The sequence below is a fragment of the Bubalus kerabau genome, chromosome 15 (genome assembly GCF_029407905.1).
Source record: "Bubalus kerabau isolate K-KA32 ecotype Philippines breed swamp buffalo chromosome 15, PCC_UOA_SB_1v2, whole genome shotgun sequence".
NCBI classification, from domain to species: Eukaryota; Metazoa; Chordata; class Mammalia; order Artiodactyla; family Bovidae; genus Bubalus; species Bubalus kerabau.
The window spans coordinates 38,212,023-38,455,815 of record NC_073638.1 but is presented as its reverse complement, the minus strand read 5'-3'; the positions used below and the strand labels follow the sequence as shown (position 1 = coordinate 38,455,815).

Below are 243,793 nucleotides of genomic sequence, written 5' to 3'. Positions count from 1 at the left end.
CCCAAAAAAGTTTACCCTGGATGTTCTCTCAAACACACTTTCTGCCTCAATTCACTCCTACCTCTCCAATCATTAGCTCACGATAGATCAATTCCAAATCTGCAGCTTTTAGTTCCAGCCTCTTCTTTCACATATCAATCCCTATTCCTCAGTGCCTCCTGGACTAACTCTGTGTGTACCTGCCACAGTCACCACATATTCTGTCTTCTAACTAGAAGGCTATCTGTGCCCCTTGTTCATTCATCAAATGGTTTCCAGCACATGCCAGGCAACACGGGTAAAGCAGTAAACCCAATAGGTAAAGTTCTGCCCTCACAGAGCTTATGATATCAAGTTATACATGGTGGGTAAGTATCATGAAGTAAATACAGGGCAGTGTGATATTAGAAGGAGGTGGTCCAAGAGGGCTCTCTAAGGTGGCATCTAAGCCAAGAGCAAGAGTGAAACAGCTAATTCCAGCAGTTGAGTGAAGCAAGTGATTTGGAAAACACTCGGCATGTTCTAGGGTGTGAGAAAGCAAGTCAGCTTGAGAAGCAGGAAGATGACAGATCCTGCAAAAGATTTCCTTGTACACTATGTGAAGGGATTCAAATGCTACTTCAAGTGCACTGAGAGGATGACAGATTTTAAGCAGCAGTGTAACATTCAATTTATGGTCTAAAAAAGATCCCTTTGGCTTCACTGACAGAAAGGCTGTGTCAGGGCAAGATGGAAATCAAGACTACTTCACAGGCCATTGCAATAACATGGGTGCGAGACCAGAGAGGCTCAGAGACAGTGGCAGAACAAACAGAAAAAGAATAGATTCCATGACTCCAATAACTTCTTACCTGACTACCCCTCCTTAAATCCACACTTCATCATCCTTACTATACAAGACTGGATGCAGGCAATCCCCGTTCAGAATGCCTGGTGGTTTCCCATTATATACAAAAGGGCCACTATATTTAAAGCCCTCCACAACCCAAGCCCAATCTACTCCATCATTCTTTCCCAATTTCATTAAAATCCTTTTAGATTAAGGTTCCAATCCCAGAACACACCCTGTGTGCTGCCAACTCTGTGCTTCTGCCCAGGCTTTTCCCCAGCCTTTCCACATCTCACTCTACTCCTCTCTTGCCACCCCAAAGCCTAACAATCTATCAAGCTCCAGCAAAAACATCACTTCTAATTAAGAAGCTAGGCTCCCTCTGATTTTCTAGGAGGAATATAAAACCATCACTTCTGCTGGATTTGACAACTTCTGCACACTCCTCACACTCTGCCTTAACTCTACAGTCTTGACATTTGTTTTTGTCACTCTTTATCTTCCCCCACTAGACACTGAGTAATTTGTAGGAAGGAAATCTATCCATTCCCCAGAACACCCAATGAAGTCTTGCACAGAAAATCTATGTTCAAATTAAAATGCCTTTAGAAGCCACAAGGAGATGGCAGGAGGGACACTTTCATGACATAATCAAATCCCATGCCCACAAGGTTGGGTGGCCCACAGATTAGGAAAAAAAATTGTATCACAGAGGTTCTCCCACAAGAGAGAGGCTCTCCGTCCTAAGGGTCTGGCATCAGGAGGAGGAATTAATTCCCTAAGCATTTACCTTTGAAGCACAGAGGGGCTTGCGTGCAGGAGGTCTGCAGGGCTGGAGGAAACAGAGACTTCACTCTTGCAGGACACATATAAGGTTTCATGTACACTGGGACCCAGCACAAAGCAGTAACTCCACAGGAGCTGGAGATCCACTGGGACTCATGGTGGGGCAGGAAGGCAAGCTCCAGTGGCAGAAGCCCCAGAGAATACTGAGAGGCATGAGCTCTCCTGATGGTCACCATTTTAGCATCAAGACCTGGCCCTACTCAGGTTCATGTCTCAGGCCAGACAACCAGTAGGATAGGAACACAGCCCCACCCATCAGCAGGCAGGGTGCCTCAAGCCACACTGAGCTCACAGCCACCTATAAGCACACCCCTTAATGTGGCCCTATCCACCAGAGGGACAAGACCCAGCTCCACCCACCAGTGGGCAGGCAGCAGTCCTTCTCACCAGGAAGCCTGCACAAGGCCCTGGACCAACCTCACCCACCAGCGGGCAGACACCAGAAGAAAGAGGAGCTATGAGCCTCCAGCCAGTGGAAAGGAGACCACAAACACAGAAACTAAGATAAATGAGACAACGGAGAAATATATTCCAGATGAAGAAACAAGATACAACCCCACAAGAACAAATGAAGTGGAGATAGGCAAACTAAGTGAAAAATAATTTAGAGTAAAGGCAGTAAAGACAATCCAAGATCTCAAAAAAGAATGAACACAAAGAGTTACAAGGGATGTTTAATAAAGAGCTGGAAGATTTCAAAAACAGAGATGAACACCACAATAACTGGAATGAAAAATACACTTGAAGGAATCAATGGCAGAATAACTGAGGTAGAAAAATGAGTAAGTGAGCTGGAAGATAAGAGTGGCAGAAATTACTGCCACAGAACACGAAAAAGAAAAAAGAATGAAAAGAAACTAGGACAGTCCCAGAGACCTCAGGGACAAAATTAAATGCACCAACATTCACGTTATAGGGGTCCCAGAAGGAAGAGAGAGAGAGAAAGGGCCTGAGAAATACTTGAATAGATTATAGTAAAAAACTTCCTAACATGAGAAAGGAAATACTCAAGTCCAAGAAGTTCAAAGAGTCCTATACAAGATAAAACTCGAGGAGGAACATGCCAAGACACACATTAATCAAACACAAAAATTAAAGACAAAGAAAAAATATTAAAAGCAACAAGGGAAAAGCAACAAATAACACACAAGGGAACCCCCATAGGGCTATCAGCTGATTTTTCAGCAGAAACTCTACAGGTCAGACAGGATGGCTCAATATATTTAAAGAGATGAAAGGGAAAAAACTACAACCAAGTATACTCTACCCAGCAAGGCCCTTGTTCAGATTCAACAGAGAATCAAAAGTTTTACAGATAAGCAAAAGCTTAAAGAATTTAGCACCACTAGACCAGCACTACAGCAAATCCTAAAGAAACTTCACTATGTGAAAAATAAAAATTTTCATTTCTAGAATCAAGAAAATTATGAATGGGGTATCTCAAAAAGTTAAAAAATCATTCACACACAAATAATGGATTCAAAACCAGCAATTATGAGGAAAAAATAGTACAAAGGTAGGACACTGAAAATACATTTGAAATTAAGAGATGAGCAACTTGTAACAATCTTGTTCATATATAAACTGCTACATCAAAACCTCATGGGAACCACCAAAAAAAAAACCCTACAATAGATACACACAAAGGAAAGAAAAAGCAATCTAAACACATCACTAAAGATAGCCATCAAATCATAAGAAGAAGAGGAAGGGAAGAAAAAGATCTTCAAAAACAAATCAAAAACAGTTAACAAAATGGTAATAAGAACCTTCATATCATATGTAAATGGATTAAATGCTCCAATCAAAAGACACATATTGGCTGAATAGATACACAAAAATAAATCCATATATATGCTGTCTATAAGAGACCAACTTCAGGTCTAGCAACACATACAGACCAAGTGAGCAGATAGAAAAAAATATTCCATGCACATGGATATCAAAAGAAAGCTGGAGTGGCAATACTCATTTCAGAAAAATAGACTTTAAAATAAAGGATGTTGCAACAGACAAAGAAGGATACCTGAGACAAATGATAATGAAACACTTCAATCCAACAAAACATATGGGATGCAGCAAAAGCAGTTCTAAGAAGGAGATTTAGAGCAGTACAATCTTACCTCAGGAAAAAAGAGAAACCTCAAACAACCTAACCTTACACCTAAAGCAACTAGAGAAAGAGGAAAAAACAAAACCCAACTTTAGTAGAAGGAAAGAAATCATAAAGATCAGAACAGAAATAAATGAAATAAAGACAAAGAAAAAAATAGCAAAGATCAATGAAACTAAAAGTGGTTCTTTGAGAAGATAAATTGAATTGATAAATTTTAGCCAGATTTATCAAGAAAAAAAGGGAGAGGACTCAAATCAATAAAATTAGAAATGAAAAAAGTTACAACTGACACCACAGAAACACAAAGCATCAAAAGAGACAACTACAACTATATGCCAATATAATAGACAACCTAGAAGAAATGGCCAAATTCTTAGAAAGGTACATTCTTCCAAGATTGAACCAGGAAGAAAAGGAAACTATGAACAGGCCTATCTCAAGTACTGAGATTGAAAATGTGATTTAAAAACTTTTCAACAAACAAAAATCCAGGATCAGATGGCTTCACAGGTGAATTCTAACAAACATTTAGAAAAGAATTAAAACTACCCTTCTGAAACTCTTTCAAAACTTGCAGAGGAAGGAATAGTCCCAAACTCATTCTATGAGGCCACCATCACCCTGATAACAAAACCAGACAAGGATGCCACAAAAAAAAAGGAAAGAAAATCATAGGCCAGTATCACTGATGAACATAGATGCAAAAATACTCCATGAAATACTGTCAGATAGAAACCAACACAATACTGTAAAGCATTATTCTTCAATTAAAAATAAACGAATTAAAAAAAAAAATACTGGCAAACTGAATCCAATAATACATTAAAACAATCATACACCATGATCAAGTGAGATTTATCCCAGGGATGCAAGGATTTTTCATATCTTCAAACCAGTGTGATACATTAACAAATTGAAGAATAAAAACCATATGATCATCTCAAGAGATTCAGAGAAAGCTTTTGAAAAAATATCTATTTAGGATAAAAACTCTCTAAGAAAGTGGGCACATACCTCAATATTACAAACACCATATATAACAAACTCATAGCTAACATCATACTCAATGTTCAAAAGTTGAAAGCATTTCCTCTAAGATTAGGAACAAGACAAGGATTCAACTCTCAACATTTTTATTAAACATAGTTTTGGAAGTCCTACCCACAGCAATCAAAGAAGAAAAAGAAATAAAAGGAATCCAAATTGGAAAAGAAGTAAAAATAGTCACTATTTGCAGATGACATGATACCATACGCAGAAAATCCTCAAGAGGCTACCAGAAGACAGTGAGAGCATGTCACAAATTCAGTCAAGTTGCAGGACACAAAATTAATACACAGAAATCTGCTGCATTTGTATACACTAACTATGAAGATCAGAAAGAGAAACAAAGGAAAGACCTCGTACTCTGGAAACTGTAAGATGTTGATGAAAGAAATCAAAGATGACACAAACAGATGGAAAGATACCATGTTTCTGGATTGGAAAAATCAATACTGTCAAAATGAGTATACTACCAAAGGTAATCTACAGATTCAACGCAATCCCTATCAAATTACCAATGGCATTCTCCACAGAACTAAAATGAAAAAAAATTTAAATTTGTTTGAAGACATAAAAAACCCAAATATTTATGGAGACACAAAAACCCCCAAAGTTTTAAATGTGTATGGAGATACAAAAAACCCAATCTTGAGAAAGAAAAGTGGAACTGGAGGAAATCAGGCCCCCTGACTTCTGACTATACTAAAAAGCTGCAGTCATCAAAACAGTATGATACTGGCACAAAAACAGAAATATAGATCAATGGAACCGAACAAAACGCCCAGAAATAAATCCATGCATCTACTGTCAATTGATCTATGACAAAGGCAAGAATAGACAATGAAGAAAAAGACAGTCTCTTCAACAAGTGGTGCTGAGAAAACTGGACAGCTACACATGAAAGAATCAAATTAGAACATTCTCTAATACCATATACAAAAATAAACTCAAAATGGATCAAAACCTAAATGTAAGGCTAGACACTATAAAACTCTTAGAGAAAAACATAGGCAGAACACCTTTTGACAAATGGCAGCAATTTCTTTTTTGATCCACCTCCAAAATGAAAATAAAAACAAAAACAAATGGGACGAAATTAAAAGTGTCTGCATAGCAAAAGAAACCATATACAAAATGAAAAGACAACCAACAGAATGAGAGAAAACATTTACAAAGTGACTGACAAGGGATTAATCTCCAAAATACATAAGCTCATGTCAAAAAACAATGCAATCAAAAAATGGGCAGATCTAAATAGATATTTCTCCAAAGAAGACATACAGAGGGACAAAAGCACATGAAGAGATGCTCAACATCACCAATTATTAGAGAAATGCAAATCAAAACTATAATCCAATGAAGTATCACCCCACATCAATTCAGAATGGCCATCATCAAAAAGTTTACAAACAATAAATGCTGGAGAGGGTATAGAGAAAAGGGAACCTACTTATACTACTGTTGGGAATGTAAACTGATACAATCACTTCAGAGAACAGTATGGAGGTTCCTTAAAAAAACTAAAAGTAGAACTACCATATGATCCAGCAATCCCAATCCCACTGCTAGGCACAGGTTTAGAGAAAACCATAATCAAAAGAGATACATGTATCCCAATGTTCACTGCAGCAACATTTACAAGCCAAGACATGGAAGCAACCTGTATGTCCATCAACAGCTGAATGGATAAAGAAGATGGGGTATGTATATATTGTATATATGTACAATGGAATATTACTCAGCCATAAAAAGAATGAAATAATGCCATCTTCAGCAACATGGATGGGCCCAGAGATATCATACTAAGTGAAGTAAATCAGACAAAAGACAAATAGCATATCACTCATGCAGAACCCAATTTTTTTTAATGATACAAATGAACTTATTTACAAAACAGAAGCAAACTTACAGATTTCAAAAACAAACTAATAGTTATCAAAGGAGAAACACAGGTGGGATAAATCAGGAGCCTGGGATGAACATACACACATTACTATATTTAAGATAGATAACCAACAAGGGTCTATTGTACAGCACTGGGAACTCTACTCAATACTGATAACCGGTGTGAGAAAAGAATCTAAAAAAGAATGAATATATGTAAAATTGAATGGCTTCACTATATAGCTGAAAGTAACACATCATTGTAAATCAACTATAATAAAAATTTTTTTAATTAAAATGCCTTTTTTTATTCCCCTAAAAGTACTTTGAAACTTCATAAGCAGTCACTGGTTAAGTACCCATAAGTGTTCAAGTGATACGAAAACCTATCGCTTTATAATCCTCTCCTATTTACCTGTCAGTTATTTGTTCAATGGCATCACTGTGTATAGGAATGGGAAAAATAAATAAATAAACAAGTGGTGATGAAAAGCTAGAAGAGGAACAAATTAGAACTCAAGTATATACAACTTTGTTACACTGAATTTTAATAGTCAAAGGATAAAGTAAAAGACCAATCTATGTTACAAAACTCTGAAGCTCTAAATACAGGGAATTCTCAATGCAGGAGGTGTGTCAATAGACCATAATGTCCAACTATAGATTGTTGTAAAGCCCCAAGCAAACAATATAGGGAGAAAATTCCTAGGGCAGAAACTCATGACTGTTAATTCAGGAAATCCTGTTTGAAAGAATTTCTACATACTTAATCATACTTCTAAAGTTGGGAATATAATCTCAAATGTTAAATGTGTTAAGAGAGCAGGACTGGCAAACCATGGGCCACAGATCATATCCAGTCTGCCATTTGTACAGAATGATTTTTACAATTTTAAATGAATTTTTTGAAAAAAATAAAAAATTAATATTTCATGACAAATGAAAATGATATGAAGTACAAATTTCAGTGTCCACAAATGAGGTTTCATTGGAACACAGCCACATTCCTTCATTTATAGATTGCTTATGGCTGCTTTGGTGCTGCAGTGGCAGGGTTGAGTGTCTGGGACAAACACCACATGGCTTGCAAACCCCACAGTGATATTTACGAACATGCGTCACAGATAAAGTCTGCCAGCCTCCTGGCTAGAGAGGGAAAAGAACGACCACACAGACAAGCACTATTCACACCATGAGGCTGGTCACTCTTTGTGAGAAGATTTCAAGTCATAGATTTATGGCTACAAGGCACCTCTGATTATATGATGGAAATAAAATGGGAAAGACCTCATCTTTCAGTCATGGAATAGCATGAACCAAATCTTACCCTCCTACCTTAGACAATCAGAAAACCTGAGTAAACATGTGAAACAACTGTTTTCAAACATACACCAGGCAGCACAGGACTACAATCCCTGATGGAAGGGAAACAAATAAACTAAGTCTTAAGATTGTCCTGGCTTTCTGCCTAGAGGCACATTCCAGACTGCAGAGGGGGCAGGGGATTCCAAGCAGGGCACAAATGTTTCCCTGAGCTGAAAAGACAGACACTGGAGATCAGGAAGTTTGAAGCAGCTGAAAGCTGCAGGACAAACTTCTGGAGGGGAGAGAGAAAAAAAAGAGCTCCAAAAATATGCAGAGGGTCAACGAGTCTTTGTTAAATATTAATATTTGCATGTATAAGGTGAAACTCCAGGAGGCTAGGGAAAGAATGACCCAGGAGCTGGGACAAGAGCTCATGTGTGGCTAGGAATTGTCTGACTTCCCACAAGCTAAATTGGAGAGTCTTCACTGATTATACAGAGCACTCAGTAGAGACTCCACAAGGGCCACACCTTAGTCGTGGAGCTAAACTATCCTGGAAAAAAAGCTACTTGAGACTGCATGAAGCTTAAAAACAAGACTTGAAAGGATCAAACTGAACTACACATAGATCAGCAACCAGGACAAAGCCCAACAATCTTTAATGAAAGCAACAAAATCTAGGCACCCAACAACATAAAATCCATAATGTCCAGCATCTAATAAAAACTTAATAGACATGCGAAGAAGCAGGAAAATGAGACCATAACTAGAGGAAAAAACCAGTGAACATAAAGAGATTCAAAAATTAAAAAGATGATCAGTGGACAAGGATATCACACAGCTATTATAACTATGTTCAACTATTCAAAGCAGCCTTTCTCAATCAGCATTCTGCAAGAGAATTAAGCACTACAAAAAAGTTATTTGAGGGATTATTTTCTCAATTATCTCAAGAATGGTACACAGCTAGAACCATTCCAGATGCACAGAAGAGAAGTTAATTCACTACATACAACAGGCAAGGCATTAGACTCAATTCTCTAGGAACTCAGCTGAGAGGGGCTGGATAAGAAAAATACATAAACATAATGAGGAAAGAAACAGAAGATATATTTAAACAAACAAACAAAAAACAGGTCTACAGAAGGAGGAAAACTGTAAGGTTTGAAATGAAAAATTCATTGGATGGGACTGACAGCAGATTGAACAACTGCAGAAGAAAAGGTTAGGGAACTTGAATATATAAAAGGCATCCAAGTGAAGCACAGAGAGGGAAAAAAAAAGTAAATTGAGATAATCAAATTTAACGTCCAGGCTGCTTTGCTACCAAGCATTTACTCAGAATAAAATAAAAGACTTCCCACTAAACATGAATGTTATATAGATAGTCTCTTACTATCTGAAGTTACAAATGATAAATAAAAAAAAATTTCCCAACTTGAAAGTATTAACAAGGATATGAGATAGTACTATAGCATCAAAACCCACAGAATAAATGCTGTAGTAATTTTAATAGGCATTCAAACAAATTTGTGTGCTCTGCTTCTTCAGAGAGGGTGTATGTGATATATTCACCCTCCTCTCTTCTCTACAGTTGAGCATCTATCAGGAGCACTTCACAGAAAAAATTTAAGAAACAATGACTTAAGAAAATATTCAGGAAACCACCAGAACACTAAAACACAAGATTCCAAGTTCACCTGCTAAATAACCAGTACTGATCTTCGATTCAAATCTGAGGGAAACGGCACAGAACTACAAATAAGTTTCCTCCAACAAACCACCAAAATAACAAGTCATTCAAGCATCATCTTGTGATAACAGATCAATTTTAATTCTAGCACCTGAAGCTATACAAGGGTACGCTCTATAAACTTCATGAAACTGTTGTACACATTCAACAAAGTGACAACTGTGCAATACCACTTAGTATCTCACAATCAGGAACAAGCTTTTGAATTGTTTAAACACAATCCACAGAATTAAAAAACAAAGGCAGAAGTCATCCACAGTTACACTACTTGTCAGTTAAAAGTTTTACCACTTACTACTTGATAGAACAGTCAACATCTAGTAGGGGATATTGGAAGTGATTTCAGATTCGCATCCTGTTGTACTCTATTGGGAAGGCTTCTTAAGTAGCTATGTGACTGGCCAGAGGGGGGTACAACCAGGACCAGAACAGCACGTAGGATTCTACCACAGTTTTTGTAGTTTTCACTTTTTTTTTTTTTTTTCTCTTCGTCAGTTAAAAGTGAACAGTGACAATTAAATACTTATCTTTACATATACACAAGGTATGCTGTGAAAGCATATTTGCTTACAAACATATAAAAATACTTGTTAACTAGTTTGATAAGAAAATAATGTATAAAAGTATATAGCAAAACATTAATCATCTCTGACCCTGGAAAGATCAATTCCATATTTTATATTACAAACAAAAACAGTTTTAGGTTTTTGAATCCCTTATCCAGAAATACGTGAAAAGGAAGACAGACAGAAATTATTTATTTTTACTCTCAACATGGCTGTGAAAAAGAGTTAAATTAAAATGCCAAGAACAGTGAAATGCCTAAGTCCAGAATGAGTCCAAATATTTGGCCACACAGAATATTATTATCTTAAAGAGTAGGAGTAATAGCAAAGGCTTTACACGCAGTTTTTAACCTATAAATACAATAGGCATTTTGGTATTTTGGCCACTGGAAAACAAAGGCTATAGCATCAGGAAAGGTCTGAGATGTCTCACGTTTGTGGATTCAATTCAGTGTATTTAAGGTTAACTAAAGTTGACATCAAAATTTTTAGAGATAGGCAAAAATTCACATTTTAAAAAACTCTCTCTGTTTCTATTTAGAGTAACAGTAGGCAATAAGATTCCAGAAGTTAAAAGTTATTTCACAACCGATGACTTCAGCTTGGCAAACAGCTTAGATTCCAAAACTGATTCATCCCTATTAAAAGTAAGCTTTAAAAAAAAAGAATGTGTCTGTGTATATAGATATACATTTTAAAGGAATCAGATAATCTTTGAAGCAGCCTTAGTGTTTCCATTAAATCTGTCTTGAAATGACCATTGGATTAGCTTCATGGAAAGGATTAGCCAGCTTCTTGGTCTAAGGCTACCACGGTGATCATTTATCTAAGGCTAGAAAGGTACCAACGTGATGTAAACTGTAAGGAGAGGAGGAGAAGATGAGGGCTTTCCTGGCAGTTGGTAGCTAAAATTCAAGGGATTCTTAGAAAATGACACAATGGCAGCCTTTCTTGTCTTTTTCTTTCCGTGTTGGTTCTGGTGAAGGAGGACATTCCTGCTCTTGAAATTTCCTGTAAGACAGAAAAATCTACAGATAATTGTCTTTTTGGTAATATATTGCTACAAATGCAGGTTACTGTTGGACCAATCTGGTTTTCGTGCATATGCATGTCGGTGTTAAGTTTCAACAAGGGAATCAAAGCCAATCATTGGGGGCAGGGATACACAAATGCATAAGCAAACCTGTCTGAGCTTCATTTATGGGCAAGTCTTCAATTAGGTGAGACGCTGAACTCAACAACATCTAAGTTCCCTTCCCAGTTTGAAATTCCATGACTCCAAGGTATCCTTAGGAGGGAACACCTATCACTAGAGTATCTGCCCTTATGAGGTGTGCCATTCCTATCTCAGTTCAGCCACTTTGTAGCTACAAGTCTGTATTAGAGAAGTTAGTTTCCTCTCTGAGCTGCGTTATTTTAGGAGGGATAATAAAACCCTACCTATCACAGTTTGCTATAAGGATTGAAGATTTTTGTTTATGTTCAAACATCTAACAGTCTCTGGCACAAAAAAAGTCTCCTATACCCCCTCCTCACTCCTGACTGACCAATAAATATGGATCAATTCTGAGAACCAAAACCAAGGACAAAATATCTCAAAAAAAGCAATAAAAAAAATTTTTAAAGCACTGGTTCATATGGTAAAATACACATCAAATTTATCATCTTAACCATTCTTAAGTGTACAGAGCAGTGGCTTTACATATATTCACAATGTCATACATCACTATTCACTTCTCAAATTTTTTCCAACTTGAGAAACTGAAACTCTACATTCCTTAAAAAAACAACAGAATTTGGGTTTTAACAAATTACTAAAAAAAACAAAAAGACAATCTTCACTTCTTTTCCACCCCACAAAGACAATGTCTTAAAAAGGGGCTTAAAAAAAAAGTACAACAGAAGCCCATAGCTCATATGTCAATTCACCTTAGATGTACAACTAACAGGAACTAGGTCCATATACTTGTCAAACTAACTAGCAGAGAAACCAGAAGATCTAAGAAAAGAGGGTGAAGTAGGGGCCAAACCAGCAAACTAACCAAACCCTGCCCATTAAAGCAACGCACTCTTTTCTCACACACACAAACTCCAGCCTATCTCACTCACCACCTCAAGCTTCCTGGAACCCATTAACACTTTCTGAATCATAGGGGCCCCATAGGCCAGCTAACAGAAAGCCTCTATGAAGTGTGGATATCATACTTTGTGTCCTGTGGGACTGTTAAATCCTTAAGGCCTGGTTTCCTTGTAGCCGGGGGGGAATGGGTGAAAAGTAAAGCTAAGAGCACACACAGGCTCTGGAATCAGAGACCTAGATTTAAGCCCCAGCTCTGCCATTCTAATATGCTCCAATCATTTAACCTCTCTGTGCCTGTTTTCTCATCTCAGAGTGCGGGCACTGCTGGGTGGCGGAGGTGAACTGCAGTAACACACACAAAGCACTTATTAGCCCAGGATCTGACAAAGGTCACCATTCAAGGGTGAGCTGCTGTCCTCACTACCTCCACACCACCTCTGCCTTCGGAAGCTGCACTGATTCTTTTCAAAATCTATGTGTACTCTACTTCAACACAATAAAATTAGGCTTTTTGGAAACAACTAGAATACGCACATAATTAAAGTTTTTAACATACTATGTCAAAAATGATTCCAAGAATCACTCCTACAATTTCCTCCTTCTTACTAAAAACATGTAATGGTGATTTTTTTCCCCCAGTTAATTATTTTAAAAAGCACAGCATGACTATCCATCAAATTCAATAAATTAAAACAAACTTCTGGAATGTGTTCTGCTTACCTTATAACCCGGACAAGTTCGTGGAAAGCTTGATCTACATTCATCCTAATCTTTGCTGACGCCTCCATGTATGTTACCTTAAGTTGCCGTGCTAACTGCTGTCCTTCCTCCTGTGTTACCTGAAATTCCAAGAGTTGTGTTTGAGGTACAGTATTAACAATTAAATCTGCTCTATCTACTGTTTGGCCACCAACTGCACTGTTAATCCAGCCAGAGACCAAGTTTGTCTGTCGTAAGATGAACCAAGAGACTTAACAGCTTAACACATACTGCTGAAGCCCAGCTCTGCAGAAAAACTCAGAACACGACAGAGGCAAGATGTTAGCCTAGTGATTACTCAAAAGTATTCAACACAACAGTGATAAGTACTGGGAAGTATACAAAGTGATATGAGAGTCTATAACCCTTCTGGGCAGGTCAGGAAGAGCCTCCCTGAAGAAGTGATCTTCAGGTTAGAAACTAAACAAAGGCTATGGAGTTGGGTCAAAGTAAAGAAGTATCCCTCTTATATGCAGAATCCAAAAAGAAATGATACAAATGAATTTATTTACAGAACAGAAACACTCACAGACTTAGAGAACGAACTCATTATAATTGCAAGGCCTGGGGAGAGGATGAGGGAAAGGGATTGTTAAGTAATTGGGGATGGACATACACACGCTGCTATATTTAGAATGGATAACCAACCAAATCCTACTATACAGCACATGGAACTCTGCTCAAGGTTATGTGGCAGCCAGATGGGAGGGGAGTTTGGGGAGAATGGATACATGTACATGTATGGCTGAGTCCCCTCACTGTCCACCTCAAACTATCACAACATGGTTAATTGGCTACACCCCAGTATAAAATTAAAGTTAATATAAAGTATCCTTGACAAAGGAAATAGCAGGTGTGAAGGTGCTCCAAGTTCCAGGAATTGAAAAAGCCTAGAATGGCTAGAATACAGCAAGTCAAGAGAGAACATAGCAAAAGGGGAACCTGGAGAGCAGGGCGAGCATCAAGAAGCCATGATCCTCTTCCCATCTGCATTCCCCAGGACCTGGTACATGGAAGACTCCCAATAAATACGTGGGGGAAAATAACAATGAAAAGGACCACACACACTCATGACGACTTCCTTACACGAGGCAATGAAGGAAGGTAAGCATGGAAGGGTGGCTTTGCTGATGACATATAAATGCCAGGTCAGAATAAGAAAATGCTAATTTAATGTACGTAAATGTCCTATATGTGTTTTAAATGTAGAGGGCTGAAATATGATTATTATTATTGATATTTTACAGTTATATGGTGGGGCTGAAAATATATTTTTTTTTAAAAAAAGACTTTCACTGCTGCCATTACCACACACACGAAAAAATAATAAATACAGGTGAGAAAATTACAGATGAGCAAAAAGGAAAAAATAGAAAATTTAGGAACCTCTCATCCATACACAACCACATTCTTCTCATCTTTTTTCAAGGACATAGATTTTTCTCTGCAAAAATAGAATCATAATTTTTGTACCTTTATCTTAGATCCTGGAATTATGCTAAATCCACTTATCTAGGTGTTTTTTGTTTTTATTTTTGTAAATGCCACAGACTCTTTTTACATAAGTAATCATGCCATTTGTTAATAAAGACAGTTTTTTGTTGCTTTCTTTCTAACGTGGATGCATTTTCACTCTTTTTCTGACCCTTCCGTATTGCCTGGAACCTCAAAGACAACAGGGAAAGGGGATACTTTTGTTTCTGATCTTAAGGACAAAGCATTTAGTCTTCCAGCATTAAATAAGCTGTATTGTTTTCACAATTCCATTTTATCATCTTGGTTGGCTAATGAACTAGGTATGTATTATGTTGGGAGAAGGCAATGGCATCCCACTCCAGTACTGTTGCCTGGAAAATCCCATGGATGGAGGAGCCTGATAGGCTGCAGTCCATGGGGTTGCACAGAGTTGGACATGACTGAAGCGACTTAGCAGCAGCATGTATTATGTTATTTTTATAACTGCTTCAGTTTATAATATACATGTTTCACTTCTGTCTAATTCAAATGGAATGTCAATCCATGTATAGTTTAAGACTCTTTTAACAGTATGTTTCTTCCTCATGGTAAGTTTTATTATTACCACCAACACTATTTTTGTTTTTAACATCCCATTATGTTTAAAGGAGATTTAAGTAACAATAATAAAAGTAATTTATATTTACCCACATAAATGGGTAAAGGTGTTCTTCATTTCTTTGTATAGATCTAGATTTCCATTTGGTACAGTTTTCCTCTTTTTCCATTTCTTTTAACGTAAGTCTGCTGGTAATAAATTCTTTCCATTTTTGTATATCTGGGAGAAGTCTTTACTTCACCTTTGCCTTTGAAATAAATTTTTAGATATTAACTTCTAGGTGAGTTTGCCACTCTGGCTGATTAGAATATGAATTATTCCTGGCCCTATTTCAGCTCAAAGTATTGTTCCATCCATTCCTTTCATGTAGCTTGTTTTCCTAATTTAATATTACATTCACAAAATTTAGCACCTTCAGTGAAATATCATTAGGCTATTACATTACCATGTATATATCTAACAATTACTTTATAACCGATTATACCCTGTTGTGTTTCAAAAGAGTGGCAGGCAGGTTCTACACAGCACTGGTATATGAAAGTTTAACAGTTTTAAAATTTACTCTGCCTCTCCTTCACAACAGTACATGTACCATAAGGCCTATAGTTTGAAATATAAATCAATCAAATTAAACAAGCAATTAACAATGAGTAAGGAAGCCAAGTATGAAAAGAAAGCTTTAAAGAGCCACCAATTTAGAAAGGAAAATTCCTTTTTAAGAAAAGTTGACATGAAATTCCTTCCTACAAAAAGAGCCTCATGTCAAAAATTCTGTTCCTTCTTCCTGGGATGTCCTCCTTTCTCTCCCAACTCTATCTATACTAATTCATTTCATACTAATAATTCAAGACTTGAGCAATCAAAAACTTCCTGTTGTTTTTACAGTATCCCAGAATGACCATCACATTCTTTAATGACTAGCAAAAAAAAGTCAACATACTACAATTTTTGGTTTTGTCTCTTCATTCTCCCAGCATTATGCCATTTTTAGCTAAGTTGTAAGGTCTACTTGCCTTTGTACACCCAGAGCCTAGAAGAGCACAGAGCAGTTATTCAATAAATATATGTTAAGGAAATAGACCATGACCAAATACTTATGCCTCTCTTCTTTTACTTTGAAGTAAGGTAAAAATAAATATTTGAGACATGTCAATCTCAATAAATTACTTACTTTACTAATACAGGTAATTTGATTGTGGGAGGGAAATACACATCCTTAAGAATATTGCTCTTTCTGCTCAATTACTCCTCAGAAAGCTACCTTGCCCTCTGCCGCCAAAACGATATATTCAGCCGGAGGGAAACAGGAAAATGACCCAACTTTATACAATTAAGAAAAATTAATGAATTAATAAGTGTAGATGATTAAAAAAAAAATCCCACTGCTAAGACTGTTTATGTGCTTCATTTGTTTGTTTGTTAGCTAGTTCATGTTTGTTAGCACGGTCTCACATCAATCTTCCAGGAACTGAGATCAGCAAAGTTCACACACACGTTTCTGGTCAAGACATCTCTAACCACATATAGTGCTGCTTCTGAGCTTACTGAGCATACTTTTAGTTAAGAAGTAAAAACAGCACCACCACCACAAAAGCAAAAAGATGACAAAAAGAACACCATATGGAACAAAGCCAAAACGCTGTGAAGCCAAAAATCAACAAAAAACTGAAAGCCACATAAACAAGGATTTCCTGGAGGTTCCCCAACCAGGGAATTTTATAAAGATACCAAATCCTAAGCCTGGTTTTGGTAGATCTGAGTGCTACCCAGAAATATTTCATTTTAAACAGCCAAGGTGAACCCGATGCAAGAAATTCAGGTTTACACTTGGAAACCTCCAGTGAGACTCAGTTCAAAGGCACAGATGAATGTTAGTGGAAATCCACAACAATACAAGTTTATCTAACACCATGTATTTTTAAATTGAGAAGAGCAAAATGGGAATGATGAGAGCAATTTTATTAAACAAATGGGGTTTAATAGGAATAGACTACAACATCTGCAATACTCACTTAGGGTTGTACTGAGTTTACAATACAACCTAAGTTTACAGAAGCAAAATTTGTTTTTCAAAAATATCTATTATGTAGTCATTTTAATACCACATCTTGATTCACTGATGCCTTGATTCATTCCTTCAGCAACTTTGTTCTATGTGCTAAGGATAAAATATGAACAAAACAAAGTGGTCAAAACTGAGAAGCCCTCATGGTGCTTACAAACCTTTTAGATGCAGACAAGGCACCAACAGGTATAGCCAGAAGAGACCCTTACTCTACTGTTGTGGGGAGGAGCCTGTTTTCCCTGGGAGGATGCAGGGGCACTCTGTGGTCAAGGTACCGACAGACAGGAGGAGCGGGGATAAGCACACTGAGGTAATACATTGTTACAGGTGAAATGGGCTCCTTTCTCAAATTATTGATGACAAGTACTTAACAAGGAGGAACGGAGAAACTAAGCCAGGAGAGGCAAAAGGGGAAAAATCAAAAGGAAAAAAAAAAAAAAAAAAGAAAGAGAGACAGACAAAAACTCCTGATTTCTAGACCAGGCTGAGTCAAGGACAAGGAGCTTGAAATCAGAGCTATCAGGAAGTTCACAGTCCAGGCCCACACACAGCTGCTGTATTAAATTTCAGAATTAATATGCTGTCATATTTAATAATGTTTATATTTCAGCAAGGGCAAGCAAATCATTTACCTATATTTTCTTATTACACCTTTGACAGGATAAACAAAATGATCAGTCTCTCTAAGGGCTCAGGTATGTGTTAATACTGCCATTCAAATTCTACAGATCTCTTTTTATGTCAGTGACTTTGTTTTTTTTCTGTCATCAGTGCCTAGAAAGTGTTCTATAAAAGCTGGATGAATAGGGGATGCAAGAATCAAGTCCAGAGACATACAGAAGCCAAAAGGAAGCAGCAAAGCCTCTTCCGGCTGATCTCCCCTCCCTGATGGGTTCAGAATCTCAGGAGCAGTAGTAGGGATATCCAGGGCTGACCCACATATAAAGAACATAGGGAAATGGCATTTGCTCTGTAAGGAAAACAGCACAGAAACTAGAGCAAGTCCAAAGGATCATGCCTAAGACAAAGGCAGGAATTAACAAGCTGACCAGCAACTGACAGCAATCAGACTGGTTAGTGACTATGAATCTAAAGAGATGGCCAAAAAGTCAGCATTTCCAAACAAGGGGAAGTTTTTATAGGGTGCCTGTGGCCTGTCCGGGTTCAGCTGGTACAGCAAGTAAGGATGGCAAGATATACATAATATCACCTTTAATTCTAAAGAGGGTTTTCAAAGATAAGAAACCTTTAGTATAGCATTTCAGCTACTATGAGTAAGGCCCTCGAGGCTAGGAGGCAAACGGTATGTTTGTACACCCAGGGCCTAGGAGAGAGTCTGCCTCAGCCCTAAGATACCTGACAGAGACAAGGAGGAATCAACAAAGGGAGGAGGGAGGAGGTGCAGGGAATACTGCTCCAGAGCTCAGTAAAGTGTCTCAAAAAGGAGAATGTGAGTATCTATGTCAAATGTTACTGACATCTGCGTTAAGCAATGACCTTGACCAGGTGCTACATGCCTGCAGTCAGTGCCAAAAAGGAAAAGAAGTAGAGAATGAGTGTAGAGATAACACTTCTAAGGAGTTTTGCTTACTCGGAGGAGGAGGAAAAACGTTCTCAAAGAGGGACGTGATGTTAGCATTTGCTATGGTTGCTGCTGCTGCTGCTGCTAAGTCGCTTCAGTCGTGTCCAACTCTGTGCGACCCCATAGACGGCAGTCCACGGAGGGCTCCTCCATCCCTGGGATTCTCCAGGCAAGAACACTGGAGTGGGTTGCCATTTCCTTCTCCAATACATGCATGCATGCTAAGTCGCTTCAGTTGTATCTGACTCCATGCGACCCTATGGATAGCAGCCCACCAGGCTCCTCTGTCCACAGGATTCTCTAGGCAAGAATACTGGAGTGGGTTGCCATTTTGCTATGGTTACTTTTTGTTATAAAGATGAGAGCACTGCAGCATGTCTCAGGCTGATGGAAATGATCATGCAGGAGAGAACTGGAACACCTGGATGGAACAACTGCTGGGGTGATGCCCAGGAGAAAGAATGGATGGGCTCCAGTGCCTACCAGAGAGGTTGGTCAGTGAAGTGAAGTTAATCCACGCAAGTGGGGAGAAGCAAAACTGATGGGGCACACGTGCACTCAGGTTAGTGCACGTGCAGGTGGGACCATGTAGAAGTTCCTCAGGAAAATACCACTCATCATCAGTCTGCTGAGAATGAGGAAGGGGAAGTGTTATAAACTTAAGAATGAGAGAGTAAGTATTAAGAATCCAAACAAGTGGGAAATGAATGGACTAGGGAAACGTAGGAGGATTTCCAGTCAGCACTAAAGGCTCTTACATAAGAGTACTGAAGGTGACTTTCAAGAGTTAGCTAACACCCCAAGTGTGCCTGTGAAGGAACCTAGAAAAGAGAAGACAAAGCATGGGAGTAATAAGATGTCTCTCTGTGCCTATCCTTCGGAGAGGAGACCCATAGGAATGAGCAGAAAATTAAGCAGTTTTCAGCCATTTGCTTTTCTCCCTTGGATACATATATACATTTGAACCTTTCAGTGTTTACACAGTAACTAATGTCTATGCATATGTTTTAAAGCCCAGAAATAAAGAACTTACTTCAAGCTCACTGCCTATCTTTGAGGTGATGAAAATATTAAACTTATTCCCAATATTGCTTCTCTTATCACTGTGTTGTTATTTTACTCTGAGACTCTATTACTTTAATAAAAAAAAGAAAAAAACTTAAGATGAAAAATTTATAAATCTATGGTATAAAACAAAGCCAAAGTACCATGATATGTTAATATCTGCAGACAGATGGAAACCACACTCCAAATACTAGCAATCTTCACTATATAAATGGCTTAAAAATAATTCATACTGATTCCCTGCCCCCAAGCTAATGATGGCAAGACTTGTTTAGTTCTGGTGGACACACTCGCCCCTCCTCTGTTCTCCCTAATCTTGCCAAACATATAGAAGACTCCCAGCTCAGCCCAGGCCTGCCAACTAATTCCTTTACTGGAGTTACCACCATGAAAAAGCTTGAGAAAAACCAGGGCAGGAAATATATCTATCCAGCATTAGATACAGCAAGAACCCCCCATTCCCGGCAGAGCTACTTTGCCATTAGTTCTCAGATCCAACAACATCTACAAATGTTTCTAGTACTCGAAAGGGCTGAGAAGAACAGTTAAAAAAAAGTCCTACTGATCAATAGCTAATAAATATAATTAGATTGAGAAATGCTGAAGAAGATGGTCACCTCAAGATAAAATATAAATTTTTTTAAAAAGATGGACTGTCTACTCCAAGTTTTAGGATGTGATCAATGCCATATCCTAAATTACTTTCAACAGCTTATACTGGTTTGAAATGAAGATAGAATGTTTTTCACCTTAACTTTATAATAAATCAGATCTGAAAGAGAAGTATCAGTAAGATTTATTCTATACCAGGTAAACATGTCTAAACTTAGCATTAGAACAGTATCATCCTATCAAGTTCACGTCTAAAATTTGGTATACCTTCAACAAAACTTTACAAACAGCACACGAATCAAAGATTCTGTTTTAGATAATGGTTAATTACAAAATGGAAGTCTGTCCTCAACGCTGTTTGTCAACCCATCTTTCCTGATGTCTGCACTCTCAAACAAAATCTGCCAACAAAAGACTACATTAACACCAAGATCATATAAAAAAATGGAACTTAAATACCAGCACACAAGTTAAGAAAGTATTGAAACAACTGTATTTCAGATGAGGGGGTAAAGACTAAAGACCTAAATAACGTAGCGTCTCCATTAACTTACATCTGATCTTGTTCTCCTCTCCCACAAAAAAGAGGAGTGGCCAATATATACCAAAAATTTTAAAAATCAAATGTGAAATAATTGGGTAAAGAACAAATGAGTATAAATAAGCTTGCAACTAAATACTAAAAATATTATTTTCCTGCAGGTTATTGGGCAGTTAGAGCTGCCCATGTGATTAACAGGACTTAGGAAAAATTCAAATACTGTCATTTAAATTAAAGTCATTCTCTAAATGAGGTAATTCAGCATTAACACTGAATTAAGCTACCCGGGTGACCCAGATGGTAAAGAATACTCCTGCAATGCAGGAGACCTGAGTTTGATCCCCAGGTTGGGCAGATCCCCTAGAGGAGGGCATGGCAGCCCACTCCAGTATTCTCACCTGGAGAATTCCATGGACAGAGGAGCCTGGTGGACTACAGTTCATGGGGTCACAAAGAGTCAGACACGACTGAGCAACTAAGCACAGCACAGGGGTAATTTTAAGAGTATGTAAATTAGAGCTGTAGGTCTTACCTTAGAAATTATAACATGTGAATGGAGCTGGTATAAAATACCTGCAGGTTTACAGTCCACTGAAGTTCTGTGTAATATGTAAAAATTTAATATCCCCAAATCTACTTCCTTTTAACCCGTCACCTGTTACAGCTCCTATCAAATCCAGTGTGCCACACTCAGCACAGTGTTTTTGATCACGGCACTTTCTCATTAAATATAGCTGCTCACTTACATAATTACAAATAACTGGTTTCCCAAGAGCAAAACCCTCTCACCTGTCTCTGATGATCCAGATCTGCTTTATTACCAATTAAAATCATTGGAAACTCATCACGATCCTTTACTCTGAGAATCTGTCTTTGAAACTTATAGATTTCTTCAAAACTAAAAACAAAAACAAATTCATTAATTTGGTCAAATATCAGAATTCAGACTCCCCTGCCCCATTTAGTACTTTCTTACTTTTCCTTTTCCTGTACAAACAAGAATGCAAATTTAATGAACAGTGAGCTAGCCATGAACAGGAGAGATCTACAGTTAAATACTAATACAAACCTGCCTCTGTCTGTGACTGAAAAGACCAGAAGGAAACCCTCGCCAGTTCTCATATACTGTTCTCTCATAGCTCCAAATTCCTCTTGTCCCGCTGTATCCAGAACTAAAGAAAAAACAAGAAATGTAATGATGTTCATGTGTTCATCTCTCAAAAATGGCTCCCTCACATGGGCAGGCCCAGTAACTGTGAATCCTTTGGAAAACATCACACTTGGTATAATTTTTTAAACAGCATTCCCCTTTTAGTCCTTTATTTTCAATGCTAAAGACAAATGTATTCTAATGGCAGACAGTCGCAGCGTTATCTTCATCAGTGCAGGTTGATTTCGTAGTTAGAATACATTAGCACAGCAATGACAAGGTTATAAATATCAAATCCACACAGGCAGACCGAGTCAGATAACCTCTGAAGTCACTTGGATGTTTACCTCCTCTGTGAAAAGAACTGAAAAAGATATCTGTAAATTCAAGAAGGAAATGCTGGTGCACCCCACCCCCCAATACCATACTGAATGTACAGGTGCTGAGGTATTCATTGATCTCTGTGAATAAAAGAATCATACAAGTTAAAAGAACAGCCCTTTCTCTTGTGTAGGAGTGGAATGTTTAACCAAGCACAAAACACTATTTGCTAAGGCCTCTGTGCTATAAACTCTAAGCAAGTTAGTAAATATTGAAGCTTTTCTATATTTACTTCACCCGTTTTAGCCTTCATCAAAATGCAGGAAGAGCCAAGACCTCATTTGTTTTTTTCCCCAAATGTCCCAATAAACCCAACTTTAACAAGTTACAGTGACATGACTAATTTTACCTGCTCTCAATCCAGTTATTGTTTTACATTACATTAAAATTGCCTAACATGTAGATTCAATTTAATGAAAAAGATGAACTTATATTCAAGATCATCTAACATTTCAACTGTAGTTATTTAACCTAGCAAAACTTCAAAGCTTACTTAAAAAAATATGATATATGAACCATCAAATAAAGGAAGATTACTTACTGTCTAGCCGGGCTGCCCGGTCATCTATCACACACTGCTTTGTGTAGGAATCCTCGATGGTTGGATCATAATCCGTTACAAAATAAGACTGTAAGAAAAATAACAATTTTAAAATTTATGCTTACTTGCCCAAGTACCAACATAACTTTACCCAGAACTCATCAAAATATTTTCACTGTATTAAAGTGTATCCTACTATGTCAATTCCCTATTGAATGAAATCTATTCACAGCAGCTTCCAAGTGGAGAAAGGATACTAAACATCTCTGAATCTTCACATCTGAAACATGTAAGAAGATTGTAAAAGCTCTACTGCAGTTTTTTTCCATTTTTCATAATTAACTTACATACACGTAAAACTCTAGATTTCAAGTTCCAGAAAAACTAGAAACACACCTATAGCTGTAATTCAGATCTATCTCCAACCCAAAGGCAGGCATCAGTCCTTAGAACAAACTGTAACAGTTTTGGAACAAAAGAGACAACACGAAGTCTGCCTGCTTCAATGCCTGATCATCTCTTCACTTTTCTCACACCTTGCCTTAGTTGCCTTTCAGTTGCCTTGTGTATTACCCTAAAGGACATGATTTCAGGATTTTTTTTTTAATCTGCATGAATCTCAAACTTATTCTTTCACTGATATTTTTGTTAGTTTTCCAACTATTTCCTCTTTTGTTAGCAAAGCCACCCAACCATCACCTTATGAAGTCATCACCAGAAGGATGGCAGTTAAGGCAGCAGAGGAAGACAGGAGGAGTCCTAGCAAATCACTTAATGTTTGATTATTACATTTCACAATCTTTTTAAAAGATTTTAAAAAGAAACCAGAAACACGCATCTAAAAGACAACTGATTTCCCCTTCATCCAGAAGGGCACTGCCTAGGACACTGATGTCAGTTCTGAGTGTCTCCCTTACTCTCCCTCTTGACTGGCCTCCTCAAAGCCTATTTTGCCACTAACTGTTCATCACAAAATCTGAGGGATGACTTGGAGGAAGGCAGCTTAATGCTAGAAATGAGTGCTGAAGGTGTTCGGTCATTCTACAAGCAAGGGCTCCTGGAAACTGGACCTGCTGGCTCCAGGGACACATCGTTTTGAAGAGACAACCCCTGCATGGTGAGCTGTGCACAAACCAAAAAGCTACTTAAAAATAAGCACTCTGAACAGGGCAGCAAAGAAACTCCTCGTATGGGGGCGGAGGGGGAGGGGGCAGGGACTAATCTGCTTGCTACCCTGACTTTACATATTTATTTTAATTTTGAATGATACTTCCTATTTTTTATTTGTATTTTTGGAGTAACTTTAGTTATATAGAATTTAGCCGTAATTCTATTTCCCTTTTGGTGGCTTCATTTAAATGATCAAATGGCCAACATCAGTTGGATCATCAAAAAAGCAAGAGAGTTCCAGAAAAACATCTTCTTCTGTTTTACTGACTATACCAAAGCCTTTGACTGTGTGGATCACAATAAACTGTGGAAAATTCTTAATAACATGGGAATATCAGACCACCTGACCTGCCTCCTGAGAAATGTGTATGCAGGTCAAGAAGCAACAATTAGAACTGGACATGGAACAACAGACTGGTTCCAAATTGGGAAAGGAGTATGTCAAGGCTGTTTATTGTCACCCTGCTCATTTAACTTAAATGCAGAGTACATCATGAGAAACGCTGGACTGGAAGAAGCACAAGCTGGAATCAAGATTGCCAAGAGAAATATCAATAACCTCACATATGTAGATGACACCACCTTTATGGCAGAAAGTGAAGAAGAAATTAAAAGCCTCTTGATGAAAGTGAAAGAGGAGAGTGACAAAGTGGGCTTAAAGCTCAACATTCAGAAAACGAAGATCATGGCATCTGGTCCCATCACTTCATGGCAAATAGATGGGGAAACAATAGCAACAGTGAAAGACTTTATTTTCTTGGGTTCCAAAATCACTGCAGATGGTGACTGCAGCCATGAAATTAAAAGACGCTTACTCCTTAGAAGAAAAGCTATGACCAACTTAGAGAGCATATTAAAAAGCAGAGACATTATTTTACCAACTAATGTCCATCTAGTCAAAGCTATGGTTTTTCCAGTAGTCATGTATGGATGTGAGAGTTGGACTACAAAGAAAGCTGAGCACTGAAGAACTGATACTTTGGAACTGTGGTATTGGAGAAGACTTTTGAGAATCCCTTGGACTGCAAGGAGATCCAACCAATCCCTCCTAAAGGAAATCAGTCCTGAATATTCATTGGAAGGACTGATGCTGAAGCTGAAACTCCCAATACTTTGGCCACCTGATGCAAGAACTGACTCATCTGAAAAGACCCTGGTGCTGGGCAAGATTGAAGGTGGGAGGAACAGGAGGACAACAGAGGATGAGATGGTTGGATGGTATCACCGACTCAATGGACAGGAGTCTGAGTAAGCTCTGGGGGGTGGTGATGGATAGGGAAGCCTGGCATGCTGCAGTCCATAGGGTCGCAAAGAGTCGGACATGATTGTGCGACTGAACTGATTTTTTTTAAAACTTACCAACAGGAGGGGCTTTGAGTAGAAAGCCATTTCCATCACCACCCCATCCCCATTTTAAAATAAACAGATATCAAAACAATCTTTGAACTGACTCTCTGGAACCCACACCTCTTCTAAAAGTAAATACAACTGGCAACATATTCTTTGTACCCACTATTCTAAACAACACAGAAAGCAGTCTTTCACCAAACAACCTGGATAAAGCACAGTATTTAAATCTTAAGTTTCCTGAAACATGTTTCTCCACAGTAACCTGACACTTCCTGCCATGCTTTCATCTTGTAAAACCTAAGCTTCATTGACGACTCCCAAGTTATCCCTTAATGTGCCAAAATGACCCTCCCAGTTTGTCTGAAAACACAATGGACAAATATTAAGTATATTTTTTTCAAATGTTCAAGTCATGTATGACTTCCGCTGTGATGGGTTTCTTTGCATTGTGATACCAAATTAAGAAAATAACACATATAGAGGACTGTTGGTTTAAGCAACGCTGAGGACAATTGTTTTTCCTTTCTGTGACTATGGAAGTTACATATTTTCTTTACATGTCTTGGCTCTTGAAATACAATCTGAATGTTATAAGAATTTTGCCTCTTCACCAAGACTGGCATGCATTTATTCTACTCATTAATGTTTAATATGAGTTAACTGTTGCAATTTCTGGATATTTAGGTCTACATTTCATCTTTGCTATGTCCTATTTTCAAAATTTGCAGAGACCTTGCTATACATAGATTTTAAAGAACCATTTTCACTAAAAGCATCATCACCCCTCATAAGAGATCCATCTTAAGGGACATTACTCTGTTATATAACCAAAGACCCATTTCCCTCTCACAATTCTAATAAGCCACAGGTCATAATGCGCCTAAAAATAGCATTCATCCTGTGCAGGTAGGAAAGATAAATCACCTCCTATCCCAAAGACTTAATATTTTTGTTACTTAAACTTGGGTCCCAGATATTTGAGGCAGCAGATCACCAACAGGAGATCAGTCTCTGGTGATGGAGAGTGCTGGATTTAATTCTAACTCTACTACTTTCTAGCTGTGGAACCTAAGGCAAATTACCTCTTTAACCTTCAGCATCTGTAAAACAGGATAGTAACACAACCCCATGGAATGGATAAAATGAAGTAATGAATATAAAGTGCCAACACACGCTGATGACTAATAAATGCTGGTCAGTGTATTGTTCTGTCATGTTGTTAAACGGTATGAACTAGAGTTTTTATTCAACTGAAAACATGCCCTAATACCACGAACGGCTATTGTAATTCCAATCCTAGTTATACCAGACTAGACTTGTTTTCCAAAATGCTGTGAATCAAGACAAAAGCTCCCCATCTGAAGTTCTGGAAATATTTCTTTGGATTTCAGTAGTAATTACACAAGTATATATAACACATACGTAAAAACTCATCAAGCTGTACATTTAAGATATGTGCATTTTGTATGTGTACAAACTATTCTTCTATAAAACATATTAATGGTTCCCCGTTGTTTCTAGGAATCAGCACTTTCTTTACACAGTTCACAAAGCTCTCCAGTTTGATGTGTGTTGTTCACCAAAGTGGTATTCTTCACTACCTGAATCCCTTCTGCCGATTGCTCTTGCTCTTGGTTTCATTCACCTGTTCAACAATCATTTATGGGGCATCCCTGGTGGCTCAGATGGTAAAGAATCCACCTGCAATGCAGGAGACTTGGGTTCGATCCTTGGGTTGGGAAGATCCCCTGGAGGAGGACATGGCAACCCACTCCAGTATTCTTGCCTGGAGAAACCCATGGACAGAGGAGCCCGGCAGGCTATGGTCCATTGGGTTGCAAAGAGTTAGACGTGACTGAGCGACTAAGCACAGCACAGGGACAAGGTCCCTACTTACACAGAACCCACTGCTTTTTACACTCCTAGCAACTGTGTTGTAATTGGGACAAGGGGAATGGGGAGTATTAAAGGTATTGGCCAAAGAACAGAAATTAGCATGAAATGCCAGTAACATGCTTGTTCAGAAGGCAACCAAGTGTAAGCAGTTAATGCTGCAGGAATACATAGTAACTATGTGTACCTTCACTTACAGAGTCCCAGCAATTGGAAGAGAAAACAGTCTCTCCCCTGAGGCTGAAAAAAGTTACAAACAGCCCAAGACGGATATTTTGTAGCAGAAAACAAGGCGAAAAAAATACAGTATTGCATTGTGGAAGACAGCAGAGGCTCCGGAAAGGGCAGTGGACTATAGAGCTCAGCCCACTGAAAGGAGGAATCAGAGTCACAGGTGCAGAAAGTAGTATGCTTTCCTGAAATCACAGGAAAATATGCGTGGAGAAGTATCCCAACTAGAAAGAAAGGAATACCTCTTTTTCAATAGGTGGGATGCCTTCCAAGTAGTAAGAAGGGCAAATGTGGACCTAAGTCTCTTTAGGGTTGCTTGGAATTATGGAGAAAAGCTTAAGATTAGGGAAGCTGTCCCATTCAGACAGGGAGATTTTCCCTGATAAAATATGGTCTGAGTAGGACTGTCCAAACCATAACAAATAGTGATAGCTAGGAATGCTTTTCCTGCCGCACAATAAATAGAAGCTCCACTTAACTTAAGAGAACTGCCACTTCATTCTTTTCCCATTCAAACGAGCTGCCTTAAGGAAGATAAGGAGGGGACTGGAAGGAAAGAAAATAAGCTGATGTAACTTCTGCAATTAGTGGCAGGAGTGACAAGTCACTCTCCAGGCACCAAGGTCCTGGTGAAAATGCAATTCCCAAACACTGCCACAGAGCGGTGCCTGGTCTACACCCTGGGACGGGTAATGAATTTCCTGGAGAATTTGGGAAACTCAGAAAACCCAGCTCACTGGTTAAATTCCAGTGAGGTTAGACCCAAGGTGCCACTGGGGAGCTGTAAACAAATGCCAGGGCATTTCTGAGCACAGCAGTGTTCTTCGGAGTCCTCTAAACTCACAGGGTACAGAAAGAGGAGGGGAAAGGGAGACAGCAGGGGAAGGAAACTGGTTAAACAGTATGGGAAAAACTCGACAACTCCTGAATCTGGGTAATGTGTATACAAGAATATATTATAGTGATCACTATATAATTATACACTGCATATATTATTAAAAAAAATTTTTTTTAATCTGGTGGTAGTACGTTAAGTACTACATGAAGGGTCAAATTAAAGGAAGAATATACTAGATCCTTTTTAATCCTAAGCTTTCACCTCACTCTACTCAAGACCAACTAACTCACCTAGAAACCTGATGATTTTTTTTGGTCAGAATATCTTGCAGTTCTCTTTATATTTTATTTTTTCTCCTTTACTGTCCATCATTCCTTCAACCTGACTGGAATACAAGCTCTGTGAGGACAGATTTTTGTCAGAGGTAGAGTGGACTTGCCTATATGTTTAAAGATCAAATGGATCCAGCACGAAAATCAAGTTTCCAGGCTTTCTGGCCAACACTCCTGCTCTACTCACCCTCTCTGGAGGTAAATCCCACTCATTCTCATCCTCCATTCCTGCTTCCACTGCTCCCATTAAAAAAAAAAAAAAATGAAATATCCTCAATCAATAACAGGAGTCATCATTTATTAAGCATCTGCTTTGTGACATGCAGTTTAAAAATGATACACATAAACTTATCCTAAAGATTCTTCAGATATGTATTTCCCTCTTAAATTTTTAAGTGAGGCACAGAATTACCTTTTCCAAGTCACCCAGCTAGATTTAAGTTCAGGTCTTATCCTAATGAATGCTTTAGAATTCTTGCTATTTAATATAATTCATAAGATTTCAAATCTTTTATTCCTTTATTGGCCTATAAAACAAGGAGTAAAAGTACCAGGAAAAATACGAAACAAGGAAAACCGAGACTAACAACTACATGGTTCCATTCTTTCCTTTCTTGTGGTCCTGCTCACCTCCACCCTGTATACACGGTATACATAAAGCTTGATATGTATATATTTCCAAATCACAACTTTTAACAGTAAGACAGAATATTCGAAGTTGGGAAAATCCAAACTATCCTCACCTTAAAGGGTAGGAGGAATTCAGAGCACATTGAGGTCGTTTTCTGGTTAGAGAGTTGGAGGGCTTGCAAAAGAAAGTAAGTGGTGTGGGGTTCAGTTAGTATTCCCATCTTACAATCAAGGAAACTGAAGTTCAGGCAGGTTAAATGAGGTGCTCCAGTTTCCCACAGCTGGTAAAGAGGGTAGCACTGTATTCTGGTCCATCTGACTTGCACCTCCAGCTCTTCCCACTTCACCCTACTGCCTCCCTGCACATCAGGATCCTTGGCGCAGTGGGTCAGGATGAGCAGGAAGAGGAGAGCGGCACACACAGCCTCACTGGTGATCGCAGCTCTCCAGTCCCCGGGGCAGCTCTGAGCAGCCCTCACCCCTTCCTTTCTGGTTTGCCTTTTCCCTTATCCCGAAGTGGGCCCTGGAATATGCCCTCCTTAAATTAGCCTTGTTCTCAACTCTCTTCTGTTGAGAAAATGGGCCTCAGAGATGTTAGAGATATATACCTCCTAATTGCTCATCTTTTCATGTTTGTATATGTGTGTGTGTTAGTTGCTCTGTCATGTCCGACTCTTTGCAACTCCCTGGACTGCAGCCCACCAGGCTCCACTGTCCATGAAATTCTCCAGGCCAGAATACTGGAATGAGTAGCCATTCCCTTCTCCAGGGGATCTTCCCAACCCAGGGACTGAACCTGGATCTCCTGCATTGTAGGCAGATTCTTTACCACCTGAGCCACCAAGGAAACCCAGTATATATGAATATGTGTATATATGGATGTATAAATGAAACACTGAGCTAATAAACTCAATATATTATAAGCAGAAAACTTTCTTCAAAGCCCTTCTGTGGGTAAGCTTTTCCTTGCAATTTAATGAGATCTGAAGTAAATCTATTTTTTCTAATTGTTCAATTATAAATGCTTTTCAATTACTTTCAGCCCAAAGAACATTGTGATTTCAGTAATTAAGGTGGCCAGTGAGCAAGGGAAAAGATGTTCAATATTACTAATTATTAGAGAAATGCAAATCAAAAATACAATGAGGTACCACTTCACACCAGTTGGAATGGTCATCATTAAAAAGTTTACAAATAACAAATACTGGAGAGGTGTGAAGAACAGGGAAACCTCCCATACTGTTGGTTGGAATGTAAGTTAGTACAGCCACCGTCAAAAACAGTATGGAGGTTACTCAGAAAACTAAAAATAGAATTACCATGTGATCCAGCAATCCTACTTCTAGGAATATACACGGACAAAACTATAATTCAAAAAGATACATGCACCCCTATGTTTATAGCAACACTATTCACAAGAGCCAAAAAAAACACAGAAACAACCTAAATGTCCAACAGGTGAATGAATAAAGAAGATGTAGTACATAAATACAATCCAATACTACTCAGCCATAAAAAAGAATGCCATGTGCAGCAACATGAATACAAGAGACTATAGCACTAAAGTGAAGTAAGCCAGAAAGAGAAAGACAAATACTATATGACATCACTTATATGTGGCATCTAAAATATGGCACAAATGAACCTATCTACAAAACAGAAACAGGGGCTTCAACGGTGGTTTCAGTGGCTAAGACTCTGAGCTCCCAATGCAGGTGGCCCAGGTTCGACCCCTGGTCAGGGAACTAGATCCCACATGCCGCAACTAAGAACCTCCTTCTCATGGCGCAATGAAGATCGAAGACCCTGTGTGCCGCAATTAATACCCTGTGTGGCCAAATAAATAAAATATTAAAAAAAAAAAAAAAAAAAACAGAAACAGACTGAGAGACTATAGACTTGTGGTTGCCAAATGGGGGCAGGAGAAAGGCTGGGAATTTGACGTTGGAAGATACACGATTACATTTAGAATGGATCAACAAGGTCCCAAAGTAGAGCATAGGAAACTATATTCAATATCCTATGAAATCATAATTTGATGTTGTTCAGTCACTCAATCGTGTTGGATTTTTTGCAACCCCATGGACTGCAGCACGACAGGCTTCCCTATCCATCACCAACTCTCCAAGCTTGCTCAAACTCATGTGCATGGAGTCAATGATGCCATTCAGTCATCTCATCCCCTTCTCCTGCCTTCAATCTTTCCCAGCATCACCCAACTTCTAATGTGTTGGCTCTTCCCAACAGGTAGCTGAAGTATTGGAGCTTCAGGCTCAGTATCAGTCCTTCCAATGAATATTCAGGATTGATTTCTTTAAGGATTGACTGGTTTGATCTCCTTGCAGTCCAAGGGACTCTCAAGAGTCTTCTCCAGCACCATAGTTCCAAAGCATCAATTCTTAGGAGCTCAGCCTTCTTTAGGGACCAACTCTCACATCCATACATGACTACTGGAAAAATCGTAACTTTGACTAGATGGACCTTTGTTGGTAATGTGTCTGCTTTTTAATATGCTGTCTACGTTGGTCATAGCTTTTCTTCCAAGGAGCAAGTGTCTTTTTATTTCAAATCTGCAGTGATTTTGGAGCCCAAGAAAATAAAGTTCATCATTGTTCCCATTGTTTCCCCATCTATTTGACATGAAGTGATGGGACTGGATGCCATGTTCTTACTTTTTTGAATGTTGAATTTTAAGCCAACTTTTTCACTCTCCTCTTTCATCAAGAGACTCTCTAGTTCTTCTTTGCTTTCTACCATAAAGGTGATATCATCTGCATATCTGAAGTTACTGATATTTCTCCTGGCAATCTTGATTCCAGCTTGTGTGTCATCCAGCCCAGCATTTCGCATGATGTTCTTTGCATATAAGTTAAATAAGCAGGGTGACAATATACAGCCTTGATGTACTCTTTTCCCAATTTGGAACCAGTCCATTTTTTTCTTGACCTGCATACAGATTTCTCAGGAAGCAGGTAAAGTGGGCCTGGTATTCCTATCTCTTGAAGAATTTTCCACAGTTTCTTGTGATCTACACAGTCAAAGGCTTTAGTGTAGTCAATGAAGCAGAAGTAGATGTTTTTCTGGAATTCTCTTGCTTTTTCTATGACCCAACGGATGTTGGCAATTTGATCTCTGGTTCCTTTGCCTTTTCTAAATCCAGCTTGAACATTTGGAAGTTCTCAGTCCACTTATTGTTGAAGCCTGGCTTGGAGAATTTTGAGCATTACTTCGCTAGCATGTGAAATAAGTGCAACTGTGAGGTAGTTTGAACATTCTTTGGCATTGTCTTTCTTTGGGATTGGAATGAAAACTGACCTTTTCCAGTCCTGCGGCCACTGCTGAGTTTTCCAAATTTGCTGGCATATTAAGTAAAGCACTTTCACACCATCATCTTTTAGGATTTGAAATAGATTAGCACGAATTCTATTGCCTCCACTAACTTTATTCGTAGTGATGCTTCCTAAGGCCCACTTGACTTCGCACTTCAAGATGTCTGGCTCTAGGTGAGTGATTACACCATCGTGGTTATCTGGGTCACTAAGATCTTTGTTATATAGATCTTCTGTGTATTCTTGCGACCTCTTAGTATCTTCTGCTTCTGTTAGGTCCATACCATTTCTATCCTTTATTGTGCCCATCTTTGCATGAAATGTTCCCTTGGCATCTCTGATTTTCTTGAAGAGATCTCTAGTCTTTCTCATTCTATTGTTTTCCTCTATTTCTTGCATTGATCACTTAGGAAGGTTTTCTTATCTCTGTGTGTCTGTGGAACTGCTTGCTCTTCTGTGAACCCATCTGCATTCAGATGGGTTGATCTTTCTCCTTTGCCTTTTGCTTCTTTGCTTCTCTTCTTTTCTCAGCTATTTGTAAGGCCTCCTCAAACAACCACTTTGCCTTTTTGCATTTCATTTTCTTGGCAATAGTTGTGATCACTGCCTCCCGTACAACATTATGAATCTCTGTCCATAGTTCTTCAGGCATTCTGTCTACCAGATCTAATCCCTTGAATCTATTTGTCACTTCCACTGTATAATCATAAGGGATTTGATTTAAGTCATACCTTAATGGCCTAGTGGTTTTCCCCACTTTCTTCAATTTAAGCCTGAATTTTGCAATAAGGAGTTTATGATCTCAGCACAATCAGCTCCCGGTCTTGTTTTTGCTGACTGTATAGAGCTTCTCCATCTTTGGCTGCAAAGAATATAACCAATCTGATTTCAGTATTGACCATCTGGTGATGTCCATGTGTAGAGTCACCTCTTGTGTTGTTGGAAGAGGGTGTGAAATTATAATGGAAAAGAATATTTTAAGAAGAATGTATGTGTATATCTGAGTCACTCTGCTATACAGCAGATTGTCACAACACTGTACACGAATTATACTTCAATTTCAAAAACTGAAAAAAAAAAAAATGTAGATGTCTAGTACAACGTCTTGGGATTCTCTGGTGGCTCAGTGGTAAAGAATCCACCTGCCAATTCAGGAGATGTGAGTTTGACCCCTGGGTCAGGAAGATCCCCTGGAGAAGGAAATAGCAATCCACTCTAATATTTTTGCCTGGGAAATCCCATGGACAGAGGAGCCTGGCGGGCTGCAGTCCATGGGGTGGCAAAAGAGTCAGACACAACTTATAAACTAAACAACAACACAGTACAACATCTTAATTACATCAGTCAATACTCATCTAAAATTAAAGTTTCTTTCTCTCCGTTCTACACGGAGCTGAGAGTTTTGTGATTGGACTGGGGTAGAGGGATAATTTTGGAGAAGGCAATGGCACCCCACTCCAGTACTCTCGCCTGGAAAATCCCATGGACGGAGGAGCCTGGTAGGCAGCAGTCCATGGGGTCGCAAAGAGTCGGACACGCACTAGAGAAGGAAATGGCAACCCATTCCAGTGTTCTTGCCTGGAGAATCCCAGGGATGGGGGAGCCTGGTGGGCTGCTGTCTATGGGGTCGCACAGAGTCGGACACGACTGAAGCCACTTAGCAGCAGTAGCAGCAGAGGGATATTAAAACCAGTCATCTTCAATTTCCCCATATTATTATGTATCTTTCCTACTGCCAACAAGACTGCCTCCATTCTGGCTCCTTAAGGGTTGGGAGCTGAAGGAGTGGAGAGAAATAAGGGAGGTTGACAAGGCCTTACCAGTGAGAGCTGATGCCCATGATAACTTTCTCAGGAGGGCCTGCAGATTTTCCAGAAGAGTACACAAGTGAGACCCTCCATGTACAATTCTCAGGACATGAGTAAGTCCTGGAACACTCTCAATTCTTGGGGTTCCCAAGGACACCTCCTCCTGACTGACATTATCTTCTAGGCTGCGACACACAGTGTCTCTTTTCAGAAGGTTTTTAAATCTGGTTCCATCCAGAAACTCAGGGGAACCTATTATTGTCTTTTAAAGTGCGTACTACTAACTAAACAGTCCTCTTCCTTTCTCTCTGCTCTGCTATCAGTCCACAGATTCGTATACTAATCTTTATGTTCTCCAAACACAAGGGGTTACAGGTCAAGTTCTCAGAATGGTTTTATTAGAGCTTCCCCTATCATTTGGCTTCAATGAAGGCGGCTTAAGAGAAGCATCCTCTCCACTCCATGGTGTGTAGAGACGGGAAAGGGCAAAGAACACGCCGCTACTGACAGCTCTCTCTCCAAAAATACCCTTGTCTCAGAACCCTTAACTCTCCACACTTTTACTTCCTGGAAAGTATGGGCTAAATGTGCAAAAGCAATTTAAGGCCATCTTCTATGCAAGTCCTTGAAATATGAGGGTCACCAAGCAACTACTGCTTTATTCCCAGTCTTTGAGGCTTCCAAAGAAACTAAAATAAGTTAGAGTTCCAGTTAAAACCCTGTTAAATGTGTCCAACTAGATTTGATGAATCCAAGGCCTGTCTCAAGCTTTTAAGAATTTATTTGGTGTTAAGCAAGGTACTCTGCACATACATAGTTAGAGCCTCAACGTATTTTGCTGTTGGAAAACCCAGTAATTATGAAGGTCGTAATGAAGAACTAGGAATTGATTTCTAAGAGCACAGTAAGGTCCTGGTTAGCTATCAGTGGCCTCTGTTTGCTAAAACAGGAGCAGTGCAAATTCCTCTGGTAACACTAGAGAAGACTACAGCAACTTCAGGCAGCTGTAAGCCAGACCGGGCGCTTCCTGGTGTCACTTTTTAACAGCAGCTGTCAAGTCACAGAGAACCTTTGTTCCCTGCAACATCCTCCCTTATTTTTTTTTGTCAAATGTTTCCAATGTGCTTGATATTCCTGCACTTGAGTACATATTTTTGTTCCTGACTGAAATCAGCATTTCACTTAACATGCATAATTACAGAGACCTCCATAATTTATCCTCCAGAATGCTAATGCAGAATAATAAAAGCTACCCTAAACCCTACACTCCTTTTAGCTTCTCTTTAACAAAACTTCAAAGGTGCTAATTGTCTCACTGTCTAGAGCCATCACGTGCCTTTCATGTGACTTCTGTACAATCTCAGTGATGATATCTACACCTCAAGTGAAGTATGTGGCTGCCAATGAATAGGCCTGGTATGCACTACAAAAAGTATGGTACAAAGTCAACTTACAAACTGGTTATATCACAAAAGTTTGCTTCTAAAGTCTGTTATTTGGTGCTCATTTATTTCCCCAGGGAAAAGTTGTTCCAATCTGTGTTTAGGTCCATAGGCCAGACCACAAAAGCTACCACTGAAATATGGTCCTGAGCCAGTGTTAACCCTGAGTCCTAATATCTGAAGCAGAGTCATCTGGCCCAAGAAGAAATGGGAAGGGAGTTTTGTTTCCTTTCCCAGAGTACAGAGCCAGCCCAAAGCTACACTTAAAAGGAGGAAAAGCTTGTCAAGGGGCATCCCCATGTACACCCAGCCTCTTCATTCTGCCCCAAGTCCCTATTACTACGCTCTTACCCAGGCTTTAGCCTCCTTCTAAAAACATTCTAGGTACAAAACTACTTGCCTTTCTCCCCACTGTTCCTTCCACTCTCAAAGTAAAACTAGCGATTTCCTCATCCAGAGGCACTAGGCAGACAATTGTCAGTCCAAATTAGAGAATTCTGCCAGTATGAGACAGCTCACCCTGACCCTGCAGACGTTTATTCAAGAGCAAAACCAATCTCTAGGAACATTTTCAACACCGGTCAAGAAGAAAAGTTTCAGACTCTGGAGGGAAAACTACTCAGGGGTGGGCAAACCACCATTTCATGATGCCAGTTCCCTATACTCTTCACAGCTTTCATCCTTCCAAACCCAAGGCTTTAAAAGCAGGGAAGAAAAGAGAAATGTTTCCCTCTTTCCCCACTCCCCACCACCCTACAACTTTGCCTACCCAATAGGTTAGCTTCATCAGATCACACAGTTTTCATTCACAGTACCAGTGAGTGATTTTGAAAACTGTCAATAGGAGGAAAAGGGCCGCACACAGCCCTGCCACGGCTACAGCCACAATTCACATATGTGAACCACTTGTATGCAAGTCAAGCTCGACTCAGGGGTTGCCTTCCTAACCAGATGGTCATCTCTCACTGTTCGCATATTTACAAACCAGTGAGCAACAATAAGCCAGTGGCCTCTATCATGGAGTACGATCAAGTTTATTTCACTTCCCTGAACTTAATAGGTGTTTGCTGTCATTTCTCAATTACTGTAGTCTTATACAGATAACATATAAAGCCTAAATAAAGTTTTAAGGATAAGAATTACCAAAATTTTTAAACTGACCCACTTTCCTGAACACCTTAAACTAACACAAGGAGGCTAAAGGAGGAGGCTAAAGCCTGGGTAAGAGCGTAGTAATAGGGACTTGGGGCAGAATGAAGAGGCTGGGTGTACATGGGGATGCCCCTTGACAAGCTTTTATAGCTGTAAACCAACTATACTCCAATAAAAGAAAAATTTTAATTAACATTTTTTTAAAAGCACAATGATTACTGGCACAGACAAGAATAATAGATAAACAGAGAGAACTATATAAGCCTCACATCATCCCCGTGGGAAATATGAGTAATTCCCAGACATTCTCTTTTTCACACCAAGACACAAGTTTTTCTTAGTCTTTCAGTTCTTCCCTTGACTGAACCTTGCACTCCTGGAGTTTCCATACCCACCCCTCCTTCCTATCCTCATGACTACTAGTTAGTCAGCCTTCCCTACCTCTAACCTCATGTGGGCCACAGCTACCTAAACAACATTGTGCTGGCCTCTGTGGGACATTTTAGATGAACAAACTCCTAACCACCAGGGGCACAAAGCTGTCCAGGCTTAACCTGGGTCTCATCTCGGCATCTTTCTTCTTCACATCCGGGTCCTCCCCACACTGGGAGCCCCCTCTGCAGGCTCAGCACCACCACACAGACCTCAGGGCCATATCAGCTTTAGGCAAGAAGCATTCTCAACCATTACATGGTCCACATTCAGAGTCTCAGCACTGTTAGCTCTGTTAATTGTCTGACCTTGGCACAATACTACAATGCTCATAATTGCTTCTTTTTCATTCCCAAACCCCAGTATCTCCATTTCTTCTCCCTTTTAACAGACTTTTCCAATCAACAGGTGTTCCAGTTCATTTATAATTGGGCTTCTTCTACTCAAACTCTTTTCTTATTCTGATGATCTGCTAAGTAACCCACACTCTTTCTAGAAGCAGGGTCTCCTTTTTCTTTGTTTTTAAGAGCATTGTTATAGTTTAGTCACCAAGTCATGTCCAACTCTTTTGTGACCCCATGCACTATAGCTCACCAGGCTCCTCTGTCCATGGCATTTTCCAGGCAAGAAATCTGGAGTTGGAGAGAAATCTCGAGTTGGAGAGAAATCTCCAAGGGATCTTCCTGACCCAGGGATCAAACCTGCATCTCCCATTGGCAGATGCATTCTTCACCACTGAGCCACCAGGGAAGCCCTTTAAGGCCATTACTGGGATATAATTCATTTACCATAAAATTCACACCTTTTAAAGTACACTATTCATTAGTTTGTATCAACTTACCAGGTTATGCAGTCACCATCACTAATTCCAGAACCCTTTCACCACCCCAAAAAGGAATCCTATACCCATTAGGAGCCATTTTCCATTTCCCCCATCCCCTGCCATTTCTATGACCACTAAATGACTCATCTACTTTCTGTCTCGATAGCTTTGCCTGTTTGGGACATTTCATATAAATGTATTCATACAATATGTGGTCATTTGTTTCTGGCTTTTTGCACTTAGCATAACGTTTTCAGTATTCATCCGTGCTGAAACATGTGAGTACTTCACTTCTCATTCCTTTTGATGATATGCCATCATATGGATATACCTCACTGTATTTATCTATTCATCAGGTAATGGACATTTGAGTCATTTCCACGTTTTGGCTATTATGAACAATGCTGCTATGACCATTCACATACAATCTTTTTGTGTGAACATATGTTCTTTTCTTGGGCATATAACTAGTAGTGGAATGGTTGGATCATATGGTAACTTAATGTTTAACTTTTTGAGGAACTGCCAAACTGTTTCCCAAAGTGGCTGTTCTATTTACATTCCCATCAGCAAAGTTCAAGGACTCTCATTTCTCAAGATCCTCATCATTACTTGTTACTGAAAATGTGTCTTTTTGATTCTATCCATCCTAGTACAAAGCAGTCATCTCTTTACAGTGTTTTTTTTTTTAAATTAACTTGTTTTATTTATTGGGTTGGCCAAAGAATTCATTCAGGTTTTTTCATAAGATGTTATGGGAAAACCCAAATGGACTTTATTGTCAACCCAATATTTATTTGCCCATGGTGTGGGACACAGAGGATCTCAGCTCCCTGACCAGGAGATTACACCTGCTCCTCCTGCAGTAGAAGCATGGAGTCTTAACCACTGAACCATCAGGAAAGTCCCTCTTTGCAGTTTTGATTGGCATTTCCCCAATGGAACATTGATCATCATTTTACATGCTTATTGGCCATTTGTAAATCTTTGGAGAAATGTCTGTCAAACTTTTGCCTACTTTAAAACAATCACGTTAATTTATAAAGTCTTCCTCCATATTTCCTAAATCTCAACCATGGGCCAAAGTCCTATTATTCACCAACAATCTGCCACAATTCCAACTTCTATGTATCACATTTGTGGGTAATATCTGCTCCTGTGTTCCAATCAGTAGCACTCTCCTCCCACTATGTGGTGGATCTGCAATTTCCAATGCCAAACCCACTCCCCCAACACCCATCCACACCCTCTCCAACCCTGAACCTCCTCTGCCTATAGGATGCCCTAGCACAGTTCACTTGTGCCAGTATTTGCAATCACCCTACTTCATCAAATCTAAGACAGCATCAGTTATAAGACCATCATTATTTCATATACCAAGAGTGAAAAAAAATGCTAAAACTATGGCACATCTTTCATTACGAAGCATCTCAATGTCAGTACTAAAATGCACAGAAGAAAACACTGTGTGAGTTAGAATCAATGAAAGACAGCAGTTCCAGACAACAAGGTTGGTGTTATTCCCACTTTACAGATAGGATCATTGAGACTTGGCAGTTAAATGACCTGCCAAAGGTCACAAAGTCAGTAGGCTGATGGAAATCCAAATCCAGGTCTGACTCCAAAGCAATACCGGCGAGTCCATTATATTTCTTTAACCTGTTATATTCACATCAAAGCATACAGTGTGTACCAGTTTAAAAAGAAATGCTGTTACTCTTAAAATGTTATTTTTTTAAATTATAAACTATTGTCAAATAGAAAGAACAGTTTAAAAAATATCTTATTCAAAATGAAAATATTCAATTTCTATGTTAAGAAAAAAAGGTCTAAGTATGGCAATATTAAAAAAAATACAAAAACATATACTCTTTGATCTACCAATTTTACTTATAGAAATTTATCCTACTGATACATTTGTGTATAAAAATAACATTACTGAATTGTTCTTAACTTTTAAAAACTGGAAAAATGTAAAATGTCCTTCAGTAAATGACTGGCTAAATTAAGAAATACTCAATGCAAACAATTTGAATCAGTTCTAATGAGGTGGATGAAACTGGAGCCTATTATACAGAGTGAAGTAAGCCAGAAAGAAAAACACCAATACAGTATACTAATGCATATATATGGAATTTAGAAAGATGGTAACAATAACCCTGTGTACGAGACAGCAAAAGAGACATTGATGTATAGAACAGTCTTATGGACTCTGTTGGAGAGGGAGAGGGTGGGAAGATTTGGGAGAATGGCATTGAAACATGTGTAATATCATGTATGAAACGAGTTGCCAGTCCAGGTTCGATGCACGATACTGGATGCTTGGGGCTAGTGCACTGGGACGACCCAGAGGGATAGTGTGGGGAGGGAGGAGGGAGGAGGGTTCAGGATGGGGAGCGTATGTATACCTGTAGCGGATTCGTTTTGATGTTTGGCAAAACTAATACAGTGTTTCACGTTTAAAAATAAAATTAAATTAAATTTAAAAAAAAAGAAAAAGAAAAATGACTTCACCTGTTAATATGGAGTAAATCCCATGATATGTCATTAAATAAACACACAGTTTATGTATTTGCTTTACATATATACAACATCTCTGGAAAGATACACAAGAAACTGTTAACTTCAATTACCTGTAGAAAGCAAGAGGTTGCTGGGAGACACGAGTGGGAGGGAAAAGTAATTTGCAGGTTTGAAAACTTGAAACATGTGAATGAAAGAGGGAATCAAGGGTAAAGACCCAGACAGATTAAATATCAACTGTTAAGTAACAAAGACACAGCACGGGAGTGTGAGGAAACCTAGATTCTAGGCCCAGCTCGACAACCAGATGAATGTTCTTAGATGAGTCAACCTCTTTCTTGGCTTTTAGCTGTAAATGAGGAATTTCCTCTTCATGATCTCTTAAAAGACTCTTTCCAGCTCTCTAATTTTATTATGACATATTTAGCTCCTACAGTGTGTCAAATCTAATTTGCAGGCGCTATTGAAAATGTCTTTAAGTTTGTGGCATAACAATATCAGATCATGAGCCCTAGCTCCTGCTACTTTCTAGCTGTAGGCTTTGCAGCAAATAGCATCACTGACATCATGCTTCATTACTTTAAAGCTGAGGTACTACCTATGTGATCTGGGAAAGGTGCTTTAATCTCCTAAAACTCAATTTTCTGACCTATAAGATGGCCATAATAATTCTTATTTGAAAGGGCTACTGTGAAGGTGAAAGTACTTAGCACACTGCCTAGCTCAAAATGGACATCTGAAAGTTGGTTCTCTTCCTCTCCAAACTTAGAAAGTCTGCCCAGCAAGCAGGGAGCTGACCAACTCACTTCTGACTATAATTTTTGCTCCCCAGAGCCTGGGTTGTACTTCCTTTTTCATTTCCTTTCCCCTTCATCCACTGCTACCTATGAATATCCTACACACCATTTTCATTTCTCATCTCTTTTAGAGCAGAAAAGGAGCCTACAAAAGCAAAATCAGAAGTAAAAGAACATGATGACTTTTCCAGCTCACATTCTACTAAACTTTTAAAACTTCCACGTGAATCTTCCTTGCTTCACTGACCTACTCAATCTACAGATGCTAGTGGAGCACCTACAATGCATCAGGAGCTGAGGGTGGAATTCTAGCTCTCAGGGGGCTTGCAGGTTTTTGGCAGGTGACCATCAACAAACATTAATATGTCAGAGGTGATAAAAAGTCTGAAGAACTCTAGCAGGGGCTAGAGAGGAGGATGTGATACTGCAAACAATGGCTGAGAAGGAGACAGGGACAGTATGACACCTGAGAGAATCTTGGATCAATTGAGGGAATGAGCCATGCTGCTAGCTGGGGGTAGACCAGGACATGAATTTAAAGGCAGTGAGGTGAGAGGAAGTGTAACACACTGGAGGAACAGCAAGAAGGCTGGCAGGGCTACAATACAACAAACAAAACAAGTTCAGAAAGTTCACAGGGAGGCGGGCAAAAACTTGAAGGTCTTAGTAAGGACTTTGGATTTTACTCCAAGTGAAAAGAAAGCTACTAGAGATTCTCATGCTCTAATCTCATCCTATACTGGCCATTGTGCTCCTTCCCAGTCTTACTATATATAATGCACAGAAGGGTTATGATCGTTCCTTTCAAAAAGATTAAGCCAAGATCTGTCCCACAGAGGGTCAATTATGCCTGAAAATTATTCCAACAATACATTTTAAAATGTGCTAAACAGTTTTACATAAACATGCCATAAACAGAAGATATCAAGATTGCAAGCTACCGCAGATAACATATACTGATATGCATACACATAAACAAGATGTTCAGGCAGCTTTGTTCTTGTGAAAAACTCTTGATAACTTAAGTGTTGTAACAGGGAACAGTTAAATGAATTACAGTACCTATTGTACCTACATTATAGAAGAATAAACAGTCATGAAAGAGAATGAGGTAAGTCTATGAGTTTCAAGCATGTCCATTTATGCAACAAGAATTTTGCCACTTTGGATCTGGGACATAGTCCTGAATGAGAATAAAACTGACATGTTTCTGACACTTGTGGGACTTACATTTTACTGTAGGAGACAATATATAAACAAGTAGAATGAAAGCAACAATTTTTGAAGTACTATCAACCCCCCCCCCAAAAAAGACTCCCCTGAATACATAATGGGTGTGGGAGAAGTACTTTTATAAATTATACTGTCAAATATTATAGCTATGGGTCTATAGCACAACTAAACTTTAAAAAACTATCTGAATGAGCCTGCATTGCTATTGTTTCATCCTAATAACAGTAAGAACTAAATTCCTCATGACCTTCATATCTCAAAATGGGAGAGGAGGAGGACAGAATGCTCTTAGAATTTCTCTCCAAACCAACCACATGCCAAGAGGCTGAGTCAGCACTTCTCAGAAAGTGGCTCTGTCTAGTCACACCAAGGACCACCCTTCTTACTTTTGATTATTTAACCCCATTTATCCACCCAGCAATTCTCAGTAGTTTCCATAAAGTCCCTCCTTGTGGCGCACAATTTTAAATCAGACTAGATCACTGGATAAATTTGAACTCTTTTAAGTGGAGACAGACATGATTCATATAAAAAAGAACCATATAAACACTCATCTTACAAAAATGCCCAATATGTAGGTTTAAAAAGTCAAACTAAATGGCCTATGTTCACACAACTTAAGACTTTGCTCACATCATTTAAAGGCACAAATTATAACTTGTCTGTATGTGTACAGCCTAATTTCAGTGAAAGATGCCACATCAATTGCAAGCCACATTAAGAGAAAGCAAGCGTGCAGCTAAATTCTGAATCACATTCACATGCATATAAGTGAGATTCTATGACTGTTATTCCATTAAGTAAAAGTGCAGTGTTATCAGCAAATTTACAGTGTACTATAGTGCTTATAAGCAAACTCAGAAACGGGTTTACTCACTGTAGTGGGTTGAATTGCAGCACTCAAAAAGGTATATTTAACTCCTAACAATTGATACCTGTGAACATGACCTTATTTGGAAATACGTCTTTGCAGATTCAATTCAGTTAAGGATCTCCAGATGAGATCATTCAGGACTTAAATCCAATGACTGTGTCTTTAAAAGAGAAAAGAGAAGAAGCTTTGAGAAGAGAAGACCCAGAGGGGAAGACCACCTGAAAGTGGAGGCAGAGGTCAGAGTGAGGCATCCACAAGCCCAGGAATGGCTATGGGTTGCCAAAAATCACCAGAGGCTGGGAGAGAGGCACGAAACCAATTCAACCCCGGGGCCCCTGGAACCAACCCCGTCGGACAATTTGATTGGAGGATTTTGTCCTCCAGAATTGTAAGAGAATAAATTTCTATTGTTTAAAACTACAAAGTTTGTGGAAATTTGTTAGAGCAGCTAGGAAAGGAATACACTAATCCATAAAATTTGATCTCCCCATTCTTCATTATTTTCTTTATGGAGTTCATAAACCCAGAGGACTGGATGGCAAAAAAGAATTTTTTTTTCCTTCTGCTCACCAGTTATTGGAACTCAAATGCTGAGCTGTCTTCACAGTACTGGGACTACAACTTACAGCAAAGATACACACAGACACACAAAATAACTATTTTCATTCTCTAAACTTGAGAGGCTCCATTATTTAACAAAACATGAAAAGTGAAAGAAGGTAAACTGATTTATATGTTTCCAAATTTCTTTTAAAATATAATAAGCCAAGATTTTAACAAGTTAATTTTATTATTTTCAATTTAGTTTTTTTTTCTTATTATAAAATAATAGATTTTCACTGCAGAAAGTTTGGGAAAGAGTACAAAAAATTTTAGAATCAAAGCCTCTTCACAATTTCTCAACTTGAAATGTAAAACTAGACATACATTTTCAGCTGCAAGCTGAATAACCCTTTCTTGAATTGCCTGAATAAGGCCTGTCATTAAAGGCCTTTGTTTACAATCAAGTTTGTGTGGCAGTTACACAACTATGAAATTGAGAGTCTACAGTGGAAATTCTGATCTAATTTTAACATTAGCCTTATAATTGAAACACACAAATGGGAACTACGAGGAGAGCTTTATTGTCATGGGGGTTTCCGACAAGGTGCTTTCCCTTGATCATTTTGGGTCCTGAACTGTTCTGGTCTCTAATCATAATTTACATATCAACTAAGCCCTCAATTTTAGAAATAATATTTTTATGTGTAGAAAAGCAATAGATGAAGATCAAAATATCAACAAATTTTATTCAAGAGTTTTTGACTAATGATACCTTTCACTTTATTTTCTCAAAAATAAGTATCAAACAGGCAGCACAAAAAACAGCTAAAGAGGAACATCTAACAGATGCAATAGCAAAGGTTGGAACACTGAGAAGGAAAAAAAGCTTAAAAAATTTTTCCAAACCAAATCTCCAAATGCAGGTACATTCCTTAATGTTTTACTTAAACACTGATGTTTTTGCTAAAAATAAAAATTTCACTAACTCCAGATATTATGCTGCTCCACCATTTACATATGTTTATTCAAAATTACACAGCATCTTCACACCCTAAGTGTGGGCTGCACAAAATGACTTCCCTTCAAAGAATATAGAAAAAAAAGCAAGAGGGGAGGAGTAATTTTATGGTGGAGAAGCCGAACATACTACCTCAGCCAGATGATCAAGGTCACCATCAACAGTCATAAACCCTGCTGACAGTATGTGCCCTTGATGTGATGTGATTAGCATGTGCCCTTGATGTGATGTGATTAGCATGTACCCTTGATGTGACGTGATGAAAGTGGTACTTTACCTTTGTGGTCTTCCTCCCCAAAACCCATAGCCCCAGTCTACTTATGGGGAAAACACCAGACAAATTCCAACAGGGGGTATTCTATAAAAACACTTGACACGCACTTCTCAAAATAGCCAAGGTCACCAAAAACAAAGAAATTCTGCTAAGAGGAGCCTGACAAAACATGAAACTAAATGTAATGTGGCATCTTGGTGGGATCCTGGAACAGAAGAGAAGTATTAGATAAAAACTATGGAAACCTGAATGAAGTGTGGACTTTAAATAATAAAAATGTATCAATGTGGGTTTAATAATTAAAACAAATGTTTCATATGATACAAGATGTTAACAATGAGGAACTACCAATATATGGAGGCTTTCTACTTTATTTTTTCAATTTTTCTGTAAATCTAAAACTCTAAAAAAAAAAAAAATAAAACCTATTTTAAAAATTTACATGGCAGTCACTTTCAGAAAAAAATACCAATTAAGGTCTCAGACCAGAATTTTCTAATTCCCCACACATAAAATCTTAACTTAAGGAAATAACTAGACCCACTAAGCAGTTTCTTTCAGCACCAAGATTACATCTAGATTTCACAAGACCGATAATTAAGGTACTCAGGGGCACGATAAAGGGAAGATACACCTCACCTTCTCAACCAAACATCTGGTTTATTATGATAAGGGTGTGAAAACCCAAAGTCTCATAATCACAGAGCTATTTATAAACCAGATAATTTTAAATGAATGAAAATAACAAAAGAAAGGTAATTCAGAAGAGGATTCTTCTAAAGCACAAGACTTGAGCAAGAAATTTAGCCCTTTCTTCCATGACCAGGGCCTACACATTACACCGCTAAACACCACCCACCTACCCCTAGCCCATTTCCTCATTTTCATAAGAGAAAGTGATTTGGGACCATACAATATTCAAAGGATGATCCAAAAATAACAGTATATCATAAAAATATAATATTCTTACTCTTTCACGTCACTGGCATCTGCTCAAAGCAACCGATATAGGAAAAATGTAATGTTTTGTCTGTGATGTATGCATCAGTAGGAAGCAAAAGAGAAATCAACCAAAAGAGAAAGAGAAGGGGAGCAAAGGAGGGGAAACAGAAGTAGCATTTAACTTATCAGCAATTACCAGACCCTCCTTTGATGCGTTTCTCCCTGCAAAAGTGTCCTGATGAAAGTCTCACTTTAATGCTTATTGAGATGATCTTAAAAATTGCAACACTGTGGTTCAGCAAAAGCAAGAGTCTAAATGCACAACAGACATTGGAGATAAAAATAAAAGAATATGGGTTCTTGCACTTAAGGGGTCTACTCATTGTCAAGTAGGAGGCAAGACAAAAAAACAAGCACAATCTTTTCTTGATCCAAGGACACCATCAACTGGAAGATGCATCCTAATTACAAGGATAATCATTTTTAACGTGTCTTAGAATGGAAAAGATACTACAGTTTCCAAGCAATAAGCCCTGGAGTAGGTTTAGCATAAGTAACTATAAGGGAGCACAGACGCCAGGTGAATGTTCTACCATCTGACATTGCTATCTTTTACTGGGGGGCGTCGTATGAGGAGTTCCACAAATTCTTAAAATTTATACATCTTGCCAGGAACAGATTTATTTATAAAAGACAATACGGATCTATAAAGAAGCAGTATATCTTTATTAATATTATAGCCAACATGAATAAACTCATATTGACATTTTACTAAATTATGTGGGAAACAAAAGTTTTGGTTTGTGGGAAACCAAAATTCACAGGTAATTTTTTCACCTAAGGAAAAAAGCCTTTTTATCAACTTAGAAGATGAGAACTTCACTGCTTTTTCTCTTGATCTTCTATAAAATAAATCATAGTAAAGCTTTTAGTGTACAAAGGGGGTCAACCGTAAAATAAACTGCATTACTGAAAGAGAATCAGGTGCTTTTTGGAGACAGCAGAAAGAACAGAACATTTTCATGATGTTTTTCCCCTTCAGTTAGGACTAAAACTGTATTTTAGGACAGGAAAACCCTGTTTCTGCAAACTCCTTTAAGGTCAACTCTAGAGAAGTAGTAGGTGAATGAAGCACTAGCCAAGTCCTATTTGGATGTTTATTTCTTTTAACACTCGAGTGCTCAGGAACAGGTTTCCCAGGTGGCACTGGTGGTAGAGACTCCTCCTGCCAATGTAAGAGACATGGGTTTGATCCCTGGGTCAGGAAGATCCCTTGGAGGGGGGCACGGCAACACACTCCAGTATTCTTGCCTAGGGAATTCCATGGATAGAGGAGCCTGGCAGGCTACAATTCTTAAGGTCGCAAAGAGTCGGACACAACTGAAGCAACTTAGCGAGCCCAGAGATGAGATGGCACTTGTTCAATTAGGTACCCTAATGAGAGAAGCAAAACCCTTCTTTCAGAGGAGGACTCCTGCACCCAGCCAGCCGGGGCCCTCGCACTCTGTGTCTCCCCTGCTGTGGTCATCCCAGCAGAGAGCCCAGCCTCAGCCAGGCCATGGAGCAGTTAAGAGAGAAGAGATATTTCCACAGGAAGGCAGACAGTGTAATAACCCAAAGACAGGGTTTACTGATTCTTTCATTCTCCACTTTTGGGGCTATTCAAAAGTAACTATAAATCTTTTAGAAAAATTTAGAAATTTTACTTTTAGAAAAAAAGTAACTATAAAACTTTTAGAAAAATTAAGCTTCACACTTCCAACTACTTCGGGGAAACATGTCTGTACACTTTAAGTCACAATATCTCTATAGAGTTTACTATGTGCCAGGCACTAAGTGCTTCCATATATTAACTGAAACCTCACAAGAAGTCCATGAAGTAGGCAAGTACTCTCATTACAGTCTCCATCTTACAGGTGAGGAAAAGGAGACCGAGGTTAAGTAACTTGCTCAAAGCCACAGGACAGTTAGTGGTAGAGTGGAGATTGATTCCAAGCAGTCTGGCTCGATTCGATGCCCCAGACCACTACATTACACTGAGAGCTACCTTTAGAAAACAAAATAAATGTATTGCCTCTATTTTGTCTATATTTATGGAACAAAATGTCAAGACCTCAAATGCTTCTCCCCACAGACTTCAGTCAACCTTTACACTGGCAATAAGCTGGCAAACAGGCAAAGTTTTTCCTAGGTACGTAAGCATGACTCGCATTGCAATAAATACATATATAAACTATCCAGACTCCCTTTCTGCCTTCTAAGAAAGAGCACAGATAACTGCAAGCTTATCATACATAATGAAGGATTTCTCCATCCCCTTTAAAGTATTATCAAACTATCTCATACCAACACTCAACAGATAAAAGGCCATGATCCTATCCAGAAGGCTTATGGTAGAGAGATGCAAATATCAGTGTTATTTCTCTGAGTGCAAAATTATTGTGTGAGTAAAACAATGAAACCTGAAGAATAAACGAGCAAAAACAGATGTAAAAGAATCCAACATGACAAGATAAAAGTTGTTAGTTCCATTCAACCAATATTGTGAGAATTAACATCTCTCTTACCTTAAGGTGCTCAAAATAGTAAAGTATCAGCCCAAAAGAAAGAGCTCACTAAAGAAATGATAACAAAAATAAGACTATAAAAATACTAAACACCTCAATGTAATTATATTATATATTTACAATGAACTAGTCATTGTGAAAATGTTTTAAAAAACAAGGAATGACACCCACCCCCCAAAGTCACAAATAAAGGTCTTCCTGCACAGTTCAATTTGTTTATTTAATTGTAGCACTGCCCACCCACCCCATCCCACAAGAAAGTCACATTCATTTGAGGTCATTTTACCTCCTGCTATTTCCTTTGCAGTGAGTCTGCAAAGTTGTGATGCATCGTGGTGATCTTACTCATTGAACAGAAAGCAACTGAGTGAAACACACAAGCAACTAAACCTCTGGCACCCTGTAAAACCACAAGAGAGCAAGATCTTTTTTTCCCATGTTCTAACAGATTTTTTAAAAGCTGTTTTCTTAAGTGGCAATATACCTAGAATGACTGCATGCTTATCAAGAGCCACACGCTCTCTATCAAAAGTCAGAAGTCAACTGAAACTGGAAATTAATCCAGTCAAAAATTTTTAATGAACTTTTAAGCAATTCTCACTTATTTCCTTGCACAATTAGCTAATTTCAATCTGTAAATGAAAGCAGTAGAAAGTTTCTTTCTGCAGATCTTAGCCTTCAAAGTTAAAAGAGATTCCCCATTCCCAGAGATTTCCCTTAACTAAAAAAAAAAAAAAAAAAAAAAAAAATTTCAGAAAAAGTTATGCAAAAACATTGGATAACAATGACTTACAATAAAAGCACAGGAACAGAACTTTTCTAAACTAAATATACTGTCAGTTTATATAAAATAACATGGATTGGCAAAAATAGAAATGTCAAATAATTTAAACTTATTTCAAAATTCATCTCTCAAGACCCTGACAACCAACTATGAAAAGAAGCATGACAAAAAATAGGAAAAGACTTTTTGGAAATGTGTTACTCTTTGTAGTAACTTAAGCAACTTAATGGTAAAAGATAAACTGACTGTAAACAAGTAAGTGCACATCAATACTTTCCCCATTAGGGGATGTCCATACTGTTTCTATGGACAATACATTCCCCATTAGGGAATGTCCATACTGTTTCTCCATCTACTAGCATGACTAACTGAGAGAAAATTTTAGATTTTCTCATTAATTTCCCCTCATGGAAGGGTGGTGGGGTGTGGCCGGAAACTACGCAAGGATGGCACCGGAGCCCCTCATTTTTTATATTGACACTCGGAGGAATGATCAGAAAGTATTAAGATATCTTAAATCCTGCCCAGGGAGTGGGTGGAGCCTAAATCTACTATTTCTGCCCCGTCTTTATCTTCTGCTAGTGCATATTTCAGAAACCAGGGGGAGCAGGGAAAGCAGGGGGCTGTCAATCTGCTAAGAACTTAGTCCTCCTATGACCACTTTGGCCTGGTTGGAGGGACTCCTCTTAATGAGAGAAGTCTCAGATTTAGCTCCCTTTCCACTCCCAGCATGTTCCTAGCCCAGAGTTTAGCATCTAACTGAAACTCTGACTTGTTCCTGAAAGTTTGCATTTCCTATGTTTTCCTGTCAATAAATGCTCCCTTCTCTCACTTGAGCTCACCCTTGATTGGGGATACAGTAATTATGAGCTTCCCAGGTGGCTCATCAGATAAAGAATCCACCTGCCAATGCAGGAGACTCAGGAGACACTGGTTCGATCCCTGGGTGGGGAATATCCCCTGGAGAAGGAAATGGCAACCCATTCCAGTATTCCAGCCTGAAAAATTCCATGGACAGAGGAGCCTGGCAGGCTACAGTCCACAGGGTCACAAAGAATCAGACCAGAGTGAAGCAACTGAGCTTCAGTTGCTTGTTTGGGGATACAGTAATTAGGAAGCATCAATAATTACAGGGCCAACAGAGGAGGAACAACTAAGAAACAAAAATAACCTTGACACACATATACAAAAAAGCCAAGCCTAGAAGTTGTGAAAGCAAGGAGCAGGAATTCCTGTATTACACAAATTCTTCAAGAGAACAGCAAAAAAGGAAATACTTATCAACTCATGACGCCATGATACCAAAAAAGACAAAGAGACATTAAGAAAAATGAAAATTACAGGCCAACTTCACTAAAAAGCAATAGATGCAAAAAAATTTTAAACCCATAAACACCACATTAGCAAACAGAACCAATAGTAAGTAAACAAACAAGAATATACATTATGACTGATATATCCCAAGAATCCAAGAATACAAGGATACACAGACCTTTTGAAAAAAAGTACAAATATAATTCACATGAACAGATTAAAGGAAAAACAATATGATTGTAAGAAATAAAAACATGAGAAAATGACATATTTATCTTAAAAATTTCATAAAATGGGAGACTGGGGGAAACCTAAAACCTACCACAAAGAACAATTTTTTAAACAGCCAAACTCTAAAATCAAGAATAAGAATGTCCACTATTGTGAAGGTTTCTTTAAAAAAACTAAAAGCAGGGAATTCCCAGGTGGTCTAGTGGTTAAGACTTGGCACTTTCACTGTCAGGGCTCAGGTTCAATCCCTGGTCAGGGAACTAAGATAGATCCCACAAGCCACAGGGCACCATCAAAAACAAAAACCCCCAAAAGTAAAACTACCACGCAACACATCAATTTGACTTCTGGGTATACATCCAAAAAAAGCAAACACATTAATTCAAAATGATGCATACACAGCAGCATTATGTACACTTGCCAAGATACGGAGACAACCTAAGTGTCCACCCACAGATAAATGAAGAAAGAAGCTGTGGTAGACACATCCAACAGAATACCACACAGCCATACAAATGAATGAAATTTTGCCATTTGAAGCAACATAGATGGACTTGGAGGGCATTATGCTAAGTGAAATAAGTCAGATAAAAACAAATACTGTATGATCACTTACATGTGGAATCTAAAAAATAAAACAAACTAATGAGTATAATAAAAAAAAAAGCAGGGGGACTTTCCCAGGAGGTCCAGCCATTAAGACTCTAACCTGCCAGTGCAGGGGGCACAGGTTCAACCTCTGGTTGGGGAACTAGGATCCTACATGCCACATGGTGTGGCTGAAAACAAAAGCAGCAGCAGCAGACTCATAATACAGAGAACAAACTAGTAGTTACCAACCAGTGGGGAGAAGAATACACAGAAGGACTATACAAAAAAGATCTTAATGAACCAGACAACCACGATGGTGTGATCATTCATCTAGAGCCAGACATTCTGGAGTGCAAACTCAAGTGGGCCTTAGGAAGCTTCACTACGAACAAAGCTAGTGGAGGTGATGGAATTCCAGCTGAGCTATTTCAAATCCTAAGAGATGATGCTGTGAAAGTGCTGCCTTCAATATGCCACAGCAAATTTGGAAAATTTAGCAGTGGCCACAGAACTGGAAAAGGTCAGTTTTCACTCCAATCCCAAAGAAGGGCAAAGTCAAAGAATATTCAAACTACCACACAATTGCACTCATTTCACACAATAGCAAAGTAATGCTCAAAATTCTCCAAGCTAGGCTGCAAAAGTACATGAACTGAGAACTTCCAGATATTCAAGCTGGATTTAGAAAAGGCAGAACAACCAGAGATCAAATAGCCAACATCCACTGGATCATAGAAAAAGCAAGAGAATTCCAGAAAAACATCTACTTCTGCTTCATTGACTATGATAAAGCCTTTGACTGTGGATCACAAGAAAATGTGGAAAATTCTTGAAGAAATGGGAATACCAGACCACCTGACCTGCCTCCTGAGAAACCTGTATGCAGGTCAAGAAGCAGCTGTTATAACAGGACGAGGAACAATGACTGCCTCCAAATTGGGAAAGGAGTACATACGTCAAGGCTGTATATTGTCACCCTGCTTATTTAACTTACATGCAAAGAACATCATGTGAAATGCCAGGCTGGGTGAAGCACAAGCCAGAATAGAGAGTGCCAGGAGAAACATCGATAAACCTCAGGTATGCAGATGACACCACCCTATGGCAGAAAGTGAAGAGCAACTAAAGAGCCTCTTGACAAAGGTGAAAGAGGAGAGTGAAAAAGCTAGCTTAAAACTCAACATTCAAAAAATTAAGATCACAGCATCCAGTCCCATCACTTCATGGCAAATAGATGGGGAAACAATGGAAATAGTGTTGACTTTATTTTCTTGAGCTCCAAAATCACTGCAGATGGTGACTGCAGCCATGAAATTAAGACACTTGCTCCTTGGAAGAAAAGCTATGACCAAACTAGACAGCATATTAAAAACCACAGACATTACTTTGCCAACAAAGGTCCATCTAGTCAAGGCTATGGTTTTTCCAGTGGTCATGTATGGATGTGAGAGTCAAACCATAAAAAAGATTGAGCGTCAAAGAATTGATGCTTTGGAACTGTGGTATTAGAGAAGACCCTTGAGAGTCCCTTGGACTGCAAGGAGATCCAATCAGTCCATCCTAAAGGAAATCAATCCTGAATATTCATTGGAAGGACTGATGCTGAAGCTCCAATACTTTGGCCACCTGATATGAAGAGCCAATTCATTAGAAAAGACCCTGATGCTGAGAAAGATTGAAGGCAGGAGGAGAAAGGGACAAGAGAGGACAAGACGGTTGGGTAGCATCACCAACTCAACGGACATGAGCTTGAGCAAGCTTCAGGAGATAGTGAAGGACAGGGAAGCCTGGCGTGCTACAGTCCATGAGGTTGCAAAGAGTCAGACGTGACTGAGGGACTGAAAAACAACAAATGGGGAGGAGAAATGAAGGAGGGCAATATAGGGGTGGGGATTAAGAGGTACAAACTATTATGTATAAAATAAGCTAAGTGGATATACTATGCAACACATACAGCCAACATTTAAAATAAGTGGAATATAACCTTTAGATTGCAAATCACTGTTGTACACCTCAACTCATTAATATTGCACATCAACTATATTTCAATAAAAAAAAGAATGTTCACTGTTACATTATATTGGAGATTGTAACCAATACAATAAATCAAGAAAACAAAATATAAGAACTAAAAATAGATGACAGAGACTTCCCTGGTGGTCCAGTGGTTAAGAATCTGCCTTTCAATGCAGGGGACATGGGTTCGATCCCTGGTTAGAGACCTAGGATCCCACATGCCGCAGGGCAACTAAGCTCACGTGCGCAACTAGAAGTGTCTTTGTGCCACAACTGAGCCCACACGCTCTAGAGCCCATACTCCACAACAAAAGAAGCCTATGCACCACAACAAGAGAAAGACTGCATGCCACGAGAAGTCCACACACTACAGCGAGGACCCAGTGCAGGCAAAAAATCAACAAACTTCAAAAAAAAAAACACAACAGATTACAGTTAGAATAGTATCTCAGGTTTCCTGAAAAGATTGTCTCCTGTGTTATAATTCTCAGGTTCACATGAATAAAATTTTCCATTTCTTTCTTAAACACACATACACACACTACAGTTGACCCTTGAACAACACAGGTTTGAACTGGATGGGTCCATTTATGTGTGACTATTTTTAATAGTAAATATGATCCATGGTTGGTTGACAGAGAAAACACCTTTATGGAAGGCCTTTTTGACTATAAGTAGGGTCAAGCATCCCTAACATCTGCATCATTCAAAAGTCAACTATATTTCATGACACAATTATCCACATAGAAAACCCTACAGAATATACAAAGTAATTATGGGAACTAGAGCTCTGCAAGGTATCTGCATACACAATTAAATATACACAAGTCACAGTCAAAAATAAGCCATTTCTATATACAAAGCATTAGAAAAAGTCCAAACAGATGATATCATTTACAATAGCAAATATATGATCAGTTCAGTTCAGTCGCTCAGTTGTGTCCAAATCTTTGCGAGCCCAACTGCCGCATGCCAGGCTTCCCTGTCCTTCACCAACTCCTGGAGCTTGCTCAAACTCATGTCCATCAAGTCAGTGATGCCATCCAACCATCTCATCCTCTGTTGTCCTCTTCTCCTTCCGCCTTCAATCTTTCCCAGCATCAGGGTCTTTTCCAATGAGTCACAGTTCTTTGCATCAGGTGGCCAAATTATTGGAGATTCAGCTTCAGCATCAGTCCTTCCAATGAATATTCAGGACTGATTTCCCTTTAGGATGGACTGATTGGATCTCCTTGCAGTCCAAGGGACTCTCAAGAGTCTTCTCCAACACCACAGTTCAAAAGCATCAATTCTCCGGCGCTCAGCCTTCTTCACAGTCCAACTCTCATCCATACATGACCACTGGAAAAACCATAGCTTTAGACTAGACAGACCTTTGTTGGCAAAGTAATGTCTCTACTTTTTAATACACTGTCTAGATTGGTCATAGCTTTTCTTACAAGGAACAAACGTTTTTTAATTTCATGGCTGCAGTCACCATCTGCAGTGATTTTGGAGCCCAAAAAAATAAAGTCAGCCAATGTTTCCCCATCTGTTTGCCATGAAGTGATGTGACCAGATGCCATGGTCTTAGGTTTCTGAATGTTGAGTTTTAAGCCAACTTTTTCACTCTCCTCTTCCACTTTTATCAAGAGGCTCTTTAGTTCTTCTTCACTTTCTGCCATAAGGGTGGTATCATCTGTGTATCTGAGGTTATTGGTATTTCTCCTGGCAATCTTGATTCCAGCTTGTGCTTCATCCAGCCTGGCATTTCACATGATATACTCTGCATACAAGTTAAATAATCAATACACAGCCTTGACAATATACAGCCTTGATGTACTCCTTTCCCAATTTGGAACCAGTCTGTTGTTTCATGTCTGGTTCTCACTGTTGCTTCTTGACCTGCATACAGGTTTCTCAGCAGGCAGTCAGGTGGTCTGGTATTCCCATGTCATTAAGAATTTTCCACAGTTTGTTGTGATCCACACAGTCAAAGGCTTTGGCATAGTCAATAAAGCAATGTTCTTCTGATATATGATATGCTATTTTAACTGAGAATAAATGAGAAATATATGATAGCCAAGAATAAAGCTAACTGGGAATAAAGCTAATAAAATATGTTCTAGATCTTCTTTATCGATAATGGAAACTATAAAGCTTTAATCAAAGGCCAAAAAGGAGGAGGGGGATGGGGAAGGAGGGAGATACTTCTGAATGCAAAGGCATTCTATGTTCGCAGATAAAACTGTCAAAATGTAAAATTTCCCTTATCTCATACAATTTAAAGTTTTTTAAAAGCTATCAGGTTTTTAATGGAACCTGCAAGCTAATCTAAAATTCTAAAATAAATAAGACAAATATCCAAGACATTTTTTATAAGACTGATCTCTGTGAGAATTTTGTTCAGTGCTGTTTTCCCAACACCTACACAGTTCCTGGCACACAGAAGTTGCCCAGTAATTATTTTTTCAATGAAACTTTTAAAATAACTTTATGTATTTATTTTCAGCTACACTGGGTCTTCGTTGCTGCACCTGGGCTTTCTCTAGTTGTGGTGAGCACAGGCTACTCTCTTGCGGTAAGCAGGCTTCTTCTCGTTGCTGTGGCCTCTCCTGTTGTGGAGCACAAGCTCAAGAGTGCATGGGCTTCAGCAATTGCGGCACGTGGGCTCAGCAGTTGCAGCTCCTGGGCTCCAGAGCACAGACTAAATAGTTGTGTCACATGGGCTTAAATGCTCCATGGCATGTGCGATCTTCCCAGATCAGGGAGCAAACCCGTGTCTCTTGCACTGGCAGGTGGATTCTTTTACCACTAAGCCACCAGGGCTCAATGAAATTTGTACTGAATGAACACAGCAGTGAAGATTATCCTAACCATTCATGAAATTAAGATAGAGTGGAGGGACTTTCCTGGTGTCCAGTGGTTACACCATGCAATGCAGGGACATAGGTTTGATCCTTGATCAAGAATTAGGATCTCATGTGCTGAGGGGGCTACTAAGCCCATGCACCACAACAAAAGAGCCCATGTGCTGCAACTAAGATGCACCGCAGCCAAGTATTAATAAATAAAAAGAGCAGAACTGATGCAGCAATAAGGGGGGAAAAAAAAAGGCCAAAAATATGTATCAACTTTGGTATATAAAGAAGCAGAATAGCAGGTAAAGGTTAGAATAGTCAATAAATGATGCTGAAAAACTGCTTATGCACATGGGGAAAAGTGAAATTGGGAGGAAGAGATTATGTAAGACCCTTTATAAAGTTATAAATTGTTGCTGTTGTTGCTCAGTTGCTAAATTGTGCCCAACTCTTTGTGACCCCAAGGACTGCAGCATGCCAGTCTCCTCTGTCCTCCACTATCTCCAAGAGTTTGCTCAAATTCACGTTCATTGAGTAGGTAATGCTATCTAACCATCTCATCCTCTGCCGCTTCCTTCTCCTCCTGCCTTCAGTCTTTCCCAGCATCAGGGTCTTTTCCAGGGAGTTGGCTGTTTGCATCAGGCAGCCAAAGTATTAGAACTTTAGCATCAGTCCTTCCAATGAATATTCAGGGATGATTTAGGATTGACTGGTTTGATCTCCTTGCTGTCCAGCTCAATTCAGTCACTCAGTCGTGTCCAATTCTTTGCAACCCCATGGACTGCAGCATGCCAGGCCTCCCTGTCCATCACCAACTCCCGGAGTTTACCCAAACTCATGTCCATTGAGTTGGTGATGCCATCCAGCCATCTCATCCTGTCGTCCCCTTCTCCTGCCTTCAATCTTTCCCATCATCAGGGTCTTTTCAAATGAGTCAGCTCTTCACATCAGATGGCCAAAGTATTGGAGTTTCAGCTTCAACATCAGTTCTTCCAATGAACATTCAGGACTGATTTCCTTTAGGATGGACTGGTTAGATGTCCTTGCAGTCCAAGGGAATCTCAAGAGTCTCTTCCTGCACAATTCAAAAGCATCAGTTCTTCAGCGCTCAGTCTTCTTTATGGTCCAACTCTCGCATGTGTACATGATTACTGGAAAAACCATAGCTTTGATTAGACGGACCTTTGTCTGCAAAGTGATGTCTCGGCTTTTTAATACACTGTCTAGGTTTGTCATAGCTATTCTTCCAAGGAGGAAGCATGTTTTAATTTTGTGGCTGCAGTTACTGCCTACAGTGATTTTGGAGCCCAAGAAAATAAAATCTGTCACTGCTTCCACATTTTCCCCTTCTATTTGCCATGAAGTGAATGGGACTACATGCCAAGATCTTAGTTTTTCAATGATGAGTTTCAAGCCAGCTTTTTCACTCTCCTCTTTCACTTTCATCAAGAGGCTCTTTTGTTCCCTCTTTAGTTTCTACCATTACAGCAGTATCATCTGTATATCTGAGGTTGTTGATATTTCTCCTGGCAATCTTGATTCCAGCTTGTGATTCATCCAGTCCAGCATTTCACATGATGTACTCTTTATATAAAGTTAAATAAGTAGGGTGAGAACATACAGCTTTGTTGTACTCCTTTCCCAGTTTAGAACCAGTCAGATGTTCCATGTCCAGTTCTAACTGTTGCTTATTAACCACATATAGGTTTCTCAGGAGACAGGTAAAGTGGTCTGGCATTCCCATCTCTTGAAGAATTTTCCACAGTGTGTTGGCACAGTGTGTCAAAGGCATATTCAATGAAGCAGATGTTTTTCTGGAATCCCCTTGCTTTCTCTATGATCCAATGGATGTTGGAAACTTGATCTCTGGCTCCTCTGCCTCTTCTAAGCCCAGCTGTACATCTGGAAGTTCTCGGTTCACAATACTGTTAGAGCCTAGCTGGAACCTTGAACCTACCCCAGCGCAACCTTGCTAGCATGTGAAATGAACTTAACTGTATGGTTGCATTAGCTCTAGAACCACCCTAGAAAAGTCTCACAAATTTTGACTTTCTAAGTATATTTAGATGCTATTCTAATTGGGAAAATATATACTTTGCCTGAACAGCAGTGCTTAGTAATATAAGTGCTTACTACAGTATTAGCTATTACTACATCTGAGCCTTCAAACACCTTCTTGTGATGCCTTGCTTCAACTACTTCCTAGCTTTTACAGACTTGGAGAAGTTCTTGATTTCTGAGCTTCATTTTATTCATCTACAAAATGAGCTTACACTAATACTTACCTCAGAGTTAACTGGTAGAGCCTTTTTATCTTTTCTTAATCCTTTCAATTTTGGGATGCCATTAATTTCTAGTACTGACATACTAAAAAATTTGAATCTCCAAATCCAAGAGTATAATGTGCTTTTCTATTTACTGAGGCTTTCTATGTAAACTGTGGTCGCATTTTTAGGTCTCCTGATATATCTCCTCATTTTTTAAGTGTGTGGAAGAACTGTCCATGTTTGCTATTATACAACAGAGAATCTTCTCCCAATATCTGTTTGGCTTGTAAAATGTAATTTTTGCATAAAGTACCACTGTCCAATTATGAAATGGAGTGGGTGCTGGGGAAGAAGTAGCAATTGATCCCCTTCTGAGGGAAGATGAAGTTCGGAATCTCGCCAGGCGTCTCTCAACAACTTCCTCAAATTTAAGACCTCTGTCTGGGAATGTAACAGGAAAGCATGAAGCAAAACACAGACATATTAGAATCTCTTCAAGAAATTTTGATTTTCATTCCCTGAATAGCATTAAAAGTGACCTCACTCTCTCATGGCATGGAACATGAAAACAGCAGTGAAGGTTTCAACAGGAGATGTGCAAATCTGAAAAGCTCGGGGCACACACCTAATGCTTTGTTTTTTCATAAAGCCAGAAACAGTAACAATTTAAAACTACACGTAACTGGATAACATAGCTTCTAATATGCTGCTGATGAGGGAAAAAAGTGAAAGTGTTAGTCGCTCAGTCATCTTCAACTCTGCGACCCCATAGACTATAGCCCACCAGGCTTCTCTGTCCATGAGATTCTCCAGACAAGAATATTAGAGTGAGTAGCCAAGCCCTTCTCCAAGGGATCATCCCAACTCAGGGATTGAACCCGGGCCTCCTGCATTACAGGCAGATTCTTTACCATATGAGCCACCAGGGAAGCTCAATATGCTGTTTCTATTATATAATTTTTAACATTTTGCATACTGAATTTCTGTGCCAGGAAGTATGCAACTATTAACTATTTTATAAGACACTTCTATTTTAAATAAAAAGTTATGGCACATGCTAGACTAAACTCAACTACACCAATTGTTGAGAGTGAAACTTATTTCAGGGAATATATGTTTTCCAATTCTATTAAAGTTTTGAAAAAGATTGCAAATTATTCACAAAGTTTCACCGATTCTGAAATTTGTTCAGTAAGCCCTGTGAAAGCTAAACAGTGGTAAGAAAAACAATTTTAAGGGGAAAAAGTTCTACTATACCTTTATTCCAGCTGACATAACAAGATTAGGAGTTAACTGAATTTAGGACATAGTTTCCAATAAGGGCAAAACGTCTGTACTCTGCTGAGTTGCTGTGGGTGGAAGGGTGGGTACCCTTAGCAAACCAAGCAGTTGTAACTTATGTCATATCTTAAATCATTTATATGTTAAACAGAGAAAACAAACACTGCAAATCTATTAAGAGTATGAGTTTGGCTGTGGAAAAATAAGCATTCAATTGTTTAAACAAAAAACTCATATAAAGCAGAGATAGCATAAAACAAGCCAAATTAAGTCAAAACAAGTGATGTTTTAAGACATAATATACATGCATGAATTTCATTAAAGCTATTATAGCTAAAACACCACAGGGTATACTCAAAGCGACATGAAAAAATAAAAATAACTGAGAGGGTGGTCAAACCTCAAAACAAGTGCTATAACCACCACCCAAAAATGCAAAATAAAGGAAGTTGTCTTGTTCAGAGTAAGAGGTAGTAAAACAGTCTTGTTCTTTCTACTAACTTTATTCCATGGGAGTGAGGATCAGTTTCAAGGCCTTCCTACATGTTTAAAGAGCAAATACAAATTGTCATTACAAACACTAGAAAGGCAAGCGATGTTGTGTTAGGTTTGGAAGCACTTTAATCTGTATTAGCAAAACTGCCTTTTAATTTGCACCAGTCAACCAAGAGCTAAGCAACCTAAGTTTGCATTGCCTGAATGTACACACACATACTCCCTAAAAGGACCCCAGAAGGACTGTGGGGATTATAAAGCTAGGCGAGTTCATGTGATTTCATTTGAAAGACAAGTTATCAGTCAAACTGCAACTGAATTGTGACAATACAAATTCATGCAACATAACCCAAGCTACATGAATTCTCCCCTTCTTAAGGAATCTCTAAATGCTTTAGGAAAAAAAAAATTTACAGTACATAATTTTAATCTCTTCCAACCAACTCTTCACAGATTCACACACATTCACAACCACAACTCAGAAGAAAAAAATTCATGGATGAAAACTTTATTTACACTCCCTCCCCTCCCCCCCACACACACACCCAGTAGTAAAACTAGATGCTACTCCTTAAAAGTTTCTGTGAAAAAAAAAAAAAACCCTACAACACAGGTCAAACACAGAAGTAAGGAGAGAAAAATACAAAGAGGCCAAACTGAGACCAAAATAACTCCAATAAACTTATAAGGCTTTCTTAAAAAAATGAAGAGGCTCCAAAGAAAGAAAAAAATAGAAGGCTAATAATAAAAGGGTAAGCGAAAAAATGCAACGAATTTAGTCAGCAGAAGAAAGATAAAAACATCAGTATTAAACATGGCAAAATTTATTTGGCAAGAGCTATAATGAGATTTTATAATATCATTAAGCTTAATGAAACAAAATTATTTACACAACAAAAAGTGTAAGTCAATGCAAGAATTATTAGAAACACGGGAGAAGTTTAGAAGAACAATTCAGCATATAATCAAAAATATAGAGAACAGAAGATATAAGTAAGATTAATGAAGTCTCAGTGTACATAAACCAAATTTTATACTTTAGAGCAGAGGCAGATTCACCACAAAATGAGTTAAGACTGGGCTTTGAGGTCCTTCGTTTATACGAAAGCCTCTTTTCTTATTCTAAACAAATATTCACCTGCATACACAATTCTGTATTCTTTCTTAAAGAGGGTCCCCCAAACCATGTAAGCTTCTGGCCCCCTTAACACTTGGATCTATCTCCACACTAAAGAAAATTCAAGTTCCAGGTCCCTAGCCACAATGCCAAAAACAAAACAAAGTATAATTAAATCTATTGTATGCTCAGTTTTATAATCAGTTTCTACCTCCTATTTCATGACTATTTCCTCCCTGTTAAACAGTCTCCTAAAAATTAATTTTAATGACATGGACCATTATTTAATCCATCTTTATTACTGATCATATAGACTATTTCCAAAATCTTTTAAGTAGCCCTGTCACAAAACTTTGTATATAAATCATTATATCTCATAGCAAATTACTTCATCAGGAAAAATTCCTTGAAAATTAACTCCTGGGTCAACATTTAAGACTAATACAGTTTGTTGATTGACAATTTCAGTAGCAATCTGACAGTACCCACATCCTTGCTTCTTTAACTTGTAACAGGTAACCATTTATTAACCTTTGTCAGGGGATAATTTTAAAGTGGTGGTGTTTTTTTTTAGCTCTTCAGTAAGGGATGACAATATAAAACATTGTATTTTGTTTAACTGTTTGCTGCTCACCTGTTGCCATTTTTCTTCTGAAACGAGAATTGTATCATCAGAAAAAAATTTTTAAATATGTAACTGTGAGATGTATGAAATTAATTAATTCCACATTCTCAAGGCCATACTGGAAGCACCCCAAACCCCCACTGGACAGTGTCAGAGAAGGCCAAGTAGGAAGCCAGAACTTTCATCCCCATGCACTAGTAATGAATCTTACTCCACAAGAACATCACTGAAGATCATGAGGGCAGACTAGACTTCCACCCCCACCCAGCAATAATAAGGAGTGTCTCCCCTCACCTCAGGTTTCAGTGGAACCTTCAAGAGGCAACTGGATGTCCACCTCCACCTCGCAGCAGTAAGGCAGCACCCTCCAGCTCCCTTCTCCTGCTAGGGCAGCCTCAAAGAGGCAGCTAACACTGATGTCTGCCAAAGCCTCAGAACAAAATACGGTCTGGTTTCAACAGAAAATCCAAGGACGATCTCAAACTGAGTGACAAAAATGCAACCAACAGACACCACCATCAAGACAACAGAGGCATTAGAATCATCTGACAAAGACATTAAAGTTGTCTGGATAAAAATGTTTCAACAATACAAGCATGCTTGAAATACACAGGGAGAAAAAAAAAAGTCTCAGCAAAAAAAATCAAAGTGTCAGCAACAAATATGTTAAAAACGACAAAATGGGAACTTAAAATTGAAAAATAATCAAAATAACCAGAGTGGAAGGATAGAAATAATCAATTAATTGGAAGATAAAGACTATGAAAATTATCCAATCTGAAAAACTAAGAGAAATAGGCTGGAAACAAATAAATAAATAAATGAAGGCTCAAGCTCCTGTGAGACTATAACAAAAGACCCAAAAACATTCGTATTATCAGCATTTGGGAAGGAGAGGACAAAATAGTAAGGCTTAAAATTGAAAAAGTAACTGAAAACTCCAAATTTGGCAAGCCAGATCTACAAATTTAAGAAGATGAGCAAACTGTAGAAAGGTAAAAAATCCAAAGAAATCCACACTAAGACACATCATAATTAAACTTCTAAAAACAAAGAAAAAACCTTGAAGACAGAGAAAAACATCAACCTATAGGGAGCAACAGAAGACAACAAATATCAGAAAACATTAAGACAGAAGTGGCACAATTTTTCAAGTGCTGAACTGTCAATCCACAAAAAAAGTCATCTTACTTTTATATTAAGTAAATACAAAAGAATCTGTCACCAGCAGACTTACTCTTAAAGAATGACTAGAGAAGTTCTCTAAACCAAATAGAAACACTAACAGAAGGAATCTCAGGAAAGAAGAACTGTTAGCAAAAATATGGGCATGTACAACAGGTTTTCTTACTATTGGGTTTTCTAAAGTATGCCTGAAAGTTGAAACAAAAATTATAATATGGTCTGATGCAGTTTTTAAAATTAGTATATTATAAACAGGGGAGTAACGGACTGGTTCCAAATAGGGAAAGGAGTACGTCAAGGCTGTATATTGTCACCCTGCTTATTTAACTTATATGCAGAGTACATCATGAGAAACACTGGGCTGGATGAAGCACAAGCTGGAATCAAGATTGCCAGGAGAAATATCAATAACCTCAGATATGCAGACAATATCACCCTTATGGCAGAAAGCGAAGAACTAAAGAGCCTCTTGATGAAAGCGAAAGAGGAGAGTGAAAAACTCTCCTCTTGGCTTAAAACTCAACATTCAGAAACCTAAGATCACGGCATCTGGTCCCATCACTTCATGGCAAATAGATGGGGAAACAGTGGAAACAGAAGACAGACTTTAAATGCTTGGGCTCCAAAATCACTGCAGATGGTGACTGCAGCCATGAAATTAAAAGACGCTTGCTCCTTGAAAGAAAAGTTATGACCAAATGGCACCCCACTCCAGTACTCTTGCTTGGAAAATCCCATGGACAGAGGAGCCTGGTGGGCTGCAGTCCATGGGGTCGCTAAGAGTCGGACACGACTGAGCGACTTCACTTTCACTTCTCACTTTCATGCATTGGAGAAGGAAATGGCAACCCACTCCAGTGTTCTTGCCTGGAAAATCCCAGGGACAGGGGAGCCTGGTGGGCTGCCGTCTATGGGGTCACACAGAGTCGGACACAACTGAAGCAACTTAGCAGCAGCAGCAGACAGCATATTAAAAAGCAGAGACATTACTTTGCCAACAAAGATCCATCTAGTCAAAGCTATGGTTTTTCCAGTACTCATGTGTGGATGTGAGAGGTGGACTATAAATAAAGCTGAGCACCGAAGAATTGATGCTTTTGAACTGTGGTGTTGGAGAAGACTCTTGAGAGTCTCTTGGACTGCAAGGAGATCCAACCAGTCCATCCTAAAGGAAATCAGTCCTGAATATTCATTGGAAGGACTGATGCTGAAGCTGAAACTCCAATACTTTGGCCACCTGATGCAGAACTGACTCATTTGAAAAGACCCTCATGCTGGAAAAGATTGAAGGCAGGAGGAGAAGGGGACTACAGAGATGAGATGGTTGGATGGCATCACCGACTCAATGGACATGAGTTTGAGTATGCTCCGGGAGTTGGTGTTGGACAGGGAGGCCTGGCGTGCTGCAGTCCATGGGGTCGCAAAGAGTTGGACACAACTGAGTGACTGAACTGAACTGAAACAGGGGACAGTAAAGGGACATAAAGGTTTTTACACTTCACTCAAATTGGTAGAAGACAATACCAGTCACTGTGGCAGTAGATGAAAAAGGTTAAGTACTTGTAGAATTTTAATTCTGTAGGTGTTCCCACAAGTACTATTACCATCTCCATTATACTGATGAGGAAACAAAGGCTCAAAGTTGAGAAAATACTAGCAAGATATTTTACTTAGTAAAATACAGATACTAGTAAGTGGAGAACATGAGACTCAATTCCACAGTCATCTGGTTCTAACTGCTTTTTTATTTATTCATTCATTTTGCATTAAAAAGAGGTTCCTGGGATTAAAATTTCAGAAACACAGGAGAAATTTTTTTTTCATTAATCTCTAACCAGAAATTTAGCATTTCCCTCAATAAACCACAGTGGCAGTATCTGTGACTCTCTTCAAAAGAAATCACAGATATTTCATGTAACAGCTATTATAAATAAGAAAAGCATTTACACTCAACATGCATTAAAAAGATTTCTGTTTTTAATATTTTGATAATTATATTTCAAGGCAATCAGTTTCTTTTATAAACCTACGTAGTATACATTTAAGAAAACAGTATTCTGAGGAGTCCAGAGGCATCGCCATAATCCTAAGAGTCCTTTGTACAAAAAAAAAAGGGGGTAAAAGAATCCTTGCATGTAGAACATTTTCCAAATTCTATTACAAAAGTCTTAATGGACCACAACTTCCACTTGACTCTAAAATGATAAGAATGGCTCTTCTTATGAGAAGACACCAGAAAACTGGTAAACTTAAACCATGCTAGAAGCAAAACACTTTTTCAAGTGTCCAAAAATCAATAAGAGTACAGTTCTTACATGACATTCAGAACTCATCCAAAATCACCAAGAGACCCTCCAACTTACATCATGAGTTAATTTGTAGGTAACACTCCCAAAAGGAGATCATTCAAATCACTAAACTCCAGAACAAGAGCATTTATTTCACCTTCCCAACCTCCCAATTCTTACCCACTCTACCACACCCACTTCCTCTTAAGCACATATTGTAATCTATAAATCTAAAGATGCCCCTAATCATCACGTTTTCAATCAATTTCTTTATTGAGGGAATTATCGTCAACATCTAAGTGTACATACTTTTACACTGAAGAGCACAGAATTCCTTTTCTCTCATCTTACCTCTCCAAAAAGCAGAAGTACCCAAAAATAAAGGCAACACTTTCATATGAACAACAATCAACAGCATTTTTTCTAATCCTATAATCATCCAAACTTGAAAATATGATTCCTTTTCATTCACAAGACCACATGGGAAGCACATTTTCAAAATAAATATTCCTACTCCCCCAAATTATCAGTTTTTGATGAAAATAGTCCAGGAATTACCCATTTTATAAATCAGTAAATTTCATAAGCAAAAATGTTAGCAGAATACCACACATCAGAGATCTAGCATATAATACTCGAGATTTTCTTTTAATCTTTACTCACACCTACCTAAAACCACAGTATGTGAGCCTTCATTTTTTTGTATCTACTAATAGCTTAAGAATTTTATTCTGGGAAAAGTTAAAGGTATCAGTTCTTCATACAGGAAATTTAAGGCAAAATGAATCATCAGTTCCTGTAACCACCGAGATGAAATCAGATACTACGCTTTGGCGAAATCTTCAGCAACTGGGTATAGTAATTTTAAAAGCAAATCAAAACACATACACTTATACATACACATTCACACAAAACAGTTTTGCTCACAATCTCAATTATCAACTTTTTAACATAATTAGAATAGCCAAGTTTTATTTGTTGTTTAAATAGACAGGCGGAAAAAACAGTTTCCCGCCCTGAAGGAAAACCCCTAAAGAACACACTTGTGTCTTGTCAACCAAGTCATGATACCTAGAACACCAAATGAAAGGTTCAAAGTTTCCATCTGAGTACATACTTAAGTCAATTTAGAGCACATTCTTGTTTTTAAGTAACTATACAATATCTCAGAAAATATTATAAAGAAAAATATTAAGACTATGTATACTTACCTCCCAACTTAGGAAATAAAACATTAGCAGTATGATTGTAGACTCTTATACGTACCTCCATAGTCACGTTCCATGCCCCTCCCACCCAGAAAGGAATCAATACCTAAATTTGGTGTTTGCCATTTTTATATAACAGTGATACTTGTTAACCTAGCCTAAGTCTTCTGAAGCTACGTGTTCGACAGAGGGTTCCCATACAAGGCTCCAGCCCCACACTAGCTTTTATCAGTGCCACATCAGATTCATACTGGTAACAATCACAGAACAGAAATCCATTTACTAAATGAGTATGGATCACTCTTCTCAGTTTCCTCCAGTAAGTGTTGGCATCTTTGTTCCAATTTAATATTCTTAGTTCTGTAGAAATACCACTATATTTGAGGAGTTAGGAAAACCAACTTAAATCCCAGCTTCACTGTTTCCTGCTATATAGAACCTTAAGCAAATCACTTCTTCCTAAGCCTCTATTTCCTTTATTTTCCTCCATGGAAATAATGATGACCGTGACAATGTCATATCGCCTCGCAATCATAAAGGGTTGATGCTACTATAAAAGGATATCATGTATTGGGTTGACCAAAAAGTTTGTTCAGGTTTTTCCTACCCAACAAACTTTCTGGACAAGCCAATACATAAAAGTTCTCCAAAAACTAAAAAGTTATGCAAATGTAAAACATCACAAAAGATAAAATGCTAGTTATGATAAAAAAAAATTAAGGAAGAATTATTTTAAAAAATTAAATAAAGTGTAGCCAATTATTTTAATAATTCATAAGATAGTTCAATTTTTAAGTACTTTTTAAGTAGGAAAAATATTAGGCTAACACCTGACTCAGTCTGTTTATAGCACAATAACTTCTACAACTAAATAATGTGTTCTAAATTTCACAGTGAATAAAGTTTCTCATTTCTTTAGAAATCATGATATAATAACTAGAAACTGTAAAACCCTCAAAAAGGAATTATACATAAATCATGTTTTTAAAAGTAATAAAGCCTATTATACTCAATTGTCTTTTTTCTTCTTCTTCTTCTCTTTTTAAGAAGTAATTCAGAAAACCCTAAGGGATGACATTTAATTCTTGACTGTTATGGGAACGAGTCCCCACTCCCACCCTCAAGCCACCAAGACAAGAACATGGCTTTGTCTTTCAGTTTGGGAAGAGACAGTATCGAGGTGTTTAAAATATCATGGCCAATCCAAAGCAATGAGACATTTATATGTTATACATGAAGAAGGAGGAAAGCAATTTTTTAGAAACCTTAGGGTGGAAAAGGTCAAACAGAATATAACAATCTAACTTTTTAAAACTTCAAACTCATGTATTTTAGAATCTGAAAGGATCTCAGATATAATTTGTTTCAGTCACTTCGTTTTATAGATGAAAAAAATCAACATGAAGAAAGTGTAGATCCTTCTAAAGAATAAGGAAAATGTAGTACTGAGGCTTTTTGCCCCTAAAGAAAATATGAGTATAAGTGTTCTTTGAAGGGATTTTAAAAAAAAAACACTCTTGTCACTAAACACAAATTGAAGACAGCAAGTTTAGTAAGAAAGCAAGAAACAAGGAAGGGAGAAAGGTGTATTCCAGAAAGACAGAGACACAACCCCAAAAGCTCAAAAATAACTAGTATTAACCTGGCCTCAGGATCTCTACCCATCGTAAGATATTAATTACAAAGGGAACAGCAGTAATTTTTCAACAATTAACTGAGGAATCAGATTTCACATCAACGGTTATGGGGTAATGTTGCCTCCTAAATATGACGGACTGAAGAAACACCTTTCTTTTAACAGTATTTATGCCAAAACTACGCAAATTGATTCTAATGATAAGAAAACAATAGACAACCTATAAGTGAGTGAAAGTGAAATCGCTCAGTCGTCTCCGACTCTCTGCAACTGAATGGACTGTAGCCTACAAGGCCCCTCTGCCCATGGGATTTCCCAGGCAAGAATACTGGAGTAGGTTGCCATTTCCTTCTCCAGGGGATCTTCCCCACCCAGGGATAGAACTCGGGTCTCCCGCATTGCAGGCAGACTCTTTACCGTCTGAGACACCAATTGTGGGATATTTTACAAGTAAATGTTAAGACTAAAAAGACATGAAAAATGCAACACATGCAATCCTGGATTGGATCCGGGGTGGGGTGGGGGTGGCGATTCTTTCTTGCATTTATAAAGGACATTATTGGAACTGCTGGTGAAGTTTCAATAATGTAAGTTAGATAATACTATAATATCCTGATTTTGATAACTATACTAAAATTACATAAAAGACTCTTTTTTGTTCTTTAGGTAACAAACATTAATGGGGCATTACTTCCATGATTTACACTCAACAGCTTCAGGGGGAAAATGCACAGGATACTATGGAAGCACATGGGAGGAGTACCTCTCCAATCTGGATATTCCCTCAGGAACGGCTGGGATGAACCCTGAGTCACATCTAGAAAGATGACTAAGAATTAGGTTAAAAAGGCCTACTTGGTAAAGGATACAGCAAAAGTTATGAATGTATACTTCACAGAGATTGCAACTAAGTGCGATCAGACGTGTGAGAGCAGCAATTTCAAATAGGTGCTGGGCAGGTGTCGGGGATGCCAAGTCAGGGGAGAGCAGTAACCACAAGAGCATGTGTAGCAGTAATGGGAAACTGCTGACAGACAGAGGAGAGCAAAAAGGGAGGCGGATAGATACTATAAACAACGCTTCACTCCCTATTCAATCCCAGGTCTTCTAAGTTCAACTAAATAGAAAATGCTTCATGAACGTACTCAAAGAAAAACTTAAAGACTTCATTATTAAGGTAACTCATTAAATAAAATGTTATATTTGGCTATGTGATAGGGCATAAAGGAAAATGAAAAAGTTGGCTTAAAGCTCAACATTCAGAAAACTAAGCTCATGGCATCCAGTCCCATCACTTCACGGCAAATAGATGGGGAAACAGTGGAAACAGAAGACAGACTTTATATGCTTGGGCTCCAAAATCACTGCAGATGGTGACTGCAGCCATGAAATTAAAAGATGCTTACTCCTTGGAAGGAAAGTTATGACCAACCTAGAAAGCATATTAAAGAGCAGAGACAGTACTTTGTCAATAAAGGTCAGTCTAGTCAAGGCTATGGTTTTTCCAGTAGTCATGTATGGATGTGAGAGTTGGACTATAAAGAAAGCTGAGTGCCAAAGAATTGATAGTTTTGAACTGTGGTGTTGGAGAAGACTCTTGCGAGTCCCTTGGACTGCAAGGAGATCCAACCAGTCCATGTTAAAGGAGATCAGTCCTGGGTGTTCACTGGAACTGAAACTCTAATACTTTGGCCACCTCATGAGAAGAGCTGACTCATTTGAAAAGACCCTGATGCTGGGAAAGATTGAGGGCAGGAGGAGAAGGGGATGACATGAGACAGAGATGGTTGGATGGCATCACCGACTCAGTAGACATGAGTTTAGGTAATCTCCAGGAGTTGGTAATGGACAGGGAGCCAGGCATGCTGCGGTTCATGGGGTTGCAAAGAGTTAGACACAACTGAGCGACTGAACTGAACTGAATAGGGCATAGTTTCCTTGTTGTTGTTATCTAGTCACTAAGTCATATCCAAATCGTTTGTGACCCCATGGACTACAGCCTGCCAGGCTCCTCTGTCCATGGAATTTCCCAGGCAAGAATACTGGAGTGGATTGCCATTTCCTTCTCCTGGGGATCTTCCCCACCCAGGAATCAAACCCACATTTCCTGCACTACCAGGCAGATTCTTTACTGCTGAGCAACCAGGGAAGCCCCCTTCAGTTTTCTGTAACCAAGAAAATATGGCTTCAAGTCCCATCTCAGTCATTATTGTGGGATCTTGAGCAATTTAATTAACTTCTGAGCCTCAGTTTCCATATCGGCAAAAAAGAAACAATAAATTGTAAATATTAAAACAATGCTTATAAAGCTTTTAAGCATGGTATCTAACAGAGAAAATGTTCAATATATATTAGTCATTATGATTCAAAACACTTGTTACAGGTCCTTGCTCCTTACTAAAAAACAAAAACTTGAAACTCTTAGTATTATAATTCAGATACCCTAAGTAAGATAGTAAAAATGAAGGTCAACCACCTGATCAAAAAAAACAAAAAATAGTCTACCTGTATTTATAGGTTCTATACAATATATACAATATACAGGTTCTATACAAACTTCATAAACACAAAATCACAGCTTTTCATCTTATAACTCTATTGAAGCTTAATAATAGAAACAAAGGTTAGAAAAAAATCAGAAGACACCCATCTCATCATCCAAATACAACTACTTATTTGGGGACATTTTTAAGTTTGGTGACGTTTTCAATGTTTAACACAACTTGCATAAATATTTTACAACTCCAACTTTAATTCACAACAAAACATTACAAATAAGAGGTTTAAATCTGTCACTCATAATCTATGTTAGCATCATTTTAAATAAATAGCTATTGATACACATAAAAGTAAAGTTATTGAAGTAATTAATGAGCAGGATCCATTTTTTTTTTTTTTTTTTTTTAGGATCCATTTTAATGGAGTAAAAAAGTATAGAATATTACAAGCGGTTTCATTTTTTTTGAAAAAAGGAATGTGGGGTATTTTGTGACAGGCCAGTAAGACAGCTGGAACAAAGCTGTTGGAGCAACAGCTGTGTACCACGTACTGTTCATCTAAAACCACAAACTAAAGTAACCCATGTCAGACAACTTTATTTGACTAATCAGCTCAGCCAATGGCTTCTTCCTGAAACTATCTGCTATAAGGAAACTAACTAAATACATAATTTGAAATATGAGGAAGGAGAAAAAATAAACAAAACAGCAGTCTGTGTCTTTAAAATGTAAAACTAAAAGTTGAGAGCCACACTCTAACATTATAACAGAAGACAACCTTTTCCATACTATTTTATCAACTGCTAAAATTATGATCATAGAACCTTCATAATGGTAAGGAAGTAATACCAAGACCCAACATTTGATGACGTATAAATTATTAACATGCAAGCTCACCAGTTTCTACTCCATTCTTAACTTTCAACTGAATGGAAAGTGCTTTTACCATAAAACACTGCAATGGTTATAAGAATTTTTAACTTTAAGTAACGTAACAATTAAAAAGAAGCTAATTTAAACCAAGTTGTTGGCATGGACCACGGCAATATCTGAAAATAATTCATGCAGTACTCGAGTTACTTTTATTATCCAAGTCATTAAATTATCACAGACCTATAACTTTGTTTTAAATTTTATCTTCATTTTTTTATTCCAACAACAATGAACCCTTCTCTAAACTAAATTCACTCCTTTCTCAGTTTAAGATACACACCTGTGCATGCTTGTGCACATGCATATACATGCATAAGGTGAATTTCCCTACCTTATTTAATTGACCTAACTTCAGAAGAAGCAAAAGAGATAAAATCAAATACTTACATATCTTTTCCACAAGATTTTTGAAACTTAAATGTTATATCTATCATAAATCTTCCTTTGCAGTTTGACTCAACTCCTTGCTTACTGTTCTTTTCCTTTCAGCTAACAAATTGCTGACTCTTCTCAACCACATGTATCATTTAACCAAAGCATTAAGAGAAAACTCACTAGGAAACAAGACAAAAGTAATAAATCTTTAAGATCTTACTCTCAAGTTGTTTTACATTTCCTGAGTCAGAATTTCCAGAGAGAAATTAAAATAGGAAATCTTCTCAAGACAAAGATTATTTTCAATAAAACAGAATGCTATGGATCAACTACTAAAGCTCAAATGTGTATATGTCACATGTAGTCTTTTAATTTCAGAGAATCTATGAAACCCAAAATCGAAAACAAGTTTATTTCTACAGCCTCTTTAGTGACTAGTGGTTACAAAACCGTAATAAATACAACTCATCTTTCCTGATACTTCCTTTTTCCAACAATTTATTATATCCTGTTCAAGACCCAATATTAGCAACTAATAAATATTCTGCTATATGCTTGGGCTTCCCTAGTGGCTCAGACAGTAAAGAATCCGCCTGCAATGAGGGAGAACTGGGTTCAATCCTTGGACTGGGAAGATCCCCTGGAGGAGGGCATGGCAACCCAGTCCAGTAGTCTTGCCTGGAGAATCCCCAAGGACAGAGGTGCCTGGCAGCTGCAAAGAATCAAACACAACTGAGTAACTAAGCACACACATACATATGCTTACTTCTATGTAACAAAGTTATTCCTGGTCTATGACACTCTAAATACGAAGAGTAAGATGTACAAATATAACCAAGAGCAGACATTCAGGCAAAAATTCCAAACTCATAAAATTTCTCTACTAAAACACTTATTTTACTTATGAACATTCCAGTGTTTATAGAGTTTAAAAGAATAATGCCAAAATGAATCAGACACAGAATGGTTATCTTATCCAACAGCCAGATAATGGCTAAACCAAGATCTAAAGAAATATCTTAACTGGCAAGGATTCTTTATGTCAAACTGTCTGTTCTCAGATAAGCAGTAAGAATTTTTCCAGGTTGAGGACATCTTTTTAAAAAAGAAAAAGTTGGCAGCTGTGGTGTTTAATCTCACAGATTACTAATGACTATGATGAAGACAATCACAAGGAACAAGTTTCTCAGAAACAACCTCTACATTTAAAAATGATCCCTGATTTTTCACTCTCAATGCAGGGGAAATAAAGCAACAGAAACAAAATTAGGCCTGCAAAAAAACAAAGGTTAAAAGCAAAGAATAAGAAGATGAACCATAAAATAAATTTAAATAAAGTATACAACGCAAATGGAGGAAAAAAAAGCAAAGAATATAAAAAGAATAAGGAGCTAAACAAATTTACCTAGATTATTCCACAGATAACGTAATCATATCATACAATAAATGTGAATGGGGTGAACTCCACTAAAGAGACAAGGACCCTCAGGTTTGATTCTTAAGGATCACATTACGTACTATTTACAAACGCTTTTGAATGCAAAGAGATCAAACCAGTCAATCCTAAAGGAAATCAACCCTGAACATTCACTGGAAGGACTGATGCTGAAGCTGAAGCTCCAATGCTTTGGCCACCTGATGCAGAGTCAACTCAATGGAAAAGATTGAAAGCAAAAGATGCTGGGAAAGATTGAAGGCAAAAGGAGAAGGGGGGTGGCAGTGGATTAGATATGCGAAGTCGCTTTGGTCACGTCAGACTCTTTGCGACCCCATGGACTATAGCCAGCCAGGCTCCTCTCTCCATGGGATTCTCTAGGCAAGAATATTTGAGTGGCCTGCCATTTCCTTTTTTAGGGATCTTCCCAACCCAGGGATTGAACCCATTTTCCTGCACTGCAAGTGGATTCGTTACCACTGAGCCACCATTAGATGGTTAGATAGGATAATCAACTCACTGGACATGAATCTGAGCAAACTCCAGGAGGTAGTGAAGGGCAGGGAATCCTGGCGTGTTGCAGTCCTTGGGCTCACAAAGAGTCAGACATGACTTAGAAACTGAATAACAACTATAAAATGGCCACCAAAAAAATAGCAAATGTAAATGAAATAAATGCATACAAACAAAAATCCAAAATAGCAACATTAATACTATAGGTTGACATTCAAAATAAAACTTGGCACAAGACTGATACTATTTACTTATAAGAAAGATGTAATCATTATTAACACTTTATATACCAAATAATGATATCAAAATAAAGCAAAATTAGAAATGCAAGGAAAAAATTAAAACATAGTCTTCGTGGGAAATTTAATCAACGTATTTCAGAATTTCACAGAATACTCAAGAAAAAAGGCTACAGAAGATTTGAATAATACAATCAACAAATTCTAGTTGAACAGATTTATGTAAAACCTTGCACCTTATAAGCTACAAATATTCTTCTCTCTTGTTCTTGGAATATTTACAAAAATCAACGGCATGTTTGTCCATTAAAACTTCTTAATGTTCCAAAACAGGGAATTTACAGGTCACATTCTTTGACCACAGCCCAACAAAGCTAGGAATTTAGAAAGAGAGCCACTCAATCCTTCCCCAAATTAAATCACATCAAAATTAAGGGGATATCTAAACTGAAATTAAAATTATCTAAGAATTCATAAAAAGCACAACATTTCATTTCAAACAAACAATGTAAAATCAGTCTTATAATGCCTTTTCAAAAGTCATTAAGGATACTACAGACTTTATGATGATGGTAATATAAGAAACATTTTAGAAAACCTCTTACTAGGAATCCTTTAATACATTTAAAAATATAAATTATAGCAGAGAAGTTACTTAAAGCAGTACTGTAAGAAATAAATAGCAATTATTCTCATTTTTTAAAGAAAGGAGGACTTCCCTGATAGTCCAATGGTTAAAAATCTGACTGCCAATGCAGGAGACACAGGTTTGATCCCTGGCCCAGGAAGATTCCCGGGGAAGGCAATGGCACCCCAGTACTCTTGCCTGGAAAATCCATGGACAGAGGAGCCTGGTAGGCTGCAGTCCATGGGGTCGCTAAGAGTCGGACACGACTGAGCGACTTCACTTTCACTTTTCACTTTCATGCATTGGAGAAGGAAATGGCAACCCACTCCAGTGTTCTTGCCTGGAGAATCCCAGGGACGGGGAAGCCTGGTGGGCTGCCGTCTATGGGGTCTCACAGAGTCGGACTCGACTGAAGTGACTTAGCAGCAGCAGCCAGGAATATTCCACATGCCATGGGGCAATTAAGCTCATGTGCCACAACTCCTGAGTCTGCACTCTAGAACCTGTGCACGCCACAACTACTGAAGCCCGTGAGCCTCGAGCCTGTGCTCTGCAGCTAGAGAAGCCACCACAATGAGAAGTCTGTGCTCCACAGCTAGAGAGCAGGCCCCACTTGGCACAACTAGAGAAAGCCTTCATGCAGCAACAAAGACCCAGCACGGCCAATAAATACATAAGAAAGGAGAAAGCATAAAAGAAGTTTATGTATGAAATAGTGGGGGAAAATCTATACAAAATACAACATAAAATAAGCATATTTCAGGTTACATACACACACGCTGCCCCCACCCCCCCCCGCCCCCAACACACACATACACACACTGAAGCAAGCACTGCAGCTTTTGAGTCTAGGCCGTACTGATTTCTGTACCTACAACAAGAAACACCTTTGCCTTGATATGCATTTTGCAGCTTCACACACAGACACACACACACCCCTGACTATCTTTCAAAGCTTCTTCTACTTGCCACAATGCAGAAAGGTTAAATTTTAAGTATTAATAAACTTGAAAACTATCCTCTTAACCATCCCTAATTCTCCAAAAAAAAAGAAACAAAATGAAGTGAAAATGAAAAAAAAAAAAAGAAAACTATGACAAACCTAAATAGTGTATTAAAAAGCAGAGACGTTACTTTGCCAACAAAGGTACATATAGTCAAAGCTAGTGTTTTTCCAGTAGTCATGTATGGATGTGAGAGTTGGACCACAAAGAAGGCTGAGCACTGAAGAACTGATGCTTTTGAATTGTGGTGCTGGAGAAGACTCTTGAGAGTCCCCTGAACAGCAAAGAGATCAAAGCCAATTCTTTACTTCCAACACCAAGAATGACTAAGGTCAACTCATCAGAAGAGGATAAATTTAAAAAACACATTCTGCCACTCAAGAAAAAACCCTTCCCTGGCAAGAATTTTTTCTTTAAGCAGTACCAAGCTTTAAAAATATCAGTTATGTGGCCTTAAGACAAAAGAACATCACCACTGATTACTATAAGACTGAAATATCAAGGGTATTATATCTGTTTAAGAGAGTACTTCGATCTGACATCCAGAAATTTCAGTGATACAGAAGGCAAATGTGACAAATTCTTGAATGGAGACAGACTATCTTAGCCTTTTCATTGATTAACTTAAGAATAAATGAAACAATGATTTCAAAGAATCAATGCACAAATAGGTATTTCAGAAGATAATTGAGAAAATGACTTCAAAAATGAAGAAGAAAACCTTCCCAGACCTGAGAATGTTTCATCATTTCTCAGGGAAAACTAGTGAACAGAGAAATGCTTTCAGTCATATCCTGACAAATGTTTCCATTTCCAATGATAAAAGAAGGCTACAAGCATACAAACAGAAAACAAGTTATTCCTGCAGAATAGCTAGTGAGATAAAAGCAAAGACATGAAAGATAAGTAAAGCAGTACCTCCAACTGTTTCAATACAAAAATCTTAGGACCCAATAATTTTATACCATTATTTATCATCCAAAAGTAAAATTTTAATATTAAAATTAAATCTTAAAAATTAAGGTAAGATTAATCTTTAAATTTTAAAAGTACTTGAAAGTGTTCTCTATATAACAATTCAAAATAAAAACCAGCTGTTTGTGAGGATTGCTTGTTAGGACTGAAATTAGTTAGAATGGGAAGAAATGGCAAATAAAAGCAATAGTTCCTAATGAGAAAGGAGAGGGCAAGATGGTTGGATGGCATCACTGACTCAATGAACATAAATCTGAGCAAGCTCCAGAAGATGAAGGAGACAGAAGCCTGGCAGGCTGCAGTCTATGGGGTCACAAAGAGTTGGACACAACTGAGTGACTGAACAACAATATTTACTATTACAATTATAATAACAAAATCAAATACAAAAGACAAAAAACAATCTCTTAAAACAGTGCAGTCACACACACTTTTGGTTACTTTAAGGACAGGAGATCCAACCAGCCCTTCCTAAAGGAGATCAGCCCTGGGTGTTCATTGGAAGGATTGATGCTGAAGCCGAAACTCCAATACTTTGGCCACCTGATGCAAAGAGCTGACTCATTTGAAAAGACCCTGATGCTGGGAAAGATTGAGGGCAGGAGGAGAAGGGAACGACAGAGGATGAGATGGTTGGATGGTATCACCGACACAATGGACATGGGTTTGGGTGAACTCCTGGAGTTGGTGATGGACAGGGAGGCCTGGCATGCTGCAGTTCATGGGGTCACAGAGTCCGACATGACTGAGCGACTGAACTGAACTGAAATTTATGAAAAGGGTGAGTGAAAACAGCAAACAAAACTGCTAAATTCCTCATTTTCTACAACTAGAAATAAGACAACTATTCTAATTAAATGTTTAAGAACATGAATAATTTTAAGGTAAATCCAAGTAGTAAAACAAAAAAGGAGAGGGAGAGAGAAAGTATCTATTTTTCAAATCCACCACACAACACAAGGGAGGAAAATTACATAGCAAAAGGCAAGATTAGTGCAAAGTGAGGATATCATGCTAAAATCGTGGCCAAAATCTGTATTGGCTTTAACTATCAACGTTTTCCTCAAAAGGCATGTGCCTATAAAATTAAGCAAAAATTTTCTCCTTAGAGAGAAAGTTGGTTCCCTTTTTGCCTCAATGTGGTTCCTTCAGGTTTATTTTCAATCAGAGCCTAGCTAAGGTAACTGTGAAGACCAGATCTCACTAGCATAACTGAATAAAACTCTGCTTATTATCTTCACCTAAAGCAATGTCAAAATGTTAACTTGGATCACTGTGGTCAAGATATCAGCCAGGTTTCTTCCATGTGGCTATTATTTTCCCCTTGATAATTAACAATACCTTATGGGCAGATACTTTACGACTATGTTAATATCCAGCTACTCTCAAACTTTTACCCACTACTTTTAAATCCATTTATGATTCTTACTTAAATCAGCTGTTTGACTGCCAAATGTTGATTTTCTAATTCTACCATTTCCTCTATGTTTTACTCAAATCTAAGGAAGAACTTCCCTTCCTCCTTAATTTATTTATCCCTATGGATTCTTAGATTCTTTATTTATGGGCAGTAATCAATTACTATCATTATTTTGATGATGAGACTATCTCAGAGTTGCATGTCACTTCAGTCACGTCTGACTCTTTGTGACCCCATGGGCCACAGCCTGCCAAGTTCCTCTGTCCATGGGATTCTCCAGGCAAGAATACTGGAAGCAGGTGGCCCTGCCCTCCTCCAGGGGATCTTCCCAACCCAGGGATCAAACCCAGGTTTCTTACATCTCCTGCATTGGCAGGCGGGTCCTTTACCACTAGCACCACCTGGGAAGCTTATCCCAGTGTTAGCCAGTGGGCCTTCTTCCAGGCTGGCTCTGTCTCTTTGACATGCCACCACCATTTTGTTTTCTGATGTCGACTAAAAAAGATGCACAACTTGAGAGCTGCAGGTCAAGTTTTATTTAGGGCAAAATAAGAACTGCCACCCAGAAGGCAGCTCCTCACATAGCTCTGAGAGACTGCTCCAAAGAGGCAGTGGGGGAAGGCCAATATATAAGGTTTGGGTGAAGCAGGAGTTCAATACCATTAAGCACTCATTTTACAAAAGGTTTTCTGCTAGTCACAAGGATCTGATGTCATCAATGAAGGGATTTAGTGCTTTTCTAGATATGAGGAGATACAAGGACGGGGATCATAAAATCAATTCCTCAAAGTATCCAACTATCTAAAGACTTGTCCCACCAGATTCCCTGGACACAGTGTACTTCATTCCCTCTGAACTCCCTCAAGGGCTGTTGAAGGTCAACAGTGGCAGGAGCACAGGGTTCAATCTCCACAGAGGCAGATGGCAAATGCCCTTGTTGTTCAGTCACTGGCAATGCTCTTGGCAAGAGACAATTTGTAGTTGACACTGAGCACCTCTTTACTTCCTGGTAAAGATGCTCCAAGTTCATCTTCTACTTCTCCCTGCCTCAGCCCAGGGATCAGTCATTTCTCCAAGGTTCCTTTAAAGAATGATATTTAGCACCCAAGATCTGGCATTAGGTGTTCTCACTGCTAATAGGGGGTCATTGTTTCTATGCACTCTCAGCAGACATAGCTGGAAAAAAGATGTATAGATATGTGTATGAGCAGCCACACACACCTATTTCTATATCTTAGTATTTACTTTTTAAACTGAGTTCTGTTTTAAGATGGGGGACCGCTTCCAGGGCCCAAGAGTGGGCTCTTGTCTAACACTTGGAAATGAACTGTCCAATGAAACACACGTGCTGACAAAGCAAGAGACGTTATTGGGAAGGGGCACCTGGGCAGAGCAGTAGGGTAAGGGAACCCAGGAGTGCTCTGCCACACAATCACAGCTTACGGTTCACAGCCGTTTGGGCTTTACGGTGATGGGATTAGCCTCTGGGTTTTCTTTGGCCAGTCACTGACTCAGAGTCCTTCCTGGTGGTGCACACATTGCCCAGCCAAGATGGATGCCAGAGAGAAGGATTCTGGGAGGTGGTCGGACACATGGTGTCCCCTTTTGACCTTTCCTGAACTCTTCTGGTTGGCGGGGCCTTGTTAGTTTCCTGTTCCTTACCAGGACCTCCTGTCATAAAATAACTCACGCAAATGGTTATTACGGTGTCTGGTCAGGGTGGGAGGTTTCAGTGTGCTTCCCCTAACAATTTTATGCCAGTGTCCTCAATTCCAACTTTGCATCCAGTGCTTCCTAGCCTTCTTCCTTTCCACACTTATAACTCCCTTCTTCAGCTGTGAGGAACTTGGCTCCCATTTTCCACAACACATTTATTTATCTACTTAATCCTAGTATAGAAAATTGTTTAAGAATTGCAAACCCTATGCTGCTGAGAGGAAGATGGGGGGTGGGAAAAAAGGCCTGTTAACCAGAGTTCAGTGTTTGTTTAGAGTTCGTCTTTATCCTGAGGACATAGTCCAAACGCTGGGTTCAAAAGTTACACTACTTTTTTTTTTTTCTTTTCCTCCTTCAGTGTGGTTATGTTAGTCATTTGAAATAAGGTTCAGTTTATTTGTTTTGTTAGTATTCCACCTTTGATTTTATTGGTGTTTGCTGTTTATATACTGAGTGTGTGAAACCTTAAACATGGTTCCAGGAGTCAGAAAAGGATCCTCGGAAGAGGCCCTCAATCCCTTTCCCCTCATCCCTAACCATACACAGAGCTCACCAGTCATCTCTTTAACCTCTGACTTACCCATTTCTGTGCTTTTTTGCCCCATCAGTAAATAAGTTTGTTATTTTATTTCTTCTTCTTTCCTACACTAAACGTAATATATTACAAATACAGTAAATACCTTTGTACTTTGTATTTTTCACTGAACAATTTATCCTGGAACGCATTTCCCATCAGTTCTTTTTATAGCTGCAGAATGCTCTACTGGGTGAATGTACCATGTTCCATTCAACCCCTCTCTATCCTGTAGGCTGCTTCTAATTTTTTAAATTACAAACAATGCTGTGGCCCCATGCACTTATATTTTAATACTACTGGAAGTACATTTCCAGGGTAAATTTGTTGATTTGGGAGCACTGAGTCAAAAAGTAAACACTTATGCTGTCAAATCAACTACAGAATCCAGTCAAATCAACTGGATGTTGATTGTATCTCCTGATATAACGCACTGAGAACACACCTCTGCTATTCCTGAGCCCAAAACGAATTTAGAAACCATGAAGAAACAAATTCAAACTGAAGGAACTCAATAAATAACTAACTTGTATTCAAAAATGTCCGTGTCATAAAACACAAAGACTTGGGACATCCTTGGTGGTCCAGTGGTTAAGAATCTGCCTTGCGATGCAAGGGGACACGGATTCAATCCCTGGGCCGGGAACTAAGACTCCACCTGCCATGGAGCAACTAAGCCTACACACCCCAGCTACTGAGCCCTCGCGCTCCGGAGCCCTCAAGACAATTAGAGAACCTGACCTGCAACAAAATACCCAACATGACGCAACAAAGATCAATACGTGCTGCAACCAACACCAGACGCAGCCAAACATTTTAAAAATAAAGATGAAAGAACTGTTCCAAAGTAAAGACACGGAAACAAAATGTACTGCATAATCTGAGATTTTTCTTTTGCTATAAAGGGCACTATTTGGACAACTGGCAAAATCTAAGTTCTGCACATTACATTAATAATATATCAATATTAATTTCTGATTTAGGTTATACACTATGTTTATAAGCAAGTGCCCTTGCATTTAGGAAATATACAAGGAAGTATTTAAAAATAAAGGGGCACTGTCTTCAACTTACACTCAGATGATTCAGGAAAAAAACTGTTTATTTGGGGGGAATAAAACAAATATGGTAAAATGGTAGCATTTGGGAAAACTGGGTAAAGGTTTTTTAAAAAGCAACATCAGCTATCATGCTGGCATGTATATCCATACATCCAGTACTGAACATTTACAAATTCTGTAAATATATTTTAATTAAACTATTTAATGTTACATAACCAACAAACAATCATATTGCTTTTACAAAATGCTGAAACTAAAATTTACAAATAACTCCAGTAGCACAATTTTAGTCATATTTCTTTGCTTCTTTCAGAACTATACAGAAAATATGTAGTTCTGAAAGAAGCAAAGAAATAAGTAAAGTGAGTAAATGTATACATATCTTTGTCTTTTTCATAAAGGCCTGAGAGACATTTTTCTTTGAGAAGCAGAAGTAAATCAAAAGCCTACCAAGGACATTACTTGAAGTTTCAATCTCAACCCCAGACTGGGTGGCTCTAGCCAAATTAATTCAAGATCAAGGTCATTCAGGAAGATTCAATGACAATTAACTCTATGTTGTTTACAAGTAGAGTCAAAGTCTTTTACTCATTATCACTTTTCAACAAGAAACAAATACCCTAAGAGACTTCTAAGTTCATGTAGCATCACAAAATCTGTTTCTCTTTTATGAGATCAATTTTAATTTGAAAAAGAAATCTTAAAAAAAAAATTTAAATAATACAGCTTCAAGAAAGTCTCTTTCTGTTCTCCTTCCTCACTTTACCAATTTATTTTCCTCACTTAATTAAACAGGCTACTTTCATTTTAAAGCTTAGGAAAGACCCTTAACATTTCAGTGATAAAGATGAATTAAAAATCCCATTCCAGTAGGCAACTGCCTGTCATCATTTTGCCTTCGAATGGTACTATACCAAGGGAAAGCAGAACTCTTAACCCATTCAACAGAAGTATCCCCACTAAACTCCTTCGACTTTCCATTCCAAGACAAGACACAGGCTTGCGCACATCTGCACATGCGCGCGTACACACACACACACACACACACACACACACACACACACAGGTTAAAAATGAATAAGAAGAATGAGTTCTAAGACTCTCTGGGTTAGAATTTCTCCTCTAACAAAAGCGGTCATTCTCTAAAAGAAGGTGTTCTTTCTTGAGTGCCTAGCATGTGTATCTAGGAACTGCCAACAGAACCATTTCATCCTAACAAAATGAGGAAATCTCTAGTATGTAAAACACCACTAGGGAGGGGTACCTTATTTTTCAATGCTAAGAATTCATTTGTAAACTACTCTGAAAATGTAGAATAGTAATTTGCACACTAAAAGACAAGTCCACAGTTCAATTCAGTCGCCTCTGCAAATCCATGGACTGCAGCACGCCAGGTTTCTCTGTCCATCACCAACTCCCAGAGCTTACTCACACTCATGTCCATCAAGTCTGAAATGCCATCCACAGTTTAATTTCAAATTCTTGGATAAAAGTTACTTTAAGTGATTTCTAATTGCAGGGCACATGTTCAAGATGTAGCAACAGAATAGTAATTCAGGAATTTAAACTTACCAAGATCAATTAACTTTAACACAAATGCATGTGCCTTGAAATCTCTTCTAAGATCTTTGTCCCAGGAAAAAGCAATGGAAGGGGTTTGCACAAAAGATAAATTACGTCAAGAGCAACATCTGAGTCAAGTCCAGGCTAACAGGTTGTAAGACTGACTAAAACTTGATACCTGAGAAGTCAGCTACCCCCCCTACACAGCTCAAAATCTAACAAACTGTGAATAACAAGTAAGGATGCTAAATGAAGAACAGAGGCTGGGAAATTCCTCTCTTAGTGTAAAACATGTATGGTCTTTTCTCAGAGTTGCCAGAAACCACAATGGTTACTCCATTATTTCTGAAAATCAACTCCCAACTCATCAAGTTTTCCCAACTCAAAATGGAATCAGCATTCATTACCTAAATATCAATCACACAGGAGTGAGGAGGCAATTTGTTCACCCAAGCCCAATACTTCATGGAGAAGAAAATAAAGCCCCAAAGAGATTACAGAAGACTCAAAGAATCTCCAGAGTCACCTGAGGAGGGAGACCTAGAACCCAGAGAGCCAACTCTCTTCTCCATTTCACTCTGTACAGTTAGAAAATGTTAAAATCATTTCTAACTATAGAGTCCACTCATCATCAAGGGCTTCTATTTACCAACAGAACTTTCAGAAAACCATGAACAGAAACAAGGAGTTCATGTACACACATTTATTCTTAATAATATTTTATATTATTAGTCATGGATGTTTCATGATGTGTTGCATTCATTTTTAAAGAGGAAAAGCCACCTCAATCAAGTAATTCTTGCCTTAATTTCCTAATTTTGTAGCTCTTTATATGCATAGAAAGAAAGTGAAGTCACTCAGTCATGTCTGACTCTCTGTGACGCCATGGACTGTAGCCTACCAGGCTCCTCCATCCAAGAGATTTTCCAGGCAAGAGTACTGGAGTGGACTGCCATTTCCTTCTCCAGAGGATCTTCCCAACCCAGGGATCGAACCCAGGTCTCCTGCACTGCAGACAGACACTTTACCATCTGAGCCACCAGGGAAGCCCTCTTTATATATAAAAGGCAACAATTTAAAGAAAGTTGGGATTTAAGTTCTCCACTCCCAAATTTTTTCATTATATTTTTTCTATTCAAGGTTACATAATAGAAAAATACATACTGAACACTGTAAAAACCAGTGCTGTATCTCAAGAGTCTTATAAAATAAATAAAACTGATTTGTGTCATCCTGATCACCTACAAAGAGGACTGACTTCCGCCTGTTAAGATTATTATCTTTCTGCAGACTCCTCTCCTTCCATTACTACTGCGAGACCATCATAACAATGAATTTTAATTTCCCAGGAGCTGGACAATAAATAGCAGTTCTATTAAGTATAGATGATAGTCACCTTGGCTCCATAAGCTAAGATTAACATAGTAATAATGATAATGTTTGTAGCCTTACTATGCACCAGACATTGTTCCAGGCCCTGGACAGATGTTAATTTTCAGAACTGTAAGTGTACTTTGTATTTCCCCAACTTACAGTGGGAAAAAACTAAGGTACCCAGAGGTTAAGTAATTTGCCTAAGATCACACAGGCAGCAAGTGGTAGAGCTGAGACTCCATCCAGGTCTGGCTTCTTCTACCTCTCCAGAAAGCCTTGTCAAAGTCCGAGCTCATGTTCCTCCCTTCCACTGGTCCCAAGTAAGGGGCCAATCCCCTTCCCCTCCTTGCCTGCCTCCTCTCTCCAAACTAGCATATGACTGCCCCCGCCTCGTGCCCTCTCTTTCCACCATCAAGCCTACACAGTCCTTTTATCAATCCTTCCCAAACTGACTTTTCCTCAATTCAGAACTCCCTTTGCATTTAAATGTGTTAACAGAAGTGTACACATAAGCTTCTAAGAGCCATCATTAACGGAGCACATAGTATACGCTAGATACAAAGCTAAGGATGGTCCCTTAATTCAAAGGATTATGAAGAATGTATGATTAGACCTGTTTTAGTGAAAAGAAAATTGAGGTTCAGAGAAGCTAAATAATATATTGGCAATGTTCTCCCAGTAAATAAACAACAGAGCAAGATTTAGCACTCAACTCGGCATGACTCAAAGCTCACACCTGTTTTACTTCTTTCAAACCATCTAGAGTAACTAGCTACATCACTATTCATAAAGAAGTGCTTCTTTAACAAATGAATTTAGAAAATTAAGCAAACAGAAATTACTGTCATTTTAATAGTTTCTAATACTATTTCCCAAAACAAAAAGTTCCAATATCTTAATAATTAACGTACAGATTCAAATAGAGATGGATTCGCCGACCCCCATCCAAAAAGCTAAAGACATATTGTGGTTTAAATCTTTTAGGTAACGCTATTTATTAATGCAGGAACCCAGGATTATTCTCTCTCCTAGCCAACCTCCCACCTCCCCCTAGCTACAGTTCCCAAAAAAAGTTAACTATAAATTGTTTTGCTTTGCCAGTTACTTAAAGTCTCTCCCGACCCCATGAGAAATAACATAACAGCATCCCCGATTCTGCAGCCTCCTATACTAAAGCCAATCTCACCTCTTACTCAGTGTGAATTTTTTTTAACCCACTAACGAGTATACTGTAAATGCTCATTACATAAACATCTCTTCCTGGATACAAAAGTTTCAGCAGCAGTTTTTAATACCTTGAAATGGTATAACAGCAATTATTGCTCATTTAGTCAACTGGACAGGTAACAATCACATTTATGTTACAGAACTCTGTATTTTAATGTCACTATATACATTAAGTGAAATGAAATACGCTATTCAAGTATGCCAACTGAAAGCAAATGGCTCAAACAGGTATATTTCACCAAAGCATTTTAACAACACTCTTGATATGTATCTTTGTTACCTGTTACAACGCTGTACCTTCATTCTCTCCCAACATACGCCACACCTTTTAGGTTGACAAAAGCAGAGAGAAATCGGAGCTTCTCTCTTTAGTAGTCCCAAAAAAGATCACTCAAACCTCCTACCACAAGCAAATCCTAAGAACCAAGAATTTGACCTCCCTTTCCTTTACAACCCGACTTTCCGCCTCCAGCTACCAGAGAGGACTGGGGGTGGGGGAGACAGTGGCTGGAACTGACACAGAACGCACGACTCGGTCGGTCATCTCCTAGCCTGGCCCACCCTAAACTTCACCTTGGCACGGCGAGAGGCAGGAAGGCACCAGGAATTCCTAGGAAATGGTCTCACCCCTATCGGAGAACATTCTTAACTTCCTCGAGGCCACCATTTCCCCGGGGTATTATCACACACTACCCCCCGGACATATTACCTAAGAGATTACTTAAAAGAAAAGCGCAAACACACACAAAGAGAAACACACCGCTTGAAGCGGGCAGCTCCGGCTCGGCGTGCGCGGAGAAGCTCGGAGACCACGCGGAGCCAAGTTGCCACCGCGATCGCACCCACGATGCAGGAGGCTGCCCGGGCGGCTAGAAACCCAGCGCGCGGGGCTCCAGCCCCACGCCCTACGCCCCGCGCCCCGGCCTCACGGCAGGAAGCTCGGCGCGGCCGCGCTGCCTCTCCCTAAGAGCTCGGGCCGCGGCCGGACCGATAAGGTGGATCTGCGCTTCCCACCCTGCCAACTCCGCCCTCCCGGACACATTCCTGAGAAGCCCGACTCCCGGGACACCGAGCTGGGCGCCCGGCAGGCAAGAGCTGGACGCCCGGACCGCAGAACAGGAGGGCAGAGCCGACCTGCGCCCCCCAACCCCGGCCTGCGCGGCGCCTCAGGGGCGGGGTCCCTGCGGCCGCCCCGCCACAGGTAGCGGGAGCCCCCGCCCGCCGCCGCCGCCCCGGCGCCCTGGGCAGGCCCACTCCAGGTACCTGGATGAACTGGATGGTGAGCGCCGATTTGCCCACGCCGCCTCCGCCGACCACCACCAGCCGGTACTTCTCCTGGCCGGAGCCGTCCCGCCAGCCGGCCGCGGCCATGGGGACGCCGCCGAGCCCAGCCCGGCCACGCCGAGCCGCCGCCCGCCTTAGGCCCGGCTCCGGAGACGTGTGCGGCCGGCGGGCTGCGGGCGAGCGGCCGGGCGGGGGTCCCGGGCGCCGGGAGCTGCCGGAGGGCCGGTCAGGACGGCACCGCGGCGCCTGGGCTGGTCGGGTCCTGCCCGAAGCACGGAGAAGCTAGGGGACCGCAACGGCGAGGGGCTGCGGCGGCCGGGGGGCGCGCTCCTCCACACGACTTCGCAGCGCCTGCCGAAAGCAGCCTCCAGCGCCGCTACAAATGGCCGTCTGGGGGCCGGGCCGCTGGGCCGAGATGCTGCATATGCATGAGGGGGTGGGGCGGGGCGGGGCAGCGCTGGCCCGGACTGAGATTCGGGAGCTGAGCTTGTAGGGCTCAGACCCCCTCGGTGTGCCCCTCCAGTTCCTGGACTGAGCGGGGTGTGTACGCGTGTGCCTGTGCGAGTGAGGAGTGTGTGTGCGAAAGTGTGGGAGCTGAAAGAAGACAGATAGCGTGTGAGCATAACTGTATATGTCAGGAATTGTCAGGGATTGTGTGGATGAAAAATACAGTATGTGAAGGCGTGTGGGAAAAATAGAGCCGTTGTCATCTTAACTCAGTTTGTAGGAGGATAAATATCCTGTTTTAAGAGCACAGATGGTGACCATGACTGTACGGAAAACAGTACCTGACAGTGATTGAAGAGGAGAGCTGTCACAATAATTGTGTGTGTGATATGCTTGCGGTGTGAGGAACGTCACAGAGACTGAATCACAGTGACTGAGGGCGCATAGACAAGAGTAAATGTGGCACATGAAATATCTGCCTTAGTGGCTGTGTTTATATGTGAAAAATGTGAGGTAATTGTATACGAGGGGTATAAATGTGAGAGATTATACTTATTTACATACGACACACCAGGCACTGTGCTCAGTGCTACAAATCACTTTATGAATAAAATAATGTCCCTGCCCTCAGGGAACTAAGAATCCAATGGGGAAACAGCCAGGACCACAGGCAAGTTGTCCAGCATCACAAGCACAGTGTGACCCTAGGAGAAGCACTCATTCCACAAGTGGGTGGTCAGGGAAAGCTTCCTAAAAGATCTGAATAAATAACATAAGCAGAAGAAAAGTATTCCAGGGAAAGCAAGCCACATATGAAAAAGTCAGAGCTGAGAAGGTAAGACGTGTCACATGATTTTGTGTTGGGGAAGTGTGCTTGTGAATGAAAAGTGCTTATCTACGGGTTGTTCAGCTGCTCCGTCAACGTCCAACTCTTTACAACCCGATGGACTGCAGCAATACAGGCTTCCCTGTCCTTCACTATGCATCTATGTGTATAGAAGTTTAACCAAATGTAGTAGGAGTCACAGGTGTATACAATGCAGTGTAGGCTGGTAGATAAGACCATGGGCTCTAGGGCCAGACTGGATTCAAATCCTAGCCTTTTGACTAAAGGTGTCATAATGGAACTTACTAAACTTCTGTGGCTCAGTTTTCTCTAAAATAAAGGTAGGATTACCTACCTTAAGGTGTTTTTTGACGTGAAGTGAGTCATTCAGTTGTGTCCGACTCTTTGCGACCCCATGAACTATACAGTCTGTGGAATTCTCTAGGCCAGAATACTGGAGTGGGTAACCTTTCCCTTCTCCAGGGGATCTTCCCAACCCAGGGATCAAACCCAGGTCTCCCGCATTGCAGGCGGATTCTTTACCAATTGAGCCACAAGGGAAGCCCAAGGTGTTTTTTAGTAAGAATCAAATGAGTTAATATATATAAAGCACATAAAACAGTGCCTGGAATGTTAAGCATGTAAGCATTTATAGCAGTTTTGGAACATGACTCCAAGTTCCTGGAAACAACCCAGTGGCTCTCTTGGAACCAGTAGAATGCAGCAGAAACGATGCTGTATACCTTCCAAGTCTAGGTCAGAAGAGGCCATGCGGCTTCCACCTGTTCTCTTCGGATTCTCACTCTGGGAGAAACAATGTAAGAAGTTTGCTACCCTGAGGCTGCCATGCTAGAGAAGCCACATGTAAGCATGCCAGTCAAAGGTCCAACTGAACTCCTAGCTCAGTCAGTCTAGGTCAATTTTCATTCCAATCCCAAAGAAGGGCAATGCCAAAGAATGTTCAAACTACCACATAATTGCACTCATCTCACATGCTAGCAAAAAAATGCTCAAAATACTCCAAGCCAGGCTTCACCAGTATGAGAACCATGAGCTTCCAGATGTGCAAGCTGGATTTAGAAAAAGCAGAGGAACCAGAGATTAAATTGCCAACATCAGTTGGATCATAGAAAAAGCAAGAGAATTATCTGCTTTATTGATTACACCAAAACCTTTCTCTGTGTAGATCACAACAAACTGTGGAAAATTCTTCAAGAGATGGGAATGGGAATACCAGACAACCTTACCTGCCTCCTGAGAAATCTGTATGCAGGTCAAAAAGCAACAGTTAGAACCGGACATGGAAAACAGGTTATACGTCAAGGCTGTATATTGTCACCCTGCTTATTTAACTTATATGCAGAGTACATCATGTGAAATGCCAGGCTGGATGAAGCACAAGCTGGAATCAAGATTGCCAGGAGAAATATCAATAACCTCAGATACACAGATGACATCATCCTTATAGCAGAAAGTGAAGAGGAACTAAAAAGCCTCTTGATGAAAATGAAAGAAAAAAGTGAAAAGCCTGGCTTAAAACTCAACATTCAAAAAACTAAGATCATGGTATCTGGTCCCATCACTTCATTGGAAATAGATGGGGAAACGATGGAAACAGTGACAGACTTTATGTTTTGGGGCTCCAATATCACTGCAGATGGTGACTGCAGACATGAAATTTAAAGATGCTTGCTCCTTGGAAGAAAAGCTATGACCAACCTAGACAGCATATTAAAAAGCAGAGACATTATTTTGCCAACAAAGGTCCATCTAGTCAAAGCTATGGTTTTTCCAGTAGTCATGTATGGATGTGAGAGTTGGACCATAAAAAAGGCTGAGTGCCGAAGAATTGATGCTTTGGAACTATGGTGTTGGAGAAGACTCTTGAGAGTCCCTTGGACTGCAAGGAGATCAAACCAGTCAATCCTCAAGGAAATCAGTCCTGAATATTCGTTGGAAGGACTGATGCTGAAGCTGAAGCTCCAATACTTTGGCCACCTGATGTGAAGAACTGACTCATTGGAAAAGATCCTGATGCTGGGAAAGATTGAAGGCAGAAGGAGAAGGGGACAACAGAGGGTGAGATGACTGGATGGCATTACCGACTCTATGGACATTGAGTTTGAGCAAGCTGTGGGAGTTGGTGATGGACAGGGAGGCCTGGCGTGCTGCAGTTCATGGGATCGCAAAGAGTCAGACCCGACTGAGCAACTGAACTGAACTGAGCTCCTAGCTGACAGCCAGCATCAACTGCCAGCCATGTGAGATCCCTTAACCCCAGCTCTGTCCAGCCTTCCAGTGACTGCTGCCCCTACTAGTATCTGGCTGCAAATGCATGAAAGACCCCGAGCAAGAGCTACCCAGTGGCTTCCCTGGTGGCTCAGTGGTAAAAGTATCCTCTTGCCAATGCAGGAGACATGGGTTCAAACCCTGATCTGGGAAGATCACACATGCCATGGAGCAACTAAGCCCATGCACCACAGCTATGGAGCTGGTGCTCTAGAGCCCTGGGAGCCACAACCACTGAAGCCTGTGCACCCTAGAACCAGTGCCCTGCAACAAGAGAAGCCTCGGCAATGAGAAGCTTGCACACTGCCACTAGAGAGTAGCCCCGCCTGCTGTGACTACAGAAAAGATTGAGCAGCAACTAAGACCCTGCACAGCCAATAATAAATACATTAAAAAAAAAAAGAGCTACCCAGGTCAGCCCTTCGTGACCTACAAAAGTATGTGCAAAACAAGTCAGTAAACTGTTTGTCATTTTAAAACTTTTTATTTGGGAATAATTTCAGTCTATAAATACAAGCTTCCCTTGTGGCTCAGCTGGTAAAAAATGTGGCTGCAATGTGGGAGACCTGGGTTCGATCCCTGGGTTGGGAAGATCCCCTGGAGAAGGGAAAGGCTACCCACTCCAGCATTCTGGCCTGGAGAATTCCATGGACTGTAGAGTCCATGGGGTAGCAAAGAGTCGGACACGACTGAGTGACTTTCGCTCACTCACTCAGTCTATAAAGAGCACCCATACACCATTACCCAGATTCCACTATGTGAGCATTTTATCCCACTTCATCATTCTCCCCTGTCTATCTCTGCTTTTCTCTTTCATATATATATATTTATGATATAGTTATTTATATTAATTTATGATAGGACTTCCCTGGTGGTCCAGTGGTTAAGAATCCACCTGGCAGTACAGGGGACACGGGTTTAATACCTGGTCCGGGAGGATTCCACATGCCTCAGGGGAGCTAAGCACATGCACCACAACTACTAAGCCCATGCTCTACAACAAGAGAAGTCATCTCAACGGAAAGCCTGCGCACTGCAACTAGAGAGTTGCCCCCCTCACTGCAAATAGAGAAAGCCCAAATGTTGGAACAAAGACCCAGCACAGCAAAATATAAAATATTTTATGATAAATGTATGTGTGTGTATATAAGTCTTACATTTAAATGAATTTTTGAACTATTTAAGGCTAGGTTACAGGCATTATGGCCCTTTACCCCTAAGTGCTTCAGTGTGCACCTCCTAAGAACAAGGCTATTCTCTCAGATAATCACAGTACATATCAACTTTAGTAAATCTAGCATTGGTATGAATACTTTTGTCTACCATTTATATTTCAGTTTTGTCATTTGATTCAATAATGTGCTTTAGAGCATTTTTTCCCTTCTAGTACAGAATCCAGTCTAGGGTCAGGCATTGCATTTAGCTGTCAAATCTCTTTAACTTTGTTTGTGTGATACAATGGTTGTCTTAGGCACCCCTTTTTTCCAGAGGAGGAGATATGTTTTACACAGCAGTAGTAGCCAGAAAAGTCACGACGCAGACAGTATTAGCAATGTAAAAGAAAGAAAAAAAGGAAAGAGAAAAGAAAGAAGAACCCATGTCAAGGAAATGCTGAAAAAGAGCTAGTTATGCTTCTCTCAGTGTCTCTCTAGCCCTGAAATTTTCTATAATCTTTCACGACCAAAAAGATAATCAATGAGTCCTCTTTATGCAGCTTTCCCTTCTAACATACAATCCAAAATCTTTCCTTTCAAGAAGACATGATAATCAGAAAAGCTTATCAAATCTCAAAAATATCCAAAAGAAAGAAAGTTAATCCCTGAGGAAAAAAGAAAAGAAAAGCATGTAGGGACTTCCCTGGTGGTCCAGTGGTTAAGACCCCACTCATCCAATGCAGGGCACATGGGTTCAATACCTGGTTGGGGAACCAAGATCCCACATGCCACACAGCACAGCCAAAAGAAAGGAAAAAACAATAACAACATAGCTATGTGTCTGTGTATGTGTATGTGTGTGGTGGGCTCAGTCAAGTCCAACTCTTTGTGACCTCATGGCCTGTAACACACCAGGCTCCTCTGTCCATGGAATTTTCCAGGTAAGAATACTGGAGTGGGTTGCCTTTTCTTATGCCAAAGGTTCTTCCTGACCCAGGGAGCAAAGCCATGTCTCTTGCATCTCCTGTATTTGCTGGCAGATTTTTTACCACTGCACCACCTGGGAAGCCAAAGCATAGCTGTGCCATTTGCAACTATTTAGACTGGGGGAATCAGGTGTTGATCCGAAAGTAATTGTAACAAATTCCTTAGTATTTTATGACTCTGCATCTGGCAAAGGAGCACTCAGGGGGGTCTGGGCCTGAAGATAGTTTGACCAATAAAAGAAGAAGAGGATAAAGTGGTAAAAAATCCAAGCTGGTGTGCACATATGTGTCCAGTGACTACAGTTTTCAGGGAGAAACTTATTTTCAGTAGGATCTATTTCAATGCTTATTTGTTGAGCTTCTTCTCTGCCTGAGTCCTGACCAAGATTTTCTTTCCTTCCTATTCTATACCACTACAATCTCTGTGTACAGCACAATTTTAACACTGAAACCAAGAAAGCAAACCCATCCTATAGAAACCATGTATTTGTTGCCTCCCAGGCATCCATTTCTCCTTCCTTTCTCATTGTGTCTTCTATTTTTTTTTTTTAAACTTTACATAATTGTATTAGTTTTGCCGCATATCAAAATGAACATTGTGTCTTCTAATTTTCCTTACGTAGTTTGGGAGTGACTGACTCCCACCTGCAGGGATTTACTCTAATTCAGTTAAGATTATCAACCTCCACTGGCCACAGTAATTAGCTGATAGATGGATGTATAACCGAGGTCAAACCAATCAAGAAGAGATTCAGCTACGGAATCAAAATTACAATGAGGTACCACTTAACACCCACTAGGATAACTATAATAAAAAAAAATAATAACAAATGCTGACAGGTATATAGAGGAACTGAATCCCTCATACACTACTGGTTGGAATATTAAATGGTGCTGCTGCTTTGGAAAACAATCTTGGCATATGCACAAGATAAATTAAAACATGTCAATATAAAAACCTATAAGTGTAAGGTTATAGCAGCATTATTTATAATAGCCAAAAAGTAGAATTAATTATCCATCAACTGATGAACAGATAAATAAAATGTAGGGCATTCATACAATGGAATATTATTTGGCAATAAAAAGGAATGAAGTATTGATACATGCTACAACGTGGATGAATCTTGAAAACTATGTTAAGTGAAAGAAGCCAGTCATGAAAGACCACATATTATATGATTCCATATGTATGAAAGGTCCAGGATAGGAAAATCTAGAGAGACAGAAAGTAGATTAGTAGTTGCCAGGACTGAGGAGGAAATTCTCTGTGACTAATAATGGGTATGGGGTTTCTTTTTGGAGATATGAAAATATTCTGGAATTAGATAGCTGTGATGGTTGCACAATTCTGTAAATACACTAAAGAACATTGAATTGTATACTTCTTAAAGTGAATTTTATGGCATATGAATTAAATCTCAAAGCTATGAGGATAAAAGATTCAATTGCAGGGTTTTCTTTGAGCTACTAAGGAAATGTCTTTTACTTCAAAATATTCCTATCAATGCTATACCTTTATTTTTTAAAAAAATTTAACTCAGAGTCAAGTGTTCAGCAAGCAAGAAGCCCACATGCTCACTCCACATAGACCTTCTGTTCCAAAGTGCTTTCTTGCTCTCAGAAAATATCCCAACAGCCTACAGCAAAAGAAATTCCCCTGCAAAAACAAATCACTGGTATTGTATTGATATTTGGCAGAGAAAGAACCAGTTGTCATTCATGCCAATTAAAGATGACTTTTCATCTTAATCTAAAAAACTTATTTCTCATGTAGCTAGAAGACAATAGGTAAATACATAAATCTTCATTAGAAGAATCCTCAAAACCTTGGAAAGAACACTAGAGATCATCCCCCTTAACTTACCAGAAGAAATCCTGTGAATAGGGAAAGAATTTCTTCCCAGTGTCACCTAGCAAGTTGTTAGCAGGATATAGGTCTCCTGACTGCTATGCTCAGAGCACTTTGCCCCAAGCCAAGCTGGATGTTATCCAGAATCCCTTAGAGCCTCACAGCACAGAGACAACGTGATGCTGCCAATCAAGAGAGCTGTTGATTGTATTCTTCTGACTTAAGTTGAGTGATGGTCTAGCTAAAAGTTTGCCAAGAGACTTCGGTGGGCAGATTCAGAGTCAGATTTGGCTAAATCAGAGTCAGGTATGTTTTGGCCCACAATTAGAAGTTTTTTTAATTTTTGAATTGGTTGCCATATTTGAATTTAGAATTTTTAACAAACAAATCTAGATTTATAACTCTTCCTGAAAAAAGTAAATGGATTATCTACCAACACCAGGCCAGTATTATCATAAGACAATGGCTAAAGGTAAGTACAGGCTGCCTTTGAAAGAAGGTATGTTCCTGTTCTTCAGAGTGATCAGCACTCTTGGATCACACCCTAGCCATTGGATGTTACCTGCCTGGCCTTGGTGACCTTTCAGAGTCTGCAAATCCTACTACTGTATGCCAAAGCTCTCCATCTAGAATGCACATTTGAGCCCCCTGTAGTGTCTTAAAATGAAGAACCTAGACTCCTCCCCAGACTTGGTAAACAGAGAATACTTGCAGACCAAGAATGTGAACTTATGTATTTAAATACCCAAATGGACTCTGAGACACCACCACAACTGGGAACTCTTGGAGGGGAGTAGACTGATCCATGTCCACTCTTTTTTTCAGAACAAACAATGACCCTTTCAGCTGGAATGTTCGTTACTCATCATCTCCAAAAACAACCATTGCCGAAATACCATTCCTGGCCCATCCCAGAGAAAGGATTTGAGGGTGGAGTAGAGAGGGAGGTGCTGAAACCAGGATTCCCCTGACCTCATCTACAGCTGAGTCAGATAGAGACCATGCTTGGTGACCAAAAAGGGACAAACCCCCAGGTCAGAGTGTATTCAATCCTCATCATGGCTGATGGAAGAGCCACCCTCCACTTTCTTCCTTAATGGACTCCTGCTTCTAACCTGAATGAATGGCTGGTGACTGCACCCAGCAGGGGCTGCATGCGTCTGAGATGAGACAGACACACAAACCTATTCCTTGTTTAAAGATCACCTTGCTAAGAATAGAAACTGAAACACAGGCTGGAGCGTGTACACACACAGCCCTAAGGAAGGCCACAGCAGAGCTGGAGGAATCCACAGCTTAGGGAAGGATCATCAGAGAATCACAGAGCCTCAAAGCAGAAAAAGCATCCTGAGGTTACTCCCTCTAATGCTCTCGTTCTATAGATGGGGAAGCAAAGGCCCAGATAGAAAACTGCCCTCACCACCATCGCCTAGAGACAGAGCAGAAGCATGACTAGAACTCGGAACCCAGCCTGGGGACCTGACTCAATGTAGCACACTGCCTTGGGAACACAAGAGCCTACAAGGCTAACCAGGGCCAAAGTCACACCACTCTTCTCAGGCATGGCTGCCAGGAAGAATCAAGCAAGGGTGTCTGCTCTCGCATGTGTTTAAATAGTAAAAAATCAAAACCCACCTAAATATTCAACATCAGGGACTTAAATAAATAATGCTATAACCATAGTATAGAATATAGAATAAAATAGTATAGAGTACTATGTAACCATTAAAAATATTTTTTATTTATATAGGAAAATGAAGAGTAGGATACAAATCAGTATATATAATTCCATAAGCTACCAATTACTGAGCATTTACCATGAGCCTGACACTGTGCTACTCACCTAAAACGTATTACCCAATTTCATCCACAAATCAACTAACTAAAGTAGGTTCTATTATTGTTTGTATTTAAAAAAAAAAAGCTTTGGCACAGAGGTGTCATATAGCTACTTAATGGCGGAGTGTGTCTGTCTGAAACCATAAGGTCTGTACTCCAAAGTTTTGTACTTAATCATTATGAACAAATTTTTCAAAAAGAAAGAACAGCAGGATATTCAGTTATCCTAGGTTATTTTCCACTTTTCATTTTTCTGTATCTTTTATCTTTTTTTTGGTTTGTTTTGCCATTCCCCATTCTCTCCTATCCCCAGCCCCTGATAACCTCTAATCATTCTGTCTCTATGAATTTTCCTATTTTAGATATTTCATAGAAGCATAATCATACATTTGTCCTTCAGTGTCTGGTTTATTTCATTTATAATGTTTCAAGGTTCCTGCCTATTGTAGAACATATTTATGCTTCATTCCTTTTTAGGGCTGAATAATATCCTATTGGGTGAATATTCTATTGTTTGTTCATCCATTCATCTCTGTTGATGAACTTCTGTCTTGTTTCTAGTTTTTAGCTATTAAGAATAATGCCACTATGAACATTTACGTACAAATACCTGAGTTCCTGTTTTCAGTCTTTTGGGTATATGCCTAGGAATGGAATTGCTGGATCAAATGGTAATTTTATGTCTAACTTTTTGAGGAACTGCCAAACTGTTTTCCATAGCAGCTACACCATTTTACATTTCCACCAGCAATGTGAGAGTTCCAATTTCTCCACATTTTTATCAACATTTGTTATTTTCTTTTTTTTTTTTAAATAATAACCATCCTAGAAGATATGAAGTGGTATCTCATTATAGTTTTGGTTTGCATTTGGCTCAGAGGGTAAAGCGTCTGTCTGCAATGCAGGAGAGACCTGGGTTCGATCTCTGGGTCGGGAAGATCCCCTGGAGAAGGAAATGGCAACCCACTCCAGTACTACTGCCTGGAAAATCCCATGGACGGAGGAGCCTGGTAGGCTACAGTCCATGGGGTCGCAAAGAGTCGGACACGACTGAGTGACTTCACTTGCACTCACTTGCAATGACTGATGGGGTTTCCCTGGTGGCTCAGTGGTAAAGAATACGCCTGCAATACTGGAGGTGTGAGTTCCATCCCTAGGTTGGGAATATTCCCTGGGGAAGGAAAAGGCAACCCACTCCAAGTTTTCCTGCCTGAGAAAGTCCACGGACAGGAGAACCTGGAGAGATAGTCCACAGGGTCGCAGAAGAGTCAGACACGACTAAGCGACTAAAAATCAAAAAATGACTAATGATACTGAGCAGATTTTCATATGTTTACCTGCCATTTGTGTATATTCTTTGGAGAAGTATCTGTTTGAGTCAATGCCTATTTTTTAACTAGGTTGTTTGCTTTTTTGTTGTTCAGTTGTAGAAGTTCTTTCTATATTCTGGATATCAAACCCTTATCAGATATTTCATTTTCAAATATATTTTCTGTGGCTTTTCACTGTTTGATGCCCAAGTTTTTTATATTAATGGAGTCCAATGTCTATTTCTTTTTAGACAAGAAAAATATAAGATGACGTTTATGAACAATCTTTAATGATATGGGCAAACCAGCAGCCAAAATTGTACATATAGGATCTAACTCTGTAAAATAGCTGTACATATGTGATTGAACAATGTAAAAATAAGTGGTAGTTAGATAATCTGGGAGAATTAACTATTCTAGGAAGACTGAGAATCAGGGTCAATATATAGAAAAATACTACGTGATCCTCCATCACTCAGGTTGAACTGTGATGGCTGCTTTCTCTCCTTCTTCCCCGCAGAAGCTTTCCAAAGAGAAGCATGCCTGATCCTCAATGGAGACTGAGCCCTGAAAACTAAGCTCCCTTAGCACCCATGTCTGGTTTATAGGGCTCCAAACAGCTTTCTCTTTCACCCACACCCCTTACCAGAACAGAGACTATGACTGTTTTAAAGAGTTGTAAAGAACTCAGGAAAGACCAAAGAGTAGAAGAGAGAAGTTCTCTCTTCTTTTGAACAAGCTAAGACATTTCTGGCGAACGCAGTGGGCTGAAATTTTTTTTTGGTGGGGGGATGTGGGCAGACTTCCCAGGTGGCTCAGTAAGGATCTGCGTGCCAATGCAGGAAATGCGGGTTCAATTCCTGGGTTGGAAAGATCCCTGGAGAAGGAAATGGCAACCCACTCCAGTATTCTTGCCTGGAAAATTCCATGGACAGAGGTGGGCTACAGTCCATGGGGTCACAAAAAGAATCGGACACGACTTAGCAACTAAACAACAAGACATATCTAGCCTCCAGAACAGAAGGACACAACTTCAAATGCAGCTATATGAATTTAGGCTAGACAGCTGGTAGAACCTGCTAATAAGCCAAGGTGGACAGTTCCTGGGCATCTCTGGTGGCTTAGTGGTAAAGAATATGCCTGCCAATGCAGGAGACCTGGGTTTGATCTCTGGGCTTGGAAGATTCCTTGGAAGAGGAAATGGTAACCCTTATTCCGGTATTCTTGCCTGGGAAATCCCATGGACAGAGGAGTCTGGTGGGCTACAGATTAAGGGGTCTCAAAGAGTTGGACACAACTCAATGACTGAACAGCAACAGACAGCTCCTACAAAGTGTTGTGTTTTTTTTTTTTTTTTTTTTTTTAATGCAGTGGTTTCTAGGCTCTGTTCCTGCCACTACAGAATTACAGTTTCAGGAGAGACCTGAAAGGAAATGCTTTGTGATTGCAATCGTCTTTCCTGTTCCCCAGTAGGCATGGGATACTTCTGTCTCCTGCAACTACACCACCAGCGGGCTGGTCAGAACAAACAAGGTTTTCTTTTTGGAAAACTCAGGAGCCCTGGAGTAACAGTGTGAGACATGGTGTCTTAAATGCTAGAGAGGAAAGGGGCTTGACAGATCTACTCTGCCTCCTATATTGCTCAGTGTTTGGGCATTAAGGGACCCAATAAATAACAGCCCGCTTCCCCACCCAAGTTTTGAACCAATTGAGAAGTAGGACACCGAGAACCAATAGAGGGAGATCCAAAGGTCAGCTTTATTACTGATAAGACATAGACTGGAGGATATGGCTTAGATGTCAAATAGGCTTGCTTACACTGCTCCCAGAATAAATGTACCAGTGAGTTACAGGCAGGGCTTGAAAAACTACTGGCCTCATCTAATGGAGCTCTCCCTCCATAAAACTCATAGCACGTACAGGGAACATAGATTAACTGCCCTCCTTTAGTTAGGCTGGCTTGCAAAGGAAACAAAGGGAGGAATTAAACTGAGCATGCCTAGATCATTCTTCCAAATTCAAGTAGATAGTTAAGTAGAAGTCATACCTTCTTCGTGGAGAAGGATGAATAAGGGATGAGGAGAGAGGCTAGGAGCCTTAATCTGGTGATTTTCAAATTTCAGTGGGCATCAGAATCACCTGCAGGGCTTATTAAAACACAGATTGCTGGGCTCCACCCCCAGAACCCTGATTCACTGGGTCTCCTGTAGGGTCTGATATCTTATTTTTAATCAAGTTCCCTGGTGATACTGATGTTGCTTGTCTGGGGACCACACTTTGAGAACCAGTGCTCAAGGAGATTCTCTCCACTTGGAAATACAAGGAGGAATAAATGATTCCCTGACAGTCAGGACTTGTTTGGTTGTCAGTGACAGAAATCCAACTCAAATGGAAATTAAAAGAATTTATTGGTTCATGTAACGAAATGATCCAGCTGTTGATCTAACTTTAAGGATGACTACATTCAGAGAATTCTGTCATCAGAATTCTTTCCCTCTTCGTATCTCTCAGCTTGTGTTTGTCCCATATGACTCAAGTCTTAAGCAGGGTTTGCCCTGGTGTTGGCAAGATAGATTCCACTTATTTCCCTTCCCCTCAGCCAGTGTTTCTCAAACTTGAGCATGAATCAGAATCACCTGGAGGGCTTGTTTAAAAAAAAAAGAAAAAAACAGATTGCTGGTCTCCAGCCCAAGAGTTTCTGATTTAATAAATCTGGGATAAAACCCAAGAACTGGCAATCCTGACAAATTCCCAGGTGATAGTATTGATGCTATGCAAAGAATGGAGAATGGATGCTGAAAAGACTCAAACAATAGATGTTCACAACTTTTTGATTTACAGATCAAGAAGTAAGTTTTAGTTGCTCAGTTGTGTCCGACTTTTTGTGACCCCATGGACTGTAGCCTGCCAGGCTCCTCTGTCCATGGAATTTTCCAGGCAAGAATGCTGGAGCAGGTCGCCATTTGCTTCCCCAGGGGATTTTCACAACCCAGGAATCGAACCCGGGTCTTCTGCATCATGGGCAGATATTTAACTGTCTGAGCCACCAGGGAAGCCCACAGATCAAGAAACTGAGAGGTTGAGTAGCTGGTTTGTTTTATCCCATTTAGGAAAGCTTTTCCAGCAAGAAAATCTAACATCAAATCCCATCCCCACCACTGATAAACTGAGTAGTTTAGGGCAGGCCACTAAACCTCTTTCCTCATCTCTTTATTGTTTTAAAACAAGAATAACTGTAGCACCTATTTATAGGGTAGGATGAGAGTGTGATGACTTACCGGAACATGTTAGAGTCCTTTATATTTAGAGACGTGCTAGACAGATGGTAAGTTTTAAATTACTTTAAAAATCAATGTGGATTATAAGGGACCTGAAAATTAAAACTACGCAATCACTAATTTTGGTTTTATTAGTATTATTTTTCACCTATACAATTGGCAAGTATTTGATAACACTGTGAAGCAAAAGACAGGGGAAACTAATTTTCCTTCATTGCTAGTTGAACCCAGTCCATATCCTGGAATTTCAATGTACCCAGGACCCAGTACATCAAGAATTTCATCCCTGCCTGATGGAGTTCTCTGAACTGTGGAAGTCTGTTCTGGCTACCAGAAAACCAAACCAAGGAAATACCTACTTCCCTATTCCTATCTTATACTCCCATGCGCCCAGAGCAGCCTTCAGCCAATGACTCTTGGGAGAGTCAGCTTCCTCGCCTTTGTTTAGGGAAATCCAGAAGCAAGCATTTTGCACCATTTCTCATCACTTCCAAGTGGGATTAAGTTTCAGTCACCCACTGTAGTAGTTGGCTTCATAATACAGCCCTTTGATGGTTGCTTTCCTTTCCCTGTGTCACGCTCCCCCACCCACAGCTTTCTGGTGTTTCCTGAACCTTCCAAATATACTACTTGCACTAGAATCATTGTAGCAGAAATATGCTTTTCTAGGGGAACACCAACCAACATATAAACATTCTTTGGGAGTGGGCAATATCTAGCAAAACTATAAATTTACATGCCTGGTGAAGGGCATGGCAACCTACTCCAGTATTCTTGCCTGGAGAATCCCATGGACAGAGGAGCTTGGAGGGCTGCAGTCCATGGGGTCACAAACAGTCAGGCATGACTGAGTGACTCACACACACATAAATTTATATGTCCTTTGATCAAGTCTGATCCTAATAACTTATTTAACAGGTATATTCATTTACAAAATAACATATATGAGGTTATTTACTGAAACACTATTTGTGATAGCAGATAGCAAGAGATTGACACAATTTAAATGTCCATTAATTCAAGACTGATCAAATAAGTCAAGGTACATTCAAACAAGGAGACGTGCTCAGTGGCTCAGTTTGTCAGACTCTTTGTGGCCTCATGGACTGTAGCCCCCCAGGCTCCTCTGTCTATGGGATCCTCCAGGCAAGAATACTGGAGTAGGTTGTTCTTTCCCATGCCAGGGGATCTTCCCACCTCAGGGATCGAATCCACAGACTCTTGCATCTCCAGCATTGGCAGGCACATTCTTTACCAGGGCTTCCCTGGTAGCTCAGTCAATAAAGAATCTGCCTGCAGTACAGGAGACCAGGGTTTGATCCCTGGGTCAGGACAATCCCCTGAAGAAGGAAATGGCTACCCACTCCGGTATTCTTGCCTGGAAAATCCCAAGGACAGAGCTGCCTAGTAGGCTACAGTCCAAGCATTTGCAAGAGTTGGACATGACTTAGCAATTAAACCACCACCTGAGAAGTTCTTAGCTACAGCACGTGGGCTCTTCAGCATGTGGGATATTTAGTTGTGGTATGTGAGGCTTCCCAGGTGACGCTAGTGGTAAAGAATCCACCTGCCAATCCAGAAGACATAGAGATGTGGGTTCAATCCCTGGGTCCTGAATATCCTCTTGAGGAGGGCATGGCACCCCAGTCCAGTAATCTTGCTTAAAAAATCTCAAGGACAGATGAACTTGGTGAGCTACAGTGCATACGGTCACAAAGAGTCAGACACGACTGAGGCAACTTAGCGCAACCTATGTGGGATCTAGTTCCCTGACCATCCCCAACCAGGGATGGATCCCAGGCCCCCTACATCGAGAGCACAGAGTCTTAGCCACTGGACCACAAGGGAAGTCCCATAATCACTGATTTTTTTATTTCTACAAGGATATAAAGAAACTTATTCTTGTATATACTCTTTGGCACTTTTTGAATTATGAACCATGTGAATGTATATTATCCATCCAGAAAAGCAAATTAATTAGTGAAAAACTTCTTTAAAATGAATATGGAAAAAGTTATTTCAGGTACTCATCTCACATACACATTTATTATTAGAATTAAATATTGTAACTACAAACTACAAAACTGCAAATTGCAATATGTCAAAAAAAGGTATATTAACAGCTGCTGTCTATGGGGTTGCACAGAGTCAGACACAACTGAAGCAACTTAGCAGCAGCAGCAGCAGAGCTTAAAAAGGTACCTATTGAAGATACAAACCTTGATAAGAGCTTAGTAAAAAGGGACCATATTTGGGAGTCACAATACCCCCAAGGTCCAGGCCTGAAGGTACCCACCCTAGTGAGCAGCAGCAAAGCCACTTCTACACAGATTTTCAGGCCAAAGCTAGAGCACAGGGACCAGGAAGGAAGTTGTTGGTTCAAACCTTTCTGTGACTGGAGCATCCCGGCAGCTGGGGCTGTGCTACAGGGCAGGAATCTATTACAACTGACTTGGAAAATATTTTTTGACAAACATTTAGTTTTGCCTTTGCAGTCTCTCACACAGTGCCTAACACATAGAGGTTTCTGAGAAAACATTTGTTAAGTGAATGAATGAACCAATAGTTGGGCAGCATAGTGTGAAGTAATGTAAGAAAGTCCAAAGGGATAAAATACAGTCCCAGGTTACAACTCATTTAAAGAGACAAGACAAAAATACCACAATATTTAGGGAAGACTAAAGAGAGGCCTAAAAGCAAGGCCTCGGTGCCTAGTGAAGCCTGAGCTATAGGAAATCAGAGGTGGGAAATAGCCCTGTAGGCTGGTGTGAAGGCAAGATGACATATAGATAGGCAGAGACAAAGGGGTTCCTGGAGAAGACAATATCTTGATGCATGGGGAAGAAGCACAAGACTCGGAATTAGATAAGACCAGGGTTCAAATCCCACATCTACTTTTTATTGATGGGTACCATTACTCAACCTCTCTGATAAGGATAATAATGGGGCTTCAGAACTAGACAGAGATATTCAGACTATACAGCCCCCATTTTAGATGACTGGTCTTCAGGATCTTATCCTTCTTTGAACACTTGCCTGAAGCCAGATCAGAAAGAAGGAAGACTATGAATAGGAGAAAGGAAAGATCTTTTCCCCTAGGCCTCTGAGATTCCCTAGACCTGGAGCCAACTGGAGACGGTGGGGAAATTGGGGTTCCCAATAAACAGACTAAAGCTGGATGGGGTAGTTGTGGCAGAAGGGCACCTCCCACTGCTGCCCCCTGACAACGTCTGAGCCTCTGCCAGTCAGTGCCCCAGCCTCAGTGCTCACCAAGCCTATCTCCAGGCCACAGACATCCAAATCCTCTCCTACACTGGATCCCAGTTTCTTTTCCTTGATGTTCTGCCCTTTGAGTTTTTACTTCTCTTTTTTCCTCTCTTTTTTTAAAGTGAAGTATAGTTGATTTACAATGTTGTGTTAGTTTCTGGTGTACAACAAAGGGACTTAGTTATACATATGTGTACATATTCTTTTTCATATTCTTTTCCACTATGGTTTATTATAGGATATTGAGTATTGTTCCCAGGACATAGGTCCTTGCTGTTTATCTATTTTGTATTTAGTAGTGTATATCTGCTGATTCCAAACCCCTAATTTATACCTCTCCCACTCCTTTTCCCCTTTGGTAACTGTAAGTTTGTTTTCTACATCTGTTTGTTATGGTTTCATAAATAAGTTCATTTGTGCCATATTTTAGATTCCATATATAAGTGATCTCTGGTATTAGTCTTTTTTTTTCTCTTAGTCTTGCTGTTTCTGATTTTCTTCCCTTGGTGTGATAATTTCTGGGTCCACCCATGTTGCTGCAAATGGCATTATTTCATTCTTTTTTAGGGCTGAGTAGTATTCCATTTGTCCATACAAGTAACAAATGCTAGAGAGGGTATAGAGAAGACGTTCATACAGTTGTCAAACAATGTCAGATGATGTTTGGCCTATGCTCTCTACTAGGAGTTTTATGGTGTCATGTCTTATATTTAAGTCTTTAAGCCATTCTGAGTTTAGTTTTGGTGTGAGAGTATTTTCTAACCACATTGGTTTACATAAAGCTGTCCAACTTTGCTAACACGACTTGCTAAAGAGGCCATCTTTTCTCCATGAGTCTTCACTTCTCTTTGTCTCTATTTCATCTCTATTTCAACTTTTCTGTCTCTGTTTCAGTTGTGCCCTCTCTCTCTGTTTCTATATCAATTGTCTACAGTTCTTTCTCTATTTTACTCACATTTCTCTCGATAACAAGCCCCAGCTCCCTGAACAATATTCTTTGTATTATTAAAACCCAAGACAAAGCAAAAGAAAAGCCCAGAGACTTGACTTATTCACAAAAGCATATCAATCTAAAACCCAGTGTGAACATTTAGATTCATATCTTTACACAATACTCAAAAATACATCTCTGATAGATAAAAGAGTTAAATATATGAAAGCCAAATCACAGAAAGACTGGCAGGAAATTGAACTCACTATTTATCAGATCTTTGGATGAATAGTAACTTTTCAAGCATTGAAGCAAAAGAAGAAATCACAAAGGAAAAGATGAACAGATTTTACTATGTAAAAATGTGAAGCTTCTGCACAAAGAAAAGTAACAAAAGGAAAATAAAACAGAAAATGTTTGAGAAAGTATTCAAATAATTAATATATAAGTTATATGAAATTGATATCATGAAATTAAGCTTGAATCAACAGACCTCTTCCATAAGTAGAAATACAACCATAAGTCAACATAAGGAAATATGTTTAGCTTCATATTTTCAAGTATGTGCAAATTAAAACATTAACAGGAGTCATTTCCCTGCCATTATACTAGGAAAAAAACAAAACAATGAGAATACGCAGCGTTTGTGGTTAAGTAAATTTACACAATTCTTTTGGAACCTTCTTTGGCAATAATTATCAAGAAACTTTAAATTGTACCTTGGTCCCTTAATTACAGTTCAAGGGATTAATCCTAAGACAGCAGATTTTAAACTCTGCTCCTTGCAACCCTAGAAATTCCACAAAATTGTCTGTGGGATTACCAGGAAAGGATGCTTTTGCCCGGGTTTGGATCTATAAGCAAGAGAAATTAACCCTGGTTATCTTAAGCCAAAAGTCAATGCACTGAAATAACTCAGAGGTTCACAGAATCAATGGGAAGCTCTACAACCAGGTTCCAAAAACAGTCAGGAAACGAGAATTCCAGCAGGCTAGGCAGCTGGAACCACACCACACATCTCAGAACAAGCAGAGTCCGGTGCATGTGGCCCTGCTGCTGGGAGGAAAATGACCTCAATCACCCCCATACTGTCACATGCTCCTGATTCAAAGACATAGGAAAGGATGCCGGATTGCCTGAACCTAAATCACATGCCTTGGGTTTTGCAAGAAAGCAGGAGGTGGGGGTGAAGGAATATGGGTCTTTGGCTTCTCAGCAGCAGATAGGAACTCTCTCCCAAGTCTCCACACATATGGGGGAGTCCCCCAAACATACAACTCAGATATGAACTGCAAGATGATATGGGTGCTTGACAGTTGGAAAGCAGGAAATGCCTTCCACTGGGTGATGGGGTGCTGACCACATGAGGCTGTAAGCCCTCATCCTCACTTCAACTAAAGCGACTCCACTTTAACCTGCTTTCCAAATAGGTTTCCAGGCAAGATGTTATTTGCGGAAGGTTTCTGAACCTTCCACACATTTGAGAAACCCTTGTAACAGGACTGGGAAGCCTGGCTTAATGCACATTACTGTCTCTTTTCTTCCTTGCTGCCTCCAAATAAAATGGGTGCAAAGATGTTTTGTAGCCTCGTTTGCACTTATGAGTGACCTTGTAATACAATTCTAGCCAGAGAGACATAAGTCTGCATCTACTAGGGGTGATTCTGGGATGAGAAAAACAAAATGCAGACCTGAACCAATATTCCTTCTTCCTCCTTTCTGCCTTGGATGCTGATGCTATGATTAGAGCCTCAGCAGCCATTCTGAGAGCATGAACCTGAGAAAAAAAGGCCAAGGGAACCAAAGCCAGCAGTCACTTGCCTCCAAATAACTTATTATATGAGAAATATAACCCCTTAATTTAAAGGCCATTTGGAGAAGCCGTCTTTTCCTTGCTGCTAAAAACATTACTAATTGATACACCCGAGGAGAAAAATCGAATAAAAGTAAATATATATACTGATAAGCTGTTCATTACAGAATTTTCCAAATTGGTTTTGTTTTGTTTTTAAAACCACTAAATTTAAATGTTTAACTATAGAAGATGGCTTAAACAAATTGCAGTCTATCCACTGGATGAACTGGTATGTCCATATTACGCTGGATAAGTATGAAGTCTTTATATGAAATGAAGTGAAGTGATGAGAAAGTGTTAGTTGCTCAGTCTAGTCTGACTCTCTGCTACCTCCTGAACTGTAGCCCGTCAGACTCCTCTGTCCATGGAATCTCCAGGCAAGAAAACTGGAGTGGGTTGCCATTCCCTTCTCCAGGGTATCTTCCCAACCCAGGGATTGAATCCAGGTCTCCTGCATTGCAGGCAGATTCTTTATCATCTGAGCCATGAGGGAAGCCCATGATGTCTTTATATGCTTATGATATAATAATTCCGAAACTAGAATATATAATTTATCTATGTTATTATACTATACATAAGAACCCAGCTACCTGCAATAGCTACTCACTTTATTTTTAGCCTCCCAGGAGTTCAAATTCCTTTTCTATTTTTAATTGAGTATAGTTGTTTTATAATGTTTCAGGTATAAGCAAAATTATATGTGTGTATGTTGTGTGTATGTGTATTGTTGTTTGGTTGCTTATATATACATATATATTATGTTTTTTTTCTTTTTCGGATTCTTTTCCATTACCATTATCACTTTTTAAGGAACTGAATCAGCACCTGCTGAGCTGAGTAGCCTAACAACGATGCTCTGTGCCATGTGGCTCTATGACCCTTTCTCTCCACACTGTCTATTGGCTGGAGCAGGGGAGGGGCCAGCATCTTCTGACTGGCCTTGCTGTAAAACTGTGCTGAAACAGGAGTAATGTGGACCAATAGTTTTATTATCCCTGGGTCCTGGTGTGCACAAGAGCTTGTCTGCACCCTCCAAGAGTAGAGTTTCTATTTCCCCCAATCCTGTGGAATTTCTACCTTCAAAGCCAGATTCTCTGGGGTTCTTCCTATGTGAGAATGCTTCCTGGGAATCGTAATAGCCTAACATAGGTATAAACACAATTATGTAAAACTCCTCTTTGCATATGGACAGGAACATGAGCAAATAAAACCAATTGATATGTAAGAGAAGGGAATTTGTGGATGATATTTCTTTTAAGGAATTCATTATTACTGTTCTAATGTTGCTTTTACAGTAAATAAAATTGCATTTTAAAAGCTCTGTAGAACTTCTGGAGTAAAACTTTATATGTGTGTGTTTTGTCTGACCCTGCAATACTGCTTCCAAGAATATAAGAATATAATTAGAGATAATGCATCAAAATATGAGTCTTGAATACTCATCACAGCATTGGAGGAAAAAAATGGAAGGCTCTGAAATGCCAAACAAGAGTATTGATTAAATAAATTATGATATATCCATAACAGGATGCTGTACAACAATTCAAAATCATATTGTAAAAGAATATTGGTTGGCACAGAAAATGTTCATGATTTACTGCCAAGTTTTAAAAAGAAGACAAAACAAAACCCCCAAAACCCTACAAGATAGTGACTATTTTGGCACTCTTTTTTCTATAGAAAAAACAATGTATGCTATTATAGACATTAAAAAATATTAACAAGGAAAGACAGGTGCTAACATGTTAACAGTGGTCAGTCCTTGGTTGGGAGGCAGGGATGATAAGAAAAAATTTCTGTATGTTTCCTTCATGCTTTTTTCATGTTTTCCTCCCTTAAATACTAAGAAGGTATAAGGAGGAGGGTTTTATTTCTCCTCCTCTTTTTTTTTTTTTAAATAAAAACCTGCTAACTGCCTGTGTGCCTAGGAAACCATTGCCACAGTTCCCAACATCTCTTATGGCCCCTGAGCTTGGAGTAACCCAGGGAACTGCTCCCAGAGCCAAGTATTCAGGTAATGGTAAACAGAGAGGACCAGAGGACGGGGACAGGGGTTGGGCAGGTCAGAGGAAGCACATCCACAGGCTGGTGGGGACACACTTGGATGCATGGCTATGGAAGAGCTCCAGGCTACTGACCTGGGCTGCTGACAGGCCGTGCTCACAGATGTGTGAAGCTTTAAATGTGAAATGCCCAGCCAACCAGGGGAAGCAGCTCTGCTAGTGCCCCAACCTAATGAAGGCGGCCTTGAGCACTCAGAGCCCATAGACGATCTGTAAATCCAGCAGGGCTCCAGCCAGGTGCCCCCGGCCCCGCCCCAGTAAGGCAGGGGTGAACGTGGCAGGTGGGGATCACGTGCTGCAAGCTCAGAGCCCAGGGCCTGCTTCCCTCTTTACAGGCCTCCCCTCCACCCCACCCAGGGGGCTGTCCATCTAGCTTTACAAACACAAAAACTAAGCAACTATGGGGACACTTGTCAACAGAAAGAAAAGCACAACACGAGAGCTGTGAGCTAAATTTTACTTGGGGAAAAATGAGGACTATAGCCTGGGAGACAGTCTCTCACCTAGCTCTGAGGAACTGCTGGGAAGAGGTAGGGGTGGAGGTCAGTATATAAGTGATCTTGGTGAAGGCAGGTATGTGCAGTCAACCACACTTTTGGGCAGAGAGTTGCTGCTAGTCACAAGAGAGTTGCTGCTAGTCACTAGGAGCAGATGTCTCCATTAATGATTTTAGTGCTTTTCTAGAAATAGTAAGATGCAAGAATTGGGCTCATAAAATCTTTCCAAAATATCTGAAGCCCTGTTCTGTCAGGTTTTCCCAGAGCACAGAGTGCCTCATTCCTAATCTGAGGCCTGAACTCCTTTCAGGGTGTGTTGAAGGTCAGCAAGCGACACAGTGGCTAGTGAACTAATCCTTGTGGGGACAGATGGTAAACGGCAATTTTTCATCCACACACTGGAGAAATATGGAAACAGGAGTCAGACTTAGATCTGACTCTCAATTTATGTGACCATGAGCAGGTCCATGCCTCAGTTTCCCATCTGTGACATGGGGATACTGATAATATTTACCCCAGCAGGTGACTCTGCATCTTATTAATGAAGACAAAAAATGGTGTAACAAAGGATACGTGAAAATTCCTTTGTAAATTATGGAGGGCTAAGCTATTAAGAAGAGGTGGCAAGAATACACAGAAGAACGGTACAAAAAAGATCTTCACGACCCAGATAATCACGATGGTGTGATCACTGACCTAGAGCCAGACATCCCGGAATGTGAAGTCAAGTGGGCCTTGGAAAGCATCACTACGAACAAAGCTAGTGGAGGTGATGGAATTCCAGTGGAACTATTTCAAATCCTGAAAGATGATGCTGTGAAAGTGCTGCACTCAATATGCCAGCAAATTTGGAAAACTCAGCAGTGGCCACAGGACTGGAAAACGTCAGTTTTCACTCCAATCCCAAAGAAAGGCAATGCCAAAGAATGCTCAAACTACCGCACAATTGCACTCATCTCACATGCTAGTAAACTAATGGTCAAAATTCTCCAAGCCAGGCTTCAGCAATACGTGAACCATGAACTTCCAGATGTTCAAGCTGGTTTTAGAAAAGGCAGAGGAACCAGAGATCAAATTGCCAACATCCGCTGGATCATGGAAAAAGCAAGAGAGTTCCAGAAAAACATCTATTTCTGCTTTATTGACTATGCCAAAGCCTTTGACTGTGTGGATCACAATAAACTGTGGAAAATTCTGAAAGAGATGGGAATACCAGACCACCTGACCTGCCTCTTGAGAAATCTGTATGCAGGTCAGGAAGCAACAGTTAGAACTGGACATGGAACAACAGACTGCTTCCAAATAGGAAAAGGAGTATGTCAAGGCTGTATATTGTCACCCTGCTTATTTAACTTACATGCAGAGTACATCATGAGAAACGCTAGACTGGAAGAAACACAAGCTGGAATCAAGATTGCCAGGAGAAATATCAATAACCTCAGATATGCAGATGACACCACCCTTATGGCAGAAAGTGAAGAGGAACTCAAAAGCCTCTTGATGAAAGTGAAAGAGGAGAGTAAAAAAGTTGGCTTAAAGCTCAACATTCAGAAAACGAAGATCGTGGCATCCAGTCCCATCACTTCATGGGAAATAGATGGGGAAACAGTGGAAACAGTGTCAGACTTTGTTTTGGGGGGCTCCAAAATCACTGCAGATGGTGACTGCAGCCATGAAATTAAAAGATGCTTACTCCTTGGAAGGAAAGTTATGACCAACCTAGACAGCATATTCAAAAGCAGAGACATTACTTTGCCAACACAGGTCCATCTAGTCAAGGCTATGGTTTTTCCTGTGGTCATGTATGGATGTGAGAGTTGGACTGTGAAGAAGGCTGAGCACCGAAGAATTGATGCTTTTGAACTGTGGTGTTGGAGAAGACTCTTGTGAGTCCCTTGGACTGCAAGGAGATCCAACCAGTCCATTCTGAAGGAGATCAGCTCTGGGATTTCTTTGGAAGGAATGATGCTGAAGCTGAAACTCCAGTACTTTGGCCACCTCCTGCGAAGAGTTGACTCATTAGAAAAGACTCTGATGCTGGGAGGGATTGGGGGCAGGAGGAGAAGGGGATGACAGAGGATGAGATGGCTGGATGGCATCACTGACTCGACAGATGTGAGTCTGAGTGAACTCCAGGAGTTGGTGATGGACAGGGAGGCCTGGCGTGCTGTGATTCATGGGGTCGCAAAGAGTCGGACACGACTGAGCGACTGAACTGAACTGAACTGAAGCTAATGTCTGGGCTTCTTTGATGGCTCAGTGGTAAAGAATTTGCCTGCCAATGCAGGAGATTCAGGGTACATTCCTTGGGTTGGGAAGATCCCCTGGAGAAGGAAATGGGCAAGCCTCTTCAGTATTCTTGCCTGGGAAATCCCATGGACAGAGGAGCCTGGTGGGCTAGTCCATGGGGTCGCAAATAGTCGGACACAACTGATCGACTAAACACAAACAAGCTAATGTCAGTCCCTGTTCATCAGGTGAATGCTTTTCAGTTCTCTAATTTTGAGTGTTATTTGTACATTATGGTACTTCACTGCCTTCCAATTTCCACAGCTTGCGACGGAAGGCCCCACAGAGAAATGATCATCAGATCCAAAGCAGAGGAGAATACATACTGGCTAATATAAAGATCAATATAATTTCTGAGCCTGAGTTTTGAATTTAGCTCTGAGTTTCAGTGGAGAAGATGTAAAAGGAACCACTTAGGGGAAATGGAATGTTCTCTAAATCCACATTGCTCAAATAGCAGTCATTGACAAACTCCTCACGTGTTTTGTTGTATCTTTATGCCACCTGTACTTTCAGCTAATGAATGCTTTAAACAAGTCTAATAAAAATTATTTCCTAAGGAAAAATACAGCACTCCTTTAAGTGCTTGCCATATATTTTCCCTAATATGCTGTACAGAGGTCATCATGGTATGCCCACACTGCTCAAAATCCTAGCTTTCACTGGAGACAATGCTCCAGACCATAATGAAGAGACTGAGGCCTAGCAAAAGGACCAGACTTGCCCAAGGTCCCACGTGAGGGGAGGGACAGGCTGCCCTCCAGTCCAGCGCCCTTAGCTCCCCTTTACCCACTGCCTCTGAGTCCCTCCCCACACCATCCTGCTTGCCCCCTCAGTCAGGGTCTGTGCCCATAAGGTCCCAATAATGTGCTCATTTCTGATTCTGAAAGAAGGTGAGTTGATGCAATTCGGGTGACTCCCCAAACCACCTGGTACTCTCTCCTGGCCTCCTTCCCTAGACTGTAAGCTACAGGAGGGGTCAATCAATGAATCAGGAGATTGGTGCCGGACTGTAGGAGTGGAGGCAGAGTTTTCTCAATCTCTTGATAAGCAGGTGGTGAGCGAGCTTGGAATGAATTGTACAGGGTGAAGAGAAACGGCCAGAGGAGGGGGAGGGTTTCTAGGGCTCGGAAGTGTGTGTCCCAGAGGAAAGCGCCCAGTAGAGGAGGCAGCCCAGGACCCCCAGCTGAGGCTGAGTCAGCGGAGCAAGCTGCTCTGTGCTCTGCGTTCTGTTTAGCCTGGGCTCTTACAGCGGCTCCCTTTCCCCTTTTGTCCATCCATCTGAGAGGATGCCTGCTTGTAATATGGCTCCGGTGCTATATGAGCTAGCAGAGCCCCATGTGGGTCTCAGGAACATATCATCAGGGACTGCAAAGTGATATATGAAGCCCAGGTGGGTCTCATGGGGCCAGATGAGGACAAGCTGCCTTACCCAGATGCCCCACTAGGGCTCTTGTGAGAAGTGCGGCCTCAGACTAGTGAGAACAACTTGCAGAGCTCATCCAGGGCTCAGCTCTGATAGAGATGCAGGCTGGGAAGAGAGGTGCAGAAACCCCACTAAGTCTGGCAGTCCTGCTGCCAGCACTCAATGTAGACATGGAAATGTCTTTCCAGCTCTCCTTAGCCTCTGCTAGGTGTTGCTGCTTGGGAGGCCGTGGGATGAAGGAAGAATCCCCAGGTTAGGCACCAGCAGGCTCGAGTTCTTGCTTTGGCTCTGTGTGAAATCACTTTGCCACTCAGGGCTTCAGTTTCCTCATCTGCACGATGATTTTTTGTTGTTGTTGTTTAATTCTTGTCATGTTGCAAAAATTAGGAAATTTAGGTTCTGAGGTCAGACAGACTTGGTTTCAAGTCAAATTCTTCCCAGAGGAGCTTCCCAGAGTTTACCAGAGGCCATAGACTAAGACAGACTGGCACAAAAGAGGTAGTCTCGCTTCTTGCTTAAGAATGCACAAACAGTGGGTAGCAGAGTGAGGACTAGAATGAAGGGTCTGGACTCTAACGTAGAGACACAGCTAACAGATCATCATACAAATAATTAATGGAATGATTACTCATAAATGTGATAGGTGCTGTGAATGAAAAATAGAGGATGCTACCAGAGTAGAAAACAGATTATAATATGACAAAATAGCCATGAAATAGATTTTGGACATTCTCCAAAGAGTTATAGGAAATCATTTAAGCAAAAGAGTGATCATCAAAATCTGCTGCAGTAAAGACTGGATTGCAAAGACACAACAGGAGAGGCATGGTCACCTGTTGAGAGGTTCAGTCAGTAGTCCAGTCAAGGGATGGTAATAGCATGGGTTAGGGTAGTGGGGACACTAGACCAATGTGATAGAAGCATCAGCACTCAATAGTGGATTTGATATGAAAAAGGGAAGGAAGAGGCAATGTTAAACATGCACCCCAAGTTACTGAAATGAGCAATAGGGTAAATGATAATGCCATCTACTGGGATTTGAACTGTGGTGCTAGAGAAGATTCTCGAGAGTCCCTTGGACAGCAAGGAGATCCAACCAGTCAATCCTAAAGAAAATCAGTCCTGAATATTCATTGGAAGGACTGATGCTGAAGCTGAAGCTCCAATACTCTGGCCACCTGATGCAAAGAGCCAACTCAATGGAAAAGACCCTGATGCTGGGAAAGATTGAAGGTAGGAGGAGAAGGGGACGACAGAGGATGAGATGGTTGGATGGCATCACTGACTCAACGGACATGAGTTTTCGTGAACTCTGGGAGATGGGGAAGGACAGGGAAGCCTGGTGTGCTGCAGTCCGCGGGGTCACAAAGAGTTGGACATGACTTACCGACTGAACAACAATGGGGGTTGGGGTATGAGAAGAGGGACAGATTTGGGGGAAGAAGACCTTTAGTTCAATTTTAGCTATGTTGGGTGTTCCTGTTGTTTTGGTCACTTTGATCTGGGAAGACTAAGTTTGCCTGCGAAATTGAGAAGGCAATTAGATGAGTAAGCCTCTCAGTTGAGAGATGGGGGCTTCGAAGTTAACCTAGTATGGTACCAGAAGCTACAATGGATAGGGAAAGGTAGCCTGCCTGACCTTAACACAGGGTAGGGAGTAGACAGAGCATAGGCTTTGAATGATACTCATTGTTTTCTAGTCCCTCTTTCCCACCAGCCATGTGACCTTGGGGCATCTTTCTGAGCTGAAGACTCTTCCTTTGTAAAATGGAAATGACTTTAGCATCCTCACCAAATTATTATGAAATTGCACTATAATATAATTAATAGTTCAAAAGACCTTTCAGTTCAGTTTCAGTTCAGTCACTCAGTCGTGTCTGACTCTTTGCGACCCCATGAATCACAGCACGCCAGGCCTCCCTGTCCATCACCAACTCCTGGAGTTCACTCAGACTCACGTCCATTGAGTCACTGATGCCATCCAGCCATCTCATCCTCTGTCGTCCCCTTCTCCTCCTGCCCCCAATCCCTCCCAGCATCAGAGTCTTTTCCAATGAGTCAACTCTTCGCAGGAGGTGGCCAAAGTACTGGAGTTTCAGCTTCAGCATCATTCCTTCCAAAGAAATCCCAGAGCTGATCTCCTTCAGAATGGACTGGTTGGATCTCCTTGCAGTCCAAGGGACTCTCAAGAGGCTTCTCCAACACCACAGTTCAAAAGCATCAATTCTTCGGCACTCAGCCTTCTTCACAGTCCAACTCTCACATCCATATATGACCACAGGAAAACCTTAGCCTTGACTAGACAGACCTATGTTGGCAAAGTAATGTCTCTGCTTTTGAATATGCTATCTAGGTTGGTCATAGCTTTCCTTCCAAGGAGTAAGTGTCTTTTAATTTCATGGCTGCAGTCACCATCTGCAGTGATTTTGGAGCCCAAAAAAATAAAGTCTGACACTGTTTCCACTGTTTCCCCATCTATTTCCCATGAAGTGATGGGACCGGATGCCATGATCCTCATTTTCTGAATGTTGAGCTTTAAGCCAACTTTTTTACTCTCCTCTTTCACTTTCATCAAGAGGCTTTTTAGTTCCTCTTCACTTTCTGCCATAAGGGTGGTGTCATCTGCATATCTGAGGTTATTGATATTTCTCCTGGCAATCTTGATTCCAGCTTGTGCTTCTTCCAGTCCAGCGTTTCTCATGATGTACTCTGTATATAAGTTAAATAAGCAGGGTGACAATATACAGCCTTGACATACTCCTTTTCCTATTTGGAAGCAGTCTGTTGTTCCATGTCCAGTTCTAACTGTTGCTTCCTGACCTGCACACAGATTTCTCAAGAGGCAGGTCAGGTGGTCTTGTATTCCCATCTCTTTCAGAATTTTCCACAGTTTATTGTGATCCACACAGTCAAAGGCTTTGGCATAGTCAATAAAGCAGAAATAGATGTTTTTCTGGAACTCTCTTGCTTTTTCCATGATCCAGCGGATGTTGGCAATTTGATCTCTGGTTCCTCTGCCGTTTCTAAAACCAGCTTGAACATCAGGAAGTTCACGGTTCACGTATTGCTGAAGCCTGGCTTGGAGAATTTTGACCATTAGTTTACCAGCGTGTGAGATGAGTGCAATTGTGTGGTAGTTTGAGCATTCTTTGGCATTGCCTTTCTTTGGGATTGGAATGAAAACTGACGTTTTCCAGTCCTGTGGCCACTGCTGAGTTTTCCAAATTTGCTGGCATATTGAGTGCAGCACTTTCACAGCATCATCTTTCAGGATTTGAAATAGTTCCACTGGAATTCCATCACCTCCACTAGCTTTGTTCGTAGTGATGCTTTCCAAGGCCCACTTGACTTCACATTCCGGGATGTCTGGCTCTAGGTCAGTGATCACACCATCGTGATTATCTAGGTCGTGAAGATCTTTTTTGTACAGTTCTTCTGTGTATTCTTGCCATCTCTTCTTAATATCTTCTGCGTCTGTTAGGTCCATACCATTTCTGTCCCTTATCAAGCCCATCTTTGCATGAAATGTCCCCTTGGTATCTCTAATTTTCTTGCAGAGATCTCTAGTCTTTCCCATTCTGTTGTTTTCCTCTATTTCTTTGCATCGATCACCTAGGAAGGCTTTCTTATCTCTTCTTGCTAGTCTTTGGAACTCTGCATTCAGATGCGTATATCTTTCCTTTTCTCCTTTACTTTTTGCTTGTCGTCTTTTCACAACTATTTGTAAGACCTCCCCAGACAGCCATTTTGCTTTTTTGCATTTCTTTTCCATAGGGATGGTCTTGATCCCTGTCTCCTGTACAATGTCACAAACATATATTTCAGACAAGCACCTTGTATTCTATCTTATAAGCTTGGTGTGAACTCTACTGCCAAAATAATTTTTTTTAGCAAAATAAGATATCCAAAACACTTAGCACAGTAGAGAGAGTGTGTAGTTTAGGTTTCTGCAGCAATTTTAGAGATGGACAACCCTGGATTCAAGTCCGGGCTTATCACTTCTGAGTTGCGTGACTTCGGACAATTATTTACTGAATTTCCTTTTCTGAAAAATTGTGAGACTAATGGAATCAGCTTCATGAGTTTGTTGCAAAGTTTAAATGAAATAATGATGTAAAGTACATTGCATTTACTGTGCGATCAAAACATGCCAATTATGATGAGCTATAAGAGAGTGCCTGGTGCACACTGAGTACTCGGTCCGCTTGTTCCCCTGCATCCTCTGTGCCACTCCTCCACCCTCCACACGTCAATTTGCACACATTTTAGCTGCACAGGTTTACTCAATGTCTGTTCACAGAGCAACCAGAGCTCTTTAAGTCCTAACTCCTCACAGCACCCCTGAATTCAGCTCTCTCCACAGCAATCTATTCAACAAGGACAACAGATAATATAGGATATTGTCACGTTGTTCTCAAGCACCAGCTCCCCTCCCTCACTGGGAATGTAAGAGACAGAGGCTCTAGGCCATATGCTCACATCATCAGCTGTGTTTCTATGACAACCAGTCCAGCATAACTAGACGTTTCAGCAGAGATGAGCTGTGACACCCAGCTCCCCACAGAATGTAGCTGAGTAGCTATTATTATATTCCTTGCAGTGATCTAAGGGCTAAAGCAGGCTAGATATGGCTCTGACGGGTGGGGAAGTTTGTGCTTGCATAAGTAACAGACTGAATTTGGGAATGCATTTGGCGATCCATTGCAGCACTAAATGCTTTGGCTGGAATAAGTTAAAAGAAATCTGAAATAAAAATTGGATGCTAAATGCCACACCAGAGGAAGGTACCTATTGCAATGTGAACAAAGCAAAGATACAGACCTAATTCTTCTTTAAAGGGTCATAGAAACTTCATTTTAACAAAAACTTTTGCATTTTCTCTATTAAAATAGAAAGGAAACATACTATAAATGTATCAGTTAGGATGCTTTCAACTGCAAATAGCAGTAAGCCTAACTAACATAGTTTAAATAATTAGGATATTCGTTATCTTAAGCCTTTCCAAGGAGGGTTAATTCAGTGGCTCATGAATATCAGCAGGATCCAAGTGTGCTCTGTCTTTCCTTAGCATGTTTGCAAAATCCACAATATGTCCTCTCATGGTTGAGATAACCAAAGCATCTCTAGATATTGCAAGCAAACATTTCATCTCCAAAGAAGAAGAGCCTTTGCTCCTGTGCTTCCATTTTTTTGTAGTGAGTAAAATCTCTCCCAGTATTCCCCCTGTAGACTTCCCCTCAGGTCCCATTGGCATGACATCATCACAGATTCAAAGTCAAGAATTTAGATTTTATCCTGCAGGAAAAGGTGAACCATGAAAGGATTTTCAATCACGTGATAGAGTCATAGACTTCTGTTTTCGGTAAGTCACTTAGAGAATAACAGGGAGGATGGAAAAGAAGGGAAGGATTAGAAACAGAGAGACTTGGTAGCAAACTGTTACAAAATCCACATAGCAGATGATGAGGTCTGAACCAAGTTAGTGATGATAGGAATTGGGGTGTGAGACAGGAAGGTAGATGGAAGTCACTGGAGACGTTAAATTGTCATTTCACTAGACACACATCGATTGGCTAGAATGCTACTTAGATTTCTTATTTTTGTGTCTGAGGAAAAGAGTCTTACCACAAACTGAGCTGAAGAACATCACAGGAGCTGACTTGAGAAAACTGATGATCAGCTCAGTCGTGTACATACGGTGTTGGGGGACCATAGTATATCCAGATAGCAGGACAGTACAAAGTCTGGAAGCTGAGAAAAGAGATAGGGAGCTGGGGGCATCAGTATGTGAGGGATTGGTGAAAATCATAGGAATGGATGAACTCACCCAGAGCAAGACGGGAAGGGTGCTAAAGGACAGAGTCTGTATGAGCAGCATTTAAGGAATTGTAAAAAAGATGGATTCAGAAAAATCAGAGAGTAGAAAGAGAACCAGAGAGGGTGGTCTTCTAGAAGCTAATGAAAGAAGACTCCAAAAGAGTGTAAAATCCTACAGAGGAACTAGGAAGAGAAGAAACTGGTTTAAACTTTCATGAATTTGATGCAAACTCCACAAGTCTGACTGTGAAGGGGAGTAGGGAGATAATGCAATAACTGCAGCAGGTGAGGGAGGGTTTATAAACATGGAATGAGGCTTGAGTATATACATATATTTTATAACATATAAAAACATATATTTTAAAACATATAAAACATATACTTTATAACATATATTATACTAACATGTGTTATGTTAGGCTGAGCAAAGGAGCCTAATGCCAGGGAGATGCTATCATTACCCTGCCTGACCCAGATACAGGACAATTGTGGAGCAGAATTCCAAAAGCTACAGTTCTCTCCTCCCCCAGGGCCATTCTAGGGGTTCCTAGGGATGGCTGCCCCACAGGGGGCTGCCCGGCGTCCCTCCGTCTCTGCTTCTTCGATAATATTAATCCACAGGCCTGCATTGTTCTCAGAAGACACAGGGAATCAGTCGTGGTCTCCACTTAATACCGGCCTACTAAGAATTATGCAAAATCCCGGCTGTCTCCCAGATGACCTCATTAGTGCTATGGGGTGGTAATTTCATAGAAATGAATCTAAAGCAGAGTCCAGCTGCCCAGCAGGGTGCCTTTTACTCTAGGCATCTGTCTTCTAGATCTTCTCTGCCTCCGCTGGGGCCAGCCCAATTGTCCCCAGGCCAGACTGTCTCGGGGCTGCACCCTCAGCCTCCCCGCTTCCTGCAGACTCAGGGTGCCCTCTGCCCTGGCCTGTCATTCACTGTCCATCCCTTGTTAGCACAACTTGGACTGGGAGCAAAGAGAACAGGACATACCTTGGGAGGTCAGGAGTGTATAACATGGAGGAGACACAGGAAAGTTGTCAACTTTGCCCAGATCCCATTAGAGCCCAGAACACCTAACCCTTATCTTCACAGTCCCAGCAGGACACATACTGAGGTATTGGTGTCTCTATAGAAACCATCTGTCTCACTCTAGGAGTCTACTTCCAAAAGCCATATTACTGCTGCATCACCCTATTCCTCATCCCCATTATTGCATAATTGGTCCAGGGTGGACATTGGGCCCAGAGCTTTTCACATAAGTTCATTTTTTATTTTGCATTCACTATTCTGTATGCTTTATCAGGAAGGCTTTTTCTCTGCCCTTTTCATTTAGTTAATGCCTATACATCTTTTCAAGCTCACCCAAAACATTATCAATTCCATGAAAGCTTCAGTGATTCTCCACCTCTAACCTGTACTGTAGTATTCAGAGCTAATCTCTGAGGTAGAACTTTGCACTCTGTATTGCAAATTGCTCGTCTGCCATGTTGTCCTCTCTTTGTCTCTAGATAGATAAATAAAAGGCAGGTAGGTAGGCAGATAGATAGCCATTCTAATGCCTTTAATTATGGGCTATTTGTATATCTTTGGAAAAATGTCTATTCAAATCCTTTGCCCCATTTTAAAAATTGGGTTATTTGTCTTTCAACTGTTGAATGTAAGTTTTCTTTGTATATTCTGAATACAAGTCTCTTATCAGATTATCTGCAAATATTTTCTCTCATTAGGTTGGTTGGTTTTCACTCTCTTGACAATGTCTTTTGAGATACAAAAGTTTTCAATTTTGATGAAATCCAATTTATCTACTTTCCTCTTGGTTTCTTATTCTTCGGGTGTTTTATCTAAGAAGGCTTTACCTATCCCAAGGTCATGATGATTTATTCTCATGTTTTCTTTTAGGAGTCACTTACACTTTTAGCTCTTACATTCAAGTCTTTAATCCATTTGGAGTTAAGAAAGTTTAATCAAACTAAGTGTTTAAGAGTTTAGGTTGAGGGGGTTATGCTTCCCTGGTGGCTCGGTGGTAAAGAACCTACCTGTCGATACAGGAGACACGGGTTTAATCCCTGGTCCAGGAAGATCCCACAAGCTGTGGACCAGCTAAGCCTGTGCGCCACAACTGTTGAGCCTGTTCTGTGGAGCCTGTGCTTTGCATTAAGAGAAGCTACTGCAGTGAGCATGCTGCACACCACAACGAAGAGTAGTCCCTTGCTTGCCATAACTAGCGAAGAGCCCACGCAGCAACGAAGACCTAGCACAGCCAAAAAAAGGGGAAAAAGAGAAGAGGTTGAGCCCTTGATTGTTTACAGCACAAAAAGAGGAGTGAAATCTAGTGTGAAGATGCCTCTTCTCCTCAACAGGAGGACAGCTTCTCCAGCATCAGTGTTTTCTTTCAAAGTGGGAGAGTTTGGCTAGGGTGACATTCTCCGTTTATTTTGTCCACAGAAAATGGAATAATTTACTGATGTGTGATTTGTATATGTTTGATTCAGTGAGTTCTTCTCCTCTCCTTTTCCTTGAGTGAGAGCTGGCCTACAAGGACCAAGAGTTCCCCTCTGCTCCTCCCTGTTCTAAGTCTTTCCTGGCAGCACCCCATGTTTGCAGGCTGCTGCAGACCAGCACTTCCTCCACTGAATGATGAGTCTATACAATTTTGGAGTTCAGTTAGCAGACTTATTTGGCTCTCACTGTCAGGCTATATGCCCCAACTTGGCCTTTATCACCAAAAAGGTGATATTTTGCCTACCATCTATCTAACTTGGAGAAGGAAATGGCAACCCACTCCAGTATGCTTGCCTGGGAAATCCCATGGATAGAGGAGCCTGGCAGGCTACAGTCCATGGGGTTGCAAAGAGTCAGGCATGACTAAGCAACTGTCACTCACTATCTAACTTAATCTTTGTCTGATTTCTCAATTGGTTTAAAATCTGAGCAATGAGAGGGGTACTTTGATGGGGCCACAATCAGAGACTCTAATAATCCTTTTCCCTCTTTAAGTCCCTAGTATTTGGGGATGGACGAGAAGGAAGGAGACAGTGTCCTCATTTGACTGGTCCTGGATATAGTCCTCTGTTGGTTATTATTGCTTCTCTGGTTGACAGTGATGGGCCATTGATGACCTCTGGGAGGCAGATTTCTAAAAGTAGGCTCTCTCATGGGGATCATGTGGGAGTTCTTTGGGAGGTAACTGTAGGAACCTCCCCATTAGAAAGTGGTCTGACAGATCAGTCAAGAGCCCAATCAGGAAACAGACACTACATTCAAAAGAGTGACTGAAAAGACTTTACTGAAAGGACTATTGGCAAGGGAGCAGACAAGGTTAAGGGAGCCAACCAGGGCTGCTGAAGCACCCAGTGGTAACTGGGGGTTGCCTATACCACTACTAATCTGGAAGGGAAATAGGGCAGCAATTGTTAACCATGGGAGAGGGGCCACATGAAGGCTGTGGCCATAGGAAGATAAGGAAGTGATTGTAAAACTGTGGCCTAGTGTAAAGGGAATTGAGGCAGGGGAATAAATATCTTTCTTTCTTCCCATCCTCTCATCTCCCGCTAGTGTCTTCTATTGCCCAGACCCAAATGGAAGCCTGAAGGCAAAGCAGCCTGGTGATGATGTCCATAGAAGAAAACCTCCCAGGCCAGCAAGCAGGGCAGGGGAGGGTGGAGAATGGAGCTGGGGAGGCAGGTGGACAAAACTCAGTACATGTGACACGGGAGATGGGGCTCCGCTCTTCCAGACTCCTCAGCTGCCACTCTCAGGGTGGCAGTAGCAGTACCGCTGTCAAAGTTGCTTATGCCCAGTGCATATTCCGATTAACCAGCAGCCATGCCATCCAACTTTGAACATCAACCCTGAGCATACTTTACAGCTTCTTAATGCTGGGGTTTCCTGTCTAGCGGATGGCCCTCTTAGGTAGAACAACAACAAAAAAAGGTTCAAGCCCCCCTCCTCTCTATGATATTCACTTGACCTTCAAGGAACTCACTGAAACTTTCAGCTCCAAGCAGTAGGTGTGCAGACTATGCCACTGCCCCACTTCCTCACTCTGACCTTCCATCCCTCTCCAATTGCTTTCTCTCTTGCTCAGTCAGACATGAGATAGTTCAGTAATCTACTGCCTACGCAGATGTCCACCTATAGTATAGGATTCTGGCCTCTTCTTCTTGCAGGTGACTCTAAAGTCTACAAATGATTCTTTTGGAGCTCCCCCTTGATGCCCCAGTGTGAGGCTTCAGGTAGAGAAGAACCCACTCACCATGAAGAAATGCTACAGTCTGCATAGGCCAACTACCCTCAGGAAATCTCCACTGTCTTTGCTACTCTGCGTTTTAATGTATCTTGGAAAGGAGGGTATAGTGGTAGAGAGGTGATAGATGATGGCAGCAAGACAAATTCTGTACCTTCTTTGTAAGCCCAGGAGAAGTTCAAAGGTCATGGGGTATACTTCTAAATGTAGACTGTCCTTTGTAGAAGGTGAGGCATTTAGGTTTTTTCCCAGCTTTAACTGTAGGGCAGTAAGAAAAGAGCCACTAACATCATATTAAAAAAATAATTCCTTGGAATTCCTTGGTGGTCCAGTTGTTAGGACTCTGTGCTTCCGCTGCAGGGGGCACAGGTTGGATCTCTGGTCAGGAAGCCAAGATCCCACAAAGCCACAAAGCACAACCAAAAAATGGGTAAAAAATTACTTCTTCTGGCAAAATTTGCTTTAAATACCATACATACAGATAAAATATAGAAAGTGCAAATTCCCATAATTCCAATTTTCTAAGAAAAAAACACCAGTGCTAGCAGCTTGATAAAATTCCTTTAAACTTTTTCTTTTTTACAAAGCAAATATGGTTTCTTAACTTTAAAAAACAGGATCTTAGGCTTCCCTGGTGGCTCAGTGGTAAAGAATCTACCTGCCAATGCAGGAGACACATGTTGGATCTCTGATCTGGGAAAATCCCACATGTCGCACAGCAACTAAGCTGGTGAGCCACAACCACTGAGCCTGCGCTCTAGAGTCTGGAGGCCTCAACTACTGAAGCCCACACCCTAGAGCCCGTGCTTCAAAACAGGAGAAGCCCACACACAGCAACCAGAGAGTAGCCCCTGATCACTGCAACTAGATCAAAGCCCACACAGCAGGGAAGACCCAGCACAGCTAAAAATAAATAAAAACATTAAAAAAAAAAAAAAAACAGACTCTCATAATGTGGATACTATTTTGGAACATTCTTTTTTCCACTCAACAGAATATCCTAGACATCCATAAGGCTTCTCACTGTCAGAGTATGCAGTTAAAAGTATGGAAAGGGAGAAAACCAGAATGTCACGTTTAGGAATTGGTGGAAACTGATGAATTTCAGTATATGTAGAAATAAATATACATGTAAATGTATATGAACATGAACACACACACATACACACGAATATACACAGGTATATTCCCTAGCTGTCCATTCTTAGGGTTTGAAAGAAGTGATATCCTAAAAACAACAAGCATACCTAGCACTCAGGTTTTGGATTCTAAAAACCATTCTCCACTAACAGGAACCAAGGCTCCTTGGAGGAATGGTTGAGTTCAGGGCTCAATGAGAGAATGTACAAGATGAGCCTTGAACCTCTTTTGGTACTGGAAAATAAGGAAATGTTCAAAAAAGATAATGGAAACAGGTAAAAAGAACATAGAAGCAAGCTTGAGGGAACCCCACCAGCAAAATCTGAATAATTAGCACATCCAAATAAATAAGGATAGTCATGGAGAATAGTCCATTGTATAAAGAAACAATGAGTGCACACTGATATAGATAACTAAATAAATAAATTAAAAGCTTGATGAAGTACGGTATATTTGCATGGTTACAAAACATTCCCACAAAATTCTCATTAGTTACTAAAAGGAGAATTGTTGCTCAGTGGATAGTTTCAGTGTTGCAAGACTAAAAAGATCTAGCGATCCATTGCACAACAATGAGCATACAGCTAATGCCACTGTGCTACACACTTAAAAATGATGAGATGGCAAATTTTATGTTATCTGTGGTTTTTTTTAACCACAATAAAAATACTTATTAGTTACCAAAGGAAAGAGTAATTTTTTCAGTAGCGATGTCTGGCAGACACTACCTTAATCAAGTAATCAAAGTGAATATCATTAGTGATGGAACAAATTGAAACCCTGTACCACCCGATAAGGATGCAATTAGAACACAGCACCATTCCTGCCAAAGATGCAGAACGTGAATGTCAGGCAAATCTAAAGTGAGCGACGATTTACAAATAACTGAACCATAATCTTTAAGCACATCAAAGTCAAGAAAGTCAAGGAAAGATGGAAGAATAGCGTCAGATTAAAGGAGACTAAAGAGAAAATGGCATTGAAACATGTAAAATATCATGTATGAAACGAGTTGCCAGTCCAGGTTCGATGCACGATACTGGATGCTTGGGGCTGGTGCACTGGGACAACCCAGAGGGATGGTATGGGGAGGGAGGGGGGAGGAGGGTTCAAGGTGGGGAACACATGTATACCAGTGGCGGATTCATTTTGATGTGTGGCAAAACTAATACAATTATGTAAAGTTTTAAAATAAAATAAAATTTTTAAAAAAAAGGATAGAAAAGAAAAATAAAAAAATAAAATAAAAAATAAAGGAGACTAAAGAGACATGACAACTAAATGCAACATGTGATTCTGAACTGGCAAGCTTTTCTGTAGATGATCTCATTGGGATAACTGGTGAAACTTGCAGGGGTGTAATGTGTCAGTGCTGAGTTCTTGATTTTGATGGTTGCATTGTGGTTAAGTAGGAGACAGTTCTTGCTTTTAGGAAATACATGCTAAATGACTCAGTAGTGCTGGATCATCATGTCATTGCCTTCCTCTCAAATAAAGCAGAGGGTTAAAGTTATTCCCGGAGAAGGCAATGGCACCCTACTCCAGTACTCTTGCCTGGAAAATCCCATGGACGGAGGAGCTTGGTGGGCTGCAGTCCATGGAGTCGTGAAGAGTCGGACACGACTGAGCGACTTCATTTTGACTTTTCACTTTCCTGCATTGGAGAAGGAAATGGCAACCCACTCCAGTGTTCTTGCCTGGAGAATCCCAGGGACAGCGGAGCCTGGTGGGCTGCCGTCTATGGGGTCTCACAGAGTCGGACACGACTGAAGTGACTTAGCAGCAGCAGCAGCAAAGTTATTCCTCATGTATTGAAATTCATCAGTTTCCACCAACACCTACACAGATATTATAATGGGTTGGCCAAAAAGTTCATTCAGGTCTTCCCATAACGGCTTTTAGAAAAACTCAAATGAACTGTTTGACCAACCCAATACTTGCAAATTTTCTGTAAGTTTGAGATTGCTTTTAAAAAATTACTATTCTCAAGTGGCACCAGTGGTAAAGAACCAGCCTGCCAAAACAGGAGATGTAAGAGATGTGGGTTCCATACCTGGTTCGGGAACATCCCCTAGAGAAGGGTATGGCAACCCACTCCACTATTCTTGCCTGGAGAATCCCATGGACAGAGGAGCCTGGCGGGCTATACAGTCCATAGGGTCGCCAAGAGTCGGACACGACAGTGATAGCAAGCACACATGCAGGTATTCTTGAAATAATGGCATTTGCAGCAACATGGATGCATCTAGAGATTGTCATACTGAGTGAAGTTAAGTCAAACAAAGGAAAAATATATGATAGGTTGCCGGGGCGGAGGAGAGGCGGATGGATGAGGGGAAAGGACAGCTAGGGAGCTTGGGATGGACATGTACACTCTGCTATATTTAAAATGGATAACCAACAAGAACCTACTGTATAGAACATAGAACTCTGCTCAATATTATGGATGAGATGGGAGTTTTGGGGCGAATGGATCCATGTATATGTATGACAGAGTCCCTTTGCTGTTCATCTGAAACTATCATGACATTATTTGCCTACACTCCAATATAAAACAAAAGGTTTTTTAAAAAAGTTACTATTCTTCTGGAGGAAGAAACAGTGTGGCACTAAAATGCTGATTAGAATCTGTCAGCGAGCAGGATTATTGATAGAGGGCCTCCCTGTAGCTTCCCCATAGAGAGCTGGCTTGTTCGTTGGAGGATCTCATTCCTGCTTTCCGGAGCCTCTGATGCCCTTCCAGTTCTGAGCGTACATTCTATGGTAGGGCAGGGCAGGGAACATCAGTTTGTTTCTTGTCAGCATTCCTTCTACAAGTACCTTCTGCCTTAGTTTGCTTTCTCCCACAAGCAGAGCCTGAGACAGGAACTTACGTACATCTAAGAGATGATTTCAGGAAGTAGGAGTAAGGAAGACGAGAAAAACAAGTCAGGAGAAGAAGGAAAGGTCACTATAAGGGTGAGTTATGAGGTTGCACCTGTGGTCAGGAGGGGCTGGGAATGTGTTTACCTTGCTTCTCAGAACCGTCTGCCTGAAGTGCTAGACCCTGGAGCACTTCCCATTGTTTGATACCCCTGTGGCTGATGATTGCCACCCCTAGCAGCATAAAGTTTCTGCCCTGCCAAAACATACTTTCAACTGCACAGGAGCCAAACAGCTTTCAAAATATCAGAGAAGCTCCAGGGCAAAAAGAGAAAAGATTCAAGTCCCAGTCAGGACAAGGTTGAACTGCAGCTGAAATCAGATGTGGGCTGAGGAAATGTGAGTGAGGCACCCCAGATACCTGCTCTAGTAGCTTTATCTTTCTCCATTTTCTTAAGACAGTTTTCCCCACCTGCTTTCTCTAGTGCAGACTGTGTCATCAATGGTGAAGTTTCTGTTTTTATTGATCTTGTTGCTTATGTGGGCTAATTTCTGAGTCAAGAAGGAGAGGAAAAAAATCTTGATTTTGCTATCTTGTAATCAGAAGTCTGCTAATTGATGCTTGTAATTTATTCAATACTTGAACTGCTGTAAGGGGGCTTCCCAGCTGGCACAGTAGTAAAGAATCCACCTACCAATGCAGGAACTGCAAGAGACATGGGTTTGATCACTGGGTCGAGAAGATCCCCTGGGGTAGTAAATGGCAACCCACCCCAGTATTCTTGCCTGGAAAATTTCATGGACAGGGAAGCCTGGTGGGCTACAGTCCATGAGGCTGCAGAGTCAGACACGACCTAGCAACTGAGCACACACACATGCACTGCTGTGAGGTCCCTGAGCATTGTCCCCAGCTCTCCTCATTCTCTCATTTTTCAGGATTTCCCTGGCACTGCTGGCCTGTGAAATAGGATTTGCTCATCCTAGGCAAATGATAGGTTGGACTCCTTCCATCCAAGAAGGAACACAATATAGGCTCCACAGTTTTCACAGAAGCATGTCAGCTCTGGTTCTGTTGGTCTTATACTTAAAGTCCATGACTATCCCTATAGTCACCAAATGGATGCTACAAGCCCTTACAAGAAGCAAATCTTAGACCTCAGTGAAAATTACCTTCTTACAAGAAGCACAGTTGAAATAAAAAAGCCCAGGTAAGAGAGACTGAGAAAAAATGTGCCAGTCTCAGGAAAAGTCAGATTCTCTTACACACACTCTCCTTGTAGCATTTCACAAGATCATGATTAAACAATTAGCTGTGAAGTCAATAGTCTGAATGTCTATCCCTGCTCCACTATAAGATAAACTCTATGTACAGAGGAGCCTTGTGAGCTACAGTCCATGCGGTTGCAAAGAGTTGGACATGACTTAGCAACTGAACAATAAAACCACAATGGAAGTAGAAATGTGTCATCATCTAAAACTCTTTCCTCAGCACCAAATAATAGTTGTATTCCAATAAATATTTGTGTAGTATGTGCTTCTGGGCTTCCCTTGTGGCTCAGTGACAAAGAATACACCTGGCAATGCAGGAGATGTGGGTTCAATCCCTGGGTCAGGAAGATCCCCTGGAGAGGGAAGAGCAACCTATTCCAGTGTTCTTGTCTGGAAAATCTCACGGACAGAGGAGCCTGGCGGGCTACAGTCCATGGGCTTGCAAAAGAGTCCGACACAACTGAGTGACTAAACACCAAGTTCGTGCTTTCAGTTGTAAGCGACTAAAGTCCCAATTGAAATTTGCTTTACAATACATTTAGAGGTAGGGTAGGTTCCCAGGTTGGTTGATCCAGAATCTCAACAAAGTCATAATCATCCTGGTTCTTTCCAGCTCTTATTATGTCATCTTCGATACTGACTTCATCCTTCAAGTTGCAAGATGATTGCAAGATGAGTTCTAGACATCACACAAAAGACAGAGGAAGAAAAGAGAGCATCTCTCTATGGCCCTTTCTTTGAAACAAAGAAAACTCTTCCCAGAATCCTCCAGCAGACTTCTCCACTCTCATTGGCCAGAATTGGGTCATACACACATTCCTAGACTCATCATGGGCAAGGCATATGATTGCCTTTAGACCAGTCAGAGCTGGGAGCAAGGTTCACTTACCCTGATGCACATGGTTGCCTGACGGAAAAGTGGATGGCAGAATCAAATCATGGTTTTTCTAAAAAGGAAGCTGAAGGTAACAGAGTGTCCAGTATAGCACACTGCAATTCAAATCTGCTAGCCTGGGCCAGACAGCAGTTTCTGTAAGGGACATGGGCCGCCCTCGCTACCTTGCCTTCCCACATGGACTCCTCTTTGAAGATATTTCTCCTCTCTCTTTCTTGTTACCCACCTCCCCACTGAATTCTGGAATCTGTCCTGCAGGCACAGTCTGTCTTTCCCTTGAGGTTTTTGCTACACTCCCATGGAAGACACGGCTTATGTTTTTGCTATCCTTTATATAAGAATCTGTGTGAATTTCTCCTTGAATTACAAGTTTGTTGTCTGTGGACAAATATCCTCTCACCACACTAGGACAATTATACAATCCATCATCATTCTTTCTTATAGTGGTGAAACTTAGAGCTAAGTGTAGTGCTCAATAGCCATAGTGATGTCATCCCAGGCTCTTGGTACCATTATGTTTCTCCTTTCTCGAATACTGTTTCTAAGATCTAGCTGTTGTTTTTGTTTCTTTATATAATAAATTGGTTCTGGGAAAGACTAGACCCCGGGATTTTGGAGCCCTTGAGAAGAGACCAACTGAAACTCAGCTTAGTTTAGTGGATTTCCTCCGGGTCAGCAATTGATAGCCCAGATTACATATCTTGATTTGATTTTAATTTGATTCCTAAAGCCCACTGACAAGACACTGGACCTCTATTCAAGTTAGATTCTTAGGATTGTTTTTTGAGGATCGTAAGGCCAAAATACATTCTTATGGGCCCACAGGGCCCATTCAGGGCCCCTTCAGGGCATAGCTCCTGAAGGGAATGGGTGTTGCCACCATTAATCTTCCCGGCAGGAATTCAACCCTTTGGCCAGAAGTAAGTTCTGGAGAGCCACCCCGTAGACTGGGGTAAAGGGAAAACTGTCTTCTCTCTCTGGGGCAGAGGGCAAGTTTGGCTTGCTCTCTGAAGTGGGAACATTCCTGGAGAGGTCCTGGTGATGTGGTCCTGCAGGGTGGGACCAGGCTTGGAGCACAGCAGGGAGATGGACAGGAGGGAATCTTGAGGAAGAATCTGAGTTTGTGCAGTCATGGGACATGACAGTCTTTCATTACTCTTGCCTTTCTTTATTTCGGAGTCTTCAGGCATCTCTGTTTAAACATTATAGACTGGTCTTTGCTAGGGTATGGGACATTGACAAGAAGGTCTTGTCTCACATCTGGGCCAGAGAACCCAAAAGGGGAGCAGTGCCCTTTGTGAAACCCAAACACAGTCGACAGGAGTAGCCAGCAGTGGACAGCTGGGCCCAAGAAGCAGCAACCTCGTGGATCATTATAAGAGGGGCAGCCATTTGGCTGCATGGAAGGAAGGCCAGAGAAAAAGAATTGGAATAATTCTCCCCCCTTTCCTTCCTCTCTTTTCTTTATTCTCTCTCTTTCCTTCCTCTCTTTTCTTTATTCCCTCTCTTTTCTTCCTTCTTCCCTTCTTTCTGCCCTTTTCCCTTCCTGTCCTTTCCTTTCTTCTCCTCTCCTCTCCTTTTCCTCCACCTACCTCCTCCATCTTTCCCTCCTTCCTTCTTCTAAATAGGCAATGTGTTCAGTTCAGTTCAGTCGCTCAGTCGTGTCCAACTCTTTGCGACCCCATGGACTGCAGCACACCAGGCTTCCCTGTCCATCACCAACTCCCGGGGTTTACTCAAACTCATGTTCATTGAGTCGGTGATGCCATCCAGCCATCTCATCCTCTGTCGTCCCCTTCTCCTCCCACCTTTAATCTTTCCCAGTATCAGGGTCTTTTCAAATGAGTCAGTTCTTTGCATCAGGTGGCCAAAGTACTGGAGATTCAGCTTCAGCATCAGTCCTTCCAATGAATATTCAGGACTGATTTCCTTTAGGATTGACTGGTTGGATCTCCTTGCAGTCCAAGGGACTCTCAAGAGTCTTCTCCAACACCACAGTTCAAAAGCATCAATTCTTCGGTGCTCAGCTTTCTTTAGAGTCCAACTCTCACATTCATACATGAGTACTGGAAAAACCATAAATTGACTATACAGACCTTTGTTGGTAAAGTAATGTCTCTGCAATGTACTCACATGGTCCTAAATAAAAAACTATAAATGAAAAAGTATAAAAAGTAGATACCTCAGGGCTTCCCTGGTGCTCATTGGTAAAGACTCTGCCTGCCAGTGCAAGAGACAAGGTTCAATCCCTGGTCCGGGAAGATCCCACACGCCGCCAAACTACTAAGTCCGGGCACCGCAGCTACTGGCCTGTGCTCTGAAGCCTGGGAACCGAAACTACTGAGCCCACGTTCTGCAACGACTGAAGCCCATGTGCCCTAGAGCCTGTGCTTCGCGACGAGAGAAGTCAACTGCAATGAGAAGCCCAAGCACTGCAACGAAGAATAACCCCCACAACTAGAGAAGACCCGGCACAGCCAAATAAAAAAGTAAATAAACAGCATATAGCCAGATGTCCAGTCAACCAATTCCCTCCCCACCCTCATTATTAGTGTCTTTTGAATTCTTCCAGGGATATCCTACAAATACAAAAAAGCAAACATAAATATGCATACAGTTGACTTTCGAACAATGCAGGGGTTAATCTACATATGATATATAGTTAGGACTTCACATCCACAGTTCCTTTAAGTCCTCTGATTCAACCAACCACAGGCCATGTAGAATTTTTTACCATTAAAAAATATTCCTGTGTAAGTGGATCTGTTCAGTTCCAACCCGTGTTGTTCAAGGATTGTTCTTTAGTCTATAAAAATGGTAGCATACTCTACTTACTGTTCTGCATTGTAAAAATTCATTTAACAATACACCTTAAGAGATTCTTGCATAACAGTACATAAAGAGTTTCCTCATTTAAAAAATAGTTAGATGGTACTTCCTTGTATGAGACCATTATATTTTATTTAATATTTTCCTTTCACCAACAGAGCATATTTCATTTCTCATGTGGGTAAATATATGTATCAGAGAAATTCCTAGAAGTGGACATGCTGATTCAAAGGATATGAACATTTGCAATTTTGATATATGTTGCCAAATCAAGGAGGGGCCTATTCTTGAACATATATGAAATGCACCCTGCAACATTCTCAGAGATGACTGGGAGAATTCATACAGAAAATTTTTTTCTGGGACTCCGTGGCTTGGGCCCAGTTCATTCTCCCCTTCTTTCATAGCAGTAGAAGGTATGAGCCAGGCAAATGGCCACCTGTTTTCTAGCTAGTTCGCAACTAGATGTGGCTTTGTGACGAAGTCATCACCAATGGAGTATGAGTGGAGTGAAGGATGCCACTTTGCCTCCCTTGTTTCAAAGCAATCACTTGCTCTGGACTTCTACTCTATCTCCTCTTCACAAATGGAAGCGTCACCCTTGTGATGGTGTGGGAGGCTGCTGCTTAACGCTGTGCGCAATGTGTTCTGTAGAACTCCAGAGAGTGCCCTTCACGTTGCAGACATTCTAGCTTTGTAGAGTTGTTGAGAGTTTTCTGGAAGACAGCAGTCATGTGCCTTGAAGAAGAGGCACATTGTTTTCAGTTGGATTGGAGATGAAAATGGCAGGTGCTGGAATTTGGGGATGGAAGCTGGAGCAGTCTTAGTTTAGCTATAAGACCTTTCCCATTTTCTAGCTTTCTGGGCATGAGCCCCTGCTGCTGCTTACTCTTTCAAAGCCTAAAAGGAGAGATTCCAGTGGAAACTTCCGACTCTTACTGGCTTTCTCTCCAGAAGGCATTTGCTTCAGATTCAATGATTCAGAACTGGAAAGGCCCTTAGAGACTTCCTTACTCAACCTTTCGTTTTGCAGATGAGGAAACTGAGGTCCCAAGAGATTAAGCAGTTTGCTGAAGGACACAGAGAGTTAACGGCATGGCCAAGATTAGACCTAGGTCTTTATTAAAGGTACACCTGCCTTCTGTAGGCTCCAGCCCCTATTCTGAGCTCGTTTCCTCTGTCATTTCCACCTCCCATATCATCTTCCAACACACATACACACACATACACAGAGGCGCCCACTGCTCCCACTCTCTCTCTCTCCAAACCAGATAAGAAGGAAAGATGTAAAACTCATAAAGCCCATGGGATTGAGGTCAGCTTTGAGGACTGTCTTGAGCAGTACAGAGTGGCATTTCAATTGGGATCAAAGACTCCAAAGGTAAAGGGAAGGTCTGCTGGCTTATTTTAGGCATTTAGAGCAGCTGGGGAAGGCGTGCTGGGAATGAAGTTTTCAGGCCCTCTACCCCACCCTCATATGGCCCAGTGCAGCCCACTCTGCCTGCCTAGGGGACTCCCAGGGCCTGTGCAGCCACCGCCCATGGCCGTCCCTTGCCAAGTCTGGGAGGCAGTGGATTTAATTCCTTAACTCAGCTGTGAGTCAGAGGTGGCCCAAGCTTCAGAGCTCAAGCCAATGCTGTTAGGGGTAAAATTGAAAACTGCTCCCCTCAGGCTCCTATCACATCATCCCTGAATTACTAAGGCCCAAAGCAGAAAACCAGAAATTCTCCAGCAGCCTCCACAGCAGGCTTCCTCCCAGGGGACAGCAGTGTTTCTCTGTGGCTCTGAGCCCCACACAGGGCAAATGTCCTTCCTTCCCTTGCTGAAGCCCTTCTAATTTGGGGAACAGATAGGGGAGGTCTCAGTTGGGGGGATGGAAAGAGAGACAGGAATGGATTTGCCCCAACCAAGCAACTATCTGGGACTTCTGGCTGTAAGGAGAGTCAATTCAGGTTACAGAATTCAGCTACCCAGGGCCCAAAGCCTCATGAGAGAATCACAGTATCAAGATTCGAGCCCCTAGCGGTGGTCCCAGCTAGTGCGGGCTTTGTAGGATGGTCTTCAACATGCCACTAACTCAACTGTTAAACCCACAGCCTCTCCTCTTATTGTCCTTGCAGCCAACAATAGCTTTGCTTTCTACCACATGACCCTACCCCACTTTGGCCACAACTGACTAGGAAGCAGAAAGTCAAGTCTAACAAATCCACAGGCTGGCCAATGACCTGCAGAATGGGATGGCAAAAAAGAGGAGTTGGGATAACTATATTTCCCTATTTAGGAAGTTAAACAGAGAAACACTTAGAGAATGAGATTATTTAGCAGCAAGAGCAGACGTTCAGAGGTTCTGATTTAGAGAAAACCAGGGGCAACTAGGATAAGCAGGCAAAAGTAATAAGAAAATGGAAATTAGGAAGAATCAGAAGCTATGAATGGTGACAGTATTGAAAAAATGGAGCAGACATGAAGGTGCAGACTCCCTGAGTCACAGTCACAGACTAGTGCTGTGAAGGGCCATGGCAGTCCTGTCTGTCGCTAAGGTCCCCTAGGCTCTTTAGAGGGAGAAGGCAATGGCACCCCACTCCAGTACTCTTGCCTGGAAAATCCCATGGATGGAGGAACCTGGTAGGCTGCAGTCCATGGGGTCACTAAGAGTCGGATGCGACTGAGAGACTTCACTTTCATTTTTCACTTTTATGCATTGGAGAAGGAAATAGCAGCCCACTCCAGTATTCTTGCCTGGAGAATCACAGGGACGGCAGAACCTGGTGGGCTGCCGTCTATGGGGTCGTACAGAGTCGGAAATGACTGAAGCAACTTAGCAGCACCAGGCTCTTTAGATCCAGAGCAACCTTCCAGAATTTACAGCCCAACAACACAACAATAAGAGTCCTCTCCTTAGAGTCAATAGGAATTGTGTCTCCTTTTCCATCTCTCTCTCTCTCTTACTCACATCAAACACATTGTGTGTATGTGTGTGCTCAGTTGTGTTAGACACATTACTTGACATAAATTGAATGTTTCTTCATTCCCAACAACCAAAAGAATGAAGCATAGCCTAATCTCGGGTTTTTCATAAATAGTATGAGTTAATAGAATGACAGACAATGTTGAAAGAGCAAAGTAAGATCACCCACCATGCTCCCCAACTTAATAAATTAACTACTACTAATGGTAGTAGTTTTCAAGTATTAGATACATACCTTGGTGTATCCTTGGACACATTTGGACACAATTGCAATTATGGTGAAGATATATTTAGATTTAGACTTTTATTGGCTTAATGGGATTTTAGAGGTATTTAGAAGCATGGGGAAGAAATGGGGCCTCCCCTGCTGGTTCAGTGGTAAAGAACCCACCTGCCAATGCAGGAGATGTGGGTTCGATTACTGGGTTGGGAAGACACCCTGGAGAAGGAAATGGCAACCCACTTCACTATTCTTGCGTGGGAAATCCCATGGACAGAGGAGCCTGGAGGGCTACAGTCCGTGTGATCACAAAAGAGTCGGACATGACCTAGCAACTAAACAATAGTGACAATGGGGGGGAAATGATGATTCAGGGAAGAACTCTACATTTCTGGCCTGTACCATTATATAGAACTAATTTGCTCTATATGATGTGATGTGAGACTTGGACCATAAAGAAGGCTGAGCACCAAAGAATTGATGCTTTCAAAGTGTGGTGTTGGAGAAGACTCTTGAGAGTCCCTTGGACAACAAGGAGACCAAATCAGTCAACCCAAAAAGAAATCAACCCTGAATATTAATTGGAAGGGCTGATGCTGAAGCTCCAATACTTTGGCTATGTGATATGAAGAACTGAGTCATTTGAAAAGACCCTGATGCTGGGAAAGATTGAAGGCAGGAGAAGGGGACGACAGAGGATGAGATGGTTGGATGGCAACACTGACTCAATGGATGTGAGTTTGAGCAAACTCGGGGAGATAGTGAAGGACAGGGAAGCCTGGCATGCTGCAGTCCATACGGTCGCTAAGAGTCAGACACGACTGAGTGACTGAACAACAACAACAAAATGTTGTTCTAGCGATATGTGTCTATTTAAATTTAAATCTAAATTAATTAAATGAGATAAAATTTAAGTTCCTGGTTACTAGCCACATTTCAAGTATTCAATATCTGTATGTGGTTACTGGCTACCACATTAGCACAGATGGAGAACATTTCCATCACTGCAGAAAGTTCCACAGGACATTGGTAAGAGATGTCCATTATCCTCTATCACAGGGGTAGGTAACTCTTTCTGTCAAGGGCTAGATAGTTAATATTTTAGGCTTTGAAAGCCTATGGTTTCTGTTGTAGCTACTCAACTCTCCCACTGTAGCACAACAGCAGCAAGACAAAATGTTAGCAAATGACCATGGCTGTGTTCCAATAAAACTTTATTTACACAGAAAAGGCAGTGGGCCACACTTGGCCTGCCCACTACCTGCAGTAACCTTGCTCTACCACATCACCCTACTTGTTTTTAAGAATTACTTCTTTATTTTTGAATTGTCTTTCTCCCCATGAGGGCAGAGACTGCATCTATATTGCTCATCACAGTGAATTCAATACTAAGAACACGTGCTTAATTAATATTTGATGACTGACTGAATGAATAGTGGTGTTGCCCCTTACTGGACTAGGGAATGCCAGAAAAGGAACAATATTTCAGAGAAGATAAAGAGGTCCCTGATGGACATGCTAGTTGTACTATAGTTTATTTTTGTTATACTCTCTGTAGTCTCTTTCACCTTTAGCCTTCTTTAAGTCTCAATAGTCTGGAAGTCAGTGATATCTTTCAGGAGCTGGACAGAGTTACTGCTTTTTGGACTCACTCCCTGAAGGCTGTAATCAGAGTTCCAGCCATGAGCCAAAGGAGCAGAAAGAGGAGTTGGGCCTGGCCTGACCCTACTGCTCACTTGTCAGTGTTGGCTCTAAAAACCTAGATCCTTTCCCATTCTGTTTGGACTGAGTGAATTAGGAAGACCAAATCTGTGACAAAAGGAATTATTCAAAGCAGAATTTTCCTAAATTTCAGTCATTCATTCATGCACATCCTTCAGTTGTTCCGTTACTGCATTTCCATACCACCTGAAAATAGGTTTACTGAATATTTCCAACCCTTTCAAAATCTTTTTTTTTGCCCCTTTCAAAATCTTTAACACGATTTTGTATATGTATAACTGAATCATTTTGCTGTGTATCTGAAACTAACATAACATTGTTAATCAACTATACCCCAACAGAAAATTTAAAAATTTTAAACAAAGAAATAAATAATAAAATTTTAAAAAATTGTAACAAATTTTGATTGGGTCATTCCTCGCTCAAAAAAGCTCTAGGGACTTTCCATCTCAGAGTTAATTCTAGAGCTCTTACCACAGTCTGTAAGGACCACGCAATCCAGTTCCTGGGATCCTTCTCTGACCTCATTCCTGCTGCTCATTCAGTCCTCTCCAGCCACGCTGAGCCCTGCATATCCTTCAAATGTTCCAAGCCAGCTGGTACCTTCAGAGCCTTGTTTAACCTGATCAGAAGGCCTCACTCCTCACAGTCATCTCCCAGAAAGGCCTTTCCTGACCACGTTACATAAAATATCAGCCTTCTTTGCTCTTTTAAATACATTTTAGAATCAGCTAGAAAAATTTCACACACACACAAACAAACAAAACCCTGTCCATAAATGATTTGGGAGAACTGACACCTTTATAACATTGAGTCTTCTTTCTATCCATGCTGTATCTTTTAATTTGTCTAGCTTTTCTTTTTTCATTAAAGTTTTACAATTTTCTTGATAAAGGCCAGGAACACAGCTTTTGTTAGATTTGTTTCTAGATACATAAAATGATGTTGTTTTTGTAAAGGGTATCTTTTAAAAAAATTACATTACATTATAAAATGTTTATTCCTGGTATGTCATTTTAGTATCTGTTTTATCAGTTGTTACAACCCCATTTTAGATTTGACATTATCTATATGTTCATTCTCTCATTTTTTTTTTTCCCTGATGAGTCTTACTGGTAGTAGACAGGTGTTAAAAACTTACTAGCACCCAAGATACATTCTTTTTGATGTAATCAAAAGTGTTGAAAAATTGTGAAAAGGGAAATAATTAAATCTTATTTAATGCCAGTGTTTATGTGGAAACATTATTTTATCTCCCACCAAGGCTATCTGGCTTCCATACTGGGAAACCCTGATTTATTAAATTTCATACCCACGGACTTCCCTGGTGGTACAGTGGATAGGAATCCATCTGCCAATGCAGAGGACACAAGTTCGATCCCTGGTCCAGGAAGATTCCAGAAGCTGTGGAGCAACTAAGGCCGAGGGCCACAACTACTGAGCCTGAGCTCTAGAGCCTGTGCTCTGCAACAAGAGAAGCCACTACAATGGGAAATCCGCACACTGCAACAAAGACCCCGTGGGACCAAACAAATAAATAAATTATATATATAAAGATTTCACAACCACAGTGAAGTGCCTTTTTAGTTATCAGTTGCTTGCGCTCACCTCTGGACCTGTCTTTAGTTCTGGAAGTGACAGATGGATGCTGAGCTAGGAGAAATGTGTGTGGAGGGTGCCCAAGAGAAGTGGGGATAAGCTGAGGGGCCTCCTTCCCCAGCCCCTCCTGCTGCCCACATTGCTTCTAAGAACAGTTGTCCACATGGAGGTATCCCCTAGGGAATGTTTCCAGGGGTGGAAGGGGGCAGCCAGTGAGGGCCTCTCCAACTCCTGGGAGGCAGGAAGTGGGGGCTTCTTAGAACTGTCAAGGTTTCCTGGAAGCCCTTGAGAGCTGAGGCCATCTGGCTTTCTGCAGCTTGCTTTTGGGCGTGTTTGGAACCTGGAGGAGGGCGGCCCCTCTGGGGACACAGGCTCAGTAGTTGTGAACCCTGAGGCCGGGAGGGTGTTCGTGTTGGGCTGGAGACGGAGGCTTTCAAGCTGCAGCTCTTCCTCTCTCACTGCTGGTCATCACAAGCCCACACACCTGCCCTCTTTGCAGCCTGCACTTGTCAAATCAAACTATGCCTTCTGAGAAATACGATCGTTTTCAAGGCTCTTTCTTTGAGAAACCCTTGAACTGAGGAAGGCAGGAAGCCACAGGCTTCTGGGTGGGCAGAGCCTACCTGGGTTACCCGCCCCCCACCTCAGAGGGGAGCGCAGCTGTTCTGAGTCATCAAAGAAGCCTAACAAATAACACCTTCTTGCATGTTAACACCATCAAAGAGGTCGGTGAAGGCCAGTTTATAGCTGGCATGAGGGCGCTGAAAAGAACAGAGACTTTGAGGCTGCAAGGCCCAGGTTCCGGCTTCGGCTCCTTCACCTTCTGGCCATATCTCACAGGTGACCTCTCTCAGCTGTGAAAGCCATCATGGTCAGATGTGTGATACTATTTTTAAAAGTTTTGTGTATGTGAACATAATGTAACTTAAAATGGCTTGTGTTTGTATATGCTATGTTAATTATGGTACCGTTAGTGGCTGCGACCGACGACCTTCCCCCGTGCCTCAGTGGTAAACAATCCGCCTGCAGTGAAGGAAATGGATTCGATTTCTTTCAATCAGGAAGATCCCCTGGAAAAGGAAATGGCAACTCCAGTATTACTGCCTGGAGAATTCCACGGTCAGAGGAGCCTGGTGGGCTAGAGTCCATGGGGTTGCAAGAGTCGGACATGACTTAGTGACTAAACCCCCCCCACCACAGTGGCTGTAACAAACAAACCCGCAAATGTATAAAGACCCAAACAGAATTTCATTTCTCACTCACATTAAGTTCATGGTTGTTCGGCAGGTGGCCCTTTTCCTGTCAGTGATTCAAAGACTGAGGTTCCTTTCATCTTGTGGTTCTGTTGGCCCCCAGAGCAGGCCGAAGGAGAACAGGGTGTGGAAGTCACACTCTCTTCCTGAAAGTTTTGGCTCAGAACTGATACACGTTCTTTCTGCTCACATTCCACAAACGATGTGCATGGTCACATCTGGGTGCAAGGATGTATAGAAAACGTAATCCTAGCCCAGGTAGCTGCTTCCTGGCAACAATCTGAATCATGGAGAAGGAATTGAAATTCCAGAGGATATGCTAAGTATGCAAAGGAAAAAATCTGGCAAAGTGTAGGGAAAGAGCAAATTAGCCAAGATGGTGTGGTCCGGCTCTCTCGCCCTGTGGCCTCTTGCTCTTGCCCCACGTTTTGTGAATAATGTTATGTGACAGCTGGGATCACTCATAGCACTGCGCATGTGTGTCACGAGATACTCACTTGGCTACAGGCTACTTTTGTTTTGTAAGCATATACAAGTTTCACCTGGAAAGCCCTGGGGGTTGTGTTGTGTCATGTGAGGTTATGTTATGGCTGCTGTTACAGCCGCTCTGTCAGCCAAGAGAGAATAAATGTGTCTGCAGTTCCTATGGCTCCTCGCGTCTTCTTTTAGTCTCTTAGCTCGTGCCTTGCCTACCATGGGCTCAGCGAACAGTGCGTGCAGTGAGACACAGCATGACAGTAGGCATCATGAACAGGATCAGCAACACACAAATGTATACTAATCTATTAACAGTGGTTACCTCCGGGAGTAAGATTAGAAAAGACGGAGAGACTCACTTTTTATTTTAAACAAGTAATATTTTATGATCATATATTAATTGTATAATTAAGAAAAGAATCATGGGCAGGTTTTCATTGTAAATTTCTGAGCAAATACATGTTATGTGTTGTTAATTTTCTCATTGTTCTTTTGTCCAATCCTAGAGTCAGAAACAGAGAAGGCAATGGCACCCCACTCCAGTACTCTTGCCTGGAAAATCCCATGGATGGAGGAGCCTGGTAGGCTGCAGTCCATGAGGTCGCTAAGAGTCGGACACGACTGAGTGACTTCACTTTCACTTTTCACTTTCATGCATTGGAGAAGGAAATGGCAACCCACTCCAGTGTTCTTGCCTGGAGAATCCCAGGGACGGGGGAGCCTGGTGGGCTACTGTCTATGGTGTCGCACAGAGTTGGACACGACTGAAGTGACTTAGCAGCAGCAGCAGCTATTACAAGTCCTTCATTAGAGGCATAAGGTTTTAGGGTAGAGGTGGCATGGGGGAAGGCAGAGAATTTTTCTCCTTGAAAATTTGCTTAATCTATTGTATAGCACAGGGAACTATGCTCAGTATTTTGTGCGTGTGTATATATGTATAACTGGTATACTTTGTGCACCAGAAACTAACACAACATTGTAAATTAACTACACTTAAATTAGCAAAACAAAAAAAAATTTTTTTAAGTTAGGTAGGGACTTCCCTGGCAGTCTTGCAGTTGGCACTCCATACTTCCAATGCAGGAGGTGCAGGTTCAGTCCCTGGGTGGGGAACTAGGATCCCATATGCCATGCAATGTGGCACAAAAAAAAAAAAAAAAAAAAAATTAGGTAACTCATCCACAGTCATGAAGCTAGCAGAATCTAAACCCAAATCTGAATCCCGACCCAAGTGGAACTTTTTGCAACCTGAACTCGCCCTCAGCTAATAAAAAGTACTCCACATTTCCTGCACTAACTGGATTTTTTACCAGATCCTCATGTTAAAAAGGAAAACCTGAAGAGATCCTGTATGATATCTGTCCTGGATATACACTGGAGGCACCATTTAGAGATGTTTCTGAGTAATGTAAGATTGCTTATAGCCATACTCTTTGGAAAATGTCTCATTGACAAATAACTGGCATATTTGCTCAGCTATAGATGTAGAACTCATCTGTATCATAGAACACACTTCCAAAAAGGAAAAAAACCTAACCCCAGACATTGACACTTCGTTTCAGCATCAGAAAGTATTACTTTTAAAAATGTCTCTGATACAATTTGGACCCTGTGGACTATGGCAGCACCGTCCTGGAGTGCTGATGGAGGTTCTGGAAACAGGAGAGTCCCTGTGAATGGAACGTAGGAGGTCTTACCTGTTAACCGGAGAACATGAGTCTATTGAACCTTTGAAGACAAAGCATCGTAGCAGACACCACCTCTGATTCCTCTCAAGGAAGCTAAAAAGAAAAGTGTTTCCCAGTTGGCTTTTGGTATATGCTTCGATCTGAAGCTTCGATCATGGAGCAGGGAGAGTATTTCAAACCATTACTACAGTTCAGTGAAAGACATTTCTAATGTTCTTTGAAGAGTGGAAAGTTTTTTTTTCCACGAAAGACAAGGCAAATTTGTTGGTAGCTGCTTTCCTTTCCTCATTTCATTACAGATTTTCCTATTCAATGTTTCATCGTGTGTTTTGTTAGTTCTGAACTCAATTAAACCCTTAAGCACTTTAGGCCTGTACATTAAAGACTATCATCAGTAAATTCATATGGGGTTTAAAAATTTGTTTAATATTTATACCAAAGGAGACTTCAGAGAGAATACAAATTTAGGAAGCCATGGAAGAGTCGACTCAGAAGGATCTACAGGGAAACACTTTATATGCATTTCTGTAAATACACAGTGTATTTACAACAAGTGTAAAAAAATAAATGTAGTTCTAAAAAAAAAAATGAGTTGCCATGTCTTAATTCTTTGCCAGCTGGTAAGGCCATTTAGATTTTCTAATTTTATTTGAACACAAATTATTTAACATTTTGCATGTAGAGAATGAGAGGTAATCATTAGCACGAAAGAGAAAAGGAAAAGATTTATAATCAATACTGTGCAGAAGGAAAACAAAATTACAAATGCCAGCTGGCTTCACAGATGGATGTTAGAGGGACTGGGAGACAGATGAGGAGGGAATAGATGGAGAGAAAGAACAGGGGGAGAAGAAAGGACCCCCAACAGGGGATAGTCTCTGGGGAAGAGCAGAGGCCTGTAGGTCAGGCCAGAATCATTTTTTCATTCAACAAACTGTTACTGTGTATCTACTATGGGCCAGGATTCTTCTAGGTACTAGAAACACAGCACTGAACAAACCAAAATCTCTACCCTCGTGGAGTTTGTTTTCTAGAAGGGGATAACAGACAAATTAAGCCAGAAGTACACCGTGTATCAGGTAGTGGGAAGTTTTTAGCTAAAACTAATACAGGGTGAGGGAGCTAGGAAGTGCAGGGGAGAGGAGTGGGAGAGTGTTAATTCAGGTAAGGTGGGAGTGTGTGTGTGTCTTTAGGTAACTGACCTCATGGTCAAAAAGGACTTCATTAGAAAGGAGCCTTTTGAGCAAAGGCCTGAGGAGACCCACGTGAACTAGCATGCAAACAGCAAAATAGCTATCACTGCAAAGGATGCCGTTGGTGGTCCAGCCAACATCCAGATATTCTTCCACTCTTTCTAACAGAAACCCTCCCCACTTTCCAGGATGCGACCACATGGTCAAGAGAAAGCTGGACTCCATCTCTAATTCCAGATTCCAATTAGACTAAGCCGATCCTGGCAACTCAACCTCACTTATCAGCAACTGGTTCAAGAAGCCAGGCTTAAGCCAATCAACACAGGGAATCCTCCTGGTCACTGTCATTGGTCCAGGGGCAGGCACAAGTATAACTTAAACTGGCCTAAGCAGATTGAAAGAAGGGATTTATATTTCTGTTGAGGGGGAGGAGGTTTGGTCTCTGTTGTGATGGATGTGAACAAGGAAGCATGTTGCCACAGTTATTCAGGACACAGTGACACGGCCATCTCTAGACAATGAGGGAAGCCAGGCTACAGACAAAGCCAGCACAAAGGAGAGGGCAGAGCTAGAACTGCAGAAAAGCAGAGTCAGAGCCTGATTATTCCATGCCTGGAGCCTGATCTACTTAAAGCCTTCCTATTATAGAAGATGAAGAATCTCCTTACTGTTTGTGCCAGTTTGAGTTAGATTTTCTGTTTCTTGGTGCTTAAAGGTTCTTAACTATGATAATAAAAATAACAGCAGCTAACATTTCCTGAGCATTACCTTGTGCCAGGCCCAAATTTAATTAAATCTGGAATCCATTTAATGTTCTCAACAATCTAATGAAGCAAATAACACTACGTCCTTATCTATAAGATATAAGTGACTTTGCCCAAGATCATATGGGTAGTAAGTGGCAGAACCAAAATTAGAGTTCAGAGCCTGCATTCATAACCACTATGATGGCTCAATCAATATGTGAGGCAGAGAAAAAGAGAAAGGCATATGTGAAGAAGCCTGAGGAAGAGGCAGGGGGAAATCAAGTTGCTGTTATCAAAAGAGGGAGAAGAAAAACCAATGTATGTCCTGCAGAGAGGAGATGTGCTATACATTAATAATGACATGACAAGTGAGCGCTACATGTCTTAAGAGCTTATAGTCAAAGATGAGGCAGGAGAAATGTGCCACTTCAAGGACAGCTGTCCAGGGGCATCTTCTGGAGGGAAGTCTATGAACTAGACCTTAAAGCATTGGTGTTACTGTGTTAGGCGAAGAGGAGAAGGCCTTTCAGATACATAGAAAGGGGTGAACAAAGGAAGGGAGGGGGTGATCCTTTGGAGATGTCCCTGGTTTGGTGGGAAATTGGGGGAACTAAAATTCTGGAATTTAGTTGGGGGCTAGATCTACAGATGATGGTCTGCTGACGCACTAATCTTTCATGCAAGATTTCTTCTGTTTTGAACTCAAAGAGAATACTAATTTGTGTGTGTGTGTGTGTGTGGCTACACCACACAGCATGCAGAATCTTATTAACAGTTCCCCAACCAGGAATCAAACCCATGCCCCCTGCAGTGGGCCGGTGGAGTCTTAGCTACTGAACACCGGGGAAGTCCCAAGAATACTAAAGTCCAGGAGAAGGATTATTCTCCCCATATTACTAGTGGGGTAACCAAGGCCCAGTGCAGAAGGGCCTGCAGAGAGGTCATGCCACCCAGAGGCAGAGCAGCACAGGACACCAGTGTTCTGCCCTCCATTCCAGGACAGTACCTCCCACCAACCTAGCACCCACCACCGCAAAACCAAGTCTAAGGCTGTGACTCAGCTCCAGAGGCTCCAAGAGGATCTTTGGAGGGAACTGGGAGCACCCCTCCAGGCTAAGAGAAGGCATCTGACTCACATGATGGTTAAGAGCAAAGACTCTGGGGACTTCCTTGGTGGTCTGGTGGTTAGGAGTCCACTCTTCCACTGCAGGGGGCATGGCATGGGTTCAATCCCTGGTTGGGGAACTAAAACCTTGCATGCTATGTGGTGAGAGCAAAAATACAGAGCAAAGGCTCGAGTCAGACTGACCTTGTTTTGAATCTTAATTTTCTAACTTATGGTGATACCTTAGACAAATGGTGTAACTTCTCAGAGCTTTAGTTTCCTCATCTGCAAAATGAAGTGGAGTACAGTGCCTACCTCATAGGATGGTTAATAAGGTCTGAATGAGGTCATGTAATGCCTATTAAGAACTGAGCATGGGCTTCCCTGGTAGCTCAGTGGCAGCAAGTCTGCAGGCCAATGTGGGAGACATGGGTTTGATCCCTGATACAGGAAGATCCCAGAGGCTGCGGAGCCACTAAATCCATGTGTCACAACTATTGAACCTGTGCTCTAGAGCCCGTGCTCCACAACAAGAGAAGCCACTGCAACGGGAAGCTCACGCACCACAGCTAGAGGATGGCCCCTGCTCACCACAACTAGAGAAAACCCCAGCAGCAACAAAAACCCAGGACAGCCAGAAAAAAAAAAAAAAAGAATTTAGCACAATGTCTGTTCCATAGAGGGCTCCATAAACGGGAGTTTGAGGGCAGTATGGTGTGGTGCAAGCCCTAGAGTCAGACAGACTTCCAGAGGTCAAATCCTGGCTCTAGTACGACTACTGCATTTCATGAATTCTGTAATGTATGCTCCCACCCCTCACCTTCTTATTTCAAACATCTCTGCACCAAAGCATCTTAGTACTGTAACGTGGTTTAATTGCCAGTGTCTCCTCGCAGTACAAGAGACAACAGTGTGACTTGGAGTCAATGTCTTACATCGGGCAGATAACAATCTTTTGGCACCTCAGTTTCTTCAGTTGCAAAATGGGAATAATAATAATATTTACTTTACAAGGTTGTCAGGAGGGTTAAATTAAATTTACTCTGCAAATCTTTGGCACACAAGTGAGTGTTCAATAAATTGCATGTATTGCTACTATCTTTGTGACTATTACCCAAATCAGATAATGGGGATGGTGGGAGCCCCATAGACTGAGGAGCCAGAGGGAGAAGCAGCCCCATGGGGATGTACAGAAGTGAAGGTGATGATCAGAGGGGCAGTGTTAATTCTGAGATTCAGGAGGTGAGTGTGAGGAATAGTAGGAAGAAATGCAAGAAGTCAGTGGGGTGCAATGTGGATTAGCGAACTTTTTTTATATAAGATTTTTTGATGTGGACCATTTTAGAGCCTTTATTGAATTTGTTACCATGTTGCTTCTGTGTCATGTTTTGGTATTCTGGCCCCGAGGTGTGGGATCTTACCTCCCCTACCAGGGATCAAAACAATACCCCTTGCATTAGAAGGTGAAGTCAACCACAGGACCACCAGGGAAGTCATAGGGCATTTGGTTTTCAGATGAAGACTGGAACCCCCCCTGGGGTACCCAGGCCCAGTGGGGATAGGATGGTGAATCCAAAGGGCTGGTCAGACTGGGCTGCTGGGCTGCTTGATCTCTTGAAATCCTCCCTTTCTCTGACTGTAACAATCATCATTTCTTAAGTGTCACCAAGTGCCAGGCACACTGTGCACCTGATATGTTGATATGTCCTATCTCATAAAATCCTGTTGTCAACGCTGTGAGTGAGGCAATTTTATTAGGTCAATTTTATAGAATAAACCAAAGCTCAAAGAGGCAATTTAACATGTTCAAAGTGACGTGGCTCTTACAAGCCAGAGCTGGAATCTGAATCCAGTTTTTTGACTTTACATCTAGTACCGAAGTCTGCCTGCCATACTGCCTATTGAACTCTCTTCTCCACCATCTCTCTGTGTTGACAAGTAATTTTCCTCTCTCCTCACCTCCACTCCTCCTTCCTCCCCCTACCGGTCTCCACCTCCCAGGCCCACAAATGCCAAGCTCACAAGTCATCTGTTTTGCCAAAATTCTGTTCTGATTTGATAAACTCTGGCGGGGCCAGCTCACTCAGCATGATTCAGCCAGAGAGAATAGCGAGCCTGCATGCTCGGCATGCCGAGCGTCTGAGCTCAGGCCGGATGGGCGGCGCAGGAACCTCAGCTTGACAGATGGCTCCACTCGGCTGTCTCCCTGGGCCCGATGCCAGGGCCAGCGCTCGCTGTCTGCAGGGGGGAGGGCAGGAGCCAGGTCCTGTGATTCTCACATGCGTGGCTGTGTATGTGCACGTGTGGCTACATATGGAGCAGGGGTGGGCCAGGCTGTGAGCCACTCAGGCCCCATATTTGTAGGCAGCCGATTTGTGCGAACGTGTGTATCTGCGTGCATGCAGATGAATGTGTTTGTGTGTGCCTGGCTGCATGTTTGTGGATGTGTGTGATGCATCCGCATTTGAATTTTGAGTTTGCATTCATTCTGGTATGTGTGCTCAAGAACATGAGAGAGGAGGGTTCAGTGCCTTGAGAAGTCAACTTTCTGCATGTCCTGGTCTGTGATGGGGACTCAGACTTGCTGCAAACACCCAGCTCCAGCTCTCTCCTCATTCCAGAACTGAGTGATGTGAGTGGCTGTAGAAGTCACCTCATTCCCAAGGTGAAGTTGAAGCTCTGAACTGAGCTTCAGGTTTGTGAAAACAACTTCCTGGTAGAAGTACTTAAATTCGGGTGAATCCAGACGCCCTCTGAAAATCTCTTGACTAGAATGGATCTTCTTTTTAGGAAAATATCCTCAAAATACTTAATTTCTCATACAATACAGAAAGCTCAAGGGGGCCTCCAAAGCCTGTTGTGGATCTCAGTTAGGAAACAGTATGATACAAACATTTACTGAGTGCTCTTGCGTGTTCGGGGTGTGCACTTACTCTACTGAATACTTACTCTGTACTATTATACTGAGCCCTTGCTAGAGAGATAAGTACATAATAGGGAGTAAGATGGCCACTGCTTTTGAAGAACGCAGTCTAGTAGGAGAAACAGATGTAAATGCATGACCTCAGGCCATGAGTAGTGCAGTGATAGCTGAGTGAAGGAACTGCCGGGGCGCGACAGGATGGGTTTTTTGAATGGTTCCAGGAAAGATTCACTGCAGAAGTGGGCACTTAAGCTAAATCTTGAAATATCAGAAGGCATTTGTCAAACAGAGAAAATTGGGAAGAACTTTCCAGACAGAAAGAAGAGCATGTAAAGAGGTAGAGGGGATGCTGCATTTGGGAAAAATGTGTCTAGGAGGAGCAGGAGGCTAAAAAGGAATCTGGAGGCAGACTGTGAAGAGCCTGTACATATTCAATACTAAGCTAAAGGTTTTATCCTATAAATGATGGGGAACCACTGGTGTTCTTTAAACAAGAGAGTGACATGGTGTAATTGGTGCACAGAAAGATCACAGTGCATCCAGAGCTTCTCCAGAGACCAGATAAAAAGGATGCCGCAGTAGCTCAGGTGAGAGACAACGAAGATGTGAACAACAGAAATGTGGGAAAACCAGGCCACAGGTGTGAAGAAAGGAGATATTTAGGAGATAAACTAGTCAAGAATTAAGTGCCTCCATTAAATGTATGGGGTTAAGAAAAAGAAAGGACAGTCAAGCATGGCTTCTCTGGTTCTAACATGGGAAGAAAGGCGGACATCAGTACCATTCACTGGGATGGAACCAAGAGGCAGATTCGGTTGTGGAGGAAGATAATGAGTCCTGTCTGGGACATTGACTAGAGAGGTACATTAGGCCATTGGCTCTATAGGTCTGGAGTACTGCAGAGAGAGATCTGGAAATACATTAATAAATTTGTGAGTCATAAGCAGATGATTGACAACTGAAGTCAAGGGTAAGAGATGAGTCACTCAAGGAGAATGTGGATATTGAGTGAGAAGAGAAAAGAGAAAGAAGTCAGTAGTTAAGGGTACATAGAGGAGGAAGAATTTGTAAGGAGAGAGGGAGGGAGTATTCTTAGGGTTTGAAGTTTCAAGTGTTGAAAAAGAGCCAAGAGAAAGGGATACTCTAGAAGCTAATAATGAACAAAAATTTTTAAATGAGGGATTGATCATTAAGTCAAGGGCTAGAAAGAAGTCAAGTAAAGGAAAGATTGATGTAAAACCATGCGAAAACAGAAGATAGAAAACCGGAAGGAAATATGAAATACACAAAACACTAACCAGAGTTATTACTATAGGGGAATTATGGGAGTTTTTAATATATTTTTTTATGTGTGTTATCTAAATAGTCCAAGACAAATCTAATGACTGTGTACCAAATTCGAACAATGAGAGAGAAGACCTGGGGAAAATTTAGGAGGCTATTGGAATAGACAACTTTCCAGCCAAGATGGAGTAACAGGCATTGGACTTAACCTCTTGCCTAAAACAATTATAAACAAGACAAAATATATGAAATTTTGAGTAAGAAAATACGGACATACCTCAGAAATACTGCAAGTTCAGTTCCACATCACCACAATAAAATGAGTATCTCAATAAAGCAAGTCATATATACTTCTTGGTATCCCAGTCCATATAAAAGTTATGTTTACACTCCTGCAGTCTCCTAAGTATAGACTATATTCAGTTGTCTAGGCTTCCATCATGGCTAAGTCATGTTGGACTCTTTTGAGACCCTGTGGACTGTAATCCTCCAGGCTCCTTTGTCCATGGAACTTTCCAGCCAAGAATACTGGAGTGGGTTGCCATTTCCTTCTCCAAGGGAACTTTCCAACAGGAATGGAACCTGCGTCTCCTGCATTGCCAAACAGATTCTTTATCACTGAACCACCATGGAAACCAAGACAACTGACTATCCACATACAAAAAAATTACTCAGATGCTGACTTTACACTGTATACAAAATTAATTTCAAATGGATCATATACCTAGATATAAGAGCTAACATTGTAAGACCTCTAAAAGCAAATGTAAAGAGAAAATCTTCATGACCTTGGATTAGATAAAGTTTTTAGACATGACACTAAAATCTTGAACCTAAAAGAAAAATTAATAAATTTGACTTCATCAAAATAAAAAAAAAAAACCTTTCGTGCCTCAAAGCAGCCATTAAGAAAATGAAGAGACAGCCATAGGTTGGGATAAAACATTGCAAATAATACACCTGATAAAGAGCCTGTATCTAAAATATATGAAGAACTCTTAACAATCAATAATAAAAAGAAAAACAAACCAATTTTAAAATTGGCAAAAATTTTATGATGTTTTACCAAAGAAGACAAACAAATGGCTGATGAGCACATGAAAAGATGCTTAGTATCATTTGTCAATGGTGTGTAAATTAAAACCACAGTGAGATGCCAATGAAATACTTATCAGAAGGGCAATAATAAAAAATACATACAACACCAAGTGTTGGTGAGGACACACAGAAATTGACACGCTCGGCATTGCTGGTGGGAGTGCAAAATGGTACAAGCACTGTGGAAAATAATTTGTCAGTTTCTTAAAAGTATAGCACAAACTTACCCACGTGACACAGAAAATCCACTTCTATAAAGCTACCCAAGATAGATGAAAACTTATGTCCACACAAAGACATGTATGCAAATTTTCATAGCAATATTATTCATAATGCCCCAAAAGGAAACAATCAAAATGTTCACCAATTGGTCAATAAATAAAATGTATCCATACATTATTTATTACATGGATATTGCATATCCGTGTAATGGACTCTTAATATTTGCAAGGAATAAACTACTGACACATGCTACAACATGGATGAACCTCAAAAACATGCTAAGTGAAAGAAGCCAGAAGCAAAAACTACAGATATGATTCCCTACATCTGAAATATCTAGAAAGAACAAACTTGAAGGGATAGAAAGTAGATTAAGTGGTTGCCTAGGTCTGGGGTGGAAGTGGAGATTAATGATTAAATGGACATTGAAGAACTTCTTAAAGTGATGGGAAATGTTCTAAAATTAGATTATGGTTATGGTTGCACAACTCTACTGATAAATCATTAAAATTTTACATTTTCAATAGGTGGATTTTGAAGTATGTAAATTATACCTCAGTAAAACTGTTTCACCCTGCTTATTCGTCACCCTGTTTATTTAACTTATATGCAGAGTACATCATGTGCTTCTTCATGGATGAAGCACAAGCTGGAATCACGATCGCCAGGAGAAATATCAATAACCTCAGATATGCAGATGACACCACCTTTATGGCAGAAAGCAAAGAAGAACTAAAGAGTCTCTTGATGAAAGTGAAAGAGGAGAGTGAAAAAGTTGGCTTAAAACTCAACATTCAGAAAACTAAGATCATGGTGTCCGATCCCATCACTTCATGGCAAATAAATGGGGAAACAATGGAAAAAGTGACAGACTTTATTTTGGGGGGCTCCAAAATCACTGCGGATGGTGACTGCAGACATGAAATTAAAAGACATTTGCTCCTTGGAAGAAAAGCTATGACCAACGTAGACAGCATTTTAAAAAGCAGAGACATTACTTTTCCAACAGAGGTCCATCTAGTCAAAGCTTTGGTTTTTCCAGTAGTCATGTATGGATGTGAGAGTTGGACTCTAAAGAAAGCTGAGCACCGAAGAATTGATGCTTTTGAACTGTGGTGTTGGATAAGACTCTTGAGAGTCCTTTGGACTGCAAGGAGATCCAACCAGTCCACCCTAAAGGAAATCAGTCCTGAATATTCATTGGAAGGACTGATGCTGAAGCTGAAACTCCAATACTTTGGCCATCTGATGCAAAGAACTGACTTGTTTGAAAAGACCCCGATGCTGGGAAAGATTAAAGGTGGGAGGAGAAGGGGACAACAGAGGATGAGAAGGTTGGATGGCATTACCGACTCAATGGACATGAGTTTGAGTAAACTCCGGGAGTTGGTGATGGACAGAGAGGCCTGGCGTGCTGCAGTCCATGGGGTCACAGAGAGTCGGACATGACTGAGCGACTGAACTGAACTGAAAGCTGTTTCAAAGAAAACAAAGAAGAAATAAAAACTTTTGGACATAAAAAAGTTGGAAAAAAGTCATTACTGGCAAACTAGCACTAGGAAAAAGGTTAAAGGAAATATTCCAGCAAAAGGTAAATCATACCAGATGGAAATCTAGATCTACAGAAGGGAATAAAGAGTACTAGAAATAAAAATATATGAGTGTATTAAAAAGCAGAGATATCACTTTGCCAACAAAGATCTGTATAGTCAAAGCTATGTTTTTTCTAGTAGTCAAGTACAGATGTGAGAGCTGGACCATAAAGAGGTTGAGTGCCAAAGAACTGATGCTTTTGAACTGTGGCATTGGATAGGACTCTTGAGAGTCCTTTGGACTGCAGGGAGATCAAACCAGTCAATCCTAAAGGAAATCAACTCTGAATATTCGCTAGAAGGACTGATGCTGAAGCTGAAACTCCAATATTTTAACCACCTGATGCTAAGAGCCAATTCATTGGAAAAGACCTTGATGCTGGGAAAGATTGAGGCAGGAGGAGAAGGGGGCAACAGATTGACAGATGATGAGATAGTTGGACGGCATCACTGACTCAGTGGACATGAGTTTGAGCAAACTGGGAGATAGTGAAGCACAGGGAAGCCTGGCATGCTGCAGTCCATGCGGTCACAAAGAGTCAGACATAATTTAGCGACTGAACAACAACAAATCTATTTCCATGAAACAAATTACTCCAAACCTTAATGGCTTGAAACAACAAATATGTGTCTCACTGTCTCTACAGGTCAGTTTTAGGAGACAATTCTCCTTTGCATTTCTGCAACATCTTGTATCCATTTTGTTCCAGACTATCTGTTCAAGAATATTTGTATAGTAAAGAGCCTAGGAAGACAGAGTCTTCCCTGGTGGCTCAAGCCGTAAGGAGTCTGCCTGCTGTGTCAGAGACCTAGGTTGGATCCCTGGGTCGGGAAGATCCCCTGGAGAAGGAAATGGCAACGCACTCCAGTATTCTTGCCTGGAGAATCCCATGGACAGAGAAGCCTAGCGGGTTACAGTCCATGGGTCGCAAATGGTCAGACACATGACTGAGCAGCTAACACACACTTCCTCCATGGTGGAGGGCAGATTTGTTTCTTGTTCTAATAGGAAAATGTCTTTGTCTTGGACAAAGGTTGAGTAGGTTTGCTGACAGCCTCCAGCTTTTAATCATACACTGTAAATGTCAAAGTTGACTTCAGGGTGTTTTCTCTGCGTGGTCCAAACACAAACTTAACTAGTGATTATTACATTACTATGCTCCAGGAAATATCTATCCCAGGAGCTGGGGGAGGGCGGGAGTACAAAAATTGAAAAGATTGTCCAGTGGAGACATGATAAGGGTAGGAGGAGAGAACTTCAAAGTAGAGAAACACACTGCACAGCAGGACATGGACTGATAAAGGCTCTTTGGTGTGCAGCACTGTGGCTAACTTGGTTGTGAGAGAGACCAAGGGGCTGGCGAGAGCTTCCTGCTGCTTGGAGATGGCATGAAGATAGGAGTATGCTAAAAGCTGAGATGGGCTCTTGAGTGAGAAGAGAAGCCACAGTGTGGCACCCACAGAATCACCACCTTACTGTCATTCAGGCTTAAAGATGACAGCCCATGGAAAGGTCTTGACACTGGTGATGGTGAGAACTTCCTTGGTATCTCAAAAGCCTGGAGGTGATATTCCCAAGAAGGCAGAAAACAAGGATGGCATGTTGGTTTTATTATTTTCTATTATGTTTATAAAAGTAATATATACTTAACATAAAAAACTTGAATAGTACAGAGAATATAAAGTGGTAAATAAAATCCTTTCCCTGCCAATCCCACTCTTCAGAAACACCTAATGTAGAATAATAATCCCTTGCCTGCCTCTCCCCTCCCCTTTCCTCTACCCCTCCTTCTCCAGAAACAACCATTTTAGGTTCTTAGCTGTTTCTTCTGGTATGTATAAATCTGTTTTTCTAAATATGTTCTTATTGCTATCTTTTGATTAATCAATTTTAGACATAGTGTAGTGACTCCCTTTTATCAGGATTTAGCTGTCTACACCTCTATCCCTTCTGTTTTTTCTCCCTCATTCTCCCAATACAATGGGAGACTCCCATTGTATGACTCCCAGTCAGTAGTCATTGATATATTATTATGCCTATGCAAATACAATTTACTACTGATCATTGAAGTACACCAAAATTATATACTTTTTCTTACTTTTGCTTTTCCTAAACTTAACAATCACCTTGGTTTTTTCATTTGCTTAAGTTTCTTTGTAATCATTACCTACAGCTAATTCTTCTAAAGAAAAGTTATGACAAACCTAGACAGCATATTAAAAAGCAGAGACATTTACTTTGCCAACAGAGGTCTGTCTAGTCAAAGCTATGGTTTTTCCAGTAGTCACTTATGAATGTAAGCATTGGGCCTTAAAGAAGGCTGAGCACCAAAGAATTGATGCTTTTAAACTGTGGTGTTGGAGAAGACTCTTGAGAGCCCTTTGGACTGCAAGGAGATCCAACCAGTCCATCCTAAAGGAAATCAGTCCTGAATATTCATCGGAAGGACTGATACTGAAGGTGAAGCTCCAATACTTTGTCTACCTGATGCAAAGAGCCGACTTATTGGAACAGATCCTGATGCTGGGAAAGATAGAAGCAGGAGGAGAAGGAACAACAGAGGATGAGATGCTTGGATGGCATCACTGACTCATGGACGTGAGTCTGAGTAAACTCCGGGCTGGTGATGGACAGGGAGGCCTGGCGTGCTGCAGTCCATGGGGTCACCAAGAGTCGGACACGACCGAGCGACTGAACAACAACAACTCTTCTGAAAACTTCCAAAAATCTTTCACTATAGTATTCCTCATGGTCAATGGCATCAGGAAAACTATCAGTTTGAATTTTTCTCTTGAAGACACTCCTTGAAACCATCCTTTTCTCATGGTAACTGTTTGCACTCTGCTCCTCATGCTCAGATCTCTCTGGGACTATCCTTTCCTGTCATCCTGGGAATTCTTTTTATTTTTGTTCTTAACTTTTCCTGAGTTGGAGTCCCTGCTGCCTAGAATTGGGTTACAATTCTTCCTCTTTTTTGGTTTACACCCGTATTTGGGAGATCACACGTACCAGTGGTTTCACTTGTTTTAGCCCAGTGAGAGCCCACAATGTTCCCCTTTTGAATCACCTTGCTTTCACCAGGACTGCTTGTACTCTACAGCTGGTGCAAAGCTGTCATCCTAGGACTTCTCTTCACTGTCACCTTTCATGTGCTCTTCATCTCTTCTTGTTGGAACTTCTGTTTTCTTGGTTTAGTATTTCTTATTTTGGTGAGAAAGGGTGCATTTAAAATGTCTTTATTGTATCCTCACACTTGATTATAGTTTGATAGGGTATAGAATTCTCAGTCAGAAACTATTGGCCTACAGAATTTTTAAAGCAGTTCTTCATTCCACTCTGGCTTCCAATGTTGCTGCTAAGAATTCTGAAGCCATTCTGATTCCTGAGTGTGTATAACCTGTTTTTACGTTCTGGAAGCTTTTAGGATCTGAAATTACACAATGATGTTCTGAATTTCACCAGCTGCCACACATGAATGTATTTTCAGTCAATGTGCTGAATACTCTGTGAGTCCCTTCATTCTGGGAAAATGAGTCCTTCAGTTCAGTTCAGTCGCTCAGTCATGCCCAACTCTTGGTGACCCCATGGACTGCAGCACGCCAGGCTTCCCTGTCTATCACCAACCCCTGGAGTTTACTCAAACTCATGTCCATTGAGTCAGTGATGCCATCCAATCATCTCATCCTCTGTCATCCCCTTCTCCTCCTGCCTTCAATCTTCCCCAGCATCAGGGTCTTTTCAAATGAGTCAGTTCTTCGCATCAGGTGGCCAAAGTATTGGAGTTTCAGCTTCAGCATCAGTCCTTCTAATGAATATTCAGGTCTGATTTCCTTTAGGATGGACTGGTTGGATCTCCTTGCAGTCCAAAGGACTCTCAAGAGTCTTATCCAACACCACAGTTCAAAAGCATCAATTCTTAAGTGCTTAGCTTTCTTTAGAGTTCAGCTCTCACATCCATACATGATTACTGGAAAAACCAAAGCTTTGACTAGATGGACCTCTGTTGGAAAAGTAATGTCTCTGCTTTTTAAAATGCTGTCTACGTAGGTCATAGCTTTTCTTCCAAGGAGCAAGCATCTTTTAATTTCATGTCTGCAGTCACCATCTGCAGTGATTTTGGAGCCCCCCAAAATAAAGTCTGTCACTGTTTCCACTGTTTCCCCATTTATTTGCCATGAAGTGACGCAGATGCCATGATCTTAGTTTTCTGAATGTTGAGTTTTAAGCCAACTTTTTCACTCTCCTTTTTCACTTTCTTCAAGAGGCTCTTTAGTTCTTTGCTTTCTGCCATTAGGGTGGTATCATCTGCGTATCTGAGGTTATTGATAGTTCTCCTGGCAGTCTTCATTCCAGCTTGTGCTTCATCCAGCCCAGTGTTTCTCATGATGTACTCTGCATATAAGTTAAATAAGTCCTTAAGTTCTGGGAAAATCTCTTGAATTATTTCTTTTATGATTCCTTGCCTCAATTATTCCTGTTCTTTGACTGCCTATTGTTGGAATGTCAGAATTGTGGACTTGTCCTTTAAATTTCTTATTTTCTGTCTCCCACCTTCCATCTCTCTGAAATTTCCCTTTACTTCCTCAGAGATATTTTTCAATTTTAACTTCTCATCTTCCTATTGAATTTTTAATTTCTGCTATCATGGTTTTAGTTTCCACAGGCCCTGTTTTGTTCTTTGAATATTGCTTTATTGAAAAACAGCAAGGAAAGTTCATCTCTTATCTCTTTGAGCATATTGATAGTGATTTAGAAGTTTTCCTTTTCCTGCGTTACTTTTCTTTCCTTTTACTTTCATCGGCTTGTTGGCTTTGTTCTTTATCATTCCTGTTAGAGGTTTTACTCAGATGTTTGTTAATCATTGATTGTCTGCTCTTGTTGAAGATAGGACATAAAATAGATCTGAAGCTTTGAGCACATGGGTGAGACTTGTTGAAGTTTCACTGAGGGATGATCTGACTAGGTCATTTGTCAGGGAGCCCCCAATGTCAGTAGCTCTATTTGTTTCTCCTTTGACGGATCAGATCCTTCAAAAAATGTTTTAATAATCTGTTCAGAGGGTAGATAACCTGGCTGCTTGCCTTCTAGGAGCCAGGAAGGGAAAGAGAGCTGGGAAGTTTCAGCATTCAGCCTTCGGTAAACACGTATCAGGCCACACTACCCCACACATCCCTTAATACGGGGACTCTTCTTCTTTTTAAAAAATCATTTCTGGACAATAACTCTTCAGTCTTCCACTAGAGTGGATAAAGACAGTTACTCAGGAGGATAAAATATGCAGGAGACTCTAAAAATCCATTTCATAGGCAATGTTCAATCAATTTTCCTAAATTTATTTCCTGCTTTATTTCTCCTCAGTTCCTGAGCTTCAGAAGAGTCTGTGGTATAGAGCAGGCTGGTTCTCTGTTTTTCCCTCTTTATGTGTAGGATTCTGCTTCTTAAATCTGCCAAGTTAGTTTACTACTTGTCCATTTGCTTTCCAGATTCCAAATTTTTATTGCTGCTGTCTCCTCTCCTTTCCCCACTATCCTTGAGAATCTCTGTTACTCTAAATCCCTTTACTGTGGTTTTAGTGAACAGAGGAGCCTAGCAGGCTACAGTCCATGGGGTCAGACATTACTGAGCACACACATGCTCATGCTCAGGAGGGAGCAAAATTATGTGTGTACATTCAAACCACAACCTTTAATTGAAAACTCTTGAACACTTTATATTAACTCATGGATGCAACTCTGAAGGTTGGAATTCAGTTCAGTTCAGTCACTGTCATATCTGACTCTTTGCAATTCCATGGATTGCAGCACACCAGGTTTCCCTGTCCTTCACTAACTCCTGGAACTTGCTCAAACTCATGACCATTGAGTCAGTGATGCCATCCAACCATCTCTTCCTCTGTTATCCCCTTCTCCTCCTGTCTTCAACTTTTCCCAGCATCAGAGTCTTTTCCAATGACTCAGTTCTTCCCATCAGGTGGCCGAAGTATTGGAGTTTCAGCTTCAGCATCAGTCCTTCCAGTGAATATTCAGGACTGATTTTCTTTAGGATGGACTGGTTGGATTTTTTTGCAGTCCAAAGAACTCTCAAGAGTCTTCTCCAACACCAAAGTTCAAAAGTGTCAATTCTTCGGCACTCAGCTTTCTTTATATCCAACTCTCACATCCATACATGACTACTGGAAAAATCATAGCCTTGACTAGATGGACTGGTGTCAGCAAAGTAATGTCTCTGCTTTTTAATATGCTGTCTAGGTTGGTCATAGCTTTTCTTCCAAGGAGCAAGTGTCTTTTAATTTCATGGCTGCAGTCACTATCTGCAGTGATTCTGGAGCCCCCAAAAATAAAGTCTGTCACTGTTTCCATTGTTTCCCCATTTATTTGCCATGAAGGTTGCAATTATTTTCCCCATTTTACTTGTTGAGGGAAAATAACTTATTCAAGATCACACAGCAGGTACATACTCAGATCTGTCTTAAACACTTTCTGTTTATACACAAATGTGTAGAATAGAAGTTGCAAACTGGAAACCTGCAGACAGACAGAGCCAATAGAGATTTTTGGTTTTGGCCCCCAGAGTATTTTTAAACTCAGGAAATTTCACACAAAAATCAAGTGTTTGGCTTTACTTGAAAAATCCAAAGATCTGGCAACACTGGACTTGCATTCCAGCAGGACAAAACCAGCTGGAATGGAGTTGCATTCGCTCCTTTTAAGTGTGGGATCCTCTTTAGAGTTTGCTACAGTCCTCGCCTGTCTTAGGCTTGTTTGTAACACGCATATATGTCACCTGCCTGGGTCCTGTTATCACATTTTATGAATTTTTAGTTAAACAAACTGAGTCTCACTATACAAACTGTTCTGGACCCTGCTTTTTAACTTACTTTTATTAAGCACCACTTTGTGTCTGTTTATCTGCCCCACTTACAGCTGTTGTCCTCTTACTGTGCAAATGATCAGGTACACAAGTGAAGGCCTCCTGTAATCAGGTCCTTGCTATTTGATCCTTTTCCCTTCACCCGAAGTTGACTGATCCAGGGACAGACACCTAATCCGAGCTGAGACAATCAAATACTCTTCTTCTGGGAATTTGAAACTTGGACCATCAAAATGATCAGAGCTGCCCTCATTCCTCTCCTACCAAGATTTGGTTATTCGGTAATTCATTGAATTCTATGAATGAATTATCCCAGTAGCCTTCCAATAAATTCCTTACTCACACACTTTTGCTTTTGCTTAAGCCAGAGCTGTATGTTAGTTTTTTTTATTAACTTTTCTCTCCTTTTCCCTACTGATACTGCTACCCTTTTCCAAACTTTATAAAAGCAATACCATTAACATCTTTAAGTTAAAACAGCTTTAATGAGATGAATTCATATTCCATATAGTTTGCCCATGTAAACTGTACAGTTCAATGGTTTTTAGTGTTTTCAGAGTTGTGCAATCATCATCACGAATTTAGAACATTTTCATCTCCCAGAAGAAACTCTGTACCCATTAGCAGTCACTTCCTGTTGACCCTCAATGGTCCTCTACACTCAGCCTTAGAATACCATGAATGTACTTCCTATTTCTACAGATTTGCCTATTTTGGACCTTTCATATAAATGGAATCTTACATCATGTGGTATTTTGTGACTGACTTCTTTTATTTTGCATAATGTTTTCAAGGATCATCCAAGCTATACTCTGTATCATGAATTCATTTCTTTTTATTACTGAATAATATTCTATTGTGTGGATATGCCATATTTTGCTTATCTATGTTGATGGACATTTAGGTTGTTTCTACTTTTTGGCTATTATGAATAATATTGCTGTGAACATCCATATACAAGCTTTTGTGTGGGTATGTGTTCATTTCTCTTGGATTTACACTTACAAATGGAATCACTGGGTCATATAGTAACTTGATGTTTAACTTATTGAGGATCTGCCAGATTGTTCTCCAAAGCAGCAGCACCATTTTACACTCCTACCAGTGGTATATGAGGATTCCAGTTTCTCCAAATCCTTGTTAACACTTGTTATGATCTGTCCTTTGATTTTTTTCTCGTGGGTGTAATGTGGTGTCTCATGTAGTTTTGTTTTGCATTTCCCTGATGTCTAATGATATTGACCATCTTTTCATGTGCTTATCAGCCATTCCTATATCTTTTTTGGAGCAATGCTGATTTGGATCTTTTGTCCACTTTTAATTGGGTTATCTTTTTATTGCTGAGTTGTAAGAGTTCTTTATATATTTTACTTACAAGTCCCCTATCAGATAAATGATTTGCAAACATTTTCTCACATTCTGTGGTTTTTCTTTTCACTTTCTTCATGGTGACTATGGAAATCAAAAGTTTTAACATTTGAAAGAAGCCTAATTTATTGATTTTCTTGTCACTTGTGATCATTAACATTTTGACATTTCCAGATACTTTCCCAGATATTTTCTATGTATTTGAATAAATATCAGATGATGTATACTTCATTGCTTTTATGTATTTAATAAATTGTGAACAATTTCCATGACTGTATATCATTACTAACATCATAGTATACACTGCATGAATTTACTATTACCTGTTTATGCAGTTGCTTAGAGATAGACATTTAGGTCATTTCCAATATTTTGTTATTATAAGCAATCCTTGTACCAGCATCTTTGCATACATACCTAGGTTATTTGATAGAAGAAACCAGGACTGAGACATATGACAGACGCATGATGAAAGTCAAAGAGGAGGAGAGCTCATTAAGCTTGTATTGGATAAAGTATAAGTTATGCAAAGAAGACTTGAAGCTAAGGCTGGAAAGACAAGACTGTGGCTAAATCACTGAGGGTCTCAACTGTCAGCTTAATAAATGTAGATTTGGAAAGCCATAGAAGCCTTTTAAGTGGGGTTTTGACTTGATAAGAGCCATTTTACTCCCTTTGATAATGTTAGAAAAAAGCTGACTTCCAAAACCTATGTTCTAGAGAAATTGGAGGAAAACCAAGGGATGCTACTACCATAGCCAGAAGAGTAGAAGCTTCAAGAAGGGTATAGCCAACTAGGTCATATGATACAGAGAAATCAAATTACACAATTAAGCAATAAAAGAATTGTGGTGGCATTCATCTGAGTAAAATATCAATGGACAGGAGGAGTCTGAGAGCTGAAAGTATAACAAATAACATAATTAAAAAAAAACACATGGGAAATGAGGAGGTAGAGGCAGTAAATGTATTTGTCAGGCTAGGCTCTGCAGTAGCAAGAAACCACCCTCAAATTTCAGTGCCTTACATTGCTTCTTTCTTATGCTCCATGTCCTGGGTGGAATGCTCCACATGGTCACTTAGGAGCTTGAAGTTTTAACTTTTAGAAGACAGAACCCCCTCCACAATTGTCCCAGTCATTGAAGAGTCAATTGGAAGGTCACATGCCAGCTGCTCTCTGCTTTGGTCCAGAATGAGATACTAGTCCCAGTCAAAGGAGCTGGAATGTGGGGTGAGCACCACTATCCCTGATATAGGCAGTGTAGACTATATAAAATGTGTTATAAAGGGAAGGAAGGAGATAAGGTAGTAGCTTGGGTGGCAGGCAATGAGTGCATTTTGTTCTTCTGATTGCCAGAGAATTGAGTTTGTTTACAGGACAGGTGTAGATAAGCAATGGAGCCTGTTATTGGTCCTGGAGAAGGTGGAAGAGGGAACGATGGGCTTCGGAAAGAACATGTGGCCCTCTTTCTTTGAGATTGGCAGGAAGGAAGAGAAGGAAGTGTAGAGAGCTAATATGTGGGTGTACAGGCAGGAAACTGAGGAAGCTCACACCTGATATTTTTAGTTTCCTAAGTGAGCGACTGAACTGAACTGAACTGAAGAAGTAGGAGGCAAGTCAACTGATAAAAGTGGTACTAGAGATGGTGCTGGCGGGAGGAATCAAAGGCAGGTTGTGTGCATTCTGGAGTCTGGAGAAGGTTCTCAAATCTATCTCCAATAAGCCATCAGCCCTCGAGTGGACAACTATGATAGCTTCTTATCTGGTTTACTTACCTGCACTCAATCCTTTTAACATACTACTAGTGGGTTGACCTTTTTTAAAAGACAAGGGAAATCAGATAGTGCCATCTTCTGCATAAGGCCCTAAAAACCCATAAAACCCCACTGTTTCAAAAATCCTTAAAATGGCCCAAAGATATGGCTCACCTTGACTTTTCCAACCTTGCCCTCAATTCCCTCCATACATCCTTATAAGGTCACCTTTCATTCACTTCCTCCTTCTTGTCTCAGGTCCTTCACAGATTCCCCTCCTTCTACCTGGAAACCCCTTCCATTCTGCTTCCGCCGCTTCTACTATGCTAATTTGAGCCCTTCCTTTAGGTCTGAAATTAAATGTTCCTTTCTCGGGAAGGTCTTTCCTGACCCTTCAGACTAGGGTAGCTCTTCCTGTAGTACATTCTTGTTTGGAGTTTTTTCCTTTGCAGCACTCTTTGCAACCATAATTATATGTTTATATATAGAGGACAAAGTGTCTCTCCTCTACACTGTAATTCCATGAAGGCAGACACTGTGCCTGTTGTTTCTAGCTACTGTTATGTGTTTAACATGCAGCACATTGCATGGTGCATAAGAGACAACAACTTTGAAGAGATAACCAAGATTACAATACCTCTGAAAGCCCCATCAGGGGGGAAGAGCACAGAATTGTTTTAGAGGCAATCTGCCTGGTTGAACTCAGCAGCCCACATATAGGGGTGGATGGTTGGACTGACACAAGTTTAGGGTTTTCAGAATTGGTGTGTTGACAGAAGGAAAATAAGGCTGGTTTTCATGCAGCATTATCAGATCTAGGCAGCGTAGGGAAGAAAAGGAAATATTAAGGGGAGTGAGGGACTAGGGAGAAGATTGTGAGGACAAAAGCCTGGTGGAATTCTGGATGTCAAGGGGGAGGTATGGTGGGAGTGAAAGTGAAAGAGCTGGGGAGCCAAGAGATGATAGTATACTAGACCTTAAGATAGCTAAAGTGGAGTGGCTCCAGGTCCAGAGAAGGCCCAAGATATAACCGTGGCTGTGAAGTGGTGGTTATCGTTGCCAATATTAAGAAAGAAAGAGGCTAGAGTGTTAAATATCTTCACATAGTGACATCACCTGGGTGATGGCAGGACTTGAAGTAGAGAATTTAGGGACAGAAGTGGTCAAAAGATAACCACTGCAAAGATAGCATAAATGGCATGAGCCTCAAAGACAGGTCCTTCCCTCATTCCTTCCGTTCTTGGATCATTCATTCAAGAGTGGAGGTCCCAAGACAGAGTGTCTGATGGGCTGAACTGGAAGGCATAAGTCTCAAAGGAAATAATTTTGCATGCGACAGAAGCGTGGTGGTAGGTTAGTATCAATGGGGAGTGGAGGCTCCAGTGGAATATGAGAAAATAGGCAGTTTTTAATCAAGAGATTGGAAGAGGACACTGGGGAGGCATGGTCTTGAGAGCCAAGTAAACTGCCATGAACTTACAGTTTACAGGAGAGGTTTTTGTCTGTTTGTTTACAATGGATCAAGTGTTCTTCCAACAGTGAAAGTAAAAGCAGCAATGTGTAATAAAGAGAGGGCAAGCTCTGGATTAGAGATCAGAGTTCCATTTATGGCCCCACTGCTTGCTAGTTAATCAGCCTTAGCTAGTTATTTCACCTCCTGGAGCTCAGTTTTTCCATTTGTGAAATGATAGCGTCATAACTGGCTTACTGTGAGGATTGAATACATGATTGGAGGCAAAACCGCACTGTAACCTGTAAAGCGCTGTCCACTTATGAGCTGTTATTATCATTATTGCCCAGTGAGTTAATGGTAGCATGTGGACAAAAGTTTGTAATGCTTAACTTTTAGAACATCATGGGAGGAAGGCAGGACAAAGGCTATCTCCATTTTACAGGTTCATTTATTCAAGAAACCTCACTGAGCACTAATCCTATGTCAGTTACTGAGCTGGAAAAGGGATAGTAAGATGAATCAGACACAATCCATACTGCTGGAGTTCACAGACTAATGAAGAAGACAGACACAGTAACATGTTAAGTTGTGCTACCTGGTATAATAGTGGAATAGAGAGTATTGTGTGAGCACAGAAAAAAAAAAAAAAAAAAAAAGAACTAGGGACAGCCTGAGAGAGCTTTATAGTAGAAGTGGCATGTGAGCTGGGTCTTGAAGTTTAAGCTAGGGAAGAGGATATGCCATGCCCAGTAAGTTAGTGATGGAGACCCCACTAGAACCCAGGGCCACAGACAAGCAGTTCTGTGCTACCTCCCAGAGAAAAAAAGCCTCTTTTGTTCCACCCAGGAGCTTATTCTCTGTTTTGCTAAGGGCCTGGCTGCCATGGGAACAACACCGTCTTTGCTTAGTCCCTTTGCAATGTGCTGTTAAGGTGCAAAGGTACAGCTCAGATCCTCCAGACATGAGGCATCCAGCTTGTTTCCACCTCCTAGCCTCTTCTCAATTGCCTGATGATGCCTGTTACTGGCTGACTGCCCTGCCCTGATGTGGGAACCAATGAGAGGCCAGGAGGTCAAATCTTGAGTAGTTTCCCCAGGAAACCAGCAGGGCATTAAAGCAATCATGACTTGTCAAGCACATCCCTTCTCCCTTCACTGTTTCCTTCAATAACCTTGAGGAAAAACCAGATCTTGCCTGGTTCCCTTCCTCCTCAGTCTTTTAGTTCCCAAACACTGCTGGTCCCCTTCTCACTTTTTCAAAGGGCACTGAAGATGACCAGCCTCATTCTTGGAAACCATGGTCCTATTCCTGTTTAATAGTCAACAGTAATAAAAGCCATGGTCTATCTATTTTATAGAGAAGGTAAGAGCCTCAGAGCCTCAGAGAAGGTAAGAGATGGGTGGGGGAGTCCTCTTGGAGGGGCAGCAGAACATGAGACTGGACTGCATCATAAGCCAAATTTTGGCTGTCTAGCATCCATCCTCCTAACAACACCTTGATTATGTGCAGTCTTGGTGGGAATGGGCATCCAGGTGCCTATCCCCCACTATGGTCGCTGAAGGGTTACAGAGTTCTACCTTGTGAGGCTGAAGGAAAATAGCAGAAGCTGTCTGCCTGCTGAGACTAGCACCACGCCTAGCCAGCAGTGCCTGCTTAGCAGATGTCACCTCTTCTGCACTGCCACTTTTTATCTATGTGGTGTAAGACAAGCCACTTCACATTCTTTAACTCAAAAATGATGTGTGTAAAATTTACCAGCATTCCTAATGTGTATTAACTACTATGATTGTCATAATTATAACTTAATTAGTTCTTAAAACAGTTAATGAGTTGAATCAATTGTGGTTGATCATCACAGTAGTGACTGAAATTAAAGTGAGGCAGATGCAGACATTGACTTGCTGATATAGAAATTTATATCATTCATATAAAAGATCACATTATGACCATTTTTTGAATAAATATATAAAAATAAATACATATCTGAAATGCTATGTCTCAAAGTGCTAACCAGTATTTATCTCTGGGTGGTGAGATTGTGGACAATTTAAAAAAATTTTGCCTTTATTCATTTTCTGTCTTCAGTGAGCAGACATTGTTTAACAGCAGTTAATTTGTAAGTTCAAAAGAGGCCATCACATAGTAGAGAATCAAGGACACTGGCTTGATTTAAGCCAGGGGCAAATTCAAGGGAGTCGGGCAAGGCAGCCAGAATCTATGCAATAGAGATGGACCCAGGTTGGCAGTCACAGCATACTCCCAGATAGCACACTTCTGGTTTAAAGGAAGGTCTTGGGAGTGTCCAGATGCAGAATCCAACCCTCCAGGGGACTGGAGGCCAGAGCTCAAAAAATAATTTTTGTCTCTTCCCTGTCTATTTCTCCTACTGCATCTTCTACCATTTCATCCTTCTAATGCAAAAAAGCAAAAACAAAAGCAGCCATTTGGTTCCTCAAAATATGCCAAATTCATTTCCACCTCAGGGTCTTCTTACCTCCTTACTTCTCTGACAACCTTTCTAAGTTATTCTCCATCTACCAGGCTCTATCAACCCCATTAGCCTATTTATTTCCTTGGTAACACTCATCCACTCTGAAAACATCTTATTTGATTTTTGGCACAAAAATGTAAACTCATGAATGCAAAGATTTTTCTGTCTTGTTCACCATATACAAGCTGTCACAAGATTAGTCTTGCATAAAGAAGAAGTTCAACTAAAAAAAAAACTCAATTAATGCAAAAGCAAATCTCATCGGGGAACAAAAATATTAAGCAAGGAAACTGAGGCAGAAATCTAGTTGTGCTACTGGAACCTAGAAATATGGAGGGTCAGCAATTGTGAGTTTACCTTTTGGGGTTGGATTCAGAATCAGGAATATAAGGAAATAAATACTACTTCCTTTGCAACAGCAGTTATCATATTAAAAGAAAAAAAAAGGTGACACTTCCGGGGGAATATGACACAGCCAGTATGTATGAGTTTATTGGAACTGTGGGCTAAATGAGTAATTTCCTGAATGATGTGAAAAGTGATGAGGCTTGTGGCATTCCGGAAAAATTTGACACAAATTATGCACTAAAGTAATCCCATGGAATGATGTTTGATAGTTTAAATGGTCACTTCATTTAAAAGGTTTTGGCCTGAAGTTATGACAACTGAAAAATTTTCACACACACCAAAATTCCTGGTAGACAAGCTGTAACAGCTTTTCTGGGACACAAAGAAGCAGGTAACTAGAGTTCTATGCCACACTCTCTGTGAACAAGTAGGACCAAGGAAGAGAGGGTATGGAGGGAAGAGCTGAGACTTTTATTCAACACTTTTTACATGCCACATACTAACAAGGAATGAATTTTCTCATTTAATAACCCTGCAAGGCAGGCATTATTTATTTCCATTTCCAGAAGAAAAAAAATTAGGCTGAAGCAGACTGACTCGCCCAAGACCACAGTTAATAAATTACAGAGGAAAATCTGATTCCAGGTTTACTTGACTCCAAAGGCTGCACTCTTTCTACCACACTTGCCTCCCTAGCATTCCTGGAAATCCCCTTGATGAAATGTATTGCTCATCTTTAAAAAAAAAAAAGAGAGAGAGAGAGACAGAGAGAGAAGGCAATAATATGGCCTAAAAGCAGGCAGGAAGTAACAGGAAAAACTAAGTAATCCACAAACTATTAGGTTGAATCACATGACATTGCTATTAGTAGATTTTTTTTTTTAAGCCCATAAAAGAGGCAATTTCACATCACTCAGCCCCATGGTATATGCGCTGTGGATGAAGATCACAATGAAAATACTATTTAACAGGGACTTCCCTGGTGGTCTAGTGGTTAAGAATTTGACTTCCAATGCAGGTGACACAGGTTCAATCCCTGGTTGGGGAACTAAGACCCCAAACGCCGTGGGGTGACTAAGCCCATGCACTGCAACTTCTGAGCCCATATGCTGCAACCCTGGAGCCTGCATGCAACAACTGAGACCCGATGCAGCCAAAAAGAAATACTTTTTTTTTTTAAGAGATAAAACACTACTGATAACCATTCCACCACTCATTTGTCCACACCTTTATATATTTTATTTCATTGCAATTTCAGTAACCCTTTTGAATGGGAAGGGTAATGATAATCATTTTCATTTTATATATGAGGAAAAGCAGGTTTGGCAACCCAACCTAACTTACCAGAGCAACATTTGCCCTTAGGCAAACCTATAATTTTTTTTTAAAAAGGCTTCTACCTGCCCTCACCACTATCCCACTCTCCACCTCTCATTCTGTCATAATAATTTTGTAATTTGACTCGTATGACAGGCTCCTAACTGGTCTCCCACACCCCCAAACTATTCTCCAAACAGTAGCCAGAGGTCTTCCTAAATGCAAATCTGATCGTTTCACTTGCTTTCTTAAAATTCTCAGTACTTCATTCCCTGCAAGATGAAATTCAAAGGCCTCAGCCTTCACAACTAGATCCTTATCTACCATTTCCAGTCTCACCACCTGCCCCTAACACACTTTACGTTGAATAGGAGTTGCCTTTCTGTGCTATGCATGTCTGTGACTTATCCAGTTGTTCTGTGGCTGGATAGTTTCCCCATACTTTCTTCCCATTCCTTACCTGACATTCAGCAGGCAAATTTATGCTTTCCAAGGCTTAGTTCAAATGTCATCTCTGTGAAAATTTTCTTGACTTTCCTCTGATAGTTTTCTGTGTTCTCATAGCTTATCAAATAGTCCTTGATTGGGTATTCTTAAAATACTCACCAAATTGTATCTCATCCTCAGTAACTTCAAGATAATGAACAGCACTTACAACAGGTATTACAGTCAGAACCCAAGGGTCTTGGTAATGCCCTGCCTTATGGCTTAGGCTGGGGAAATAAGAGGAAAATCTTACTTCAGGTTGAGTGCCCCAGACCAGGGCACATTCTTCCATGGCTTTTCCAAAGTTCTTTATGGTAAAGGCATAAGCCAGGGACTACTTGAACTTGGGTTTATTCTTCCATTACCAAGACGTATTTTCATTGAATAGCGCCTATGAGTATACAATCTGCGTGAGTTACATAATAACATCTTGAGTTCATAAGTTACATTTCACACAGACACCTAGGCCAGTGGTGGAGCATCTAGAAATCAAGTTGTCCTTTGTTGCCACCATGATGGTGACACATTTAATTCAATTTGATGAACAAGAAACAATTTACTAGCAGAAAATAAAAAGGCACCATGAGCACAAATGGTCACAAAGACAAGTTATTAGATCAAGAACCTTCAGCTAGCCAAACACTCCCCTGAAAGTGAAAAGTGAAAGTGAAAGTCACTCAGTTGTGTCTGACTCTGCAACCCTGCAGACTATACAGTCCATGGAATGCTGTAGTCCAGAATCCTGGAGTAGACAGCCTTTCCCTTCTCTAGGGGATCTTCCCAACCCAGGGATCGAACCCAGGTCTCCCACATTGCAGGCAGATTCTTTACCATCTGAGCCACCAGGGAAGCTCAAACACTCCCCTAATGCTTCTTTATTACTTTTAAAATTTGGGAGCTGGTTTTAACATTTATGGAGAAGAAACATAAAATTGACAAAATTCTATCAAATTTTCTTGGGCCTGGAAAAAAAAGACCACCATTATTTGATATTAGCTGTGGGAATACACTGGTCCAGCTTGTGAATTATAGTGTACTAGCAGATATGTTTGAAAATAAGCTCTTAACAGTCATACCTTTACTCAAAGCATGAGTAATAATCATACTTTTACTCAAAGCACGGGGTCATTAGGAAAACAAAAGTATGACCTTAAATAACTTCATAGAAAGAACATTTTGATTACAACTAATTAAATTCACTTTATGTTGTTGGGCTTTAAGAAACTATATGCATAGCTTAGCAGAGTTCAGAAAATTTCCTGGAGAGACTTTTTGAACCACACAGCATTTTCCCCACATTCTGGCTGGTGAAGCCCCATGTGGTAAGATTCAGTCCCCACCCTCTTTATAGGAGAATGCAGTGCTCAATTACAAGGAGATGCTAGCTCTCCAGGTGGGTTTAAGACATCAAGATTACAGATCTAAAAATCACAAGAGCTAGAATAAGGGACCCCAGCTAATGAAATATCTTAGGCACACCCAGTGATTTGAGGCAGTAAACAGCATTTATTTTCAAGAGGTACCAGTGACATGACTGATGTGGTATTTTGATTTTTTATTCACCTTCAGAGAGAGACAGGCAGTATATCCATGACACACCCTGATTCGTCTCAATATAGGAGACATTCTTAGAGAGTGGGGTCTTTTTTCTCATCTAACACTCTTTCTTTTTTTTAACTGAAGCATAGTTGACTTACTACATTGTGTCAGTTTCAGGTAATAATACAATAATTCGGTTATACATAAATATATGAATATATAGGCTTTCCTGGTAGCTCAGACAGTAAAGCGTCTGCCTACAATGCGGGAGACCTGGGTTCGATCCCTGGGAAGGGAAAATATGAATATATACTAAGAATTCTTTTTCAGAGTCTTTTCCCTTTCAAGTTATTACAAAATACTGAGTAGAATTCTCTGTGCTATACAGTAGGTACCTGTTGATTATCTATTTTATATATAATAGGGTGTATACGTTAATCCCAAACTCATAATTTACCCCTTCCTTTCCCACCTAACACTTCATATCCACAACCTGTTATCTCTTATGGCTACTGTTATCTCTATAGCTACAGGCTTCACTCATTTGGTTACTCAATAAATATTTATCTACTATCTACTGGGGACTCTGGTACACATCATATACTTAACACCATTTGCTTATCAATATTCATTTTAGGGTGTCTCAACATTTTAAATTTTCATTATTTATAATGTTTTTTTATAATGTCAAAGTTTTTGGACATGTTTTTTTCTTTTTTAAGTTACGTCTTCCAAAATGTTATTACCAGGGAAAGGTCTGACCAGGTCAAGAAATCACATAGCTACTGTTGTGTACGGTCAGGACTGCAGTGTCAGCTTTTAATTTAGAATCATTTGTGAAGTTTATAGTTGGGTCACTGTAACAGAACACAATAAAGATAACGAAAGTCTAAACCAGAGCAATGGCAATAGGAGTGGGGAAAAAAGATGAAAAAAATACTGAGGAAGGGAGAACACTGGGCTTGATGTCTGATGGGATATAAGGGGTGGCGATAGAGCTAACAGTGACTACTGGGTTTCTAGCATAACTAACCAGAGACTCAGCAGAGGAACAAGTCTGAGCGGTAACGTAAGTTTCACCTCATAATGTGGATTTTGAGGTGTCTCTGGGTAATAGCCAGCAAGCGGTAGGCGCTGGAGTGGTGGCTGCGAGTCGCTGGAGCAGCTTTGAGGAGATATGCCAAGTCCAAGGGCAAAGGAGAAGCCCCAGCAAGATGGTAGGAGGGGCGAATTCACATTTAGAATCAAACCCCATTCCTGCCAGAGAGGCTCAGAGGGCTCAAACAAACCTTGTGTGCTCCAGGACCCAGAGACCCCACAGAGACTGAGACAGAACTGTGTTTCAGTGTCTCCTGTGGAGGGATGGGTCAGCAGTGGACTACTACAGGGGCAGGGGCTCTGGGGGCAGCAGACTTGAGTATGGCATAAGCTCTCTTGGAGGAGGTCACCATTAACCCCACCATAGAGCCACCGGAACTTACACAGGACTGGGGAAACAGACTCTTGGAGGGCACAAAGAGAACCTCGTGTGCACCAGGACCCAGGAGAAAGGAGCAGTAACCCCACAAGAGACTGACCCAGACTTGCCCAGGAGTCTCCAGCAGAGGTGTGGGTCAGTGGTGGCCTGCTGCAGGGCTGGGGGCACTGAGTGTAGTAGTGCCTGCATGGGACCTTTTGAAGGAGGTCGCCATTATCTTCATTACCTCCACCATAGTTTGGCCCCAGGTAAATAACAGGGAGGGAACACAGCCCTGCCCATCAACAGAAAATTGGATTAAAGATTTACTGAGCATGGCCCCTCCCATCAGAACAAGACCCAGTTTCTCCCTTAGTCAGTCTCTCCCATCAGGAAGCTTCCATAAGCCTCTTATCCTTCTCCATTAGAGGGCTGCTGCTGTTGCTGCTAAGTCATTTCAGTCGTGTCTGACTCTGTGCAACCCCATAGATGGCAGCCCACCAGGCTCCCCCGTCCCTGGGATTCTCCAGGCAAGAACACAGGAGTGGGTTGCCATTTCCTTCTCCAATGCATGAAAGTGAAAAGTGAAAGTAAAGTCACTCAGTCGTGTCTGACTCTTAGTGACCCCATGGACTGCAGCCCACCAGGCTCCTCCGTCCATGGGATTTTCCAGGCAAGAGTACTGGAGTGGGTTGTCATTGCCTTCTCCCTGAAGCATATGTAAAAGCAGATTAATATGACTGTTCCAGCCTTCAGTGACATTCAACTTTTCATTAAAAGTTCTCCTCTAAAATGCTGTTCTCTACAGCAACGATCTAATCTTGATGCCCCCAGACACATGCATCTATATCACGTCAGATTCCTGCCCCAGTGAGCAGGTGACCTCTTCAGGGCTCCATCTCCATCATGGTGACTAAAAAGACCTTCAGCTTCATCTAGATTCAAAACCAAGTCTTTTGAATCCAAGTATGTTAACTTTACTAAACCATGATGCTTGTATATGTTTATCTTAAACTTTACTTTAAAAACACAGTAACTATAAGTGATGTTCAACAACCAGTAATGAAGGGAGGGTTATTTGCTTACTTCTAAATTTCTCTCTGGTGATCACAGACAGGAAAGTACTCAATTATTTTCTTAAAAGCAAGATAAGTGGATAACATGCAGCAGAAGCAATTTATGTGGCAGAGCACAGAGGGCGTTCATAGATACAGTGTCATCTTTGAGTACCACATGAGAAAGCAAGCCAAAAGACTTGGTTTTGAATCTATGCCTCTCACTTCCCTGGGAAATGTGTTCTGACACCAATGCTCCTGATATTCTAGGACAGAGCATCCTAGCAAGAGACAAGCAGAATGTGAAGTTTCTTCATGTGAAGCCCCACAACTCAGAAGAGACCCCAGATTCAAGAGAACAGAGAGGCTTGGGTCTCCTTGACATACAAACGTCATGGCTGTCATCCCATTGGTTGTTTTGTTTTCTTCATCCTTCACCATCATGCAGACTGAAAACCACAATCACAGAAAACTAATCAATCGGATCACATGGACCATACCCTTGTCTCATGAAACTATGAGACATGCCCTGTAGGGCCACCTAAGATGGACAGGTCATGGTGGAGAGTTCTAACAAATGTGGTCCACTGGAGAAGGGAACAGCAAACCAATTCAGTATTCTTGCCTTGAGAACCCTATGAACAGTAGGAAAAAGGGCAAAAAGATAGGACAATGAAAGATGAACTCCCCAGGTCGTTAGGTACCCAATATGCTACTGGAGATCAGTGGAGAAATAACTCCAGAAAGAATGAAGAGAAGAAGCCAAGGCAAAAACAAAACCCTGATGTGGATGTGACTGGTGATAGAAGCAAAGTCTGATGCTGTTAAGGGCATAGGAACCTGGAATGTTAGGTCCATGAATTGGAGCAAACTGGAAGTGGTCAAACAGGAGATGGCAAGAGTGAACGTCGACATTTTAGGAATCAGTGAACTTAAATGGATTCACCCATTCACTTAAATGGGTGAATTTAACTCAGATGACCATTATATCTACTACTGTGGGCAAGAATCCCTTAAAAGAAATGGAGTAGCCATCATAGTCAACAAAAGAGTCTGAAATGCAGTACTTGGATGCAATCTCAAAAACAAAAGAATGATCTCTGTTCATTTCCAAGGCAAACCATTCAATGTCACAGTAATCCAAGTCTATGCCCCGACCAGTAACACTGAAGAAGCTCAACAGTTCTATGAAGATCTACAAGACTTTCTAGAACTAACACCCAAAAAAGATGTCCTTTTCATTATAGGGGACTGGAATGTAAAAGTAGGAAGTCAAGAAACACCTTATGTAACAGGCAAATTTGGCCTTAGAATACAGAATAAAGCAGGGCAAAGGCTAATAGTGTTTTGCCAAGAGAATGCATTGGTCATAGCAAACACCTTCTTCCAACAACACAAGAGAAGACTTTACACATGGACATCACAAGATACTCAACACTGAAATCAGATTGATTATATATTCTTTGCAGCCAAAGATGGAGAAGCTCTATACTGTGGTTCAGATCATGAACTCCTTATTGACAAATTCAGACTTAAATTGAAGAAAGTACGGAAAACCACTAGACCGTTCAGGTGTGACCTAAACCAAATCCCTTACAATTATACAGTGCAGGAGAGAAATGGATTCAAGGCATTAGATCTGATACACAGAGTGCCTGAAGAACTATGGACAGAGGTTCCTGACATTGTACAGGAGACAGGGATCAAGGCCATCCCCAAGAAAAAGAAATGCAAAAAAGCAAAACAGCTGTCTGAGGAGGCCTTAAAAATAGCTGAGAAAAGAAGAGAATCGAAAAGCAAAGGAGAAAAGGAAAGATATACCCATTTGAATGCAGAGTTCCAAAGATAGCAAGGAGAGATAAGAAAGCCTTCCTCAGCGATCAGTACAAAGAAATAGAAGAAAACAATAAAATGGGAAAGACTAGAGATCTCTTCAAGAAAATTAGAGATACCAAGGGAACATTTCATGCAAAGATGGGCACAATAAAGGACAGAAATGGTATGGACCTAACAGAAGCAGCAGATATTAAGAAGAGGTGGTAAGAATATACAGAACTACACAAAAAAGATCTTCATGACCCAGATAATCATGACGGTATGATCACTCACCTAGAGGCAGACATCCTAAATTGTGAAGTCAAATGGGCCTTAGGAAGCATCACTACAAACAAAGCTAGTGGAGGTGATGGAATTCCAGTTGAGTTATTTCAAATCCTAAAAGATGATGCTGTGAAAGTGCTGCATTCAATATGCCACCAAATTTGGAAAATTTACCAGTGGCCACAGGACTGGAAAAGGTTAGTTTTCATTTCAATCCCAAAGAAAGCCAATGCCAAAGAATGCTCAAACTACTGCACAATTGCACTCATCTCACATGCTATTAAAGTAATGTGCAAAATTCTCCAAGTCAGGTTTCAACAGTATGTGAACCGTGAACTTCCAGATGTTCAAGCTGGATTTGGAAAAGGCAGAGGAACCAGAGATCAAATTGCCAACATCCACTGGATCACTGAAAAAGCAAGAAAGTTCCAGAAAAACATCTATTTCTGCTTTATAGAATATGCTAAAGCCTCTGACTGTGTGGATCACAGCAAACTGTGGATAATTCTTAAAGAGATGGGAATACCAGATGACCTGACCTGCCTCTTGAGAAATCTGTATGCAGGTCAGGAAGCAACAGTTAGAACTGGACATGGAACAACAGACTGGTTCCAAATAGGAAAAGGAGTACGTCAAGGCTGTATATTGTCACCCTGCTTATTTAACTTATATGCAGAGTACATCATGAGAAATGCTGGGCTGGATGAAGCACAAGCTGGAATCAAGATTGCTGAGAGGAGTATCAATAACCTCAGATATGCAGATGACACCACCTTTATGGCAGAAAGCAAAGAAGAACTAAAGAGCCTCTTGATAAAAGTGAAAGAGGAGAGTGAAAAAGTTGGTTTAAAACTCAGCATTCAGAAAACTAAGATCATGGCATCTGGTCCCATCACTTTATGGGAAATAGATGGGGAAACAGTGGAAACAGTGACAGACTTTATGCTTTCGGGCTCCAAAATCACTGCAGACGATGACTGCAGACGTGAAATTAAAAGACACTTGCTCCTTGGAAGAAAATTTATGACCAACCTAGACAGCATATTAAACAGCAGAGACAGTACTTTGCCAACACAGTTTCATCTAGTCAAAGCTATGGTTTTTCCAGTACTCATGTATGGATATAGTTGGACTATAAAGAAAGCTAAGTGCTGAAGAACTGATGCTTTTAAACTGTGGTGTTGGAAAAGATTCTTGAGAGTCCCTTGGACTGCAAGGAGATCCAACCAGTCCATCCTAAAGGAGATCAGTCCTGGGTGTTCATTGGAAGGACTGATGTTGAAGCTGAAACTCCAATAATTTGACCACCTAATGTGAAGAGTTGACTCAGTGGAAAAGACCCTAATGCTGGGAAGGATTGGGGGCAGGAGGAGAAGGGGATGACAGAGGATGAGATGGCTGGATGGCATCACCGACTCAATGGACATGGGTTTGGGTAGACTCCGGGAGTTGGTGATGGACAGGGAGGCCTGGTGTGCTGCGATTCATGGGGTTGCAAAGAGTCGGACACGACTGAGCGACTGAACTGAACAGAACTGATATCCCAGTTGATTTACAAGGTTTGTTGACAAGTATATGTAAAAACACAAGGCTTCTTAATATGAATTTTTTGAACTAGAAACCCTGGAGTCAGTTGTTATTTCATTATTTCATTTTACAAATAAAGAGATAGACCCAAATAGATACATCAATTTTCAGAAAGTTAGAGAACTGAGATTCAATTTAGGAAGAATCTCATTTAGGGGTGTTTCAGCCCACCATGCTGCATTTCCTTTGTGTATTTTGTTGGTCTTATAATCAAAAATACATAGTTTTCTCAGAATCCCACAATTATATACAGAATCAGATAAAAGGCACAATCCCACTTGCCTGCTTTTGTCACTGCATAACTAACTTCTTAATCAAAGAGATTCTATCATGCTAGATAGAGAAAACAAGAGAAAGTGGTCAATTATCAGAAGTGACTTTTGATCCAAGCGAGCAATTCTAAATAATTGTTACTGTGATCTAGATGCACATATTTCTGTACTCAGTTGTTAATCATTCTACTATCATCCTGAAAGCAAATAAAACCAGTATGTTCATCAGAGACCATCTATCACATGAGGTGTATGGGTTGTGACAGTTTCATTTAAGTGTGAAAACAACAGTTTATATGCAAAAGTGCTAAAGCTAATTAAAAAACTGACATGATGAATACTATTATAAAGAATTCTTGAGAAATGAAGCTTATTCTAAGTAAGTTTCTGATGTTAAGAAAAGAAAAAAAAGCATTCAAACAGAGTATAAAATTAGTATTTAAATTCTGAGGGAGGTATGAAGATAGTTTGAAGAATAGGTTTCAGTCTTTTCTGTAGTGTAAGGAAGGTGAATGGGGAAAGAAATAAGAGTGAATACTTATTAACATCTACTATGTGCCAATGTATAATACATTCTATCATTTCATCCCTCACATCAATTCTATGAAATAGACATTATAGTGAAAGTGTGAAGGTTTTAGTCGTTCTGTTGTGTCCGAGTCTTTGTGAACTGCCAGGCTCCTCTTCGTAGCCTGCCAGGCTCCTGTCCATGCAATTCTCTAGGCAAGAATACTGGAGTGGGTAGCCGTTCCCTTTCCTAGGCAATCTTCCAGATTCAGGGATCAAACCCAGGTCCCTTGCATTGCAGGCAGATTCTTTACCGTCTGAGCCACCAGGGAAGCCCCAGATATTATAAGCATCTCACAAATGAGGACACTGAAGCACAAAGAGATGAGGCAGTAGGGTCAATGTATGACTAGCTGCAAGGTTCTTGTGTCAGAAGGCTTTATACCTGAGTTCGACTCTTAAAATTAAGCCTTAATTGATAGGAAGTAACACCCTCTCTTATGACTAATCATCATCTGTAAATGATGATTTTAATAATATGTGCCTGATAAGGGTCACTGAGGGGTTATACATGCCACTGAAAAAGCACCCAGTGCTACGCCTGACACATGTAAGCACTCAATAAATTAGCTATTCACGATTGTCTAAGACCACAAAACAAGTACATTCAGACAGGATTCTACACTTCTTCTGATTCTAAACTGAACTTCTGCACTGTAGCTGGTTACCACTTCAGGCTCCTGAGATTCCTGAGAGTAGACAGATGATGTTCAAGGATGGGAAAAGATAACAGAGTCTGGAGAGGACTGTAAGGCAGGGAGATGATATGCCTGACCCTACTTTGAGGACAGCACTCAGAACTATTAGGACAAAAGACTGTAATTGTAAACTTGATCTTGGTTTGAGGGAAAGGATATAAATTAAAAGCTACGGGACATTCTCCAGTGTGGAAGAAAAAGGTCACCAGTAGAACTACTTACTTTATCCAATATATAACACAGATACTTCATACTTGATGTTATTTGAGTTTTCAAAAATATTTTGGGGACTTCCCTGGTGGTCCAGTGGCCGGGACTCTGTGCTTCCAGGCCCAGGGGCCTGGGTTTGATGGGCTACAATTCATGGAGTCGCAGAGTTGGACACAACTGAGCGACTATCACTTCCACTTCTTCCTTTCAGAGAACTACATCCCATTTGCTGCAACTAAGACCCACTACAGCCAAATAAATAAATACATATTTAAAAAATAATTTTGGTTCTGTCACTTTGCTGCTGCTGCTACTGCTGCTAAGTCGCTTCAGTCGTGTCCGACTCTGTGCGACCCCATAGACGGCAGCCCACCAGGCTCCCCCGTCCCTGGGATTCTCCAGGCAAGAACACTGGAGTGGGTTGCCATTGCCTTCTCCATTGTGTGAAAGTGAAAAGTGAAAGTGAAGTCGCTCAGTCGCAGCCGACTCCTAGCGACCCCATGGACTGCAGCCCACCAGGCTCCTCCGTCCATGGGATTTTCTAGGCAAGAGTACTGGAGTGGCTTGCCATTGCCTTCTCTGTCTGTCACTTTAGGTATCCTAAAACAAATTCCTTTGTTTTCTGTATTATTTACAAATCAAGTGGAAAATTTTTTCACAGCTAGCAAAATATCATTAATATCAATCTCCTTGCTAATAAAAAAAAATTATATTGGTTTTTCTTTGTATAAAAAACCCTAAACTCCAATCTCTTCTAATCCCAAAATGAAAGTAACTGCACATGGCTCCCTCTAGTGTCAAGACAGCAAAATATCAAGGCCATTTAATTTTCTTGTAAGATTTACACACTTACTCAATACATTTATATATTAAGCTCTTACCTGGTATCAGATACTTTGCTTATTCTCTTACTAGATATTATGGTCCTAATTATATGATATTTTATAATGTGAGCATTGCTGTTGTTGCTCAGTCCCTAAGTCTTGCCCCACTCTGAGACCCCATGGACTGCAGCACGCCAGGCTTCCCTGTCCTTCACCATCTCCTGGAGTTTCCTTAAGCTCATGTCCATTGAGTAGATAATGCTATCTAACCATCTCACCCTCTGTCACTCCCTTCTCCTCCTGCCCTCAATCTTCCCAGCATAAACGTCTTTTCTAATGAGCTGGCTCTTCGCATCAGGGGGCCAAAGTACAGGAGATTCAGCTTCAGCATCAGTCCTTCCAATGAATATTCAGGACTGATTTCCTTTAGGATGGACTGGTTGGATCTCCTTGCTGTCCAAGGGACTCTCAAGAGTCTTCTCCAACACCACAGTTCAAAAACAATTCTTTGGCCCTCAGGCTTTATGGTCCAACTCTCACATCTGTACAAGACTACTGGAAAAACCATATGGACCTTTGTCAGCAAAGTGATGTCTCTGCTTTTTAATATGCTATCTAGGTTTGTTATAGCTTTCCTTCCAAGGAGCACCTTTTAATTTTGTGGATGCGGGTACTGTCCACAGTGATTTTTGAGCCCAAGTAAAGAAAATCTGTCACTGTTCCCACTTTTCCCCCATTTCCTTGTCATCAAGTGATGAAGTGGATGCCATGATCTTAGATTTTTGTATGTTGAGTTTTAAGCCAGCTTTTTCACTCTTCTTTCACTCTCAAGAGGCTCTTTAGTTCCGCTTTGCTTTCTGCCATTGGTGGTATCATCTGCATATCTCAGGTTGTTGATATTTCTCCTGGAAATCCTGATTCTAGATTGTACCTCATCCAACCCGGCTGGATGATGTACTCTGCATGTCAGATAATAAGCAGGGTGACAATATACACTCTTGACATACTCCTTTCCCAATTTTGAACAAGTCCATTGTTCATTTCTGGTTCTAACTGTTGCTTCTTGTCCTGCATACAGGATTCTCAGGAGACAGGTAAGGTGGTCTGGTACTCCCATCTCTTGAAGAGTTTTCCAGTTTGTTGTGATCCACACAGTCAAAGGCTTGAGCACAGTCAATCAAGCAGATGTTTTTCTGGAATTCTCTAGCTTCTTCTATGATCCAATGGATGTTGTCAATTTGATCTCTGGTTCGTATCTTTTCTAAACCCAGCTTGTATATCTAGAAGTTCTTGGTTTATGTACTATTGAAAAGCCTAGCTTGAAGGACTTTGAATATTACTTTGCTAGCATGTGAAATGAGCGAATTACATGGTAGTTTGAACATTCTTTGGTAGTGCCCTTTGGGACTGGAATGAAAACTGACCTTTTCCAGTCCTATAGCCACTAAGGTGCTTGCTCAGTTACTTAGTCACGTCTGATTCTTTGCAACCCCTTGGACTGTAGAATGCCAGGCTCCTCTTTCCTTGGGATTCTCCAGGAAAGAATACTGGGGTGGGTTGCCTCCTCCTTCAGGGGATCTTCCCTACCCAGGAATCGAACCCACACCTCCTGCATCTTCTGCATTGCAGGCAGATTCTTTACCTCTGGGCTATTTGCTGAGTTTTCCAAATTTGCTGACACATTAATTAAATCCAGCAATTTAACAGCATCATCTTTTAGGATTTGAAATAGCTCAAATGGAATTCCATCACCTCCACTAGCTTTGTTTGTCATGATGCTTCCTAAGGCCCATTTGACTTCACATTTCAGGATGTTTACTGCAGGTGACTGACCACACTTTCGTGGTTATCATTAAGGCCTTTTTTTTTTTGTATAGTTCTTCTGTGCATTCCTGCCATCTCTTTGTAAGATCTTCTGTTTCTCTCAGGATGTTTACTGTAGGTGACTGACCACACCATTGTGGTTATCATTAAGGCCTTTTTTTGGTCTAGTTCTGCACATTCCTGCCATCTCTTTGTAAGATCTTCTGTTTCTGCTAGGTCCTTACCATTTCTGTCCTTTATTTTGCCCATCTTTGCATGAAAAGTTCCCTTGATATCTCCAGTTTTCTTGAAGAGATCTCTAGTCTTTCCCGTTCTATTGAAAAAGCCTTCTTACATGAACAACGCAAAGAAATGTGAGCATATAAAGTGTATTTTAAATCCCAACTGAGAGCACAGTGTAAACAGCTTTTCTAAATAGTGCTATCCCACTCAATTTACATTCAGTAAAGGCACAAAACCAATAAAATGCTAATAAAGTAAATATCTTAATGTAGTATCGGTATCTGACAACTGTTTTAACTTTTTTCTCTTTTGTTCTCCTTATTTATGAATTTAAGAAAATGGCCATGTGAACCAATTTTAGCCCAAGAAAATTGACCACAGTGTTAGACAATTTTCTGAGAGTATCAACAGAGATATATTCTTGGCCATACAGAAAGATAAACCCTTGAGATTTAACATGAAATCATGGTTGTGAACACAAAACCAAAATCTTTAATGTGCTAAGCCACTTTTCCTGTCCTGTGTTATCATCAATAGGTGTTCTATAGAAAAAGGATTCCCTAGTTATATAAGATTAAGATATGCTGGGTTAAACCAAACTTTACTGAAGGACCTCTCAACATTTTCAGTATGCTAATGTGGGTGGTGAAACACCAATACAGAACAATATAAAGCTTTTCCAAACTGACTTGACTGTGGAATCCCTTTTCTCTCATAACATCTAATGGCATCAAAGAAACTAATAATTCATTGGAACAGAGCCTGGGAAATGATCTAATCCAAAACTGCAACAGTTGTTCTGCTCTCATCACAAATCTCCAACGCTGGACACTGCACCCACCTGATCCCTTTTTAGCATTCCCAGTATCTTTCCTATTTGGTAGCCATTGACTTTGCTTTGAGATCTTGGTGTTCTGGAATCTCAAATGCCCTATGATCCCCTGGTTCATTTGATTAAAAAAGCAAGTGGCTTCAAAGTTTCTGACATCATACGATGTATCCGTCTCCTTCACACTCCAAACAAATCATTTCATTCTCACTCAAGTGCTGAAATAGGAGATGCCGCTTTCACTCTTTCACAGACCTTATCTATGGACTCATCCTGAATGCAGCCTGAATCTTAGCTGGAAGACAAAGTGTAATAGTTTAAATGTTCAGGCTTAGGTAAAAGAGCAGACTACCTCAGTCATCCCCAAGGAAAGCAAGGGCCAAAAGAACAGCACAGTCTGACCTGAGGGAACTGAGCTCAGCTCACAAAGGCATTTAGAATCATCCTGGGGATGGTGCCCAGCCCTGGCATAAAATGAGGGAAAGGGGAGGAGAAGGTGAGGCACAGAGGCAACATGGAAACAGGACAGCTTTCTGAATCCTCTGGAGTTGAATGCTCCCAGTGCAGCTTCAGTAATTGGCTGGCTGGAATTAACTTAATTCCTAACAAACATAAAGGAACACCCAAAGCTAAATGTGAAGATTAAAAATCTATTTTGGATTATCTGCTTTTCATTATGATTCAGAATAATTAAGAATAGTATGTTTATTTTAGTCAGTTTATAATCCTCTTTTTAAAATGAAGATGGATACAGATGGCCAACAAACACGAAAAAAATGTTCACTCAACATTACCAATTATTAAAGAAATGCAAATCAAAACTACAATGAGGTCATCACCTCACACTGCTCAGAATGGCCATTATCAAAAAATCTACAAACGATAAATGCTGCAGAGGGTATGGCGAAAAGGGAACCTTCCTACACTGTTGGTGGGAGTGTAAGTTGGTATAGCTACTTCGGAGAACAGTGTGGACATTCCTTAAAAAGCTAAAAACAGAACTACTACATGACCCAGCAATCCGACTCCTGGACATATACCTGGAGAAAACAATAATTTAGAATTATATATGCACCCTAATGTTCACTGCAGCACTATCTACAATAGCCAGGACATGGAAGCAACCTAAACGTTCATCAACAGAGGAATGGATAAAAAATATGTGATACACATATACAATAGAATATGAGCCATAAAAAGGAACAAAATTGTGCCACTTTCAGAGACATGGATGGACCCAGAGACTGTCATATAGAGTGAAGTCAGAAAAATAAATATCATATAACGTCACTTATATGTGGAGTCTAGAAAAATTTTTACAGATGAACTTATTTGCAAAGCAGAAATAGACACACAGACGTAAAGAACAAACATATGGATACCAAGGGGGAAGAGGGGAGTGGGAGTATGGAGTGACTGGAATATATATATATATAGACTACTATGTATAAAATAGACAACTAATGAGTACCTACTGTATAGCAGGAAACTCTATTCAATGCTCTGTGGTGACTTAAATGGGAAGGAAATCTTAAAAAAAGGGGATATATGTACACATACAGCTGATTCACTTTGTTGTACGACAGAAACTAACACAACATTGTAAATCAATTATACGCCAATAAAAATTAATTAAAAGATAAAATGAACATGGATCTGTTTTCTCAAGGTATTTGATACTTTCTTCTAGGACCTAAATTTCAGAGAAAAGCCCTTTAGAACACAATGAGGCATTTTTAGATAAACTGATGTCAGAATATTAAGTCAGTAACCATTAATCTGGAGAAGGAAATGGCAACCCACTCCAGTGTTCTTGCCTGGAGAATCCCAGGGACGGGGGAGCCTGGTGGGCTGCCGTCTATGGGGTCGCACAGAGTCAGACACGACTGAAGCAACTTAGCAGCAGCAGCAGCAACCATTAATCAAGTAAATCAAGGCCTATCTCATTTCATATCACTGTATCTTTAAATTCTCTTAATAAAGTTCATATATTCACAATTCAAACAGCAATTTAAATTTATAATAGAAATCTATAATGCAACTAAAAGAAATTCATTGTTACATAACTAAAATTATGTAATTACACATTTATTCATAAAACAACAAAAGACTTAGGAATAGATCTATTTATTGTACTGTGAAAATGGTCTTGATACATGTGAGAAACATTATATACTTTGAGGACAGCATTCAAAACTGTTAAGACAAAAGACAAACTATAATTTTAAAATCAATCTTGATTTAAGGGAAAGGCTATAAATTATTGGCTGGAATGCATTCAGCATGAACTCAGATTCTATATAACACAAAGCACAAAAAGAGTACAAAAGATGTTGGAGTCCAGTAAGCCCATACCTAAATTTTAACTGTAAAGCTGCAAAGAATTTTTTGTTTATTCTTATATACTATTTTTCTTCTGAGACAAGTTGATTTTATCTCCAAGACTTAAGGCCATTCCCTGTAAGAAAGAATGAAGATATTTATACATAATTATTAAAACCATATGTAATCAGTTATTCCATCTTACCAAGCCCCATTCAATGATACCAACCAACACTGAAACTAAGATGTACAAAACAGACACAACAAAGCTTCACTTGGTTAAGTACTTGTAGTGCTAGATTTACAGTCACTAGATTTCAAAAAACTAAAGAATACATTCACAAACACGCCACAGGAATTAATCTGACTGCAAATAAACCAGAATGACAGACCCAAAAGGTGGGCCATTTATTAAAGGAAGCAGTTATATTTCAAGAGTGAAAAGTGAAAGCGAAAGTTGCTGTCATGTCTGACTCTTTGTGACCCCATGGAAAATACAGTCCATGGAATTCTCCAGGCCAGGATACGGGAGTGGGTAGCCTTTCCCTTCTCATCTTCCCAACCCAGGGATCAAATCCAGGTCTCCTGCACTGCAGGCAGCTTCTTTACCAGCTGAGCCACCAGGGAAGCCCAAGAATACTGAAGTGGGTAGCCTATCCCTTCTCTAGCAGATCTTCTCGACCCAGGAATCGAACTGGGGTTTCCTGCACTGCAGGTGTATTCTTTACCAAGTATGGTTATTATAAATATGTGTGTGTGCTTAGTCGCTTAGTTGTGTCCGACTCTTTGCGACCCCATGGATTGTGGCCCACCAGGCTCTTCTGTCCATGTGGATTCTCCAGGCAAGAATACTTAAGTGGGCTGCCATGCCCTCCTCTAGGGGATCTTCCTGACCCAGGGATCAAACCCAGGTCTCCTGCATTGCAGGCAGATTCTTTACCGTCTGAGCCAGAATGAGGTTGCATTAGATCATATATATGATATATAATTATATTATTAGAAATATTAAAATAGTATATATTATAGATATAAAATAATATATTGTTATAAATATTAAAACAAATATATAATTGTATTATAAATATAAAATATATTATAGATATGAATAATATATATTATAAATACAAGAATTGTATATATATACATATATATAAGCATCTAATGTCAACAATAAAAGTCTGTAAGGAAAGACTGGCTATAATTTCCAACAAGGTAGAAGTTTTTTTTTTAGAAAGAGTTATTTCACAAGAATAAAGAAATCTTTAGTGGTTATTTAAAATGGGATAAATAAAATGGGCATTTATGTGATTAAAGCAAGATTTGATATTATACACTACCTAAGGTTAAATGGGCCAAAAGGGACCCCCTACTGGTCCCCAACATTAATAGCCAAACACATCTGTTCTATTTACCCAGTTTTAAAATATGCATTTAAGAGGCTACAAAAATTTGCACTGAGATATTTGACCAGTAATTATTGGGGCAACAGTTAGACCAAAGGGCAAGAACTCCTCAGCTCAATCTCACTCTGGAGATGCCAGAACTTTTTATACAAAGGTCAGTAAAATGGACAGGGAAAAAGAAAAAAAAAAACTTATAAAACTCCTCTAAGACCAAGCTTGTTGATTGGATCCCAAATGAAAACAAAGGTTAAAGGGATAAATATTTACAGAATTGAGATGAAAGTATATAAAATTGGTATATTTAAATGGAATTTATATATAATTTATATATATATAAATTTATATATAATTTATATTTAAATTTACATAAGATGGTTGGCATCCCACGTAGCTCAGTGGTAAAGAATCCACCTGCCAATGCAGGAAACGTGGGTTCAATCTTTGGGTCGGGAAGACCCCCAGAGAAGGGAATGGCAACTCAATCCAGCATTCTTGCCTGGAAAATCACATGGACAGAGGAGCCTGGCAGGCTACAGTCCACGGGGTTGCAAAGAGTCAGACACAAGTGAGCAACTGAGCACTAGCAATGCACTAAACACTAGTATGCCAGAGGACACTATATATAGAAACGAGAGAGACACAGATTCTTTCTCTTTTTATTCAGTTCAGAGACCATCTCAAAAATAGCAACCGTTACCTGACTCTTTGCACGGATTCTTATGTGGCCAGTAACAGGGGCCTCTGGTCCCTGTTGTATCGGCTTTTCAATGCTAACGTTTGCAAGTGCATCTTCTCCAAATATGGAACGAGCATAGAGGTTGGCTGCCATAAAGCCACAGTAACCAGAAAGTGCCTGCAAGAAATTTGTGATAAACTCAATACTAGCGAACTACACATAAGCAAGACTAAACAGCACAGGTAAATTATCACCACTTAAAGCAGCTTATTCACCACTTATTCATACATGACTGTATGAACCTGTTGATACTCGCAGAACTATACACGTAAAATGTGTGAGCTTTACTGTTGGTCTGTATCTCGATAAACTTGATCTTAAAGAAATAGCACTTATCCTAATTTGCATTTCTATATTCTTTGTTTAGAGTTGTTTGACTGCCTCCTACACCAGACCTTAAGCTCTATGAAGAAAGAGACTATTTTTATTTTCTTCATTATTGTATATCCAGCAGCTCACAGAGTATCGGGCATATAGTATTTATCAGACTCAATATCTGTTGAATAGACTAACATGAATTAAAGCCTACTTGACTTGGTCTGGCAGTATTCTTTCACTGATTAAATCACTACCACAACATTAGCAGAAATTTTATAAAGAAAACTTCCTTACATTCTCAGCTTCAGTTTTTGGTCTTTCTCTCTAGTCTTTTTTTCATACATACACAAACATAGCAAAAAATCAGAGTACATTAACAATTCCATACTTGATCAGATATATTCTGATCCACAATCAGAATCAAAAGAAGAGGTCATGGATATTTTCTAATCTAGTACACTTTGGAATAAGTTTTTAGTTAAAAGGGAGAAGACTGAAAAGAAAAGTCAATCTGACTATTTAGTTGGGTCACTGCTCTAGGGACAAGCAGATACTGCTCCTATTTCAGTAGAAACCAGTAAGCAGATTCACACATCCTATGGGATAGTTTTTTCTAACTAGTCCAGAATGACACTGCTTTTCTCAAGCTAAGTAAAAACACAATATACTACAGAAAATACAAGAAAGCCAAGAATCTACCATTACTCTGTATCAGATTTAAGAAGTACCCAGGCAAATCTTACCTTCTCTGGAGTGAGGCATTTCATGTTGGTTGACTTTAATATGTGCTGTAAATAGTCGTTTAAATCAACTATATTTGTGTTAACTGTCACCTGTACAGAGGAAGAGGAAAAAAGTCAAGAGATTATACTTTTAACAGAGAGAAAGTTGTGAATTTCTTATCTTGGGGCTGATAAAACAATCACTTATGTGTCATATTAAAACCTCCTTCCAAGTACTTAAGGGGAAAGGGTGGGCAATGAAAAGTAAGTGACATCTACAAAATCCAACAAACTGTAGGCTGGTATCAGAACTTTCGAGTACAGATAACTTCATAGACTGTCAACATGCTGTATATAAAATAGTTCTAATAAAAATCAAGGCTCACAGGAACAAAGTTCGCTAGCAAGCCACTGACTTTGCAAAGCTTCTATTGGATACTGATTCAATGGTAAGTTTCTATTCATACACACAGGGATGGAACGTTGTTTATAATGTCTTGAACAATTAGATTAATTATAGAACTGTTACTCTCACCAATTTACAACAGTAAATTAACCAAACCAGTTGCACGCTTTCCAGTTAAGGCTAATTTGTAAGCACAGATACTGAAAGACTTTGCTTTTCACATCTGAGATTACTTTTATCAAAGAATCCCTCAACACTAGCCAAAAAGAAAGATAAGGAGTTTAAGAAAATCATCTAAGGACTAACTTTGTTTTCCCATTCAAATTCAGCCCACATCTGACGGAATTCGGCATCAGTGCAAGTTGCAGGCTGGATATAGTCCATGATGTCAATGTGAATATCACTGAGGACCACACAGTTTCTGTCACTTGCTGCTCCAGAGACATCATAAACTGCAATTTAAAAAGATGCCCAATCACCAAAGGCAAATTTTAATTTAAAAGTTTTCATATTTCCAAGTAACAACTATGATATTAGCAAATAGTTTTGCTTACTCTATACTGAGCTCTATTGTATATGTTTTACAAATTAATTACCTATTTAATATTCCCATTAATCCCATGTTACAGTATTATTACTTTCTATCTTATAGAGAAACAAAAACAGAAAAGTTAAGTTGCTCAAGGTCACAAAACTGGTTAAGTGGCAGAGGCCAGGATTCAGTCAATGAGTGCTTACATAGCAGTTGCAATGTGTTATAGACACTGTAGAAAGATATACAGGTAATAGTGTTCCCACAGTATAAGGCGATGGCACCCCACTCCAGTACTCTTGCCTGGAGGATCCCATGGACGCAGGAGCCTGGTGGGCTGCAGTCCATGAGGTCGCTCAGGGTTGGACACGACTGAGAGACTTCACTTTCACTTTTCACTTTTATGCATTGGAGAAGGAAATGGCAACCCACTCCAGTGTTCTTGCCTGGAGAATCCCAGGGACGGGGGGCCTGGTGGGCTGCCGTCTATGGGGTCGCACAGAGTCAGACATGACTGAAGTGACTGAGCAGCAGCAGCAGCAAGCTTACCAAGAATAAGTTCCTTTAATTTTCAGCCCCATGTCTAAAAATAAATGTATTTTTCTCTGAATCAACTTATCAACTTTCACCACCTCACTTTTGCTGCCTCTTCTCTTCAAGGTTAATACTTGCTGCCATCTGTGATGCCTGCTTTGGTTTAGGACCTCACTCCATCAGTCATCACCTCTTTTACTCTTACTGTCTTTACCTTCATACTGATTTTCTTCCATTAGAGTTTATGAACATAGTCAAGGCTCTCTCATCTTAAAAAAAAATCTTCTCTCATCCTTTACTTCTTTTCTGGCTACTGTCCCCTCTCAATCTTATCAAAACCAAGGTCCTACACTCAGAGTGATCTACACGCACTATCTTTATTTCTCCAAGTCCAATGTAGCCCTGAACCTACCACCATTGCCCAAGACACACCGTAAGCAATGTTTTAGTATCACTGATAGTCAACCTAAAGGACCTTTCTTGTAGATCTTCTGCAGCTTTGGACACATCTTCAAGATTTTTCCTTACTTCTCTAACCACACTTCCTTTACAGGCTTCTCCTTCTTTTAATATTGCTCTGAATAAAAAACTCTGAACAGCTCTTAATATTCTTGTTCTCTTGGATTCAGTTTTCAAATCTCCCCTCTCTAACTCTTTATGCCCTCTTTAGGTAATTTCTTCCATTTCTATGGTTTAAAAACAAATATTCATCTCTACTTTAGACCTTCTGTTCAAGTTCCAGGCTCATCTCAAACTGCCCTTCAGTAACTTAAAGACCGTTTAATTTATTACATCTCTCAGTCCTTCTCTCCTATATTCCATTTCAGTGATAAACATAAACACCAACCCAACACACCCAAGAAGGAAATCTGAGGGTTGCTCTAGCCACTTACTGTTAAATCAATAACCATGTCCTGAACATTCTACCCCCTTAAAATCTATTATATTCAGTCATTCTCTTCATCCTGGCCATTACTGTGCTGGTTCAAACTCTCTGTCATCTCTCACCTGGGCTACTGCAAGTCTACTAGCTAACCTTCCTGCCTCTTCCAGTCTTCTTTAGCGCTGCCATAGAAATATTTAATTATGTGATTCACCAATAGTTCCTCAATGGCTCCTCTTTATATCCAGGATCAAGTCTGAAATTCTTGGCATGACAAGTATAGTACAGCTGCCACTAACCTTCTCAACCTCACTCTTTTCTACCATCAGGCTCTAGGCCACTCAACTCCAGGTATATCAAACTACTTGTATTTGATTCAACTGAATCTCTGTCTGTAGACCACGTACTGATCTTTCAAAACCCCACTTGAGCTTCAGCTCCTCCACAAAGCCTCTCCTCCCAACCCCCCACCACTCTGCGAGAAATAACCGAATCCCTGCATAGACTTCCACTTCACCAGCACAGGCTTCTGTCACAGCGCTTAACATTCTGTACTGTACATTATCTATTTCCCTTACTGAACTAGAAGCTATTGAGGACAGAGATTTTTTTCTTCCTACCACAGAAACTGCTTTTTTAAAAAAGAGAGCTTATTGACTAAATACCTTTGTGCACGGTAATCCCTAGCTGGCCTGGCAACAAACACCTGTGCACGGTTCTAGACTTAGTTCAACGGCTGATAACATTCCTTCCTCCTTTATAAAGCCTTCCATAGTTAGCATTTTCCCCCTATGATCCCAAAGCACATAGTATATACCCTAGCTCTTAGCATACTGTATTTTAACTTTATATTACTTATTTTTCTCCTCTTGCTTAACAGTTTGAGGACAGTGACTCTCATTTCTGTACCTCCAGAACATAGTACAACCCTGAATAGCACAGCAGATGCCCCATAAATCAATAAATGAATGGATTCAAGTCCTGTCCTCAAGAAATGTCACACAGCTACTCATTACAGAAATTCTTTAATAAAAACATCCAAACACCACAGGCTATAAAACAATTCCTTACCTATATTACCAAAAATTATTCCATTTTCTGTTGATGCTACTTTGACATTAGCTTTAATATTTGCAAAATCATGAGGAGCAAGAGTCAAAGGAGATGGCTTTTCCACAAGTTTCAAGTCCCCTGAAAAAAAATTTAGATGTGGCTAAAAAGACATACATATTAACCTCTCCAATCATAAAACCTTAAAATACAGCTCAATAGTTTCTGGTAAAACAAGGAATAAAAGAAGGATTATGATTCAAATATGAGGATAAAAAAATCATTTAACACTATTATTCACATCAATATGCACATTTTCTTTTAAAGGGTAATAGGCTTCTCAGAATAATCGTATATTTAAATTCATTTATGTGTGTGGGGGGGTGTATTTGGGGCATACCATTTTATTTCAGTGAATGGTTACAAACTTTTCAAAAAGCTTAAGTCTTAAACTGTACACTCCATTACAAAGAAAGATAAACCAACCTGAAGAAAGAATTAGTTCTTTATGTAGGACTCAAGCTATGCTGAGGAAGACAGGGCAGAACTATGTTCTCCCTTGATTTCTTAAAGCCTCTTAACTCTTGCTTAAGTCATACAGAATTTTGTAGGTAAAGTGCACTGTTCCTATATACAATTTGTATTTTCCAACTTCAAAGCCAGATGCGTAAATGTGTCTTTATTAAGAAGAAGAAAAAAAACTCACATTGCTAAATGTGATGATGTATTACTTTGGCCACACATGGGGTATGTATTTAGTTATGAACTCAGAAAATACCTTGTTCTGCACTAAGGCAATTGAAACTAACTAAGCTATCTGGTGAATCTGTAATATAAGCAATTCTTATGTATATTTTAAAAAACTGACATATGTTAGATCAAGCTCACTGAATGAACCTATCTAGGAGTACCAAAGAACATAAGCATAAGAAAGTATCACAGAGGCTCAGAAACTAAGACTTGATTCAAAATGTCACAAAGGGCTCAAGAGAATTCTTATACTAAAACTTGTACATGTCTCTTAGTAACCTGTCATAAAGATTTACCATATAATAAAACTTTCCCTTTATGGTAACTTTCCTTACCCAGAGTAGCTAATTCTAACGTGCAGTTCTGCAAGGTGTCACTGGTTTGGTTCACAACAAGTACATCCAGGACGATGTCATACTGGTTGACATGAACATAGGCTTCTGCATACACAGGGTCTGAGAAACCTGTCAACTGGGTAACCTGTCAGACAAAAACAATCAAATGACTGAGACAATCAAATATATCCTAGCCAAAGAACTAGGAATGTTAGGTGATTAACAGATGTACTTAGATTAAACCAGTCATTCGAAATGGGTATAATAAAATTGTTTTATAATTTAGACATGGTAATTGAAACTTACACATTACCATGTTAAATATGTTCAGCAAATACATTAAACATTATCTCAACTTAGGAACTGAACAGATTTGAACAGATTTTCAGTTAAATCTCTCAGCACATACAATCACTGGTTGTTACTCAAACTCGGGAAAAATAATTACAAGCAAGAAATTCTTGTAATTCCATGAAGATAAATTTTTAGATGTACCCCCACCAAAACTTTTAAAAAAACATCCAGTTCAGTTCAGTTGCTCAGTCGTGTTCGACTCTTTGCGACTCCATAAAAAAAAAATAAAAGAAAAATCCAGAGTATATATAATATTTTAAAAATGTAAAACATAACATTTCACCAAAAACATAGGCAGCAAAAGAAAAAAATAGGTAAATTAGACTACATCAAAAATCACAAACTTTTGTGCACCAAAGAACATTATTAACACAGTGAAAAGGCAACCCAGAGAATGGAAGAAAATATTTGTAAATCATACATCTGATAAGCGACTTGTATCCAGAATACATAAAGAAATCCTACAACTCAACATATAGAAAACAATCAACCAGATTAAAATCACTCTCAAAGGACTTGAGTAGACATTACACCCAACATCACTAATCACTAGGGAAATGCAAATCAAAACTAAAACAAGATGTCACTTCATATCCATTAGGATCGTTACTATAATAGAAATGAAAAATAAGTGTTGGCAAGAATATGGAGAAATCAGAACCCCTTCTGCATTGAAGGCTGGAATGTAAAACAGTGCAGCTACTATGTAAAACACTGCAGCGGTCCTCAAAAAACTAAAGCAGAATCACTATACTATCCAGCAATTCCATTTCTGGGTTTAACACAAACGAAAGTAGACCTCAACGAGATATCCAAACATCCACCTTCATGGCAGCATTACTCACAACAACCAAAAGGTCGAAGCAACCCAAGTGTCCATCAACAGATGAACAGATAAACAAGATGTGGTATATATTTAGCCTTCAAAGGAAAGGAAATTCTGACACGTTACAAACTGGATGAACCTTGAAGACATTAGGCTAAATGAACTAAGAAACCAGTCACAAAAGGATGAAATTGTATGATTACACTAATATAAGGTACCTGGCATAGTCAAATTTACTGGGATAAAAAGTAGAATGTGACTACCAAGGGCTGAGGCAAGATGGGAATGGGGAAATATTGTTTCATGGGCATAGAGTTTCAGTTTTGAAAAATGAAAATAGTTCAGGGGATAGATGGTGCTGATGGTTATATAAGAATGTGAATGTACTTAATGCCACTGAACTGGACACTTAAAAACAGTTAAGAGGGGATTTCTCTGGTGGTCCAGTGGTCAAGAATCCACCTTGCAATGCAGGAGATGAAGGTTTGATCCCCGGTCAGGCAACTAACATCTCTTATGTTGCAGGGCAACTAAGCAAGTGTCATAACTAAGACCTGATGCAGCCAAATCAACTGATATATATATATTTAAGTAAGTTAAGAGGGTAAATTTGATTTTATGTAAATTTTACCACAATTTAAAAAAACAAAGTGAAAAAATAACTGTAATACTGTCAATATCAATTACCAATTTTAAGGGAGAAAGTGTTTTAGTAGTTCCTATTCTGCCACTAATCTTACCTTGGGCAACAAAATCAATTTGAGACTGTTTACTTATCTAACAGAGGAAGGATTAAACTAGGTCATGGATGTGTAAATTTAATATTTGAGAAAAGAGAGATATAAGAATAATTTTCCTAATGAAATCTTATATGGAACTCAATACATTAAGAATATAAAAGTGGAGTTGCCCTGTTTAAAGTAGCAGGGGACAGGAGAAACTGAGGGCAGGGTGTGGGGGAGGAGGCTAGTGTTCTACCTTTTAAAAGCTCTAGTTAACCTCTCAGGATCCCTTGACTCAATGTTTTAGTTTACGGTAATTTGACACACAACTGGAACAAGTTATGAAATCAGCCACGGGACTAATAGTACTAGCATATAGAAAAGTATCAGGTTCCACTGAGTTTCAATTCACGTTTAATGAACCTATCAATCACAGTAAGGACAAAAAAATATGCTGTACTAGTTATTTTTCTTTTACAATAAACAGCAGGACAAACAAATTCTTGATTACTACTTTCTTAAGCAGCCAATTTAAATACTCCACTGGTGTATTTGATATATCGTTACCTTGTTAAGTTTAGATGCTAGGGGATCTGTGGCTTCTTTTCTCTGGGTGTTACCCATTGCTGCCAGCAAACTCAGCTGAAACTGATCTTCCTTGCAGTTCATTTCATTCTTTGCAGTTAGTTGCATGAAGGAAATGGGGTCATCAGGCTGTACTGTCACATTCCTCTTTTCAGATTCTTTCTGTGTTGCAAAAACAATATACCAACTCTCTTTAATTTGGAAAAAAAGATAGCTTTTTGGAGGCCTTCAACATAGACACTCCTCATACATGAGAACTGAAAAATCAACAACAAAGAACACAAAGCACTTTTTATGCCTTTATCATATATATACCTTACCTTTTGGGATAATTTTTCTTCTTCAAGTTTAGCAGATAACATGTGAGAAAGGGACTGTCTGCATTCCTTATTGAAAATGTCATTCATTAAAGGTGAACATTCAGACAAGACCTTGAGGCACAAGGAGATTCGATCTACATCATCGTCTGTAATCGGCTTCTTAGGAAGAGAGGATTTTCCCAAATGTAGGATAGTGGCCATGAGCAACATTGCTTCAGCAACAAAAGACTAGACAAGGAGAGAAATGGTTTATTTATCGTCAGGCTTCTCCAAATGCAATAATGTCACTTTAATATAACTCAAAATCCAAGAAATTAAACCTAATATCACTTAACCTGAATATTTTAGATTTTATTTTTTTATACCCTTCTCCATCCTGCCATCCTTTAAAACCTTCATTAACCCTCAACTGATTGAGTAGAGATTTTAAAACTATTTTCTCTCACACTTTCCAACTTCAGAAAGTTAAAAGAATGATTTTTTGTTACTGTTCAGTCTCCAAGTCATGTCTGACTCTGTGTGACCCCAAGAACTGCTTTGCCAACCTCTGTTGGCAAAGTGATGTCTTTGCTTTTTAATACACTGTCTAGGTGTGTCATAGCTATTCTTCAGGAGCAAGCGTCTTTCTAATCTTGTAGCTGCAGTCACTGTCTGCATTGATTTTGGAGCCCAAGAATGATACACTTAACCAATTGTTAATATTCTGCCAAAACTGTGTTCTTATTCTAACCATATATGTACATTTATTTTTTTGACTTGGGCTTCTGAGGTGGCTCAATGGTAAAGAATCTGCCTGCCATGCAGAAGGTGTGGATTCAATCTCTGGGTTGGGAAGTTCCCTTGGAGAAGGAAATGGCAACCCATTCCAGTATTTTGTCCTAAGAAATCCCATGGACAGAAGAGCCTGGTGGTCTACAGTTCATGGTGTGGCAAAGAGTCAGACTTCTGACTTAGCAACGAAACAACAATTTTTTTGGCTTAACGTATGAAAGCAAGAATCTTTACCTCATAAGTGCTTTAGCAAACATCTCTTGATTCAGGACAGTTTCCTGGATAATCATAGTATCATTATCTCACCTAAGAAATGTAACAATTCCCAACTATATCTACTACACTCCAAATTCAATTAAATCTTCCTAATTATGTGAACCGTGAACTTCCTGATGTTTAAGCTGGTTTTAGAAAAGGCAGAGGAACCACAGATCAAATTGCCAACATCCGCTGGATCATAGAAGAAGCAAGAGAGTTCCAGAAAAACATCTATTTCTGCTTTATTGACTATGCCAAAGCCTTTGACTGTGTGGATCACACTAATCTGTGGAAAATTCTGAAAGAGATGGGAATACCAGACCACCTGATCTGCCTCTTGAGAAATCTGTATGCAGGTCAGGAAGCAACAGTTAGAACTGGACATGGAACAACAGACTGGTTCCAAATAGGAAAAGGCGTACGTCAAGGCTGTATATTGTCACCCTGCTTGTTTAACTTATATGCAGAGTACATCATGAGAAACGCTGGGCTGGAAGAAACACAAGCTGGAATCAAGATTGCCAGGAGAAATATCAATAACCTCAGATGTGCAGATGACACCACCCTTATGGCAGAAAGTGAAGAGGAACTGAAAAGCTTCTTGATGAAAGTGAAAGTGGAGAGTGAAAAAGTTGGCTTAAAGCTCAACATTCAGAAAACAAAGATCATGGCATCCGGTCCCATCACTTCATGGGAAATAGATGGGGAAACAGTGGAAACAGTGTCAGACTTTATTTTGGGGGGCTCCAAAATCACTGCAGATGGTGACTGCAGCCATGAAATTAAAAGACGCTTACCCCTTGGAAGGAAAGTTATGACCAACCTAGATAGCATATTCAAAAGCAGAGACATTACTTTGCCAACAAAGGTCTGTCTAGTCAAGGCTATGGTTTTTCCAGTGGTTGTGTATGGATGTGAGAGCTGGACTGTGAAGAAGGCTGAGCGCCGAAGAATTGATGCTTTTGAACTGTGGTGTTGGAGAAGACTCTTGAGAGTCACTTGGACTGCAAGGAGATCCAACCAGTCCATTCTGAAGGAGATCAGCCCTGGGATTTCTTTGGAAGGAATGATGCTAAAGCTGAAACTCCAGTACTTTGGCTGCCTCATGCGAAGAGTTGACTCATTGGAAAAGACTCTGATGCTGGGAGGGACTGGGGGCAGGAGGAGAAGGGGACGACAGAGGATGAGATGGCTGGATGGCATCAGTGACTCGATGGATGTGAGTCTCAGTGAACTCCTGGAGTTGGTGATGGACAGGGAAGCCTGGCGTGCTGTGATTCGTGGGGTCACAAAGAGTTGGACACGACTGAGCGACTGATCTGATCTGAACTGTCACAAAATTTTGTTTTTTTAATCCAGGATCAGGTTCATACATTTTATTTGATTATTATTCTCTTTAACCCCTTTTAATCTAGACCGGTCCCTTGGTTTTCTGTATTGTTTTCCACCATTGTGATGTAAATGTATCTACACATTGTGATCAGCATACATATATGAAAAAATTATCAGAAGCCTGGGAAGAATAAATTTAATAATCCTTTGTGTCCAGATATGGTCTCTAGAAGGAAAGAGAAGGGGAGACAGAAAAAAGTAGCTAAAGAAATAATAACCAAAAATTTCTCACATTTGATAAAAACTCTAAAACCACATATTCAAGAAGCTCAATGAACCATAAGCAAAGGAAACATAAAGAAAATCACACTAAAGCATATCCTAATCAAATGACTGAAACCTGAAATTATAATTATAGTGATAAGGAGAAAATCCAAAACCAGCTGAAGGAAAACAGGACACACTCCACAAAGGGGCACAAGAGCAACATCTTGATAGTACTGAAAGCCAGAGAACAGTGAAGCAACATCTTTACAGTGCTAAAAGAAAAAACTGGCAACCGAGAACGCTATACGTACAAAAATATCTTTCAAAACTGAAGGAGAAATAAAGGCTTTTTCAGACCATCAAAAACCTAAAGAATTAACTGTCAACAGATCTGCACTACAAGAGAAGTTAAAGCAAATTCTTTAGGCAAAAGGTGTACGATACCAGAGAGAAAGTTAGATCTACATTAAGAAATGAAGAGTGTTGGAAAAGCCATAAATGAAGGAAAGCCTAGACAGCACGGTGATGAACGACCAAACTTCCTTCTGCCTTGTACCAAAGGTGGCAAATTTCTTGAACTAGTATGTTACCAGAAAGCTGGTTCTCCTAAACAGATTCCAGCAAATGCTCTCCCAACTTGCAGAACCAAGGCATAAAATGTTGGAGATTTTTAAGAAGCATAATTTAAAGAACAGACAAGACCTAAATAAATAAATAAGGGCCCTCAGAGAATTACAAAGTAAGTTACTCCTCATAAATAAAAGTAAATGATTAAAAAGAGATAACACATCTTATAATTTACCTGATCCTCTGAATCTTATTTATGGATTTAGGAGGAAAGCTATATGATGGAAATTTAAAAAAAAAATCCTTCAAAAATCCCTAATCTAAAAATAAAGTGTCTTATTATATGGACTACATGAAAGAATCTAATGGATTATTATGGAACTATTAAATATTATTATGATTAGGAAGGGTTTAGAAGAGCATAGGGAAAATGTTTAAAGTTAAGTGAAATTACAATATGGTAAAACACAAAATGATCACTACTAGGGAAAAAGTGTTTCAAAGATAAAAGTCATAATAAACTCTTTCTGAGGAAAGGTTTTTGTTGACCTGAACTGAACTTAATGCAATCCTATTTTTTGATGTTTCTATCTCCACTACAATATTAACAAGATTTGTACTTCAGTGTTTTAACCACGACTGATTTTTTTCTCATTAATTTTCATTACATCACTCCTTATTTTAGCAATGTGAAAAAGATATGAATAAAAATAAAATAAAAAACACTCAGTTTCACCACAAAGTGATTTTTTTTTAATGAAAGCAAAGATTTTTTTCAGGCAAATGAAAGCTGAGAGAATTCATCTTCAGCAGACCTGAATTATAAGAATAATCAACTTCTTCAGGCAGGAAGAAAATATCAGACAGAAATCTGCATGTATACAAAAAAATTAAAAACACTGTAAGTGTAACTTTTTTCTCATTAAAAAATATTTAGAATAAAATTGACTATTTATAATGGATGAATGGATAAACAGTAACAGCAGAATATTAGACGGCCTGAAAAAAGAAAGAAGTTCTGACAACACCAACATTCAAATGAACCTTGAAAACATTATGCTAAATGAAATAAGCCTGTCACTGAAGGACAAATATTGTATAATTCCATTTATAATAGGTGTGTAGAACAGGCAAATTTATAGAGGCAGAAAAGCAGAATTGTGGTGGCCAAGGACTAGGGGAGGGAATATGGGGTTATTGTTTGCTGGTTATTTTCAGTTTGGGATGATGAAAAAGTTCTGGATAGGGATAGTGATAATGGCTAACAATTTGAATGTACTCACAACACTGAACAGTACACTTAAAAATAGTTTAAATGGTAAACTTTATGTTACATGTATTTTACCAGGAAGAAAAATATGAAAACAAACAAAGCAAAAATGAAAAAAAAAAAACCAAAAAGGTACTTGAACTGTGTCCTGTTTCCAACTCTCAACTACTTAAAACTTGCTAAGTATATCCCTTCCCACCATGAGTCTGGTCACTAGGTAAATAAGAAAAGGGAAAGAAATGGTACATGTATACATCAAAGATAACTGACTATTTAAAGGAAAAATAATAATAACGCATCACAGTGTTGATTAAATGACACATAGAAATAAAATATAGGACAATAACATAAAGGATGGCAGTAGGGGTTGGGTAGAACGACAGTACATTATTGTAAATGAGTACATAGTCAGAATGGTCAGAAGCCATGAAGAAGGTATGAACTGCAAAAATGGGAATATATTTAAGAGGCATTTCTAGGATAAAACAGACTATGACTGGCAGGATGAAGATGCTGGAGAGACAGGCATTTCCTTCACTGGGCTTTGACTAATCCCAGCAATCAGAAATAACTTCATAAACCCGTGTATCACTTCCACTGGACTAATCATACTGTGTTGTTATTACATTACTATGTCAATTTTACAATCATTATATTATATATCTATATTTCATTATATTACTGTGTCCATTTCCCCAATTAAAGCATAAGCTCTCTTATGACAGGAATTAAGCATTCATTCACTTTTGGGTCCTCACTGTTCAATGCATATAGCAGGCACTCAATATTCATTTTAGGTAAATGTAGAATAAATGAACTTACATTTTGCTTTTTCTTCTCCTGAACCAAAGCCACATAGCGCAAGGCAATCTTGGTCAGAGTTGTGGCAAGGGAGGCAGCAACAAAGAAATCTCCATCCAGAAGGAATCCTCTTAGGGGAGGTCTGCAAAGCAATCAAGGCAAATGAAACCCACCAAGTTCTTAAGCAGCATGCAGCTTTTGTATAAATGACTCAAGGAAGCCTACTTCATACTCTCACTGCCACCCTTCGATGATAAAAATCTCCACTAGCTCCCTCTTTACCTCTCAGAATAAAAAAGGAAAAAGATTTAAAAAAATACATGGCTTTAACACATCTGCAATGTTAAAAGAGCTAAATAAATAAAGAGAAAACTGTTAAAGGTGTATATTCATTTATTGCGTCCCTTTGGGTAGTTCCAAACCTCTTTAAGCCTCAAATTCCTCCTTTATGAAATGTGGCTAATCAACAGAATACTGTCAAAGACTATCAGAGACAAGCTATTTATTTAGTACAATTAGACATCATCAAAATTTTCATCATCTTCACTATATAATTGGAGAGCAAATATGGAGGAAAACATCAAATTTTTTTTCCATCAATTAGAAGTGCAAAATCTTGAAAATATGTTTTCCAAATGTTATTTGGAAATAAAACTCAAATATCATTAGTTACCTCCACTTAGTATTTTCTATGTGAGTAAAGTAATCTTAGTTTAAATAGAACACAGTTCAATGAGAATATTTATTAGGAGCAGAGAATTAAAACTATTAACACAATTTCTGGAAGAAAGAACTTAAACATCCTTTTCCTTCCAAGTATCTTAAATAGTGAAGATTTCTATTTGGGTCAAAAGAGTAAACTAATAAGAGAAAGAAATCCTCTGACTGTTTTATACACAGAAGTATAGCTTGCAGGTCCCAGGTGCTGCAAATTACCTTTCTTCCTCTTTCTTGGTTGGTCTAGAACTGCTAAGGGCACTCTGAGTTGCATAGGTGCCCATCTCAGTTACCAATTTCTGAACTGGTCCCACAGTTATTTCTTCTTCAGGTTTTAATTCACCAGCTTCTTTTTTAATCTCTGACTCTACAATTGGGATCTAAAAATCAAATGGAAACATCAAATATCAGTAGGAAGCCAAACATATTTAAATATCCAATACTTTTTCCCCAATCAGGGATCGAACCTGCACTCCCTGCATAGGAAGTATGGAGTCTTAACCACTGGAATGCCAGGGAAGTCACCCAACTTCCTCTCTTTTAAACCAAGTAGATACTATGTATTTATTTCTTAATACCAGTCTGCTGCTGCTAAGTCACTTCAGTCCTGTCTGACTCTGTGTAACCCCATAGACGGCAGCCCACCAGGCTCCACCGTCCCTGGGATTCTCCAGGCAAGAACACTGGAGTGGGTTGCCATTTCCTTCTCCAATGCATGAAAATGAAAAGTGAAAGTGAAGTTGTTCAGTTGTGTCCGACTCTTAGCAACCTCATGGGCTGCAGCCTACCAGGCTCCTCCATCTATGGGATTTTCCAGGCAAGAGTACTGGAGTGGGTTGCCACTGCCTTCTCCATAACACCAGTCTATCATCTAATTTATGAGCTCCAAGAGTCGTCAAACATTATCTACCAACTTTACCATATAGATGAAAAACTTGATGTCCAGTCAGGTTAAGGAAATTATATCCAAAGTCTCAGAGTTATTACTGGCAGAAGCAAGACTGGAATCCAGGTTCCTAACAAGCACTGTTCTTTCTATTCTACTATATGGGCTTGTTTAGATGAGGAAAATGCTGCCAGTTTTAGTACATAAATAGGTATTCTAAAGTCAGCCCTGTTCTTACAAGAATTCTTTTTTTATAACACAGAGGATTAAGCAGAGTTTTACAATTCTTTTTCCTTTTTTAAAATATATAACCTTTTGTTCAAATAAAATCTTATCCAGAATGGTAAATAATACAGATAAAAGAACATGTGTTATCAATGCAGGGGAGGACAACTCCCCTAATTTCCCATTGACCAGAGGCTTAATTATCTAGGTAATTAAAATTTTTTCAATGTTCTTTAGCCCAAACACTAGTAAATAAAAACACAAAAATAAATCACCACATAAAAGTCAGATTTACTAAAATAAAAATCACCACATAAACTAGCATTTATTAAAGTAAAACATACCTCCCCAAGGGACCTGCGGACCTCAGTCATCACACTCTGAATGTCTTCCTTGGTACTACAGTATTCTCCCAGGATCCACAATGCTCCTCGGTAAATCCTAAGGCAAGAATACAAGTTATGAAGAACTGACTCAGCCAACAAATTTTGAAGCAGTGATCTTTTTTTGTGAGTTTAAGCTTAAGGAAGAAAAAAATATTCTGCAGTTCCAAGGGACTATGGATGAAATGTTAAGAAAGAATATAACAAGACACTAAGTTTCTTTGATTCTCTCCTGAAGTCACAAGAATTAAAAGGAAAGTAAGTGTTTTTATTTAGGAACATTCTACAACTGGTAAACCCAGGAGTTTAAAAAATAAAATACCCAAATGTTTCCCAGACATGTATTGTCTTTCATTTCAGACAGAATTTAAGGTAAATTTGATTTTATAACCTACCACTATTAAAAGTATGTATTATTTTTATATAAAAAGTAATTCACTGAAGAGGCAGGGATGCCAAATAGACCAATGAAAAAGGAAGGAATGCAGAGAATCAAAATAACAACAAAAAAACCTCAAATAAAAGCAAGCAACAATTTTCTAGTTAAAAATGTTGAAGTGAATTAAGTCTTCAGTCATCTTTTCCCTAAGATTTTCATTAAATTTATTCCAAAAAAATTCTAGAAACTGAAACCCTAAGAGGTTATGGCTGCCAAAAGCTAAACTTTGACATGATTTTTTTTTTCCAGAAAGGAAACAAATCTTTCTCACTTCCATAAATCTCAATACATTTTCATATCATAAAACCAACATTGTACTCCCTTCTTTTCTATACAGGCAGATACAAGGCAAGTCTACTACAATCCATCAGATGATTTAAATGAAGCAAACTCAGCTGCAATAGTCCTTTCTCATCAGCAAAGGCTATCTGAAGGGAAACATAACAGATTTAGGCTGTTATTTTCAATCCTCCACTTCAGTAAATGCTAAAGAGGGAATATAAATAATAATGGTATCCCAAAATAATATCTTTTAAAAATATTTGCCTTATCAGATTACTCCTTGCAAGTGTATAAAATGCAATTGATACTTAATACTGATCTTGTAAGCTGCAATCTTGAGCTCATTTATTAGCTCTAATAGTTTTGCTTGTATGTGCATGGGGTGGAGGGTGGGGGTAATTCTTTCCCTTGTTAATATGGTGGATTACATAGATTGAATTTTTTTAACTAGTCTTGCATCCCTGTAATAAGCCCACTTGGTCAAGGTACATAACAAAACAAATAAATAAAAATACGTTTCTTAGTCACTTTAGAATTTATGATGCTTTAGAGGAAATGAAAATGGAGAAACCTATCTAAATCATACCTACCTACCAGAAATTTTTTTGCTGATAGATTATGGATTCACTAAGGGTGAGAGTAGGGGTGACATGTTTCTGACATTTATTTTGTCTCATTTTGTCTTAACTGTTTTAAGACAGCTCTCCTGTCTTATATTTTCTATCAACTTACCCTTAAAGACAGAAATTGGTAAAATGCTTAACTTTACATTTAAACAGATTTTAAACCTACTTGACAGATTTGATAGCATGAAAGACTTCAAGCATCTTCTCAACAATAAGCATTCTCAGGTTATCAAAGCGCTGAATGGCTTCACGAACAAACTCCAAGACATCTGCAGCTGCTGCTTCATTACTGTCACTGAGAAATTCCATTAACTAAAAGAAAAATAAAAAGGGATAGCAATTACACATTTTCAGAAAGAAAATTACCTATTACCTAAGGTTAATAAGTAAACTGAACAAGTTTACAAAGAAAATAAATAATACTTTTCAAATGCACAGCAAAATGTAAGTTGAGAGACAAGTACCATTATGTATTAGTTTACCTGCAGCGAATTTTATTACAAAACACATGATAAAACTGAAGCTAGAGGACTTCCCTGCTAGTCCAGTGGATAAGAATCCACCTGCCAGCATAGGAGACACAGGTTTGATTCCTGGTCCAGGGGTCCAGGAAGATCCACGTGCCTTGGAGCAACCAAGCCCGTGCACCGCAACTACTGAGGCCCATCACCCTCGAGTCTGTGCTGCGACAAGAGAAGCCACTGCAATGAGAAGCCCACACACCACGACTAGAGTAGCCCCTGCTCGCTGCAACCAGAGAAAGCCCATGTGCAGCAACAAAGGCCAGGCATAACCAAAAAAAACAAAAACTGAAGCTGGAAATCCACAATTCAAAATAAAATAACTGGAGACACACAAAGTTGTAACTAAAAGTAAAATCACTTTAGAGAAAATTCAGAACTCAAAGTCAAAATTTCAAATTACAATAACATACTTCATTTGTCTGACAATGACAGAAAGAAAAACATTCTTGGTATGCTAATTTTTCCTCTAACTAAATCCTTCAAATTTAAGAGATAAAATTATTGATTATCTAAAAGAAACTTATTTGCCCTACTGATTGATTTATATACACAGAATATTTTACTATAGGTAATAGTAACAAACATTAAGGGCTTCACTCATAGCTCAGTTGGTAAAGAATCTGCCTACAATGCAGGAGACCTGGGTCCGATCCCTGGATTGGGAAGATCCCCTGAGAAGGAAACAGCAACCCACTTCAGTACTCTTGCCTGGAGAATCCCATAGACAAAGGAACCTGGCAGACAGTCCATGGGGTCACAAGAGTCGGACACGACTTACCAACTAAACCACCAACAACAAATATTAATTATAATAGTATATCGAGGTATATTTGTCATTATTTTTTGTTGTTTTTTCAGTGAAGATATGAGAGAAATAAGTCAGAGTCCTTATCCTTTTGAGCTTACTAGCAGACATAAAGATCTCTTCTGCCCATGAGATTTAGTGATTATAAAGAGCTGAGATTTCCAGAATTTAACTGTCAAATAACTAAAATTTCCTAATTCTTATTATTAGAGAATTTCAAAATTAAGATCACTGGAATTACATACCACAGGAATAACATTTGCAGCCATATCCGGAAATCGGACAGAACAGGAATGCAATGTTCGCACAAGGAGTTGTCTGTATTTGTCAGTATCTTCATGCTCTGACACATTATTTGTTTTAATTACTTCCTTCTTAAGGACAATAACCAGCTGCAGAACAAAGCAAAACTAAGTGAGAATGACATCATGTTTGGCTTGACAGCTTAGAAAGTGCTGTCAGAATTTCGTTTTACCTCTTCAACATTCCTAGAGGAGACAAGATCCAGTGCTAACTGCAGAGTCTTCTTGCGTACTTCTAAGTCTGGTGTGCTCAAAACTCTTAGGATGTCCATAACCAGATCCTAAAAAAGAACAGAAATAATCTAGAATTAATATCAGTATTTCTGCTCACAAGAAGAAAATCTTAACTGTAGAATAGAGGGTTCTATCATGACCTTAATTCTCTAATCAATAATAAAATCACTACTGTTGGACAAAACATAATTTGAGTTGCCTGATGTAAGGCAACATGAAGTATGTAATATCACATATGATGCATTCAAACTGAACACGTTTACTCTGACTCTGTCAAGCTTTAGCTCAAACGTGCAGTTTATAGGAAATACAGAAGTCAGAGCAACAAGCTAAATGACACCGAAAAAAGTAACCAGATACATCCAGAAGGAGTCTCTCGAACAAGTCAGTGTTCTGAAAAAATGATACTGCTCAAATTAAGAGACTTAAGGAACCACACATCACAATTACATACATCACAACCAAGTGTGATGTATGGCTATAAATAGGAAAAATCAAACGAAAAGGGTGTTTTAGGAATATCTGGGAAAATTGGATGATTCATTAACAATTTTGTTAAGTGCGGTAATGTTATTTTGGCTCTGCAGGAAACTAAGCATACTTAAAATTCTATAGCAAATATTTTTAAATATAGCAAAACAAAATATTTCACTTCTTTAAAACTTTATATTTTTTAAAAATTCTGATAAAAATGTTCTAAAACTTTTAAGGATAAACTCCCTATAACCTTCACTTATATGTACCAGTTGTTAATATCTCACATTTGCTGTGTCTTATTCTCTATACTCCTAAATGTTTCACTGTATACCCAAGAATAAGAAAAATTTCGTATATAACACAATTATAAAATTTAAAGAACTTAACACTGATTAACGATACTATTAACTAATACAGAGTTTGCATTCACATTTCTCCAACTGTCCCAATAATGTCCTTTATAGAAAATGTTTTTGTTGTTACTCTGATCCAGGATCAGCATTGAATGTAGCTTTATTTTTATCATGGGGCTTTAGTTTTACAATAATCATTGTCACAGATTAAACAGGTATATTGATAATTTTCTAGAATCTAATCATCTTTAATTCTCAGTTGGTGTTAATTACTTTGCAAAAAATGTAAATTAAAACTAAAACAAATATATCTCTACTGGTAAGAACACCAAGTGCAGTACAAATAGAAAAGATAAAAGGTAACACATTAATTCATGTTAGAAATTCTTTTTAATAACAAAGACAATACCACAAAAGGCTACGGTGCTTCAAGAGTTATACCTTAGTTGACCAAACTTTAAACCGCCAAAATCTCCAAGCATTTAAGCTAAGCAAGATGAAAAGTATTGGGAATTATTTCAATTTGAAAGAAGATTCTATTTAGGATTTCTCTGTTTCAGAAATATTTACCTGTAGTACTCGTTCATGAGCAGGATGTTCTTTTAATTCTATCAATCGATCTAGAACTATAAGCTTTACATTGTTGTCACTCTCCTTAATAATTAAGTCAATGTAACACTGAGCAGCAGCCTATGTAAGAAAAAGAAATACATTTTAAGAACACATTCATCTATCTTAAACATAGAATCTGAAAATAAGTAAAGCCTCCAAGAAGCCAAAATACATTCACTATCCTGCACTGAAAATTTATGCATTTTTCTCAGAGGAATGTGTCCCTCTTCTACCCAAGTTCTAACAAATTTCATTATTGTTTTAAATTACAAAAAATTGGAAGCATCACAAATTAAAAGGATGAGAAGAGGTTGTTACAGGCAGGAACCCTCATTAACAGCCAAAAATTAAGGGCTGAACCTAAGGAACAAGGCAGAAAAAAGCAGGTAGAGAATCCCAAGCAGTTTAGCTACTGAGCAACTTTTAGTTTAGGTACAAACTCTAACCCACTTGCATTATAGAACAGAAAAAATCAAGGATATAAAGATGGCTCTGAGTCATTAAAAGCAAAGGACAAAGAAGCAAATCCGAAAGAGCTCCTAATGGCTAAAGCTAGGACAATTTGATCAACAAAATAATAATATTGGATTATAATCCATAGAATAAAACATCCATACTGATATAAAGAAGAAAAGGAAGGAAAGAAGCAAAGGAGACAGTGAGGGAGAGAAGAAGGGATGAAGGAGAAGGGACAGCTCCTCCCTGCAGAACTCCAAATAATAAGTGTAGAATGAGGGTAACAAAAAATCACCATTAGAATATAATAGAAACTGCTGTAGAAAAGATCTACTGATATGTGCTAAAACTAGTTGGGTATAAGTCTGAGGAGAAATAGGATATTTGCACAGTTTCTAAGTATGTTCTCAAGATATTTATTGATTACAAAAGGAAAAATCATAAGTCAACAGTAGAGAAACCTGACAGAGACCACCTTAATCGAATGATCAAGGTTAACATCACCAGTAATAAGGTATATCAGTATCATGTAGGATAGGATACACTAAGAATGGTGTACCACTTCTGTGGTATTTCCCTAAAATATTTGCACATTAAACTAATGAGGAGAAAATGCCAGACAAACCAAAATTAAGAGATATTTTACAAACAAACTGACCCAATACTCTTCAAAAGTATCAATGTCATGAAAAGCAAGGAAAGGCTGAGGAACTGTCACAGACTGGAGGACAGTAACACATGATAACTTAGTGTTACATGGGATCTTGGACTGAATTCTGGGACAGAGAATGAACTTTAGTAGGATAACTGGTGAAATTTGAATAAAGTCTATAGTTAACAATATTGTTCCAATGGTAATTTTAATTTTGATAACTACACAATTGTTATGCAAGACATGAACATCATGGGAAGCTGGGTGAAGGGTAATGGGAACTTTGACCTATTTTTGCAACTTTTCTGTAAGTTTAAAATTATTTCAAAATAATACATTAAAAAGAATTTTTTAAGTATTGGTGGTAAAAGCACTAAATTCCCCTATTTATACAATCTGGGTTTTTACAATAATTCATTCTATGAATAGAGTAGTGTTCCTCACATAGTCCTGAGAGAGTACATTAAAATATTTCATTATCAAAAACATTCACTGGAACCTTTTTAGGGTCCGTCATTTAGGATTCAGCATCGATTTCCCCAGATCTAGTTCTTAATGTGACTGAAGTATGGGGCGGAGATCTTAAAATACCAGTTTCAGGCTCCAGAAACTAAAAATACTGCTATTCTGTCACTTTTACTCTTTATATACATATGAAAGCAAAAAGTAAGAAAAGAAGGTTGGACTACATTGGAAATCAAAGAATTTTCTAAAATTTGTAGTTGATTGTTAACGTCGCTAAATCAAAAGTGAGAAGACAGCATATCTATCGTCTAACTGGCACACAGACACACAAAAAAGGACAGGACCTTGATGGCAGTAGGTGCACTAGAGAGTGTTACTAATGTTCCAGCAGCTTCGTATTTCACAGCAGGGCTAGATGACTGTAGTAAGTTATAGATGCAGCGAATGAAACGAGCCCTTTCTGATGGATTAGCATGACAGACCTGAAGAAGAAAACACAGGTTTCAACTGAATTCAGGAACACTTGCTTTCAAACACATTCTTAAAGACAGATGTCAGCTTATGGGATATGCTGCTGCTGCTAAGTCGCTTCAGTCGTGTCCGACTCTGTGCGACCCCATAGACGGCAGCTCACCAGGCTTCCCCGTCCCTGGGATTCTCCACGCAGGAACACTGGAGTGGGTTGCCATAGTTTTCTTCATTTGAAAGCTAAGAGATGTTGGCCAATGTAGGATGAGACACCGTGATACAACACTGGTAATTTCAGGAAGAAATAGATTTTACTTCAAATAACTGTTACAGCTATTCATTCATTTATTCATTCAATAATAATTTATATTTCCACTTTTTCATAAAAGATTTTCAGATGGCTTATAATTAAAGACATGCACACTATACACAAGACATTAACCAAGTAACTAACATGCATACTGTAACAGGTATTAAATTTGGTCCTACATTTCTATTCTGGATGTCACATCAAAAAGGTAAACATGATGTATTATATGAATTTCAATAGATAATAATAGAAAAATACTAGCTTTTTAATAAAGCAAGAGCACTTCTTTTTCAAGTTACTACTATTGTACTTATTATTTGGGACCATATTCAATGTTGAGAAGACAATTAACATTTTCTATTCCATTCTAAATGCATCTTAATACTTTTATCTGTGAAGTAAATATTTCTTATTTTTTCTCTTTTGAAGTTAGCATTTGTTAGATTTTTCTAAAATGTACACAGTCAAATCTCTATTACTCCACTAAGACTCAAAACCTCTTTCCTCTTACTATAACCTGGACCCTACTAGACAAAGAAGTCATTGGACAGCAGAGAACTCCTACTTTTGAGAATCTCAGTGGCATCCCTAAACCATACAGATGAATTACATTTATATATTTACATATGTAATATTCATAGTTCTGGCTTCATCTTAAATGTCAATTCAAAATGACTGGATACCCCTGTGTTGAAAGAGGCCTCTTTCCTGCAGAAGCAAAGAGGATGTAATGAGTTAGCAGGGTCCACTATGTATTATGTCCATGCCATTCTATGCAATAAAAGTCATTCCTAACATGTATTTTTGTTGGCCTCCAATGGTATTAATAGCAAAACTGGATGTTACTGCATGTTTTATTTTCTCAGAATATTAAGATACAATCGATTTTTTGAAGGATATATTGAATTAAAATGTTGTCAATAAAGTACTTCATTTTAAAACCCAAATCTCTGATCAAGTTTTAAAATTCCTGTGAGTCAATGGCATAAAATGTCATGTTAACATATTTAAAATCTTTCTATTCTCTTTTACAAACAAGGAACAAAAATATATTTAAGATTTTTTTTCGTTTGTCTTTAGATTTCCAAAGTAGTTGGGTATGTATTCAAAAAAAGATCTTGACTTTTAGTTCAAAGCCTAATTCACAGTCAATTCAGTGACTGAGCAGTACACAACAATTTCTTCGCATATGTATTGGGTCAAACCATGAATTTTTACAGAATTCTTTATGGAGATTTAGAAAGAATAGAAGAATTTGGAAAATATGACAAACCAAAGGGGGTAGGGAAGACTTTAATAGGCCATGCTGCAAAATATTTCTACTGTTAAAACATGTTACCCCATCAATTAAGTTCTGCCCTCAAGATTGTTTAACCTTATCTCAAACTCTCAATTTTACCCATTATAGATTAGTTTTACCTTATAAATTAGTTCAACAATAACCAACTGAAGAATATCTCCAAATGTCTGAACTTGATCAATACAAGTACTTAGGTAATCCAAAGCTCGATCCTGAAAAATTAAGAATATATTTATCAAACTCAACCTCATTCAATAAAAGGACTTAAAGAACTTTAAAAAACATACACAACTAAACCTAAAAAAAATGAGGAAATCAGGGCAAAGAAAAATTAATTGAAGGAAAAAAATAACGGTTAACACATAAGATACAAAGTCAAATATATTTTCTATTAATAGAAATGGGCCACAAATCTAGCGTCAAGAATTTTCTAGCAGCTAAACTAAGGAGAAAAACACTATGTATTACCTGATTCGGGGTATCTACACAACCTAAACAAACCAACTGCCTATGAGTACAGTTATTCCTATTTCTGAGACCTAAAATAAAAATCTGATTCTCACACCCTTACTATGTAACATAGAGAACATAACTATGGTCTCATCAACATCTCTACAGTAAAAGTATCAATAAATTTTATTGAAATTCTAATTATGTAGGTAAACAGCATAATACCAAAAACACAGGTCAACAAAACCAACTGTACAAAAGGACAAAACTCTGTGGCCCAAATAAGCAGCATTCTTATAATCTTGTTTACAAAGATAAAAGGATAGCATCTAGATTTCAGAAGAATGGATAGAGTCCATTATTTTTCAGTCTTCATGCATATTTTGACAATAAATACTGGATGGCAAAAGTTCCAATATTAAATGCCACCAATGCGTGCAGAATCTCTGCTAACCAGCAGAAGAATAAACTTTAATCACCAGCAGAGCTGGATATAGGGCTGACGTTTACTTATGAAGTTTGAAAAGCCTAACAAAAACATACATCTACATTGAAGTCCACCCTCTTTCAAAGCTATGGCTCAGGACAGACCCTATAAAGAACTTCTGTTTTTCTCTATTAAACAATTTTAGATCTTTACCAACAGAAGGAAAAATAAAGCCCCAAACCTGGGTGCCAAAGCATATGGCAACAATAATTTCAATCCGGAAGAACTGTAAAATGGCTGTTATTAAAAATGTCTGTCTGGTGTTTATTAAAAAAAGAACAGAACACATACATAAGCAATATACCACAAAATGAATTTTTTAAACTCTGTTTTTATATAAATTAAATTCAAAAATCTAAAAAAATCAAAATAATACAAATCATATGTACTACAAACAAAATTACTAAAAACTTGTGTCTGTAATATCTTTAATTCTCATTTAAATAGTCATAAAAGTATTTTTTAAAAAGTACTTCACCTGATCTGCATGAATTAGCATCATAAATGCATTTCTTTTGCAACTTGCATCCTTCTCATTCACCAGGAAATCATGTATCAATTCAGGAGCATCTGGTATAAGATGTTCAAAGTTTCTTCAAATAAAACAGGTAATATTCATATTTAGTAACTCTCTGGACTCTACCAAAATTAACCTTTATCAAACCTTATACCACTATTAATTGTTTTGCTTTTTTAAACTTTAAATCAATTAGAAAATTGTGAGTATGAATCAGAAATTTATATCTTCATCTATTTATCAAATTGTTTAGTTCAAATTAGAGAAAGCTGATTTATTCAACATGCTATCTATCAACTGGACAGCTTGAATAATTCTCTTTCATATACTTTAGGGCTATAATATTGATGCTCATAATGACAACCTTGAGGTACTGAAAGATCCTACATTAAGGATTATTAGAAGGACTTCCCTGGTGGCCCAGTGGCTAAGACTCTGTGCTTGCAATGGAGGGGGGGCCAGTGTTCAATCCCAGGTCAGGGAGCTAGATCCCACATGCTACAACTAAAGATTCCACATGCTGCAGCTAAGCTCCCATGCAGCCATATAAATTTTTTAAAATATTAAAAAAAAAAGAATTATTGGAGAAGAAATAGTCCCTTCAATTTTATTATTTATGCACTGTATTTATCTACTTTTTACTTTGAAAACTTACAAGTGTTTGTAGTATACAGAACAATGAACACCTGCTTAATAAAAACCATCCCCTAGCTTTTTTTTCCCCCTTAACTTTAACAATAATTAATTCATAATCATTTTGGTTTCACCTATGTCTCACTTCCTCTCCTCCCATATTATTCTGAAACAAATCCCAGACCACTTAACATTTCTTCTGTAAATGTATCAGTATGCTTCTCTAAAATTAAGAACTTTCTTTTTAAACTAACATTATCATGTAGTAAAAACTAATAATTTCTTACTATCATCATATAGACTGTTCAAACTTCCAGTTGTCCTATAAACATCATAATTTTTTTGTGTGTACTATAAGTTTAAATTCTGAAATCTGTGTAATCTGTAATGATAACTTTCAAAGAACTCTACATTATTAACCAGACTACCACCTTCCTGAACAGATAGCAAAGTCCAATATAACAGTGAAAGAACTGTGAAATTACTAAATTATTGACTATTAAAGTACAAAGATGTTTATATAAATTACATCCTAATTCTAAATAGACTGACACCAGTGACTGTAAAAACCAAGCATTCCAGCCTACTAACTCACTCTTTTAAAGTTCAAACTTTAAAACTACCTTTTTAGAACTTCTTTTTAAAGTCCAAAATTTTCAGTTTTCTAAGAACAGGAATCAGCTGAGAACTGCAACCCTTCCTATTAAAAAATTTCCTCCTTAAGGCCTCTAAGTATAAAAAGACAAGACCCACAACCCACAAAAAGAGAATTCTAAAATAAGGTCAAAACCTCAAAGTTATGGGCTAAGCAAGTCAATAAATTAATTAACTTGGGTTGGAGTACTAAAATTGAGAAAGACAGGTAGAGACGTAAACTGGACAGCATACAACCTGTTTAAATGGGGCCCCTGCCATTCACTTCCAGCAGATTACTGTCATGCAGAAACCAGGACCTGGTGTTGCCAGATCTTTTTGACTTTTCAATGTTAACAACTTAATGATAATAAGGAAAAATGTTCAGGCTAATCAAAACATATTTGCAAGGTACATAAAATCTGTAAGGAACCACTCTGAAACTTCTTCTGGTCTGAAAGACTAAACAGTCCATATAGAAGTAAGCCAAAGGAGGACCTTTATTTACCTATAGATAGTATAGATGGCCAAAACAGCATTTCTTCTAACATAGCTGTGTCGATGCTCCAAACAAGCACGGATAGCTGGCATTAAAGGTTCCAGTAATTCTGCCTCTTTCAACTTGCAAAGAAAACGAAGAGTAGATCCTCGAATAAATTCATTAGGATGCTGAAGATCCTGATATAAAAATCAAATATGAAATGCTGAGTCCCAGTATTTTACAAAAAACCACAATGTTTAAATACAAAATTTTTCAATAAAAAAAAAATTAGGAAGTAGGTTTCAGGACAAACACCTAGATTATTATATAATTTCCATCAGATTCCTATAGATTAAAGCAATTTTTACTTATCACATCAATGTCTTATATTCTATGTGTCACTGTTTTTTATTAATAACATAAAAATGCATGGAAAGTAACTGGAAAAAAGCAACAATAAAAATTTTCACAATAACTTTTTACAACTTCTGCTTCAAATATCTAAAACTTACATTTCTGAGATTTAATTTTAAAAATTAAAACAGAGCCCACACCACCAACTTTACAATTATTTAAAAATCAAAGCAATATTTGGAAATAATTACGGTTTGGTTTACCTTTCTATATGCATCACAAACAAGGATCATTTCATGTAAAAGCCTCCCATCTGGAGTTGTTTTAGGAACAATTTCCCAAAATACCAGAAGTAATTTTTTGATGGTATGATCCTGAAGAGGCAGCACAAAGCGAATGATGGTCATCAGAAGTCCAGGAAGTTTTTCACCATTCAGAATCATAATGATTACTTTCTTTAAAGCTTCAGTCTTTGACTTCACATCTCCTTTTTCTGATTAAAAAAAAAACAAACATTTTTTTTTAAAGCACAATTATTTTAAAAGAAAATTCCTCAGATAATTTTAAAAGCAATTAACAAAATAAAATACGTTCTCACTTTATCAGCGGCAATAGTAATAAAGGTACCAACCCAAGTGACAAGGGTTTTCCACCTGGCTCTGCCAAAAACAAGCTGTATGATTTTATAGTCATTTATCTCTGAACCTCATGATTCTTTACATATAATAGAAAAGCACTGGATTAGATCTTTGACCCCAAACCAATGGAGTTAATGTGGAAGCCATGAATCTATAGGTATACCAAAAAATGTGTATCTCAAACACACCTGTAGCTACTTTTCAAAATGTAAACAGATACATTATGTGCTTTGGAATTCAAAGTAGCTTTTAGTCAGTACATATTTTCTAAACCAAAGTTACAGCCACTATTATGAAGGGTGGGGATGGGGATAAGTGACCTTTTTTAACATTAGGAAGAACCTCAAACTCGGAAAAGTTGGGAATTAACAGACTAGATTAATTCCAAAATCTCACCATATTTCTACAGATTATAAAACTTCAGAATCTTTGAGAAATTACCTAAAAAATTGGAGGAAAGTTAAAATGTACTGGATCAGCAACCATTATTTATTATTAAGGATGACACATTTAAGATAAGATGCTAGTTGACTGTTACTTAACCTAAAAATAAGTGCTCTATGTTATGCAAAACAATCTATAATTTCACATCATTATTGCATACTGAAGAATTTATGGTTAAAATCTTCTGGATCCAAAATTTGAAGGCAGAAACATAAGAGACAAGTATACTGAATACTGATGAATTTAAGGTATGCATTAAAAATGCAACACAGGACTTCCCGGTGGTATAATGGATAAGAATTCACCTGCCAATGCAGGGGACACGGGTTTGAACCCTGGTCCAGGAAGATTCCACAAGTCTCAGAGCAACTAAGCCTGAGCCACAACTTCTGAGCCCAAGTTCTAGGGCTTGTGAGCCACAACTACTGAAGCCAGTGTGGCTAGAGTCCATGCTTGTCAAGAGAAGCCACCATAGGGAAAAGCCAGCGCACAGCAACCAAGAGCAGCCGCCAGCCCAACCTCCCCACAGCCAGAGAAAGCCTAAGCAGCGAAGGCCCAGTGCAACCAAAAATAAATAAATAAATAATGTCTTTAAAAGAATCGAACACAGTGAGGGTTATTGCCAAAGTTATACCGTAAGTGTCAATGTGAAGTGAAAAAGTGTTATGCTCAGTTGTGCCCGACTGCCCAACTCTTTGCAGCCCCATTGATGGCAGCTTGCCAGGCTCCTGTGTCCATAGAATTCTCCAGGCAAGAATACTGGTGTGGGTTGCCATTCCCTTTTCTAGGGGATCTTTCAGATCCAGGAATTAAAAGCCAGGTTTCCCATATTGCAGGCAGATTCTTCACCATCTGAGCCACCAGGGAAGCCTTATAAGTATCAATATTTTTGTTTAAAACAGACTAACTTCTTATGCATCTCTCCATGCTTCACAGTATTATATCTCCTGCTACACATGAAAAAAAAAAACCAAAAAACTGTGTGCCATATCAAATCAAGAAATGAACAAATGTAAAAGGATGAAGTTAAGCATTAATCTGGGCAGACCTTCAGTTTTTTCTTTTTTTTTACTATGTATTTATTCATTTGGCTGCTCTGAGTCTTAGTTGCAGCATGTGAACTCTTAGTTGCAGCATGGGATCTAGTCCCCTGATCAGGGATCAAATGCAGCCCCCCCTGCATTGTGAGCATGCAATCTTAGCCACTGGACTACCAGGGAAAATCCTGAAAAATCCATTTGTAACTAAAGGTTTAAAAGTTTTAAAAGTAAGTTTATTAGTAAACTTGTAAAAAATCAACACCATTTATTTCAAGTTCCCCAATCCTTATTTCCATTTATTATAACAATTCAAATTGAGGTGAAGAATGCTTCTTTTCATATCCTCAAAATTTTCAAAGCTTCTTCTCTTTTATGAAAAACAGAGTTTTAAATATCAATTTAATTCACCAAAATATACTCCAGGAAATGTATAGTCATCAGGGCTCATATCCAGTGATCAAAGGTAAAATGAAATTAAAGCATATCAGTGTTTCACCAAACAAAACTATTTGTTATTCAAATTGAAAACTATTTCTAAATCTTTTCATCTCAACTCTATTGAAATACAGTAAAAAATAAACATAAAATTCAACACTACTTATTGATTTACTTGGTAGGTGAAGTATAGTTAAGAAAAGAGTATTTTTACAGTTAAGGACAAGTTTGTCCTTTACCTTATCACCCACCAATAAACTTAAGTATTTGGGGGGTATAAAAGTGAAAAATCTTTAAATTATGAAAATTTGAAGATTTTGAAATTAGAAAAAAAAAAGTAATGAAAGTTTATTCAATTTTTATTCCATTCTACTCTCTTACATGAACACAGGGGAAAAAAGGAAATACAGTATGTGTGGCTTTTGTAAACGAAGATCAGCTTAAATGCCATAAAAAAATATTTATTTTTCCTTCTCTAGAAATAGGCCTCAATAGAAACCGAATATTATGTAACCTAAAATCACAAGGTATTCCATTACTGCTGATTAAGAGCAGGAACATGCAACTAAAATATCATCTCCTTTCAAACTGTAAATTATCTTCTAAAAGACACTATCAAGATTTGAAGCATAATTTCCCTCTAGTCTGTTTTAAACGGTAGTTATCAGTTTAAGTAAAACTTATTTTTATTAGTTCAATTAAGCAAGAATTATTATCTTGGAATGTACATTACTTTAAAAAATTTTTGACAGAATCACTCACAAAAAGGAGATACAGTACACACTTTTAACATTCAGAAATAACGTTTTTGTTTTCTTCTTTGCATAAATGCTTTAAAAATCAAAAGCTTAAGTGTTTCTGAGAAAACATATATATGTTCCAGTGTTGACTTCATTTGTTCAACAGGCAGTAAAACTAAAAGAACAAGCCACGTGATATGAAGCTAAGTGCACAAGGAAATTAAAACATTCTAATACACACTCTCAATCTGTTATCTAGAGAGAACTGTCAGCTACATTTAAACAAGCCACTACGTTATCTTAAGGAATAGCTAAAAACTAAACCACTTCATGTATTTAGCTGATAATACCCCACCATGATATACGGAGAAGGCAATGGCACCCACTCCAGTGTTCTTGCCTGGAGAATCCCAGGGACAGGGGAGCCTGGTAGGCTGCCGTCTATGGGGTCGCACAGAATCGGACACAACCAACTGAAGCAGCTTAGCAGCAGCAGTATCAGCACCATGATATAAGCTAAGCTGAGATGTTCTTTTATTTCCAAAAACCAATACTGCACCCCTAAAGTAACAAATTTTCATTTTTAGCAAGAGAAAGTTTTATTGAAGAGATCTTTAAAAAAAAAAAAAAGTATTTCTAATTATAAAGGAACTTGAAGTGCAAGTGAACTTTTTACTTTCATTTTCAAAATATTACCAACAATTACCTAGATCATTTTTTAAGCTAATTTCAGACGGTGGTTCTGAATCCATTGGCACGTTAATTAACGTATAGCAGACGTTCTCGGCAGCCGTCATGGTTCCCGGTTACAGCCTACTCTCGATACAAGATTTAAAGATAACAGATGCCAAAAAAAAACCTAGAAAAAGAAATATAAATATATTACAACCGATAAAACCAAATAAAAACAAAACCAGTAACTATCGTGATCTTTTCTGTCTAAAGTTCATTCAGCTTGGCTTATGAATTTTACAGCATTAGACGGGGAGGGTCAATCTATATTACTTTGCATAGAAATAAATCCTGATGTATTAAAACACACACTTGTCAGCCTTGGCCTAAGTTACATTATCTCCCACCCCACAACCCCGCCCAGAGTCTAGAAAGCTGTACTGCAGAATTAAAGCCCACAATACAGTGACAAGTCCCCCAGCCCCACCCCATCACGATATAAAAGTGATTTTTAAACATAATACACAATCTGAACTTCTGAAGTTAAAAAGAGCCCGGACAAAACTACTCTGCTTAAAACCCTTACAGCGCTTTAATACGTTCACCCATGCGACCCGACTCTGTGGACCAGGAGTCCCTCAAATGGTGCTCTGCACCCCCAAGCCCTTCCCCTTCCTTCCCTCCTGCAAAGGAAGCCCCGGCCGGGAATGGCGAGCCCCGGGGGCCTGGGAGGGAGAAGACCCCCGACCAGTAGGCAGGCCAGGATGGGGCGGCCCGCTCCGAGCTTCCCAGCCCTGCACTCCACTTCGCCAGGCCCGGACGCTAGCGGCCTAGTCGCTCCCCTTCCGAATCTCCCCGCTAGAGTCCAGTTGCTCCAACTCTGCCCAGCCCAGGGAGCGCCTCCAAAATGAGGGGGCTTGTAGGCCGTTACCTGACTCCGAGGGGCAGCAGCTGGGGCAACAGCGGAACCGTAGACTCCGGCTCCAACCCGCAGCAGCCGCGGCGGATCCGCAGAGTCCTCCGCTGACGTGGAAGGGGGTGGGGAGCCGACCCAGGCCGCAGCCACCTAGCCCCTACGGCAACTCAGAGAGGACAAGCCCTCTCCGTCCTGCGCCTGCGCGCTCCGAGTGCGTCGCAAGCATTTCTAGTTCCGAAGGAACTTTAAAAGTCTCTTCCTGTTTTCTTAGCGTCGGCTGCTTTAGGCGGAAGAGGAGACTGGAAACACAAGCTAAGTTTTCCCTGCAAGCCTGAACTAGGCGTTGAGGTCATTTAAACACTACATAGAAATTGTATTTTCTGCCAGAAACTCCACAGCAGCCAGAGGAGGAGAGGGAGTGCTTGGACTCAAGAACATTTTATAGGACTGATGGCCTACTGGGAAAGAATGCTATCCTGGGAGCTGGAATCCCCTTTCTAGCTCACCCACGAATAAACTGGGAAAGTAACTAAATACAATTTGAGGAAGTAACTTAAGTTCTTCCAAGAGACACTAGATTGTATGAAGATCCGTTTCAGTTCTTAACGCCTCTGCCTCTGCAGTTAGGCTGGAGTTCCTTGAACATCAAAGTCGAACTGGTTATGATTTCTGGTCTTTGTTTAATAAAGGTCCTTTTCATGATCCTTTAGAAGAATCTAGATGAAATTTTTTATGCATAAAGGGAGATTGACAGTCACTGTTTTAAAGGATTTTACCTGTTTCCAAAGACCTAATTGTTACAGCTACAATCAGCCATAGTACCTCCGATTTTGCACATTTAAGGTTCCACATCCTCACCCTTCCCACCTCCCCCCACCCCCCAAAGAGGATTTTCTGACCAATCATTAATAATAAAAACTTCTTTGAGGCCTTACGCAAAATATTGTGAATACAAAGAGACCTGACAGAACCTGACATAAACAGGCTCACCTCCGGGAGATAGAACACAAATAGTGCCTCTCTATGGACTGGAAGAAACGCAAGCTGGAATCAAGATTGCCGGGAGAAATATCAATAACCTCAGATATGCAGATGACACCACCCTTATGGCAGAAAGTGAAGAGGAACTCAAAAGCCTCTTGATGAAAGTGAAAGTGGAGAGTGAAAAAGTTGGCTTAAAGCTCAACATTCAGAAAATGAAGATCATGGCATCTGGTCCCACCACTTCATGGGAAATAGATGGGGAAACAGTGGAAACAGTGTCGGACTTTATTTTTCTGGGCTCCAAAATCACTGCAGATGGTGACTGCAGCCATGAAATTAAAAGACACTTACTCCTTGGAAGGAAAGTTATGACCAACCTAGATAGCATATTCAAAAGCAGAGACATTACTTTGCCAACAAAGATTCGTCTAGTCAAGGCTATGGTTTTTCCTGTGGTCATGTATGGATGTGAGAGTTGGACTGTGAAGAAGGCTGAGTGCCGAAGAATTGATGCTTTTGAACTGTGGTGTTGAAGACTCTTGAGAGTCCCTTGGACTGCAAGGAGATCCAACCAGTCCATTCTGAAGGAGATCAGCCCTGGGATTTCTTTGGAAGGAATGATGCTAAAGTTGAAACTCCAGTACTTTGGCCACCTCATGCAAAGAGTTGACTCATTGGAAAAGACTCTGATGCTGGGAGGGATTGGAGGCAAGAGAAGGGGACGACAGAGGATGAGATGGCTGGATGGCATCACTGACTCGATGGACATGAGTCTCAGTGAACTCCGGGAGTTGGTGATGGACAGGGAGGCCTGGCGTGCTGCGATTCATGGGGTCGCAAAGAGTCGGATACGACTGAGCGACTGATCTGATCTGATCCATAATCCAGATATTTTGAGGTTTGTTCTTTCTAGAACCATCAGACAAAAAGTAAATTCTTTGAGAACCCAAAATATATCACAAAAGCCATGTGCTCCTCAAACCCATCATTCATTTTATTAAAACTATTTTTCTTGAGATCCCATATATTCTTCACCTAGATTCTTTCAGTTGTAAAAAAAAAAAAATCTTGTATAGCTATAGTACAATATCTAATCCAGGAAACTGACACTGATACAATTCAGTCCTCATTCATATTTTACCAGTTTTACATGTACTCATTCTGTATTTAGTTCTGGGCAATTATATCATGCTAAGATTCATATGATCACCACTAATAATTCCATTACAAAGCTCCCTCCTACCATCTTTTTGTCACTGTCCCTTCCCTCCTTAACCCCTGGATACTACTAACCTGGTCCCTATGTATGTAATTTTGTCATTTCACAATGTAACCTTTTAGTTTGGCTTTGTTTTTCACTTAAGGTTAATTCCATTGAGATCAACCTAAGCTATGTGTGCAACAAGTTATTCCATTTCTGTGTTTATTTTTAATATGGAATTTTCACAAATGCAGTTATCTGGTTTCCAAGTCCACTTCTCAAGAAGTGGCAATCTATCAGCATGAAATGACCCATAAGGCATTAAAAACTAAATTAGCAGTAACAAAAGCTCAGCAGTTTGAGTCTGCACTGAAAATTGTCATTGCCAGTGTATATACATTATTGTATATATTTTTTAAATTAACATTTAAATTGGAGGCTAATTACTTTATAATATTGTAGTGGTTTTTGCCATACATTGACAGGCATCAGCCATCAGTGCACATGTGTTCCCCATCCTGAACCCCCCTCCCACCTCCCTCCCCATCCCATCCCTCAGGGTCATCCCAGTGCACCAGCCCTGAGTGCCCTGTCTCATGCATTCAACCTGGACTGGTGATCTGTTTCACATATGGTAATATACATGTTTCAATGCTATTCTCTCAAATCATCCCAACCTCACCTTCCACAGAGTCCGAAAGTCTGTTCTTTACATCTGTGTTACTTTTGCTGTCTCGCATATAGGGTCACCGTTACCATCTTTCTAAATTCCACATATATGCATTATTATACTGTATTGGTGTTTTTCTTTCTGACTTACTTAACTCTGTATAATAGGCTCCAGTTTCATCCACCTCACTAGAACTGATTCAAATGCCTTCTTTTTAATAGCTGAGTAATAGTCCATTGTGTATTAAATACAGAGTTTATTAACAGGTATCAGGATCTTATAGAGCCTAATTCTTCCTCACTTGTTATAACATGCACTTGTTTGGGGACTTCTTTTTATCTAGCATATATCATTTTGAATGCTTTTTAAATTATAAATTGAGAGCAAGAACCTGTCATATAAGAATTGAAAAATTTAGACGTCTAGAAAATCAAGGCCTAGAGAAAAGGGACTTGTCCCCCAAATCACAAAATGGTTCAACACTGAAAAAACTGGGATGAATCCTGTTACCTACTTTACTGCATCTTATTTTTAACTATACCAGTTCTTCAAAGATGCACATATGCAGTCCATCCTAAAGGAGACCAGTCCTGGGTGTTTATTGGAAGGACTGATGCTGAGGCTGAAACTCCAATACTTTAGCCACCTCATGCAAAGAGTTGACTCATTGGAAAAGACCCTGATGCTGGGAGGGATTGGGGGGCAGGAGGAGAAGGGGACGACAGAGGATGAGATGGCTGGATGGCATCACCGACTCTATGCACATGAGTTTGGGTGAACTCTGGGAGTTGGTGATGGACAGGGAGGCCTGGAGTGCTGCAATTCACGTGGTTGCGAAGGAGTCGGACACGACTGAGCGACTGAACTGAACTGAATAAATTCAAAGTGAATTAAATATTATCTTTATATCAAAGTGATAGGTTTTATGAAGATATTATTAAGAATTTTATTATTTAACAGACTAAATGGAATGACTGAGTATAACACACTGGATAAAACATGAAAAGGCATCAAAGTGAACTCTGTACAAATAGAATTGAATCTTATTGGGGTGGGGAGGATTTTAAGTTCTGAAGTCAGTGTGCCAGACTAAAATTACATACTGAAAAAAATTACTAAAATTTCTCCCAAAGTACAATACAGATGAGTACACCCACTAAGTCTGGAGACAGGTGGAATGACTCCCTTTCTGTTTTGTGTTTGTGTTTCATGAGCTTGACACAACTTCACTGTAGGTCAGATGGCACTGGTGGGCTCATTGCAAGCTCAAATGGCAGGCTCTTGAAGCTGATTCCAGAGTGGAGACCAACATCTCCACATTCCTGTATTTAGTTATAGGTGGACTTCCCTGGTGGCGTCTGCAATGTAGGAGACCTGGGTTTGATCCCTGGGTCAGGCAGTTTCCCTGGAAAAGGGAATGGCTCCCTACTCTGGTATTCTTGCCTGGAGAATTCCATGGACAGAGGAGCCTGGCGAACTACAGTCCATGGAGTCGAAAAGAGTCAAACATGACTGAGCAATTAACATTTTCACTTTTCATTTCTTCAACAAGGATGCCAGAGTTTCTCTTACCACTCTCCCTTCAAGAAGTCACAAGAGAGTTAAACCTATTAAGAGTCACATAAATTTTCCCACTTAACCTTTGCAATAATTCTCCAAAGGATTTCCCTAAAGCAGGGTTAAGTCAACTGCTCAGTCAAAAGCAGCTAATTAGTAGAATTAAGTCTAAAATCCAAGTTGCGTATCTATGAATGAACTGTTCCTCTCTAGAAAGATATGAATCTCAGAAAGTAACTCCTTTGGGCTTCTGAGCAGTAAAATTCTGGATTACAGGCTGTCTTTTATTTTTTGGCTATGCCACAGGGTTTGTGGGATGTTAGTTCCCTGACCAGAGATTGAACCTGCCTCCCCTACAGGGGAAGTGTGGAGGCCTAACCAGAGGACCTCCAGGGAAGTCCCTGGCTTTGTTTTTTTAAAACAGATTTCCTCTAATTTCATTTTGTATGATCTAAGATAAAAATTGTATTGCAGTATTTACATACACAGTTCATAGGCATAATGGAAGGCAGGCTAAAAATTATGCTAAAGTAGGGCTGGGCAGGATATGAGGAAATGATGGTTTGAGATTAAAATTTCCCTTTTTCTATTTTTATTGACCACACGAAAGCCTTTGACTGTGTGGATCACAACAAACAGTGGAAAATTCTTAGAGATGGGAATATTAGACCACCTGACCTGCCTCCTGAGAAATCTGTATGCAAGTCAAGAAGCAACAGTTAGAACTAGTCATCGAACAACAAACTGTTTCCAAATCAGGAAAGGAGTACGTCAAGGCTGTATATCATCACCCTGCTTATTCAACTTATATGTAAAGTACATCATGCGAAATACCAGGCTGGATGAAGCACAATCTGGAATCAAGATTGCCGGGAGAAATATCAATAACCTCAGATATGCAGATGACACCACCCTTATGGCAGAAAGCGAAGAAGAACTAAAGAGTCTCTTGATGAAAGTGAAAGAGGAGAGTGAAAAAGTTGGCTTAAAACTCAATATTCAGAAAACTAAGATCATGGCATCCAGTCCCATTGCTTCATGGAAAGTAGATGGGAAACAGTAAGAGACTTCAGTTTTTTTGGGCTCCAAAATCCCTGCAGATGGTGACTGCAGCCATGAAACTAAAAGATGCTTGCTCCTTGGAAGAAAAGCTATGACCAGCCTAGACAGAACATTAAAAGCAGAGACATTACTTTGCCAACAAAGGTCCATCTAGTCAAAGCTATGGTTTTTCAAGTAGTCATGTATGGATGTGAGAGTTGGACTATAAAGAAAGCTGAGCACCGAAAAATTGATGCTTTTGAACTGTGGTGTTGGAGAAGACTCTTGAGAGTCCCTTGGACTGCAAGGAGATCCAACCAGTCCATCCTAAAGGAAATCAGTCCTGAATATTCATTGGAAGGACTGATGCTGAAGCTCCAGTACTCTGGCCACCTGATGTGAAGAACTGACTATTGGAAAAGACCCTGATGCTGAGCAAGATTGAAGGAGGGAGAAGGGTATGACAGAAGATGGGTTGGTTGGATGGTATCACCAACTCGATGGACATGAGTTTGAGCAAGCTCTGGGAGTTGGTGATAGACAGGGAGGCAGTCCATGGGGTCGAAGAGTTGGACACGACTGAGCAACTGAACTGAACTGAACTGATTTTTCCAATAATTCCCTACACTGAGACCACAGATACTACTACTGCCATCTGCTGGTTGTAATGAAAAATCATTCCCATGTTAATAATCTTCCCACTACTATTATTAGAAAGTGGTTTTTCCTTAGGTTTTACTAGGAATCTCCAAGGTTAAACTCTAAAAGTCAGTATTCTGGACCAAACCTCCATGGAGGTTTCTCATGCAGCCAGTCTATTCGCTGGGGTATTAGTATAAGGCTGTTATATATAAGAGGTAATATTTTTCCTGTCACTAAAAATAAGGCAATTTCATTGGCAAACATGGTGACCACATACGATGATGACACAGCTGTAATCTCAGACTACTATTTACAGTTGAAGCTACTTAAAAAGCAAAACCCCAATACATCAGCAGGTGAAACAATTTTATTTCACAGTTGTGTTTAAAACCACAAAGACACTATGTTCTTCATATAAAAACATTAGTAGAGAGAACTATACTTTCTAGAAAATGATTATAGAGGCCCTCTTAAAGAAAAATGAACCCAATTATATGGTTTTGGTGGCAGCTTAGGAAAAACTCACATCTGAACTGATTCCTAAAACATACCATTCTATCCCACCATTCTGCATCTTTTGGTTCAAAGTATAGATTACTGTCATCAGAATGTGCTCCTGTATTCTTACATGTATGACAATACATATATAGACTGGTTTATTGTTTAATGTTCCATTGGTTCATCAGCCTTTTCTGCAGGTTCATCAGCAGGTTGAGTAGGCTTGAGAGAGGAAGAAAAAAGAAAGTATGTAAAAAGAACACTTAACCAATATACACTTTTACTCACAAATATTACATAATAAAAAGCAATGAACAATTCCAGCATTTCATCATATTTTGTTTTGCTTAAGAATAAAGGTTTTTCTTATCACTACTAGCCTTAAAAATAGAGCCAGCACACTTTAGCCATTCTTTTCCTCCTTAGCACTAATAAACACAGCAAAAATATTTTCCAACAAAGCAGCTGTGAGGTACTATCCTGCACTGTTTCCAACAGCAGTTAAATAATGCAAATCTTGCTGCTCCAAATAATACCAACATCTTTTTCAAGTTAAAAAAAGAATTCATGCTGTAGAAGAAATTTCTGTACTTTTTTCCCCAATTACACAGCTATTAAATAAGCACCTATAAAAGCAAATGTGTATTCAACTTTTGACAAAAAAGGCCAGTATTTAACCTGAGATTCACCAGTACTTCTTGATCCTTTTCTCAATATTTGTGAAGAGTCAACTTAGTTTCCCAAGCTGGTCACCAGTGAGTTTTCTCTCAGTCCCACCTCTGATAGAATCTCGGCTAGCCCTATGACTTGCTTTAACCAACAGAATGTAAAGAGGAAATGCTGTGCCAGTTCTGGGTCTCAGCCTTAAGAATGCCTGGCAGCTTGTGCTTCTGAGCTTTTGAACTTTTGCAACCTCTGAGCTGCTTCCTGCCAGAGATACTCTGGTGAAGGAGAGGCCCTGAGACTACATGGACAGAGGCCCAGCCACCCTTCTAGCTGTCCCTCCAAGATACCTGGCAAATGTGAGTAAAGAATGTTCCAACCCTACCTCCTCAACTGACTGTAATGTTTGAGACACCCGAAGTGACATGAGCCAAAGAACCATCTAGCTGAGCCCTCAACACACAGAACTGAGAAGCTACAAAAGAGAACCAAATCAGCCTTTTTGTGTTTTATAGAGATCACTGAACCCCTCAATATTAGTTCTTAGTTTTCCTACTGCCACATGAATTATGAGCCTATCTCAAAAATTAAAGACAAAAACAGTAGATTTACACAGTTGTGGCAGGAATAGCAATTTACAATGGAATTAGTCTCTTGGTTATAATTAGTTGTATACCTGTGCCTTTCTCTGTGGTCTTTCTTCCAGACCTTCCAGGAATGGAGACACATCATCATCATCATAAATCGTAAATTCCAAGTCTTTACCAACAATTCCAATGGAAACATTCTGAAGGGGAAAAAAAGGTAAAAGTTAAAAATCAAGAGAATTTAGGTTGGAAAAATGCTTATGATAAAAACAAAAAAGTTGAATAAAAATTTGTACAGCACTTGAATGAGACAAAAAAAACCTTAGAAAAAAAAGAAGAAAACTAGTAAACTTTTGTAATCTGCAGATTTAATATTCACTTTTGATAACCACGAACAATCCTGAAAGTCTGTGTCACCTATAAATTTGCAACTTGGCTCACAGTCAGAATGTGAAGACCAGTGTGAGGAAACAAACCATTTGCTAGGAAGTAAGCCTTCATTCTTTACCATCTGAGAGGTAAAGCCTACATTCTAAGAAATAATTAAATTTGTTCCTTCTATAAGTTAAGACATAATGGTTCTTAAGGAAATAAATTTTGGGTTCTAAAATATTGAGTTTAGGGGACTTAGAACTATGTTCTACATGGAAAAATTCAAAAGCAACTCTTAAAATGTTCAGTGAATGCTAACCAGTACAGTAGAGCTCCAGTAAGATTAAAATTTCAGTGAGAACTTAAGTGAGACATAACTTTCAGTGAGACATTAAGGATATATAGGGCATTCTCTATGATTCAGTAAAAATGTAAAATCAGAAAGCCAGATACCTGAGCAAACTTTTCCAAGTTGTAAATGCCAACAGTCAACTGTATACCCCGAATTTAAAAAACAGTCATCTTGGAGTGATGGCATTATAGGTATTTTTAAAACAAACAAATAAAACAATATAATACACTTTAATGTACTTTCCTAATTTTTTGAAAGAAAATTATTTTTATGATAGGAAATGCTGTTTAAAAAGATTATGCAGGTTATAAAGTCTTCATATACATATTAACTATTAATTACCCAATCATAACAAAATGTATTTTTTAGTATGGTAACTGATCTCTCTAGTGATCATTAACCTCAAGGAGACCTTTGGTTGTTGTATGATACAAGTTTCTAGATCATTCAATCTCCCCTTCCCTGGACAACTCTTTCTAACATTCTCCATTTCTCTTGCAGCTCAAAACCTTGCTTCTAATCAACTGAGAAAACAGAAGCAATCAGAAGAGAATGTTCATAAGCTCCCATAGTATCCAATCTTTCCTATATCTATATCCCTAGATTCTCTCCCTTCGTGTTACTGGGAATGAAGAGCCCCAGTCCTCTCTGAAGCCTACCTTTTCAGCTAGGTGCTGTTGGTGATTGGTCCAGCAGTTCTCATTTTTATCCTATATAGATGTTTTTATCTTTTTTTTCCTTAATAATGATGTTTAATCTACTTAGTGCACATCTTTACTTGTTTGTTTATTTATTTATTTCTGCACTATGTAGCATGCAGGACTTTAGTTCTCCAACCAGAGATGGAACCCATGCCCCCTGCATTGGAGTGCAGTCTTAACCACTGGACCACCAGGGAAGTTCCATAAATCTTTTTCTTGATATTGGATTATTTTTATAACCATGCAGCAAACTATTGTAATCTCTCCCATCTTAAAAAACCAAAAAAACCCCCCTTTTTTTTTTCACTACATTCTCTACCAACCACCACCCTCTTTCTCTGGACCCGTAACAGAAAGTCTCCTCCAAAGAGCTGTCTCCAATTTCTCTCTTTTTCTCCTGACTCTATTCCTAGAACACTTTTCCCCTCCATTCCATTAAGACTGTCTAGTCAAGTTTCAGTGACATCACTGCTAATCGAAATGTTAATTCTCAGTCCACATCTTTCATGGCCTATTGGCAATGTTTCCCTCTCTTCTCCTTAAAAGTCAGTTCACCTCTCTATTGGTGGGTTCTTCATTTGTTAGTTGTGGGTTCAACCAACCATGGATCAAAAATATTTGGGGAAAAAAATTCCAGAAAGTTCTGAATAGCAAAACTTAAATTTGCTGTGCCCTGGCAACTGTTTACACAGCACTTATATTGCAATTACAACTATTTACATGCATTTACATTGTATTAGGTGACACAGGTAATCTAGAGATAATTTCAGGTACACAGGATTGTGTATAGGCTATATGCAAGTATGACATCATTTTACATAAGGGACTTGAGCACCCTTGGATTTAGGGATCCATGGTAGGGGATTCTGGAACTAACCCCCCACCACTGATGCCAATGGATGACTGAAGTTTCTTCATTTCCTTTTAAAGATGCCTCATTTTCCATGTTTTTCTCCTACCTCCCTGGCATATTTCTCAGTCCCTTTTTGCTGATTGCTACTCTCACCTTCTAATCTCTAAAGGATAGAGTACCCTTGACCAAGTCTTCAAACTTGTCTTCAAACTTATTCTAATCTTTCAGAAATCGAATCCTGGCCAGTCTCTAAATACCATTTTTACACAAAGACCTCAAAACTTTAGTTCTAGGATAAACCAATCTCCACCAAACTCTAGGGGGTGAACATCCAATAATCACTTATTCTGTATCACCAAATGGACAAATAAAAGGCATTTCAATTTTTGTATGTTCTAAACTAACTGCCTGATCTTCTGTTCCTCCAAATGTCTCATCCATCTCAGTAAATCATACGTCTATCCTTCCTCTAATCAGGCAAAAATGCTAAAGGCATTTTTTAAACTCACACCTCACAACCAATTCGTTAGCAAACCTTTCTGGTTCTAATTTCAAAACATATGCAAAATCGAACCACTTCTCATCATCTCCAACTCTATGACTCTGTTCTAATCTACCACAGTCTATCACTTGAATTACTGTAACAGCCTTGAAACTATTTCCACCCATGCCCCCTCTCAAAATGGCAACGTGAGTGACTTTTAAAATCTACATCAAGCCACAGTATTGCTCTGCTCAAACTCAAGAGTAAAACCCAAAGTACCTACAATGTTTACAGGACATATGCTATGTGGCCTCCATTACCTCTCTGACTTTATTCCTTCTTCTCCTCTTGATTACTGACTCCAACACAACTGGCCTCCTTATGTTGAATACTAGCAACATTCTGAACTCAAGGCCCCATATGCATAGCTCACTCACTCAACTCTTTTAGATCTTTCCCTCAAATTTCACTTTCTCAGTGAGACCATCTTTCACCACTCTATGTTAAATTATACCCACCATGTCTCCTTCTTATACCCTATTGGCCATTCTTTCTCCTTTTAAACCTGTTTTATTTTTTCTAAGTATTTATCACATTCTAATATCCTAAATAATCTACTTGTGGGTACACTGTCTCTCTTTGCCCAACTGGATGTATGTCCCAGGAATGCCAAGATGTTTGTTGTATGCATTATATTTTCTCCGTGCCTACTGCCTGTATGTGATTGGTGCTCAATGTATATTAAAAATACAAAGATATTCCTATCTCTTGATGAAAGACATTCTGCAACAGAATTATATGTTTTATTGCTTTATACCAAAAAGAAATATTTAAAAATCATTTCAATATCAGTCATTTAGTGAATACCTTAAAGAGAAAGAATGAGCCAAGGAAACCATCTTACAAATTAAAGAACTACAAGTATACACACCTCTATTACTTACATTTGTATAATAAATGATTAAACTATAATGTTAGTATCCCCAATTGGAAAATGTGATACTTACCTTTGTAGTCAGGTCCTGTTCTGCAGGAAGGGTTTCCCGTAAGGCACGCAGACCATGCTTAACCAGTTCATTCAAATTGCCTAAATATAATAAATTAACAATTATTTCTTAATTCTATTTTCATGCTAGGCTTCTTTTATTTATTTGTCAGGTCTATAGTCTGAAATCATGGTTTTAGTCACACACTAAATATATCATAATAAAAAAAAGTCTAATGTTTGGCCATATAATCTTCTAATAGCAATTAAATTGCTATTGTTTAATGAGAGAATGAATGCATGATTTTTGTTACTAAAGTTACCCTTTTCTTATGCTAAGTTAAGATACAAATCAGGATTTTACAGCTCAAAGTTTTGTAAAATGTACTCTGTGAAATGTTTGTCACTGTATTTGCTCTTTATAAAAGACTCTCCAATTGCTTGTATGTGGTCAGTATTGCCCTGATACCAAAACTATACAAAGCTACCAGAAGAAAGTAAAACTACAGATCAGTACCCCTGATTAACAAACACACAAAAACCTCAACAAAGTATCAGCAAACTAAATCCAGCAATGCTTATGTTTCCATAAACATTTTACATATATATAATTTATGTTATGCATCATGACCAAGAAGGATTTGTCCCAGGAATGCAAAGCTGGCTGAACATTCAAAAGTTAATGAATGCTAGGAAGAACACTCGATGACATAAATCAAAGCAAGATCTTCTATGACCCACCTCCTAGTGTAACAGAAATAAAAACAAAAGTAAACAAGGGGGACCTGATTAAACTTAAAAGCTTTTGCACAGCAAAGAGAACTATAAGCAAGGTGAAAAGACAACCCTCAGAATGGGAGAAAATAATAGCAAATGAAACAACTGACAAAGGATTATTTTCCAAAATATACAAGCAGCTCATACAACTCAATGCCAGAAAAACAAACAACCCAATCAAAAAGTAGGAAAAAGACTTAAACAGACACTTCTCCAAAGAAGATATACAGATGGCTAACAAACATATGAAAAGATGCTCAACATCAGTCATTATTAGAGAAATGCAAATCAAAACTACAATGAGATATCACCTCACACTGGTTAGAATGCTGCTGCTGCTAAGTCGCTTCAGTCATATCTGACTCTGTGCGACCCCATAGACAACAGCCCACCAGGCTCTGTCATCCCTAGGATTCTCCAGGCAAGAACATTGGAGTGGGTTGCCATTTCCTTCTCCAATGCATGAAAGTGAAAAGTGAAAGTGAAGTCGCTGAGCCATGTCCGACTCTTCCTGACCCCATGGACTGTAGCCTACCAGGCTCCTCCGTCTATGGGATTTGCCAGGCAAGAGTACTGGAGTGGAGTGCCATTGCCTTCTCTGCTGGTCAGAATGGCCATCATCAAAAGTCTACAAACAATAAATGCTGGAGAGGGTGTGGAGAAAAGGGAATGTTCTTGCACTGTTGGTGGGAATGTAAATTGATACAGCCACTATGGAAGACGGTATGGAGATTCCTTACAAAACTAGGAATAAAACCACCATATGACCCAGCAATCCCACTCCTAGGCATATACCCTGAGGAAACCAAAATTGAAAAAGACACATGTATCCCATTGTTCACTGCAGCACTATTCACAATAGCTAGAACATGGAAGCAACCTAGAGGTACATTGACAGATGAATGGATAAAGAAGTTGTGATATATATACACAATGGAATATTACTCAGCCATAAAAAAAAAACAAATTTGAGTCCATTCTGATGAGATGGATGAACCTAGAACCTATTATACAGAGTGAAGTGAGTCAGAAAGAGAAAGATAAATATTTTATTCTAAAGCATATACACAGAATCTAGAAAAATGGTACTGAAGAATTTATTTTCAGGGCAGCAATGGAGAAACAGACTTATGGACATGGGGAGAAGGGAGGAGAGGGTGAGATGTATGGAAAGAGTAACATGGCAACTTACATTACCATATGTAAAAGAGATAGGCAACGGGAATTTGCTGTATGGCTCAGGAAACTCAAACAGGGGCTCTGCATCAATCTAGAGGGGTGGGATGGGGTGCAAAATGGGAGGGAGGTTCAAAAGGGAAGGGATATATGTATACCTATGGCTGATTCATGTTGAGGTTTGACAGAAAACAAAAAAATCTGTAAAGCAATTATCCATCAATAGAAAAATATATTAAAAAAAAAGTCAATGAATGCAATACATCACAATAGAATGCTGGGGGGCGGGGTGTGGCGGTGGATGCATGATTACCTTGATGCATAAAAAGCATGTGTTAAAATCTAAGATCCTTGCATAAGCAAACCATTTGAAAACCTGCCCTATCATCACATTACATCTTTTTCTTTTCTTTCTCACAACTAAACTGATTTATTTATTTATGGACTACTTATTGCAGAAATGTCTATGTGGCTAAAAATAAGAATCACAGAAAAATAAAAGCTGTAAACAGAATTTACAAGTAGTAACTAGTACAGTGGCTCTCAACTCTGGCTGGGACAAAACTTCAGACCAATTGAATAAGAAATCTTCAAGGTAAGGAATACATAGTTATATTTTGAAAAAGTTCGACCAGTGACTGAAACTACCCTGGTAGACAGAGAAAGTAAAAACTAGTATATATGGCAGAAATAATATACACTTCATGGGCTTAATCTTTTTAAGAAAAGTAGAGGTTTTTTTCATGTAGGATACTGTGTTTATTCACTATATACAGACTAGGAGGGCAAAAAAGAAAAACTACTTACACTCCATAAACTCTGACATATGTCTCTCCAAGTAAGTACGAGCTGATTGAGATCGGGCTCCAATGGACATAGCTCTGCAGTCAAAATAGTTAGCAGATGGACAAGTTTGGAAAATGTGAGGACCCATATCCTACAAATAGAAGAAAAATACATTGCATAATTCTTGACTCTGATTGAGCTAAAAATTAGAAAATTTGTTAGTTTCAAAAAAAAAAAAAAAAAAAAATCATTAAAATATAACAATACTCTGAACTTACATCATAACCAGCAATGAGCAGCCCAACACCATATGGTCTCCGGCCATATCGCTGCGTTGGTATCTGGGTTTCTTAAACTAGTTAAAGAGTTTGTTCTAACAAGAAGTAAAGTACTGTCTTTAATTTCCAATGAAACATTATCAACAAAGAGTTCTGGTTTTTTTAATTGCTGCATAATCCACTACCCTAAGAAGAAGAAAATAAAACAAATATTTCTTTGGCTTAGCGTTAAAAGATGTTTGACCATCCACCAAACCCGACGTGAGTGCTAGCAAGATGATCTTTTCTGGTATAGAGAATTTCATTCATTTTGGATATAAGGGACAAGGATTTAGGGGGAACATCTATAACCACCAATAAACAAACATTAAATCTCTTCTAAAACTGATGCTCAGTTTTTTATGAAATTAGGCTTATCTATATCTGGAACATATTAATTGCTTATCTATAAAGGTTGATAAAAAGAACAACCCAACTTATTTAGAATCTATTCTTCCATAGTAAAACTCCCTACAACTCTCCTTCTAAAGACTTTAAGCATTCTTTTACTGAAAAGTGATTCAAAGTTTGCACAATCTTACCTATGTTATATATTATCATATTCCTAATAAGTAACATAACAATTAAGTATCAAGACCCTTTCAAGTCTACATCCATAAATGCTACAATAAATGCATAAATAAAAAGGATACTGCTTCCAATTAGAGATACAAGACGAGACACAGGAAGAGGTCTGTCAAATACAAATCTGGAATCCAAACACTCCTGGCGCATAAAATTACTGAAAAAGAAACAAGAAAAACTGGTCATTTCAAATCACAGAGTCATTCTAATCAAACAAAGTAATTTGGTTTCTTTTTGCTTTCTTCCAGATGTTTACATGAATTACAACCATACAATGGAACCATAAATATATAATGACAAGGATGCATTTTTCTATCAAATCTCTATATTTTAAATGTTCTATTATTGAAAGTGACTAACCTTAAAGTTTTCACAATTTTACCTAAGTTTGTGACTACACGTTTCTTAGCTCTAGATAACCTTTGCCTCAGAGCACTTTACAGAACAGAGAAGAAAAGGCTGCACAATAGGAAAAGAGCAATCTCTCTTCTCTTACCCTTCCCACTGTCAACAAGACTGTCTTAATTCCATTGTCTTGAGCTAGCAAAAAGAATAACTTTGCTTTTTTCCTTGAAAGCTGACAAAAATTTCCCCAATAGAACAAACAGAAGAAACTGAATCCATACTAGGGCGCTGTTAACATGTTCCTGTCAATGTTACTTCTATCCATAGCAGTACTCTAGAGGAGACACTACACTGTTAAGTCTCTTAAATCCGACAAGATGCAAGCAAATGCAACACTGGGGAAAAGAAAATTCAGACCTAACTATTAAAGCCAAGAGGATAAACTTTTCTTTCATATTGCTCTGTCTAGTTTATGTGTGTGTCACATCCGATGATCAACTGTTGGCTGCCATAAGCAAGCTAGTTGTTCACTACTTTCACTTAAGTTCCTTTCCCAAGACTGTCTAACACTGCATTGCTCAATATGGCAGGTACTAATAACATGTGACTAGTGAGCACTGAAAAAGTGGCCAGTTTGAATTAAGATGTATCTTCAGTACAAAATATACATGAAATTTCAAAGATTTAGTGCAATAAACAATGTAAAATATCTAATAAAGCTTTTAAATGATTACATGTGACAATATTTTTGAAAGATTGGGTTAAGTAAAATGTTTGACAATGCAATATATATTTTCAACAGCTAACAGAAAACACTAATGTAGTCACTATATTGCTGACCTAAGAGAGCAGGGAACTCACCAAATAACTTGAAAATTTTAAACATCAGCATTATTAACTGTCCTTGGTGTTTATATTCCTCCTTTCTTAATTAAATCACAGACAAGAGATTACTTGTGGCTAACTACCTCCCACTTATCAACACATACACTGAAAGATGCTGTATGAAGTGTTCTACATGTTAGGCTATTTATCAATAACCTTAGAAAAAAATACTAAAAAAATTGAGAGTTTGAGTAACTAGAGCAATATCAGATTGAGTGTTAAAAGTGGGAATTAAAGACTGTGTGATCCCAAAGCCCCAGCTCTTCATCTATGCCTCTCAACTGGAAATAATCTTTATCCCCTACCCCCTCCAAAGAAATATACCTGTTGCTCTCCACTTTCTACCTTGTATTACAGATATTCTACTAGATTTTAAGCTCCTAAAAGATGAGATCTATGTCTGATTCACCTTTGTATACTCTTTGTATCCAGTATTGAGCTTTGCAAAAAATAAATGTCAAATGAATACTGGTATATTAAAGACAGCAAGGGTGGTTCAGCTGATCCTTTAGAAACCTGAAGTGTCACGCTCTTCTCAGATCTAACATCAAACTATATATACTGAGTTAACAAGTAATACATTATTCAATGATTTCTAAAAAGCATTAATGTTAATGTGGTTAATCCTATTAAGAAATGGAATACTTAGTAACTGAGCCCGAATCCATTAAGGTATTAACAATCTTAACTTAACTAGCAGACACTAGCAGACTAGCAGACACACTTCCTAAAATATCTGGATCGTTTCTAGATATGTAATCAATTATGAATCAAAAGGGATGTTTCTTTTGTTTTCCAGGATCATACTCACCATAACAGTCGAGCATCAGCAGTAAGTCCCGCAATTGAGATACCAATATGGTTATCAACATGGAGAATTTTTTTCTGATGAGCTGCAAGTTCTGACTGTGCTCTCTAAATAGAATCATCATTTATGACAAAAGAGTAAGTTTATAATTTTATTATTTATATAATGAAACTAACATTTTACAGTGTTTTCTAGGGAGGAAGATATATTTATTGCTTTACTTACCTTCAATGCAACCAACACTGCATGAGTTTTTGATTTCAGACCAACTGTGGCTGAACCTTGTTTGACAGCTTCCATTGCATATTCAATTTGATGAATTCTGCCCTAAAATGAAAAACAAAAACAAAAACAAAAAACACCAACACACCTTAGTCATTACAAGACCCTTTTACATATTTAAAATAATTTAGCAATCCCAAATCTCAAGTAGGCATAGTTACACCTCAAATGCTGTTTCTTAAAACTAGAAGACTGACTTTAATAATAAACTTAGGTTTCAGGAATGTATAAAATGATTATATTCCATTTTCTCACTTTCTATAATCCCATAAGCTTCTGAACACATTGCAGTCACCAAAAGTCACTTCACAGGAATACTATAAAACATTTTACCTGAGGGCTCCAAACAGTGACATCATTGTCATACTGGTTGCGAAACTGAAAGTAAATGAAAAAAGACCTATTAACACGAGAACATTACAAATTCAAAATCTTAACAAGCTCTATCATTAAAAAATGTTCTCTCATCTCTCTCCATCCAGCATTAAGGAAAAGCTGTTATTGCAGCCTCATTGGAAGATTACTACTGTAATCAGCTGCAAGCCAATTTTACATTTATAAGGAGATGGGGGGGTCGGTCGGGGGTGGGGCTGGGTGGATCTAGATGGTACCTAGCTTCCAAACCAGTCTTGCAGATCTAACACTGTTCATAGTACTTGCTTTGGGTTCAGTCAATTACTAAAGTTCCTATGTGTTCACTTTCCCTTCTATCTTTGCTAATATTCTTCCCTTATATCAGACCCTACTTTACTTTTTCTTAAGTCAGCTCAAATGTCTACCTCTTGAAATCTTCTCCATCTTTTCTCCCCAAATTTCAAAACATACTCCCACCAGTTCTTTATCTTCACTTCCTTTTCTGCCTCATACTACGATTTGGGATATGTCTGATTTATCTTTGAACCTTCACTGCACTTAAAACATTCATACTGAATATGTAAAGGCACATACTGAACGTGCCTTTCATTCATTCATACTGAATGAGAACACAAGAATGTCCCCAGGAAGTCAGAAGTGGACACAAATTGCCATAAAAACAGACCCATTACTGCTTTAAAGACGATATTAAAACAAGTCCAGCACAGTACTTGGGAGACTAATCATGGGGGTGAGAAGGCTGAGCGTTGGAAGGCAGGCACAGGCCTGGAATCCCTGAGCTCTATACTATAACCCTGATTTCATCACTAATATCAGCTTCGGTTCACTCATTTGTAATATCAGGTGACAAGACAAAGTGATTGAAAAGGGCTTTTTCTGACACAGCTCTAAGAAAAAGACTGCAGAGGGACCCGCCAAGAAAATGAACGCGGTCCAGGCAGCAACCCAAACCCTGGAATCAAGTCCGCACTTGGCAGTACAAGGAAGTCTGAAGTTAAGTCCCTATTTTTCCTTTCTCCCACACAGACCACTAGGGCCCTCTCTGGACCGCTCGGAATCTACTCGACTGAAGGAACCTGAGGAGCGAAATTTGCTGGTAGACCGAGAAGATACTGTTCAAGGCCCGGTGGAAAGCGAAACAAACCCCAGGGAAAGGTCGCACCGGCAGCACAGACTACCGACCTCCACTCTCCCGGCCAGGCCGGACATGCTGAATCACCGCCTGAACCATCCAGTCGGCTACAGTTCCCAAGTCCCATGGCCCCGGACAGCTCTAAGGAAGGCATGAGAAGAAGCTCCCCCTAACCCCCCAGCCGCGGACCTCTTTTTCAACCCTGCCTAAGCTCGGAATCCAACGCACCATGGTTTCGGCGCGAGCCTGGCTTCGGCCTCCTGCAAACCTGCGGATGGAACAGCACTGCCGAAGCTTCCGCTCGGCGATCTACAGAGAAGACTGCGGACTTTGACGGCGGCGGCGCAGGGTAGAATAGTTTATTCCAGAGATATCGATAGGCTTCCCTTGCTTCCCCGCCCTCAGAGCTCTCAGGCGGCTCAGAAGTGGGAGGGGCCTGGGAAGCTAGAGGAACTGAGATTGGCTGGAAACCTTGGACCAGGAGTGCCCGCGGGAGCTAGGAGCTGCTGGGCCGCAGCTACCAAGTACCCCTTCTTGGGTTCTTGGTGAAGTTACGTGCGTCTTGCTGACTCTTGTCAGTTTCTCACCAGCCTGACCAGATGCACCCAGAGGCTACAGGTGATCGAGTGTGTGGCTCAGTTTCCCCTTAAGCGATATATGAGGTGTTGTGTAATGTGAGAAGAACGATACTGAAAGAAAGGCCGCAAATAATGGTCCGTTTTTGTGCCAACCATCCTCTCCCTCTATCTTGTTTGTGAACGTGCTTTTCTTTCTACTTTGGAATACTTTCTCCTACTCCTTGGAGAACTCATCTTTCAAGGATTTGTTATCATCAATCTTTTTAACATTATTATTGGCTTCACCCCAAGAGACTTTACAGTCTTTGAGGGCGCCAGTGTCTTTCTGTACCTTGAAAACCAAGCACGATGCCGAAAGATTAGGCAACTAAGGGAAAAGGTGGACATTTTCTTCCAAAACACGTATTTTCTCTTTTGTGAGCATCTTTTAGTAAATCCTCAAATGAAATAGTTTAGGATAGTTGTGCAATGAGCTGCCAACCTAACATTTACTGACTGCCAATGATGACTTGAAGTGAAGTGAAGTCGCTCAGTCGTGTTCGACTCTTTGCGACCCCATGGACTGTACAGACCATGGGATTCTCCAGGCCAGAATACTGGAGTGGGTAGCCTTTCCCTTCTCCAGGGGATCGTTTCAACCCAGGGATCGAAACCAGGTCTCCTGCATTGCAGGTGGATTCTTTACCAAGTGAACCACAAATGATGACATTTTCTTTATAAAAAGAAAGGATGGATACCTAGAGTCATATAAGGGAAGAGTTGAGAGGGTCCTTAAGTATCTAAGCTTTGCAGATGAAGAAGAGACTCAGCTCACTTAAGTGATTTGCTCAAGTTCCCAGCAATTTAGTATCAGACTCTTTTTTTAAACCTTGTCACTTATATATTTTGGACATTTTTTCATGTTAAACATTTTCTAGGTTAAACATGACTCCCTAGTATTATGCACTGGATATTTTATTTACCCAAATTCCTGGTGTTTAATATTTAGGTTACCCCTCTCCCAAGCAGCTTATTTATGACATATCTTTTGTATACACATCTGTACTCCTTTTTATAGAATAAATTCCTGAAAATGGAATTGTAGGGTCAAATGAAATGGATATTTCTAAAGCTTTTATGAAAAGTACTAAATTGCTCTGGAGAAATGTTTTACCAAAATGTATTCTCAACCGCTGTATATGAGTGATCCCTTTCTTAAATTCACCAATATTGCTTGTTGTCATTTTTCAAAGTCACTGTAAATTTAGTAGATTAAATTGAAAGATTGCTTTCTTTTGTTTTCCCAGCACCTAGCATAAAGCCTACCACATAAGAGCTTAATAAATAATGTTAAATGGGTGAATAATGAATGTTGAATGGGTGCTTAAAATTATTTAGCACATAAAAATTTTGACAATTCTTTTCTACATATCTCTGTGTATTGACATGCCTCACATGTATGTATTATATAACTTTTTAACAAGCAAAATAATGATAAACTTCTATACTAGATATAAAAAAGTATGGTCATCTTTCATATTCATAATTTAAAATAATTGTGTAGTATTTAGTTGTGTGGAAATACAATAATTTACATAACTCTGGGCTTCCCTGGTGGCTCAGTTACTGGTAAAGAATCTGCTGCAATGCAGGAGACCCAGTTCAGTAGCTGCTTGGGGAAGAGTCCCTAGAGAAGGAAATGTCAACCCACTCCAGTGTTCTTGCCTGGGAAATCCCCTGGACAGAGGAGTCTGGCGGGCTACAGTCCACTGGGTCGCAAGAGTTAGACACAACTTAGTGACTAAACCACCAACCACCACCACCATGGGTGGGAAATTAAATTATCTCCAAGTTTTTGCTACTGTAAAAATACTATAATGAATATTCTTGTTCAGTTCAGTTCAGTGACTCAGTCGTGTCCGACTCTTTGCGACCCCATGGACTGCAGCACGCCACGCCTCCCTGTCCATCACCAACTCCTGGAGTTTACTCAAACTCATGTCCATTGAGTCGGTGATGCCATCCAACCTTCTCATCCTTTGTCGTCCCCTTCTCCTCCCACCTTCAATCTTTCCCAGCATCAGGGTTTTTTCAAATGAGTCAGTTCTTCCCATCAGGTGGCCAAAGTATTGGAGTTTCAGCTTCAGTATCAGTCCTTCCAATGAATATTCAGGACTGATTTCCTTTAGGATGGACTGGTTGGATCTCCTTGCAGTCCAAGGGACTCTCAAGAGTCTTCTCCAACACCACAGTTCAAAAGCATCAATTCTTTGTTGCTCAGCTTTCTTTATAGTCCAACTCTCACATCTGTACATGATCATCCATGCATGACTACTGGAAAAACCATAGCTTTGACTAGACAGACATTTGTTGACAAAGTAATGTCTCTGCTTTTTAATATGTTGTCTAGGTTGGTCATAACTTTTCTTCTGAGGAGCAAGCGTCTTTTAATTTCATGGCTGCAGTCACCATCTGCAGTGATTTTGGAGCCCCCCAAAATAAAGTCTGTCACTGTTTCCATCGTTTCCCCATCTATTTGCCATGAAGTGATGGGACCAGATGTCATGATCTTAGTTTTCTGAATGTTGAGTTTTAAGCCAACTTTTTCACTCTCCTCTTTCACTTTCATCAAAGGCTCTTTAGTTCTTCTTTACTTTCTGCCATAAGGGTGGTGTCATCTGCATATCTGAGGTTATTGATATTTCTCCCAGCAATCTTGATTCCAGCTTGTGCTTCATCCAGCCCAGCGTTTCTCATGATGTACTCTGCATATAAGTTAAATAAGCAGAGTAACAATATACAGCCTTGACATACTTCTTTCCTGATTTGGAACCAGTCTGTTGTTCCATGTCCAGTTCTAACTGTTGCTTTTTGTACATGCACACATTTTGTGTAGTTTCCTGATTAACTCTTTATGATGAATTCATAGAAATAGAATTGCAGTTCAAAGGAAACCTAAATTTTCAATCATGATAAATACTGCTAAATAGCAAAGAAGAAAAGTTATATCAATATGTTTTCTAGAATGCCCCTTTCCTCGTCTGCCAGCTTGAGCTTGCCATGGTTAAAGGGGAATGATTGACTTCTTATGTCCCAATCTAAAATCTCTCTTCACACCCCTCCGACCACCACCACCAACTCAGTTGCCTTACTTCTTCCAAGACGAAATACAGGAAATGGCAAGAGGGTTCTTAGCAAGACTAGTACAGTTCTGTTGATGCTCTCTGAGCTTAGCAGGTGTTTGCACTTGACTCTTTACTTTATGAGTTCTTTGGAAACATTTCCATCCCCAGTGAGCAAATGCTCAAATCTCTTACTTGCACTTGGGTAAATACATGTCATTTGGTCTAAAGCATCTGAGGTGTACACCTCTAGCTTCTTTCTCTGGAGGATTCCTCATACTTCCACTTGACCTCTCTCTGATAGCCCATATCTGACTCAACGAAACACCCACAGAATGGCTTTGCCTCACATTTCTGGGACTACAAACATTTCCAAATTAAAAACTCATCTTCACAGCCAATCAAAATTTCTTGCTGCCTCAGTTCAGTTCAGTTCAGTCGTTCAGTTGTGTCCGACTCTTTGCGACCCCATGAATCGCAGCACGCCAGGCCTCCCTGTACATCACCAACTCCCAGAGTTCACTCAGACTCACGTCCATCAAGTCAGTGATGCCATCCAGCCATCTCATCCTCTGTTGTCCCCTTCTCCTCCTGCCCCCAATCCCTCCCAGCATCAGAATCTTTTCCAGTGAGTCAACTCTTCACATGAGGTGGCCAAAGTACTGGAGTTTCAGCTTTAGCATCATTCCTTCCAAAGAAATCCCAGGGCTGATCTCCTTCAGAATGGACTGGTTGGATCTCCTTGCAGTCCAAGGGACTCTCAAGAGTCTTCTCCAACACCACAGTTCAAAAGCATCAATTCTTTGGCACTCAGCTGTCTTCACAGTCCAACTCTCACATCCATACATGATGACAGGAAAAACCGTAGCCTTGACTAGATTTCTCTACAATATTACCTCCATGAAGGCAGAGGATTTAAATGACAGAGGTGAACAAATCACCTCTAAAGTCACCTGTGCCTAGAATAGTGAATACTATTAAGTATTAAGCAGAGAAGGCAATGGCACCCCACTCCAGTACTCTTGCCTAGAAAATCCCATGGACAGAGGAGCCTGGAAGGCTGCAGTCCATGGGGTTGCTAAGAGTCGGGCACGACAGAGCGACTTCACTTTCACTTTTCACTTTCATGCATTGGAGAAAGAAATGGCAACCCACTCCAGTGTTCTTGCCTGGAGAATCCCAGGGACGGGGGAGCCTGGTGGGCTGTCGTCTATGGGGTTGCAAAGAGTT

General features: G+C 39.7%; 3 protein-coding genes across 8 annotated transcripts; all 3 read right to left on the bottom strand.

The window, feature by feature from the left end:
* Positions 1-6,655: 6,655 nt before the first annotated feature.
* On the bottom strand, positions 6,656-141,480 carry RRAS2 (RAS related 2). 5 transcript variants are annotated; one of them, XM_055548558.1, is made up of 7 exons: positions 141,217-141,480; positions 140,922-141,023; positions 23,173-23,260; positions 22,170-22,272; positions 21,890-21,998; positions 13,123-13,241; positions 6,656-11,333 (listed from the first exon to the last, which is right to left on the bottom strand). In XM_055548558.1, exons 4-7 carry the CDS (start codon positions 22,235-22,237, stop codon positions 11,246-11,248), a joined length of 384 nt encoding a protein of 127 aa, XP_055404533.1. In that variant the 5' UTR covers positions 22,238-22,272; positions 23,173-23,260; positions 140,922-141,023; positions 141,217-141,480; the 3' UTR covers positions 6,656-11,245. The 5 variants fall into 5 exon arrangements, with proteins under 5 accessions (XP_055404533.1, XP_055404534.1, XP_055404532.1 ...); XM_055548559.1 differs by lacking the exons at positions 140,922-141,023; positions 141,217-141,480 and adding exons at positions 33,677-33,807; positions 95,640-95,781; XM_055548557.1 differs by lacking the exons at positions 140,922-141,023; positions 141,217-141,480 and adding an exon at positions 95,640-95,776.
* Positions 141,481-184,917: 43,437 nt separating this feature from the next.
* On the bottom strand, positions 184,918-220,014 carry COPB1 (COPI coat complex subunit beta 1). The gene is made up of 22 exons (XM_055548542.1): positions 219,842-220,014; positions 218,945-219,097; positions 215,205-215,434; positions 214,615-214,784; positions 212,802-212,916; positions 211,506-211,598; positions 209,653-209,790; positions 207,694-207,813; positions 206,233-206,340; positions 206,003-206,149; positions 204,595-204,740; positions 203,043-203,139; positions 201,807-201,967; positions 200,892-201,012; positions 195,605-195,832; positions 195,267-195,446; positions 192,798-192,942; positions 191,734-191,853; positions 189,020-189,165; positions 188,329-188,418; positions 187,229-187,384; positions 184,918-185,264 (listed from the first exon to the last, which is right to left on the bottom strand). Exons 2-22 carry the CDS (start codon positions 219,033-219,035, stop codon positions 185,205-185,207), a joined length of 2,862 nt encoding a protein of 953 aa, XP_055404517.1. The 5' UTR covers positions 219,036-219,097; positions 219,842-220,014; the 3' UTR covers positions 184,918-185,204.
* A 6,256-nt stretch (positions 220,015-226,270) lies between these two features.
* PSMA1 (proteasome 20S subunit alpha 1) lies at positions 226,271-239,253 on the bottom strand. 2 transcript variants are annotated; one of them, XM_055548541.1, is made up of 10 exons: positions 239,113-239,253; positions 237,711-237,755; positions 237,321-237,422; positions 237,099-237,202; positions 235,126-235,214; positions 234,434-234,504; positions 234,177-234,306; positions 231,439-231,518; positions 227,759-227,869; positions 226,271-226,641 (listed from the first exon to the last, which is right to left on the bottom strand). In XM_055548541.1, the coding sequence occupies exons 1-10, from the start codon at positions 239,113-239,115 to the stop codon at positions 226,585-226,587; spliced, it is 792 nt and encodes a 263-aa protein (XP_055404516.1). In that variant the 5' UTR covers positions 239,116-239,253; the 3' UTR covers positions 226,271-226,584. The 2 variants fall into 2 exon arrangements, with proteins under 2 accessions (XP_055404516.1, XP_055404515.1); XM_055548540.1 differs by lacking the exon at positions 239,113-239,253 and adding an exon at positions 238,935-238,976.
* Positions 239,254-243,793: the final 4,540 nt, after the last annotated feature.

Excerpts from the sequence above, each read along its gene's own strand:
- RRAS2 (XM_055548555.1), bottom strand. The coding sequence starts at position 88,157 with ATGGCCGCGGCCGGCTGGCGGGACGGCTCCGGCCAGGAGAAGTACCGG. Across the intron at positions 21,999-22,169 it reads TCAGTCACAGACAGAGGCAG|TTTTGAAGAAATCTATAAGT; the intron begins GTTTGTATTAGT and ends TTTTGTTTTTAG. Across the intron at positions 11,334-13,122 it reads GAACTTGTCCGGGTTATAAG|GAAATTTCAAGAGCAGGAAT; the intron begins GTAAGCAGAACA and ends TCTGTCTTACAG.
- COPB1 (XM_055548542.1), bottom strand. The coding sequence starts at position 219,035 with ATGACGGCTGCCGAGAACGTCTGCTATACGTTAATTAACGTGCCAATG. Across the intron at positions 189,166-191,733 it reads AATAATTTTTGGTAATATAG|TTTATGATGTCTCTGGAGCA; the intron begins GTAAGGAATTGT and ends TTTAAATTGCAG. Across the intron at positions 185,265-187,228 it reads GAATCCGTGCAAAGAGTCAG|GGAATGGCCTTAAGTCTTGG; the intron begins GTAACGGTTGCT and ends TCTTTCTTACAG.
- PSMA1 (XM_055548540.1), bottom strand. The coding sequence starts at position 238,961 with ATGTCCGGCCTGGCCGGGAGAGTGGAG. Across the intron at positions 235,215-237,098 it reads GCTGATGCTCGACTGTTATG|TAATTTTATGCGCCAGGAGT; the intron begins GTGAGTATGATC and ends TTTCTTTTTCAG. Across the intron at positions 231,519-234,176 it reads TATGTCAGAGTTTATGGAGT|GCAATTTGAATGAACTGGTT; the intron begins GTAAGTAGTTTT and ends TATTATATTTAG.